We start from the raw sequence: 285,035 nt of genomic DNA on the forward strand, positions 1-285,035 counted from the left end.
CACCACGGCTGTCCCCACAGCTGTCCCCACAGCCACCATGGCTGTCCCCAGAGCCACCACGGCTGTCCCCACAACCACCAAGCCACCACAGCTTTCCCCACAGCCACCACGATTGTCCCCACAGCCACCACGGCTGTCCCCACAGCTGTTCCCACAGCCACCAAGCCACCACAGATTTCCCCACAGCCACCACGGCTGTCCCCACAGCTGTTCCCACAGCCACCAAGCCACCACAGATTTCCCCACAGCCACCATGGCTGTCCCCAGAGCCACCACGGCTGTCCCCACAGCCACCAAGCCACCACGGCTTTCCCCACAGCCACCATGGCTGTCCCCAGAGCCACCATGGCTGTGCCCACAGCCACCAAACCCCCACGGCTGTCCCCACCCCACAGCCACCACAGCTGTCCCGAGAGCCACCACGGCTGTTCCGACAACCACCAAGCCACCACAGCTTTCCCCACAGCCACCACGGTTGTCCCCACAACCACCACAGCTGTCCCCACGGCTGTTCCCACAGCCACCAAGCCACCACAGATTTCCCCACAGCCACCATGGCTGTCCCCACAGCTGTCCCCACAGCCACCATGGCTGTCCCCAGAGCCACCACGGCTGTCCCCACAGCCACCAAGCCACCACGGCTTTCCCCACAGCCACCATGGCTGTCCCCAGAGCCACCATGGCTGTCCCCACAGCCACCACAGCTGTCCCGAGAGCCACCACGGCTGTTCCGACAACCACCAAGCCACCACAGCTTTCCCCACAGCCACCACGGTTGTCCCCACAGCCACCACGGCTGTCCCCACGGCTGTTCCCACAGCCACCATGGCTGTCCCCAGAGCCACCACGGCTGTCCCCACAGCCACCAAACCACCACAGCTTTCCCCACAGCCACCATGGCTGTCCCCACAGCCACCACGGCTGTCCCCACAGCCACCAAACCACCACGGCTGTCCCCACAGCCACTGCGTGGGCGTTAACAAGTGTTAATAAAAGCAAGGCCACCATGCGTGACCCATTCAAAGGGCTTTTTATTAGGCAATCATATATTTTCATTAGTTATGGTGATGAAGCACTTGGGTTTTATGGGGTGTTTTAGTGTTTCATTTCACTGTGTTTCCTGATTCCCCCCGCTAACATTTCAGGGTGACATGGACCATTTTCCCCCCTTGCTGAAACAGAGCCTTTTCGGCAATAGGATGGCCATAAACGGAGGTAGCTCACATCTGCTGGCGGAGGGAAGCAGCCCATTAAAGCCTGGGAATTCAATTCCAAAACCTGTTCATAATTAATATACCTTATAATGCACAAAAAACCACCCAAATGTTACTACAAGATAATTGTTTAAGTGATGTAGGGATGAGTTAAACGCCTTGCTGGGCATTTAACATCCTGCTGCACGGCTGGTTTGCACCAGCCCTGCTGCCATCGCCCAAAAAAGCAAACTACCCATAATTTCTGAGCCCAGATCTTGGCAGATGCAGACTGATGGGTTTAATCGCCCCCCCCCAGAGCTGAAAATATTTATACTATTGCTGATTTACACCAGCTGCAAGCTTAATCCTCTCTGTGTAGACCTCAACAGCTATGCATAGACATCTCCCTGCAGGTCATGGTTTGCTAATACAGACCTAGGTTACCAGCCCCTCTTCCAGATCTGAAATCAAATTATTTCTCTGGCTTTGAGCTGCTGGAAGAAAAGTAGAAGAAGAAGAAGAAGAAGAAGAAAAAAAAAAAAAAAAAAAAAAAGCAGAAAATCTCGCAAGCAGCCAAACTGAGGAAAAATTGCAAGCTCTCGAAGAGTGACAGTTTGCAGAGCGTTGCCAAGCTTAATCGTCACCATTAAGCAATTATTGCACATGAAAACAGAAAGTGTCGGCAAACTCAGCCTGCTCTTGAATGAAATGGGAAAGGGTTAGACAGCATTAGATACTTGCTTCTTTCTAGCTGAGGGATCAAACTACGTTCCCATCATAAAAGGCTTCCAGGCTCATAAATAATAAAGTGACTGACAACTGCAGCATTAACTCCACCTCAGGTTTCCACACCAGGCTCCCCAGCCCTTCCCACCCCCTTATTCCCCCACCCCATCCGTGACTCTGAATTTATTAAGGGATTTATTAATTCACCCCCATGCCCGGCTGGAGAAAGGGACCCTGGACCCCACTGCACCCCCCAGCACGGTGCTGCCATCCACATTCCTCCCGGGCTGGGGGAATGAAGGGAGAACGCTCTGTCAATTATGAGTAAATAGATTTGACTCAGTCCAGAGTCTTTTTAGGGTATTTTTTTCTTTCCCTTTCCTTTCATGGTAAATTTTCGGTAACAAGGCAGCCAATAGTGATGGAGCACGGGGATTGAAAATGGTTTCAAAGGAGCCTTATCATGCTGGGGACATATGCACATTGAGCCTTAGAGATAGGATGAGTGTAGGGCCCTTCTGCGGGAGGCAGACAAATATATACAGTTTTTATTTGCTTTTTCCTTTGGGTTGCATTTTCTTTTTCTATTTTTTTTTTGGGGTGGGGGGGGTGGGGGGGGTGGGATGCCTGTCCAACCTGTCAGCGGTACTGATTTGGGCTTAGTGACTGCAGGAATTCAATACATCTTTTATTTAAAGGGCCAATGTCACTGTAAAAATATACCAGTAACATGTAGTGTGTTTTTTAAAGATAAAACTAAAAGTCCTCCCCTACATTTCTCAAAATATTAGAAAAATTGAAAAAAGGGGGGGTGGGGGGGTGGTAGTGTTTTTAATACTCAGCTTTTTTTTTGTGGTTGTGTGTGCTTTGTGCACAGCAGTGTCACAGGTCTTTGGTTGAAGGCGGTAGATACCCAGGTAGATGGACAGATGGATGGATAGATGGATGGATAGATGGATGGACAGATGGATGGATAGATGGATGGATAGATGGATGGACAGACGGATGGATAGACGGATGGACGGATGGATGGATAGATGGATGGACAGATGGGTGGGTAGATGGATGGACGGATGGATAGATGGATGGACAGATGGATGGATAGATGGATGGATAGATGGATGGACAGACGGATGGATAGACGGATGGACAGACGGATGGATAGATGGATGGATAGATGGATGGATAGATGGATGGATAGATGGATGGACAGACAGATGGATAGACGGATGGACAGACGGATGGACAGATGGATGGATAGATGGATGGATAGATGGATGGATAGATGGATGGATAGATGCCATCTCAGTTCACGGGGAAGTGGGTAAAAAGGAGATAAGATACTAGTCCTGACTTTCTGTTCCGAGGATCTCAACTCATTTAAATCCCTGTGCTGAAAGATTTGCAGACAGGAGGCCACTAAGCCTGGGCACTTGCCAGGGGGATGATGGCCGGGAGGAGACCCACGCCGCCAGGCTCTCTTCAGCCGAAGTGGGGTCTGTCATTATTACACCCATCATGCAATAAATGTACCAACCCCCTAAATCTAGCAGTCATGATAAGCACAAAGTGCTGCCTAATTACGCTGACAGCGCCGCCACACTCGGCCAAAGCCGATTTTCTCTAACAAAATGAGAACCGCATTACACCGGCGGCGCTCGGGAAGTACAAGGGATTTAACACCCTGTTAAACACGCAGAGGGGAGGGAACGGCGGGTGCTGTCGGGGCGCAGGGTGCCATCAGGGTGCCATGCTCCCCTCCCCTCTGCTCCCACAACCTCCTTCCAGCCCCTTTGCATTATGCAGCATCCTCCACACACCGCAGCACCCAGAGCTGGAGATCCACAGGCTGAAGAGGAGCAGGAGGTTCCTAAGGAGAATTTAAGGAGGAAAGGCCAGGAAGAAGGATGGATAAAGCCCTTGCAGCAGTAGGGATGCCCATGAGGTGTTTTCCATTAAGATTTAAATATGGTTTCCCCCTTAGAGGAATGATCCCCAGCAAAGATGACATGATGGAGGAGGCTTGGGGAGAGGGTGAGCTGGCCTGACCCGGGCTGTCTCCAAAATCCACTGTCTTATCCTGGCAGAAATGTGTGTGCAGGTTTTTTGTTCAGGTTTTGGAGGTTTGCTATTTGTTTTGGAGATCTTGCTTTCTCTTTTCATTTAGCTTGGCAGAATTTCAATACTTCTGCCTTTCACCTCAATAAAAACAGCATGTCAGGCAGCAGGATTTTATGATGGAATGACCTTTTCCACATGCAGAAAACCCATACCTTTTCTTGCATTTGTAGGGAGAGAGTAAAGCTGCTTTTGATGAAAAACAAAGCCTCAAACTCCATGGGTGATATCACCATGAACCAGAAAATTAGAATAGTGGTATTTTTAAAAAAAACCTGTGCAGAACGACATCAGGATAAAACTTTCATTAATGCTGAGCTATTTGCATGTATATGATGGGGCATAAGAAATTACCGTTACCAACAGACGAGCCCCTGTGCCCCTGGGATGCTCACACCCATCCCAGGACCATGTTGGGTCAATGTTTGGGGCATTTCAGACTTCTGCATCCTGAGCAACGTATGTGCCTGAATCCAGGAGAATGTAACATTGCTGTTTGCTGCCTTTGTCCTTTCCCATCTTCAAGTCTCCACGGGGAGAGCCTGGAGATAAATAATGTCTACAGAAACCCCTTGAAAGCCATGGAAGCGCATCGTGTCCTCATGCCGCAGTCCCGTTCATTAGCACATTGTTGACGTTCATTAATCGAGTGTAAAACTGTAATTAAAAATAATCTCCTTTTCTTGAAGCAGAGGCAGAAGAGAAAAAAGAGGATGCCAAATAAGAGGAAATAAAACTAATGCATGAATGTGCTAATTGCAGCTGTGGGAACATGACGGCAAAACAATTTGCTGTTTTGTTTTCTTTCTGCGGGGATGAGCGCGAGGGGTCTGGCAGAGCCAGAGCAGGAGAGGCTGCGGAAGAGCTGCCTGAGCCCAGCCGTGGGGAGAAGGCTGCAAACACCTTGCCAGTGGGTGCATCCCAAAGGGAATCCTTCTTCCCCCCAAAAAAAATCATGGGCTGGGCTGATCCCCGCTTGTTCAGGAGCGGTGCAGAAGCGAGGTTGCGGTTTATGTTGGCTGATTTATCTCCTTCGGTGAAGATTTCATTTCAAGTTGGAGGATGTTCAAAGTAAAGCCAGCCCTGTTACAGACTTAATTGGACCATATTTCAATCCCAGTTCATCTATTCAGCGTGGATGCCTTATCCTAGGTCCATAAAGTTTTATTAAGTTATATATCAAGGAATATACATATAGGGTAGAGAGGTACAGTCCTGCTTACGTCTTCTTTGAAATGAGGAAGGTTGTCATCGCCTGTGTGTCTGTCTCTGCTCATAGCCAGGTGTCTGCTACCCTGGTCTGGGCACTCGGAACCTTCCCTCCTGCAAAGCCCCCCAGCAGAGCCCGGTGGGCATGGCCACCCCATGGAGCCCCACCTCACTGGGAACGTGATTTGGAAAAATAGGAGAACACCGTGGTCGGAAAGGCGGCGTCCATCAGCAGCACGTGGACGTCTCACCAGCTCATGTAGGTGCTGCAGCCCCGGGGTTGCTTGGACAGGGGTTGGAGGTAATTCAGTATTTTGGGGAGTCTGAGACTGGAGGAGGAGAGGGGTGTCTTGGGGTGATGCTGTCCTGCACACTGGTACATCAGGCAAGCCCTGTCGGGACCAAGCCATGGGAACCAGGGGAACAGCAGGGACAGCCTTTCCCAGCACCTCCTGCCCTCCCCACGCTTGCTCCGTCTCTCTTGGCTTTAGCTGCTTTCCCGTCCTGCCTCTCCTTTTTGTTAACTGACGTTATTTTGCAAAGACAAGTAATTACTAGCGTGTTATCCACACTCAGCCGCGTGTCCTAACAGCGCCTGCTGATGTACAGTAGCAGGCAGCTTGATAATGGGACATATTTAAGCTGATTGCCACTAGAGATAAATGATTTCTCTGAATGGATGCACTTTTGTTAAACTTCTGAAGGCAAAAGGAAAAGTTACCTTTTTTTTTTTTTTTTAAGAAAAAAAGAAACCCACAACACCCTTTGAAAAGGATGCGCCTCCCCCAAGATTCTCATTTCAGATTAGGGTATCAGGTGTACGGCAAGAGATCTCCGATTCCCTGGCTGTCAGGGCTGCTGTTTGATATTCAAACCTGTCATTTGATCGTTCCTGAATAGCTGCCTTGGTGTCCTTGAGGATAGCTCTATTAAATGCCAAATCTATTCCCTCTCCCTCTGTATCCGTGATGAGACAGAATAACTCTCACTCAGGAGAGCCGGGTGTATTAACACGACTCAATTGTGTCTTTTTTAAGCGTGTTGGGGAGAGAGTGGGTGGAGAGGGAAGGGGACAGGGAGGGGAGGAGAGAGGCTGGGGGGATAAAACCTACTTGAGCTGAAGTGGCTGGTTGTGCTGCAAGGCAGACCGGAGAGAAAATTGGCCTGAAGATCAGAAGGTGACAATATCTTTGTTAAAAAAAAAGAAGAAAGGAACGGAACGCTTCATGCAAGGAATTAAAAGGCAATGCTCTTTGGGTTCAAAAACTCATCGAGAGTCACGGGGTTGCGTGCAGTTGGCATCCGGAGTGGCTGAGGAGTTGGAAAACACAGAATGCTCGGAGAAGCCTACGCAGAAAGCAATGGCTGAGCCTGTGCCGGGGTTTAGCTGACCGATTCCGGGAGGGAACAGAAGGCAGAAGGCTTCTCTGCAAACCCGTGGCAGCCTGCTTGTGGCCGCCTGCTCCCCGCAAGGCGATCCCTCGCCAGCGAACCAGCCGCCTGGTAACCTTGGGTTGTTGTCATCGCAGCCGCTGTGGAGAGATCTTTCCACACATTAATGGCACTTGATTTAACGACATGTTCACGTTAGATCTCAGTGTTGATTGCTGAAGTCACTTCAAGTTAATTACAGAGTTAATTACCAGCTAATAACTTTGTTGCTAATAGCCGTAACGGATTTTTGGCAAGAGTTGTCAGAAGGGGCTGATTGGAAGGTCTCTTGGGTAGGATCCTCGTTACAGAAATGGATATACTGAAGGCAAATGATTCCAATCTTTTTTTCTTTGATGAACAGTAAATTATTCTAATATTCTTCACTATTGTATTCGCTTATTATCTGTGGGTAATTAGAAGTGAAGAGCTGCAAAGCTGCTTCGGTTGCAGATAGGAGACCATAGCAATTGTGCTGTCTTGATTTTTGATGCTAATAGATTGTTTTTTCACTCCTCATCTTTGCTTTCCTTCCCCAAGACATGCAGCATCCCCAGCGCTGGCCCTGCGCTAACCAACCCACCTGTACACGTGCCATCCCAAGGCCCCCGCATCCCAGTTTTGGAGATTCCCAGGCCAGGACTTGTGCAAGCCACTCTTGTGAAGGATCTCAGCCGATCCCTCTGGCTCTTACAGTGACATCTCAGGGGTGACCCTGCCAGCTGGGACACGATGCTGTCCTTTGGCCATGGCAGTGAGGGACGTTGCTGTCCCTGCCTCCCAGCGAGCAGCAACCACCGTAACTCCTCGAGCATCCTCGCTCGCCCATCACATCCCGGCTCTTCGGAAGGCAAGCTGGGCTAACTGGTTAAGAGCTGTGCCTGCGCGCTGAGCAGCCAAGGACCCCACTTGATCTGGATGGAAATTAGCAGCGGTGGAAGCTGGGAGAAGGAAGCCTTGGAGATCAGCGGAGATCATCAGAAAACAAATGAACAGAACAGCATGTTGGCTCTCCGCAAGGCACAACCCCCAGCATCAAAGGCGCAAGCAGGGCTGGGTGACGAATTCTAATGCAGGGGCGATCGGGGGCATGTGTCCCATCAGCTGCAGCCTGAGCAGGGACAAAGCAGCCGCCGCAGCAGAGCCGTGCCGATTTGGAGCCCTGCAGAGCCCTTTGGCTTGCTCGGCCCCCCCTCAGCAACACGCGGGAGGTTTGCAAATGCCCTGCGAATCGCTGCGGCTGGCAGCACAAAGGGCTTTCGCATCCTCGCAGCTCCCAGGCCAGAACACAAACATGCTGGAAACATCGAAGCAAAAGCTTTATCACCTCCAAACAGCAGATTGATGGGAGGTTCCCAGGGACTGAAGGCAGGCTCCTGCCTTGCAGCCGGCAGCATTTTCTAGCTAACACCCCTCCTGCTGAGCACAAGATAAAGCCAGCAGCCGCTCCTCGGGCTGGGGATGAGGGCAGAGACGCTCCGTGAGAAAACATGGCATGAGTTCAGCAACGCTACATCCGTCGCATAAGCGTCTCAGAAAAACTGGTGCTGCAGCTAAATCACTCTTGCAGCCTTACACTGTCTTGGGTTTGTTTCCTGCTTCTGCTGTGAGCTGCCCGTGAGATGCAGGTTAATGTGCTGCAACACTCCCTGCCCTCGACTCCTGCCTGGAGGTACCATCATCTTCCTCACCTGTTTGCAGCTCAGACCTGGGTCCCTCATCCTTCTGCCTCCCGCTGTGCTACCAGTCCTTGGACCACCGTACCTCCAAGGCAGCCCCTGGCTCTCTTCCCGTATGTACCTCTGCTGTGTGAGGCCCCTGTGCCCTCCTACCACAGAAATATTCTGCAACAAGCATCACTGATGGACCAGAGCTCCCTGCTAAGGATATATGGCTCCTGGCATGGCAGAGGACCGACCCCACCGGAGGTCACGGGTAGCAGGATTGTAACCAACCACATCACCTCTCCCTACTGCATCATATCTGCTCTCACGCCACAGGATCAACCCAGCCCATCAGCTACAGGTTTTACAGCTGAGCTTTACAAGGGCACAAGGACAACGAGCCAGGGCTGGGAAGCACTGCCAGCACAAAGGTGACCGTGGGGTCCCTGTCCAGCGACTGCTCTCAGTAACCCTGTTGCATTCAGCAGAGCAGGGTTGTACCACGCAGCCAGGCTCCTTGTGTGCACCAAGAAGGGGGTCAGGAATTGAGTTTGCTCTGCAGCCAGCGCCCTGCAGTCCCTCCATGCTCACTGCTGAGCCATGGCAGAGCAGGGCAGAGCTCTCCTGGCATGGTTCCTCACCTTGGGAAAGCTGCTCCAAACCCCTCCTTATCAATGAGATGCAGACGCCAGTGTCTTGGGGGAAGACCAGGGATCTGAAGGTGGCAGAGGAAAAATACTCAATCTTTGCATCACTGGATGTGATGCATCCACACACATTGGAGTGACAGGGTGTGATGGTAGGATTTGGTTTCCTTTCCCCAAGCACGATATAGGACTGAGACATCGGTCTGGAAGCTGATTTCACGGAGAAGGCAGCCAAGCCCGAGCAGTAACTCACTGCCAGGACCACTGCAGCTGCTTTGGAAAGGCATGTCCCTGCCTGGCTTGGGAATACCGGCTGGGATGGGGGCAAAAGCCATCCCAGGTGCGGGAGTTTTCTCTCACCCTCAGCCTGGCAGCTCAGACCCTCTGCAGCCCACGGCGGCTGATCTGTACATGCCTTTAGGAGCCGTGGCTTTTAACATCCCCTTTCACCAGAACTCACCCAATACTTATTTGCCTGCGCTAAAGTACAAGCACCGCTTCACCGATTCCTTTGAACCCTTTTAATTCATCAAAGGAGCTGACAAGCCCAGGAGGGAGCCTTTCTGTGCCTGATTGGTCCGGTTTGCTGGGCTGCAGGAGAGGGATCCTGCCAGGAGGCAAGTAAACCCCTGCCAGAAACAAAAGCAAGGGATGGGAATTCATAACTGAGTTACCGGGATGAGGTGCAAGCTTCAAAACATTCAAGCAAATGTTTGCATAAGGAGGCCCAGTCGTTGGGTCCTTGCTGAGACCTCGCTCCCACCCCTTCTGATGCTGTACTGGTCCCTCTGGAGGGCTCTGCCTGCTCCCACCCAGCCCTGCAGCACAGCCTGCCAACGGGGCTGTTGTGACCCGCTCCTTCAGCATCGTCACCCCATCAGTTGCTCGGCAGGGTCCTCAAACATGGGGACCCCAAAACAGGAGCATGCAAAGCACTGAGCATCTACCTGCCCCACCAGCCGCTGGGTAGATGACTGCTTCCATGCGACGGAGCATCCTGCTTCTTATTTACCCTCAACCTCAAGCTTGTTCATGCTGGGCTTTGATTTATCCAGATCCCGATCTGAACAGAATAGATAACACAAAGTGCTGCATCAGCCCCTGACCCCAGCCACATGAGTAATTCCGCGGGTTGCTGTTATCTGAATGTATAGTAAAATAATGATCTGTAAATCAATAAACTCCTTACTATTATACACCACGAACATAATACGAATTCATTACAATTTGTAAATGCCATGTAGAGAATGCTAATCCAGAATCTGTCCCAGGTTGTTGCAAGTATTCAGCTCCCACCACGCACTCAAAATATTGAGCTTTCCTGGAAATCAGGCGCAGTGGCAGGTCCTGACACCTGAAAATGCTTCCTTTCAGGCTGCTGCAGTATTTTAGCTCAACTCGCTGAATAGATGCAGCTGTAATCACCCTGCAGTGAATGATGCTTAAAATTGCAGTTCCCAGAATGCAGAGAGGAAAGTGGAGCTGGTAGCAGGTGACACTGTTTGAATGTCATTTAAAGTTCACTTTCATTATTTTAATTGTCACTGTAAAAATCTCCCCATTCAGGCCTGATTATGCTTTAAGAGAAATCAGAACTTAAATCCCAATCAATCAGACCTGGAAGTGTTGTTTCTCTGCCATAGTGATGTCTGAGCTGTGATTAAGCCGCTGCATTAGCAAGCCCTGAAAAGCCACCAGGAGATTTAGGACCGTGCAGGATTAGTGCTGAGTAACGTACGTGGCCAAAGGCATCACCCTCAGGTCAGCTTTGCCCTGGAGTTGCTTTGTGGCAAGCCTGGGCGATGGGCTGTGGAGGCTGGGGACCGCAGCAGGGGGTCCTTTCCCTGCCGCTTTCTCTGTTTTTCTCCTCCCCACGTGGAAAAGGTGCAGGATGGAGCATCTCAGGGGCATGTGGGAAGTCAACGGGCAGTTATCCGCACGAGTGTGCACCGGGGGCTCGGGCATCCCACCGCGCACGGGCAGGGCTGAGCTGTCCCCCGGGGTTTGGCAAAGGGGTTTATTCATCACGCTCCCAGGCACAGCAGCATCCCAGGCCTTTAATGCAAATAATTAAGAGGGGGAAAAAAAACCCCAACAACTCCAATGCTTCATAAGCTGCCTGAAAAGTGTAACCTTCTTCCAGACAAACCAATTTGCGAAAAGATAGAGCCAGTGGGATCAGGCAGTAACTTAATAAGCATCTCTGAAAAAAACAATGCATTTAAGAACATCAGAGGTTTTTTTCTAATGGAGAAACATCAACTCTGTGGGGAAATAAATGTAATAAACTAAGTCCAATCTCCACAAACATTTGTTTTCTTATCTCTATAAAATCAATATACATGTTGCAATTATGTCCTCCGATGAATCCCCCCAACTTTTGATTCTCTTTCAAGGCTTCCTGCTCAATTGAAGTTCATTACATCTCCCTTTCTTCATCTAGATAAATTTGGATTTTTTTGCATTTCCAAGCCCAAGTCATTTTTTTTTCTTGAAAGGTTTCATTTCTCTTTTCTGAGGGAGAAGAGTGCTTCCCTCAGCTCTAATCTAATCAAATTAAATGTAATTTAATTGCTGTGCAAGCTTATATTTGTTAGGAATAGCAGCAACAAATAAATCAGAATAAAATCAAGGTAAATGCTGTCTGTCATGTGTCTTCCTTGCTTTTTAGCTAAAATAACCCGGTGGGTTTCAGCAGGATGGCCAAGCTTGACTCTGGTCTACTATAACCAGGGCTGTTTCTTCTCGACCGAAGCCCTCATGATTCCAGAGCCGGCTGGACCAGACCCGGTGGGTGAGAGCATCCCAAAGCCTCCACAGGCAGGAGCAGGGCAGAGGACCGGACCCACAGCTGCCCACTGCTGCATCCCGATGCTCTCAACACCGTGGGTGATCAGGTATGAAAAGAGGGGGGTGAAGACATCACTCGTTATTTACAAACCAGTCTTCCAAATCCTTAATCCTTCACCAGAAATGGAGAGAAATGAGGAGCTACATTTATTCTGTTTCCCCACATTGGGCCATTTTGCCCACCTGCCCCTCATGGCTGGGAGTTACCCATGGAGAGAACAACGGCCCCATCCACTGTTCACACAGTACATAAATAAATTTGGGTAATTATCACCCAGGGGTATCCAATTATTTATTTTTCTTCAGTTTTTAATGAAGAAAAAATGTTATGTCTTCATTCGAATGTCAGAGAAACAGAAAATGTCTTGCCAGCCTATTTGAAAAAGCTGCTTCTGAGATACACTCAGCCATGGCCAGCTCCACTACCAAACCCGGTGGGCTGCAGCAGGGGGCTAAGTATCTCTGAAAGCTTCTAAACACAAAAAAAAAAAAAAAAAAAGTTGGCATAAAGTTTCCCTCTTAGGTGGAAAGCAACTGCCTAAAGCGTGGCGGACTGATGCCTTGCAAACACCTATCTGCTGTGCCTTGATCTGTACCGCGGAGCTCCTTCTTGTACTGCTCCCATCACTAACGAGGCGGTGACAACCCCTTAAATACTAATCATCTAGAGCAAATATTTTGCTTCCATTTCCAAATGACCCGAGTTTCCTCGAAGGAGGCTCCAGAGGAGGTCACGGCGTGAAATTGTAATTATGCACACAGCTCTCAGGAGTTGGGCTCCTTCTTCTGCTCCTTGCTATGCAATAAATTACCCGTATGCTCTCCTTCCCTGCAATGATGACCTCCGGTTTGCCAGTCTGCATGCAGGCAATGCTGCAGGATGGATTAGATCCGTCAAGGGAGCAAAAGCATAAGGAGCAAAGAGACGTGGCGTGCGTCGAGGAGACAAGAAACTCCTCTGAAATGCGGTGGAGGCGTAAATACTCTCTGGGGTGCTTGCCGTGGGCTGGGCACAGAGAATTTTGCCTCTTAAGCTGAAGATTTTTACACCTTGCCTGTGTTCAGGTTTTTTCTCTTTTATGTTTTCTCCTTTTTTTTTTTTTTTTTTTTTCAGGTTAAGACTCTCCAGTGCTCATTTTACCCAGAGAACATCTCCGAAATGCTGCTCTTCAAACCTGCTTACAAGAGCGCAGCCGAGAAGGTGCCTCTGCAGCACTGTGCGAGAGCACGGGCTAAGCAGGGCGCTGGCAGGGATTTGGGATGCTCGCAGGATGCTCAGGAGCTTGAGAAGATCCCAACACACCTCCTGGATATGGTTTTGATCCTCGATTAGAGGCGTCAGGCAGGGTTGCTGGGGGATGGCTTAGGAGCAGGACAGAGTATTTATCGTTGGGGTAATAGAAGCGGAGTTGTGGGGGGTGCTGGCATGATGGTGGGATTTGCCTTGTTTCCTCCCTGGCAATCAGAGGAGGAGGGTGGCTGGTTCCTTCTGTGGCAAAAAATTTGCTGAAGCCACCTTTGTGGGGCTGCATAAACCCACAGCCTCCCCCAGCACAGCGGCGTGGGGCTTTGCTGACTGCTGTGTTCAGGGGAAGGGGGGGGGGTAGGGCAGGCAAGACAAATTGCATTAAAATTAACACATAGCAGCCTGCCGGGCATGTGGACAGCAATGATTATCTTATTTAACGGGAGCCCCCTCCAGCACAGGGAAGCCAATGTGCCGTACAGCCAACTAATGGCTCATTCGTAGGATTCAGTTGGTTCAGAGAGTTCATAATGTCCCTGTGTCATGGCAGCTTAGTTTAAGAATATGGATCTTCTACTTAAGGAGACACAGCCATACATCAAAGTGTTTAACAGCCTTAGGTCAGCATCCTTCTGTTTGGGTAGGTCTGGGAAGGGAGCCAAAGGAAACCACTCCTTTCATTACAGGACTTCTTGGAGAAGTGTTTAGGAAACCATTCAAATAACGCGTGAGAGCAGGCGTTTGGCTGGGGACAGCACGTTCCTCACCTGCGGAGTGTCATGCAGGGAGGAGGAGATGGAAACGGAAAGGTTTGGAGCTCTGGGCTTTTTCTATCACAACCTCAAGACCCTCAAGGTCCAGCGTTGACATCCAGCGGCTGAGCAGCGATGCTCGACGCTGATGGAGGTAGACAGGGCGGCTGGGAAGGCACAAAGCAGCAGTAAAGCCAGGCAGCTCAGCAGGGAAGGGCAAGGCAGCGAGGGTCTGGGGGGAGCTGGCAGGGAAAGCAAAAGGGCACCAGGCTGAACCTGGAGCTCCAGCAGCGCTCCGAGGGTCGGTCCCTGCACGAGAGTGCCCAGGCTGTCACCTGGTTTTTCAAAGATTTCTCTCCACCAGATTCCACACACACACAGAGCTACTTCTTGAATGGGAAATTACTGTTTCTATTACAATTCTGCACACTGAAGAAAAAAAAAAAAAAAAAAAAAAAAAAAAGAACTAAAATACAGAACTATCCCAAGATACTTTGTTTTCAGCAGCTGGCAAAACCTACCCTTTATCTGATATGTAGGGAACTGCCTCCTGCGCACTCAGCTGAGCATCTCATCAGGTGTCTCTGAACTACACCCTGACCCAACCCAGCTACAGGCAAAGTGCGGCGGTGCTCCCGGTCCCCGGCGGTCGCACACGACTGGCACAGCTCAGTGCAATAGTGACGGGTTTCCCTGCTAAGAGCAGCGCAGGCTCTCACTACCGTGCCCCGCTTCTGCACAGCCGGAGGCCAAACCAGACAGAAGACAAAGTCCAGAGAGGTTTTTCCCAAATGACAGGAAAGAAGAAAAAAGAAAAAAAAAGAACAATTCTAAAAACCAGAAAATGTTTCATACTTGTATTGTGGGTTTTATGAGTCTCGCTCTTGCCATCTCCTCCAGGGATTGCTGTATTTTTTCCTGTAATTAGCAGCAAACTGTGATCGCCTTGCTTTAACAAGCCAAGCGTCTCCTTTGGATGCCCACATGGGCTTTTCCCCCCGTCTTTTCTTCATATGTTATTTCTCACCAAATAATTAAATCAGAACCAGCAGCCGGCAAAAGTCTTTGAAGGACCAAATCCTCACTGGGGCAGAAAGCAGCAGTTCGGGGCAAATGCTCGCCCAGGGCGGGGAGCACCTGAGCTCTCCCCGGTTTGGAAATGGCAATTAGCTCCAACAAGCAGAAGCTGCTTTAGCCATGTACAGCGCCGCACAGAGTTACTTTTTCCATTTACCAGCCAGTTTTTACTGCTCCGTTATTGCAAGCGATTGCAATTAAATTTAAATAACCAGCAGCAGGAAAAATCGTGAGCTTTTTCTCCTCCTTAGAGGAGCAAAACACCTCGCCCTGGTGCCATGGTGTCCCTTTGCTTGGGGACCAAGCTTGGGGACACCAAGGCTGAAGGAGACCCTGGGGAGCCCAGCTCTCCCTTCCAGCCCTGCCCTGGTTTTATCCTGCACCGCGCGCCCCTCCACCCCGCCTTGCAGCGCAATGGTGGCTGCAATGGAGAAATGCAACCTTAAATGGAGAGTCCGTGAATAAAACATGAAGCAGAAAGTAAATCCTTTCTGGCACCTGGTTACTCCTCTTCCGAGTGCAATATGCGAGGCTGCTAATTGCTTGATTTACTGTAGCAGTCACTCTGCCAACAGCAATAAATAATGTTAATTAATATAAGGTAACCCACTGACAGAGAGGATGGTAATTACCAGGAAACCAGAGAGATGGGCCTTTTGTGGGACTGTTAGAAGAGAGAAGAGCACAATTTCCTCTCCTCTATTTGGTTATCTATCATCCTTTATTTGTTTGCCTTGAGCACTATGTGGAAAGATCTTGGGTCCAATTTCTGTTTGTTTTCTTCTTCTTTTTTTTTTTTTTCCCTTCCCCAAGGATACTGTACGCTAATCAGAGAAGAGTTTCTTTGATTATACGCACACAGAAATGATGGGTTTTCTCCTGAGCATGCGCAGTGAAGAAAAACCAATGCCAAATGTTGAAGACAAACATCCCGGTGTGCCAAAACCCCCCCGATGCAAACAGGGAACTGCTATTGACTGCAGTATTGCAGCATCCCCCCCTTCCCCTAAGGGGCTGCGCGTGCTGAACATCGCCATCCAGCAGATTTCAGCATTTCCTTAAATACTTTTGCTGAACATGGGACTAAGGACATTTAGGCTGATCTCTGGCTGGGGCTGCCTGCCTTGGAAAGATGCAGAAAGAAACACCTGAACTGTGCTACCACACAGCAGGGAGAAAACATATCGATCTGTTGTAAAAAGCCAGCAGCCTCTCTGCCCTGAGCAGCTTTATTCCATGTCTGGTCCCCTTCTCACTCTGGCCAAGACATAAATCATTGCAAAATCTGTCCATCAGGTTAAAACCAAGCAAGTGCAAGGAAACAAGATAAAACAAGCGAGACATCCCTAAGTGCGGGGAAACAAGATAAAACAAGCGAGACATCCTTAAGCCAAGCTCAGCCCGGAGTTCCCAGCAGAAATCCCAGTAGCTCTGGGGAAGATGCTTTGAAGGAGTTTAATTATTAAAGATAAAGAGGCAGCCTCAGGGGGTCTGGTGGAGAAAAGGCTCCCCAGGGTGGGAAAGGGATGCCTCTGGACCGGACGCGGGAGTCACCCACCTCTCCTAACACCCCAATAACTCCGTCAGGGAGAGATTACCTGGCCCGGCGGCCACTTGATGCAGATAAATTGCTCTGGTGAGTGGCACTGACAGCTCCTGACACCCTCGCTCCTGGGCCCTGTTGAAGAGACACCTAATAATTTCAGCTACTGCGCGGCGGGAATATTCAGCAGCAAAGGAAGGGATTTGGGATGTGCAGTGGCCAGCCCAAAGGACTGGGCATCCCGGGGGATCCGCACGTAAGCCACAAGCTTACGGAGCAGCGAGGTACTGGATGGAGTTGGCTGTTTTCCCTACCCTGGTTTCCAGTCCGAAGAAAAGTTGCCATGAAAATGTCCCAGGTGGGATGAAGTTATGAGTCCTCCACACAACATGCAAGTCCAGGAAACTTGTTTGGAGGATTTTTCCCATTGGACTTTTCTGAGAAAGGGAGTTTAACGCTTGGCTCCTGGAAGAGAGGAGATCATCTTTAAATATTTTAAAGAATATGAAGGAGTTGGGATTGCTGGCTTCAAAATGCACTGTTGGGAGGGGGGCTGTCTTAAGCCCCCTACTCCGATGGAGAAACACTATTATAACCTCTGCTCACCAAAGGAGTTAACAAATCTCAGGTGGTACAATGATAAAAGCACAGGGCATTTGTTTGCCTGGCCTAATTGCCTAGTTAAGAGACAAAATTCACCTTTCCCTCTAAACCTAGAAATATTATCTTACAAACGGTGGGTCTTCCCTGAGGCTGGTCCAAACCTTGCGTGGCTCCACAAGCACGGGAGGTGGGAAGGCTCCCTGTGTTTTGCTGGAGCTGGATTTGGCCCTGGAGTTACGCCGATTTGCCCAGTCAAACGCTCTGACCTGGATGCTTTCACAGCAGATTTTTCACAGCAAGTTTTAAAAGCATCTCCCCTGGGGAAGGGCTTCCTGCACATTTCTCCTGCAGCCTCCCATCATCTTGGAAATATGTTTCAACATATGTCATCATGACTCCACAAAAGCCATTTGGAATAATTTGTGTGCTATATAAAGGCACAATATTTGTTAGCAAGATGGAAATTTCTCCCTGGACTATGGGGAAGGGAGAGGTGGACTGTGATCCTTCAACGTTATATTGCAAATAGCTCACCCCCGTGCCCGCGGCTGGCTGCAGCGCATGCATTAACCCCCTTTGCTGCTGTAACTATTTTAGTTAGTAACTGATTGATTCTGCCAAATCATTCCCAGCTTTCCCAGCCCGCTCCTTCTTTGAATGTTGCATGTCAGGAGGTTTTGGGTTTGGATGCTTTGGTGGTGAGCACACACGAGTGTGCGAGTGCCTGTTTCTAGCCCTAACTGAGAAGGAGAAGCAGAAGCCGATGCTTTATTTTTGTTTGCTTTCTTCTGTGTAGAGAAGCACTCAGCGCAAGCGGCCTTGGGCAGCAAGACATTGCTAAAACTGGACCCTGGAAAGCTGGATTTTAATCCCAGCCTTGCTACGGAGTTGCATGCCACTTGCCTTTCCCACTGCCGCTGCTCATCCCACCTCTTCCCTTCAGTGTATCACCAGCGCATTAAGAAAGCAAGTGTCTTTTGCAGAGTGTTTGCATGTAGCTTCACACAATGACACGGTTGATATAAGACCGATATTAAATCTACCCAAAACCCTACTTATGTGTCATCACCGAACTAGGAGCTCATTTAAAACTCCCAAGGCTTTGGGGAGAAATTTCAGCTCCTTTAAGTGGTAAGAGCTCATCAGAGGCATCGACTTTTCTAATGCAGAAAGCTCCATTGCCAGTGTTTTCTCCTCTCTGTTCATTAATAACAGACAAAGATTTGTTTCTTCATTCCTGAGCCGCTTCCCTGATCCCTCACACAAGGCGAGACGGGCGCTGCAAAGGCGTGCATGCCGTTATTATCCTACATTTATCTCTCTCGAACCGTCTTTGTAACTCCCTGTCGTTCAGCATTGAGTCCTCTGGCACCTGGCTGCTGTTCTGCCTCCTATTTATGGCTCGGCTGTCACCGCTCGCTGCCACGTGCTCCTGCCAGTGACAGTACAGCGGGGTCTGACACCCAGGGCCAGAAATTCCACGTCTCCTCGCTTTTTCCTTCCCTTTCCTACATGAAACTGGGAAGGACAATGAGCTGCAGCACCTGACGTTGAAAGAGGTCTGATTGAACTCCAGCAGAATTGTGGTGGATTTCACAGATTTTTCGTTCCTAAGGCCAGAAGGTGCTATTTCCCACACCTAATCTGACATCGTGCCTAACGAGGGCCATAAAGCCTCACCCAGCAATTCCCACCCCAAGTACCACTGCCCATGGATGGGGTTAGGCTGTGTTTTTTTTAAAAAACAGGAGTCTGACCTTTGGTGATGAATCCCCATGATTGATTACCAGGCCATATAAAAGTGTGGATTTGATTTCAACTACAGCTTGGTTGACCTGACCTTCCAAGATGCCAAGACTGGACACTGCTCCTTTTGCTAGGCTTTAAAACCCACCATAGCTGATCCATGTGCACTGAACGCAGACCCTCACCTACTAGGCACCTCCGTGGGTTTTTCCTCCCAGCATTACGCTGAGCTTTCCCCCACTCCTGTTAATATAAAGACGCAATTTAATTTTGCAAGACTCTCGAAGCATTAGGTTTGGGCTTGCTAGCTGCAGCCAGAAGTGCAAACCCGCCCAGCCAGAGCCAAGGAGCCTCAAAGAGAGTCGCTAAGAGTGGTTGGAACAACTGATTTCAGGGGGATTAAAATTCAGTATAGTCTGGAGCTGCAGAGCATCCTTGTCAGGGCTGTGTAAGGCTGGAGCGAAGATGATTGTTGCATTGGAAAATCCAATGTCTTGCTTGTTAATGACAGAACTTCCATCAATCACAGCCTCGGGATACTGGCTTTATAGCTGCACAATATGCAGGCTCCCCGTCTGAAGGCTGTCACCATTTCTCATCCGTGTACATGACTCGTTATTCAGGGATTCAAAGCACTTCTCCCAAAGGAGAAGGAACTGTTTTGGGGATTAGGAGCAAAACTGGTGTAAACAGATGGTCGGACTCACATTCCCAGCCTGTATAGTGGTGTGATCAGCAAGAGAAGAATTAGTTCTTCTCAGAGGATGCCAGATTCTGCCTGGGGCTGAGCAGGGAAGGAAGATGGGACTCAGCGCCTTTTCCTGCAGCTCCCACCCCTGGGAAGGTCTGGGAAGAAAAAAGATCCTGCTGCATTTGAAGAGGCCAGACTCACTGGAGAACTCACCTTCAATTTGCTGGCAGGATTAGGTTGCCTTCAGATCGGAGAGGAGATCGCATGGTTTTCATGTAAATGCTCTTTAATGGATGTTTAGTACAAAGCTGACAGCGATATGACAGATAGGATCCTCACGGGGGCTTTTTGCAATCACACTATTAGTTTACTCCTTTAGATGACAGAGATCTTGATCTTTCAGTCTTTCAAGTGTGGTGTATTTTGGGTTTGGCGGGTGTGTGTTGTTTTTTTTTTTTGTTGTTGGTTTTTTTTTTTTCTAAGCAGCAGTGTCCTTGACAAATACACCAAAAATGCCACAGAGCCAGGAAGAAAAGACTAGTCTGCGAGGAAAAAAAAAAAGAAAGAAAAAACCCAGCCAAGCTCCCACCACTGTGGCAGAGCAGCAGAACCCCAGCCGGCGCAGAGAAACGAAGGGGAAGGAGATTTCAGCAGCAGCTCGGTGGGAGGCAGAGGGGGTTTCGCACCCCTTTGCCCTTCCTGGGAAGGCGTGAGAGCTCTGCAGAGATGTTGCGTCTCCGTACAGCCAGGCTGCACCTCCGTGGGTGGGCACGAGGCGATGGGGGGGCTGAAAGGGGCAAGCAAAAAAGCGTGTCCCCTGAGCTGGGGGGCAGAAACCCAAATCCCTGCTCAGCGTAAGCACTGGGCACCTGCTGAGCTCTTGGCACGGCACGCCGTAGCCATCCAAGCATCGCCACCCTAAGCTGGGCACCAAGGGACCCAGCACAGCTTTTCCTTGCCTGCACCAGGGCGTTTATGGTCCTTTCATACATCCTCCTCGCGAGGTACGAGCAGGTCCCACAGGCTCCAAGAGCTTTGCCTTCGTTTTTCAGGCTGGGAAGAGACGTCCAGGTGGAAGGGTTGGCTAAATTGAAATCCAGGGACAAAAGTCCTCCAGTTTCCTCCGTTATTGTTTGCATTAAATATTTCATTAATGCAGTTATCACGTGTCACCAAAGCAGAGTGGATTGTTAAAAAAAAAAAAAAAAGACATCACACGATATTGCTCCCCAGGTCTTCCGAACGCATCAGCTGCAAGAATTACAATTTCTTACTGAATCCTGAAGGGAAATAAGAGGAGTTTGGGGAAAGAAGAAGGGGGAGGAAGAAGAAAGCCTCACCCAAACAGAAATTAATGAATTAAATACAATCAAAACCAGCCACCTAAGAGGCCAGCTGCAATCAAGGAGAACAGATGTAGATGTATAAAACTACTGATGTTAGCTAATGGGAAGGAGAGAAGGATCTCTCCATCATTTATATTTTCTAACATGCTGAGACTTAGGACAAGCTATTAAGGAGCTGACATTTGAAAGTGTATTTAAGCCCTGCTTAGATTAAAGCTTTTTATTTCTTCTAATTCTCATCTCCTCCCTACCACATTCTCTAACATTTGCCCCCTCTTTAGTGGATTTATTTCTGTAGAGTTATTCAATATCTCCATCCACATCTGTACATCTCCCCTTTTTTCTCTTCTTCTATTTACCGTGAAGCTAATGGCGAATAAATTAAGAAGAAAATGAACATATTCCTTCTATAAATAATTGATGGACATCTCAGCTATGTACGGATCCCACACAGGTTCCTGTGCATGTGGGCACGAAATGCACAGAGCCTGGGGAACAAGAAGAAAGGAGATTTGCGCTCCTCATCACAAAACCTCGGTGCTGGTGGGAGGAGAAAGGAGAATATTCCTGCCTGCCTTATTCGAGCACCAAAATTCAGGTATTATTGCCTTGGCATTGACATAGCCAAGATCCCAGCGTTGTCCCCAGCCCCTGCTCGTGCCACTGTGCCCTGCTGGGTACAGCCCAGGCACGGCCACATTTCAGCAGAACAGCTGAGGATAATTAAACTTTGCAGTTAAGAGATAACATGAGAGATGTGGGTTTTCCTCTGAGCTTTTCACATCACAGCTGGAGGCATAAGATAAGGTGGAAATTGGCCTATTTTACAGCCAAAAGTAGCTTTGCTGCGAGAACACAAGGAAATTTAAGATATTTTTTGTCCCTTCTTTGAAATAAAAATATGACAGTTTGCATTGCGACACCCCCACACCAAAAATCTCAGGGATGCAGCATCTTCTGAGACCAACAGGATGTTTTTTCCTGGTAGAAATGAAAATAAAAAGCCTGGAGGTGATCCCGTAACCTTTTCCAAGGATGTTGTCCTCAGATGCCGATGGCCAGTGTGGCTAACACCATTGCTCCCCCCAGCTGGACCAGCATCTCCTGAGCTGATGCGACAGCGCAGGGAGCCGTGGGCGGCCAGGGGAGGCCAGTTGCCAGGGATTAGCGTTCAATGCCACATCTGCTGGCATCCGAGCCGTGCCTGGGTGGAAAAGCACCTCACCGGGCGTCTGATACTCGGCAGAAGATGTGACACCGGGCTGTCCCCCTGCCCTCCCCGGCACCCTGCCAAGCCGCTGCAGCGTTTCAAGACCGCTTTCTGACACACTTGTACTGCAAACTACCAACTTTCCAGGGGAGGGATTTGCCAGCTCTGATTCATGAGCTCACCTGCACGGCCAGGGCTGAGGGCAGGTGATGGGAGAAATGCCGGTGGTGGGATGCTGCTGGGGTGCGGGGCTTGGGCGTGCAAATGAAGCAGCTGAGCATTCATGCAGACCACAAGAGCATCCAAGAGGAGGAAAAACCAGCATTAAGCATCAGGCACTTTGAAACAGTGGAAACCCTGCTAGTTTGTTACTAACCAAAGGCCTAATTAATTGCAGTTCCATATGCACATACGTACATATATGTATATATAGACACACACATACGTATTCTCCTCTTACAGACGCACACTTGCAGTGCCTTCCCTGGAGACCCCAATTAAGGAAGGCCTCAGCTCCATCTCCCAACACTGAATTTCTCAGGCAGATGTTGCAATGAGGTGGGGGAGAAGAAAAAAAAAAAATCCTTTTCACATTCAGATGGGCTGCGCACTCGGGCACCGGTTCCCCCAAGTGCCAGAACCTTCTCCGAGGCAGACTGCTCCTCACTCCAAATGGCAGCCAGGCCTGGATTGCTATTTACTTGGAAAGATGCTTTCACGAGAGAGGAAAAAAAAGTCAAACGACCTCAATCCAGGATATTGCTTCCTTCCTCCTGACATTTATGAACTATGTATTTCACATCTCTGGTGCCGTGTTCCATAAAATAACATCTGTCATAGCCGGCAGCCCTTGGAAAGTGCTCTCGCTGGGGTTTACTTTGCAGATTTAGTGCGTGCAAAAGGGGGATCGGCGGAGGATGCTGGGGGGAGGAGAGGGCAAAAGGAGGGGGAGAGAGCTGGCACCTCCCCGCAGAGCCCTGCCGGCAAGCTCCTGGATGGAGCTGCCCTGTCTTCCCCCAAAATCTCATCCACCCCCAGCTCCCGTGGGTCTGCGGGTGGGCAAAGGGCGCTCAGGGCACAGGCTGCAGAGCTGCTGCTGTCCCAGCCCCGAGCCTCGCTCTCTGCCACCACTCGTCCCGATGCAGAAAGGGAAGGGAATAAAGTGCAAATCTCCCCGCAGCGCTGTCTTTTCGATTTCTTCTCCTCCTCACCCCATTGCATTTTTCTTTCCTTACTCATTCCTGCACTTTTTTTCCAACTTTCTCCCCATTTCACCCTGTTCTCCTGTTTTTCCCTGGCATCTCGTTCCCCTGCTCCCAGCTCCGGAGCAGTCTCTTGACACCTCGAGTCACCATGACAACCTCCTCCACGATGATGACAACACGGATAGCAAAATTTCTCTGCCACTGGAGGCTCTTGTTCTCCTCTGGCATAAATTTCCTTGTTCCTTCACCCAGGGAAGGTCTCAAAGAAGCTCAGAGGTTTATTCACAGAGAAAAAAACACAAAATATTCCAGGGTTGAAACCACGATGGGGCACACAGGAAAAAATGGGGACCGCTCTGGTTTCCAAACAGCAATAAATTCAGTCTGCAACGTAAGTTGGTCCATCCCCAGTTCCTCCAACAACCTTCCACATGCTTGCCCATCCCCCCACCCTCACCAAGGGGGTGCTGCTTCAGGTACATCTTTCCCATCACAGTATCTTCCCCTTCTTCTCACCCCATCGTCCCAGCTTTGGAATATCTCACCATCATGTATGGGTCCTAGCCCCTCACGAAATGGGGTTTGCTGCAGCAGAGTATCTGGGCATCCGTACCTTTTCCAAGCAACTGGATAATTTACACCCAAAAAAAAAAAAACAACCCCAAAAAAAACAAAGTGAGAGAGGGAGCAGCCTCCACCTGCAGACAGACACCACACAGACGTGCAAGGACACCATCAGTGGGGAAGAACAACATCAGTTCTGCCCCAAATTTGCATTCATTAGGAAGGAAAATGTAACTCTTCTTCCAGTGAACACCCAACTTCATCCTCCTGACGGGCAGCTGCTCCGAGGCTCCCGTGCTCAGGGAGGCAGCAGGATGGAGATGCAAACTTTTAAGGCGAACACAAGAGACCTTTTAGCTACATGAAAGTTCCTGCAGGCTTTAAGAAACATATGTCACTGGAGCCAAGTGCACTAATAACCAAGGGACCAACAAAACCAGGAAAGCTGAAAGCTCCCCGTTGACTCCTTCGGAGACAGCATGAGCAGCTGAGTTACTGGTTGGAAACGTGCAACAGCTCAGGATGCGAGGGAGAGCCAGGGAACAGCGGAATATCTGCACAGCCTGAATGTCTAGAGCTTAATTACAGCAGAAATGAGGAAGGGAGGGTGACACCCCTCTTTCAAAGCAAAAACAGCAGGAGGACTGACTGAGTGCTTTTAGCTGCCCAGCTCCTGGGGGCTCGGGGGAGGCTGAAATTCAAGCGAGATCTGTGCTTTCAGCTGAATTTCGTTTGGATCCTCACCACTTAAAAACCAAAGTCCAGCTTCCAAACGTCAGATTTCAAAGACAAATGGGCCTGGGCTTCAGATCTGGGAACAGATTTGCATTTCAAGCCTGTCCAGGGTTTGAAATTTGGAGGTTTTTTGGACCTGAGTTTTGGACCTGTGCTGCGCTCTATTTGAAAGCCACCACCTCCATCAGTTTTTACATTAAATTATCGTAACAGGCTGAGGCAAGTTGCTGTAACGTGTGTCAGGATGAGGGGGACGAGTGAGGAAAACCAAGTACTTTGTGATAAATACAGACAGATGGCACAAGGTATGGATGTGCCAATGCACCGGGCATAGATTTCATTAATTCTGCAAGTGAGGGCACCGGTCTCTTGCATTCTCTCTCGTTTTCCGTGGCTGGCCTCTTCATCCACCTACTGACTGGCATTCCTGGTTTTCAGATGCTGCCCCTGCTTCCCCCACGGAAGGGCCATTGCAGAGGTGCCTGCACACCCGTGCACGAACCGAGGGTACTGACTGCACATTTACAAATCAGGTTGTTTTGTTGCAGACCCCCCCAATAAAAGCTTTAAAAAAAAAAAAAGAAAGAAAGAAAGAAAACAGAAGGAGAAATAGCGGAGGGAATGGATCTGTCTCCATGGAAGAATGAACGGGCAACTCTGCTTTCCATGCTGGAGCTTTTTTGGTGACACTAGAGATGGAACCATCCTGAGAGGTACACGGGGCATCTATCTCAGACTGTCCTGCCAAGGTCAAGAGCTGTGAAGATGAAAAAATGCCTCGTCCTTCTGGCTGTGTCTGCAGCAGATGGAGGGGCTAAGGGGGGAGAGCAGCGGGGTTCAGCTCCCGGTGCATCCCAATGCCATGTGCCTTCCCAGGCATCGCACTAGAGCAGAACACTTCATCTTGCCTCGGCTGTAAAACTGGGGACGGGATTTCCTTTGAGGCTTAATTAATGGATGTTTGCAAAGTGCTCAGAAATCCTAAGGGGAAGGGAGGCCGTGTTATCATGGCAAGGAATCTTTTTCTGAGTTTTATTCGCATTAGCTGCTGCTCGTGTTAAATTCATACAGCGCTTTGTAGGCAACTAAAGCACTTTCTCTGCTGTACATCATTCACCGCTGCTCTCCTTCGCAGCCCAAATCAAGTTGCTGAAAGGCTGCTGATGTCTCAAAAAAGAAAAAAAAAAAAAGCCCTGAACCCTTGAAAGAAGCATTCTGTGCCAAGATAATTCTGCTTATATAACACATTATCTCTCTTTCTTTTCTCCTGGATTTTATTACTAAGAGATATTTGCATGAAAACAGGATCTTTGTTGCTTAGGAAATTCATCTGCTACCACTCATGTCCCCATTCTGCTGCGGTCGAGTGACAGCTATTGTGCTCTGCTCTCAGCCCCAGCTATTTATACACTCCCCGGCAGAGCACGCTGGCCCGTGTGCATCCGCCTCCTCGGGAAAAAATACCCCTAGTTTTAAAGGGGAAACCCAAATTCAATACAAGCTGCTTCTCAGTCTTCCTTCGACGAAGCCTTTGCAAGAAGGGAGCAAACAACGGCTTTGGCTTTGCCTCCATCTAAGAGCTCAATAAACAATTTTGGCACAGAGGTGGGGTTGGGTTTTTTTGGGGGGAAAGGAGGCATTTTGGCAGAGTGAATAAGCAGGTTGGAGGTGTGCAAGAGGGCTTGGGGAGAGGAGGATTGTGTTTGCATCCCACCACACCAGGCACTGCTCCATCCCCAACACGCCACAGGTTTTCCAGGGGTTCAGGCCAAAAGGTAAAGCTGGAAATGTTGATGGAGCAGGAGAGGGGGGGCATCGAGTCGCCTGAAAGCTGGGGAAACACTTTGTGGTGGAGGAATTAGCTCAGCTTGCCTAGCTTAAGCCAAAGAGGAATGAGGTGACTCGATTAGAGCATGTAAGACCTTTCCAAGGGAAAAAAAAATATTCAGGGTGCTAAAGGGCTTTTTAATCTAGCGGAGAAAGGCATGGCAAGAACAAATAGCTAAAGCTAAACATTCAAATAGGAAATAAAGCACCCATTTTTTAAAGCGATGGAGATTAAACATTGGAACAAACTACGATGAATGCACCCAGACCAGAGGCCAGCCGGAGAGATGCTTTCACCAGACCCAGCTTGCAGGGCACCGGGGGTGTGACACAGGGGCTGGGATGCTCAGGAGACCACCAAGGACCTAAGGATGCTTTTGAGCATCTAAGATTTTTCTCTTCAAAGTGGGATTTTTTCCTGCAAGAAACGCCCAAGTTTGCTTTAACATGAAAATATAGGGAGGCGGGGAACACAGAAAACTTTCAAATGTAACAATTTGAAAATGTTTTGAGCCTAAAAAGCTAATGCAAATGTTTTCATGGGTTATAAAGTCCTGATTTCTCACTCTTCAGTCCCTTACACTGGCTGGGCTTCCCGGCCAAGCAGACCGTACCAGAGCTATTGATTCCAAATAAGAGGAAAACCAAGGAAATCGGTTACATGGCGCGCGGGGCAAGCGAGCCCAGCTGGGGCAGAGCCGCGGTGGGAGCACGACGCACGGGTGAGAGCAGGGATGCTGAAAATCAGAGGGAAACCATCCCAGCCCCACCGGCGCTTTGCACCTCGCCTGCTGCCTGCCTACAGATGTATAAATCATACAGGTCAGGTAGAAGGGATCCTTCCAGCTCGACTCATTTCGGCAGAGATAAAAGAGCGCTGCAAACCCAGGGACATCAGTCACGCCACCTTTGATTAAAAATTTATCAGCATGAGAGCTCCCCTCTGTCTTCCCCGGGCTCCCGCGTCCGAAGATGCTCCCACCCTCCCATGCCAGGCGGCTGCTCCCAGCCCTGCCCCTGAGGTTCCTCACCTGGGTTTATTTTGCAGGGGTTGAAGGAGTATTTTTAATTCTTGCTGATTTGATCAGGGCCTTCTTCTCACCGGCTTGGCAAGAAGAGGAAGCCTCATTAAGAAAACTAATTTTGGTCTGCACTGGTATCAAGTCAAAGGGGTCAGTGAGTCAGGGCTTACCCATTCACATCCCACCTCAGCTATTCTACAGACGTAAAAAGAAAGTAATTAGTTTCTTTAATGGATCAGACCTACACAAAAAACAGTGGGAGGGGAGGAGGCCATGTACAGATCAGCAGGTTTGGGAACTTTAATTGCTTTTTATTCATTTAAGCTTTGAGGACATGATGACATGCTCTGTTATAATACCACAGCCCTGATCGGCTGAAGGCTGTTCCTGGCTTACCAAAATACTAAATTAACGTGACAAAGGTTATTTATTTCTTCAGTTCTTGTTTGCAAAGCTGAGGACCCCATCCCTCTGATGAAGAAGGTGCAGGTCCCGAGCCCATCAGCTGAGGAAGGCAGAGGGGTCCACTGTGGAGGTCCCCGGGGACCCAGCAGAGCCCCTGCCACAGAGTCCCCCTCTGCAATGCCCTCACAAATCTGTCCTCTGCCAGCAGCCCCTGGGCTTTCCCTGGCAGCTGCCGGGAGCTGGTGAGGCAGAAGAAGGAGCCAGCGAGGCAGAGGAAGGAGCCGACGAGGCAGAGGAAGGACCAAAGGACTGGTGCCCCTGCCATCCGCATCTCCCAGCTGCTCTTTCTTCCCTAAGTGCCTCTGGGCTATTTTATTTTATTTTTTTTAAAGCCCAATCATCTCTACTGGGAAAAAGCTTCCTTTCAATTCTCCTCTTGTTAGCTGCTCCTTAATGTTTCATATTCCTGCCCGGGATCCAGGGCTTAGCGTTGCTTCTGAAAAGCTGCTCTTGCTACCCTCCCACAGACCCCGGGATCAGGAGAGAAGCATCATTAGAGTAAACCTGGGATAAAAATACCGAAATATGATATCTGTGGGAGATATTTTTTAGCTTTTCCTGCTTAGGAAGCCCTTGAAAAGTCAGGCCTTGCAGAAATCATCAGAACTCCTCTCCTGCTCTCACCTCCCCGTACCACAGGGAGTGGTTTCGGGATCAGGGTTGGGGATGCTCATGGGGTCAGATGGGTCCTGGCTGCATCCACGACACAGAAACAAGCCCAGCCCTGAGCAGTGAGAAGTGCAGGGCAAGGAGGAGGCCCTAAGAGAAGGATCAGCCTCCTCCCTCGCCCCCCCCCCCTCCCTCAAAACCAATGAATTTGGTCTTAAAGACTTGTTATAACAATTATAAACTGTGATTTGCATTTTCCATTTTCTTTTCATCCCGGTTTAGGAGATGCAGGTCATATTTCTAGCTTTTAATGGGAATCACAAGGGCTGGAAAGTTACTGTTATTTTTTGTGTTAATTATTATTATCATTTAATGAAAGCTGAGATTCTCACAGAACCATTGAATCATTTAGGTCAGAAAAGACCTTTAAAGAGCATCAAGTCCAGACGTTCACCCAGTACTGCCGAGCCCACCACTAAGCCACGTCCCTAAGCACCATATCTACACATTTTTTGAACACTTCCAAGGAGCAGGGCTTTATAGAAAACACTGGAGAGGCTGAGACGGCAGAGAACACACCAGTGGGCACACATGCGCAGAATCCCATCGTGCCTGGTACCCACCTGCCAGCCCTCTGCCCCAGCAGCCCAGACCCGAGCCCCACGGAAAGGTGGTGCACAGCACTCCGTGCCTCCCTCCGGCGCTCACGTCCATCTTCTTTATGCCTTTTGGGATGTTACACTAATTGTGATGGATGCTCTCTTTGTGCTTACACAGGGAGGGAGATGATGAAGCCTTAATGTAAGGTAATATGTCTATTAAAGATTTAAAATAACCCGTGCTGCTGGTGATTTCTCACTTTAATGGCAGCTCAGCTTATCGTTAGTGAGGCAGCGAGGGGAGCAGCAGGGACGAGGGTGGGATGGAGAGGGATAAAGGCTCATGGCACTCGGCCCATCAATAGAAACATGCCTGTATTTGCAGTGAGCCCTCGGGACTTTCCTTTTTTATAGATGCTCACCTTAAACTTAAGGCTCTCTCGTCCTTACCCAAGCCCTGCACGCTGCCTCAGCTTACCCTGCTGCAAAACAAGGCCAGCGCTCCCTCCCTTCACAAAATTATTTCTGCTCCCTGTAGGTGCCATGCTGCAGAAAAGCTAATTACAGCTAATTTTCCAGCACGGGGGCTGGGAACAGCTCCAGCTCAAGCACCCATCACGTGTGACACGGCGGGGCCGGAGCACAGGTTGTGTCTGTGTCAGGGGCAGAGAGAAAATTATTCTCTTTGCAGCAGATAAATCCAGAAAATATTAAAGGGAGATATGCATGAATGCATAACATATTTATACTGTCACTTCTCCAGCTGTGGCTGTGCTCCTTTAATGTATATTGGAAAGTTTACTCCAAAATGATCCAGTTTAAAGACTTTTATTTAGGAACTAAAAAGAAGAGTTAAAATGTCGCTATTTCTCCCTTTTCTTCCAAAAGCTTTTATGACAATGCTTTGGATTAGTAAAAAAAAAAAAAAGAAAAATCCCTCCAGGCTTCTAATTGTGCAAGTAAATCTCATAGAAACATATGACATTTCTAAATGCTATTAAATTTAAAAGCTAATATTACAGCTGGCAGACACGACAATTTATACAGTAGTTGGGGAGCACTGAGCTGTCCCTTTGCGTTGCTGTGGCCAAAACCCACAGATCCCTCCACCGCAGGATTTTACCTTTAACAGAAGAGGCAGTTAGGGTTGCGCCGGGTATGGGATGTCCACCCCCAGCATCCTCACTCCGTGCCCCTTTCTGCTTGCTTGGAGGGTGTTTTTCATTCTTTTTTGGACCAGCTGAGCCCTGGGAACCCCCAGCCCACCGTCCCAGCACGGCATTTACAAGTTGAGCTCTGTACAAAGAGCTCCAATCCCCTAGAACAGGACTCTGCCAGGCACTAATTCCTCTGCCCACCATGCCAACCCGACGCAGATCCGCTCCCTCGATGGCACGGAGCAGAAAGGCTGCATGACTGCAGCATCACGCGAGGGGCTGAGAAGTAAAATACTTATTTTCAAGTGTGGGTTTTTTTTTTTGCCTGGGAACATGCCAGCACTTGGCTCTGCAGGAGCCACATAGCCCCTGCCCCGGGCAGGGCAGCTACACATCAGCACTCACACACACGACACAATATATAAGTATTTATCAGGCCCTTGCACAAGCTCAGCAGCCCTTGCTCCTGCTCCAAAATCCCCACCAACATGCTCAGCTGTGCAGCCAGGCTTTTCTTTCCAGACTTTACTTTGAGATCCACGGAACGGCATGCATAAGCTGCAGCACAGCGGGAGGACAGGGGTGGGCTGCATCTGAGCATCCCTTTCCCTGCAGCGGGCATCTCCCTCTCCCTCCTATCCCAGCTGTCAGGTGCACAGAAGTAGCTGCAAAAATCACTTTCTCCAGGGTCTGGAGCCTCTTTTAATTGCAAGCAAGTGGCTGCAAGTGGCCATCGTGGGCCATGCAAGGCTGGCTGCTGTTTGCCCCCTCTGCTACAGCTGTCGAAAGAGGCTGGAAATGAGTGTTACTGGAGACTGTGGGTTGGGAATCCATCTACCTCCTCTCACACCGGCTCTCAGGCGTTATGAATCTGCACTAAATTAGCGCCTGTGATGTTCATCCACTCGTCTCCTTTCAAGCCAGAAGGGAACATCAGCACCCAAGGGCTGACCTCCTCCAGATCACAGAGCCTTCAATCTCATCTGCTGCCCCAGAATTGAACTTAATAGGGTGCGTTTGGCAAAACTGACCTTTCTGGAGAGCTTGATGTGAAGAAACACTCCTGTTTGCCAGGGGGGTTGAACCAATTCGTCACCCTCCCTGCAATAAACACCTCAAATGGACCTAACTTCTCATGTGAATGTGGCAGGCTGTGTCTTCCAGCCATTGCTGCTAAAAGCTTTATATCTCGTTGCCAGCACCCTTTGTCAAGCAACCTCCGGGTCTTAACACCTCCGTCAGGGAAAGGGAGAAGGAGAGGCAAGCTCCCAACACCCAGAGCCGTCTGCAGGCACCCTATGAGGTCAGCAGGGACCCGGCTGGGTGGGAGAGCATCCTTATCATGAACACAACATGCTTCCCATCGCCTTGCCTTGAGCAAGATAGAAAAAGTCAAGCAATTTCATTGAGTGAGCTTTTCTTTTACTAACAACTCCCCCCTCCAAAAAAACAGCAAAACCAAGAGGCATCCACAGATGCATCCAAACACATAAAATGAGTGCAGCCACAGAAAAAGAGAAAAATTGAAAACAAGTTAAAAGGTAAAACCACAGCACTTTTCCTTCTCTTTGGCACTTCCCCGTAGAGCAATGTGGGGTGGGAAAGGGAAACGGGGGTGCAATCGCACAGGGGGAGGAAAGGATCGGTGTTAAGGCAGGGAGAGGGGAGTCTGACAGGGGAGGGGGATTCTCAGGGCAATGCTGCCCCAGCTCTTTGCTGGCACAAAGGAGGTTGCTGGGCCAAACTGGGTGGAGGCACCCTGTTCTACATTGGCTGAGACACCCCCACGCAGAGCACGAGCTCTTGATGCTGTGTTGGATTTCAAGCGCAACTTCATTGCAACCAACAAGAAGCTACGGGCAGCCCCAGGTTTTACTGCTGAGCCTTTTTCACATCCCACCTGCAACTGTTCCCCGTGGGACGCGAGTGGGGGGCACACGGACATACACTGAACACACACCCAAGAGCACACAGAGGCCCCGGTGTTGCTGAACCCGCCACCACAGTGGCCAGGGTCCCAGCAGGTGAGGGGTGGGTGGCAGAGCAGCCATCGCCCGCCCCGCTCTCCCCTAAGGATGACACACGCAGACCTTGTTTCTACGCACTTTCCTCAAATAAACTTTTTATTTCCTATGCAAACATAATAAAGACGACATAATGACTTCCTAGAACATTCACATTTTAATAAAAATTATAGAGGGGAAGAGATATGATGTGGCACCTGAAATTGAAACCCAGCTATTTCTTCCATCTTTATCATCCAAAAAAATGTAATATTTTGACATTTAGAGAGAGCTGCAGCATTGTGATTTTTTAAAATGTATTTTATCTTTCCCTGTATGATATTAGGCAAGCTCTTCTCCATTTTCTAATTTCATTAACTGGCACCGAGAATAAACCCCTTTATTTCCCCCTGAATCCACCCACTCAACTTTTTTTTTCCATTCTACAGAGATCTACATGTAAGACGTTTTTCAAGCATGATTGCTCAAAGAAAAATTACAGGGGAGACAAGTGCCTGACGGAGCCACAGGGGATGAGAGGCATCCTGCACGCATGGGGCGAGGGACAGGGGCGGCTGGGTCTCACGGGTGGTCTTTCACCTTCCCAAGGTAGTAAGGAAAAAATAATAATAATAAAAAAATATCTATCTTCTTATAAGAAAACAATTCCAAGTGGGAAAGGTGTGGATGGAAGGGAAAACCATGCAACTCCACTGTGGGAACTGATGGGCCAGGGAGGGCAAAGCAGGATGAGGGTGGGGGACCAGGGGAAGGGGAGAAGCAGGTCCCCCCGACGATGGGCACAGAGAATCCTGCCCTCCCTCTGCTGCTCCTGGCAGCCCGCCCAGGAAATCTCTTTTGAAGACCCTGATGTTTAAGCAGCTCTTTGATATCGTCTGAGGTCTGAGAGATCTTTGTCTCCTCTTGCTTGTTTGTGTTTAAGGGAAAAGTTGCAGTTCTTGGAGATGACAGGTTTTATTTCTAAACTTAGAAATATCGGGGATGTCAAGGCTGCTTTTCCTGCAGGAGCCCTTGGACGGCTCAGACGTATGGATCGCTGCCTTGAACTTTAATTAGGGGGAAAGAGCTGAAGCTTTCACAGATGCACTTTCATCCAGGGGATCTTCAACTCTGGAGCTGAATGGGTGCTAATAAAAACAAGTGTAAAACAAACCCCATTGTCGGTGCTCACGGTTCCCAATGCAATTCATCTGTGTGATCCTTTCAGAAGAGCCATCCCTGCAGGGCTCGCAGCATCCCCTCCCCATATCATCCAAACCTGCTGGGAGGGTCTTTGTTTTTACATAAAATAATTCTTTTCACGTGTTTTACAACAGAAATGTAAAAAAGAGATGTTCGCTGGTACCCAAAGGCATAGCAGAAATACCTGTGCTGGCTCTGACCAGGGAGGATTTGCTGACTGAGGGGGGCCAAGGGGAATTATCCGGGATGTTTAATGCTTCACATCACACGCTAGCACAGGGGCTGTGCTGTCCTGTGATGTCCCAGGCAGGTTACATCCCTGCGGTGTCTCCGACATGCCGAAGCTGAGCTTGAGCTCAGGATGCAAAACTGCCTGAATTGAGGAATCAAAGCTCCTAAGGGATGGGGGCCACATCCAGATTACACTTTCCAGGGGCAGGGACCCAGCAATGTCCATCAGGACACTCCAGTGTCCCCAGAGCACTCCACAGACACATTTACTGAAAAAAGGGACAGCCGCCGAAAATCCACGTGCAGCTCCTCTGCTTTGGGGCTACTCAGCACTGGGAACTGGGGACCGCAGGCAGGAGTGAAAGGTATTTGCAACCAAAGGCAGAAGTAGGCAGAGCTGAGCAGAGAAAACCCACTCCAAGTCCCTGGATCTGCATTATACCCACTATGTTCACAGCTCTGCAGCCAAAAAAAGACATCAGGGAATTAGAAAGACGAGTGATCTTGGAGGAGGAACAAGAATGATTAATGCTGTAGAAGGACAGGGGTATGATATGGTGAAGTAATAAAAGAAATACAGATGAAATAAAATCCTCCCTTGAAGTCTCATCCATCCAGATCTAAAAAGGTGGAACCTTGCCACCTAAATCAGGGTTTCCTTGGCCAAAAAAGCAGATAGATAAATAGACAGATAAGGTTCCTGCTCTGTCTCCCTCCCTTTGCTCCTTTCCCTAGGTCCCACAGAGGCTGGTCACTGCAGAGTTAGGGATGTGTGCCAGCTCCACAGCTGTTCCCTGTGATCCATCACCCCAAGAGCAGCACTAAATAACAGGCGCGGGGCCACGAGAGGCAGAATTTCTGCAGATCGGCGGCCGGAGGCATCACACCTAAAGGCTGGTGGAGCTGAGCTCCTCCTGCAGTCCTCCCCCTCATGAACCCCATGCTTTGGCTCACAGGCTGAGGACCAGGATAAGGGGAGAAATCCGAGGGGCAGATCTGTGGGGCAGCTTCGTGCTGTGCTGTGCATGAGGAGCCCTGGCAGGCTGGGGAAAGAACAGATCTCCATTCTAGAGGAAATACTGGTATTTCATGTTTTTCTCTGGCTCCACATTGAACCAAGGGAGAGCAGTGATATTTTCCAGAAAATGGGTGCTCTGCAAGCTGGGATGATGGAAAACCAAAGTGGCTGTTCCCTGGGAAATGCTGGTGTTTATACTCCCATCCCCATTCACAACAAAATCAGATTTTCCAAGGCAGCGGTAGTAACCCCACTCTGCTGCTGGGCTGTTTTCAGAAAGAGGAAAATATTTAATATATATATAAAAAATATGAACAGTCAATCCATTATCAAGCCTGTATTTCTCCAGCAGACAGAAGTTGAAAGAGAATGAATTGTCACAATAAAGTTGAAGCAAGCTTTGAGCCTTTGAATCTTGCTGGCTGGGATGGATTGCCTCTTGTCTTGGATGTGGGCTGGGAAACCAGCTCCTCCACCTCTGAAGGAGGACAGCAGCCAGATTTACACATTAGATACCCCAGGATGGCCCTCGGGAGCATGAGATGAGCAGGATTGTTGGTGCTTGGAGCCAGGGGGATGAGCTTTCCCCCCATGGCAAGGGGTAAAGTAATGCACAAGTGTGGGCTGCAGCAGCACCTGGGATCCCCATCGATCGATCGCTCTGCCTTCCGATGCTACACATGGCCACACCGGCATGCAGGTTAAAATCAATAAGACAAGCCTCTTCTATTAAAGCAAACATAAAAACCTACATTTCTGAGGTGGGAGGGGGAGTTTCTATGGCCAGGGAAAGCAGGGGAAAAACAGCGTGGTAGCACAGAGCTGCGCTGCACGCGTGCCTGCTCGGAGGCTCTGGCTGCGCATCCCAAGCCCACAGCGCTGCAGCACAGGGCTAAACCTCGCCGGCAAAGTTCCCCTTTGGGAATCCGAATTCACCACCACTTTGGGCCACAGCTCACCCATGCCGTTTCACCAGAAGGCTCCGCAGTGCCACTGACCCATTCCAGATTTTAACCTGTGTTTTCAGCACCGACGAGCTGGCAGAGCATGTGCCTTGGCTGCTGCGGGAAAGGGATTGGTATCTGAAGGCCAGGACATGCCACTGTGGTCATCAGCTTGCATCTGCACAAGCTGCTGGTGCAGATAAGAGTGGCGACTTTTGCAGCCAGTCATCTCCTGCCGCAGTGTTACCAGCCACAGCATCCCCCTCCCCATGCCTCAGGTTCCCCAGGGACCCATGTTTTGCATCCACTCACACAAATCTTGGACTAGCGGGGGGGGGTTTTTGCCACTTGACTCCTGGCAACAAACCTATTTTCCCCAATTTGCAAAGCCAAGATGGGCCTTGTGGGCTACACCCTCCTGGAGGGGAGCACGGGTGGGCAGGGATCAGGGCCAGGCTGTCCCTGTGAGCTGTCTGTTAACGTCGGTGATTGGGTGATTTATTGCCACTATTTGTGTGGCCACGGAAGACAAATGGAGTTCATAAAGCCACCCGTCCTTGCCAGAGACATGTATTATAAAGCTGGTGCAATTCTTTCCCTTCCATCCCTGCCCTGGATTCAGCTTGGGCTAAAGAAAAGGCCCGGGACGGGTGGAGCATCTCACCCCAAACCTTCTCCCGGCCCGTCGCAGCTCTTTCAGCATGGGCATCCCACAGGAGATGGACACCAGGCACAGGGAGCACCCAGAGATGCAGCCCTGACACGCACAAAACCTTGGAGCAAAGGCAGAGAAGTGCATTACCCTCTTTCACTTGTTCTCGGGGAGTTTTTCTGGCTTCTTGAGGCTTTGACTAAAATTTTGGGGAGGCAGGGGGAAGTCTGACAGCAACTCAGCATCCCTCTACCTGGGCTGGACCCACCTGGGGCATCTGAGGCCATTGAGGCAGCTTTCCTGGGATGGAGATCCAACAAAAGCAGCCACATACCTCACAATAGGCTCTGATAGGAATCTTAATAATTTTATTTCTGCTAATCCTCACAGATTAGTAAATAAAGCTTCATCCTATTTGGAGATATTTCACTACCTAGGGGTTTCTAATAAGCTGATAGAAAGAAAGAGCCAAAGTAGCTCGACTACCCGGCTTCTGAACAGCAGCATCAGGTGGTGTGTCTAATAAGCCCTTCCTGGTCCAAAGAGAGCCTCTGATCAATCCATAGCAGGCAATTCCCTGGGTTACTTTCCATTTACCTCTTCGATAATCCCCTCCAGCAGTTAATCAGTGCTTTGCATTCAAAGTCACTTAAGTTCCATTGGATTTTCCTAATGTTGTTGGCATGTTAATATTTAATAGCCCTTGCACTGCATCTTCTTGAAGCCAACGGACCCGGGATTTTGCTCAACAAGAGTTTTTGTTTCAGAGCAAAGCTCACAAGTCCCCAGGGCTACATTCTGGGGAAAATGGGACTAGGGACCCAGCCGGCATCCAAGCACTCATGGCGCCCAGGCGTTCCCTCTGCTCCAAACAGACACCGGAGCATTCCCCAAACGCGGAGCAGCAGCACAGCAGTTCAACCCCAGCACCTCCATCTTCCCCTCCAGCAGGGTACAGTGAAAGAGTTGGAGAAAAGCAAGAACCTGGTGGATTTCGGGGTATGTCCTGATCCCCACCTTGCAGCATCGTCGGTGCCTTTCCCCCTGCCCGGTGTCCCCAGCCCTTTCCAGCCAAGGCCAGGCCCCCAGAAAGGGGAAAGACATTTATGGCAGGCAATCCATTACCCAGCTGTAACAATGACTCTTATTAAATATGAATCGTGAGATAATGAACATTTTAATTTTATGTATCGCCCTCTTTCTCTTTCTCCCCCCCCCTCCCCCCCCACTCCTTTTTAAATAAATATTTAAGCATCTTTCAAACGGTGTTAGAAGTGCGGAGACGAGCAGGTTGATTTAATCTCCCGTTCCCCGCTCTCTGCCAAGCAGGAAATCTCTCATCTGCCTCCTTCACAAATCTTTGCCAAGGGAAGGAGGGAGGATTAGAGCATTTGAGGAGCCCGTCCATCGCTCCCCCTCTTTCGCATATTCCTTCTTTCGCATATTCCTTCGGAAGTCCTTCAAGGAATGATATGAAGATGTGATTCATGGGTTTTAATCACTCTTCCCCCCTTTCTGCTAGTCTGATTAACTCTTTGGGACCTGGACTCAACAGAGATGCCTTCAATCCCCTTTTCCGACAGATTTCCCCGGGGATGAGAGCACTAGCCAGTTCCTCCCGCAGAGGCGAAATCCCCTTGGTCTCTCCCACAGCTTGGCTTTGCCTGGGCCCATTAAACCCTGAATTGGCTCGGAGCCCCTGAGAACATGAAGAAATTAAATGTCTTTACAACAGTCCCATTGCAAAGCCCTGGGGCTCCCAGCTCAGCGCCGCACCGTTGCCAAACCACAACGAGCTCCCTGGACCCAGGCAGGTCCCACGTCTGCGAGGGAATGGATCGATAGCGAGATGGCAGATGCTTGGTCTGGCTCCTGGGGCACATGGTGGTTTGACATCCCCTCCCCCCCCCCCCGCCCCCAGCACCCTTCCGCAGCGGAGCTGAAGGGGCAGCATGGTGGGTGCTGGTGGAAGGATGGAGCCTGCCCTGGAAAAGGGCCCCAGCTAAGGCTGTCTGCAGGATGGCCCTGGAAGGGAGCAAAGCTCAGTGCTCAGCATCACACCTGGAGAGATCAGTGTGTGCACCAAAGGAGAATTATTTATGTTTAATCATTGTGTGTGTGTGTGTGTAAATATATACATACAAAAAATCAAGAGTAATAGTAAGCTCCTTGTGGAAAAAAAAACCAAAAACCAACAATGCCTGGAGATCTGTACAGAATAAACAGCACCAGAAAATCTAAATAATAACCATGCAACCTGAAAAGAACTGCTGGAAAGCCCTAAATTACCAAAGCCCTTAAGCCTTTGAGTGGCCAGCTAGAGCCAACTGGACGCCTCATCTGCTGAAAGCTCTTCTTTAGTGTCAGCCCACTGCCAACCCAGGATGAAAGCAGCACACCTAAGGACGCAAATGCAATCTTCCACATGATTTCCTTGGCGTCAGAAAACCTTCCAGGGAATTGATACCCAATTTCCCTCCAATTCAGCAAAAAAAAACCCCTTTCGGTTTTCTAGTTTTACACTTTGTGCTCAAAACCTTTGGCGAAGCCAGAAGAAAGGTCAGCAGACGGGGAGAGGTTGGACACAAAGCGTTCTGGTTTGCTTTATAGCTTCCCGCAGCCCCCCAAAATGCAAATGCTTACAGTGCTGACCTGCCCGGCTCTGCCCGTGACTGGAGGTATCGCAGCCGCTCGAGCCTGGCTGCAGTAATTGATCCCATAAAGCATCCGCTGCAGCACTCGCACTAATATATTGTTCTTCTGCTGCCCTCCCAGCTCACGCTGGTTCTCAAATGGAGAATGGACATCATTTCCCCAACAGAAAGCTCCACACATGAACGTTTCTCTGCAGGGCACAGCGGAGATATATTGAAATCAGGTTTGGGGAGGGCAAAAAAAGCACCGAGAAGCGCGGTGGCTGCATGGGGCAGCACGGTTCCACACAGCAATGCGAGCAGGGAGTGAGACCTGCCCTCAGCAGGGCTCCTAGTTTGGGGTTCGGTTCCCTCTTTGGCGGGGCAAAGGGAAAAAGAAGGAATATCTTTATTTTTGCTGTGCTTGAGGGTAAGGCAACTTCACCCACGCTCAGTCCCTTACTGAGATCCCACAAGCCGGCATCCACCCCCCGAGCCTCCGCGGCTGCCCGCATGCGCAGAAGGGACAGCCATCGCGGAGAAAAGCCTTTTATTTTGCAACTAGTTTGAGTTAATAGCACAGAAATGATGAGTTTTCCTGGCTCAAGCCTGCAAGCTGCAGCAACCTGATTGCATTCAGTTGTGTGTCCATATCTTTACATCATTTTGGTTTCTTCTCTTATTTAAGAAAAATATTATTATGTCTAATATAAGTTATTTCTGCCTTTCAGTTTATGCTGATGAGTTCCCATTCAGTTCCTGTGGGTGCTTTTACCAAAATGAAAATTACAATATCAAAATAAAAATCAGCTAATGTCGTAGAATAAATGGCCCAGAGAACATCAAAGAAAACGTACCAAGAGTGAATAATAAACCATCATAATTCCTCAAATTCTATCTGTCCATCCATCTAACTATCTGTTAGACAGGAGGAATCTCAATTAGCTGTTAAAAGGCTATTTATGATTATTTTACGGGCATTGCAGTGCTCTTTCTGTTCCCAAAAGCTCTCATGACACCTCTCCAACCCAAGGATGGGGAAGCAAACCCAGCAGATTAAAAGATTTCCCAAGAAATGAGCCATATGCCTGCTGCTGCCAGCCCTCAGCCCCCCCATGCCCCCCGGGAGGGACCTGGCTCATTCCCACCAGCATCATTCCCATGCATCAACTGGACAGAGTAGAAGGAAGCTCCCAAGTGACCCATTAACTCCAGTGGATGTAATTACCCTCTGAACAAGCAAACGGACTGACCTCCCTGCCCGAGCTCTCAATGTTCAGAGCAATCGACAACCCCAATTAGCTGTAATTAAGAAGGATTGTAATGAATCCACTACATGCATTTTTACATGCACCTATTAAAAACCCAAATTTTTTATTTATGGTCCCTACGTACACGTTTGTGTGCACAAGGAAGGAACACAAAAGGAAAAGGCTTCTTTTTGTCATTATTTGTGTCAAGGCTTTACATCAGGGTTTTCTGTCTGCAGCTGATTATAGACGTCGAATTGAATTCTAACTGGAGACAGAAAGAGAAATTAAGCAAAAAAAAAAAAAAAAAAAAATAAAATTGCAGAGACTGTAATCCCCACTGAACAGCCTCACTGGGATCGCTGCGTAATGAATCCGGCTTGTGCTGCCATTACTTGCCTTTTGTTTACCTAACAGTCTGACAATGCATATTTATGCAAATTGGAGCCCAGCTTCTTTTTTGCTGTTCATTAATTAGCATCTCATTCCGGACGTGTATACAGGGCTTGGAGAATTTGTCTAATTTGATCAGCAGTTTGACTCCTCTCTCCCCTACCTTCCTTCCCCCTTTCTTGGGTCTTTAACAAGGTTTTTGGATTGAATGTCACCTGCCTCGTGCAACATGGACCTTGTGGGGCTCTGGTGCTTGAAAGGAGGGAAAGAGGGATGCTGAGAGGGGGAGAAGGAAAAGTGAGTTTTTCCCTGATTTTCCCTTCCATTTCCTTACTGCAGTGATGCTGTTGGTGAGCTCTCCCCAGAAAGCCTGGCAGAGCAGGGCTAGAGCTGCTTTTGGTGAATGAAGGGTTTTGCAGCCCAGAAAATGAAGCACGAGGGTGGGGATGGTCCCATCCTGGTGCCGGTGTGGTGCCGGTGTGGTGCCAGTTGAGCTGACATACCCCGTGGTAGCAGGGCTGGGATCCAGGCATGGGATACCTCTCCGGGCAAAGGCTGTGAGAGAGGGACAGGGACCTGGGATCCCTCTCCTAATGAGGATTTTTCCTGCTGTGACAGCGGGGAGGCGAATAAAACTTTACAGGATGGGCAGAAACGTCGATCTGCTCCAAGGGCTTTACAGATCAATAGACGCTGCTGGGAGCAGGTGTGTTGTGCCAGCACCTCTGCGGTGCTGCGCCCACAAAGAGGGAGCGATCAGCCCAGGGTAACACCAAGCCCTTATCCATAAGGAGCCATCCCATCGCTCGCACGGGGCTGCAAGGGCAGGGGGGGGAAAAATAAAGCAGGACTTTCCTGCTCACCCTGAGATGCACCAGGACGGAAATAATTCCAGCTAACAGGCAAGTTTATGGGGCAAATGTCTGGAGGAGAAGTGTAAACTACCAGTGAGCAAACGCATAAGCCACCTCACTGATGGTATGTTTCCAAAAAAGATGCTTCTTAAATGCCTCATCAACACCAAGTGACAACTGCCTTGGGGCACAGCCACGTCCTGAAGCAGAGGTGAGCTTTAGCTGGGAGCCTGGCAGAGCAGAGGCAGCTCCACCTTGTCGCATTTCTCCTCTCCCAGTGCTTTTATCTGTCCTCTGCTTCCCTCAAGGGCAATTTCTTTTGCTCGATTTACACATTTGTTTACAAATACATAATGACCGGGAGGGGGGCCACCCACCACCCGCAGAACAACAGCGCCTATTTCTAACCGCTGGCCTCTTCCAGTGTTTCCTCTGCAATTTCTGCACACACACAGCCACGCAAAATGGGCCTAAACACTGCAATTTTCCAACCATTTTCATCCAAATTGTCAGCAATTTCCCAATGGCCCCGGCACCAAATTGCAAGTGAATGCTCGGTAATACTGTGCGGCTGCACAGGCATCCGTGGGCAGGGGAGGGAGGGGGAGGCGAGCGGGATGTGATGGTGGCAGCTGGACACAAACCCTTCAGAAATGGGCTGGTAAGTTATTACCGGCCACAGCTCGGGCGTCAAGTCCTCAGGGTGTAAAGATGAGCACGTTTTTGTGATGCATTTCAGATACGACACCATAAATCTTCCTGGATGGCTGGGAAAGGGTTGGTTGGGGTTGTTTTTTTTTCATGATATTCATGGCTCCGGGATGCCAAAACAGAAATGGATCCCAATATAAATGGGGGCAATCGCTTGGCCCCTGCTATAACAGCGAGGTTGCTTTAGTACAGGTCACTTAAAAACCAATTCTGCCGCAGCAGGGGAGGCTCTGCCCCAGGCTGGGCACCTCTGGGGAGCCCTGCGGCACCCAGAAAAGGTGGATCGAGGGGTGCCTGTTGCAGACCTACAACAACAGTGCTCGATTCCACCAGTTCCAGGAGATGGCTTCTCTGAGTGCCGATAGGTGTGATCCTGCAGGAAAACACGGGCATTTGGGAAGGAGAGGGGAGGCATTCCTGAAGCACTATCATCTCCCCATGGCACGGGTGGTTGCCTTTAAGGATCTGCAATGTTCTGCTCCACACCAGTTTGGAGGTGCAACTCATGGACCACACACCAGACTGTGCCACCATCCCCGTGCTGCTATTGCCCCATCATTTCTCTGCCTTGATACTGCACTGGGAAGCCAGGATCCAGTTTTCCCAGCTCCCCAGGTTTTATCCTTGAACACTGTCAGTCCCTGTCCTTCTCCCATTGCATCTCCCTGCTTCTTCTCACATGTATTTTATATTCCCTGCAACGCCCAGCGAGATAAGCCTGTTAGATATTTATATGTTTATCACAGATAGCCTTGGTTTCAGAAACTAACCACGCTGCAGTCGGAAAGAACGTATTAATAATTATATAGCACAACGTGATAATTACTTCCAAAGCAGTCTGAAGAAAGTCTTTTGTCTCTCCTTTTCTGATTAGACAGTTATTTCACTGGTGACTGGGAAAGTCAACAAGTGTCAAGTATGGTGGTTAATTCCTGAGACGATAGTATTTATTAAAATTGCTAATGAATCTAATAATTAAACACATAAATATAAGTTACCTCAGGTATTAAATCTAATTATTGGGCTGGCAAAAATCAATTTTTGTGCATATGCATAATAATGCATGGGCAAAGTTAATTAGAAATGTCCAGATCAATATTTGAATAATTCTTTACTAGCGGAATCCCTGTCTGAAGAGCGGGTCTAGACGCTGTGAATAAGTTATATTTCAGAAATGAATGCCTTCTCCTAATGGAGTTTATCCTAGTAAATTAATAATACTCCAGTAAATCTGCAAAATAAATGACAAACCTGTTTGCCTGAACATTGCCCTCAGGGAAATCATTAATATCCTTTGTCAGCAACCTCCGAGGTCAGAGCCGAAGCTCTGCGCCAGCTCTCAAGCTCTCAAGCAGCCTCACTCCGGGGAGGCACGAGGGAGAGAGCAGGGATGGAACACGCACAGCTCTGACCCTCGCTCCCCGCTCTCCCACACGGCGGGGGGCTCTCGGGCAGCATTCCAGCTGAATCCCACCTTTCCCACGAGCCTGAGCCCCCACCAGCATTGCTCCAGCCCCCCGCGGTCCTGCAGCCTGGGCAAAGCTCGTCCCCACCTGTGGCAAAATCCACCAGCGGTGTTGCCCCACTTGTCTTGGAAATACGACCCACGAGCTGTGCTGGTGTAAATCCGTGAAGGGGTGCTGATTGATGCTATCCCAGGCGCCAGCCCAAACAGCAGCATTAAAATCAGCAGCACTGGCTCTCACGGAGCAATCCCAGCCCAAGAAGAAAACCTCAGCTATTTTTTAAAGATAGCTCCTGCGCTTTGCAAAGAGCAGGAAGGATCCAGAGCCTCGTCCCCCCCATGCTCGGGGGGTGGCAGGGCTGGGGGGACCTGGCAGGGCTGGGGGGATTTTATCACCCGCCCTGACAGAACCGCAGCACCCATCCATGCATCCCCTCCACGGGCTCCTCTTGCCAGCACAAAGGCAGTTAAAGAGGAGAAAGGAAAGAGAAAAAAGAGCAAAAATGTTTTGTTTCACCTGGAGACGATGCTGCACAGCTTGTTTTAACACAGTGCTAACAGGAGCCTCCACCTCTTCCCTCGCCATCACCCTGGCATGCTCTCCCTTTGATTATTCATCTCGGCTGAAGGGAGATAAAACAGATGTAATATGGCGCAGAACTCCAACACACATCTTAAATCATCTTGTCTTGACATGGCTCCTTGGCACGCGCACGAGCGATGCTCATCGAGAACCTGGCTGAACTGTTTCGGTGCACATGAGTGATTTGATTGCTGGGTTTCTCCAGTGTGCTTCTGGCACGGGCAGAGACGATGAAGGGAATGTTATTCAGTCACGGGTGAAATCATTATGGGTAAATCTCTGCTCTGAATTACACCGGGGTAAATCCATTGAAGGGTAACTCAATTGAGATCAATGGCCCAAATTTTTGCTTTCCTTTACTCCAAAGAAAGGACCATGTAATATTTTTGAAGTCACAAGTAATACTCCTGATTTTCACAGCTGTGAAAGGCAAGTCTGATCCACCCCGTTTCCAATCTTTTGTATGATGTATTTTGCAAAAGCAGTAGTTCATAAAGATTATTTTGCATGAAACCATCTTTTGCCATCTCCCCTAGCCGCAGTGTTTAAACCACTCCATAGCCCAACTTTGTAACCCTGGATCTCTTAAGTAAGCAAAAGGAAAACCGCTAAGCACATTCTGTTGAGGGATCACACAAACCCCGACTGCAACACGAGCATCCCTGACCAAAACGGCCAGCCGCAATGGCCAAGGGGATCACAGGGGGCCTGCGCCCCCCTCACGAGGACCTTCTGCCTTATAACCTTGGTGGAAAGAGCAGTGGGAGGACTGTCAAAGGAAAAGAACACCTCTGCCTTCCCCAAGAGGCAGCCACCCAGAGCATTGCTTTCATAGCTGTGCAAAAAATCAGTGCCTCGGACTCCCATGCCACAGCAATATCGCATGGATGGCTGAGGCAGGCAAAGGCACAGAGGGAAAACAGAAGCAACAAAGAAGTGAGATGCCAGAAGCCCTGGAGCTGTGGTCTGTTGGGTCCCAAGGAAAAGCACAAAGTGACGGGTCCGGCTGGCTCCTGGGGACCGCTCTGCCCTGGCTTCACCAAGGCACGAGAGCAGGTTGGAGCCAGGGCTGGCTGCAGGCAGCATCACCACAGCTTATGGTTCATCTCCTGCCTACACTTCTCCCTTTAATTGATACTTGTTGGCTACTTCACAGCACTTGAAGCCTGGCGGTGCTCATTAAGAGAGGAAGGAAGGTGGAGCTGAGATGCTGCTAGCTGTATAAAGCCTGTGGAGAAGGATCATGGCTCCCTGGAGCCCTCCTGGACCACTACATGGAGAGATCTGTTTGGAGCACGAACCGTCCCCTGAGCAAAGCCACCAGAACACGGGTATAATCCAGGAGCACTTTCCCTGAAGTGGTTTTTATGTACTAATCAAAGGCGGAGGCACAGATGCTATGGCTCTGTGTAATTACAGACACAGGTAATTCAGGAGAAAATTGGAAACCCAAAGGATATTCCTGTTGTCAAGTGGGCATCAGGAAACGGGAGCCTCTGCGTAGTAGCAGTTCTTGGAAAGGGCTTTGGTGTGAGCTGCCAGGAAGATGGGCAAGTCTAGTCCTGAATCAGAAGCTCAATTGCTCATTTTGATGATGGTTGATTTATAAATGATTTCTTAAGGCAAAATCACTGCTTCACAGACATGTCAGGCATGTTGGAGGCATGATGACCAATGTGTGTGCCACGGAGCTAGGAGGACAGAAATTGTTATGCCTCCGTCTACAGTAGCAAAGGAAAAAATAAAAAAGCCCTGGAGACAGTAAAACAGCGGTTTATTGAGCTGTTGGATTCTCTGGCAATTAAGTCTCCATTTATTAAAACATCTATTTGTCATTTATATACCCTCCATGTGCTATTGATAAATCTGTTCTTAATAAAGTGCAACTAGGTCTTAGCAGAGTTGTACCACGGTGCAGAGGATCCAGAGCACATCGCTGTCAGCGAACTGCTCAGGTCTTACAGATCTTTTCCATCTCTTTGTACAACAGTTTCCCTGTCTCTATTTGTTTCTGTCTCTCTTTCACTCCCCTGGGATAACACCATCTTTCAATCTACTCTGACACATTCGTTTCCTGAGGGCAATTTAAACTGAGAATGATTCCCTGATTGCTCACTTTTCCTCCTCCTCTCTTATTCTGCAGGGGTTTTTTTGAAGGATCATAAAATAACATGTTTAGAAATAATTGCATGATAGGGATGTTTTCTTGCCATGTGAGCATTGCTCATTTCCTCTCCAGACAGTATATTCTCAGCACATTTTCAGGGAAGGTTTCCCCCGATGGCAATAGCAGGCTGGGCAGGACTTTGGCATGCAGTGGCTGATGAGAGCTGGGTTGGGCCATCGAGGAGCAATGCAGTTACCGCTCCATACCCAAAGGAAAGGTCCCACAGCCCAGCCAGGGCAGGGGTAGAGATTCGGGATCAGATCTGAGCCGGTGTCAGGCTCCAAGCATCCTAAACCCGAGCGATTTCCCGGTGGGAGCTGGAGCAGGCAGCTCTGCCCCGCTGGGTACCAGCCCAGATGCTGTCTGGGGGGAGGGGGGGGGGGGGGGGGGGGGGGGCAGACCCAACACTCCCAAATTAAACGGGATTTCTGGAGGTGATGGAGCTTCCAGCCTCTCCCAGGCTGGCGGACCCTGCTCACTTCACCACATCAATCCTACTCAAGAGCTCAAGAGTGTTTCTATTTAGTTATAAGTTATATATATTAGATTATATGTTGCAAGTGCAAATAAATTCCACGTATTACCCAAAAGCCATTTGATTTAGTCCTCAATAACGAGCAGGTGTACTTTAAAGCAGTGTGTACTGTGAGAAACAAGAATTATGAACAGGTCCGTGGGTTTCCCTGTTTCCCTTTTATTTTTTTTAACCTTTTACAGGCCACCCAGACACTATCAGCTCCTAATAAATATCCCCCCTGACGCAGCCATCATCTAATTCATTATGGCATCCACAGCTCACAAATTATGTGGATAAGGTTCACGTAAGTATGAAGATATTTATGGCAGGCCATGCAGTTTCTTAGGAAAATATTGATTTGTTAACAACTGAATGACTGTACAGCTATTAAATCAGGCCGGTCTATCGTACACCCTGGCGTTAACAAAAGAATGGGTTTATTTTTTACATTTCCGTATCTATTTTATTTGTTAACTGCAGAGGAGCGAGTGGAAGAGCACATCCATGAAGAAGTGTTCTGCTGCTCCTGGAGTTTTATCAGCAAAGCCTGAGCCTGGACCTCTCTGTTGCTCCAACAGCCATACAGGGACTGATTATTTTTGTTCCTTTAATCTGCCGTAGATCAGGAATAGTGTCCCCGGTCGGGACAGGAACGGTGGCACCGGGAAAGGTGGAGGCAGAGTCACACAGTCTCGGTCATTAGAGCATCTCTGATTCACACGGTAGCAGGGCTGATCCCTTCCCTCCCCTTGCTGCAGCCCACACGCAATAACCTTGCGGACGGCAACGTCATTATCCTGGATTTATGCAGCTATAACAGAGAGAAGGATCTGTCCCACTTGGGATCTTTTTCAGAATGGGCAGAGAAAAGGGATCATAGCACCGTCTCAGGACTTTTGAACTGCTAAAATAGGGTTTGCAGTTCATTATCCTGGCGCTAAGGCCTCGGCTACAAGTGCAGGCAGCCATGTTGGAGGGTGTTGGAGCTTTTCTTTCAAAGAAATACAACTTTCTTCTTGTATAGATTGCTTGCTTTTCATTTTATATCCTTTCCCTTTGCCTGAAATGAGAAAAATGAGTCCCCACCACAGGCTCTAAACTTTATATTCCCTCGCTATCTTCTCCCTTATCTAACGCCAAGCCAGCCAGCAGAGGTGAGAGCACGCCAGGTAGCACCGCAGATTATGCCATAAAATCTGGAGATAAGGGCAGGGACCAGCCAGGGGGGATGGGGAGGTACCTGCTTCCCTCCCCTTCAAAGCGAGACTTTCAATCAAACCCTTAGGGCTGTGAATTTCTTTCCTTAAAATTTGATAACAAGGACCATGTTTTCCTTTAGAGATTGGGCTGTAATAACACTGGCGGGATGAGGGGTGGGGGGAAGCTTAGCCAAGGGTTTGGGAAGAGTCACAGCATCATGATTGATCCTGGTCCGCAGGACTGCTTTACATGACTCTATTTCTTGGCTGGCCAGGATAATCCAGCCAAAAGATCATGTCTCCAGCAGACGTCACAGTCTGCTTATTGATCTCTATCTGTTGTTGCTCTCAAATATAATTGCTTGCCTTGATTACGGCTTTTCGTGCCTAAGCGTGCCAGGAGAGGAAGGCAATCAGCACGCAAAGCATCCCTCCGCGGCCATGGGCCCTAATGCCATCAGGTGCTGCGCTCCCTTGGGAGATGGTTTTGCATTGCAGGGTTTGGGGCTGGGAGCAGGAAGGAAAGTCCTCAGCCGGAGGACAGCAGAAGGACGCGGAGTGGGATTAGCTCAGCCCTGGTATTTACCTCTCAGTACTCCGTATTAGAGATAACAGCTGATGCCTGATGTGCTAAACACAGGCCTGATTCTGCAAGTCCTTTTTCACCCAGGTAATCCTTACTCCATAGGTTGCTACTTGCAGAGACGTCGTGGGAACCCTGGGCACAGAAGGGGCAAGAGGAATCATTCCTCCTGTGGGCAGCAACTGCTGCAGCATCGCCAGGCTCACAGGATGCTGGTGCTGTATAAATCCGGAGGACACAGGCGCTCCTTGCTCACTTGCTGGATGTGGGACGTTGGACTGCGTGGATTTACAGGGATTGGTTTAGGATAAAGCTTCTCACGCCTGTCTGCTGGTGGGCTCACCCCCGCGGGTACCTGCACGAGGCTCCATGCCCGAACCAGAGCCAGCTCTGCCGCAGCTCGAGGTGCCCTGGCAGCACACCCACAGCCTCACTGACTTTGTGCTGGTCAAGCTAATTAAAATCCTTCCTCTCAGCACAGATGCTACATAAGAAATGTCAAAGGCAGCAGACCTAGTCCCTAAGAAAGGAAGAAAGCAATTAAACGGGGAAAGAAGTCAGGCTAAATAGAATCATACAATGTCTCAGGTTGGAAGGGACCCAATCCTTCGAGTCCAACTCCCTGCTCCTCACAGGACTGCCTGAAAACAAATCATATGACTAAGAGCATCATCCAGGCAGACCTTGAACTCTTGACAGGCTTAGTGCCACGGCCACTTCCTAGCAACAAGATGCTGGATTTGAACCACACAGGAGATTTTCAATGGCACTGAAATCCAGAGCCAACAGCAGGTGACACAGGGAGGGGGAGGCTAGAGAAGGAACAGCCAAAGGCATGAAAACAATTAGTGGCCAACATGCCTGGGAGGGGAAAAATTGGTTTATCTACTGGTCTGCCAGAGAAGAAAGGGAGCAGATGACAAAAGATTTCCAATGAGGAGAGAAAAAATACTGAGGCTTCTTGGTTGGAAGAAGAGAGGCGGGTGAGGGGGGTGGCGATGCACCGAGCGAGGGGGACATGGACTGGGTGCTTGTGCTTCTGCCTGCCGGCTCACGTAGCAGGGATGCTGGCGGCATGCTGTGCTACTGAGGCAGCAAGCGTGCAGCTCTTGGAAGGGCAGGGGGGAAAGGAGTAGGAAAAAAATCTGCACAGCCCCCTGCTTGTCCCTGACACCCAAGGCTGTCGTCTTCCACGTGGGAAGCTCACTGCCGGAGGGAAGTGTGGGAGAGCGGAGTTCACAAAGGAATAGGTGTACATGTGTATGTGCATACACACGCATGATCTCACTGTTGCGTTTGAAAAAATATATGTTTCCTTTATTCTCGCAGACACTTTGATATATAAAGCAACTCATTACATCAGCTGGAGAAGCAGCTATCCCCAGGCGAACGGCTCCATCCCTGTCCTCGGGGTTCCTTCATGCCTTCCCCGACCTGGCCCTCCCGTGCAGGGTGCTGGGCCCTGCCAGGGCAGGACATGAGCCCAGGGCAGCAGCCAGGGAGCAAAGACCCAGGCACATTCCTGAAAGCTGCTCCTGGCTGCACCAGAGCCGCCGCACAGTTTCGCATTGCCATCTAGCGGGGTCCCTGCCAGCCTTCTCCATCCCTGCGGGTTGCATCGCTTATGATTATTTACAGCAACGCCTCAGAAATCCTATGCATCGCCTTGAACCCACCCTCTGCACTGTTTATATCACATCCCTACAGCCTGTCACATCCCTACAGCCTGTCACATCCCTACAGCCTGAGAAAGGAGGGGGCTGCTGGAGTAGGGATGGATCCAGCAACGCCTGCACTACGTCTCCTCTCTGGCAGTGCAGCCCCCGGGAAACATCCCTCGTCACAGCCGTAAAAGTTGGAGCCCTGAGTTGGAAGCAATCTCTCAGATGGATTTTGTTCTCTCCATCCTGACAGTCTTCACAAATTGTTTTCTAGACAAGCATCTCCCTGCCCCAACTCCTTTCAATTAAATTGAGATGGCAAAGGTTAAGCTTTGCCCACGGCTGGGGATCTGCACAGTTTAGCTGCGCACCCCCACCACCACCACCCCCCCAGCCGGGAGAGCAGACAGACACCTTCGATTTGCATGAAAAATGCCAGCACTGAGCTAAACTCCAGGCATGAGACACAAACTTCCTTCCCCAGGGCACCGAGGGCTGATCTCAAAGGGTGCCCTCTGTCCGCAAGCAGCTCGCACTTGGATGACAAAGCCCTTACACACAAGGGCCAGATCCTGTTACAGACGAGGAGCTGAGGTTCCGAGCAAGGGGAGCGACTTGTCCAAGGCTACAAGAGAAAAAGCCATACCTTGCAACCCCAGTGCCCTGGCACAAAACTGCTCACACCTACCAAACACCCAGAGCAGATGTTCCAGCGCATCCAAGCATCACCGTGGGATGCAGGGCTGGGACGCTGCCTTCTTACATCCCAGGTCTGAGTGGGAAACTATTCTTGCCCCCTACTCGTAATTCCCCACAGATAAAAAGCATTGCCTCACAGAGCTGGGAAAAGCCAAGCACAGCCTGGATAGGCACCGGGCACCCAAGGAAACTGCTTGGGATGGGCAAGAAATATCTCGGCAAACAGCAAGCTCAGGACGGAAGGCAGGGCACGGCGCAGGAGAGCTCTCCGACTGCCATCCACCGCTCTCAAAATGATTCATCCCCCTCCCTGCTTATACCAGGAAGACCCACTTAACATTTTCTTCTAGCCATGGAGATATTTGAAAAGTTTTATTGGAAGTAGGAGAGGCGCAGGTTGCCTTTGCCCAGCACTCGGTGCCCCACACCCCTGGGGCTGGACAGAGTAGCAAAGTGCCTGGTTCAGCTCAGGGAGGGCAGAGCTGAGGTTCTGGGGTAGCAGACCCCCCTGAACCACGTTTGGGTCAGGGCAAGGGGTGGCAAATCCCTGCTCCAGAACAGCTTTGCCAGAGCCAGACCTGATGCAGCTGTAATACACTGCAATGTCAGCAGCATTCAGAATTGAAGTCTTCCAAACGTGCACTTAATTTGAAATTAATGGGATGATTTTTCCCCCCCTGCGTTAATTGAAAGGAAAAAAAAAATGATTATTAAACACAGATTCTCTGAGCTTTGACAACTAGGTAGTAAATATCCATCCAGCACATGGCTGCTAATTCCCAATAAATATGTTTCTTTCAATAACCAGCTGGTTTTAATTTAACAAACAAATAGCTGTCTGGTAAAATCTGAATTAATTGACTGTTTGGAGACCTTAATGGAAAATAGCAGTTGTGTCTTCTCAGCCCCCACCCCTGGCCTGTGCAACCTCCCCACCCCTGTGCAGCGGGAACGTGGAGCTGGGTGCTGGTAGGGAAAAGCCAAACGGCGTGGGTGCCCCCGAGCGCACCCCTCGCAGCCACACGTGTGCCATGACCCCCGCCCGGCTGGGAGCAATGGGCCGCTTCTTGGGTGCTCCCAAAACCCCAGTCACTCCCACGGGGTCACCTCTTGCCCTCATTTCTGGCTGCTCATGCATCAGGCCATCATACTAATAAGTTAATATTTAATTGCACAGCACCCTCCCTGCTTGGGATGCCATGCAACAGCGTTAATTAGGAGTAAAAAAGCAAGCTAGACACAAGTTACTTCCCAATTTTGACTTTTCTAGGAGCAGCTTGTGCTGGGTTTGGCTGTCTCTGGTAGCAAGGAGCAAGTCAAAGCAGCAGCATCTCCTGGGAGGGGAAAGCAGGGCTGGGCACAGCGGTGACAGCTGTGTGACACATCGCTGCTGCAAGGTCTGAGCCAAGGAGGGGACCAGGAAACGTCCCCGCTGCTGCACCTGCCCAGCACCACTGCCCCTCCAGCCCACCCGCAGGACAGCAACCACCACGAAGCCTTTTTCCTTTGCCAAGCTGCCCAGAGGGATGTGCTCAGAGGAATACAGCCTGGGGGAGCGGACGAGGTGGGGGGGAAGAGAAATTCAAGCAGCCTGTTGCAGGAGACAGCAGGATCTGCCGCTGCCCTGCTGCCATCCTGCTCCCAGCCCTGGGAGATTTACTTCCAGCCTTAAGAAAAGCAGCAATAAAGTGGCCCCATCAATTGAGGGCTCTTTAGCGAATGGAGGGAAAGTGGCCCAAATTACCCCCGCGGGAAGCCCGGCACTCCAGTCTCCATCCACGGCGCAATCACGCTGTCACCGAATCAAGACCTTCGTTTCCTATTAACGACCCCACCGCCTGCAGCGGGCACTGCCGGCTGGCACGCCATGCCTCTGGCTTATCGTTTTGAATTTGAGTCATTACAAAAAATTACGGTGCTTAGTGCTTTTCACGGCATCCATCGACGCCTGTTGTCACTCAGGCGCCTCCCTGTAGGGTTCATATTTTGGGGGGGGGAAAAAAAAAAAAAAAGAAAAGAAAAAAAAGATGAATGGTACAAAATATAGAAATACAGACAGCCTGGCAGGCTCAGAGCCTGCTGTGCAGCACCTGTCCCAGCCTGGGGATGCTCTGCAGACCTGCCTGCAGGTGACACCTCTAAAACTTCAGCAAGTGACAGCTCTGGCTGCAACGCCAGCATCCAGCAAACCTCCTTTGTCCCTGAGCACTGGGAGAACCAGCGGCACAGCCAGGGTGATTTACTCCTGCTCCTTCGGTCAAGGATTTCTAAGCACTCTCCAAGTAATTCTTCAACTTGCCCAGAGTTTTTCCAATATGTTTTTCTGACACAGCCAGAACAACAGTTATATCAAGCCCCTATAATGCACTTTTCACGCTCCCTGTGCACCAGATCCCTGGAGACGCAGCTGGAAGCCCAAGGCCCCACCACATCAGAAGCTCTCACAGTGTTTTACGGGGGACAGGGGGGGCAAAAAAAATAATCAGCATTTCCATCAGCAATAAACAACCTGATCCTGAAGTTCAAGCCTAGAGCTGCCATGTGATGCCCTATGGATCGGGCAGTGCCACCAGCAGAAGCAGCATGAAGCATGTTCAGCCTCAGGAGATATTTGCACCCCATTTTACACGTGGGAATGGAGAGGGGAAGCTCATGGAGCTGCAGCTACCAACTGAAGGGGACAGCAGTAGTTCTTGATAACCCTTTAGCTGACAATTTGGCTTCCTCTCTGGAGCTGAATGAGTGGTGAAAGGGAGGGAGGAATGGGGAGTCAGCGGCTGAGCGTGGCCATCGCCTCCCAGCCTCTCCTCCCTGCTCCAGCGCAGTGCAGGATCAGAGGATTAAATGAGCACATAAAAGACCTTGCCAGACACCATGCAAAACTGTTTAATCAGAAAATTGCCTCTTGACCAGTGCAAGACTTTCCAGCTGCCATGGAGATCCCTGTCTTTGTGAAAGGGTTGCAGCAGGGCAGAGTTAAATATCTCTTTATTAAATCTGAGTGTCAGGGATACAGTGCCAGCCTGTTTGCTTATTGCAGAGAACAAGCTGTGACCCTGAAAGGTCCAGAAGCTGTGACACAGAGCTGAGAATGAATTGCGGAGACTTCAAAGAGGAGCGATGATGAGCTGTAAGGTCAGCCTGCCTCCCCCACCGCCTCCTCCCCAAGGCTGCCGGCCGCTTTCGGCACTTTCTGCCTGTGCCCTGAACCCCCACGGGTGCAAATGGGAAGGGTCAGAGCCAGGCAACATCCTCGGGGCTGAGGTACCCAAACAGCATCAGTCAGCTGCAGAGTCACCAGGGCTGCTGCCTCCTCCCCAGCCCAACGGGGAGGGGGGCTGTAGTCCCCATTTGGAAAAAAAAGGAGGGGGAGAAGTCCTGTAACAGCTTTGCTTTAAGATTCTTAAAAAAAAAAAAAAAAAAAAAAAAAAAAAGATAAAAAAAAGATTGATGCTGATGTCTCAGGGAAAAAGAAATACCATTTCCTTTCCATTTTCTAGGGATGAACTGATTACATCTGATGATGTACACAAACACCAGCCAACATATACCTCTCCCCAGGTATGTACAGACACACGCTCGGCTGCTGGAAGTGCTCCCAGTTGACAGATTGGGCTGTTTGGCCACAATAATTCCTGTATCCGCAGCATAGCAAATTTTGAAAACCTGATATCTGGGAGAGGACCCCAGACTTTAATTATATTTTATTTCACAGCTGCAGTCAATTCCTGCTACAGCTTAATAAACAGGTTGCATGATATGTGAACGTATTTTGTTCATTTTCCTTGGGAAAATTGAGTTTTTACTACCATTTTGGCAGAAATGCTTATCGTAACAATTACAACAAATTGGTGAGAAATTGAAAACATCTGCAGCAAAAAAAAAAAAAACCAAACCCAACTTTGGGACAGAAGGTTGTCAAGTCGGTCTTGGCAAGTCCAAAATGTGTGCTTCAGCAGAGGTAGATGCCCTGGCTGTTTTTTTTCTCCCCACACCAAACATTGGGAAAAGATTGTTCAGAACTGGATCATTTGAGGTAAGCATGTACAAATCAGAGCTTTTGTTTCCATTTCAGTGTATTGACAGTCATGAAACCTGGCAATTATTTAGAACAGGAAGGGGGGGGTGGGAAAAACCCTAAAGGGGTGAAGATGCATCTGTATAAAAAAACCACAACACTGGACTGAGACAAAAATGTGAATTTAATTCCTACCTATTAGACTTTAGACAGTGCCTTTCGGGGAAAAAAAAAAAGAAAAATCAAATACACTCCGAGATAGGCGCTGACTTATCTTTCTGTAAAAGAGTTGAGTTCTTTTTCTTGCCTGGAAGACTTAGGGCACCTTGCATGTGCACACCACACATAAGCACCACGAGGCCTTCTTGGGAATTAGCTGAAACTTTATTATAACAAAAGAAATAAAAATAATTGCTTGGCCCCTCTTGAAACCCTCACCAGGCTCAATAGTTATATAAATTGTATTTCCACCAGTTTTTCATCAGAACCCTGATATTAAAAAAATCCACTCAATTCTGCATCAATACACTAAATACTATTTTTTTTCCAAAAAGAAAAAAAAAAGCTATTTCAATACATTGCTCACAGTATAAGGGATTTTCCGTAACTCTTGTTTCACCACCTGCTGAGCCTTGGCACTGCCCGTGTTTACAAGAGCTGGGGGAAGGTCCCATTGGCACCACTTTGGGGTGACAGGCACGTCTGGGCTCCCCCCAGCATCCCACATCCCTGGCCAAGCCCCAGGGAGCTGCTCCCCTCTGCCAGCTGTTGTACAACTCGTTAATGGATCCTTATTTCAATGAATTCCCAGTGAATGGAATTCAAACAAACTTCAGCGGCGAATGCTCAGAGTGATCAAAACAAATCAGCCAAGACATGAAAGAAGAAAGGTTGAAGCAGCAGTGTTGTGGTACAGGCATGATTTTAATACTTTTATTCTTCTTCTTTTTTTTTTTTTTTTCCCCTTCCTCTCCGTCATTTATTGTGAGATGATTAAGTTCAGTCAGAAGTAACATTGTGATTTTGATGGCTAAGAGATCTGAGGTGTTCAGCTGTCAGGAGATGCTCTGCATTTAGCATCTGTAATAACTCACAGGCACTGTGACAGGAAGCTGCTTCATACACACCAGCCCTCAAAAAAAAAAAAAAAAAACACCAAATGCTCGTCAAACAAGAAAGAGATGACGTCTGCCAGCATCGAAACCAGGAAGCCTGGTGGGTAAATGCAGAAGACTAAAGGTGAACCTTACCCAGAGCAAAGATACACAGGGAGAAGTTGAAACGTGAATTTGCATCTGTTTAAATGATACCGTGACACCAGGATTTCCTGGGGAAAGAGGCAGAAACCAAGAAAATCAAAGATGAGATGCTGACTCAGAGCTTCAGCAGGAGCATTAAGCAACAGCCAAAGCCCCCAGTGCTGCTGGTACAGCCCCCAGATGGAGGGTCCCTGTCCAGCTGGGCTCCCTGCACTGGTCCAACTGTCCAACTGGTCCATCCGCTGCCGTGCAAGACAACCAGAGAACTTGCAGCCCTTAGCATGGGAGATCGTCCACCCACAGTCACAGGAGACGCAATTCCAAGTTTTCGCAGTTTGTGTGTGACCAAAATATTCCGTGTGACTAGCAGGCAGTAACATCGCCAACAAGGAGGGCTGGGAGCAGGCTCCACGGAGCAGCAATTGCCTCCAGATTGACAGATGTTGGAGTGCCAGGTAAGGAACTGACCTTTTTGGATATGAATTTAATGCTGAAAAAAGTCCAGATAGTTCATATAAATTTTTTTCTGGCAGTCAAACCTTTCGGCAGCAGTTTCAATCCCAGGAAGAGTCTTAACACATTTCTACCAAGAAAAAAAAAAATCCATTACCACCACTGCTGCTTTATTTATTTCCTTGAACAAACTAAGATACACCCACGGAAGCACTTCACACAGGGAGCTCTGCTGGGATAGAAAAGCAGCTCAAAATAACAAAGAAATCACACCCCTCGCCAGCACAAACATCCCCACGTAGGTTTTAAGCACAACCCACGCGTGATGCTCAAATCCTCCCTTCCCTCCCCACAATTCGGAGGCCCAAAGGACCTCTCGGCGATGGCGCGTAGCAGCTGCTGGAGTGAGTTTTATGGACCCATCCACTTCAGATGCAATCCTCTTTATTGCCAAATTGGTCCTGGGCGCTGCGATGAAAGCGCTGTTTGGTCACTTAATGGTGCAGGCGTCGAATGAGCCCTTGCCATCGGCTGCGTGGCCAAGAGGACAACTGACACGGTGCCTCTCACACCTGTAAATTAGCATAATTGACCATGGCCTTCATTGTGCCACTGTGAAAATGAAAGTTTATTAATGCGGCAGTAAAAAGAAAAGGGGAGGGAGAAAATAAAAGAGAGGAAAATGAAGGGACTTTTAGCAGAGGATGGCTTAGTGCTTTCGGGGGAGACTGGTACCTCGGTGCGCTGCTCCAGTAGGCACTGGGCTAATTGCACGGCGGTAGGGAGGGAGTGATGGATGGAGGCAGTTACAGGCACCATGACAGCAATAAAGAAGATGATACATGCCAATGCTCAGAGAGCTCCACCTGCACATCTTGTTCCAGACATGGGAGACGGGGAAAGCGCCGTGGGAAAGTCCCCACGTCACAGCAGCACACGTCACCCCACGGGCTTCGCTCTGCTCTGGGCGGCGGCGTAGGAAATACGTCCCTAAAGGCCTTAACTTTTCCCAATTAAAACCACAGGATGATATGAGTCTGCCGTGAGGCATCAGCATCTCAGCAGAGTCAAATTTGGGCAAGCAGCTGCTTGGGTTATTTAAGAAATTGTCACCGCTGAGCTCATCCCGGAGGAGATGCTGGAACCCATGGGGGGATGGGGGATGCTCGGGGCAGGCCAGTGAGGCAGGTTTTGCTGGGGGTTGTCCCCAGGTTTGGGACAAGGGCACTGGCAAAGCTTGGCCAGGGCGCGGGGGTTGCAGACACAGGCATTGGCGGAGAAACGTTGCTCAGCACCTTTCTTTAGGTATGAATTTGCTGATCCTGCCCCTTTGCCTAAGCTCCCTCCTCTCCAAGTTGTGCAATATTCTCCGTCTCTGACCAGCACTAAGGATAAAACAAGCTGAATGTCAAACTAGCCCAGACAAAAAAAAAATAATAATAAACATTAATAACACTTTGCAGCTTCACTTCCTTGGCACTGGTTCATTGGTGGCTTTTGAAGAAGGCTCAGTCATTTCATCTCACCATCCAATCTGGCACTAAAAATAAACTTCTATTTTCCTACAGGTTCTCAGGTACAAAGCAGCAAGAGTGCTTTGTAATTTATTTGAAAGAAAGGAGTTAGTTTCTTTTTAATCCCCTAAACAGCATTTTTCCCTTCTGTAATGTGCCAAATCTCTGGGATTTTTTTTTTTTTTTTTTTAATTTTAGAAAAGAAATTAATGCACAGAACAAAACACTGCCACAGAACAAAGCTGAGAGGTTTTGTTTGTCCCCAGCAAAGGGACTGAGATGACAGACAGACAGCCTTCCACTGCAGGTACAGCCCAGATTTGTGCTGCTTTGTCTTTTGTCTTTGATGCCTCAAATTAAAATGTGGTGGAAGATGGTAATTAAAAAAAAAAAAAAACCCTGAGAACCACTTGGCTTTTTGCATTCATCCCATACCTCAGCCATCATGCCTCAAGGTTTAACCCTTCGAAGGCTATCTCCCCAGCAATAGGTGTTGCCTGCAAATACTCGTAACTCAAGGGGAACACACCCTACGTGTCCCTGCAGGGAAATAAAGTTGTGCTTGAGCTGGGGACCGGAGGAAAAAGGGATCCTGCCCTGCAGGGAAGCCCAGACCCTTGCAAATTCACGTCAAGAGGAGGCTGGGGCAGAAGACTGAAGATCAGGTGTTTTCCTCCCCATCCCCAACCCGTGCACCCCCCAGCCTTCATGCCCTGCAACTTCTGGCTTCCTAAAATCATTCTGATTCTCATTTTTCACCCAGGGTATAAACACAGCCCTTTTCTTCGCCAGGGAACATGCCTCATGCACAGAGTCAGGCGGGCTGAGGATTCTTCTGGCTCTATTTCTGGCTCTGCAAATGATTCAGAGTGACCTCGAGGAGAGTCCTTCCCCCCAGTATGAGTCAAGTCCTGTACACGCTCACAAGTGCATCTGCCATCATCCTGAGTGCACTTATCCTGTGCCTGCGCTGGTGTAAATGTGAAGAGAGCTTGGTTCTCCTCTCCAATGCTACCCCCGCCCCCCACTATAAAATGTGACTCATACTGGCAGTTCTCCCGGTGGAAGGTTGTAAGGCTAAATTAATGTGTGCAGAGCACTTTGAGATGCAGAAAATTGTTTTATGAATGCAGAGTATTAATAATATTAGTGTAGTTACCATAGAAGAGGAAGGTGATTTAGTGCTATTTGTGTCTGAGAATTGCCATGCACAAAAATCACAGAATGGGTGAGGTTGGAGAAGACCTTTAAGATCATTGAGTCCAACCATTAACCCAGCCCTGCCAACCCACCAGCAGCCCCTGGCTCTGGGTGCCACATCTACACGCCTTTTAAACACCCCCAGGGCGGGCAGCGTTACCGTAAGGAAGAGGGGGAAAACCCAGTATCCAAGATTGATTTCTAGCAAAAGGTGGTGAGGTTTCCTCACACACCACCCACCCCGTGTCCCCCCTGCGTACACCAGAGCGGTGCCAGACACCCCATTAGAGACCAAAGCCCCACTGGGCCAAGTGCTGCCCAGGCACTTCCCAGGGAGAAGCTGCTGCCAAGAGCTGATAAAAGGCAGCTGCAGCGGAAGAGCAAGGAGATTGTACCATGTTCCAGCAGCACCCTGCTCTCCAGCTCATCCCCGAGACCACTGAGCTGAGATAAACACAGGCATGACCGCTGCCAGCCCCAAGCATCGCCTCTGCTCCTGATCCCCGTCCTTCACATCTCCTAGGGGTTTCAGAAACCGTCTAGTAAATAGGTAGGGATACAGAGCACCACTTGTTTTAGTCAATCCCCAGCAAGAATTTCACCAAGAAATGAAAACACGCAGAGACTGTGGGTCTGATCGGTACCCGCACCCCATGGATGCCCAGCATGGCTGCAGGATGAGTCGGGGCAGGGGATGCGGGGCTGGTTACAGCTCCTTGCAGGGAAAGGGCACCAGCAAGGAGCCCCAACAGCACAGTTCTCATTAAAGTGCCTCCAGCTTGCGGGAACAGCTACTAAAGGTTAATCCTAAAATGAAAATCAACCCATGTTGCAAAAATGGGAAACAGCTTTCTGACCGCAAAAGCCTTAGCAGCTTGCTGAAAGTTGGAACAAACCACCGAGATGAATCAGCTGGGGCAGTTTGCCCATCAATAACCGATAGCAAAAGAAAACCCAGCCACAAGATCTGTCTCCTGTTAGCCAGATGCTTCAGCCCGTGGCCTGGGGACGGTACAGCAGCGAGAGGAAATGAGAGCACAAATCATATCACAGGGGAGCAGAGAGCCATTATTTATCAAAGCAGAGTGAACAAATACATTTGCATCCATTAATAGCTCCATGATCAATTACTGATAAGAACAAACTGCTCCATCCTTCTTGATCACTGAAAGCTCAGTGCTAATTTGGTCTATGGCATATTTCAGCTAATGAAGCCAACCAAATATGAATCAATCCACCCAGGGAAATAATAATGCCTAAACTTACAGTGGAAAAGAAACAAGTCTTTTCTTCTCAATACTCTAAATTGATCATCTGTCAGATTCAAGGAGGTGTGCTGGAGTTAAGGGGATATGGCAACATCTCCTGATACCTAATGGTAGCAAAGAAACAGTCTCTTTCTTAATTATCTCCCATGGGAAGACAGAAGAAAACAGTGCTGTAGTAAACACTTAAAAACTACACACATTAATTTATGCTGGCGGCTGCCTTTGTATTTTGGAACAAGTTGGACTGTTGGTTTTTTTTTTTCTAATTGCTTGATGAAATGTCCCATCAATCCTGTCAACACAAATAATGCCGCTAAATAATGGATGCCCACATGCCACCCGAATGGCAGGGCTGCTAATTAGAGCCAGCAAACAGATGCAAAGGTGCAGGGGCAGAGCGGTGGGCAAGAGGTGACCTCTCCTCCCCCCGCTCCCAGCTCCCCACACCAGAAAAAGACACGGGCTGGTGTGAAACCGCGGCTGGTGCCAAACCGTGCCTGTCACCGGCAGTGTCTGGTGCCGATCAAGCACTTGGCAGCACTTCTTCCAGATCCTCCCCAGCTTCCCCACGGACCCGGTTTTAGACTGATGATGGGACTGGATGTTCTGCCAGCAAGACAGACATCGGCACACTGCTCTCCCATCCCCTCCCCAGCTCGGCGGGGACCCAAGGCGTGGGACACCCAGAAGACCTGTCCCCAGCTGCAATTAGCCATGTCACAGCTTGCAGCTCATCTCCGTGCAGTGGAAACTGGCCCATCCCAGCCACAAACTTCACTGCCCAGCAAGGATCATGACCACTAATAAAAGGGGGGTGAAAAAAAGGATGTAAAAAGAAGTAGAATATCTTAATAAAAGCCAGTGAAGTTTCTGGGTATGTTTTGGTTCTGTGCTGCTTTTGAGCACCTCCGACTGAAAGAGATAATTCATTAACTTGCTGTCTGTAAGGTTGGATTATTCCTTATTATTTTGGCTGCATTGCTGCAACTAATTTTTGGCAGCGAGAACATACAGGTTTTAATGCTTTTTGAAAAAGGTAGACCAAAGCATTCTACTTGGAAGCAGCGTCAGTAATTGATTTTTCATTATTAGGGAGATAATTTGCTTAAATGCAATAGCAGACCCTCACTGAATAGAGGGCCAGCTAATTCCAGCCTCGGATTAGTGCAGCCTGGTAAGATTAGCCTGGGCTCAGGGAGGTCTTGGTCCATGGATACGCTCAGGCCAACAAGGACTGCACGCTGGAGAAAGGTGTGAGCCTCGGACCAAAGAGGGTGTTGTGTAATAAATGCTGGTATGAAACGCTGTCTTAAATAAACCCAGATGCCAGCAGGGCCGGTTCATCACCTCCTCCCTCTTCACCCCCTGGGTCACTGCTGAAAAGCATCTTCCTTGCAATGGAGCATCCGCGTTGTTTCAGGGCACTTGTTCCAACACACTAAATCCCAAAGGAGAGCAACCCAAATCCGCCACATTTTGCACAGTTTTGCTTGACTTGGCTTGTGCAGGCTCAGGCTGCACACAGGATGGGGCAGGTGGTGGGAGCCCGTATCCACGCGCTCAGAAGGGCAGCGCTCGGCCATCGATGCCCTCCTTTATCACAGCCATCCAACCGCAGCCATGCTGAGGGCCCCAGCTCCATCTGAGGTGAACTTTCATCTGTCAGCCTCTTCCAAAAACCCGCTGGAGCCGACAAGACAAACGCTGAATGCAGAAAGGGCTGCACCAGGCGCTGGGAGAAGGCAGCCGGCGCTCGGGGTGGCCGGCAGCAAGCAGCGCTCATTAGAAATAGCCACAGCATCCGCACTCCTTACCTGTGCATCATGCTGTCACCTGGAGAGGAGCCCACGGACTCGCACGTGCACGTAACAAAGATGTTGTTTAGCAGCTTGTCAGCAGCTGTAAATTGGCTGAGAAGTGGAGCCGTTTGCATTCTCCATGGGGCTTGAACTGAGAATTAAACAGTGGCAGCAACTGCTGCTGCTGCCTGATGGAGCAAATCAATTCTCTCCCTCCCTCCTTTTCCTCAGCACCTCCCCAGCTCGGATTCATCGCAGCATTGGCCATGTAGGGCAACATTAGCCAGACAGGCCTCCGGGGCCAGCAGGAAAAGGCAGCGAGAGATCAGGGCGATTAACCTGAAAGGCCCCTGGAGAACCGAGAAAGAAGGAGATTGGGGGAAAACTCAGGATCTGAGCCCTCCATCTGTCCGCATGCTGCTTTAATTGATCTGGGAGTCAATCAAACCAGCAGCAGCTTTTACTCAGCTAATCTGAACTCTGTGCAAGGCAAGCAAATAGAGGGCGAAAGGGCAGAACGGGATCCTCCAGCATCTCTGCCTGTTGCAGATGAAAGTTCAGCCACGGGTAATACCAGCCAGCAGCAAGGGAAGGCAGGGCAGGGCAGCAAGGCACCCCCCGCCCACCCCCAGCTGACCGTGCGGTATGCTGAGACCAGGTTTATAACGATGGAGAAATTCAGACACCTCTGCACCTGATCTGATGAGGAGCATCAAACTACACAGCCAGCAGCCAGCGCTACCACACAGTGATTAAACACCTTCCGAAGCAACCCAGCCTGTCTGGAGCTGCTGCCCCTGGGATGGGGGGACAGACTTGCTGGGCTGTGGGTTTTAGCCATCTCCTGACAGCCTCTGTTGCAGCCATACCCCTTCACCCTCCCTCCAGCCAGCTCTGACAGCCAGTTCCTGGGCCAAAAAGTAATTAGAAAGAATGGCTTGTAAAGGTGGGCCATCAATAACCCACCTTGAAACGGCGACGCGTGGGAACCAGACAGTCCATCACAAGGCAGTGACGGATCGCCTGGCCAGCGGACCACAGAGAGAGGAGTCCTCCAGCACATTAATCATCCCCAATCCCAGGATAACCCTGGAGACCTTGCCAAACATTAGCAACACTTGCCTTCATCCCTGCTGCTTGCTTCTTCTCTTCCCCTTGCTTTTTTTTTTCCTCATCCTTAATTTCCACTTTCCTTGCCTCCTCCACCTAGCAGCCCCCGCCAGGTCTCCCCAGCCCCTTTGGTGAGCCGCAGTAATAGATCCAGGCGGGAAGAGCCGGGGGTGCTGCCCACAGCCCTGCTATTTCCACATTACTCAGGTGCCCCGGTGCTCACTCACCCTGGCAGTAGCTCAGCACATTATCCAGAGTGATAAACATCACACGCATCCTCACCCCAACGGCACCATGCTCTGCCGCCCTCCCACCTTCCCCCGGCCCACACATGCCCCTGTCCCTGCAAACACAGCAGCACCCACCCACGCTTTCATCACAGGGGTAGCTGCCTGCCCATACCCCTTCGCCTGGGGATGCTGCCCCTCCCCAGTGCCCCCAGTCTCACCGGGTATAGAAGCATAATTAGTTCAGTGAGGTTGCCTCTTGCACAGCCTCATCTGTTTTGCATGGGCAAGGGAAAAGGAGGGAAGTAGTAAACATCATCTTTATTTTAGAAGGAAGAACAACATTAAAAGCTTCTGCACTGCCCTTTCCAAAGCCCTCTGGCTTTCTGATTTCTCTTCAGAAGACAATTCTGTTATTGCAACCAGCTCCGGGGAGCTGTTTTGTTCTTGTGAGTGGTGCACATACAGAGAAATTACGCTTCTCCTGAAGAGCTCTTACATGCATAGAGATGCTCTGTCAATGCCCAGCCTGGATGATTAACACCAGGCTTTGGCTCTCCCATTCAGTCAGAGATGGTCTGCAGAGGCGTCTGCTTTCCCCCTGCTTCAGGGAACAGAGAGCGCGAGACTGAGATGCTTCCCCTCTCGCTTTCTTCTCTGTACAGAAGGTCAGCTCCAGCCCTGCCAAAACTGTGCAAAGCTGCCAGGAGACTGCTGAACCCAGCTGCTGACAGGAGATGGGTTTGAAGAACGAGGCTGCGTCCATCATAAAAGAAACTGTTTTGCCACCTTGCTCTCTTACAGGGCACAGATGAAAATCCAGCTGGATAATGACCTGCCAATAATGTTTCCCAATTTCAGGGTCTTTCAATGCATCCCCAGGCACCAGCTGGAGTCAGAAAGGGGAAAAAGCTTCAAAATATCCTTGTCTACAAGTAGCATTTGTGCCTGCGCATCTCTGGATCTGAGGGGATGCTTCTAGGGACAGGAACAGATGTTCAGGCAGAGAGCAGCTGTCTGCACATGTACCTCTGCCCAGATGTTTGCCAGTCCCCTCTGGCAAAGGGCCAGCCCAAAACCGGGATGCAGCAGATTCCCCGTCCCAGCAGGGAATCTCCTTACTCAGCCTCAAGTCTGGGAACCTCTAATCAGGGAGGACCTTTATAATTACTGTGGGTTATTACAAGATGAGTGTTCTGTAAAAAAAGTTAATGGGCACAGCTGTACCCCATGTGCGTAACCACCAGTCCTGTAACCAGAGCAGTACTCAGAGCTTCCAGCCTCATGGGGAAATACCAGGTTTAGAGCTTGAGCTGGGGCTCATTCCTTCCTGAAGGAAACACGTGCCTCACTGAAAATGAACATCGTCAGCAGCAGCAGGTACCAGCCCATATTCTGCACTGTGATTCCTATCAGCTTTTAGCTTATCCCTCAGGCTTACCACCTACCCTCCACGTGTGCCTCATCATCATCATCAGAGATGGAGTCCACAAACCCTGCCACACGGCCCTGCCTTTGCTTTTCAGTGGCTTTTGGGTGGGTGCATCAGCACTGAGAAGGTTTTTGAGGAGGCTGCAGGGATGGGATGGGGCAAGTACCAGGTGATGGCTTAGGCCCTGGTATAAGCCCTGAGACTTTGGAATAGTTTGGAGCAATGTTCCCTGTCTCGGCTGGTGGATGCTCTCCTCCTGCCAATGCCAATGGGCACTGGGAACATCTTATTTCACCGTTACCAGCTGACAAAGATTAGACAGTATTTAGAGGGGATAACTTGGCAGAGCAAGGCTTTGAAGCCCGGATTAGTACCAGTGGGTTATCTCCCCGCAGTTCTTAGGGCTGGGATGAGAGAAACAATTAGATCATTAGCGATCCTCTCTAATTGTGCCATGATGAAAGGAGTAATCAATGCCTGATGCCTCCTCTGTGCCAGCCGCAGGGGACAGGCTGCTCTCCGCTCAGATCTTTGCCTCCCTGGAGCACAGACCAGCTTTGTTGTGTTTACCCCACAGCAGCGACCCTGCTATCAGATTCCAGCACGCAGAGGCACAGGCTGGTCCTATTCCTCTCCCAGTTTCCTCCGGCCTAGAAGAGGTAAAGCAGCTCTTCAGCTCCATCCCAGGAGGAAATTCCAAGGCAAAGAATTTGTGGAAGGAACTGTTTCTTTTGTTGTTGTTACAACATTTGGTAGCAATCTTCTCTCTCTCTCAGGTGCTCCAGAGATTGATTTTGCATCATCTGTCTCTCACTCAGGTTTCTAGTCTGATAATATCACAGCACAGACTACAGAAAGGTTACAGCAGCACCAGCGCGTGCTTGATAGGAAACACCATTAGGGAGCGGGATATGTGACAGCTGCTGCCTACAGCTGCTGCCAGCCACCGAGAGCATCTCCAAAAGCAAAGCCTCAGCAAGATAAAAGTTATAACAAGACTTCGAGCAATACAGGATTTGCACGTGACTCTCACTTAAACGGGTGTTTGGCTGAACGGCAGAGCTGGTGCTGCCCGTCTGTGCCGCACCTGCAGGGATGGGCACAGGCTGGAAACGCAGCCGAGTGCCTCAAGCAGACACCCAGCTCCTCTGGCTCTTTGCTTTCCTCCCTGATGTGGGGCTGAAGGAGCAGAATCGCAAGAGTCTAAGCAAAGTCAGGCTTGTTGGGCAGCCTAAGACAACATCTAAATGAAGATGTGTGTAAAAACCTGCTGTTACTTCAGCTCGGCTCTCAGGACTGCCCGGGTGATGCTCCTCAGTGAGCAGTGGTACCTGGCCCCGGCTTTCCGCAAAAATATCCCCCAAAGAAATCACGGAGACATCCAAACCACACAGCCACCCCCTATCCACAAACTCGCACTCCGAGTACATCTTAAATCCAAGCTGAGATTCCCTGGGCAAACACAAGCCTAGTGTGTAAAGCCCTGCCAAATCCCACTATCCTCGAGCAGGGCGCTCCTGGATTGTGGGAAAGACGGGAGGCAGAGTCCTAAAGTCTGGCTGGAGAAGGGATTTACACCGCTTAAGCACATCCTAGTCCAGGCAGCTCCGAGTGAGTTGGCAGGTTTCCACCTCGGCAGCTTCAAGCGCATTTTCCAGGGAGCCAGCCCTCATCCTCTGCGTGACTGACTCCTGCCATCTAGTGCTGCTCGCCGGCCCGGGCTCCCCCGGAACCCCGGCCCCCCAGCACAGGGCCAGGGCAAAGGCCAAGTGTGAAAACTCCCCAGGGACCCGGGGAAATGGCTCTTTCCAACAGGTCATGACACAGGCCAGGGCTTTGGGGCAAAGCATCTAAGCAGAGCCTGAAGGGGGTCAGCCGGGAGAGCAGAGGTCGGAGGAAGAGGGGCTTGGCGATGCTGTAAGGCAGGATGGAGAACAAGGGCTCTTCTCTGGTGGCTGCTCCTTGGTGCCCGGCACAGCTCGAAGGCAGAAGCTGCACCGCCTACAGAACCAGCCTGGCTGACCTCCCGGCCAGCTTGTTTGATGCCTGCAGAACCAGCCCGTCTGACCTCCTGGCCAGCGTGCTTGATGCAGGGGCTGCACACGTGCCGAGGAAAGCCAGGCACCAGCAGCCCCAGGAACGAGGAGCCCTTACACGTGCTGGGGCTGCAGGGGTTGCACATGAGTGGGAAAAGCTCCCTGGCTGCTCTGTGCTGCCCAGCACCGCTGCTTTGTGCCCTCGCAAGCTCACACTGGCACGGCTCTGGTGTTGCAGGCAGGGTCTCGCACGTGCTGTGGGCAGGAGCAGCCACAGCCCTGGTCCAGCTCATGGCTTTGAGCCATGCGGCTCTGCTCCCCTCTCCCCACTCACCCCAAACCCATGCACAACCCGGCAAATCCATCATTCAGCTGCAAATGCATCACCTGGACTGAAAGGTCTGTACTGGGAAGCCACAGTTGCAGGGCTGGGATCTCACCACCTGCACCCCACTAGCTCTGATGCTGCCAGCCCTCAGGGCTGCTCACCTCCACCCCAGCATCACCCACCCCCACCCCCCGCCCAGCACCCTGGCAGAGCCTTTCTCCAAGCACTTTCACTATGATAAGTGGAACTATTAGGCAAATTTGTTATTGACTGTTTCATTTTAGACTATTTTTTTGTACTTTCATGGAAACATGACTAATAAAAATGCACTTTATCTTTCTGGATTTATGGGTTCGTAAAGCTGCTTTTATGTACCTCGGGGAATCAGGTGATTAGAGCTGTATTAAACATCTCTAGTGAAAATGCCACTCAGGTGAAAAGGGGGAGGGAAAGGGGGGAAATTTCAAGGGCAAGGAACGAGCAGAAGCAAACTTGGCAAAAAAATATGGTTTTAATATATTATCTAAAGAATAAAAACCTCATAAAAAGTTATTGCCAGGCAGGTGGAATTCATAATACCACTGCTTGTGAATTCTGCCTGGGAACTTCCTCCGTAGATGAGAGTCATTAAGTAAAAGCGAAATACTGATGCACAGCCTACCTGGATGGGGAGCAAAGGAAGCAAAAGGCGGGAGGAACCTGTCATTAACACGAATCACCCCTCCCCCCCCACAAAGAAACTATTGTATATTAAAAGCAGGAGATGTTTCCTGTCATGGCTGGAAGTATTTCCCATGCAGCAGGAGGGCACTTTGGGGATGCAGGATGCTGGGGCTGGAAGAAGGACAGTGGAAACAGAGAGGAGGGATGACTTTGTACAGCGACGACAAACGGCTTCAGGTATCGCTCAGTATTACCCATCCTTACGGTTTATTTGAAGTCTGCATGCAGTCTTATCTCTGAAGTCTTGTCTTGCACCTGAGATAATTTTTCTGTCGGAAATTATCATCTCATTTCAAATGCTTAAGTCTTTTGGCCAAAAAGTCAAAATGAGACAAAACCTTTGGGGAAGTTAATTTTGTAACAAAGTCATCTTTTCATTAAGCAATCACTTCTACTGGAAAGTCATCAATACAGTTACCTGCACAAAGCCTTTGATTTCAGCCAAACTACTTTACCAGCCCCGGTTAAAGCATTGCCAGCCCTGTCACTGCAGCTGGTGATCTAATCAACAGTCCAGAGGAGTTAGTCGGGATTTAGGGCGATATGAGAGCAGAATCCACAGCGCTCACTACACAGTGTGTAACCACCAGAGCTAAGCTATTAAGTTCTACTTTTCAATAAGTTCCAGCAAAAGGAGTAAATTAGTAATTTTTTCCATCAACTTATTCAGGGCTGGAAACTGATATATCTCTGGTGACCCAGACCTGCTCTCCCATGCGAGTTGTCCCCCCCCTTGGACTGTGGTCACCCCCACAACAAAGATTAGCCCCTGCATTTTGATGCTGTATTTTCTCTTCCCTTCCCTTTGGCAAAGAGCCTTTGGAGAAGTTTGCCCACAATAAACACTTGATTTACAAATGCCCCGCTTGAGACAGCTGAAGAGAGGGGTATATATCCCTGTAATTAATCCTCCGAGGGCACTAATGGCATAGACAGCGCTGCTGGCGTAAGTCAGTTGCTACTAAACAGCTTGTGTTATCTAAGGAACAAACATGTTTCACACCCAATAAACGTCCCTGGTGATGAGTGCTGCTACACAGACTGTAAATCTGCCCCTGCCTCCCCCTCCTCACACGTGGGCAGGCACATGGGGGAGCTTCCCAGCACAGCCCTCCTTCCCACAGCCTCCTTTTTAACCAGACTGGGCATTTTCCTTCAGTTCTCCATCGGGGTGGAGGGGTGGGGGGGTTCATTTTGCTGAAGCTGCTTAGGACAGGCTGCACCTCCACAGGTCAGTCTCAGTTGCAAGCTGCTTGTCCCGAGCACACCGATACACCGAATTGTGCATGAAGTCACCGCTCCACTGCCAGCGCAGATGTCCCCAGTGGCTGAAACAGTTTGGTTGTGTACAGCAACATTTTTTCCCACAAAATTCATACCTAGCAAGAAAAAAGCACTGGTTTATTTAAGCATCCCTGGCTTCAGACTCCCTGAGGCTGCAGACGCCTCTACTTTGGTGCCGGGATATTTTCCCAACCAGCCAGTACATCAGCAGTGATTGCAGCGAGCTCCAGCCCAGGTTTCTCAGATGCTGCCCTCCTTTAAACGTCTGCAGGCACAGCTGGGTGCTTGCAGGGATTTCCAGCAGAGTCGAGCTAAGGCTCAGCAGGCCCTTTACAAACCTCAGACGAATGCCTGCCTTTGGCTTCACCCGAGAAGCATCTCCCCCTGACTACAAAAGCTGCCCGTGAGCCACAGGACCGGGCAGCATCACCCTGCCGAGCGCTGTGATCTCCCTGGGAGCCTGCAGAAAACCTCCTCCTCCTGTCTCTTTCTGAGGCAGATCAAAAACAAAAGACCGTATTATACTTAAAACCCATGATATAATAATAACAAGCTCTGTGATGATGAAAAGAGAAAACAGTAATATGAAATACCAGGTGAAAAACACCCTGTCTTAGCTCGGTTTATATTACTTATGTTTATGACAGCACTATCATACCAGCCACAATAAGATGAACGATAGGATGGATCGGTAAATATTATCTTCCTCCTGCAGAAAGAGAGAGCGCCAGTCCCAGAGGTGTTTAAGCGGTTTGCCAAGCCCCAAAAGTGACAAAATCTAATACAGGCTTTGCAAGGAAGATGTTCCCAGAGCCCACCCCAGCACACATGGGTACAGCTCTGTGGTTTAGAGCGTAAGAAATATGGGCTCAAGCGGTGGGTTGCAACAGCCATTTACATTGCTGCTGTCAAGTATTGTTATTATTATGTATTTTTTTTCATTCATCTGCCTCCTAACTGCAAAGTCCTCATCTGGCTCACCCATAAGATCCAGATGGTGCAATACAAGGAGTCTTCCCCCGTTGCTTCCAGGAGGGGCCAGCTGTCTAAATACCTTTATCAAAGCTGATCCTAAGGTCTGTAGGTCAGAAATTGTGTCTTCTTGCATTACATACAGTCCTGCCCCACTGAATTATTGCAAAGGCAAATCCAAGTACCAAGCACCACCCGAGCTCCGAGATGGATCCCACCTCCCCCTGATGCGGGGAAGAGCTGAGCACGTTTTGGCAGCGCAGGGAGGGGAATGGCTGTGGCAGCTGCACTGGAGCTACTGTATTTAATTGAGAGAGTTTGTCAGCTGCTGGAAACAAGGATCTCCTTTAATGACACTGTGTTTTACACCAAGAGCCCAACTCTGGTAGGACAGTTATACACACATGTACACAAAATAGGGGACTAAAAATCCCTAGAGGATCAATTTTCGTGTTTCAGGCCAGAAAAAAACATCTGGGATGGTTTCACATGCTGGTGGAAGAAGCAAATATCAAATAGGGGAACGTGCAGGTGATTTCCACCAGCTATAGGCAATCAGCCATGCTGCCACGCAAACAATTGTGCTCAACTTCCAAAAACAGTTTTCTTCAGTCTCATTTTCTTTCCACAATTACCTTTCTAACAATCAGGCACTTGCAAACAATCATCCAGAGGACTCAGGGAAGAGTTATACTAAATGCAGGATTGTAATAAAAAAAATTTCTTGTTAAAATATTACACTACCTTTCAGATATGTACAATACCACTGAGAAAATTTTGAATTCAGCAACACACACATTCCAGGATTATAGAAAAATCAAATTTTGCTCTCCAGATTACCAGGGTATCACCAGACAGGAGCCCTTAGTGTGTCTGTAATATTTTATAGCCCAATTACCTCAGTAATACCTTTTCTCTGGACACACACATTTAACGGTTTCAGAAGCATTAAAAATTATACAGTTACAATTACATTAGGTAAAGACACAATTCTGCTTAAGGATTTTGGCAGTGACGTGTTTAAGTACAACTCAAACTCGGGCGGAATTCCTCTGCATTGCCAGGTAGGAGGCTTTTGCTGATGGTTACTGTAAGTAACACCGAACCCATCTGAAACAGCAGGCTGAGTCCCTCACTGTTGTGAAATAGGCTTCAGTTCCTCCCCATCCATCCCCCTCCGCTTCGGTAGGAGGGCTTGGCTCACACCTGAGCCTTGGACATGAAGCTCCACGGAGCTAGAGCCTCCTCGGCTCCAGGTTTCCCCGACCACCTCTTTTTGGAGATGCTTTTTCTGCCGTCTTCCCTTTTTATTTTCTCCTTCCCAGAGCAGGCCAGTGAAGGCTTCCACTATTGACTTTTAATCATGGGTCTTGAAAGCTTTATGTGAGTGTCAAACCTCTGTCGGTGCTAATAAAACCACGGAGCTGGAAATATTTGCCGCTGGGAGGGTGGCTGCAGAGAGGAGGGGGAGGGAGGGAGAGCTGGGGAGACTCAAAGGACAACACCGAAGGGAGGATAAAGGCAACGGGAACTTTGGGAGCTGGTTTTTTTTGTAGCTGGCAGGGAGCTCGCCTGCAGTTTTCAGGAGAGACAGGAGGACTTCTGCCTCTGGGAGCTCCCTCTGTCAACTCCACAGGCAGCACTGGAGGCTCTGCTGGGCCCCCCTGGATTGAAGGTGCTGCTGTTACCTCCTGGAGGTGCTTGAACAGCCCCGTTTAGAAACAGTCTCCCCCAACATCACATAACTCCCCCCTTCCCCTGCTTCAGAGGAGAGAGGGAGAGGGCAGGTTGCAGATTTTCACCAAACCTGGATGCTTTCCCCTTTTCAGAGGACAGCTGCCCACTGCCTACTGGAGCCCACTTTTTCCTGCAGAAGCTGCTCTGCCTGGTTTCAGCCACCCGTCCCGACCCCTGCCAGGCACAGGCACGCTTCCTTCCACGCTTTTGGAGAAGACAAGGCTCAACCCTCCACAGCAGCCTTCACCCTGAGATTTCAGCATCTTTAACAAGCACAAGGCGATGGCCACCACTGATGCCAGGGACTGCAAACCCAAAACGTCCCCCAGTCACCGAGCAGAGCCCCTCCTGGCATGGCTGTAGCACCGGCACCCACGTGCAGCCCCAGCAGAACCCCCAGAGCTCCATCACCCTGTGCCTCTTCAGCTAAGCACTCGCCTGAATGTTGATGGGGATTGGAAGGGAAAGGGGCAGGAGCACCTGGGCTGCAACGTTTAGATATTAATATGAAAAACGTCTTACTGATAACTTTTTCTCATTATTTCCGTGTTATTATAATTTCATGCAAACTTCTTTCCAACACTGCTCCTGACTGCCGCTACACTTGTTCCGAGCTGGATCTGCCCCCCAGCAATGCTAATAATGGCTTCCGGATCATTTTTATTCATTTTGTGTTTCACTCACAGCACTTCATGTGACTTATGTATCCCCCAAAGCTCATATTTCTATTTGAATTGCAGGGCAAGTTGTGGGTTTTAACATTCTGACTGCACACACATTCTCCTCTCCCTCAAAATGAAAGATCATTTGAACTTTGAATTGCATTAGCATGACATTTTTCTACTAAATTACCCTGGCTGCACTCAGTCTGAAAAGAAACAAACCCCTTTTAACTTTGCGTAGGTTATGCAGATGTCTAAACACCAGAGGCAACACACAGTGGGGAGAGGTCAGCAGCACTGCTTGGCATCCTCACCCCGCGGGAGGCAAAGTCCATCTGTGAGTCCTCCAGATCAGAGCCAGGATCTACCTGATCCCTTTCCAGGACAGACTTGGAGCACCGAGGTCTGAACATCAGTCACCGACTCATCAGCAGCCAGCGCTGCTGGCTCCGTGCAGCTGGGGCAGCTTCATGTCTGCATGTGCCAGGGCAACACACCAGTGTCTGTGGACCACCCACCCCTGCCCTTGCACACCCACTCTGCCCGCTGCGGGGTGACCAACATGTCACCAGGTACTGTTCGCCTTCCAATTCCCGATTTTCGTGGCAGCAGTAAGCACCACCGATGTTTTGAGACTTGGTTTTCAATGCCCACCCCATGGGCTGCCTCTTTTTGGTGGTAAAAAATGTCCCTGCTCCCTGCTTCGGGAGGCTTTCGTGTTGCAGGGTGCCTGATCCTGCTCAGTTCCAAAGTTTGGGGTTTTTTTGGTTTTGTTGTTTGATTTTTTTATTATTTTTTTAAGACAACCACATGGTATCAACAGGTAGGCTTGGAGAAACATTTCAACTGCCTGTGCCCCCGCAGCTTCCCCCTCAACCCCCAGCCTGGTTTCTCCCCCCATTCACCCAACCTCATCAGTGGTTCGAGCCAAGTGACTCACGCACTTGACCACCAGATTTTAAATTACAAAACACTTTTCCACGCCCAGACTGGCTCCTCTCTGGATGAATCTCCTAGCTCTGTAGACCTCTGCCTCTCACATTTACAGGCAATGCATTTCCATCTGAAGAGGAATTTAAAAACTATTAGTCAGGGAACGCAGCAGATAGTAACTATAGCAATGCATCAATCACAGCATGGTAATTACACACCACCGGCTTGCCTGTAAAAGCTGGTCTACCTGGCAGAAAATGGCAGTAATCAGCCTATTGGCAGCAGACAATACAGCATCATTTGTAATTCTTATGGCTGCATGTTCTTCGTTTCACAGGGGCTGGATGCTAATCAATGAGTTGCCATGGTTACCCGACATCCCTGACCATCAATACATAATGAGATGCAAGGAAATTAGAGGGGTTTTTAGTCACTGCTCCTAGGGAGGAGCTGGGGGACCTGGCTGGCTTTAAGCTCCCCTCCACACTGCGCCCACAGGTGGGAAGCTCTGAACTTGGGCAGATGGTTTGAACCTGCTTTTGGCTTCTCCTCCACCACCAAAGTAACACAGCTGAAAAAAAAACCCAACTTTCTGCTCCGAGCACCACAGTCACCTCCCAGCCAGGGACACTGCAGAGGTTCCCTAGCAGAGGGCAACAGTGGCAGAGCAACAGTGCATCTCCCCAGAAAGACGAGGGGCATCTCCTGACGGGGAGAAAGGTACAGGCTTCAGCCCATGGGCAAACAGTGCTGACACGGCAAACAAAGATTGAGGCTGGGAAAGGGAGGAACAGGCAGGCAGACGGCATTGCCAAGTTCACACAAGGAACCTGCAGCGGAGCACAGCACAGGCTGTCCGGTGAAACAGGCAGAGGCTGCCCATGGTCACTGCCAGCCCGCAGGCTCCACCGAGGTCAGAAAGCAAAACCTGCCCCAGCATCAGAGATGTTTCATTCCCATCAAGCTTGTCTTCCCAGAAATAGCCAGGGTTTTTTGTTAATAACCTAATTACTTTAATATGCATCAGTATTAAAGAGAAGAAAATGACATTTGATGTTTGCAAAATTTAAGTCTAGTTATGAATCAATTTCCTAGATTGTTCTCATTAAAATAATTAAATTACCTGTTGTGTGCTGGAATCTCTTGGGAAACCATGAACATTTTTCCTCTCTTTGGGGGTTTCGGGGAGTCACCACTCTGCAGACCCAGCACACGAGATGTGCCAAGGGTGCTGCTGGTCTCCCAGTGGTGGGGCAAAGGGGTCCAGGGCTTCACAACAAGCACCAGGGAGTGACCTGCTCTGGTGCAGCATCTCGGTCTTTTTTAATTGAAAGGCCATCTAAGCTTTTTCAAGAAAGCCTCTCAGCAGCAGCTAGCCTTTTCTAAGAACCATCTAAGGATTATCGTCTGCAGCATCGCCTTTGTGTTTCATTTATAACCACATAAAAGGTAGGCTGAACCTTGAACGCTCATTCTGTTTGTCTCCGTACCCTCTTTGCTTGAATGCACAGGCATATCCACAACGATTTAAAAGATAAACATCCACAGGGATTTTACAGACCAACCACACCAGGTTTCATGGATGAAATGAGATGGAACAGGACAGAGAAGGCACTGAGCAGCCTGACCACCGATTACAGGATGACGCAGGTTTTAGGACCAGAACTGGGAGAGTGTGAAGATTAATGTCCAGAGCAGATTGCAGGAGTAAAGAGATTAAGTATTTTTAATTACACTCTGATTTTAGGATTGATGCTCCCCCTTTCTGTGCCGTCACTTCTCAGCTAACATGGAGGACAAGATCCAAGGAGCTGCTCGCCACCAATGGGCAGGAGAAAACCAGACAGCAAAGCCCAGCACAGGGTGTTGCTGCTTTGTAATCATCCCATCCAAACTACTCACATGCAAAATGCATGAGCTCCATCTATTAGCGGTTGGTTCTCAGGTGGCTCTCAGCAGGCCCCTTGGCATGCAACAAGGTTTGTTGATGTGAAACAACACACACTGTAAACACATTTTAGTATGCAGGAGGAGTAGGACCAAAAGGGCTGAAGAACGAGGCTAGGACAGAAGGAGAGGCTGGCCAGGCCTCCCCTCACAGCCCGGCCAGCAGATGCTCAACAGCTCATCTCTGCCTTTCCAGGTATCTGCTCCCCCCTTGAGCTCGAGCGGCTGTGGACACCAACCCCCCCTTCCCCCGGGCTGAAGCAGAACTGCTCTTCCCTTCCCTGCAGCAGGGCATTCCCGGGGGGAGCACAAGTCCCAGATCCTCAAAACCCTACAAAAACTGAACAAAACAGAAGGGCGCAGGTGGCACAGTCATACAGGGTCTCAGCACCTCCTGTTTACCCACCACACAGCCCATTCCCATGTTCTTCGCACAGGACCACTTTTCCCCTATTCCCCAGGGCTGGCAGTGCTTTCCCCTTCGGCTCTCCCAGCACCCATCCCCAGGGTGACCCCCGCTCATTCGGAAAGCACCCGATTGCTCACACATCTGGAAGGGAAACAACTTCTTCCTTGCTGTTCTGGTCTTGTTTTATTGTTATTTTGAGAGAAGTGGAAAGAAAAAAAAAAAGGGGGGGGGGGGGGGGGGGGGGCGGAGAGCTGGCATTAGGGACATTGCAAACAGCACCAGCAGCCTCTGGTGGGCACGGCAAGTCCTACAGCTGCGAGCACCCAAACCGCGCACCCTGGACTGCGGGCACCCGTGCAAGTTGCCTCCTTGCTCGCTCAAACAGGGAAACACTTTGGGTAAGGAAATGCAGCACCGTCAAGCCCTCAGCTCTCCCTCCTTCAAGGTATAACAGCCCACCAACACGCGTAGGCGGCGGTGGGATGCTAGCAGCCCCCGCTCACCTCTGGGGTCCTGCCTGGATAAACCCTTTAAGGCCAAGCTCAGCACCTGACTGCACTCTGCTCGGTGCACAGACCTGATGGAATCAGCCAGGAATCGCATGCAAAAGCCATTGCACTAGAAGGGCTTCTCCTGACAAAATTAACTTGTGACTAAGTGATTAAATCAGCTTTCTCTACCTATGGCACTGTCTAGGCTGAGCCCCGACTCCAAGTCACACTCTGCACAGATAAGCCAGACCTTATCTCGCAGCAATCCTGTTTTCTCCTCCAGCGTCTCCCACTCAGACATGCCACAGCCACGATTGTATCTCACAGCACACAACAAGGACCTCTCAGACCAGGTGCCACGTTGGAAACATCCAGCCTCTGCTCCCACACAGAAGGTGCCGGGAAGGAATTCTGCTGCTGGCTCTCACCTTCCCTTCGTAGCCAAGGAAACTGCTCCAGGCTCACCTGGGATTTACTTTAAACTGTCCTTAACCTGCCTCCGCTTAACACACACAGTATAGATATAGGAGTCAGCCCACAAGTACGTTAAGGACTAAGTAAAAAAGAAAGGGGAAAACATTTTGCCCAGGACCATCCAAACCTAAGAACTGTGCCAAAGCCAGCAGCAGAATCCTCTTGGCTCACAGCAAGCACGAAGTTGTGAAATCCCACTCCCTCTCCAGCAAAAAACTGTCTGCCCCCCAACCCCCGCAACCCCATCTTTTCAGCTTCCTAACACAGCTTTTTAAGTAAGGTGGACCCTCCCGAGAGAATAGAAACCTTTACCATGGAGCCAGCAATAATTGAAGTTTTTATGGAAAGGAGGTGATGGGACACCCATCCCAAAGCCACTCTCCTGGCACATGCTGCAGAGTGGGCTGCAGCCAGCACAGCATCAGGCCCCATCGTGATCCCCCATCAGCCTCTTCTCACACAAGGTACCAGCCGTTTGGTGGGTTCTAGCAAAAAATCTCAGATCTGTGTCCGTCCGTCCGTCGTCCCCCCCCCCCCCCCCAGGGTCTCCCCTCCAGTAACCAGCTGGCTGCAGAGCTGTACAGAGCAAGCAAACAGGGCACACCACCCTTCTTGCTCCAGAAGCATCACAGCCCCTCATACTCCTCAGAAAAAAAAAAAACGGTCCCCCCAAGCAGGAAAAACAGCAGACCTTTTTTCTCAAGGGCATTTTTCCAATTGCCATATCTCCCCCTCCTCCAAAAGGTGGAGGATACCAGGCTACAGGCCAGATTGCAAACCAGGTTGTTCCACATCCCCCTTCCCCTCGCTCTGGAGAACAGCCAGCAAAAGGGGTTGTATCTCTCTTTCTGCTGTATTTTTCCCTCTGGGCTGTTAATTCCTAACCAGAGAACAACACCCACATGCTAGGGTGGCTCTGTGCCTGGGAACCACTCTGTCCCACCACAAGGAACAACAACAAAGCACACGGTCCTGCCCACCAGTGTTTTAACCCAGCTGGGTAACCACCAGAGCAGCAGCACGGACGGCCCGGGCACACGCACACCAACCTCTGCTGCAGCTCCTCGGCCTCTTGCTTTTCCACCTGCAGCCAAATCCTCTGTGCTCCCCAGGAACCTTTTTATGGGCTTCATCCCACCCACTTGCACCACCTGCTGCCCAGGTGCCAGGAACTCTGTAATTGCCCTCTGCTTCCGATTAACCTTTTTGGTTCTGCATGGGATGCCCTCATGGCACGTGGGCATCCCCCATCTCCCAAAAAGCAGCTTTTACACACCCGAGCCTCCTGCCCTTGCTTGAGAGATCCATTGCTGCTGTGCCTGCTGGAAAAAAAAAAAAAAAAAAAAAAAAAGCAGCATATTCTTACAGGATCTTGGGCCTGGCAAGTGGTGTCTGAGCACGGTTAGGTTGGACAGATGTGCAAATCCAGGAGGTGCGTGTCGGGACTGAGCTGAGCAGGAGCCTGCAGAGCTGCTAACGGGGTGCCCCGTGCTCTGCAGCAGAGGCAGCTCTGCTGGCTGCCAGAGTGAAGATGGGGAAAGTGGCAAGTGTCCTGCCCTCCCCAACCAGGCTTGGCTTAAATCAAATTGAAACTGGTTTAAACTACTCTAGAGAAAAAGCAGAGAAGAATAGGTGCTTCGGGTTTTGCTCTGATTTAGTGAAACCGGTTTATATCTGTGTTTATGCAGACCTCGGTTCAATAAATCCCTGGATTGCTGCTTTCATTTACTGTTTGCATTTAAAAGTGATTTAAGTTGATTTAGGGGATTTGAACTTGCAACAGTGTAGCCAAATCGGTATTGCACACCAAGGCAAAATAAATAAACAACTCGTGGAGTCTTGCTCTTAGACCCCACTGAAACTGATCCCATGTGCACCGACTCCTGCTCCTCCCCAAAGGGAACACGGGAGGCTGTCCCACCGAGCTGCACTGCATCCCCCAAAGTGTCCCCGTGGGCCCCTTTAACCCAGTTTAAACATCCTGTATTTGAGTTGGGATAAAACCTCATGATGAAAGCTCTCCTTTCAGCCCAGCAGTGGCTGTTTTCTGTCTAGTTGCAGCGGATACACGGTAAATATTTCACCCTGAATGGAGAGCTGGGGTTAAGCGATGCCCAAATAGTGTTGTGAGCTCCCCAGCAGCCTCGGGACCAGCGAGGGCACAAGGTCGAGCAGTGGGTGCAGGCAAGGGTAAACACCGGGGGCTTTCTGGCATGCACCAAATGAACAGATGACCAGTTCCCCTGCAACAGTGGCTGCTGTTGCCTCATCTCTGCTCAGGTCTGAGGACTCCTGAACCCTGACCATGCTGGAGCCGAGACAAGGGCTGAGTCATGATTTAAAAAAAAAACAACAAACACTTCCTTAAAAATACTTCCTGGCATCTTTTCATGGCCTCCTGCCCTGCACAAACACCGTGATTCCCTCCAGCGTGCGGCAAAATAATCCCACATCCTCCAATCCTGACCCAAAACTCAGCCTGAGCCACACTGCAGCATCATTTCTGGGAAGGGTCCCCGCGGCAGCCATGTGCAGCACAGCTTCTCTCCCCAGTGGTAGTGCAGCTCCCACATCCCAGCCCAGCTGTGTCCTCACAGAGCAGACCCCCCCCCCAGGCTGCCGGATCCCCCAGTTCTCCTCATCCTCCCACCGAGGGACCGACATCTCCGCAGGGGACCGGTCCACCGAGCCCCGACTGGCCTCTCCCGCTGCTCTAATTGCGTATCTGTGAGGTGGAAAGCTGCTGTAACCACAGCCCTGGCACACTATAAAAGCACATAAAGAAACGTATGCGATCATTATGCAAAGGACTTGCTCCTTTACGGGGTTTGGATTACAGTCTATAATATACAAAGCTAAACTGCGAAGCACATTTGGTTTTTACGGGCACCATAAACACAAGCGGCAGCGCTCCTGGGGAAGAGCAGCCGGGCCAGGCGGCAGCGCGAGGGGCATCGTTTTCCCGTTGGGATGCGGAGCAAACAACACCAGGTGAACCCAAAAATGGGGATGTTGCCCAAGACCCTTTGCCTCTGCTGTTGCAGACCTCACGCCGCAGTGTGGGGTGAAGGGGGCCCCGGGCAGCAGCACCCCCTTCCTGCAAGCCAGCTCAGCCCCAATCCCCAGGGGACAGTGAGAGCAGCATCCCCCACTGCAGTCCCATGCGCAGAGCAAAGAGCAGGAGGAGAAGAGGAGATGTTTCCCTGTCTGTTTTGGTGGGGGGATACTCCCCGATACGTGGTTCACAGGCGCCCAGGAGGCTGGGGAACCCCTGAGCTACAGAGGAGGGTGATGGTGGTGTCAGCCCAGCCCTCACGCTCATCGGCTTGGCTGCAAATATAATCTTTTATTGTGGTAATTACCAATGCTTCCACCCTCGTGAAAATCAAATTAGTCTGTGCAGAGATAAGGCCAAGGCCCAGCCTCACACCAGGGGGGAGGAAGAGTATGGTGGGGAAAGAGCCATAGGGCAGCTTTTTATCACAGGGATGCAGAGGAGAAAGGGATGGGAAATACAAGGAGACCAGTTGGGAATTAAGGTGATTTTTTGTAGCAGAGCAGGGCATTGCTGGTCAGGAAAATGGAGAGGACCGGACCAGTGGAAGGTCATAATCAGTTTTTTCCTTGCCTTTGCTCAAGCTCAAACTCAAACACCCATTTTCTGCAAGAAAAATGCCATCACCACCAGCCCAGTCTGAACTTCAGGCTGCATTTCTCCTTCCCTGAGCCAGGGCACAGCTGGGGTCCAGGATGCAGACCAGGGTGGGTTTGGGGTCCAGGACACAGGCTGGGGCTGCATTGGCAGAGTAGGGAAAAGCTTCTGTCAGCATCCTGCTTCTTTCTAGCATTTCTAAGCCACAAAACCACCTAGCTCTTCGTTGCCTGACCTGGCACACAGTCACCCCCCGGAGCTCCCCGTGCTGGCCCAGCCAGCCCCCACCTCGCATCAGTTGCGGAGCTCTGCACACCTCCAGAATTGGCTGCACTTCAGGCCTGGAAGGATTTCATAAATATTTAAGCAAAATGCTTTCAGCATGATATGTGCACTGTGTGCGCTACTTACACCGAGCACCGAAACTGAAATACATAGAGATAATCGCGTGGGTACCGCATCCACAGATGCCCTCTGCAGCCGGTCTGGCCCCGGCTGGGTTAATGATGGCTGCTTTGTCCTGGCCCCCGATGGGGAATTTTTAATTTAAACAGCCCCTTGGAAAAGCAGGCACATATGCCTGCTCATGGAGAAATCAGCTGGCTACTGACATGAGCTGCTCAATGATTCCCCGTGGGAGACTCATCTCCAGCGAAAGGGATTTGAAAACACAACACGAGTGTTTCACATGCGGCTGCTCGACAGCTCCGACCCCGCCACCGGCTGCTCCTTCCCTCCTCCTCCCCGATGTGCTCCCCTCGCACAGCTGAGGACCAGGCTGTCTCAGCCACCCCCCTCCCCGCACAGCAGGATCCCAAGCATCTGAAGGGAGAGGAGAAGCATCAGTCCCCGCTGTCCCAGCGCCAAGCGCAGCCCGTGCGATGCCATCACCCATGGGTGCAGGTCCCCGCAGTGGTACCGCGTGCTCCCTGGCTCCGGTGGTCCCGGGAGCAGCCCCTCACACTGTCCCTTTGCTCCCCTCTCCTGGGAAGTCCCGGATGAGGCCAGGCTTTGCCCTGACCACCTCCACCTTCAGGGACATGCAGCAAGGGACCCCAGCCCTCGGTGGCTGCATGGGATCCAGCTTCCTTCAAAGCCCCCAGCACGGCGGCTTTTCCCGACAGCTCTGACAACAGAAGCATCTTGGCCTGATCAGAGGGAAACTTTACTCTGGAAGGGAGTGGAAGAGCCCCAGAAGCTTTGCTCTGAAGGGTGATGTAACCACATTTCCCTCTTCAAAGATCCAGGATGAATTATTTAGACCTGTAGAGGAGCAGCTCTGCTGAATTATTTAGGAGGATTTGGATTTGTACGCCAATGAAGCAGAAGCAAACTGAGCTGAGCTGCACATTGAATAGTCCCAAGAGAAAGCCAGGACCTTTTTCCTCCTCTTTTTCCCCTGGTAAGTGCCAGAAAAGCAGCTTGTACAATATTCAGGGTGAGTCCTAGGAGCCAGGCAGGCAGAGTCAGACAAACTGCTTTTTCCAGCAGAATATTTTTGCTGCCCAACTGGTTACTGGCGTGTGGAGGGCTGGGAGATAAGCATTGCATAACCCAGTGAGTAATGCTGAGGAGGAGGAGGGGAGGAGCAGGAGGAAAAGGCTGCAAGAGGGAAAACCTCTGCTCCTCTCTGCCCAGTGGGAAACCCTGCCTGAGCTCCGGGGTCGGGATGGCTCAGGGGTTTGGGATATTTCAGTTTTGCAGCTGATTTCTGTTTGTGACCCCACATGTAACTAATGCCTGGCTCCAGCTCCTGCCTGTGGCTTGGGATCACCCGCTCGCTCTCTCCACCTTCACCCACTGAGATACCATCCATCAGCTCCTTCCGCAAATCATAAGCAGGGTTTGGAGTGCATGATGCTCTAAAAGATAATATATCTGAGGGTCTGTGTACATTTGCCTTTTGTTTCGAATGCCCTGAGGAGCCAAATTTTCTAGCTTCTCTTTCTGGCCCTGAGGACTAGAAACTGTTTACTATCAGAGCTCACATAATGAAATGACACCAGAATGATGCTTTAGAAGAATTCCTGGTTGCATGAGATCTGGACTGGATGAGCAGGACTTTGTGGTGTGACCAGGATGTCCAGCTACAGATACCCAGATTAGCATCGCAGATCAATACCCAGAACCAGGCAGCACCTTATCGCTGTTTTGCAACTCCAGCAGGCAGAGGAAGCTGCTTTGTTTAACTGCGAAAGCAAACTTTGCTCTGAGGCTCGAGGGACGTAGTCTGGGCTTGTCTCTGGTTTAGCATCAAGCAGAGGAAGAGGCTGAAGAGCTACCAAGGAGCTGAGATATGCTCTTACCGTTAATTTTGATGGGAAAGAAGCAGATGAATCCCAGAAGTGGAAGAGGAAATTTCAGTCTGCCTTTATAAGCTTGGATGTGATATGCTTTTCTCATGACCTTTTGGGGTTTTTTTTTGCCGCTGCACTGGCTGGGATTGGAAGCAGCACTGCTGGCTGCATGTCAGGGCTCCAGGAAAGGAGCTGAGAGCAAAGTCCGGTCTAAGTAGACTTGAACTCTCCTAGTAGAAGTCTGCTGCTAGGCTGGGAAAGCCATGTGGAGTTTGCTTTTCATTACAGCTTTGACTGGTTTTATTTTACCTAAAATTACAGAGTGCGAGGACACAGCACAGAGGAGAGCTGACAAGTCTTGCGTCCGTGCCACGTCGCTTAGCTCGGTCCTCAGACCCCATCAGGAAGGGTACGGTGGGAGGGAATGAGCCTGATGGATCCTCCCCTCAACCAAAACAAGGAATATCCCCAGCCCTGGCTGGAAATCGCTTTGTGCAGCACAATGAGGACAATATCACGGGCACGTCAGGGATATCAGCTGGTGGCTTGGCCACAGCCGGGCTGAGCTGATTAAAATGCATCGCCCCCCGCACACAGCCTTGCCAAGCTTGCAGCAAAGCCCGCATGAGACATAAGTAGCCACCACCAGCACCAGCCGAGATCCTCCTTGGCCGCATGCATAAGCTCCGATCTCACTCCCTTGCAGCTCGCTGCAGCAGGATTTACCCGCTGGCAGGACGGCTGAGCCGGCGCCTTTTCTTTTCTGCACGGCAGCCCGTGTGAGCACGCACATGTCCCTGCAGCCTCACCACAATTATGGCATGCAGGCTCACAGGCTAATTGTCATTTGTCATCCAGCTGCCCAACTGAAGTGATCAAACGCCGAACACTCAGTCTTCTCTGCTGCATTTCATCTCCAAATCCCTGGGCAGGGCCAAGCACAGCACCTCCCCGCAGCGGAGCGTGTGTGCGTCCAGGGCGCGCGAGCTGCTGCGGGGATGCATTTGCACATCACAATTTGCCGAGGAGCTGGTTTTTGAGTGGGGTGAGGACTGATGCTCCCAAGGGCTCAGCATGCCCAAGGTCGTCCCCCAGCCCTGAAGCCCTGAGTGCCCGCTGTCACCTATAGAAAGGCCTGGGCTTTGGGCAACCCCCCAGCAGCACACTCACACACAAGCTGAACCACTGCCGGCTTTACCCGCTGCTGTTTTCTCCCCGGCCGTGTGGTTTTGGGAAGCAGAGCAGGGCACGTGCAGGCACATCACCTCTTCCCCCTGCATCAGGGTGGCCATGACGTGATGGGGATGCCCCTTCCCCACACCGCCAGCTCTTCCTGGCTTGGCTCTATGTCCAGTGCTTGTATTGCTATTTAAAATTCATGTGCAAAAATAAAGGCACTATTTATTATCCTGGCATCCTCATCCTGTTCCTCCAGGTACCATCTGAGCCCTCCAACCCTCTGGAGCATTTTGAGGGTTCATTTCCCTTTCCCAGGCTTGCCTCACTCTTCCAATATTGCTTCATAGCTCTGTAGGGGAAAAAGTCATTAAACACACCTACTTCTTTCTTTTATCACTGATCTTATTATCTTGTAATTCCCTTGCAGAGCAGTAAATTAGTATGAACTAAGTTATATCCAATTTCAATGGATTTGTAAATAATCTGTTCATAAAAAAATAAAAGAGGGAAAAATCCTGTCTTTGTCATTTCTGCTTATCCTTTATCCTAAAATATAAGGGAGAAGGGACTCTTACTCAATCTATCCATGCAAATCCACTTAGGGTTCTATCCAGGATGACTACACTAAGTGATTAAGAAAGACGAGTATCAAGTGGAAGGGATCAGCAACTGACTCATTCAGTGACTACCTGCGCCGGTCCTGGCACTGCCAGCAGCAGCCGGAGGTGCCGGACTCGAGTGAGGCGGGTGAGCGTTTCATCCACTCTCTGCCCAAATTTCCCCCAAGGAAACAAGTCGCTGGTATTTCATCACCTGTTTGCATTGCGGGTGCAAAAATGGGATTGGTTTAGATATTTTTTTTTCCCCTGGATTTTGTTGGAGGGATCGATCATCTCTCCATTAATGAAGGCAGGAGACGGGGGCATGTTTGCAGGGAGGTCATTCACCACGGCTCAGCTCCCCGCATCGGGGAAATCCAAGCCCCCCGAGCACCCCATGGGCAGGCAGGGGCTGGGTGGTCACCCCCCGCCTCACCCATGGCTCACACCTCCGTGAGGACCCTGTGCTGTTACTCTCTGGGGCTCCCTTGCCCTGGGGAAGCTTCCAGGTGACTCGGGGAGGTGAGGCAACACCACGTAGTCAGACTCGTTTGCGGGGGCGAGGACACGGCAGACAGGGCGAGTGCTGACATGAACGGGATGGATGAGCCGGGGAGGACGAGTTTCAGCCCAGGAGGAGCCGCCCCAGCACCCGGCCAAGGGGGCAGCAAGAGGGGCTTGGGGACCCCACAGCCAGGCAGGGACAGCCAAGGGACACAGCAGGGCTGTGGCCCCCCCTGCCACCCTGTCCCCCCACGATGGTTGAACTCCTGAGCTCCTGGCTGCAAAATCTGCCTGAGTCAGGATGATTCCTGAAAAGCTGCAGATACAACCGCTGGCCCATCTGGTACAAATAACTTCTTGGCTTTGCTGCCTTGTTTTGTTATGACTTACTATAGAAACACGAAGCTCCGCTCGACTGAAAATGAATCACGATTTTTTTTTTCGTGCCTTTCTCCCTTGAGTGAAATCCTGCTAAACCATTCCTCTGTGCTCACGTGAATACATTTTCCTTTTCTCCTTCTTCCCCTTCTTCTCCTTCTTCTCCTTCTTCCTCTCTTCAATTTTTAGGTCCTAAAATAGCAAATTCCAGCTGACTGCTTTCAAGGCAACAAGGCACCCACAGGATTGTGGGAGCGTTGCTCAAATCAGCAGAGAAACGAACTAAGCTGCCAGGAAACAATATTAAAAAAAGCAGGGGGGTGGATCTCGTCTGCCAAGCGCCAGCTCCATAAATCAAAGCCCTGTGGTTTGTGCAGAGCTAAAACCTTGCTTCTCCCGTGCTCCACCCTGGCGTAACTATTTTCGCTCGATGTCAAATGCCCCGATAGTGGGAGCAGAGGGCTGGGGTTCGGATGCACGCCGGTGAAAGGCAGGGCAGCAGCAGCACCCTCACTGCTCCGGTTCATGGGGCGCCAGCCCGGCTCCCGCAGTGGCAGCAAAGCAAACCCCGGCACCGAGCCCCAGCCGCTGTGCTCCGATTGTGCCAAGGGCTGGCAACCACGGCGTGACCATCCATGGGACACAAGCCCAATCCCAGCTGGTGGGTGCACCGACCAGTTTGAGACTGATTTAGGACCTACGGTCCTCTCACTCCTGGGGGTCCTGCTGGGCCCACCTGCCTCTCCCTGTGCTGCTGCTGGGGCTCTGTGCATGTGCACAGGGATGTGCACATTAATGCTGTACCCACGGTGGTTTCCTATGCTGGCTTTGGGAAAGGAATGGCCGTGGGTCTCCCACCAGCCAGACACATGCTGTGATGTGCCAGCTCACGCTGGGGCTCCGTCTCCCCTGACCCCACTCCATCTCAGCACTGAGAGGGGCAGGAGCTGACACGGGGCTCGGGGGAGCCACCGGCTGCTCCCCGGCATGGTACAGGTGTGTGCCGGAGTGGGGGGAGCCTCCATCGCTGCATACCTGACTGGGATGCAGCCACGCGGCACCGTTCGCACGGGGCAAGTCCAGATGTGCTGCCAGCTACCCAGCGAATTCCTGAGCGCTGCGTCAGCTGTCGATGGCAAACAGGCCTGCTCAGCACACACAGGCAGGAAACCTGCCTCTGTGTAGGAAGAGATTAACGACTAGGTGAGGAAGAAGGAGGCAAACAGACTTCCCCAGGGGCAGACATACAGGGAGGGAAGGGATGTGGGAACATAACTGCACCTCCAACCCAGCTCCAGCCTGCCGGGGAACAGCGGGATGCACTGAACGCTGCTCGAGAGTCACAGGGCGTGTGGGTACCTACAGAGCTTCCTCCTGATATTGGGAAAAAGTCACATCTACACAAGCAGGATGGCCCCTACCTGTGGGCAAGTAGAGCCTGCTTGGGCTACAGAAACCGGTACCAGGGCCTCAGCCTGTATTGCTTCAGGAAGGTGATTTAGCAGAGATGCTCAGGGTTTTTTCCCTTACAGCATCCCTCCCCACTGCTCAGCACTAAAGGCAAGGCCAGGAGTGGTCAAGAGGCTGGTCCACCCCTTGTCCACACCTTGGCACAGCAATTCCCAGCCTCACAGGTGGTCCTCAGCCCGCGCTGACATCAGCCTGCTGCTTTTGGGATGGTTTTGGTACCTGAAGGTAGGGCTGCACACCGGGCAAACTCCTGCCAGGCTTGACAGCGCTGGAGCCAGGGCAGGAGCAGCACCCTGCAGCTCAGCTGCCCCTTGCCTGCCTTTATCTGCCTCCCTGCCCATAAAGGCATGCTGACAGGCACTGGCAGCGGAGCAGCCAAGGGGGTGGCTTGTTTATGGAGCCAAAGCTACTTCGCTGAGCATCAGCCTGACACTCCTCTGCCGACAGCCGGCAGTGCAGCTGGCTCTGCGCCCGCTGGAGCAGGTCCCGTGCCTCAGTTTCCCCGTCTGCACCTGGGACGGCTCTGGCTGCGGCCCCAGCCGTACGGTCCCCCGTGGTCAGAGGCCTTGGGGAACATGTCCCTGTTTGTGCCGTGAGGACTAGTTGTGGCATGAGCCAGACACACCCCGGCCCAGCCCGCTGCTCGGCCCGGACGGACGGGGGATATTGGAGACTCTGCTTCACGTCCCTGCTCCAAATCAAGCAAAACAGGAACTTCAGCCCAGAGCTTTCCCGGCCGGGCGAGCTCCCCCGCCGCTGGCTGCTTTCCCCGGGCTCTCAGCTCCCTTCCCGAAGAGTTTTCCAAGGTACCAGGCTTTATCCCAGCGCCGGGCAGGACGGGAGGCACGGCTGGTCCAAGCCCAGCCGCCTTCCCCGCAGCACCGCGGAGCATCCCCCGCGCCCCCCCGCTCCCCACCGCAGGGGCTGCGCGGCGGGGGGTGCGGGGGGGCCGGGACACCCGGGGGGCCGGGACACAAAGGCCGGGGGCTGCGCCGGGGCGGGCCGATGCGCGGGGTCCAGGCTCCTCCTCCGCCGCCGCGCCGGGGATGCTGCTGCCGGGCGGGCACCGGGAGCCCCGCGGAGCGCCGCGCCGCCGTGCAGAGGAGGCAGCGGCCGCCCGAGGTGGGCTGGGGACAGGGGGAGGGCGGGGGGGGGGACACGCGGGGGAGGGCTGCAGCCCACCGGGGTGCCGCTGCCCCCGAGCTGCGTGCAGGGTGATGCGGGGGGGGGGGGGGGGGGGGGGGGGGTCGCGAGGGGGGGTGGGGGTGAGCTGAGCAGCGCGGCCGGGGGTCCCCCCCCTGGCGCGGGGGGGGGCTGCGAGCGCAGCGCATGGCTTGGGGGCTGCTCAGCGCAGCGCCGAGCCCCGTGCCACGGGGGGGCACAAAGGGCCGAAGCCGTAGCCCGGGAGCGCGGCTCTAACCGGGGGCATCCCCGGCCGCACACCCCCGGCCGGGCTCCGCTCCGTCTTTTCACTTCCCCCCGAAGTCTGGAAAACTTCTTTTCAAGCAACAAGAAAATTCTGCGTGTTCAGCACCTTGGTTCAGGCTGCTTCTGGTTACGCAGCCCCCAAACTCTCCGGGAAGAGAAAGAAAGGAGCAGGCAGATGCCTTTGGTCTGTTGTCAGCAGCATCCTGGGCAAACAGGGGCTGCCAGCCCGCCGCAGAAATTATTTGCGGGTCGTGCCCGTGTGCGTGCGGTAGGATGGGCAGCAAGCGGGTGGGCAGCGTGGGTGGAAGAGGTGGAAGAGCATTAGCAAGCGTGAAGGCTCTGTTTTGCGTGGGCATCGAGCACCTCTGTCTTCAAATACTAATTGTAGCAGGATGCGGGTATCGTTGCGTGCGAGCGTGCCGGCTGTCGCGATCGCTGGAAGTGTCGGAGCCTTTCCTTGGGTGTGCAGCTGCACGGCCAGGCAGGGCTGTCGATGCTGTGCTCGGTGCGTGTGCAGGCTGCAGGCTTTGTGCCTATTTTTGCACCCAGGTAAATGCGTGGGCAGGAGGTCACTGCTCACCGGAGGATGCGCAGCTCTCGGGGGTGTCCGCCCAGGTCCTGGAAAGCCAGGGATTAACCTCTGCCTTTAAAAGCAGCGCTGGAGGGTTGCCGTGGCAGGAGCCAGCTCCGGGCTGTCACTTCTCACCCCGCTGATGCTCTGCATTCGGTGCCAGGTGGGCACAGCCCAGCAGCTGCCGGCTCCGGTGGGGAACACGGCGGAGCTGAGTCCCAGGTGCGGTGCACGGCTGGGGGTTGTGCCTTGCCCTCACCGAAGGGGCTGGACGCCTGCCTGCGCTCCGCAGAGCTTTTCCTCACCGTTCAGGAGTAGCTGCCCGCAGGTGCAGGTTCCCAGCGGTGTGGCAGGAAGGACCCCCACACAGATGTTGGCCCAGGATCGTGGGGGAGCCCTGACAGCTCACATTCAGACCCACCCCCACCCCTGATTATTCCCCCACACAGCTGTGCCCACATCTCTCGATCCCACTGCAGCGGCGGTACCACTGCATCCCTGCTATGAACCCCTCTCTCCCCGGGGAGTTTGCATTTGGTTTCCTGCTGTCCCCTTCTCTAACGCCCCCTCAGCACCCTCATCAGCCCCTCCCGGCAGGGCCAAGCCCTGAGCACCTCCTCAGCCACTGCTGCCCCAGCAGAGCAGTGCTGAGGGGGTCTCTCTCCCTCTCCTGTGTTCACAAGTGAGCTGAGGCCTGGGATCTCCTTACATATGTGACTCGCATGCTCACGAGGGACCAGCACCTGGCCCATTTTTCCAAGCAGGCTTGCGTTTCCACAGTAGTTACCATGGCTGTCCAGATTCCTCCCGACAAGAGCTTGCTTTCCTCACTGAAGGCTGCAGCAAGTGGAATACGAGCAGGAAAAAAGTCCTCATGAGTCTTCGCTATCTGTCCTCCTGATAGCATTGCTCCAGACGCTGATTAACCTCCCTTTGAAATCATTGCCAGGACAGAGCCTGCCGGGCTGCTCCTCACCTGGCCCCAGCCTCCCACGCCAGCCTGCAGTCACGGCCGTGCACCGTCACACTCTGTCTCCCCGACCCCTCCGTGTCACACCACGCTAACCTGCCCAGCTCTCACCTATGCCTGCAGCCAGGCTTTTGGGAGGGTCTACAGAGCCCTCCTTTAGCCATTCTGTGGCATTACCCCTGCAATTAATCACCAGGGCCATTAATCAGTGGGACAAAGAATTGGAAGTGCAAAATCATCAGTGCAATCAGCAGTGGGGGCAATTAATGGCAGCTGCAAAAGCGCACTCAGGAACACAATCCCACGCTACGGGGGATGCTTTCAGCTCCCTGCCAGGCCTCCAGCTGCTCAAGGGGCTGCTGGCAGCTCCCTCGGCCTCGGAGCCCCCAGCTGTGCCGGTGCCCGTCCTGCTCCCCGGGTGACCCCCTCCTCTTGGCACCGCAGGCTGCGAAATTGGTCTTGAGCCGTTCCTTTCCACCCACCCCTTAGTCACTCTTCCCTGGCAGGCAGCATTGCGGAGCGGTGGGAGGCGAATGAATGTGAAACTCAGGCAGGAAAATGAAAATTCAAGAAAAGCCAGCTCCCCTGAGAGCGAGCCACCGAAGCAGGTATAGGGATTTCCAGGGCAGGCTTCCCGTGCCGAGGGGATGTGGGGCAGACCCTTACCCCTGGCCGGGGCAGGGGGGCTGTGGCACTGGAGAGGGGGGGAAGCCCAGCACTTGCAGATGCTCCACTGCAGAGTGGGGCCAGGCAGAGGCAGGGATGTTGTCCCAGCGAGCTGCTGCTGCTCTCCCATCGCGTGCCTCCTGCAGCCCTGGCTCTGATGATATCCTTAGCCTTAAATCACCATTTCCCCCCTCTTTGAAAGCCTCTATTTTGCTGCGGGCAGGTGCAGTCATGCTCAGCACGCACTCAGGTGAGGCATCTGCGGCACGCAGAGAGGTGGGCAGCCACAGAGCAGCCGCTCTCGGTGCAGCAGGGAGCAAAACCCAGTTGAGGGCTGGATCACCTATCTGCTGTCCTTGAGACCATTCAAAAACCCGCTCCCATCTCTGACAGCGAGAGCTCAGCTCCAGGCTGGCTCCCCGGGACACTCAGTCACCCACAGACATCCCGGCAGAGCTTGGAGCCTGTGGTGCAAGGTGCTGCGTGGACAGGTGTGAAAAAATAGTATCATTGCAGCCATCACAGGGAAGTGATGCTGTAACTGCTCCTCAAAGCAGCACAGACTGGCAGAGACAGGACCGTAAAGGAACACACAGGCTGCCCATGCCCCGCACCCTGACACATGGGACCTTAATCCTCCAGCATTCAGAAAAAGCTTAGCACTGATTGGAAACTTGGAGGCTTTTTTCCCTCCCCCCCATAGTCCCCCATACCACTGACTTGCACGTGTGTTAATAATTCTTTCTTTTGGGAGGTCTTAAAAATCTCCCCCTGCCTAGTTCATTTGATGTTGTGTGTTTAATGGCTGCCCTTGGGTTTGCTGTCATGTTTTTTTCCAGGAGACCTGTAGGCAGAAAGCTGCACGGAAAGCTCCTCTCTGGGAAGGGGCAGGATGCAGAGAGCAGGGACTGAGCACCCAGGTCGGGGCGAGCAGCACGAAGGCATGCGGCCGGGAGTGGGCAGGACCTAAGTGGACTGTTGCCATTAAGGATTAGTTAAAAATAGCAGGGAATGTACAAAGATTTGGCACGTGGGTCACAAAGTCTTTCCTACACAAATTGTTTGCTACTATTGGGGTTTTGTGCTTGCTCGTTGAATTAAGTAAAGCCCCCTGCCTTGAGCAGGAAGGCGCGACAATTTGTTCCTGGGAAGCCCTGGGTGTGTGCGTACTTGGCCCTTACCTGGTTCTGGAGAGCAAAATCTGGGGGAAGGGGGGCACAAGCAGTACTGGGATTACTCCAGAGCTGCAGGAGCAAATGTCATCCCTGCCTTGCTTTGCAACTGCATCCTCTCAACAGCAGCGTTCCTGCTCAGACCTTCCTCTTCCTCACACGCAGAAGTTTTCCTTCTGAGCTAAAAGATATCCATTTATCTCCTTAGCAGCATAAGGCCTCTGTGACCGCCAGTGCTTTCCAGCAGAGGGTAGCAATGCATGTGCATGTTCTTAAAATAAGAGGATTTTGAATGATTTGTTAAGGAGCCTCATCTCCTGAGCCTCTGACTTCCAGAGAACAGAGGGTCTCTCCCCCACGGGGCAGTGCTCAGGTCCGAGAGCCAGAAAGGCTGAAGCTGGGCGCTTGCCTCGCTCTTGCTGGAAAAGAAAAAGCCTCCGAAAAGTCCATCTTGACTCGCTGTCACACAACGACACGGAGCCATTTGCCATCAGTGGTATTTTCCCCGAGGAGTTTATCCAGGTTTCCTCAATGCAGAAGGGATAAATTTGGCTACTTGCCATATTGCCTAAGCAAAGACAGCTATGTCAGAGGTTCTAACTCAGAATGCAAGCTGGAAGGAACATTCAGATATTTAATTGCCTTTTAGCAAGACATCAGCCAGAACTGTCTCAACAGACATGCTCCTCTGAAAGGCAAGTGCCTGTGTTTATTTTTTTGAAACAATGAAATGACATCTCTGTAAGCCAGTTATGGATGATCTCCTTTAAAGGTTAATTGAATATTCCTTGCAACTTTGATGTACATTTCTCTTTTGAAAGAATTGCTCTATTTGGCAGCCAGGCATTAAAGGGGTGGTTTTCACAACGAGCCAAGTTTAAAAAAAAAGAGAAGAAAAAAAAAAAAAAAAAGAGGAGGAGGAACATAGGAAGTGAAAAGTGAATTTGCCTTTTCTTTTTTTTCTGTGGCTGCTGCCTTGAAGCCTGGTAGAGCAGAGCAGGATCAGGGACATGTAACACTCTGGAAAGCCAGAGAGGGAGTTGAAGGATGAGAAGACAGCGGCAGCACAGCAGATGCTTTTCGCAGCAAGGACTGCAACAGGCATTCTATCAACATGCAGAAGTTGCCTTTTCTCAGCTCCCACTTGGCTGAGCATCACGCAGCACACAGAAATACCCAGCATTTAGACAAACCACCACACAACTGGTATCACAAACAAGGAAGGACAGCATAAAAATAATGCGCAGCTTAGTTTTGGAGCTCAGGTGTTGTGAAGTCAAGCACAGACTTGACATGGAGAAGTTTAATTTGCTGGAAGATCTTTAGGTCCTACCTCAGAGAAACGCTTCCTCTGATGCTCACAGCCTTACTGCTAAGGGCAGAGACTGAGGCATTTCAGCTGCTGCCAGGGACAGTTATTTCTCCTCCTGCTTCTCAGGAAGCTTCCATCAGAGCTTCCCACTGCAGCAGGCAGTTTCCAGCCTGACCATAACGGTATGTCCCAGGAGAAGCAGCCCTGGCTCAGCTTTGGCTGCTCATGCCCTTGGCTACCTGGCCACCACCAGTGGGAAAAGAGCAAGGGAGAGCAAGCAGAGGGCCCCCACACCCTGATGGCACTCATGTTGCACATGAGCCCAACGAGGCTGAGAGAGAAGCAGCACAGATTTGCTTTATGATCCCCAGATATAGCAAGGGGGTGTCAAAAAGCAGGAGGAGGAGGTGAAGGACCAGAGAGGAAACCCAGCTGGGCCTCCTAAGCACTTACACGGCAGCCATGGTCAGCAGGAGCACAGGAGACAATGCTGGCTATGCTCCTGGCTGCTTTTCAACCACCTGGGAGAGGCGAGGAGACAATAAAAGGCAGGAGGACTGCAGACAGAGCCCTGTCTCCATGGCAGCCTGCAGCTCCACTTCTAAATTTTCCCTGTATGCGAAGAAGATGCTTTTCCCCTGTATATTCTTGGGGGGATTTTGCAGCAGAACAAGCCTTAGTCCAGGTATTTCCTGGTGATTGGTGAGGGATTGGCATGTTGAAGGAGCCCTTGGTACTACCATCCTGTCAGACCTTGGGGGAAATGGGCTCACTGTCTCTCATTACTCTCTAATCCATAATTAGGGGAACAGAGGAAGACACGTGCAAGGCCTGTGGAAGCGGAAAGCTGGGAGGAAAAGTATTTAGGGCTCATCTCAAGTTACATGAAGTTCTTGCTATTTTTAGCTGGACAGGCAAACACTTTCCATCAATTAGACCCCAGAGAAAGCGCGTGGGAGACGTGTAGGACACCAAACCTCACCGGTCAGGCTGCTGACAGGGGCTATGGCAGTTAGCACCAGGCACAGACCTCACCGAGTCGGTGCTGCGCAGGCAGGAGTTAAAGGACAGCATCTCTGCAACTTCCTAACCACGCTTGGAGGCACCTCCAAGGTGCACGGGGACCCTGAGCTGCCTAGCACAAGCCGGTCCCTTGCAAGCAGCTTTTTTGGGTGCCCCCCCCCAAGCTCACACCCTGGCAGATTGTGTTTTACAGGGTCGGAAATAGATGCGTGAGAAGGGGCCTCGCGGATCCCAAGTGAAAGCCATGCTCAGCTGTCACCCACCCCAGCACCAGCTGCCAGCTCCAGACGGTTCCCAAAATAACTAACCCACGGTGGGGATGCGAGGGCCCCTTCACCCTCCTCCCAGGGACAGAGCAGTTCTGCACCTGCCAGCCTCGTGGGGACGGGCCACCGTGCATGGTACCTGCTGCAAGGTCCTCCCTGGGAACAGGAGCCCCTCTCCCCAGCAGCAGCCCCCAGCTGCACAGACCCCTCCCCGAGGTCTGTCCCGTTTACAGAGGGGTCCCGTGAGCAGCCGGTGGGGACTGGGTGGGTGCTGGTGGCCTGGGTACCGTGGCACGGCAGGGTCTCGGCGCTGAGCCGGCTGTTTCCCGCAGAGCCATGGTGCCTGTTGCAGCAGGGATGTGAATTTGCCAGTCTGGAGGTCGCAGTTCCTGGTGCTGGCATCACCACTCCGGTGTGCCCGCCGCAGTCCCGGCCAGCCTGCAAACCTGTGAAAGACAAAAGCAAAGACCCGAGCATTTCTGAGTTTCCAATTAGCAGGGCTTTAATTGCAGTATTAGTTGCTCGTTAGTGGGAAACAGCCAGATGCTGTGTGGAATTAAGTAAGCTGAAAAGATCTTTCTCTCCACCCCAAGAATATTTAGCTATGTCTCATACGAGCGTTTCCTTCGTACCGGGAGCATGACTGATGTGACTTGTGTGGGTGCTGTGCCCACTGCTGAATCACCGATGAGCTCCGAAATCCGTACGGCGCGAGACCGCTGGCGGGAGTGGGGATGAGCTGTGAGGGGGGCTGGGGGTTTCGGGAGGGCACAGGTGGGCTTTCTTCACATGTGGGTGAGTGAAGGTTGGAAGCTGGAGGGTCCTGGAGTTGCATTTAACCTAAAACAGAGTGAGAAAGCGTTTGGGCTCTGGTCTGGGTGGGGCTGGGGGTCCCGTCACGGGTAGGATGAGGGTTACTTGCAGAAAGGTGGGGTATCAGAGGCACGAAGAAGAGCCACAGACCAAGCCCAGGGCGTAATAAGATGGAGGATCAGGCTGCCAGAGCAGTGCCGGGATATTCCCACAATGCCCTGCTGTTGCTGTGCGTGCATCCAGCAAGGGTAGGGCATCATGAGAGACCAGATTCTCTTGGGACAGCCCCTCCCCAGGTCAGACAGGGCACAGGGACAGTAGGAGGGGGGCCAGGACTGTCTCAAGCCCAGCTCCTGGTAACGCTTTTCAGATTTCCTTGCGTATGAAGCTATTTAGTAAAAACTGCAGCTGTGCGGGGGAGAACCGGAGCGTTTCAACACCAGGAATCTCGTCACCCTGCGCACAGAAACGCAGGCTGGCTCTGCAAACAGCCCAGGACGGCATGAGCGATGCTCGTGGGCTGCCCAGGGAGCATCACCTCCCCGGCACAGCCTTCTTATAATGACACCATCCCATCGCCGGCCAGGCTGGCAGGTGGGAGCAGGTTAGGTAGGTGATGTTTTGTCCCCCATCACTGCATCATTCGGTGACCTCCTGAGCCCCAGCCCAGCCCCCTCCCGACAGGTCACTTTGCTCAGCTCCTGAATTCCCTGTGGGCTGTTACTTCCCCCACGCTGCCAGGGCAAACACCAGCTTTTCCTGGGAATAAAGGGCTGCTGGCTAACGCGAAGATAAACAAGGTTTGGCTCACTTCTAAGTCCCTCTCAGGCCAGGGAGACAGGGAGAATAATATATCACTTTTTCTAGCCCACATATTTGCTGGTGCTATTAGTTTGTGCACAAGCTAACTGTCCAGTAAGCATTTGCTGGAGAGAAAGCACGAGACTGTGCAGAAACGCAGACGTTGAAAGTCATGGGACTTTGCTGACTTATACCAATTTTCTGTGGGTTGAGCAATCGTCCCCAGGCAGGGACAGAAGCCTCTCCCTGCTCAGCCAGGGCTCCCACACAGGGGAACAGTGCCGTCTCCCCACGGAGGGACCAGACAGTATGGAAGTAGGCACAGCACAGCAGGTGTCGAGCTGGTATCCTCTAAAGCATGTTCTGCCAATATGATTCATTGTTAATTTGAGAAATTCCTCTTATTCTAGTGCTGGCTTTCCCAAACATAACTCAAGCCACTTGCCTCAATGCTGCCTGCATCATCACATGGATGATTTTGCCCTGGTCTCCCATTAAAGCCACTTGTTGACTCACCCCCGGTCAGGATTGGTGCCTTAATTGCTTGATGGATGGAAGAGAGGTTTACACAGCTCCTTCAAGCTCTTTCCAAAGCTGACGCTGAATTCAGCTTTGATTTCTGGCTTTTCCAGCAGGGCTGGCAGGAGAAAGGGTGGCATAAGTGACCTTGACCTGTGCTGCCCTCCCGCAGGAGCCGGGTGCAGAGTGCTCGGCACTGCCCATGGGCTTCGAAACAAATGCAGATTGCCTTTTGTGGCTTTTCCCCCCCGTTGAGCAACTGCACCTTCACCACCAGGGCCTGCAGCAGGATCACTGGTCGCAACGTAAGAGCCCAGCTGCCAGGGGACACTGGCAGAGAGACGGCACCAGTCTACTACTGCTGTGCTGGCACGAAGCCCACCCAGCTCCCTGCCAAAGCCACCGCCGGCTCCTCTAACAAGCACCAGCCAGTGGGTGTGAATTCTCTTAGTGTTCATTGAAATAACATTAAGTGTGATGGACTCCTGGGCTATTAGAGTGGATGTAACATGTAATTGAGGCTGGTTATTCTTCATCTGGAGTGTCCCCCTTCACTAATGGCAAATCAGGGCAGAACACATGGTGCGCGCTTTGTGAGTCCCGGACTCAATTCACTCCCTGCCTCCGATCAAAATGATCCCAATGAATGTCAATGAATGAGCGGGGGACAATGAATTAGAGTGAATGAAAGCCTTGTAATGGGGCCCTTCGCCGGCACCGAGCCACAATTGAACACCACAAGGATGGCGTCTGCCTGGGCGGTGTTTGAATTCATCCCCATTAGCGCGATTAGGGTGAAGATTACAGGGTGGGGGCAAGGTCGGCTCCACCGATGGGGCTCTCCAAGCCCTATTGCTGCCATTTCTTTGGAGACCAAAATGAGCAGGTTGTGGAGAGCCTGGCTCCAGCTGGGCACGGGGAGAGGGGGCTGAGCTGGGAAGCCTGAGCAGGGACAGGCAGATGCTCGCGCAGCCCCACGCGGGTCCATCTCATCAGCCTGGGCTTCCTCGGTGTTCAGGGTCCTGAAGCCAGAACCTGGTTGTGGTTGCAGATCCCAAATCCAGCTCAATGAGATCGCTGTGTTCCAAGTTTTGGATTAAGCCGTTCTCTTCATTAAAACTTAAGTCCCTGTAGCACATGCATGGCTTTTTACCATGGAAATGCCCACATTTTTCCCCTGGGGGCCACATTCCGGGTGTCTCAAAGACCCAAATCACTGAGTAAAAGAGGGGCACATCAGCTGGCATCGATCGAGGGAAAGTGGAAGGAGGCTGCTCCTGGATCCAGGCTCTTGGCAGCTGCTGCTGCTTCTGTATTATCTGTGCATCTCCCAACAAACACCCAAATGTGTGGGTGCATCTGCACAGAAATGATGAATAATAATCCAAGAGGGAAAAAAGAGTAGGCGAGAGAGTGCAGGGGAGAAGAAAGCTTTCACATTCCGAGGGGAGAGGAACAGGATCAGCAGGGAGGGAATAGCACTGCGAAGCCTGGAAGGAAACGAAGGCTCTTACGAAGGTGACCTGTCTGAGGAAGGCAGAGAGAAAGCTACTGCCTGTGAAAACTCTGCAGGGGAGAGGAAAAGGCTTCAAAGAAACTGCTGTAAGGAGATAAGATTAAATTCCTGCAGACCATTCAGAAAGGAGGCGATGGGGAGAGTCCTTCTCCCATGTGCGGCTGCGGGGTAGGCACGACTGCAGTGAATGCGAGATGCCATTCATTTTTTTCCCCTCTATTTCTGCAAAAATAGGAGTGGGTGCATCTGCGCACTCAGCCCCTGATCCTGGGGGTTTAGACCACGCTCTCCGGGTGTTTACTGGGTGTCTGTCCCACAGGTGCCCACCGCCAGACCCCCGCACCTCCTGGCTCACCACTCCGCCTCAGCGGGTTTTGTTGGCAGCCCTGTGAAGGGTCGTGGAGCCCAGGCACTGCCCCTGGGCACAGCATCACCCCGGGGGTCCCACCAACACAAGCCTCGTGCTGTCGCCCCGGCCCCCTCCCCACCACGGCGCCGACAAAAGAGCTTTGAAGGGCTCATTTGCTGGAGGCAGCAGAGCGAGAGGGAAAGGCTTGTGTCTTTTCTGGCTTTCTGTCCTCGTTAATTGGTGAGTGACAGGGCAAACCACGTTCCAAAGTAATCACATTTAGCACGAGAGCCAGGCGAGGCCAGGAGCTGAGCGGGTGGGGGGCTGCAGGGTTTGGCTTCAGGGGCAGAGCTGGGCTGGTAGGTGGCATCTGACAGGTGGCATCTGGTAGGATGGGCATCCGGCAGGTGGCATCTGGTAGGGTGGCATCACCATCGCGCGCTGGCAGCCACACACGGACCCACAGCAGACAGCGTGCACCCCACAGGCACGCACAGGTCCGGCCCCAATACACCTTCATGCCCCTGCAGGCTGCCCCACTGCAGCATGAGCTCCCCACTCGTGCCTACAGCCAGGGTGCCACGCACCCCCGCTCACCCAGGCATGCCCCCCACTGCCAACAGCCGCCCCCCGCAGCCCTACAGGCTGGGGCATCCACCGTTGCTGGGGCATTTTCAGACCCAGCACCCTCACGTTTGTTTTTTTTTTCTTCCCAACCCCCTTTTACACTTTGCAATATGCCTAACCTAACTGAATTGTGGCCGTTGCCAAGCATGCAAACCCCCTTAAAATATACATATATACATGCGTCTAAATATATACGCATGTACATAGTGACTAGTTTTTGTTTGGCTCAGCAAACTGATCTGGCTCCCTGTAATCACACGGTCACTAGATTTGATGCAGGGAAAGATGCATGTGCCACAGAGGCTGAACAAGGGAGGGGGACAAGTCTGGTCCCCCCTTTTGGAGGTGCTGGGGCAGAAGCCTGCGCCCTCCGCTCGCCCGGTGTGCTCCCAGCTGTGCTGTCTCCAGAGCCTTTCTCTTTCTGCTCACATCGTGCGTGAATGCCAACTCCTCCACGGCTTTCAAAGTGTTCACTTCTAAATGGAAAGAGGGAAGAAGAAGAAAAAGACGTGCCCAGCCCTCTCAGGCATGTGTAGGAGGGCTGGGATTGATTGAAACACCTCCTGCCAAGAGGCTGGAAAGTCCCAGGTCTCCCTCCCCACGTTTCTCTTGTCTTCTGCAGGCACCCAAAAAACTAAGGGCGCATCTATCCAAGAGGATGGGTGATCTGGCCACAGGGACAGTGAGCCTAGCATCCCTGGAGCACCAGCAACATGACCCTGCAACACTCTGTGCTTTAAGGAATCAAACATCCCTGACACCTCTGCCATAGGTGTTTACACATATATATATATATGTTTACATATAGCGGCTGCTTCCCCCTTCCCGCGCGCTCGCACACATCGAGCGCTGTCTCTGGGATGCTGTCGCGATAGCTGGCAGCTGTGACACTGCCTTTCCTCCTCTGCAGGCACAGACACACAAGCGTGGTGTCAGGGACTCGCAGGCAGAGCAGCCTCCTGTGCCAGTTATCCCGTTCCCTGCAGCGACGCGTCCCCCTCCATGCACATTATGCCTCTTACCCTATAAAAATGAATGAAGCCAAAGCCATCGATCGCTTTTAGCATATCAGCATCCAGGCAGCAGTTCAGATCTTGGTTCTTACTTACTTCTCTTAATCTCCTAAAAATGGATTTAGGGATTAAAGCGGATATTCTGTCTTTCTGGGACTTTTCTCTGACACTTAATCAATCTGGGTCCTCAGGGCGCAGAGAAAAAGAAAACAAATAAAGCTGAGGGATGAGCACAGGTTTGTGTTACCCTGTTCAGGATGCAGAGGAGCCTGCACCGGACCAGGCGTGAGGCAGAACGTCACGAAGAATGGGAAAAACATAGGAGCAACTCTCTGGACTTTGAGGATGAGGCAGCGAGGATGCCCTGGCACGCCATGCCTGCACCCCCTCCACCCCCTGACCCTCTCCTGCTGCCAGGGGGCATTTTACCCCCCAGGATGTCTGCTCAGGCGGTGGAAGACTGGCATGGGGCACCAGTGGAGAAGACCCACTGGAGAGCGGGCGCGTTGGGCTGTTCTGCATGCAGCGGAGAGCAGAAACGCTTCTTCTTTCATCACCCTGTGCAAACAGGATTTAGCTCATTTTGATTACACACTAACTTGTGCCTACGAGCAGCTCTTCCCTCTTCTCCCCGCCTCACCCTTTAATGATCTAGATGGAAGATGCATCTCCATTATAGCCCTGGCACTGGGAGCCAAGCATCGCAAAGGCCACCAGGAGCTGGGATTTTATTTTACATTTTTCCCCCATAGCAAAGTGAATTAATGCAGAGCCCTGCATACCTCTGAACCGTAATCACAATACTTTGCACACACATAATGCCTCTCGTCTTCTTAAGTGCTGCACAGACATTAAGCATAATTAAGCCTCACAGCATCCCTTTTCAGGTAGGTTAAGAGGAGCACAGAAAATTGTCGAGAAATCAGGGAGCGACAGGCTGATGCAGAAAAGGTTGTGACTGCAGCTCACAGAGTCGAACGCAGCTGTCAGGAGATGGGACCCATCCAGCATGGAATAAGCAGGAGGCACAGGTGCTTGTTGAAATCAGTGCCTGTTAGGCACCTAAAAATCACTACAAATGTCTTTTCCTCCTCTCTTTATTTTTAAAGACTCCTGTGTCTCCTAACCCTCCTGGCCTCATCCGGCTGCACCATACCCAGCAGCTCCCCACGAGTCCCCGGGTGCAGGGTGGGATGCACCCAGCCAGCTGGGAACTGTGCCACGGAGGGTGCCAGCCAGCCTGGAGGATGCAAGCAGTTCGTGGGAGGCTCCTGGAGCCATCCCCAGGCACAGGGGAAAGCCCTGCTCTTCCCCATCTTCCTCATCTGCTGCCCTCCTTCACTCTGGGCTTCTGCGGAGGGATGAGGAAGAGCAGCCCTGGGCTGGCCGCAGGGTACCAGCCCCAGCGAGCATCCCTCTCCCTTTGCACACCCGAGGAACGACCAGCTCGCCTGCACACACTCCCCCAGCCCAACACACAGGGGGAAACACGCACACTGAGGCACGCACGTGCCCTTTGCACAAAGCCTTTCACATGCCGATAACAGCTTGTACCCAAACATGCGTGCAAGGCGTGCATTTACCCACTCACACCATCAGAAACCGCCCCGCTCCTGCCGATGCCCAGGCTATGGGCGCAGCATCGCGCCCGCCTCCCAAACCACTTTTCCTCACCCTGCTCTCTTTGCCTCCCCCAGGCTCGCAGCTCCCAGGCGCAGCAAGGTCTTTGCTATGATTGCAGCAGCAGCCGTCTCTACCTGCTGCCCGGACCCCTCGGCACACGGCTCGGCTGGGCTCCGCTCACCCCGCTGCATGCCCCCAGCCCGGGAGCAGCATGGGCAGCGTCAGTAGCCTCATCTCTGGCCACAGCTTCCACAGCAAGCACTGCCAAGCCTCCCAGTACAAGCTCCGCAAGTCATCCCACCTGAAAAAGCTCAACAGGTACTCAGACGGGCTGCTCCGCTTTGGCTTCTCCCAGGACTCCAGCCACAAGTCCAGCTCCAAAAGCAGCAAGAATGAGGACTTCTTTTACATCAAGGTCAGCCAGAAATCTCACGGCTCCCACCGAGCAGACTATACCGCGCTTGCCAGCGGGGAGCTGGGCAGCCAAGCTGGGACGAGCAGCATGGACTTCGGGACGCCCACGCCGCAGAAACTGATGCCATTTCCTAGCCAGCTGGAGGTGGTTAGTAGGGGAGGCGGTGGCCCCAGAAGCGTGGGGGGGTCCCACTGGACAGCATCTGCCCTCAAAGTGGGTGCAGGTCCCACCGTGGGGTTGTCCTCGTGTAAGAGAAGGCTCAGAGAGCATAGTTTGCGCCAAGGAGGTGGGAGGAGAGGGGCAGGAGGGAGGTGCTGGGGGCACTCTGCCACCCTCTGCTTTTGGGAATTTGGATCAGCAATACGCTCTGGGTCCTCTCATTCCCAAACATGCTGTTAGCCTCCCACCAGAGGCAGTTTTAGCCATCAGCACCCTCCCGAGCTTTTGGCCCTTGATGGAGACCCGAGCCATTCCCACCGTGGGGGTCTTGTCCTTGGGGGAAGAAGGGATGGGGGAGAACAGACGACGCGGGGTCGGTCTGTGCTGACAGGCTCTCTCTTCTCCCCAGGGTGCGGAGAAGCCAGCTGCACGACCCACCGCCTTCAAGCCAGTGCTGCCCCGCTCCGGCGCCATCCTCCACTCCTCCCCTGAGAATGGGGGACACCTCTCCCAGCAGCTGCACGCCCCGGACAAAGCCAAGGAGCAGGAGCTGAAGCCGGTGCTGTGCTCGGGGGGGCTGTCCGACTCCGGCAGGAACTCCATGTCCAGCCTCCCCACCCACAGCACCAGCAGCAGCTACCAGCTCGACCCCCTCGTCACACCCATGGGACCCATCAGCCGCTTCGGGGGCTCAGCCCACAACATCTTGCAGTGTGCCATCATCCAGGATAGCAACATGATGAGCCTCAAGGCCATGTCCTTCTCCGATGGGGGCAACAAGATCCTCAACCCTGGCAAAGCCCCCCACCACCATGCCGCCGAGAAGACCACTTGCATCCGTTCGCCCATCTCCACGGATGAGTCCACCATCCAGGAGCTGGAGCAGAAGCTGCTAGAGAGGGAGGGAGAGTTGCAGGAGCTTCAGTCAAGCTTTGAGGAGAAAGAAGTCAGCTCCTGCCAGGCATACGAAGAGAAGCAGCGGCGCTGCAAGGAAGAGCTCGAGGGTCTCAAGCAGAAATGCAACAGCAAGCTCAAGCAAACCTCGCAGAAAACCCAGCGGACGCAGCAGGTCCTTCACCTCCAGGTGTTTCAGCTGCAGCAGGAGAAGCAGCAGCTCCGGGAGGAGCTGGAGAACCTCATGAAGGAGCAAAACCTTCTGGAGACCAAGCTGAGGTCCTACGAGAAAGAGAAGACCAGCTTCGCCCCAGCGCTGGAGGAGACCCAGTGGGAGGTAAGTGGCACGGGAGCACCGAGCAGCATCTCGGGCTGCCAATGCCAAAAGCAAAGAATGTGGGTGGAAGGCGATGGCTCCAGCACCAGCAATAAGCCACACAGCTCTGCTCCACTTCTGTGCCCTCATCCAGCAGCACTACGGAGGGGCTGAGCAGAGCAGGTGGTGCACACGCTAAGCCCAGGCTTAGGAGATAGATATTAAAGCCAAGGAGAGCCCTAGTCTGTCACGTGGAGGCTCTGTAAGTTATAATTGACTCACTGCCCCTCTTAACCCCTCAGCACTTCACATCATATAAGGAAACAACTACTGCATAAAAAAAAAAAACCCAGTCATTAAAATAACTTTGCGTTTCCAACCTCCAGCAGAGGGTTTTTCAGACTGCCTGCCCCAAAGGAGCAGTAAAGCCGCCTTCCTGCGAGTAAATAGGAACTGCTTGGACTTGCCATGGCCATTTATTAGAGAGCAGTAAAACCTTCCACTCTCTGCTTAGGCTTAATTTTCCCACTGATTGGGTAGCGCTGAACAAAGGCTGTTAAACTGCTGAAAATTCAGACCCGCCGGAATAAAACCCACCGATACGGCTCGGCTGCACGCAGGGAGAAGCGTAGCTACTGCCCAGCAAGCCTGGAGGAGCGCGGCGCTCAGCTTCGCTCCCTGGCACGCGAGGATTGCTCATATCGCGTCCGGTGTCTCTGGTTTATTTGCGCTCGCCAGCCGCCCTGCCAGGCTCTCCGCAAGCCCCACCGGCCTTGCGGCCGCAGGGTCCCCCCGGGTGCAGCTGGATGCCGAGCCCCCAGCAGCTGTACCAGCCACGCTCCAGGCTCCAGCGGGATGCTCCACTGGGATTTACATGCAATTTTGTGGGGTGCAGTTGGGTGTCTGCTTGCAAAACAAGTTCAGCAAGTTTAACTGACCGCGTGAGCCATCAGCGGTGGTTTCGGCAAACATGTTGGACGGGGTATTGAGACTTGAGCACTTCCTTGACACCCCATTTCCACACCTCCGCTGAGGGTGTCAGCTCCTTAAATCCTCACAGCTGGTCACCAGCAGCCCTCCGTGCCAGCCAGGGTGTTGATGCATGGAGGGCGTGAGGTCCCCTCCAGCCCCCTGGAGGGCCCAGGCACGGCTCTCCGTGCTGGGCATCTCCCCGGGTGGGATTTTGTGGCTGGGGTCTCCACATGCTGAACCCCAGCTGAGCCCAGCGTGGCTTGCATGGGGTACTGTGGGTGCTGCCCATCTCCAAGGTACAGCCCTAACTGGGGTGCTGCATCCCTCCCCACAGGTGTGCCAGAAGTCAGGGGAGATCTCCCTCCTGAAGCAGCAGCTGAAGGAGTCCCAGACAGAGCTCAACACCAAGACCACTGAGATCCTCAGCCTGAAGGCTCAGCTGAAGGAGGTGAGGGTGAAGATGGAAGGGCTGGAGATGAAGACCCAGGACCTGGAGGGCTCCCTGCGCACCAAAGCCATGGAGCTGGAGGTGTGTGAGAATGAGCTCCAGCGCAAGAAGAACGAGTCCGAGCTGCTGAGGGAGAAGGTGAATCTGCTAGAGCAGGAGATCGTGGACCTGCGGACAGAGCTCGCCATCCTCAAGGAGCAGCTGAGCGAAGCCCGGGAGGTGGCCAGGCCCTGCGCTGTGGTGGACGATGCTCAAGCCCTGCAGGGAGAGGTGGAGAGGCTGAGGGCAGAGCTGAAGGCTGAGCGGGACAACAATGAGCAGATGACCTCCGGCTTCCAGCACGAGCGGCAGACATGGAAGGAGGAGAAGGAGAAGGTGATTCACTACCAGAAGCAGCTGCAGCAGAGCTACCTGCACATGTACAAGAGGAACCAGAATCTGGAGAAGATGCTCCAGCAGCTCGCTGCAGGGGAAGATGGCAAGGAGCCCATCGAGCTGGACATACCCGGTGCCGATGTCCCCTACGAGGACATCATCGCCACTGAGATCTGAGCCAGGTCTGCCTAATCCTCCTTGCAGCTTAGGGGTGGCAGTCTCTCCCAGGTAGAAGCGCTGCCCTGCAGCTTGCCCCACGCCTTGTACAGTTCAGATGAGCCATGTATTTATTAGCGGAGCTGGTGGCCTGGCCAGCTCGCCAGCCCTTCTCCCCTCCCTGCATCGCACCGCGGCGGTGCCCTCCGCCACCTGTCGTGTTACAGAGGTGAACAAGCAACTAGTGCCAATGGTGACGTGCCAGCAGTTCCCCCTCGCCCCCCTTCTGCCCCCTTGTAGGACTGAGAAGCCAGCGACGGGGGTGGTCAGGGAACAGGACTTCAGCAAATAATCTCCCGTCGGGTAACAAGATGATGCAAAACTCCCAGGGGATGCTCTGCTCCACGCTCGGGGGGGGGGGGGGGGGGTCCCATGACAGCACAGCTCTGGGGAGAGGGACGCCACAGCCCTTCCCACCTTCTTTGAGAGGAATCAGCCTTGGCACGTTTCCAGCCGGTCCCTTCCCACAGGCTGGAGGAAGCGCCGCTGCTCTCACACCTCCTGAACCTTCCTCCGGTCAGTGCCAAACCCCGGGTGCCACAGGACCGAGGAGCTGCCGCCAGCGCAGGCTGCACATCCACTTCTCCCGTCCCTCGGCTGCTGCAGTGCCTCAGGAAGGACCCTACCCACACACACACGCACCCTCCACCTTGTTACAGCCAACACCCCCACCAAAATCACCTTTCACTGACGGGCACAGCGCACCCAGCACCCATCCCGTCCCTTGGCCATGGCCGCGCCTGCACATCCCTCCTCCCTGGACCTGCACAGCCACAGCAAACCCAGCATTCCCACTCTGATGGACCAGGACCCAGTGTCCCTTTCCTCCAGCTGCCAGATGGGCAACTGGATTTAAAAAGGAACAGAAATTCCCAAGCCACAGTCTGACCCAAGGAATCAGGGGGTGGAACTCGGTTGTGTTTGCCCCATGACCCCGTGTGCTCTCACTTGCTCGCTGTGACCATCCCTCCTGGGAACCCCGGCTGCCTTATCTCCACTTGTGCCCTTACACCCACGGGATCCCATCAACAGGAGCTGGTTAAAAAAACGCAATCAGCCAACCACTTCCATTTTGTTTTCTACTCCAGCTCTTAAAATTTTCTCCTGCCACCAGCAAGCAGATAGCCAGGCTCCACTGCGCATCGCCAGCAGTGACTCTCCTGTCCTGCCACAGCTCAGCATGGCCAAGAGGGAGTCAGCCAGCATCCAGCTTGCCAGGGTGGAGGTCTCCAGCCGGGACTACTTTGTGCTAGTGCAATGGTATTTTTACTGCAATACGTTTGTTTACCCACTAGCGAGGTGGGCACCAGCCCAGGAGGCTCCATCCCAGGGCTGCGGGCGGGGGGTCTTGCACAATCCCATACCGCAAATTTGGCCAAGGGCTCAAAGCTGTGCGCAAGCAGCAAAATTCAGCATCCCTCACCCTGCTCCAGCCAGCCTGTAAGGGCGACTCACAGAAACCAGTCTGTGCCTTCCGCACCTGCCCCCGAGCACCCCCCAGGGCACCCCGGCCCGTCCTGGCACACGCACACAGCACCAGCCGATCCATAGCCATGGTCTGCTGGAAAAAAGCCAGCCTCGAATCCCGGTTCCAGCCCCGCGGCTGTGGGTCGGGGCCACGCTGGGTCAGCCAGCCTTTGCCCAGACGTGCTGAAGGATGCTTTGGAGAGCTGAAAGATGAGGGATGAAGGACGGCACCCAGCTCCGCTCTGGCTCGTGGGGCCGGACGGGATTTTCTGCATCATCCAAGCCATAGCCCTGCACCAAGGGCTCTGCAGCCCTTCCGTGTCCCGCATCGGAGCCAGAGCGCAGTGACCAGGAGCTTTCCAGTGCCAAACACAGGGGTGCCGAGGAGTGCCGAGCTCTCCCGGCTGCCCCATCCCGCAGCCCCTGTCCCAGCAATGCCCAGCCTTGTTCCCGCTCCCGCTGGCCTCGGTGGCCCCGTCCCAGGTCCCCGTTGCCCCAGCCGCGTGTCCTCGCCAGCCAGCGCTGTATGATGTGATTGCCCGGAGGCATCGATGTGCTGCCTTTGCACAACGCTGTGTGTGACCGTCCGCATCGCAGGTGTGTCGCTGCCGGTGTGAGCCACGGCCGCCCTGCCCGCTCTGCGGCTGGCCGGCCTCAGCCTGTACATATAATTATTTTTCTGCAGGTTTTTTTGGATGTTATTTCTGGTGACTGATGTAAACTACTGGTAATTTTATGGTTTTATTTATAAATAAATTTTTTAAAACTTATTTAGTCTCTCCGAGTGCCTGGCTTGGCAGCGTTTGGAGGGTTTTCACCACCAGCCAGCAGCAATGCAGGATGGTACTTTGCCGTGCCCCTCTCCGGGGCACATCACACACACCCCCCTCAAGCCACAAATCATTTATCACAACACTCCAAGGTCCCCTTTGGGGACATCCTTCCACCTGGCCCTGTTTGTTTCCAGCCCCGCGAGCGCTTTGCCGCATGGGTGAGCGGCGTTATCTCCGCCGTGCAGCTGGGATAACCCATGCATGGAAAAGCAGCAACTTGCCTCCGGCGAACACAGGGATATCGGAGAAGAGGAGATAATCCGCCTGGCCCAGCTCCCAGCTCACACCCCACAGCCTTCGCCCTCCTGCTCTGAAGGTGAAACTGATTTTCATCCAGACCCCGCGCAGCCCAAAGCCCCCAGCCCCACCGGCCCCACCGGCGTGGGCTGGTCCATCTCCCAAGGGGAGCCAGAGAACACAGCTCCAGAGGGAGAGATACAGCACAAATGCCTTGATGAAACCAAGGACATGTTTTGACTATTGAAGCTGTTTTCCTCCAAATCAGCTCAGAGCCGATTTGCCTTGCACGGATCTGGTGGTTTCACAGGTCTAAACAGCACAGGGGGAGGCTGGGGAGACAGAAAATAGGGGGAAGCACTCAAATTGTAGAAAACACTGCCATTTGTCCTGACTCCTCTGGCTGCTTCCAGGGGACACTCACCCCTCCAGAGCAAGGTGGGGACCCTGAGCCACTCATGAGCTGCTCCGTGCCCCCCAAAAGGGCACCTGGCCCCAGCACCCAGCTCCCACTGACGCTTTCCAGGGAAACCTTGGCTTCGCTCATGCTGCCTGAGGCATGAGGGAAGTTTATTTTTAGAGCCTTTGAAAACTGCTGAGGAGGAAGGAGATAGAAAACCACGTGCGAGGGCTCTCTCTCTCTCTCTCCTGAGCAGCACCTTCTGTTACACATCACCTCCGACCATCGCCTGCCCTGGCTGCTGGGTGCTGCCGGCTTGGCCGAGCCCTTCCCAGGCTTGTCCATGTATCTGGGCCAAGAGAGCAGCAAGGAGAGACCCCTGAGCTATCCCACATTACCCCAGCAGATATCCCTGTCCCACAAAGGTTGCAACCAAATTGCAAATGCTGCAGTGCAGCAGAGCAGAGATTTACCGGGGCTGAACAGCAGCAGGAGTCAGGGCAGGTCCAGGAGCAAGCGCAGCATCCCCAAGGGCACATATGCCATAAGAAGAGCTTCTTGGCAATACACAGCACACTGGGAAGCCAAATCCCCAGACCTGGGGACCCTGGGCTGCTTCTTCCATTAAACCAGGTGAGGGTCCCACCCCTTCTCCACCAAAACCCTAATGAAGCTACTGATGAGAAAAAGCTGTGTCTTTCCCACAGGGAGGGCTCAGAGCATCCTCTGCCTCAGGCAGCAGCAGAAATCAGGATGGTGGGCACTGCCTGGCCCTCGTAGGGCTGATGCACGGACAGAAGCATGGCTCCCTTGCTCACAAGGAAAGCTGAGCAGCAGAGGACAGCCCGATCCCTGCTGCAACCCCACTGCTTCACGCCCCCAAGAGCAGGCACATTCGGGAAGGAGCAGAAAGCCCTGATAATATTGGGGCAAAGCCGTTCCCTCTGATGCCCAGTGCTTGCCCTGTGGAGGTTAAACATGAATGGGATGGCATCGGTGCGTGCCAGGGCTCCCGAGCTGAGGAAGCGTCAGAGCACGAGGGGCACGGTTAGCTCAGGTGTTGGGGGCAAAAGGGGAGACACAGCACCCGCTCGTGCATCTCCCCCACAGTCACTGGGGTTCCCCCTTCGCCTATGCTCTGGGTAGCTCTGCTCCAGCTGCCCGAGCACCAACCGTCCTCAAACAGAAGGAGTTTGAATCAGTTGCTGAACTAATCAGCGGATGCAAATAAGCTTAAAGACAGAGAAAAGCTGATTTGCATCTTCTTTTAACACCCTGGTGCCACTGCACCAGTTTCTGGCTATGGGGGGCAAAGTCAGACCTAAAATCTCAGCAGAGACAAGACCAGGGCTGCCTTTGAAAGAGCAATTAAATCGAGCCACCTCATGCTCACAGGGTGATAGAGGGTCGGAGGCAAAGCTGCTTTTGATGTGCAAATAACCTGCAGCGGCTCTCCCCACCAGCCTGCTCCCCTGCCTTACATCTGCCAGTCCCAACCGAAAACCCAAGGGGCAGGGTGGGGGAAACGTGTCCAATGTTTGCTCTCCTCCCCTCCTAAATGAGCCGACAGCTGGCGTGTGCTTCTCCGAGGGACCCGACTGGCTGACATCAGTTGGCAAAGGGGGATAAGACCCCCAGGCAGTCCTCATTAGTCATTACAAAAAAAAAAAAAAAAAAAAAAAAAAAAAAAAGAAGAAAAAAGAAAAAACAGCGTGTAAATGCGCTAAGGCAGCAGCTGGGAGATCAGCACGTCCCATTTAGCATGGTACCTGCTGTCTCTACGCCGTGAAATATTGGGCTGTTTGTCTAACACCCAGCCAAGCGCCGTGTTCGGAGCTGCTGGCTCCTGGCCGGGCAGGGACACAGAGCCCAGGGAGGGCTCACGGCACAGCCCGGCCCGACGCCACGCAGAGGGGCACCCCTTCCTGCTGGCCACGGGTGCCCATCGCCTTCCCACCGCTCTTCCCGGCAAAGGGCTACGTTCCCAGCTCAGTGCTGGAATAGCTGTGCTGCAAGCCCCAGCCTGCTCCTGAGGCCTCCGGCTGATGGGAACTAACGCTGTTTGTGTCATTCCTCTCCTGCAGAGCCCTGCGCCAGCTCGGGCTGTTGGCTCCCTGTCTGTAGCACAGGGTCTGCTGTAACCCAGGGACCTGCCTGCGGGCAGTGGGGTGGCGATGCTCTGCCTGGGGTGGCACATGCGTTTCCTCCAGCAGCCAGGAGGAACACAGAGGTTTCTGCCCCGCTTCGAGCCTCGGGAGCCGGAGGAGCTCAGGCTCAGGCATGCCGGCGGGAGCCACTGTGAGCGAGGAGCAGCGTGGCACGGGCAGCGCAGCCGCTGCAGCCCAGCCGCTCCCGTGCACAAGTCCAGGGAGCAGAGGGGACAGGTCAGAGCTGGATGTTGGCACCAAATCTCTGCCGGACATACGTGCCTCATTAAACCGGCGGTCCTAGGGGTTTAAACAGCAAGCAAGCCTGAATTAAGTCCCCTAGATAAAAGCTGAAGAGCCTCAGCAGGCTGGTTTTGTGCCCACAAGCACGACCTCCTCCCCTGACCTTACAAAGCCAAGTGAACCAGAGCCAGCCCTACCCCTGGTCTCCGCGAGCGCCGCTAAAAAGCTCAGCGCACTTGCAATCCATGACATCCAAGCAAGCTAAGAAGCGTCTGTGCATGGGCCGCTGCTTCCAGCAGGTCTGATCATTTCTGAAGCAGTTCTTGCACTTCTGTCTAAATATTGAATTGGAAAAAAAATAAATAAATGTTATTTCCAGGTGATACAGGATTTGAAATGGCCCTGTCCTTCTGGAAGCAACACGCCTGACTGGGGAACTGACAAGCAGCAGCTTGCTCCATCCCTTCGCTCGCCCCTGGCCGGGCGCGCAGTGCCGCTGCGTGGCTGCTGCGCTCCATCCAGCACCGTGCTCGCTGCAGCCCGGCTGGCCTCACGCAGCGCAGGCAGAGCACGCAGCCCCCACGTGCTGCAGACAACAGCTATTTTATCCCCGGCACAAAGCCACCCTCGCTATTTATATTCATCCCAAACCTTTGCCTGGCCCAGATGAGCCAGACTATCATTGATGGATTGCCGGTGCGTGGGAGCTGCTCACCAGCCTGCATCGAGCCACGGAATCAATCTCATTCTTTTCCCTTTGCTCCCATCAGCTGCAAATTAGTAGAGCTTAATTTCCATGAATATTCTTCTAATTGCAGAATTCCTTTCGCTTTGCTCTGTAACACATGCACGCTTCAGGAGCCATGTTATCCATATGCAGACATCGCAGGTATCTGGTGGCAGGCAGCTGCCTCGCTCGCTCGCAGCGCTCACACACCCTCAGGAATGCTTGTTCAACCTTTGTCCCCAAAACCTGTCACCTGCTGAAGGATTTCAGGAATTCACTGGACTCTGGAACTTCTCCTCTTACTCATGTTTTCAAAACCTGCATTACTGAGTGCTGACAGCTGCCATCTGCTCACGGAGTTATTCCCCTGCCCTAAGCACAGGCCCCCCCTCAGGATAAAAGGACTGTAACTGAGGGGGTAAAAAAGGTAGAAAAAAAAATCAAAAGCACCTGTCCCAACTTTTTTCAAGCCATCAGACATGTTTTTGGCATACTAGATCCTCCTTCCTCTTCCTCCACCACACAAAGTGAACAGCTTTTCAAGCTCTGTGGGACAATCATAGCTATTATTAATACTGAGGATATGGGATTTGTAACTTAAGTGTCTCTCCTGGTGAGAAACATACTGCAGGAACCGGCTTGGACATTTAAATGAGTTTCTTAAAAAAATGAGCTAATGTCTTTACTACCTCAAGGACTTGTACTGCTGTACAAGAAACAGCTTGAATTATAGCATAGTACAACCTTTAATAGGAGAAGACCTGAGACAGCCTCAGGCTTTTATCGGTCAAACAAACTGTTCACAGGGAGGGTGTCGGTGCAGCTCAGCACATGAGGGCAGAACTCTTCAAAGATGAACCACAACATCAGCAGAAAGGTGCTTTCCTCCCTCATTAACTGACTGGTTTCACTGTGCACGCTGTTCAGCAGAGGGAGGTGCGTTTGGTTCACTGCTGCTCTCTGCAGTACCTCCGGAAGAACCCTGGCTCTCCCCGTTTCACACCACTGCCTCTCACACACCCCCCAGCCATGCTGCACCCCCAAAGCCAGGCAGCCTCTAACAGCTAATTCATGGAGAGGGACAGACATCAGGAATTCAGGCAGAGTCATGCCCCAGGCTGACTAAACCCACCGAGGCCCCCCTCACCCTTTTAGTAGTACTGTTCACACAGAAAATTTAAACCTATCAGATGCCTAAGCTCATTTTCAGAAAGCCTTTTAAGGTTTCCTAGCCTCCTCCAGTGCAAACTACCCCCAACATTCCTGCAAAGCCTTTGCCCGTGACTGCACCACCCACCCACTCCTCCAGTGAGTGCAAAACGTCTAGTCTTGAAGCTAAAGGCCAAATCCTGATCATCAGAATCAGCCAGCTCTAGTGATAATAAGGTGGGGGTGGCTCAAGTGGAACCTTGCTGCACACAGAAATGTAAGTGAAGTGTTTTCAGCACATTATGAAGTAGTTTCATTCAGGTAAAGGACCCCCAGTGGCTCAAGGACATCCTAGCCACTGCTGGAAAACCTAAAGTTGTTTTCACGCACAGAATCACAAAAGCTTCCATTTTGTTCAACACTTTCCATATTTATTTAGATATTCTTTACATTAAGGTATTCTCATGCCAACACTTCCGACCTCCCATCCCTACCTCAAGAAAAATAGACTTGACATAGCTTTAGGGTGGAATGCACTGGAATGAAGTTGCTATTGCATCCAAGTTACAGAGAACACTCAACAAACTATAGAGAGAACTGCACTAGGAGACGCCAGGGAAAGCTGGAATTAGAATCTATCATTCACGTCATGTTAGCACCTTCCTAGACAAGCGCTGAAGGTGTCCAGAGAGGTGCAACATGCTTTGGTTAGCTAGACCAGAGCTCAGAGTACATTAAGCCTGGAAAAAAGCAAGAAAGCCTGCCAGCACTGGGCTTGGAGCTTCATCTATCTGTGCCTAGAGTGCAAGCCACAACAGTTTCAAACATGACTCAGGACCCAATGCCACCTAGAGCATGCTTTGGAACAGAATTCAAAATATCCATTCACACATTAAGTTGCTTTCTCCAATTGCAATATTTAAAAGCTTCCACCAGCACAACTGTGTCAGGTATAAAAGGTTGATTTGGGGGGTTTTGTTTTGTGGTTTTTTTTTGTTTTTTTTTTTCATCTCAATCTCCTTCAGTAGCAGCACAAAGCCTTGAACTACCTATAGTTTTGCCCACTGGGAACCTACTAATCTCAGAATGCTTTAGCTATTGTTTTGTCTCTCTGCCATTTCCAGAATTCAAAGGGGAAAAAAATCAGAAAAAGGTAATTAGGAAGCTTATTCAGCAAACTTCAATTTAAAACCTCTGCATTAGCAACTAAGCCTTATCATACTACCTTCAGGTAGCAACGCTCTGGCCTGCAGCCTCCAGAGAGACCCTTTGCTAGCAGAGAGCACTAATAGGCATGCTAGGTGCTTTTCACTTCATGCATACCTTTAACAATCTTAAGCCACAGTTAAAAACCAGTGACTTGCATTTTTCAGAGTGGTACGTTGTCATATGCCACACTTTCCACATATTAGCCTGGTCTTCAGGCACAACAGCAGGACAGCAGAGTGCCATCTGTTCCGCCAGCAGTGCGGCAACTGCGTACAACCAGATCAAGCAGATGCTTTGGACAAAGTCAGTCACATTTGCTCTTTGATGTTTTCTAACCCACGTGCTCCTGGCTTGAAAGTAAAGATTTGCAATTTCTGGTAAGCCTCAGACATTCTCTTGAAATGTCTACCATAGGTCCAGTTCAAAGAAAAAAAAAACCACCAAGAATAAGCTTTGTGATAGCTATTGCACATTTATAAGAGCTGGCCTAAACATTTCCCTGAAAATCCAGGCTTTGGAAGAAGGGATATTTTACACTGCTACCAGTTTTTACATTGGAACACTGGCACAAGTGTCACCTATTCTTGGTCTTAATTATAAGGGCGACAAGTAAACACCAACACATGAAAAAAAGAAAACAAACAGCATTTCACAGAGCAAGGAGTTAGAGATGAAGCTGTGGCTAGTGTTTTGCAGTCGAATCTCGAGGATAGAACTCAGCCAGTGTTGTCTGAGGAATTCTCTTCAGCATCTCCTTGGGGAAGATTCGCAAAAGCTGCCAGCCAATGTCCAAGGTCTCATAAACAGTACGATTTTCATAAGGACCTGCAGAAAGCAACCACAAACTGAGTGCCTCATCACTAGATGGATCTGAGAACAAAACCTTCTAGGTGTTAATGCGCACCGCGATGCTCCTGAAACACCTACCCTGAGCAATGAAGTTCTTCTCAAACTTCTGCAGAAACTCCAGATAAAGAAGATCATCTGAGGTAAGAGCTTCCTCACCAACTACAGCCTTCATAGCCTGTACGTCCTTTCCGATAGCATAGCAGGCATACTAGAAGGGATAGGAACAACAGTGCTTTCACCCTGATCATCCAAGTAACGATTTCTGCTCAAACTCAAGCAAAGGGTCTCACAAAACACTCAGTCAATGCTTTAAAGCAGCTTCAGGGAGTGTTCTGGATTGCAACTGTCTGGCATGCCCTTTACAGGCCCTTTAACAAAAGGTGTATTTGAAATACGCCTCTGCTTCTTGGAAGAGGTTTTTACATACCAGCTGGTTGGACACATCTGCATGATCCTTCCTGGTCATACCCTCCCCAATCGCTGACTTCATCAGTCGAGACAAGGAGGGCAAGACATTAATAGGCGGGTAAACCTGAAGGGAAGACATCCAAGAATTTCAGCATTAATACTTAAAAGTAGTACAGAGTAATTTTAAATGTTCTAACCAGTGCAGTACACACCTGTCTGTTATGCAGCTGCCTATCCACATAGATTTGTCCCTCAGTGATGTATCCAGTCAAGTCAGGGATAGGATGAGTAATGTCTGTGGGGAGAAGGGGGGAAATGGTTTGACAGTTCTCAGACCTTTTATATCCAACCTAGCACTGACAGAGCAGCTTTTTGACTCCTGAAGTAATATGCCATCAGTTAGTAACCCCCATATGTCACCAAGCACACTTATGCAAGGATTACAGCTGTAAGCACTCCTGACAGAGGGCCAGAGAGGAGTGCAGCAGTCTGAAACGGGCAAAGCATTTCTATTAGCAATACAGAGAAGGCAGCTAAGAACTGCAATATTCAAATGGAAACCTAAAAGCCACAGGACATCCTATCTTGCTGTGTCCAAAATAAAGCAGGTTGCTCCAAAGGAGTCCTTTGAAGGGCTCTTTATCAAAAACACTTGAAAATAACTCACCATCATTGGGCATGGTAAGAATAGGAATCTGAGTAATGGAACCATTTCTGCCTTCCACACGCCCAGCGCGCTCATATATAGTAGCCAAGTCAGTGTACATGTAACCTGGGAAACCACGACGGCCAGGCACTTCCTCTCTAGCTGCTGAAACCTGAGGCAATCCAGAAAAACATTTCCAACAAGTCAGATCACTCGTACAGACCTGCTGTCTCCCCTAATTAAGCTACACTAGCAACTTAACAATACCTCTTCCTGTGGGCAATACCAAAAATAAAAAACCCCTGCTAAGAGAAGCATGTCACCGTAACACGTGGGACAAGACAACAAGGCAAATCCCAAACTATAATACCCAACTGCTGAATGCCACCAGGGAAGTCAGTCTATCACAGAAGCAATAGCTGTTCAACTGCTGGACATAGTCCTAGACAATCAAACAACAACTAAAAGCCTCGCTGGCTATTTAAGACCAGTGTAACAAATACTAATCGTAACAGCTTGAGCAGAAGTTCACATTCTCACTTTATACTACAAACTCTCTGCCAACACCCAGGGTGAGAGTTAATAAATGCATACCTCTCGCAGAGCTTCAGCATAGGAGCTCATATCAGTCAGAATGACCAACACATGCTTCTCACACTGATATGCCAAGAACTCTGCTGTTGTTAGAGCCAGACGAGGTGTGATAATACGTTCAATGCTGAAATAGAACAGTATGGCACTATTTATGACAAGTGCTTTAAGGCTGCAAGGTAACAGTTTAAGTTACAGACACTTCAAAACCCTCTGAAAATCTGCTACATGCACCAAGTGGAGTACCAGCATTTCATATCCAACTCTGCTGCAATATGCTGGCGTAGGTAACATCTGGCAGGACACCACTAAGGCTTCATCTTCCAATTTACTCGTTCTTCTCAGCTTTTCCCAACCAACATGGTGTAACTACTTACGTTGGATCATTGGCCAGGTTCAGGAACAGACACACATTATCCATGGACCCGTTTTCCTCAAAGTCCGATTTGAAGAACCGAGCAGTTTCCATGTTCACCTAAGTCACAATATTAAGGCATCAGTTCCAGACCAGGTTTCAGAACACTACATTTTGCATCATATTAAGGTCTAAACATCTCAATAATAACCCAAAAGCAAAGGTTGCCTTATCATGCAGACTCCCCTACATTCCCAACAGAATGAGTTACTTCTAAAAAATTAACTTAAATCTCCAGCCTAGAATTCAAGATACTCTATCCTGATCAGACACACTTTGTCACAATACTTCTGGCCATTTGGCATTTTCAGCTATTCAGCCAAGAATTTAGCACTGTTTAGTTACATATTTAAGACAGAATACTACAACTACTCTCAGCATAGTCTTTATTTATTACTCAAGCACCCATTTTCCTTCAATGATATTGACTTACACCCATAGCAGCAAACACAATGGCAAAGTTTTCTTCACTGTAGTCCATCACATCTTTGGATTTCTTCACCAAGCCAGCTTGGCGACATATCTGAGCTGCAATCTAAAGAGAAAAAAATGGAAAATACAGTCTATCTGTGTACTTGATGCTATTATACAGACCAGAACTTAACTTTGTTTACTTTTTAACCCCAGTGAAACACAAGCCACTAACAGTGTAGAGAGTAGCCTTGAGTACTCACCTCATTATGGGGTAAGCCAGCAGCTGAGAATATGGGGATTTTCTGCCCCCTGGCAATACTGTTCATGCCATCTATAGCAGAAATGCCGGTCTGAATCATTTCTTCTGGATAGATACGACACTGGGGATTGATTGGCTGACCTGTTGTATTTTTTTTTTTTTAAGAGAACACATTATTCCATGTACATGTTTGAAGCTTGATCAAACCACCAGTGACTCTGAGCACTGACCTAGGGCTCATGTCAAAAAGCACAAACCCCACCGTTAGCCCTACAAATCTTTAGATGTGCCTGGTGAAGCCTGGGCCTTTTGCAGAACCCAGGACTCTGGCATTCTGTAGTCACATAAGTGGTAAGAATGCTTTCCAGAAAAGCCTGCCAGGTTATTAGCTTTTTATCTTTGGAGGCTGTATGATTAAGATAGTCTACAAACACTTCAAAGAACAGCTTCCAAGCATTACAGAAAACAGTTATTTTCTGCTACCCATCTTCCTGCACCTGTGTAAATCTGAGTTTGATGCCACACACATACTTAAAAAGAAGATTAAATGCCCCCCAACAGCTAGATCCTATGTTCAAAACCAGATCTATGGTAACATTCAGAAACCAGAAACACCAGATTTGCTTAACTTCATACCAGAACTGGATTAAGAACATACCCATTATGTCAAGGAAGTCTTCAGCTAAAACAATGGGGCCTCTGTCTATAGGTTTTCCTGATCCATTAAATACTCTGCCTACAAGAAACAGCAATAAAATCAAAGTGTAGATTACTGTGAAAATAAGTTTGCATGTGGTAAGTCTGTTCATTCTTCAAAGCAATATGCAAGGACTTACCAAGCATATCCTCAGACACAGGGGTTCGAAGAATATCCCCGGTAAACTCACAAGATGTTTTCTTAGCATCAATACCTGAAGTTCCTTCAAATACCTGTAAATATAGCAGAAGGAAAAAAACCACCACAAGACAGGAAAAAGGAATAGGTATTGTGCTTTACAAAAAAACATACTAGAATGCTGCTTCACAGCTTGAGAACTTGATCAGCCAAAGGGCAGAAAAGCAAGGCAGTTCTCTGCAAGCAAAGGATTTCAAGAGCAGCTTGCTAGTACAAAACAGCACATAACAACCTACTTTAAATTCATGAAGTGTATCAGCAGCAACCAACAAACCCAGTGCCATTCCTTTGATCTCAAGCATTTCCCTTTGCCAACAGGGTAAAGTTCTTCAGATAAGAATGAATATTAGCAAGAAACAGCTGCTTAGAAGAAATACCTGCATCCACATAGCATAGAAGGTGATCTTTAATCTGATACTAAACAATTACAGAAAGATTCCTTTAATCCAGAAGCAAAGAAATCAATGGGGGGGATGCAAATAAAATGTGTCACTGTATTCCAGTTTTCAATCTTCTAAAATTATTCATGCCACTTGCACCTGGAATAAGTAGGTGATTTTTTTTAATTTACAGTACCAGAAGAACGTATCGCAAGATGGATTTGACACGGCTCAGACACATGCTGGCCAATAAAAATATTTTTCTGTTGCACTAAAGAGACACTCCTGTCCCTAGTCATACCTGAACCACAGCTTTGGAGCCACTAACTTCCAGAACCTGCCCGCTTCTTCTTGTGCCATCGGGAAGAGTCAAGTGGACAATCTCTGCATACCTAGGAAACTGCGGATGACCAAGAAAGATCATGGAAAGTATTAAAATCCAGATCAGTCACGAAACAAATTCACTGTTTCAAGCAAGCTTGAGCTTAGCAACTACTCAATTATTTTTAAGAATAATTTTATCACCAAAAAAACTCATTCCAAAGTAATTAAAATTTATCAGAATAAAGCCATTTTTACAGGGGCCATACAGCGTTTGCTCAGTGTTGCAGGCGGTGGACAGACCTGGCAGAAGCCATTCTAATAATAATAATTATTATTATTCTAATTCTAATAATCTAATTCTAATAGCCCTAGTAGTCCTGAAATACTAACGGAAATCCCTGATGCAGCATCAGTCCCCTGCCTTCAACAGCAGTTTACCAGTAATTTGAGAACAAGCCAGAACTGTTTACAGTTTACTTTCACAAAGCACTTATGCTCTGGTAACAAAAAGGTCAACAACAAAGCCAATTGGTATGTTTCCACATTCATGTTTAGAAAACATTCTGGGGATTTTGGTAAAACTGAAACACTGTTTCCATTCTTCCTCCCAACAGTTTCAACAACTCTCCCTTTCTTCCAGGACCTGGACAACTCTTCTTGGCTTTACAGGAACTTGCATATTCTCATTTATCTCAAGTCAGAAACATATCTTGCATAATGTTTCTGCATAATGCATAAAGAACCCAACATAGCAGTCTGGATTTAACTTGTCACAGCCTTTCATGTAAACCCTCCCTCAAAAAGCTGTATTCATTAAGAATCTGAATCTTTACCTTAACTTGATCCAAGATAACCAGGGGGCCGTTCACACCTGATACCGTTTTATAAGCTGAAAGAAAGCAAGCCACAAGTCAGGTGCTTCCTCAGAACATCAGGAACATCCTACATAAAGTTTTCAAAGTTTCATTCCTATCACCAGCCTCAGGTTTGCAGATTTTGGACCCAGCTCTGCATGGCTTCGATGTTTATCCCAAACTCTACAGGAAGGGTTAGGTAAAAATTCCACTACCAGCAATTTTTGCTGCTACTTGCAAAGCACCCGAGGTAGCATCAAGATATGATACTGCCATTTTCTTGTCTGTCACAAAAATTCACTTTAAGTCTACATCCAGGGACAAGTTGATCACCACCAGAAACACCAATACGATGTAGAGTTGACATTTTAAGCGAAGAAAATTACAGTTGCAGGGATAACATCTGTAGTTTGTGATAAAGAAAGTGCCACTGAAATTTATGTCTAACAAATTGGTAAGGAGACCTTAATATCAATACTCAGCTCCCAGGTTTTTTTCTTTTTAACCACAGAAGCATCCTGCTCCATGACACTGAAACAGCCCGTGTGAATGAAAGCCTGTACTTAGCAAAGCAAGCAGGTCTTGCACTCAGAAGCTGATCAGCAGAGGTTCTACAGTGAGCTGTGTCTTTCGACACACTAAGAGACAACCTTTTATAACACCATTCCTGTCTTCTGAGAAAAAGTCAATGCACTACACCGTAAAAGGTTGAATTCCACCTTAGCCAAACTGCTCCTACTCTCGGGTTATCCCGGTTTAACTTAAGGATCAACACCTGATAGAAGGCCACAGCTAGCCAGCTCATCAGAACACTCATGTCTTAAACATCAGCAGCTCAAGTATTAGCATTACATACAACTGTCTGAGGTACTGCGCGCCCAGAATTCAGCCCTCGGCTGGCAATCCAATGGAAAAGCTGTGAAAAATTTGGTAAACAGTCCTCCTGCATTCCTCTGAGGACACACCAGTATCCCAGCTAGAGCCCAGCATCACTTGATCCACAGATAAAAGTCAAATTGAGTTAAAGCTTTATCAGGGTCACACGGAGCCGTGACCAAGTGAGTGACTGTTAGTCACTTATTCCCAGGAAGGAAAAACGAGCAAGTGGAGCCATTTGTGGAACAAGAGACACACCAGCACCTCTTCTTGGTCACACTGCAAGGCAGAGGAAACGGGCACTCGTGGTACTAGGACAGATCACAAATTCCACCAGCACCAGGCCACGGGGAATCACCTGGCTTAGCCACTTCAGACTGCCCAGCTCTGGCACACTTACGTGTTGTTTAGACTGTCACCAACACAGTATTTACACTTAAATGGTTTGAACTGTTGCAATGTAATCTCTTAATCGGCAATAACCAAAACTGCATTAGATAAGGTTTGAGGGTCACTGGGTGTATAAAGCAGTCTAAGGCCAGAACACTTATTTCTCCTATTTGACAGTTGTACTCTTGTCAAAATCCTGCAAAACCCCCTGAGACAGGACACATGTCCCTGAACTAGTCTTCACGAAAAGCACAAGCTGGCCTGCTCCTTTCACCTCAGCCAGGAGAATTACATGGACCTCACACTACAAAAAGGCTTTGCTTGGACTGCAAGAGTTTGCAGCCCACTGTCCGCAAGAAATGGAAAACATTATCTTGCACGTTCCATCTCATGACTGTCTCATGAGCACTTCTTCCTCAATCCATGGGAAACGGCTTATGCCAGCTTGCCTCTGCCACAAGAAAACGCTTCCTTGACATCGTCCAGCACCATTTCCCCTTGAAAGCAGCTCACCAGCCCAGAACTCGTGTCCCCATTAAGATCAACCACCAGTTCAATGACAAATCAGAAACAACCGGAACGTTTTCCGTACCCAGCTTGCAAGTGGTGGCAGTTTGGGGAAAAAACAAAACTGACATGGAAAGATGCGAGCGGAGCAGGAAGGCACCTTGGCTCCACGCTGGGCTGGAGCCTCCGCTCCACTCTGGGGCGGGAGGCTTGGGGGGCTGGGGCTGTGATGATGGATGCGGCCCACAAGCCAGGCAGCCCCAAAGAAGCCCCTGCCCCCCCCCCCCCTCACCCCATGGGTACGCACACAGGTACAGCCACCTGTGTAATTACTGCCTACACCAAAAAAAAGGCCAGACCCCCCACCAAACAACGCTGCCCCCCCGCCACAGCGCGGTCAGGGAGTGTGCCGAGGCTCCTGCATTTCCCCTTTTTCAGCAGACGGCCCAGCCTCGCTGTAAGGGAACAGAACCTGCCCCCCCCCCCCCCCGCAGCCCACAGGCGCCCACAGAGCCGTCGTGCCCCGGGGTGCAGCCCCTGCCGCGCCGCCCCCCGCCCGGGCCAGGCCCCACCGCCCCAGCCAGGCCCCACGGCCCCCCGCCCCCCATCAAACCCAGGGCCAGGCCCCACGGCCCCCCGCCAAACCTAGGGCCAGGGCCCACTGCCAGGCCCCACGGCCCCCCGCCCCCCGTCAAGCCCAGGGCCAGGCCCCCCGCCCCCCGCCAGGCTCACGGCCAGGCCCAGGCCCAGGCCCCACTGCCAGGCCCACCGCCCCCCGCCAGGCCCACCGCCCCCCGCCAGGCCCACCGCCCCCCGCCAGGCCCACCGCCCCCCGCCAGGCCCACGGCCAGGCCCCACCGCCCACGGCCAGGCCCCACCGCCCACGGCCAGGCCCCACCGCCCACGGCCAGGCCCCACCGCCCACGGCCAGGCCCAGGCCCCCCGCACTCACTGAGGCGCGGCTGGGAGAGGTAGTCGCGGGTGAGGGCCGCCACCTGCTCCCGCGGCCCGCCGGGCCCGGCGCCGTTCACCAGCCCGCGCACCGCCCGCACCGCCGCCATCTTCCCCAACACTCGCCCCGCCCCGCCCCGCCGCGCACGCGCAGATATAGCGGCGCCGCGCGCGCCCCGCCCGCGGGGAGCGGGGAGCTGGCCCTGGTGCTGGGGGGCGGGGGCGGGGAGGGGGAGAGGGAACGAGAGAAAAAGAGAAAACGGAAAAAGAGGAAAAAGAGGAAAAGAGAAAGGGAAAAGGAAAAGGAGAAAAAGAAAAAGAGAAAAAAGAAAAAGATAATTGGAAAGCAAAAGCAAAAGGGAAAGGGAAAGCAAAAGGGAAAAGGAAACAGGGAAAAGAGAAAGAAGAAAGAGAAAAAGAAAAAGAGAAAAAAGAAGAAGATAATTGGAAAGCAAAAGCAAAAGGGAAAAGGAAACAGGGCAAAGAGAAAGAAAAAAGAGAAAAAGAAAAAGAGAAAAAAGAAAAAGATAATTGGAAAGCAAAAGCAAAAGGGAAAGGGAAAGCAAAAGGAAAAGGGAACAGGGAAAAGTCAAGAGAAAAAGAGAAAAAAAATAAAAAAAGAAAGGAGAAAGAGAAAAAGAGAATTGGAAAGCAAAAGCAAAAGGAAAAAAGGGAAAGGGGAAAAGGAAAAGGAAAAAAGGAAAAGGGAATGGGAAAGGGAGAAGGAAAGAGAACAGGGAAAAGGCAAGAGAAAAAGAGAGAAAGAAAAAGAGAATTAGAAAGCAAAAGGGAAAGGGAAAGCAAAAGAGAAAACGAAAAAGAAAAGGAAAAAAGGAAAAGGGAATGGGAATGGCAAAAGGAAAAAGAATTAAAAAGGGAAGATAAAAAGAAAAGAGAAAAAGGACAAGGAAGAAAAAGGGAAAAGAAAGAAAGAGAAAAAAGAAAGAAGGTAGGAAAGAAGGAAAGAGAGAAAGAAAGACAAGGAAGCCAGCTGGCAGGAGGGGTGAGCGGCTGGGAAGACACGGGACGGAGCAATGCTGCCTTCAGAGAGCCACCAGGTGCTGGCCGCTTTTTTTAATTAAAAAAGATAGCAGGTTGTTTGTAAACACCTTTTTCCAGGAAACCATTAGTCTGTCAGCCTTCTGTTTCCTCACGGGCTGTGCATCTCTTCATACAGGGTAAATTTTAATAGTTGCTGCTTGTTCTCCTCCCCACCTAGCAGTGAGAGAGAACTGTTTGATGTTACAAACCAATATTATACCGCCTTCTCCATTACAACTGGAAATACCTTGGGGGAACACGTTGTCAATGAGATACCGGCAATGCCGTGCTTGTTTGTAGAGCAACAAGGTACCAAGGACTGGATGAGCCCGTTGGAAAAAAAAACCTCAAACAATTGCCCAGGAGGAGGGACAGCAAGTGGCCCATAGCGGAGGGGCAGCCCCCGCTGCCAGGGGTGCTCCACCGCACCTTGGGGTGCCAGCAGCACCCAGACCTCGCTGTTCCAGCCTGCTGCCGGCTGAAGCCCCCGGCACCGCGGTCAGCAGGCAGAGCCGGTGTGAGGTCCACTAGCAGTGATTTTTCAGACCCACATCCTACTCCGGGCCCCGAGACAGCCCATAAATTCTTTTATACTTTTTATTACATAGGAAACATTCACCATATTTTACTACCCCAGTCTGGCCAGGAAGAAAATTGTAGTCATATTTTTTTCCCCTGGTAGGGTTATTGAAAGAAAAATTCATGGCAAACATTTATAATGGTTAAAAAAAAACACGTCTCCAAGAGAACTGCCTGGAAAAATCCGACGGACGCATGGAAATGCCTCCAGAGCACATCTGAGTAAGCTTCCCATCATCTCTGCAAAACAAGTGACATGACACCGCAATCCCCTGCAGCAGCTTAGGGCTGCCAAACAACATGTGTCCTGACCTCGGGGCCTGCAAAAAAAAAAAAAAAAAAAAAAAAAAAAAAAGATAACAATAACAACAATAACTGTCTCCGCGTGCCCCTCCTCACCGAAAGAAGCTGAATCATTTTCTATCCAGAGCCCACGAACAGCTGAGCACTTCTGAGCTCCCTCAGTAGATGGTGGTGCTGCACTGCTCATCCTGTCTGCTTTGCAGCTATTCAGAAAGTCATTTCCAGGCCTAGACATTGCATTCTCAGCTCGTGAAATATATTTAAAGGCTTCAACTTCTGCCCTAACGCACACCCAGGGAATTCCTCGGGAGGATGTACTCATCTCACGTTACTGGCAATAGTTTTCGGCCATGCAGAAGCCAGATAAATGGCCTCAGTGGCAGATCTACATGCCAGCAGAGAAAAGGTGAATATGTTTAGGATGCATTTTCTTTCTCCGCAGTAAATCTCTGTATCCTGAATGTACGATGGTATCAGTTTTGGTTTTTAAAAGAAATCACAGAGCCAAGTGTCAAAACTTTAAGAAAACAGGAATGACGGAAGAAAAGAGATCACACTGTAAATGGCACGCCATTGCCATTCATGCATGCATTGCTCACCCATGCATGGCTATGATTTCCCATCCAGCTTTACTTAGGAGAAACCGGCCTTGTTAAGCCAAGAAATATCTCCTTGAGACAAAGCAGACAGCATAACGGTGTAGGGAAAGGCTGTGGACAGGCACCCCATCACCAGCATCCTTCTGTGGGAAGGAGGCAAAGGCAGAACTCAGCTGTGGAGGGACCACAACCTGTTGATACCCAGGGGAGAGGTGAGATTCCCTCACACCTCTCAGAAATCAGAGGTCAGATCAGTGCATTCTGGCCTTAAAAGTATTTACATCCACTATGAACGCTTATCGTCACACATAGTTTTGGAAATCCTGAAAAGCTGATCTACGTTGCGCACTAGGCAAAGGCAGCTTCTCAGCATCCTATGGACCAGCCCACAGCATGAGACGCAGTGACCTAAGTATTTCTCTTTTCCTTTTGAGGAAGATCTCTCTTTCAGTTTATTTGCCCTGTAATGCTAAAAATATTCAGCACATCAAGGAAAAACCTGCCTGGGAAGGGATGCTTTGGAGGCAGCTCCTTGTATGACATCCCACAGGTGAAGCAGCAACTCTGGTACTGCCTGCTGCGGGACTGTTGGATGTGCAGCTCCTTTCCCTCCCTTTGCAGGCTGCAAAGCGATGCAGGTGTCCCTGCAAAGCCTCCACACAGACCCTTTAGCAAACCCCCCAGCTGCTGCCTTTTCGGCTGTGTATCCTGCAGGAGCCTCTCCCACCCACCCAGCAAGCCCTTCCCCACTTGCTGGCTGATGCCCGGTGCACACGGCAGCAGTGACACTCACGCACCCAGCCCATGGACCCGCACCCACTGCCAACATTCACGGGCTTGACCCATTAAACACACACGTACGGCCTGTGGTGATGTGCAAACACGTGCAGAGGGAGCAGGGAAGAGCAACTCGTGTGATATCCCTCTTTCATCAAATTGTGCTCCCTGAGTTCTGCAGTTAGCCAAAAATCCCTGGTGTGCTGCGGGTCTCGATGGTGAGATTTGCCTGGTTTTACTCCAGGATGTGTAACACGGAGCCGCGGTTGCAACAAGAGCAGCCATACAAAGGACAAGCAGCACTGGGCAGCAAGAGAACGGCCATCAGTCACTGGAGATCAGCCCAAGACCTAGACTATTTACAAATGCATTTCTCAGGGGCATTTAACGATGCCAGCCTTGGCCCCCAGTGATTAATCCGTTCTCCGCCCCCCACAACCCCCACAGAAGGGAGGGCTGTGCAGTCCCTGGGCAGTGTGTTCGGTGTGCTCAGATCCAGGCAAGAGTTAAGGTGACTCTTAAGAGACAGATAAGCATTGATGAAAGCCTGGAAAGCGGGTGCCTCTGCTGCAGATAAACACTCCTGCCTCTCTCCTCCCAGTCCCCCTCAGCCCACCCCACCGTCCTGCTCTGACGCAGAAGGAGCTGCAGGGCTGAATGAAACTTGTTTGAGGTTCCAATTAAATCTCCATGGAAGAGGGACACTCATATCCTCTTCTGATAAAAGGTAATCATAAATCCTCCGGGAGCAGCAGCTGCACACCACACTACCTCCTGCAGCAGCAGCCGGCTCCTCGCACCAAAATGGGCTCCAGGGTAAGAGTTTGGTTTCCTCTGCTCCACACAACAGGTTTGCTTTGAGAAGGGGACAGGGTTTGTGGCTTGAGACGTGAGGGCTACATTAGTCTACATGTCTTTATTGTCTATGCTTCCTTACCCTTTCTCTCTCTCTCTTGTACTTTTTATATATATATATATCTTCTCTCGCATTAATTCTATTATTTGGTATTTACTAGCACTTGGAGGTACAGTGAGAAACCATCCCTGCTTCCCAACTTAGTGACCTGTGTGGCACTCATATTTGATGATAGAGGGTTTGAAGCATTTGGGGTTTTTTAATTAAAAATTGATAAATATCATTGCCTGGGATTTCAGGAAACCACAAGATTATTGGGAAGGGTGACCGTTTGGACTCAGCTCCATTCATTTTGCCACTTAGACTCTGAAGTGCCTAAGAGCTTGTAAGAACGTAATTAGCTAATTGTTTGGTTGGTTTAGTGCAAATTTCTGATTGATATTTTCAGTGTGACCAAGCAAGCAATCTTCTCTCAGCTCCTCTGAAGCCCTGATCTTACATGACGCATGTTAGGCTTTTAAGTCCTGATTCTTGCCATGACATTTCAATTAGGTCAAATGAAAAGACATGCATGGTAAATGAATTTCCTTTGAGACTGAATTTAATCTCCAAAGAACAAACACGGAATAAAAGATGTAGAGATTACCATAGATAAGCTACCGGCTTGATCCGTGCTTTCAGTCTTCAGAAGAAGACTTAAACGATGCCTTGAAGCAGGTACAAGATGTCTCAGGAGAGTGGAAACGGGTTAGAGCATACTTCATCTGCAACTTTAAATGCAAGCTCAATAAAACCACGGTCTTTGATAGCAAAGATGGTGGTCCCAGCTCCTGGGGAACAGCACCCAGGTCTTGGAGGACACAGGCGCCAAGTGACCTCAAGATTTGTGTTCTCAAGGGAGAAGCCATGAGCTGCGGGAGGTTGTAACCCAGAACCTTTTCTTTAAAGGTGACAGGAGACCATCAGCCCTGAGGACCAGGAGCCAGCAGGACCCAGGCTGAGCTCCAGGCTCCCAGCCATGCCCCCGGCTGCCGAACGTGTGCCCTGGCGCTGGCTGGCAGCGGGCAGGGTGTCGCGGAGGCTGGTGCTGGTGGTGGTGTTTGTCGCGCTGCTGCTGGACAACATGCTGCTGACAGTCGTGGGTATGGCGGGGGGCTCTTGCTGTGCTTTGGGTGCCACCTCGGTGTGTTGGCTCCTCGGTCGCTCTCCAGTCAGTGCCGGCAGGGAAAGCTGTGGGGAGGGCTGGGTGCTGGGAGCTTCCAGGACACCGACACCTGGCCAGCACCACTCAGTTCAGCTGTGTGCTGAGCCAGAAAATGGAGTAAAATCACTAATTAATCCCTTCCCTGTTGGTTTTTTTTTTTTCCCAGTACCGATTGTCCCCACCTTCCTTTATACAACAGAATATGAAGGCACCAACAGCTCTGTCGACTCAGCCCAGACTGAGCCGGCTCCTCCAGCCTCAAAGGCTTCTCTCTTCTCCTCCATGTTCTATTTTGACAACACCACGGTGACTGTCTCGGGCTCCACCAGCGCCGTGGAGCTGGTGAATGGGACAGAGAGCAGCCGCCCGCCACAGCCCCCCACCAGCAGCCCACCGCTGCCGAGCAGCTGCCTGGAAGGCGAGGAGTTCCTCGCCAAGGAAAATGTCCGTGTGGGGCTGCTGTTTGCCTCCAAGGCTCTCGTACAGCTGGTGGTCAACCCATCCGTGGGCCTTCTGACCAACAGGTAGGTCAGAGACCTGGGTTCATGCCGGGATGGAGCCCTGCGGGGACAGGCAGCTCCTGCCTGCAAAGGCGATTGCCATCAGCTGAGCAGCAAAGGGCTGGGCTGCATGTGCGACCACTGCAACCACGGAGTGACAGGAACCGGGGGGAGAACAGCAAGCGGGAGAATATATGCATCAAAATCAGCATAAATCTTACCTTTTCTAAAAGCTTACAAATGGCTTGCGTGTTCATATTACAACATAAGCTTCACTAATGCTCTCCACAGGTGCAGACATGCTATTTAACACCAATAACCACCAAACAAATGAAGACTCCCACCTCACTGCGGATATAATGTTGTTTTCAGATTTTCTGCCCCAGAGTTTTTCTTTGCCTTTGTCTCTAGCAGACCCGTGTGAGCTGTGCTGGGCTCATCTCCGCGTGGTCTGGGTGGGCAGATGAGTTGGTAAAACAGAGCCATGTCCCTGGGTGGGCTTTACAGTGTTATCTGGGGGCACTTAGACACTGGATGCTTCCTTGGGCGCATCCACACGTTCAGGAGATGCTTACCAGCCCCACAGAGGCGTGTGTGTTAAGACTGGGCAGCAAGACCAGATCTCAAGCTGAAATGAAGAACCCTCCCTGAGATGGTGCCTCTTTGTTCCCTTTCCAGGATAGGATACCACATCCCCATGTTCATTGGATTCATCATCATGTTCCTTTCCACAGTCAGTGAGTATTTCCCTTCCATCTGCCCTTCATGCACAGTGTCACAGGAGAAAATCCTTTGGTCTGTGCCTGCACTGCTGTCCCCATGCAGGAGAAAGGAGTGAGAGCAGAGCAACCGGTCTCAGAAAGTGGTGACAAGAAAGTACGAGTGGCCCTCTGCCCCTCCAGCACCCAAACTGGTGCAAGCTGAGGCTGCTCTAACCCTCTGCAGGGTTTTAACGCTCGGTCCATGGTTCTGCCTGATGCTGTCTCTCCCCTTCCTCCACAGTGTTTGCTTTCTCGGGCACCTACACCTTGTTGTTCATCGCCCGAGCCCTCCAAGGCGTTGGATCATCGTTCTCATCAGTTGCAGGTAAGTGTTTTCACTACACCTCAGTCCCTGCGTTAGCTCCCCTTCTCCGGGTTCAATTACTGTCTCAGGAATGATGAGCAGCACAGACACACCAAGGGCCTTCCTCGGCTTCAAAGTCCTCCTCGCCATGCCTGCTGGGCTGGCACAGACAGCGCACCCACACAGCCCAGCGGCAAGCAGATAAATCCTCCCAAAAGCCCAGGCTGCTTTCAGAGAGGGCCACCACCACCATGGTACCAGCCAGCCTCATGTGGCTTCTCCTTTCTCTCTGCTCCCAGGCTTGGGCATGCTGGCCAGCGTGTACACAGATGACTCCGAGAGGGGCAACGCAATGGGGATCGCTCTTGGAGGCTTGGCCTTGGGTGTGCTGAGTAAGGAAACCTTCCTCCCAACGGAGTTTACAGCAACAGCATCTCCAGAGCTTGGCTGGCCACCACCTATGGCTTCCACCTGCCGGGCTGCACCCCTTCCCCGGCAGCACCCCATGGCACGGCCACCTGTCCTCCTCCCTCCTTCTGCTCACCCTCCGCAGCCACTGCCCACGGGACCCGACACCTTCCCACCACCTCCACCAAACACCCGCCGGGGGATTCAGAGGAAACCCCGCCGGCAGGAGCCGAGCGCTGCTGCCCGGGCACTGGGGACGGTGGCACTGCTGCTGTGTGACGCAGCCCTTCCCTTGCAGTCGGGGCCCCTTTTGGGAGCGTGATGTACGAATTCGTGGGGAAAGCATCTCCCTTCCTGGTCCTGGCATTCCTCGCCCTCTTGGATGGAGGTGAGAAGCTAAACGGTTTAATCATACAAAAAAAAAAAAAAAAAGCAAAACAACCCCCCCAAAAAAAAACCCAAACCCACAACAAAAAAACATGGAAAAAGATATAAACGTGGACATTTCGGGGAGAATCGCGCAGGGCTTGTGTGAGGGAAGAAGCACATTAATACAACATGGGTGATATGATCAGCACCGGTTATTCTGTTATTGCTAAATCATATGTTTTCTACCACCAGACGACTGGCATAGCAATAGAGTAAGAATTAGTCCCTCATTACTTAATAAACCCCCTGATTGCTTTAATGGCTTGAATAGCACATTCAGTAAAGCTCTTTGAACTGCGAATTCTTTGTGAAAGGCACACTTGTCTGCAGCCTCTTCACCAGCCATGAAGGAATTAGGCTTTGCCAGCATAAATGGTGATCCTTGTTCTTTCTCTGATCGCTGCATTACAGATGCAGGCCACGAGAGCCTTCAGAGCGTAACCGCAAAGTTATAGACAGCAGAAACGTGCATTTTTAGTGGGAAGTATTAAGCTAATTAAATTATAGTCACAGTTGCCATCTTTGCCTAGTTGTAATGCAAGATATCTTTAATGAAGCGTGTAAGAGCTTTTGGAAAATGAAACGCAGGTCCCATCCATATGAAACTTTCTTTTTTAATCCTGTTCTTTTCCAGATCTAATTTCTGTCATGCTTTAGCTGTGGCTCCCCAGCAGGCAGCTGGCAGCCTGACGGAGAGCACTTGCACATTTGACTGCTTCGTGGCTTGACAAAACAATTCTAACGCAGCTCACTCCAGGGAGTTTGGCTGCTCCCTCTCACAGGAGGGAGCCCCCTCTGCCCCTGCCCGCTTGAACGATGTCCCCAGACAGTTTCTGCTTGCCCGGGGGTTCTGCTGATGAAAGGGGTCAGGCTGAAGGAAAAGCCAGAGGGAAATGCAGATCGAAGTGATGCTGTTGCCAGGAGGAAGCTAATGTCAGGTTTTTCTTCCCAGCTTTGCAGCTCTGCATACTGCAGCCCTCCAAGGTCTCCCCCGAGGTGAGTACAGATGCCTGCGCGCACATGAGCCGGCGCCAGGCAGCGTGAATGAAGCAGGCAGGTGTTCCCCGAGGAGGAGGGCTGTGCAGGCACCCAGCCCAGGATGGGTGCGAAGGCACCCGTGGCTCTCAGCCACATAAACCCCCTTTGCCATCCCGCAGAGCACCAAAGGCACGCCAGTGTTCACCCTGCTGCGAGACCCCTACATCCTGGTGGCTGCAGGTAAGGGCGGACGTCAGCACGCACCGTGCTCCTCTTTGTGCAAACTGTGTCTTCTGATTGAAGAGATTCACTCATGCCTGCTTGAAACTGCAGCAAAAGGTGGCTAAACCAGAGCATTTCTCCCCTCTCTCCCTGTCAGGTGCCCTCTGCTTCTCCAACATGGGGGTGGCCATGCTGGAGCCCACCTTGCCCATCTGGATGATGCAAACCATGTGCTCCCCGAAATGGCAGCTAGGTAGGTGGTGTGCTTTGCAGCCTCTACTCCCAAACAGCTGCTTGACACAGTTTAGCTAGAACCGGTCCTGCTTCGGCCCTGCAAGGTGGATTGAATAATCTCTTAGATCATTCTAGAAAAGAAGAAAACATATGCCCTCACCCGCACAGAGCAAGTGATCCCAGGCTGCGTGTTGCTCCAATTTCAGCTGGAAATGTCCTTAGTGGTAGCTATACAATGTGCTTTTCTCTATTACTGAAAAAATTGTATAGAATCAGGCTCCCCACAAGAGCAGTAACAGTGGAAGAAAGGCTGTTTCGTGCACAGGAAGCCTGTCGAATCCCGTCTTCTGCAGGGCAGATAATGGTATCGTGCTGGGCTGAAATCGTGGCAGCCAGATGGGTTTTGCAGAGGCAGCTCTGAGTAAAACAAGGCCATTTACAGAGTCCCAGGCAGGACAGGATGATACGTGCTAATTACCAGCTGCCTAGAAAATGTGATGTGGAGATAACATTGTCTGTGTTTGCTACAAAAATAAAAACGAATCGTTATAAACCCCAACTGGCTGTGGAATGACCCGAGGGGTGCCCCAGGCTACACTCAGATCCCAAATTGAATTGCAGCCCAGGAGCACGAGGGCTGAGAGCTCCTAATCGAGTTATCCTCTGGTCAGGCAGGAGCATCTATCCCGATAAGAGCCTACGATGCTTCTCAGGAGCAAGCGATTGAGCAAGGATGGACAAGGGTAAAGCAGCATCCCAAGGATTCTGGCAGTGAGGAGAAGGGACAGCATAGCTGCCTGGCAACCACAAACGTCACAGGCTGAGAAAAGCTCTCCGGGCTGTCCCCATCACCACTGAACTCAAGGGGAAGCTTTGAGGTGACTTAGCAGTACCCAGAGGTCAGCAGATATCAAAGAAAATCCCAAATATACACTAGGTTTTCAGGTACCTGAGATTTGAGAGTGATTTGGATTTAGACACAGTCCAACCACAAGCCACCTGTCTCACAAGCCGTTATGAACGTAAGGGGCTTCTTTATTTGTATGCTTCAGTTAGCCCACTGAAAAAAAAAAAAAACAACAAAAAAACGTGGACTACATCTGCAGGATTAACCATGTTCTGTAGTTGTTAGTGAGAGGAAAGAAAATTAACCATAGGCGTGTTTCAATAAGGAAGTTGTCTTATTGAAACGGAGCTGATCAGTTTTATTTATAGTCAGTGGGTGAGCATATTAAAAATAAACAACTGGTAAATCAACAAGCAGTGCAAATATTTAATTTTGTCTACATAATGACCCCCACGGCCTTTGACTTAAACAGTTATTTTACCCCTCTTTATTTAGTAAATGAAAAGCAGAAGGCAAGGGTAGAAAGGTGGAAGAGGAAGAAACTATGACGGGAAAGAAGGACGAGCTCATTGAAGTGGGGACAAAAATGTTCTGCATTTAGCTTCTGTCACACAGATCTTGTGGGTGAATCACTGCACCACTGTGTGTCTCCCTGCATCAAAAGCAAACATTTTCCACGCTTCCCTCTGTTTTCACAGAGGGACCCCTGCCCCCCCCCCCCCCCTACAGGGCACGGAGCAGCGGGGCAGCCAGCGCAGCTGTGACATGGAGCAATGGGAGTGGGGGACACAGAGAAACAACCAGTGCACAGCTGGGCACCCACAGAGTGGGTGCGGGACGTTACCTTGTCTTGCCTGGCTCGTGATATTCTCCAAACGAGAGAGGCAGTTAGTGAACATTTTTGCAAATCCCCTATATTTGCTCAGGGATTACACAATTTTTTTTTTATTATTATTTTTTTTATTCTTTCTCTCCCCTTCTCTCTCAGGGATGGCATTTCTCCCTGCCAGCATATCCTACCTCATCGGCACCAACCTGTTTGGGATTCTGGCTAACAAAATGGGCCGGTAAGTGGAATATAAGAGATTTCAGTGCAACCCAGCCCAGTCCTGTGCTTTCAGCATGAATGACACTCGTGGTGTTGTGCACACTGAGGACATCTGCCCTCTCCTAACTGCGGCCTTGTTGCAGGTGGTTGTGCTCCCTGATTGGCATGGCTGTGGTGGGGATTAGTCTCCTTTGTGTAAGTAGCGCAAGACAATTCTGAGACCTTTCTGTAGAAGAATCAGCAGGGGCAGTGGGCGACAGTACGGCGATGGGGTTACGTGCCTGGCAGACAGCAGATGACAGACAGTTCAGTGGTTGCATGCGCGTTTCAGATTCACAGCTATATTACACCTTCACACCTCATCCAGCTCTTCTGGCCTCACTCACATATCTTCTCTCTCTCCTCTCAAAGGTACCTCTGGCCAAAAATATTTATGGGCTGATTGGCCCAAACGGTGGGCTTGGCTTTGCCATAGGTAAGCTGTTGGTGGTCAGGGTCTGCAGCACAGCTCAAACGCAGGTCTCGCCACCGCCCTCAGACAAGGCAAGGACTGATCGGGTCCTTCTTGCTCTTGGCAGGAATGGTGGACTCCTCAATGATGCCCATCATGGGTTACCTTGTGGATCTTCGCCACACCTCCGTCTACGGCAATGTCTATGCCATAGCTGATGTCGCCTTCTGCATGGGCTTTGCGATTGGTATGGAGGAACTCATGGGATGATGTACTCAGTGTGTATCTCCATAAGTTTATCACTCCCTTTCTTCCACCCAGTGTCCACTGCAAGCAACTGGCAGGGAGTCTGCAACCCAGTCACCGTAGATTCACAGACCCCCTCCAAACTGGAAAGGCACCTTTTGTTCTCTCTTATCTTAGCCTTCTTTAACTTTTAAATTTGCAGGTCCATCCACGGGCGGTGCAATTGTACGAGCTATTGGGTTTCCCTGGCTGATGGTCATCATTGGAGTTATCAATATCACTTACGCTCCTCTCTGTTGGTACCTGCGCAACCCTCCCGCTAAAGAGGAGAAGATTGTGAGTTTAAGTAGTCTTTATTCCCTTAAAGTATAGGGGATTGATAATCCAGAGATTTTGGGGGAGATAATAAACTTGCCAGGGTTTGTGCCTTCCCTTTTGGGCTCTACTCTGCCCTCAGAAAAGGGCCGAAAAACTCAAGACAATAAAACCAGAAACATTTAGAGCTACGATCCTCCCCTTAACTCACAGCTTGTATTCCCTGGGTGAAAGTTCTTGGCTACCTTGTCTTTCTCTGAAGTGATAATACTCCCGATAACTGTTCAAATTAATCACCGTTTTTACTAAAGCATGACTTCTTCTCTCCTTTACCCAGGCAATCCTAAGCCAGGAATGCCCCATGCAAACCAAAAGCTACACCACTCAGAAAACCCTGCGCGACTTCCCTCTCACAGATGACAGCGATGTGGAGGCAGAAAATGCGGAATAGCAAGTACAAGGATGCACACCCTGTTTTGAAGCTACTATTATATTTACAGAACGTGGATGTATTAGCACCCAAGAATAACAAAGCCTCCCCCAAGACTTGCGGACACAGGATGGACACAGGCTGTCTCGTTGACCTGTTCCCTCGGCCATGCAATCCACAGCAGGGAGCAGAGAGCCAGGATCTGGAGGTTCTATCCATTAGTTAAGCCACTCGTTTGCTGTGTGACTTCTAGGCAAGTTACCCAAACTCACCACATCTCACCTGTAAAAATAAGTTACAAAGATGAGGAGAATCGTACCAGCCTGTCCCACAGACCAGTATCATCCCAGGCACAGCCTACCCATGCAGTAAGGGATAATATCAACATCTCTCCCACATGAGTCCAGTGGCATTTGTTAATAACTTTAAAGCACTTAATGTTCTTGGAAAAAAAAAAACACTGGAAAAAAAGCCGAAAATTAAATCAATGCTATCAGCTTTGGGAGATTTCTTTCTCCAGAATTCTACTAGAATTGCCAGCATAAAACCTTTCTGTAACAACAAAGCACTATCCATCTGTGTCACTGCCAGTCCGTCAATAAAGATGTCACTGTGCTGCTAATGTGTTCCACGCTCTGCTGAAGACAGTTAAAAAAAATTGTTTATTGCCATCTCAGTATAGTTTTATGTGTTGCGCTGTTTATGTGCTACTTATAGCTGCCTGTGTGTCCTTACCAACAGCTATTAAATCCATTTATTTGAAGAACTCTAAGAAATTCAGGTAGAAATAAGGCTGAAAGCAGCTTCAGACTCTTAAACATAGACTCAGACAACAAAGCTAGTTAGATCGCCTGTGATTACAAGTGAGTAATACAGCATTTTTTAAAATCCCTGCCTCTCAGCTGAGATGAGGTAACGGCCTGTATTTGTGATCCTAACCCATCACAATGAGAAGTACAATAGATTTAATCGCCCCTTTGCAATTTCCCAGCCACAAGTTTAGAAAGAGAGCAGCTGCACTGTTAACAATAATTATTGAGCATAATGGTCTGTAAAGTTACAATTAAGTAAGAGAGAGTGAAGTAATAGAGGTACCAAATTCATTTTATAAGTATCAGAGAAATTCCCGTGATCTCATTTTTTCCAGTGAAACCTCAAACTTACAGCTTCTCTGGTTCCACTGTTGGCAGTTTATATAAAACTCATTTCTGTCTTGAATGAGCAGTTGTATAATGCACAGCCATTTCACTTGCCAGAAAGAACAGATGAATCACTGCTCAGGAGCCTGAGCGGCACAATGCAGATGCACTTGCCAGCAGGGAAACAGGAGGATAATAACAATTCATCAAGATTTGGTACCTTATGACTCATTATCAAAGGTCATAAATGGCTATTGTCAGGCAATCCCACATCCACAGCGGGCCCATTGCCTCTTGCTTTGCACATAGAAGATGAAATTATATTTCTTAGGCTGACTGGAAATGACTAACGCTAAGCTTGCTCTCAAAAAAACGGTTATTTTTATCTTCCACCTGTTCCCCTGCTTTGCCAAGAATAAAAGGAAAAACATGTTTGCTTTCTGTGACGGAAAGCAAAAAAGTACGCCGTTCCATTTGGGGTTCTATCGACACCTCCACAGCGCACCTCCCAGTTAAATATTTAATCCTGTCTGATCTCTGTGTGTTGCTCTGGAAACTCGCTCCCTCTGATTCTGCCAGGTGGGCTCCCCGCCAGCCAGCCCCCCCCCAGCCAGCCAGACCCCCCCAGTCCGCCCCCCCCCCCCCAAGCCCCCCCAGCCCCGCTGCAACAGGCCACCCTCCTGCCTCCGGCCTTGGCAGCTCTGGCTTTTTAATTCATCAATTTAGCGCGGTGCCACGGGCATTGGAGTTTCTCTGTTCTGAGTCATTAGGTCGTAATCCCTGCATCAAACCACCTCTTTTTTTTACTCGCCCTGCTGAAAAAAGAAAAAGCATTGAATTCTCAAGGCGTTAGTAGTGATATGCACAGGCCTTGCTGGCTCTGCGGCGGGGGGACACCAGTCAGGGGGGCTGTAGCTGTGAAGTTTTGCCCCCTCGGGCCCAGGTCGCCGATAAACGTTTCCCTCACGGCTCTGCAGCGAGAAACGGCAGCGCGGGGCGCTGGCAGACCCCCCGTCGCAAGGCGACCGCCATCTCTGCCGGGAGCGGGGAGGAGGAACGACAGGGCAGGCGGGCCTGAGGCCGGGCCCCCCCCGCCCCCTCAAGCACGACAGGCCCCGACCAGGCCCCGGAGGGGGGAGGGGGCTTCCTGCTGACAACGCGCTGCACAGGGCCCGTCCCGCGGCTGCGCATCCCCTCGGGCTCCGGCGCCACCGGCGCCCCCGTCCCGCCCCCCGCCGCGGACGGCGCTGCGGCCCAGCCCGGAAACCGCCGCGGCGTCGCCATGACAGCGTGGCCCCGCCCTTCCCCGCCGCTCTCGCGAGAGCTGGCGGAGCCCCGCTCTTCCGGCCCGGCGGCAGCACCATGCACTCAGACGACGTGAGTCCGCCGGTTCACCCGTTCCCGCCGCCCCGCAGCCAATCAGCGCCCGCCTCATCGCACCCACCACGTGGCCGGGGGTCCCAGCCCCGGCTGGGGGGGGGTCGGGGGTCCCGGGCCGGGTGGCGCGGGTCAGAGTGTCCCATTCCCGGGCCGCGGCTGGAATGAGGGGTCGGAGCGTCCCGTCCCCGCGCCGGGGTTGGAGGGGGTCGGGGGTCCCGGGCCGCGGCTGGAAGGGGGGGGTGTGTCGGGGTGTCCCGTCCCCGCGCCGGGGTTGGAGGGGAGGTGGTCGGGTGTCTCAGGCTGGGGTTACAGGGGGATTGCGGGTCCTATCCCTGGGCTGGGGGGGTCGGGGTATCCTGTTCCCGGGCCGGGAGTAGGAGGGAGTCGGTGTCCCATCCCCAGGCCGCTGTCGGGGGTCCCGTCCCCGGGCCAGGGGGCTGCGACCAGCATCGTGGCAGCAGCAGCTGTGCTGTCCCTGTGCCTCTGCCCGGGCTGCAGGGAGGGGGCAGCAGTCTTTGTGGGGTCGTGTGTCAACCCCCATGCCCCCCCCCCCCCGTTAAATCCTCCCCGGGGGTGCACAGGGTGCTGGGTGAGGGGTGGCAGCGTGTGTCACCCGCTGTTTGTCCTCGCAGGTTGTCTGGGACACGCTGGGGAACAGGCAGTTCTGCTCCTACAAGATAACGTGAGTTTTTGAGGGGATAGAGTCGTGCTCCCCCAGCTGGGGGGTGTGTGTGTGTGTGTGTCAGCAGGGACAAAGCTGGGTGTCCCTGGGGCCTCAGTGTGTTCCCCTCATCCCTGTGCTGCCACCACCACCACCAGAGGATGGGGTGGGTGGCTGCAAGGAGCAGGGCATGCAGTGGGGTGCTCCCGCCCATCCCCTTCCACCTCACCTCTCTCCTTTCCAGGACAAAGACCCAGAACTTTTGCCGCAATGAGTACAACCTGACCGGCCTGTGCAACCGTTCCTCCTGCCCACTGGCGAACAGCCAGTATGCCACCATCAGGGAGGAGAAAGGTGGGGGTCCAGCAGCAGCAATGAACAACCCCTTGGGTGGGGAGGGGGTAAATACCGCCTGCCAGAGAGCACTCCAGCTCCAAGCACTCTCCTGCTGTCAGCGACATGCTCAGTCTCTCTCCTGGGATCACGTTTTGCTTTTCTCCAGGTCGCTGTTACCTGTACATGAAGACGATAGAGCGGGCAGCTTTTCCTCGTCGACTCTGGGAGCGGGTGAGTTAATGAGGGCAGGTTCCTGGCCCAGTGCAGCAGAGAGCATTGAGCGATGGGACTCCTCCCAAGAGCAGATACATCCCTGCTTTGTTGCTGCTCTGTAGCTCAACCTTTTCCCTTTCCGCCACCCCAGGTCCTGCTAAGCAAGAACTATGAGAAAGCACTGGAAGAGATAGACGAGAACCTCATCTACTGGCCCCGCTTCATCCGACACAAATGCAAGCAGCGATTTACTAAGATCACGCAGTACCTCATCCGCATCCGGAAGCTGACGCTCAAGCGACAGTGAGTGACACTAAGAGCAGCCACAGTTTGGCTTATTGAGCCGCTGCCACCGGCCCTGTGCAGAGCGTTAGCGCATTTAGCTGTTTTCCTGAGGTTCTGGCAGGCTTGTAAATGAACCTGGCTTAAGAGGGATTTAACTGCAGTCTAGTCCCAAGTATATAAAAAGCACGTAAACTAGTTGTAGCCACAGTTCTAATGATATAACTGCTGGTTGTTGCCCTGAACGAGCATTTGCTCATCAGCTACACAAGAGGCTGACGGAGTTGCTAACTAGCGCTTGTTGTTCCCTGCAGGAGGAAACTTGTTCCTTTACGCAGAAAGATTGAAAGGCGAGAGAAGAGAAGAGAGGTAATGCTGCTCTTTCATGTGATCTCCTGTCTATCGCTTCTGTTCCACTTGTCTTTCAAACAACTGATACAGCTCCTCTTTGCTCCATCAGGAGAAAGCCCTGATTGCTGCTCAGCTGGATAACGCCATTGAGAAGGAACTACTGGAAAGACTGAAACAGGATACCGTAAGGATCACTGCCTTCCAAGCACAGCAGTAAAACTGCTCCTGCTGCCCTCTGTCCTGGTTCTCCAGGGAGGGATGGAGCCTTGGTATGAAAGAGAAGCACCAGCCACATAGGAGGGGTAGGGGATGACTGCCCCTCCCTGCTTCTTGGGTGAATTTATAACGGGCTGGAGGACTTGTTTCCCCACAACGCAGAACCCCTTGTTTTCTGTACGGGTTGCATACTTCAGAATTAGGGAAGGTGCTGAACCCCAGGTTTACGCTAGTTTGAAACTGCCTCTGTGCAAGCCACAGGCTTCAGGCGACCCTACTGCCAACGGCTGCCCTCCTCCTGTGATTTACAGAAAATCCACATTTTCCTTTTCAGTATGGAGACATTTACAACTTCCCCATTCACGCCTTTGACAAAGCTCTACAACAGCAAGATGCAGAAAGCGAGAGCGAGTCCGATGCAGAGAAGGAAGAAGATGATGACGAGGTAATGCTTTCAGCCACAGCACCACAGTTCATCCTTCCCTGACCTGGGGCAGCACCTCTGATTCACCTACAGGCTGGGCACTGTAGCGTGAATGGCAGGGTGGGAAGAGACTAGGAGAGGTGAACTCTGAAAAAGCATGTGTGTGCAAGCGGTGGCCTTGATTGCTCTGCTGTTGCAAGTCACGACACTGCATTGTGCTCACTGTGCACGTACTAGCTTTTGACTATTTCTTGCAGGACATGGATAAAAGAGAGTTTGTGGAAGCAGATGACAGTGACCTCAGTGACTTTGAGGTAGGTGAAGCACCAGATATAAACTGTTAGGCTGTTTGAAAGTGACCTCCAGCCTCTCGCTGTCTCTGGTGATGGGCTAAGAGCCAGCAAAATCAGATTTGTGGTACACACTGATACAGTCAGACTGCACTGTATCCACTACGGCCCAGCTCCTCTGACTAGACAACTGGGAGCCAGGAATTATAACCTGGAATCTGATATATGAGGTAATTTTGCAGAAAGAGGTTTAGTTACACACCATGCTTTGACATCACTCCTTTCTCCCTCAGGACATGGATAAGTTGGATACAAGTAGTGAAGAGGAGCAGGAAGTAGAGAAGAAAGCCTCTCACTCCAAATCTAAAGGGAAAACCCCCCTGAAAGGACCAGCCAGAAGAAAACGTCCCTATATTGAAATAGAATACGAAGAAGAAACAGAGCCAGCCACTAAAACAAAAGCAGCCTGACTCCTTCCTGAACCCACATTTTGTACTGAATGACAGGATTCCAGATCTGCCATGAGAACTCCTTCCAGCTTTTGCCACTCTGTGCAGGACCCTCAATATATTACTCCTTTTTTCATAGTCTAGACTCATAATTTTCTTTAAGAGAAGGGTTTCTGTCCCTATCCCAGGGAACTACAGCAGGTTTGTACAACTCCTGCACGAAGTGCAGTTTTAAGCAAGAAGACTCCCCACCTTTTCTACAGCCACCCAAGGCTCAGCTTGGGCCGTGCTCCGGGAAGGAACCTGGTCTGCAGGGTGCTGCTGCTTTGTTCTGAAGCTGGAGAAGCCCACATGCAGCTAGGCAAGCACACAGGTGTATCTTGTTTGGGGGAGGTACAGGGCTAACAGGAGTGGGATGAGAAAGACAGTAACTAAATAAATAAAAATAATTTACTGTACAAAAAGCAGGCTGTGCATTGATCAGCCACGCCTCATGTGTTCTCTTGCACTTTTCTGATGTATTCCCGTACGCGGTTCTCCTCACAGCTGCTGTAGACACCTGCCAGCAGAACCTGAAACAAGAAAAGCATCAGTTTCCAGTACCTTGGCACGCTCAGGTTTATGGTGTTATCAACCCTCCCCCAGCTATCTGTTCAAAGAGAATTACACAAAGCATACATAGACGGCTGTCGACGCATCAAGAGCTAACGTTGAGGTGGGTGGGAACTGATGCTTTGAAAATACCGTTGGATTGAGGAAACAAGTGGGCTCTTGCATGCACCATTCTGCTCCTTTAAGGGGGAAAGGGTCAGAGATGAAGCAGTGCTGGGTCCCTGGCTCACCTTCACTTGCCCTTCAGAGCAGCGATCCAGCAGGATGAGGCATTCAGTGGCCCCTTGGAGCAAGGCAGCCTTTACTGGCTCTGGTGTTGAACTCTGGTCAGTGTGTACGTCCCAGATCATCTTCAGCAGGGCTTTGAGGAGCACAGGCAGTCTGCACGGCATTCTGCAAAGGGAAGCAGCAGCTGCACCTTACTGTAAGTCCTTTTCACAAGCCACTGGAAAGCACAGCCTTGCTTAGCAGTTCCCAGACACTTCAGGCAGGAGCTGCTAGTTGCTGTTTACATGTGGAGCAGGGTTGTAGCCAGCCTAAGATGAGTAACTGCTTCAGCGCTGGGGCTGAAGAAGCTGCCTCATTCAGCACACCCACCAGAGGGAAGACACAGGCCCTGAAGGCAGGGGGAACCCTGGGGTGGTGTATTGGGGCTGCCTGTCTTCGGGCAGCCTAATTCACAGCACTCTGAGCCACCAGGCAGAGAGCACAGATGTAGTTTTTAGCCAAGCTGATGCTTCTAGAACAGGCAGAAATCATCTCAAAATGAGGCCCCAGCTTATTTTTTGGGCCAGTTTTTTTAGCCAGGCAGTAATGCCAGCAATTCCTCCCTGTGACAGATTCTTCCTTAATATATTGGGGCCTTTTCCTCAAGCAACAGCGACATTGGCTCTGAAAGAGCGGTAGCATTCAGGATATGCGTTCTCCAGTGGCTTTCACCCCCAGACAGGTACCTGGGCCAAGCGTGCTCTATGGTGCACTGCAGTGTCTCCAATATTCCCAGTCGGGCTTCTTCCTCAGGGCCATCACAGACTTCCAGATACCCCAAGATAACTCGCTCCAGCCTCTTCAGGTGCCGTGCTATCAGGATGCCAAGTCTGCCAACACAAAGAAACACACACTGAAAAGGGAGATACCTACCAAGGCCAGAGCAAGTCCCTGTAGGTCTGCGGTTACCACTCTCACCTCCGCACAAAGGCAGGCAGGGCCCTGGCATACACCCGCCGCAGCGCAAGGCGATGCTCTGCCTCCATGTGGGTCAGAACCAGCTGCAGCACCTCATCGTAGAGCGCGGTCGGTCTGGCCTGCTTCTGCTGCCGCTGGGCTCTCTCCAGGATTGGCAGCAAATCCAGCAGGCACAGCAGTACTGCCTGGTTCAGTGAGAGACAGTACATCTGGACAATCCTGCATATGTTCTCTACAAAACACCAGTAACTTCCAGACCCACTGACCACCCACAGCTGCTGCAGTTCACCCGACAGACCCGACTATTTCTACTACCTGTTACTGGCCCTCTTCAGCAAGGCTGCCACTTGGGAGGGGACAGGAGGCAAGAGGTTTGCCCTCTACTTGGGTATTTTCCTGAAATCCACTGAGTTACTTTGTCTCTTGGCCACAGGCATCGGTTCCTAACAGCCTGACTGGACTGCCTGTCAGGAAACAGGTTCTGCCTCCCAATGCCTTAAGCTGGTTATCCCTCACAGGGCTGATACACAATACACAAGGCAGATTCAAACAAATTTCTACTGTCCTACCTGGATGAGAGGGGCCTCTCGTGAGTAGAGGTGGTTGTAAAGGGCATGGTACACAACCTGAGCCCTGTTGAACTGGCACAGATCGGCACCTGGCTGCAACAACACAGAACAGAACATCAGTTCTGCGCATCACATTCAGCACCTGCTTAACCTAATAAAAGAGAAGGGCCTTCACAAACCCTCACACATACTGCACCTCAGGAGCACTGCTTACAAGCAAGTGGGAGCAGGTACATACTGTAATAACTGCAAGTTAAACCCTGCCATGCGCAGGAGCAGCCACTTTCTTCCACCTCCTCAGCTGCTGTTTTGCAGTTCCATTGGCATTACTTTTAATACCCTGCCCTGAAAACTGGCCATCAGGCCAATATGTGAATCAGCTGAGTTAACAAATTGTTTTGCCACCTTTTGGCTGTGTTAACAGATGTAAGAATTACCCATACTTAAACAGACAGGGACAGTATGGGGGATGGAGTGGAATTGCTAGGTAAACAGCAGAACCAGGAAAAGAAGTCAGGAACCTTAACAGGTGTCCAGCACCTAGAAAGGGATCTAATTTCTCAAATCCTTACCACGTTAAGAATGATATGATGCAGGCAGCGCACACCAAGGATTTTATTCTCCTCCCGATAGTCGTCTGAGATGAGCAGTGACGGTGGGAGGACACACTCCAGGTAACGGCTAAGCCAGGGCCGGGTGACATGAGGCAATGTCCAGGAGAACACAAACTTTGTGGCAGGGTTACACTTCCAAGTGTCTCTGGAAATACAAACAAACTCGGTGAACACTAGAACTAACAAATGCTCATTTCCTAAGCATTTGTGCCTCTCAGCTGACAGTAAGAGCTGACCAATTCTGCCCCCAAACACCTTCCACTAGTGGGTATTTGTGAAGCTCTTGGGCATGACAAGACACTCGATGATAAATATGGGGCAAAGTTCAAGAGTTTCGCAAAAGCTTCCAGTATTTCCTACACAGAGACCAGCCAAACACATCACTGCCCTCCTCTTTCTACTTACTTGGTCAACTCCTGTTTCAGGAGCCCCATCACTGCTGCAAATCTTCCTTCCTCATCTTCATTCTTTCCCCGAAGGAATTCTGCCACCGACTCGCAGCCTGTGGCTTGAACCAGCAACACCAGCAGCTTCTGTGCTGCTGACCGAGACCTCACATTTGTCCAGGGCCTCTCCACGACATGTGTTGCAGCAAAGATGTAGATGGGTCCCACTACACGGCGTAGGATTGGGCCCACCGTGGGGACACCCAGAGCCTCCTGGGTCTTGGCAGCTTCCAGCTTCACAAGGAGGTGTACAAACACTGCGCCCACGTCTGCCGCTCTCTCAGCCGCAGCTGTGTACGCGCTGTCCTTACTGGGGAGATCTGCAGCCTCTTGCTCCTGCTTTGGGGGTGCTGCGTAGCCACTGAGCGCAGCCACCAGCTCGCCCAGCGTGGCAGGGCTCACACCTGCCAGCAGCCACTGGCAGTCGGCAGCCTCGACAAGCGCCCCCAGGTCTCTGACCACGCTGGCCCTGTGGGCCCCGCCGGGCCCCTCGGAGCAGAGCAGCCCGATCTGGAGCAGGACCTGCTCGGCCGGCGGGACAGCGGGGGGCGGCTGCGCCCCATCCCGCGGCCCCTCCAGCCTCAGGGCTCGCAGCAAGCCGCTGAGCTCCATAGCCCGACCCACCCCAAAGCACCTTCTCCCTCGCTTTTAAAGCCCCTTTAAACACACTCCCCCGTACGGCCGGTGGGCAGCAGCGCTCTGCGGGGAGAGAAACCCCCAGCACGGCACCAGGCCCGTCCGAGCACAGAGCTACTGCCTTCCCCAACAGGCGCCGCAAACTGCGGCAGTCCGGTCGCAAAATCCCATCCTTGCCGTAAAGGTGGTGGCTGGGGGGCGTGACAATATATGAATACATTAGCATGAATAATGAGGTCCCGAAGTGCGGGGAAGCGCGGCTATGCGGCCCCAGAAGGGCAGTAAAGGGACCGTAAGCGCGAGAACGATTGGGGCAGAGGGGCGCGCAGCCGCAGGCGCGGGGCCATCGGGCGGGGGTCCCTCACCCTGGGCTGAGGGGCAGTGGCGCGGCAGTGGGGTCAGGCCCGAGGAGGGCTTTCGCTCGATCCTTCCGGTTCATAGCGAATGATGAATGGGAGTGGCACGCGGCTGCGTGACGTGTGCGCCCTGCGTTACGACGTGGCACAGTCCCTTCTGAGCGCCGGTGGGGTCCGGGGGGGGGGCGCTGGCAGCGGGCTGTGACCGCCCGGGTAGACCTGGCATCGCGGGGGGGGGCGGGGCAGCGGGCCGCCGGCTCCGAGGCGCTTCGGGTACTTTCGGTCGCGGCGGGTTCTTTTTCAGGGCGGTTTGGCGCCAATTCGGTAACGCGCCTTCCCGCACCAGCGGCCATTTTGGGGCTGTTTCAGGCCTGTGCGCTACTTTCCCTGGGCTGCTGCGGGGCTTCTTTTGGGGCTATTTAACACCTTTTCCGCTATCTCTGTGCTCGCCGGGCCCGTTTTGGGGCTCTTACACTTTTCCAGTAATTCCCAGGCTGCAGTGGGGCCCATTTCGGCGCTATTTCACACCTTATTGTTAATACCCCGGCCCATTTCACAGCTTTTTCATAAATCCCCACAGCGTTTGTTCCTTGGAGTGCAGTAAGGCCTATTTTGGGGCTATTTCAGGCCTTTTTGGTAGTGCTCCCCAAGGTGTCTGTCCCCCCAGGGTGCAGTGGGGCCCATTATGGGTCTATTTGGGGTCTTTTTGGTAACTCCCTGGGGTGCAGCAGGGCCTGTTTTGGGGCTATTTCAGGCCTTTTTGGTAACTCCCCAGACTGTGGAGGGGGGGCCTGGCCGCCCCCAGCTCCCTGCGCCGCAGTGGCTCCTTTCCGCAGCCCCGCAAGTGCACACGCCTTAGACCAGCTGAGAAACGATCCATTTATTCACCATTTTACACAAAACTACATCCCACCGCCGTGGTGCGGGGAGCCAAGAGTCCAGAAGGGACCAGGTACAAAAACACCCCCTGGAGCAGCAGGGGAATGGGAGTGGGGGGCAGCCCCCCAACAGCCCACCCAGGGGGTCATGGCTCCACATGGAGCACAACTGTGGTGACATATAAAAACCAAACACCCTCCCTCCCCACCCCTGCCCCTGCAAAAAAACCCCAACAACAAAGCAATGACCTGCAAGTTAAAAATCCCAACTTGGAAATCCCAAATCCTTCGGGATGACCTGTGGGACCCCTGGGATGCGCAGGGCTGGGCAATGCCACGCGTGGGAGCCATGGTCCCGCAGAATTTGGCCAGCAAGGAGCGGGGCTGCTCACACCAGCTCGTCCAGGAGGGTGCCGATGCCAGCGCGGGGCTGTGCCGGACCCGCCATGGGCTTGTTGCACATGGGGCAAACACAGCGCACCTCCAGCCACTTGACCAGGCACCTGCAGGGCAGAAACATGGGAGGATGCAAACCCCCACCCGAAATCTCCCCTCCCGGCACCCCTCCACTGGCTGCCGCGGCCGTACTTACTTTCTGTGGAAGGCGTGCTGGCACGGCAGCACCCCCAGCTCCTCCTTCACCTTAAAATCTTCCAGGCAGACGGCGCAGGTCTGCTGTAGGAGGCAAGAGGGAGGGTGAAAGGGGGGTGCGAACACATGGGACCCAGCCTGATGCCCACGCGTGGCACTGCTCCCGCTAGAAATGCTGTGGCTGGGGAAATCCCGCTGCTGTGGTGCCTCTTCCCAGGTATTTCCAGCCGGGAGTTGAGTCTGGTTCCCAAACCGCCCCCAGGGAGGGGGTTTCCCTCCCAATTCCCAGCCCAGCACTGTTGCTCCCCAGCTGTGTAGTGCCAGCACATCCCCATCCCAGCCTTGCTCTGCTTGTGAGCTGCCTTCAGCCCCATGCAGCAGAGGGGACATGCCCCAGAGCATCATCCTCATTAGCTCCAATTCCATCCCAACCCAGACGCGGTACTGCTCACCCCATGCACGTTCAGCCTCCGGGCATCACCTTTCAAAACCACCTGAAGGAGAAAAGGAGGCAGAGGATTTAAAACCGGGAGGAATTTTTGCCTGAAGCCCCACAGGAGCTGAACCGAGCCGGGCAGCTCGAGCCCAGGCGCAGCGTGTCCCATCACACCGCTTTTGAATGCACCCAGCTGGGATGAGCAGCATCGGTCTCCGCGGCATCCCCACCTGCCTGCACCCACGTCCTGCTTGGCCCTGAATCACCGCGGGTATGTGCAGAAAATAACTTTACCTCCTTGTACCCAAACCGCTCGCTCTGAGCCTGGTGCCGCAGTTTGCTGGAGAGGGGGAGAAAAAGGCACTATCAGTTTTACAGCATCCTCAAGGGTCATGTCTGAACAGCACTGCCAAAAATATCAGGTGGCACTTGGAATGATGGCAACAAACGCACCTTCCCAAGTGGGATTTGGGGGTAAGCAGAGCAGCTGCTGCAGGAGCAGCATGGCCACGAGCAGGACCAGCCTGAGGCCATGCCCTGGGCAAAGCTGCTCCCGCAGCCTTGGGCGTCCTGTGCTGCCCCCAGCACCAGCAGGAATCGGCAGCAGGGAGCAATAAGGGCCGGCAGCCAGCATGCCCGATTGTTTGCCTTAGGAAGTCATTTGCGGTGCAGGAAACGATGTATTTCCAGCGCTTGCCCGCCGGCAGCTCCCAGCCCTGCTGTGACCTTGGCTGGGGCGAGGGCGCTGGGGAAAACCGTCTGGCAGAGAAACCCAGCAAGACCCAAGGACAAGGGGACGCTTGTAGCAGAGCTTCTCCTCCAGCTGAGGCACAGAGACCGGCTTCCACAGTCCCAAAAATCACTGAGAGATGCACAGGACATTGCTGGAGCCAGGACATCCCGCAGGGAAGGACTGAGCCACCCTGGGCCCTGCAGAAACACCAGCTGCTGCCTCGGCTTTGGATTTAAAAATAGCCCTCCCTGAACAGGGACTGTAATGTAAAGACACATCCTCTCCCATGCAGCACCACTCCTTCCCTGCCCGACACAATGCATCCCTCTGCGTGGTCCCCTGAAAAACAAGAGCCCCTTCCTGCATTTCCTGCCCTGCTGTGGCCGCAGGGGACTGCGGGGACCACGACTGCGCCTGGCCCGAGCACGGCGGGTGGCCGGCCCCGCTCCTCAGGGCAGATCCTTACAGCGAGTGGCTCCCATCTTACGGGACAAAAGAACAGGGTGCTGGGAAGGGCTGGGGATGCCCAGGGGACACCGACCCACCACCACAGCCCCCCAGCTCACCTGATGAAGTAGCAGCAGAAGATGAGACTGAGCACGAAGACAAAGATGCCGGTGCCAAAAATGACCATGTAGATGTTCAGTGGCAGGTCCTGGAACGTGATGGGAGGCATCGCGCAGGGTTTACTGGTGTAAATCAGCCCCAGACTGCAGGAGCACCCTTTGGGGGGAAGAGAAAAGTCAGCGTTTAGGATGGAAAAGGGGAAAAAGAGGTGAAGCAGATGTGCTGTGCGAGCAGAAAGAGCTGGGCTGACTCTGTCCCCTCCGGAGTCTGCAGAGCGGGCAGAAACCAATGCCAAGACATCGTCTCGTGGCCTGTGAGTTGGAGATCTCCCCAGGAAGAGCAGCAGCCCCTTAGAGCCACTCAGTGCGGCACAGACAGCAGACATCACTGCATTTTTACAGTCACGAACCCTTCTCCAGCAGCACAAACGTACCCCAGGCAGAATGCAGGCATCTGGGAGAAAAGAAGGCCCCATGCTTTCATCTCCAGAGAACTACATGGAGGCTGGAAGGGGATTTAGGGAAGGACAGAGCAAAAAAAGATCTTGAAAAACAAGAACAGTTGGCATCTGTCATTGCTTTGTGGGAGCCAGAAAGAGCAAGTGGCTGGTTCATCCTCGGTGCTCTGAGAACTGCCGGGGCCCTGCAGCCTGGTGCCAGGAGCACATTCAGCACCACACTGACTGAAACCCCTTTCTGAATAAAACCACGGGCGCCAGCACACACCAGCCACGCGGCGCTGCCTGGGCCACTCGCTGTGAGTCTGGCACCACAGGGGAAACGCAGAGGAGGATGTCACGCAGAGCCGGTGACAGCGTGGCCACCCCAGAATGGTCCCCGTCTGAGTAAGGGGGAAAGCATGGGAATACCAGACCCACTGACACTGCCTCTGCTGGGAGCTGATGCAAAGTCAGGCTCCAGCACTAAATAAGCACCACTTTTTATGTCTCAAAATCATGCTGACCCCCCAAGAGCCAGAGCTTTGATTTCTCATCAGATCTCACTCAGACAGGACTTTAAAGGAGAGCAACCTCCAAGCCCCATCTGTGCTCCACGGAGCATCTCCCCCCACCCCTTCCGCTCAGCACCCCCTGTTCCCACGCTGCGCAATCTCATCAAAAAGCTCCTACAGAAACACTTCTGGGTTTAATTAGAGCCCACTAAAATCCTCTGCCTGTTTCTCATGAGAGGATGAAATTTGCTCTCCACCACAGAGACCAGAGACAGGAAGAGAGCAGGCTGCAGAAACCTCAGCACAAGCAGCGAGAACCCAGGTTCGGTCTGTCTGGATTCCTCCCTGCTGCGACGGGCAGAGACGGCACCAGCACGGGCTCCGTTACAGCTGCTGGAGAGGCCTGGGACAGCTGGGCAGCAAGGGGAGCCCAGGCAGGGTGGGCAGGCAGCGCTCCTGGGGTGACATCCTGCCCTGGGACGCTCAATTCCCGACTATCCACTGCTTTGCGGTGCGCTTTGAATGTATGTGCCACATTGATGCAATGGCCAAAGCCACCGTGGCCAGAGAAGCACTCGGGTTGCTGCTGGTAGCTGGAGCAGGCACTAGGCGAGAGTCTGGACCACGGGAAACGGGATTTTCCTGCTACAGAGGGCTGAGACACTTGCTGATCTTTGCCTCATGTAATCACCGGAGACAATTCATCAGTCACCTCATCTACGGAGCAAGAAAGGGAGGATTTCTTTGTCCTCCTCTCCCAGCCTTCTGCTTTTGAGACCACCAGGTGCAGGAAAAGACAATAGGAAAGGTTTGGGTTTTTTTTTTTCCATTTCCCTGCTGGAAATGATTGAGAAATGCTCCAAAGAAAATCCACCAACAAGTATATTGGCTCTGAAAAAACCCACCAAGCAACTAAATGATGTAATGCTGGGGTACAGGGTGGTGGGACACAGGCTGCAGAGCAGCTGTTGATGGGACGGACGAAGCCTCATTCAATCCTGGCCAAACAACACGCGGCGAGTTGTGGTAACAATAACGGGTCACAAGAGAAACAATAACGCTGCCTACGTGTATTTCAAACTGAGAGCTATTCCAAGAATCTGCTGAAAAGCACCAGCCGTTCCCCTCTGTGCCACCAGAGCTGTGGTGACAGAAACAGCCCAAACCTGAGCTACAGACCCATGAGAGGTGAGGGGAGAGGGGCCCGAAGGGCTGCTGCCCCCCACAGCGAGCATTTGCTCTGTGTATCCTGCAGCTCATTGCCAGCCAGCCTGGGATGACGTGGACCACCCCTGACAAGATGGAAAAGCCCTTGTCTGAGGGTAGCAGGAGGAGAACCAGCTCTGCAGAGAGCAGGGAAATGCTGGGATGTGCATCCCAGAGGTTTTCCAGGAGATGGGCTGGGAAGGAGAGCCCCAAGGGAGACAAACCCTGCCAATCCCATGTTAACCTCCCCACAAATCCTTCTGCGCTCATCTTAAGGGGCTCAAAACCCAGCGTACGAACTCCTGAACATCACACCCAGACATCACTCCTCTGCGTGGAGTTGTCCCTACAGTCCCCAGGCTCTGCCCAGCTGCACCCCATCCCATGGGGCAGAAATCATATTCCCTGACCCCGTAAGGTGCTTACTGAGCACTGCTCCATGTTAGACACCCCAATTCCCCACAGGTGGCAACACCTGAGTGTAAAAGCCACATGGGTGTGGAGAGACAGGCAATCAAACCAGCAGCAGGGAAAAAACAGGTGGAAGAAGAGATGCTGTAACTTGCAGCCCTGTACCAGACGAAGCAGAGAGGAGCCAGTCTATGTCCCTGCCAGCCACAACACAGCTGGCAAGGCTAATTTTAGACTCACCAGCTTAGCAAGGGTCATTCCTGTCAAACAGGCTTTCAAGAATTCATGAGCTCCAGGCTGCGGTGCCGAAAAGTGAGCGTGGCTCCGGGGAAGCGCCCTTTGCTGGCCAGGGAGCAGCCATCGGCTCAGCTGAGATAAGAAGGTCCTGCCAGGGCAAGCCCTCGAGCTGTGGGTCTCAGCCAGGCAGTGCAGCTCCTGAGCCCAGCCTCCCCAAAAAGCAAGGTCCTCCCCACCCCAGCCAGCCCCTTCCCCTCCCGCTCCTCCCCACCAGCGCTCATCAACATGGTGGGTGCATTGGCTGAGCGATGGTTTTGATTAGCGCAACCCCCTTCGCTCGACAAAGGCATTCATATTTTTAGTTCAAGGGAAATGGATCAAATCTGGTTTTAACCAACATGAAATGAAGATCTGATGGGCACCAAACCCAAACCAAAATAACCCATTTCCCAGCTTAAATCTACCAGTTTTGTACCCGAAACCGGAATCGCTGAAGGCAGTGTGCTGCAACAGTTATTTAGTTGAAAAACGAGAAAAGAGGGATCACTAGAGAGCTGTGAAAGTGCCCACAGACCACGCTGCCTTTCTGGACTCTCACTACAAGAAAGATGCTCGGAAAGGGGGTTCATTTTGCCAGCAAAGCGTTCTTCATGCGGACTGTGAAACCTCCCCTTTGTAAGCAGAAGCGGCAAAGACGCAGTTTGACCTGTTGACGCTGTGGGTTGCAGCTCCTCCTCCTCCTCCCCGCACGCACAGCTCGCTGGCAGATCTAAGCGCTGAGCTGGCCTCAGTGCCCCTGCTGCAAGCTGCGGGGAGGCTGTGCAGCGCCTCCAGTTGCGGTGGCTAACGGGGTGACCCCAGTCCTGCTCCCCCCACGCCAAACCCCGCAACACGACTTCAACCGTCACAACCCCGCTAACAACCGGCTGACACCTCTGTGAGCGCAGCCCCTCGTGCTCCAGCGATGCCGCGTGGTCTGCCCCTCCGGACACAACAGTTTGCAGTATTTTGCAGTATTTCAAGTCAGGACAGACACAAGTTTCAGCCCGCACTGCGCAGGCACAGGATTTTTGCTGAACAGAGCTTCTCCCTCACCCCAATTCTTGTTCAATAAAACAAATGGAAAACTCAGCAGGTCATTAAATAAAACCATTCTTTCTACTCCCACACAAAAGCTGTGGGCTTTGCATCAGAAAATTGAATGCAGCTTCCATATAATTTTTGCTGTGATGCTGGACTAGGCTTCCTGCAACAGCTGCCCCAAAGCCAAGCAGCTCTCTGTGGGGGCTCCCTGGCTCCCCCCAGTTACCTGGCTCGTGCCCCGTGGCTGCAGAATCCCCCGAGCCACAGCGCAGCAACAGGAGGAAAAACCGTGATGCAGAAGAGGAGCCGAAACGCCAAGGCAACACAGTATACACCGTCTACTGAGATATTCTGAATACACCTACTTCGGTTGAAAATGTGATTTCTTTACTGGGTCTCAGACTTACTTACATCGGCGGCCTCAGTCCTGCACAGGTCCTTAGCGGCGCACAGACAGGCAATTTTGCTGGACTCTGCTGATTTAAATATTTGTGAGCTTGGGGCTTAAAGCCAAAAAGTACAAGTCAGATGCCCACGGCTGGTCTCCCAAACCCACGCCTCGGCCTTGGAACAAGGGTGGGCTCTGTTCTCCGTGTTTCCCAAAGCCCGTGCCTTGGGAAGCTGGCGAGCGCTGCGGCTGCTCAGAGCCTCTACAAGCCAAGTCCCTCTTATTTAGGATGTTTCTTCAGCACAGCCAAGTTTGCATTTTCTGCTGCGGAGCTTTTCCTTGCACCCCGTTTAATGGAAACCCATACCCTCACCACATGGCCAGGGCTAACCGCCTGCGGGACCGGCAGCTCCTTATCCCCCAAGCTGCACAAGAGCACACAAGGTATGTGTTACAGCGGAGGAAGCCACTGGTTGCATTATATTTAGCTTCAAAGGCTGTAACCCTTTCATAAATTAAAATAACCCAGCCTTTGTTGCTCAGGCAGGGCTTTGATGGTGGAATTCCCAGCGCAGCTTCTCAACTACTTAGCCATAAAAATAAACCACTTCTCATTTAAACCAAAACCCCCTCAACATGTGCAAACTCAGTTCCACGTTCCTGAGAGTTTCCTAAAGCGAACACGAGAGTGAGGAGCCAGGGCCTTGTCTGGGGTCCTTAAAAATAAGTTTATTCCACTTCTGCGGACACATGAAAGAGGGTTGGGGGGTTTGGGGGTTTTGTTTTTCATTGCAATCAGCAGCCGACGCGAGAGCATGGCAAAGCCATTCGGCCCTTGGCTTTATTGCTGGGCACTGAGCAGGGCTGTCTGCTCTGGAAGCAGAAGCGCTTCCCCGGCTCAGCCCCGCGCCGGCAGCCCCCGGGTGGGGGCCAGGGGCCGGGGACCCCGACGCGCCCCGCACCGCTGGGAGCGGGGACCGGGGTGGGGCGAGCAGGGACCACCCGGGAGGCGAGACCCCCCCCGAGCCGCACGGGGCGGCGGGAGCGCCCGCTCCCCCCGCCCCACGGCCCCGCAGCGCCCCCCGCCCCGGGCAGGAGGGAGGGGAGCGGTATCCCCCCATCGCCCCCCCAGCCCCCCCGCAGCCCCCGGCCGCCCCCGCCCGCGCTCACCGTTGCACCACTGGAAGGGGGGCATCCGGGAGCCGCTCCGCGGGGCCGGGCCGGCTCCGCCGTGCAGGGCGCGGGGCCATGGCCGGGAGCGGGGCTGGGCCGGGCTGGGCTGGGCCGGGCGGCAGGGAGCGGCCCTGCCCGCAAACCCCGCCCCGGCCCCCCCGCAGCCGCCCCCGGGGCCGCCCCCGCGGCGGCCGCAGCGCCCGGCACCTCGGGCCGGCCCGGGAGGGGGGGGGGCATGTCCCGGCGGGGAGGGTCGCACACTGGAGGTTTAGAGGCGACAGAAGAAATTCTGTGCGCGGCGGGCGGCGGGACACAGGCGCAGGTTGCCCGTGGGGGTGGTCGATGCCCCATCCCTGGAAACGTTCCAGGTCAGGTTGGATGGGGCTCTGACAACCTGATGGAGTCCAAGATGTCCCAGCTCGCTTCTGGGGGTTGGACCAGACGGCCTCTAAATGAGGTCCCTGCCAACCCAAACTGTTCTATCATTCCACCCAGCTTCCAACCCTGCACATTTTCGTAATCCTCGGTCCTGCCGCCCGCACCCCCAGGGGTGCGTGCACCCACGAGGCACCCTCCTGCCACGCGTGTGCCTGTGAAACACACGCAGGCAATGGGCCGTGCTCCAGCACAGCCCCATGGCCCGGCAGAACCGCTCTGCCCTGGCCCAGGTTTGGATGACGGGCTGCACGGGCCGCCTGGCGGGAGCCCAGCCCGTCCCTGTGGACGCACCAGCCATCTGGGGGAGCCTCCCAGGAGTCACCGAGCCGCCTTGCGCAGGGATGGTCTGGGACACGGTCACCATCTCCACCCAAGCTGTGGACCCTGCAGGTGACCAGTGACCACGAGGGCAGCGTGGTGCTGCAAAATGGCTCCCAGTGCCCCCGCATGCCCCATGTCAGGGATGACAGCATCGTGGGCTCCACATGTCCTCCTCCAGCAACAGCTCCAAGGATTGGGCAGGTTTCTGCTGCCAGTGGCTGGGGCTGTGCTGCCAGCCCTCCTGCAACCAGGGAACGTTCCCACACCATGCTTTGATCTCCCAACACACGTGCCTGACCACTGCAGGCACACAGTGAGGTGCGGCACACCGCTGGCTCCATCAGTGATTTTGCTCACTGGATTAGTTTGCTGATCCTCCAAACACAATCCCCCCCGCGTGCTCAGAGCCTCCCTGATCCCAGCTTTGTCAAGCAACAGCCACGCTCTGCATTCAGGGGCCGACTGGCAGCAGGCTGCAGAAAGGGAGCTGCGCAGCAGCAAAGAGCACAAAGCAGAATTGCAAAATCCGACAGGAGGCATTTCACACCCCCCAGGCCCTTGTCAAGCTGCAATCCTCACCACCAAACCTTCTGGCACATCCGACAGTGCCGGCAGCACCCAGCGTCGCTGCAGAGCACGACCAGCCCCTGTGCATTGCCCAACACCAGTTCCTCCTTGCCTTGGTGTCTGCAGCCCTTGCTCGGCGTAACCTTTGCCCCGCTGCCGTCCGTCAATCTGTTCTGTCTGCCATCCCTTTCTGGGATGATGCTGTGCCCTCAGCACCCCCGTGGCACCTCAGGGGCCTGTAAGACAGAGACCCCAGCCCAGGAGCTGGGCAACACACACAGTGCACAGCTGCTGCAAATGAGTTTGCTGTCCCTATCGCACCTGAGCTACAGGCAGCCGTTCCGCAGAGCAGGATGGCGCGGGCCACCAGGCAGCAGTGACGGGGTGCTCCAGCACGGGCCTTGGCGCGCCCCAAGCCCAGCAGCTCACCCTGCACGGCCATCGGGCCCCTCTCACGACGTGTTTACGAGATCTCGGCACAACATACAGCTGCAGCCGAGCGCTGCTTCACGTGCTCTCAGGAAGCGGAGGAAGAATGGGGCTATAATAAGAGCAGGCAGACAATGAGCGCTGGCAGCGTGCAGAGGCGGTGCAGCACCCGCGGGGCCACCCAGCACCCATGTGGCTGGTGCCACCATGGACAATGGCTCCTGGCCCCGGCCACCCTCCTGGGGCTCGGCTCGCCCATCCCCTCTGCAAGCCGCAGGGGTGCTTCTCGCAGCGGACAGCCGGCCCTCCGGCACGCCTGGGTGGCTAGCTAGCTTGGTGCCTGCTTGCCTTTGGGAGACCGACATCGCCACCTTGTGATGGATGGCAACCCTGGTGACCACCAGCCCAGCCCTGCTTTTCACCGGGAGCCCCCCTTTCTGTCCCCAGTGCTGGAAAAGAAACGCAGCAGGGAGGTCCAGCACAGGCACTGGCCACCAGTGGGGTCTGACAGATCCAACTCCTGGGCTGAGAGACTGGGAGGGCTCAGGTCCATCTCAGCCCGGGGCACCCGGGGTGACGCTCTCCCACCGCCTCTGGAGACAGATCCCAGCCCGAACACGTAAAGGCTGTCCCAAAGCACACATGGAGCAGCCAGGCTTTTTCCTTAGCGCTGTCTTTATTCGTACAGGTTAACACTAGGCATGGAGGACACCCAAACACTACGACAAAAGGCCTGTTTGCCCGAGCTCGCACACCAGACCGATTTCACATGGCTACACAGACCAAAAATGAATGGGAAACAAGACAAGGGACACGCAGAGCTTCAGTCTCCTGGGAAGGTGGGACAGGACTGGCTAGGCAAATGCATCCACCACGTGGGAGAATGAAGCCTTGAAGGCTTCCCGGAGCCAACAGGGGTAGAGTAACCTGTAACATGGGGCTGAGTCCCTCCGCAGGCATCTCGGAGCGAGTAGAGGCTAGGAAGGAGGCTATACGTTAGGCCCACCTAGGTGGCCAGACTGCAGGTTGAGGGCCTATGCTTTACCACTAGGAATAGCTCGCATGTCTGGGAACCCCCTTAGCTGAGGGGGAGGCCCAGGGGCTAGCTGCGTGTGACCCATTAGCTGCCAAGCGTCTGCGCCGGGAGGAAAGCCCTCTCTCTGCCACTCAGCGGGCATCAGGGTCAAGTGAGCACCGCACACACAATGCTCCCACCACACAGCTCCTCTTGTCCTCCTTCACGCGCTCCTCTTCAGCCTCAGGGCATTGTCCAGGGCGACCAGCTGGCGCAAGAAACCCCGGTTGGGGATGATACCGCGGTGGTCCTTGACGGTCTTTATGGCTTCTACAAGGGGCATGTGGTGGCGGATCATGAGGTAGGCGAGGACCAAGGTGGCCGACCTGCTCACCCCGACAGCACAGTGCACAAGGATCCTTCCTGGGGGTGAAACACAGGGGCTGTGTCACAGCAGACCAAATATCCCAACAGAAGTACGGAGCGAGGACCCAGCGATTCGCCATGGTGCATCCTGGAGCCCATGGTGGCTCAGCCGCGCAGCCTCCGGGCTCAGGTGCAGGGCCTCTGTTACAGCAGGGCTGCGATGCACTGAGGTCCCCCTCCTGGCAAAGGGTTCCAGTGTATCGTGATCTCCCAAACCAGACCAAACAGGACCAGCACTGGGGGGGCAGTGCTCTCACCTAGCCTGCTCCCTCTTTGGAGACACCATGCCAGGCTAGAAATACTTCTGTTTTCTAGGATGCTTAGCAACAGGATGCCAGTCCAGCTTCCCATCTCCCCGAGGCAGTTTCTTCCCATCCCAGCTCCCCACTTCTCTCCCAGAAATCTTTACCACCAACCTTCGTTCAGCGCTTGGTGGATGAAGTCAGCTGCAGGATAAAAGTAGGGGCTCATGTCGAAGGAAGGCGAGTCATGGGCCTCGATGCCCAGGTAGCGGATGCCCGTGCCCTCATAGTACTCGGCACCCCCCCTCCACTTGCTGTGCGAAGCGTTGAGGATGTGGGTGATGCGCAGGTGAGCCAGCTCGCGCCGGTTGGCTGCTATATCTCTGCAGAGAATAAGAAACAGTGCGGAGGTGCACAAGTTTAGTTAAAGTTTCCAAGGACAGTGTAAGGGATGGAGGATAAGAACAGAGACAAACAGTTACATTTGAGAAAGCTGGGTGCAAAGGAAGAATGCCAGACTGGTAATATTCCTGAACTTTAAGTCAATCTCACAGTCCCTGACTCCACGGGCACTCCACCTCCGCCTGCCGCACCACAGCAATGCTCTGAACGCTCTGCACCGCCGTGCTTATGTCCTTCCTCCTCCTTCGTATCACAACCACCATGTCCTCCTCTCCCCCACATTTCCCAGCCTCTCCCTCCCACATTTCCCCATTTCACAAAAATACCCCTGAACCCCCCAGTTCCTGCCCCCTTCCAATACATACTGATCGCCCAGGTAGAGTCCCGGCCAGACCTCATCAGCATGATTACAGGCTGTCTTTCCCGTGTACAGCAACCTTTCAAGCTCAAAGACGCTGAGGATGGGGTGGTTGTTGCGCTCTTCCCGTGAGCCGCGGCTTGGTGACCTGGTGCCATTCCTGGAGAACCTGGACAGGAAAGCCATTGGGGCTGCCGAGACCCACAAGGCATACCTGTGGGTTCGTGAAGGCCGGAGAGTGGCCTGGAGGTCACTTCTGCTGCTGCTGCCACCCACGGTCCTGTCATGGAAGCAGTGGAGATGCCATTAGAAGAACTGGGGACCTCTCACTCCACCCCTTTTGCAGAAATACTGGCCCGAAGCAGCCAGTTCTCACCTTCCAGGTGAGAGGGCTGTGTCAAGTCAGCTACCCAGTGGTTCCCAGTGTGAGACAGAGCATCACCTGCACTCCCTTCCAAGAAGCAATACCGCTGGGGAGAAGTTGATGATGCCAGGGCTGGAGAGGGAAGCCAGAAAGGCAGCCAGATTGCTGACTCTCCACAGACAGAGGTTTTGCTCCAGCCCCATGACTTTGGGTCGAGGCCACATTGGCAGGAGATGTTCTACACAGGACCACCTTCCTTCCGAGCTGGCTCTGGGGCTTTGCCTGCCAGCGGGACAATGCCAGCTCGAGAACTGATGCTGCCAACCTGCGATCAGAAGCAATGAAAGGCGGCCAGGTCTGGGCAAGCCACCAGGACTGGGGAGGAAAAGCCCCCAAACAGGTGGAGGATTCCATATGGCACCGCACAGAGTCTGGCCAGGACCCAGACTCCTATGGACCAGGCACAAAAACTTGCAGGGAGAGAGAGGCAGGATTAACCCCTCCAAATACAGCAGTCCTGCTGCTGCGTTTGAACATTCGGGACCGGTTTGGGGTGGGAAGAGTTAATTTCAGGGGATGAGAAAGCTCATTTTACTGAGCAGATCCTCTAGGACATATCTCTGCTCTCAAACCTTTATATCATGCCGATACTTGTCACACATCTGCAAGAAACCTCCCTGGACAGCCTTACCCACGTGGAGCAGTCAGCAGTCCCCGCAGCCAGATGTTCAGCACAGCTGCTTTTTTTTGCTTGTTTGCTGCTGCCCCAGTGACAGACCGGCACCCCCACCATGAGAACAGGATTCTTTTTCCCACCATCACTGCCGCTGCCCTGAGCTGTGCTGGAAGGTGTGCGGAGAGCATCCCACCACAGCCCGCCCGCAGCAGCTCAGCGCTGGCCGCTTGTCTCTGGGGCCCGGGGGAGGAAACGCAGCGACCTCGGGCTGGCCAGGCTGGGTCAGAGCCCGCCTGTCTGCCTTGACATCTTGCCTAAGGTGCCGGCCAGCGGCCAACGGTGCAGAAGCAAGAAGCTTCCAGCCATTTCTTGGCAATGGGCAGAGGAGGAAAACATTGCAAGGGCATGGGGGAGCTCAGCAGGAGCCCAGAGAGACTCACGGATGTCTCCATCCCCGCTCTGTGTTCCAGGGTGGCAGTTCAGACCCTGCCTGGTGTCCTGGGGCACTGCACAGGACAGGTCATCCCTGCTCGCGCTGCTCACCCCTGGCACCCAGCACCCCACGCTCCCCCAGCACGGGGTACGGGCCCGCTCTCGCCCTGACATACCTCCCCTGCCCCGATGAATTTTGGACTCCGTCACACTGGGAATCCAGACTTGGCAGACCCCACCTGGGAAAGGCACTCGGCATGGCCATGTGCCGGGGCCCTTAAACCTTGTGTGACCTTGGCTGCAGCACAGCCACATGCCACCAGCCCCGGGCAGCGTTAAGAAACAAACACCAGAAGGGTCTGAAAAAAGCAACTGAATCATCAGTATAAGGCTGTAACTAGCCAAATAGCAGACCCTCTTATTGCTACAGCTGGCTGGGAAAATCACAATCCACACCTATCCTGGGATGTAGCTCCAGAAACCTCAGGCCCAAAGCTGGCTTCCAGCATCCCACCCCCAACACACCACCAGGCCAGCACCCCCGAAGTGCTTCAGGGGAAGAGAAACTGCCCCACATCCAAGAGCTCAGAATAGACCCCGAAGCACTCCTGGCACACAAAACCCTCACAGGCATTGGCTGTGCCCCCCCCTTTTGGAAGCCAAGCCCCAAGGCTTGTACCCCGCTTGCCCAAGCACGCTCATGGCTGCCTCTGGAGCCCCTCTGCCAGTTGTGCCATGCTCGGAGGGAGGGGAGAAACAGCCGGAGCCTGCCTGGGTGCACAGAGCAGGCTCTGAAGAGGCATCGCTGAACGAGCGCGGGCTGCTCAGCCCTGCACACTCTGCAGAGACAGACAGACAGACACACAGGAGGAAGGAGACGCCCACCCCGTTACTCTACCTTTGTAAGGGCTGTGATTTCTCGGCTCAAAGCGAGTGTTGTAGTCAGATCCAGTCGGCCATGTCTTCCTGCTGCTGCCGCCGCTGCTGTAGAAAGGCTGATGTATGAACATCTATTTTAAGCCATGACATGTCCAGAGGCAGGTTTGTTTATATCATGCTGTGCATGGATGGATAAAGGAGGAATGAGGGAGACAGGCACAAATGCAGAGATCACATGCAAGCATGCACAGCCGTACACATAAGTGCCCATTACTACGCAGATAAAAACAACAGCAACAATAACATATCAAAATTCTCCTGCCAGCTTTTCTCTCACTCCTCCTCCAGAACACCAAATGCCACAGGCGTGCAGAGAAGGAGAGAAGAAAATGCTGATAAAGTGCTGCTGATGACATGATTACCCATATCATAAATCTGTAACCGTCTCCAGGGGATGCTTCTTCATAATTTTTTTACAGTTGACCTTGTCCTCCCCCCTTGCTAGGGTCCCTTTGGCAGAGCCAGGGCTTGGTGACATTTTCTTCATTTGCTAAGAAAATAAGCCAGGGGGGAGGACGTATGTAGTGAGATGATAAACTACTTACAAATTTATGTCAAAGTCAGGGAATACTTTTTTCTGGGGGTGAAAAAAGAAAAATAAAAGAGGAAACTCAAAGACTGAAGCTTTTTGTTTTGACATTTTCTAAATGATAGCCTTCATTTCAGAAGTGCTGCAATATTTCAGTTAAACATTTTCCAGGAAGAATATTCTCCTTTTCCCTTTGAAGTGCTGGCTTTCAATTTAAAAGTTCGACTCAAACCAGAAAGTAGGAGTGTGGTTGGAAAAACAACCTGAGGAAGAGTTGAAACTTGCTGTTCCAGGCCAAACGACACATCCTAAGATTTACGGTGCTCCCTCCCCCACTCCTGTTTGATTAAACCCCAGGAATATTTCCCGTTTTGTTTTCAGCTGAACTTGTCTTTATCCCAGGATACAATCTCAGAAGCTTCAGGGATAAATTCAGCATCACCAGACACCCATCCTGTCCCACCTACACTTGAGTATGTGCATGCAGTGAGGCTTAGCTGGGCTTTTTCAGCATCCATCACAGACAGCAAGGTCCCAGGAGTGCAGCCTCCAAGCAGAACGCGCCTTTCAGTACACACCGGGCCTGGGTTTCCCCCCATCGTGTATAACTAAGCGATAGGGTTGTCTGGGGCTGTACTGGAGGCTAACAGCGTAGGTGGCTTCAAAAAGACTTTGGACACACCTGGATTTCAGATTTTTCAGCCTTACCCCATGAAGTTCTGGATACAGCTTCAGCCTTGGGTGTTGATAAAGCCCCAGAATCTGGAAGATACGCTCAGGAAGGTATTTGGGATATAGCCAGCTCTTAACTGCTTTCCCCAGGCAGTAACTGCTGGCCGCTGTAGGAGCTGGGTATCCGGGACGATGGACTTTTTGTGTTCCAGTTCCTTTGCACCTGCAGAAATATTCAGCTGGTGCTAAGCCCCAGGAGAGACCCCCATGCAAGACCCAGAGTTCTCAGAGCTGCAGATCCAGGGGTCCCCATAAGCCCTCCTGCCAGCTACACTCACCTGATCCTCACGAAACAGAGTCTCCAGCTCCATCCATCCCAAACGCTCCTTAGCAAGCAGCTCTGCTGGGCAAACACCCCCAGGCTGCCTGCACCCAGGGCTGCCTGGCTCCATGTCCACCAGCCACGCTGGGACAGCAGGTGTGACACGTCAGGTAGCTACACTGCCACCAGTTGCAGGCAGAGAGGCAGAGCTACTAGGTACAGCCCGGCAGGGTGGCCAGGAGCAGCGTCCACCTCTCCTGGATGGCCTCCAAAGGCTCCTGCCCCCAGGGAATGCTGCGTCTGCTCGGGGCAGCAGGCAGCAAGGGGAAGTGGTTTCTGTGCAACACATGAGAAGCAGCACCCAGGAACCTGATTTATCCCCTTCCTTCATGGTCCGCATCAGTTCCTCCATGCCCAGACGGCCAGGGGCACAGAGGTGACAGTGAGGGACAGACCCCAGGAGGTTCTGGGTGCAGGCTGGCTTTGCTGTCCTCACTGCGCTAGCGGTACTTCACTGCTGTGTCATGCTGCCAGCCTGGGAAGAGCCTGTCCTGTGCCCTGAATAAGGGGGTTGATTCCACTTACCTGCAGAAAGGTTGAGCTCTTCACTTTTGCCCAGCAGCGCTCCTCCAGGAAAGCAGGGGTTGAAGTGACCTAAAAGGAAATTTGCATTTTCACAGCTCTACGAGACACCTTTAATGTGCACAAGCAGAAGCCATGTCCCTCCCTGCACCAAGGAATCGCATTCCCAGTAGTCTGTAAAATGTGCTTCTAAACAGAAATGCCTACAACCCCCATCACAAAAGGTTAAATCTGAATTTGAAAAAACGACATGAAATAAAATTAGGTGGATAAATGTTTTGGCAGAGCGCTGCCTGCAGGGAACTTACTGGTCATTTAAACAGAGGATTAGTAGTTGTTATGTTTTTATTCCAATAATAATACTGGAATTGCTTTGTAAAGCAGCCAGAAGTCCCCAACAAAGCCAGCGACTGCTTCTTAGATAATGAAATCTCAGATGCCTTGAAATGCCTGGGCAGCTGCATCAAGGGAAAGTGTCAGCAATCTATCTTTTTATAAGGGAAGTTTCTTAGACACAAACCAGACCTCTTTGCCTCACCTCCTCTCCTTGTTTTCCATAAACGTCAGGGCTGTAGCAGAGACCGAGTTGCTCCTTGCTCCCCGGCAGGATTTATCAGCTCAGTACATTGTTTCTGAAGCTCCTGTCCTTGAAGACAAGAGGCCACTCAGAGCACTGGAAGTGGTCTGCAGGCTCAGCATGGGCACAAACACCGTGCAGGCTTTGTTGTGACTTTCACATATATCTTGCTCAGTTTCCCCACCTCCTTCTAATCACCCCCAGGTCAGAGCCCCGTCTCTCACCTGTTTTGCCCTGGAAAAACCCTGAGAAGCAAAAACCGCTCTGAGAATTAATCACCAAGGCACAAGGAGAGAATTTAAAAGACAAACCCCCAAACTCTCCCTCCTGACAGCGATTCTCTCAAAAGCTGTTCCCTCTGGGAAGCATCCAGCTGCAGGACAGGACACAAAGGCGTCCTGCAACCTCACTTCCCTGCAAGCTTTATCGCTCCATGATGCTCACTAGCTGAGAAGGATCATCTGGTCCTTGGCAGATAAAGATGGTGCGGGAGCACGGCTGCGGAGACACAGAGAGATGGGGTCTGGCTTCCCGCAGGCACGGGCACCACTGCAGAGTCCCTGTAGGGCTGGGTGGTTTAAGGACAGCACTGGCAGAGATTTCCTGTATCCCCTGACTGGCACACTTGTCTGCTGGGGGGGGGGGGGGGGGGGGGCTGCTGTTACCACAGGGGTGGGATGCTGGCAGCTATGATATCCCTACATCCCAGCTATTGTCAAAAACTGCTGTGCACAGCAGGCCCGCAGCAGTGAGGGTAGAGCAGCTGTTTTCAGCTCAATTAGAGCCAAAATCGGCTCCCAGCAGAACAAGCGGGGCACCCGCTGCTCCCAGCTCTCCCCCCTCCTCCAAGGTTGAGCTTGGAGCAGGGGGGAATCAGGGTTGGGGTCTGCAAAACCCACAAGTGAGCTACTATAAAGGGCTGCTTGGAAAAGTTCACAGATCCAACCACTGGAGGCTGCTCTGGTTATACATAAATCACCACCATGCGCATCGTCAGACACGGAAAACCCAACACGGGGAAGTAAAGGGCAGGGGTTAGAGAGTTTCAGAGCTGCTATTTCCTGGCTTTATACTCCCCATGCATGCAAATTCACCACGGTCTTCACAGCTCTGTTTTAAATATCAGAGATCGATAACTCCACGCACTAAATGCTGCATGTCCAAAAGCCACCTGGAAGGCACAGGAGCCAGACTTTATTATACTCAGCCATAAGCAGAAAGAATGTACGTACTTCATCCGACGTGTTATTTGATGGACCCACTGCAAAGGAGGGTGGCAGGCGGAGGGAGTGCAGAGGGCACAGACAGCTGCAGCGTTACAAGGTAGAATTAAGCCTACTGTAAGTTAACAGGGTGAGAAGGTGGTGTTGTTGAGAAGGGTAGTGCAGGACGGCAGAGCAGCATTACAGCCACGTAGTTAAGAGGGTTGGAACAAATGGGGTTTGCTTGGCACTGAAACGGTCCAGGAGGGATTGGGCGCTCGGCTGAGGGGGCAATAACTACCAGCCGTGGGAGATAAATCCACCACCCACACCGTGGCACAGGCTTTTCTCTGACTGCACCATGAAGGAGGCATTGTAGAGGCGGGGTCCACTGGAGGCTGCCTTGGAAAATATCACCGAAAATTTATCTGAAAAGGCTAAGGTCATGTGGCCAGTCAGTCCAGGGTAGGATCAATTCTCTATCAAAGTAATGAAGTAATAAAGAGTAATCTTCACTCTCTACTTGCCTACGTTTAGGTCAGGGATAAAGATTTCTTTTGGGGCTCCTTACATACTGTAGCAGTCTGGAAAGAAATTGCAAAGCTCAAGGTGACCACCCTGCTGGGGGCTCTCCCCACACCCAGCCCACCCTCCCCAGCCTATTCACTCTCAGCACCTCTGTGACAGAACTTGTGCGCTGTTGAATCATTTCCCAGCCCCCAAATAAATATCTGCTTCCCTGTAAGAAATGTGATCGAAGGTAATAAACCCTTGGAAGAGAGGATGTGCAAGTAACACAAACCCTCTGTGCCCATTCTAGTAGCGTCAGCCAGAAAGCTAAAGCCTCGTCACTTGGCTGTATTGATTCGGTGCTGGAGGGGGCCACTTGAGTTCTGGCAATGCTGAGATATTTTCCATTAAAAGAAAGAAAAAGGAAAAAAGAGGAGGAGGAAATAACAGGCACCAGACTCATTGTCCGACAGCTGTAAAACCTGCAGAGCCTCAATTTGCGAGGAAGCAGCCCTTGTCCAGAGGGAGAAAGACAGCTGCTTGTTTTGTTGCAAACTTGCAGTGTTTATGATTACTTAGCGGGGAGACTCTGAATTGCTCGTGGACGCATTTTGCCTGTCATCCACTGTCTTGTTAATGTCAGAAGCAGCCTGGGATAGATTTGAGTTGGTACAGCACAAGAAGGAAGAAAAAAAAAATCAAAGAAAAAAAAAACAGCTGAAAAACAGTAAGTTGCTGGCAAAATACGCTGTGAAATCCTAATGCTTTCTGTTTAACTGTTCACTTCAGCTTGTCACATCTTGTTAGCAGAGCAGGCTGGGGCACAGTCCAAGCCTTCTTGAAGCTGGTGGGAGTTTTGCTGTTGACCTGATACTCATTGTGTTTCAACGCTCGGAAAGACGTCAAATGGAAGAGAACTACCCGCATCCCCCCAGAAAGGAGCACAGCCGAGACATTCACGATCCCCATTAGCAAGGAGTCTGAGCTACACTTTTTGAAGGCTAAGATGAAAGGTCATATCTGTCTTGCATAGCAAAGCGATCTTCAAAATAGAGCCAATCAACGCTAGAAACCAGTACCTCAAAGGCAGAGGGTTGGGAGCACGGCACATGTCTGTCTGGACGGCTCAGTGACACGCCAACGTATCTGCACAGTGCAGCTCAAATCCATGTGTGCAAAGCTGCACGCTCCCAGCGCGGAGCGCTGATCAGTCTGCATGACACCTCTGACTCTAGAAGCTCAAGTTTTGCTCTTGCAAATCCAAAATCCTTAGGGAAATCTGCTTGGGAGAAAAAAGGAATTATATTTACGTCAGGGTGGAAATTGGGGCCAAGTCCCTAGGAAATTCACACTGACTTCATTCAGGGAGGCTGGGACTTGTCTGTGATTATGTCTCTTCTTGAGTGTTCTTGGACCAAGAGCTAGTCATTATGAACGTGGACACGCAGCAGCACTGTCTTTTTCAGGCCTGTGGCTGCTGTTAACACAAGGCATTTCTATTCACTGTGTCTGTGGTACTAAGAACGCAGCAGCCCGGCTACAATTTCTGAAGCAGCAAGAACAGCTTAGGAGCTCAAATATAAAGTCAGTGAGAGTTGGGCACCTAATTCCTTTCAATCTTCTTTCTAATTCCTAGCCTTAGGGCTTTGAGGAAGTGGTTGGTTTGATTTGATGAAGAAAAAAGCTGCTCCATTAGCAGGTCTGATGTTTGAGAGGTTTCTTTCAGCCTGTGATGAATCCCAGCACCCTCCATCAGGCCACACTTGCTGCTAGATCCTATTTTCCCTTCAGTGACATTATGTCTTAAACAGGCTTTCACTGTAATAACATTTGCAGTAATGAAATCACCCGGCTGTATGGTCTTCTTTTAACAGCAAAAATATCTGAGTTGGCTACAAAGGGAGATTTAAATGTCACACAGAATGTGCTGTATGTGTCCATCAGAAGATAAGGTTTCTCTTTGTTGATGAACGGAGACGCAATGGTGACTGCTGGGTGTGCGGAGCACAAAGGCTCACCGAGGCTCCTTGAATAGGGAATGAGAAGGCTCAGCGGGTGGGGGAGCGGGGAATGGGGTAAGGGAAACACGGCCAATGCAGAAAGCTTTTAAAATCCTATACTGGCTATAGGGCTTCCAAAGATGTAACAATGGCAAGGCACTAAATTTGCAAGTGAAATGAATCAAAATCAGCTCCTCTCTTTCCTTCTGAGTTCAGGGCTTGCTCTCGAACAGCAGCTGGCTGGACGGGATTGGGAAGTGAGGAAGGGAAGGATCGCTAAACTGGGAAAGAACAATCCCAGCAATGACGCTCTAGAAAGCTTGTAGAGGCCTCGGCAAGCCAACAGTTGAGGGACGCAAACTCCAATACCCAAGGATCCAGGAGAGTGGCACGGCTCCACTCACACTCAGCCCCTCCAGCACTCCCTAGCCCCGATGGCCAGCTGCCCTCCACGCAGTGGCAAGGAGATGTGCCTCTAGTGCCCACTTCAAACAAAGCCGCCCGGATCTCCAGCAGGACACCTTAACCACCCTCCTGCCTTGGCTGTATGAGAACGATGCAGCTACAACCTTTGCGTTGCTTATGCAAGTTAACAAGCAGGACACCCCTGAAGTCCGTGTCTCAGCACCAGCGTGAAACCAGCCCAAATGAGACCAGAATCCACATGTGAACTTCATATCTGCATAGGATATTCAGCTCGTTATGAAATGAAAAATGTCAGCAGGGGGGAAAAATTGCACTGGGTCAACCCAGAATGAACAATTTAAGTTAACTAACTGCAACAAAATGTTTTGCCATTTCTAACTAGTTCATTTTCTTAGGACAAATGCAGGCACGTTGGCTCTCCCCAGTAGACAGAAATTCTGATTTTCATTGCAGGCAGTCAGGTTTATGTGGGTCTGATTTGCTGCAGCTGATTAGACCCCAAACTGATACTTCAAATTAGATTGTCAGGAATAGCCCTCCTTTTGAAAATTTGGCTGCTTGATTTCATAGTATGGGAGTTTGTTCTTGCTTATCCCCAGGAAAGCTCTCACTTGATTGATTGATTTATTCCAATAAAAAGCTAAAAATTCCCAGTTCCATCAAAGCCAGTTGTAAAACTCTCAACATCTTAAAGACAGGATTTTACCAGCACACTTAGCTGTGCCTCAGGGTTATTGGTTTTTTTCTTTCTCTTTTTTTTTTTTTTTTATTATTATTATTATTTTGAGAAACAGCTCTGTCAACAACTTGAAGGGTTACATTAGAAACCATTGCATTTCGCTGCTGGCTCTTAATGGTAACATGACTTGTACCTCCAGCTTGGCTTTCCATCTGCTGCTAGCAGAGACAGTAATGTTACAGTCAACATGGAAAGTACTCATGTTCCAAGGAGAGGATAGTAATAATGTAAGAAGGAAAACATATTAGAGCTGATGATTTAGCCTCAGAAAGGGCAGATCCTATCGTCTGGTATGCCCTATAGCACGGCTATGAAAAGAATAACCTTTCCTCTGCAGGAATGTTTGGTGCAATGGGAAGAGGGACCAATTTTCCACCTCTCTTTTTTGCACGAATGATAATTTTAGCAAAAGAAGTAAAGGTCATGAAGGACAAAAGATTGGGAGGTGGTAAAAAACAAACCTTCTCCTTCCTCCCCAAAGACCTGACAGTCTGAGCTGTTTTGCCTAATAGAAACAGGCAGCAAAGAACATTTTGGCTTTAATAATTCTGATTATTCCACAGTATTGTGAAATAAATTAGAAATCCAAATGAAATCAGTGTCCCATGGCACTAGGAAATGTACAGTCACAGAATGCAGGTATCTAAATCTATCCTGAGTTCTGTCTTGCATAGACAAGACAGAAAATAATAGAAAATATGCTTAGAAACAGGAGAGAAAATTAAAGCATACACTTCTGCACAGTGACTGCTGCAAAGTCATGCAGGGAGCTGAAGCAAAACCAGCCCTGAACCTGAGCCTCCTGCACACCTCCAACGCCACAGCTTTCCTCTTTCTAACTCTTCTGTAACTGATGAGCATGTTTCCCTGTTCCCCCTCTGCCCTTCTCCTGAGGGATATGCAGCTGTGATGACTTGACTCGGAAGCTACGGCAGCTCTCAGTCACTCGGGAACGGAGGGCCTTCGGAGCTGGGAAATGCCAAGGGATCGGACACTTAACAGGCTGTGAAATCCATGAAGATTTGATGCGGCCCCAGGGGCGTCGGTGGGGCTTCCATAGAGACGCCGCCCCATGGGAGAGATCTGACTGTAAGCAGGAAAGAAACTTGCTTTTATTTACAGTAAGGGAGCAGAAAATCCCCAGCCCTCACCATAAGGGCCAGCGTTAACCCTGAGCACAGCATTCGAAGATCCAGAGGTCGGTAACAGTTGTTCACGAAGCCGGTGAGCAGGAAGACCATTCATACAGCCACATAAGAGAACAAGGACCAAAAATAGACCTTCTCATAGAGGCAGCTATTTATCAGTATCCTCATCCATCACGCTGAAGGATGAAAGGCCAAATAAATGACCCTGCTACTGGCCGCTATTATTCCAGCGCTACACAGAGGAAGGCACTTGGCTGAGCCTGGGGGGCCAGAGCCTGCCTTGCAGAAAGCACTTGGACTAACAGGCAATGACAGCAGGTAAACAAGTGTGTCCAGGTGAGGCCGTCCTGGAGAGGGGAGTCTCTGCTGTGCAGTGGCTCTTGGCTGGCTTATGCTGCCCAGAGGTAGCAGGTGGAATGAAGCTCTTCCTCCAACTCCACAACTTGTTTCTCAGCCACAACAGTGCTGACCTGGTCTCAGTGGGCTGTTATCTCCCCACACAGACCTGGGAGAGCCGGTGCTCGAGCAAAAGCCGTTCCTCCCTCTTCTCAGCGCCATAGCAAATGCAGAATTAGTGGCATCTGTTTGACCACGGTCATCCCTGTTCTGCCAAGGGGTACGTTTTCCACCGTCCAGCCCTCCTTTCAGAGCCAGTCCTGGAGCTATAGCAGAAATCCAAAGAGCGGCCATCAGTGCAGGACCTACCTTTATCTTCTGCATGCACCTGGCAGGCATTCATGGAAATATTCTCACAGCTGAGGTTGACAGCGCTTTAGCAAGGGAGGATGAGCCACCTGCAGCCGGTGTTCAAATGAATGCCCATGGGAGAGAAGCGTAACAGCAAGTGCTGCCATACCCATCATTAAAATGCAGAAAGTGAGACACAGAGACACTAAAGGAAAAACCCACAAAGATCTTTTGCAAGGTCCTAAGTCTTACCAGGTGACTCACAAAGGGAAACTATCTCACTCTTGAGTCACTGCCTGAAGGACCCCATCCCTGTTAATTGCCTTTCCTGCATATGCACAAATAGCGGTGTTGATTGCACTCTGTTAGATGGCCCCTGTGCGCTTTGGGCAGTACCAGCCAAGCATTGCAAAGTCCATCTATCTTCACGTTTCTTGCTTTCACTGATTTACAATGTCACATGGAAGCTTGAGGCAGAGCAGGAAATTAAAGCAGATTTCCCAGTGTGATCCCTTTCTCCGAATCCCTCCTCACCTCGCCTCACCAGTGGGCTTACACAAACTCACTGGGGCAAATCTCGGCCGGTGTGGCACTGCATGGCTGAAGGAGAACCGGAGCAGTATCAAAAGGCTGGGCTGTATTTGTATGACAACCAGCTCTGGTATTTGCAGGATCACATCCCCGAGCTATGCGATACACATGCACGGGGGCAGACAGTGCCTGCTTCAAAGAATTTGCACATAAGTAGCCAAAGGAGAATAGAAAGGAAACATGTCTGTTTTACAGGTAGAGAGCTGAGGCAGGAAGAGATTAGCCGACTTGCACCATTTGTGTAAGAAAATTGACTCAATTCAGGAAAAAAAGTAAGCTCTCCTAAGCCAAAGCCCTTACCTACCATGACATCCTTGTCAGTCACCCGGACACCTGACTGCAAGCACCTGCTGTGGCAGCACAGGCCAGCGTGCCAGTGGCATCCTCTTCTCTAACACAGGGTTTAAGAGCTGCAGCTCAGCATCATGCAGTCCCTTTTTTGGCTTTACTGCCATCATATGCTGACAGATACTTTACGAGCCTGGGGACCCAACTCCTTCTGTTCACTTCAAAATCACTTTGTTGAGCAAACAGAGGCAAGGGGTGAGCAGAGCTGGTGCGTCTCCCAGGCAAGGCTGGGTTCTTTTGGGTTGAATCTTTTGTTCTTTTCCCTCACTGCTTCTGCTGGCTTTGGCGATCTTTCTTCATGTGTTTCCCAAAAGTGACAAGAGCAATTTATTATGTGCGCACAAGGCCTTGGGAATCTCCTGGAGACATATCATTCCTGCTATTATCCTCCTCACATGAGGAGCCGTTGTTCTTGTCAAGCTTGCTTGCTTCCTCCCTTGCAAAGAGAAGAAAGGATGCTGGGGATTTTTCATTAATCATTTTTACGCCAAGAGCTGCAGCTCCCGTCTGCATTCTGATCACTTCTGATCTCTGCCACCATTTTTCATGGTAGCACTTATAAGGATTGTTTTATGCTGCTGGTTCGAGGTGCGTTAATGACCAACCATTCAGTGTCCAGAGCAAAGCCTTAAATTTAATGTACACTCCAGTGGGGAAAATCTATTACCGCTATACATCTTCTTTCTTGCTGTTCTTCTTCAAGGAAGGTGCCAGTTGCAAAGTGGGGGCAGGGGGTGAGGGGGAAAGGCTGGCAGGAGGAGTTTGGTTTATAGTGAAAAGGAGGGAGAAGCAAGCAGAGGTTTCTGCGCTTGAGCTAGGGCTTGGAGCTGTCACGATTGAAAACTGGAAGAGCCAGTCAAGGCATGGCCAAGTGGGAAGGGACAATATTGCCAAAACGTAATGATTCCAGCTGATGAGAGCTCAGTGTGTCCTAATTTCTGGTCCATGAGGTTTACCTCATGCTGCTTCTGACGGTGCGCCAGGGTCTCTGAGGCTGATCCCTGACAGACTGCTCTTCTTTTCTGTGTGCCTGGGGACAGCACCAAGCGCAGAGCGCTTCCTTCACGCTCACGGCCTCTCCACACGATCTCCCAGGACAACAAAGCCAGTCTGCAAGGTTACACAAGGCTGAGGCTGAATTAGCTTTGTCCTGCTCAGGCTTTGATTTCTTCACCTCCCTGGACAGTCCCAGTTTCTAAAAACTGCATTTATGAGTCCAATAGGTGATTATTAATAATGAAAAAAATGCCTACTTCTGTCACCTGAGCTCCAAGTCCTTTAGAAAGGCAGCAGGACCAAGCAGCGTTCTCCCATTTCCTCTCCAGAGAACGGTGAAAATGTGCTGTATCTAAAAATAACACTAAAACTGGACCTTGAATACGTCCCTTCCTTTTGCTGTGTCTCTGGACTCTTCCCAGCTACTGTCTATCTTGTGTGCTAATTTTGTGCTGGCTCTCTCTGCAGCAGAACGTCAGAGCCTGATCCTGGCATCTGGGATCAATGCCCCTTCCTTAATGTGCACACACTGGCGCCTCTGTCCATGCAGAATTAATCTCAAATGTAATCTTGTCTTTTTACACGAGCGCCGGGAACCGGCTCCTACTCTGTGTGTATGTGATTGAATACACACTGCATTGTAATTCAGACCCTTTGACGTCTCATTTTAATACAAAAAGTGTAAAACATAGGAGCAAGACATTGGAAAAGACTTTCTGGACCATGAAGTTCAGCTCTTTGAGATACAATCTCATTCATACCCTACCAAATTTTCTCTCAAAACTGTCAGACTTCCTCTCCCACTGCCCTTAGTCCAGGATCAGTCCTTCCAATGTGTAGGAGTCTCTCTAATTTCCATTGTAAGTTTACCCACAGTGAAGTTGCTCTTATACTAACAGTGTCCTCTAGCTTAAATAGCAACTTCCATGCTAACATTAACAACAATAACAGTTAATTACGAGCCTAGAGGGGCTGTTGCTGGGACCAAAAATAACCCTGGTAAGCTCAATGTATTCAAGCTGCAGGACAGTAATAAATAACATCTCAGGTTTATCAGGAATAAAATGGCTTGTCCCAGTCAGAGAGTCCAGGAGGGAGCAGAGATGCTGCAATGAGCGGAAAGCGGCGAGGCAAGCTCCTAGGGCACTGCTCAATGCGGGTGCAGTTGGACAAAGAAAAATGCAAGGAGGAAAGGAAAGAAACCTCATTCCCCTGTGTGGAGCAATTTACAGACAGCTGCTCGGTCCCCTGGGACCAGGCAGAAAAGGGGGAGAAATACGTTCTCGCTGCCTTTCAGCCTGGACCTACCTCAAACTCGTTAATGTCAATAGGAGGGAAATTGAACTGAGCTTTGTTGTAACCCTAATGAATCCTTTGCCGGTTACAGTAAATTTATTCTTTTGATTTCCCTTTCTCCCCCCATCTTGTTTCATGTGGGCTTTTTTTTTTCTCCCCCTTTTATTTAATGTTCCTTTTCTGGCAGCTTCTTCTTTTTATTTCTCTCCAATTTAAAACACAGTTAAAAAGCTGTGGTTGATTCCAATTAAATACCCCCTTTGGGATTACTAAAACACACACACTCACACACACACAAAGACCCCCTCTTTGATTGTTTCCACAGCAACGTATTTAAATATCTCATTCACAGTGTCCAAGTGAAGAGCTGAAGGATTTGGAGAAGCTCTTTTTCTGCTCGCTCACCTCCCTCCTCCCCCAAATTACTCATGCTATAGTTGTAACTGGTGTGATACACATATTGCGCTTGCCAAGCTTTGGCTAGAATGCAGAATATATCTGAAATATGTCTACATACTCCTGGAATTCCAGAGGAGGAGGAGAATTAAGCCAATAATGTATGTCTTACAATAATACAGAGCTATTGTAATTACCTAGGAATGGTGGGAATGATAGGAAATTATCATGTCAGCAACAAGACAGGCCAAATTCTGCCATTCACTAAACAGCATATCTATAAAGTCGCTCTGCTGGGAATCGTAGGGCTGTGTTTGCAAGGAGGTGGTTAAGAAAGAAGTGGAAAGGGGCTGAGCTCACGCGGTGCAGTTAACAAGAAATAATGGCAAACTATAGGTGAAAAAACTAATCTTTTGAGATCTGTCTTTCCCCATCGCAGATGCAGGACTCAGTTTCCCACTTACTCTTGCACCGCAACGGATGTGTGTATCTGAGCTTTCTGTGGGGTTAGTTCTGAGGCGTTCTGGTGGGCTCGGCAGCTTCCCTACTGAAAATAAAGTCTCATCTTGGCAAGACGTAGTCAAGATGACTTTCTGAAAGGTGGGGTAAGGAACACAGCCTGTCTCTTCCTTTGTCGGTGCTTCCCTTGTGTGTGCCAGATTCCCACTAAACCCAGTGAGAATCTAATGGAGACAACTGGGCCTTCAAACATAGATTTCAGGAGATAAAGGGAGTTTCCCTCTCCTTTTCAGCAGAAAGGTCTTAAAGTTGAATGCAGAACCACACTGAGAATAGTACCCGGTCACGAGGAAGGCTCAGTCTGTGAAATTCGTGTGCTAAGCTCTCCAGCACAGTCTCAGCAGTCGCTGGAAGAGCTGATTCAGAAATGTCCAGAAGTTCACTCTTTCTCTGCCCACAAAGTTCTTACAGAACACAAAACTACAGTGACTTTTCCGCTTGAAATCTTTCAAGTGTCTTGTCACATATTTCTGCAGGAAGCGCTTGCATTTTCCTTTCCGCTGTTGGCTCAGCAATCTGCTGTGTGTGCACGCAGCTTGTTCTGTCCTCCTGCAGTGCAAATATCCCAGGGGCTGCAGCTGGTACACAGGGCTAAGCTGGGATCTCGGGGTTCGTTCCCCACGAAGAAGTTCACCTGTGAGTGGTCTCTGTCAGCTTCTTTGGCAAGGCCTTGGAGAGGCTGGACAGACTGCAGCTGGTGTGGTTTTAGCTGTTCACAGCTCTCAGCTTCTTCAGGATGGGAAGGAAAGCTCAGACCTCTCTGTGGCTGTGAGCCGCTCCCGAGGTGGCTGCAGTCATGTGTGAGTTTGTGTAGTGGCATGCCACTGTGTGTAGTAGCGTGTGTCTGTGTTACTACACGTATCTGGTGGCACTTACGTATATGGAGGGTGATGGGGGCACATCTGCTCCAGCTCCAGCTCTGCTAGGTGAAGACAGAGGTAACACCATATCTTACAGGCAGCCAAGCGTGTTCACAGAGTTGCACATCACAGATCCAGCCACGTGTGTAGTGCTGGATCTGCAGTTTGCCTATGGACCTGCACATGAGCAATCTATAAACCCACTTTAAACACAGATGCAAGCAGGGTGGGAGGAGACGGCAGCACCTGCTGTGCCCTTGACATTTCCTCCTTCCTTCTCTGCTGAAGAAGCTGATTCCAGTGTGAACTGGTTGCTTTGCGGCTGTTAAATATTAGTTCTGCTTTAACAAAGGTGGTATTTTATCATTAAGTGTTCTGTCTCCAAGGAGGAAAAAAGCCCAAAACCAAAAGTGCATGAGTCAAATCATCATTGCAGTAATGAGTGGCGAACTCCTACAAGGCACTCATTTCACCTGCTGTTCTTTTCCCTTTCTGTTGCTTTGTGTTCACTCACTTCCTCGCTGCAAGAAACACGACTTCTGGCTGAGCTTTCCACACCCACACAATTGGCCAAATTTAAGGTATGAACATTTACAATGCAGACAGGCAGGTTTATGTGTGGCCAGCACGATTCCTGCTTGCTTTTGAGCGTTTCACATAGAAGATGCGGCTTCTGTCTTGTCTGTCGTTTATGAACTGTTTTTCTTTAGGAAACAAACAGCAGATGTAAACGTGTCATTTTCTTTTCAGAGGAAAAATATCTGACCCCTTTGGGTTTGGTCATGCAGACTGGCATTCTTTGCAGCTCTCCAGGCCTGTTTCCTAATCTGTGAGGTTACAAAACAGCGTGGGCTCTGGGGCTGTCTCCAAAGAGCAGGGAAGGGAATAATGAATTTAGCGGATGTGTGATCTACTTGTTAAAAGAGCTCGGTATCCAACACGAGCTCTTGAGTGACCTGGTCTCATACTTCTGTTCCTTAATGGAAGCAAACCAGCTCTGGAGCTCTCTCCTTTCGGGGCTCCTTCTTAATGCCACTGAAGACAATGCATCAGAGCCCAGGACTCCTTTTAGCCACTGCTGATTTAACGCAGAGTCCATCTGCAGTTTCCATTTCCCCTTGTTCTTCTTGTCCTGGAAGCTTTGAGGCAGGAACAACTTTCAAACAGATCTGGAAAGATTCCTTAGAGATGAGGGCTCTGCAAACCTCCTGATAAATTTCTGCGTGTGTGTGCGTAAAGTAACATTGTCTGGTTTTGCTATTTTATTGTGGGTCTCAGCTCTGATTTTTTCTTACAGTTTTAGCAGTTGAATCATGGCAAGAACATCACAATTTCCATTTTTCTTAAAAAAGGAGACAGAGAATGACAAAAGCTTGAAAACGTGAAGCAAGAGCAACTTGCAGAATCAGAAATTAGAAGATGAAGCTGCCACGTATTATAGCATCGTTAAACTTGTAACTTTTTAAAAAGAGATCAAAATATTTCTGGAAGACACTCATAATTTCTCAATGCTTGGTAGAGACCACAGAGACTTGTGAAATAGTTCACATTTGTAAATATTTTATTCCTATGACTAAAACCCATGTGATTCAAGCACACATTGCTCCATGTTCTAGTACAAGGACTGAATAATAAATTACCATGTTGGAAACTACCTCACCAGAAAACAGAACAAAACAACTTCACTGTGCATTATCTGACTATGAGAAGTGAGATGCTGGTAGGAGAGAGAAGGAAGACTCCTGTTCATTGTAGATCTACTCAGGGAACTCTGCAAAGACAAACATTTCATGCAACTTCCCCTTTCACCTGTTTTATTCCATTGCTGGGCTGTCATTTCAGCAACGTCTTTAACAAACAAAAACCCTCTGTGAAGTCAATAGTAATTACAGGAATTTACCACAATTGCCAATCAAGGTGTGTTGGTAAGACTCATCTTTCTTGTTTAAATTAGCTTTCACTGCACATAGACCACAAGTTGTCTGTAGGAAATAAATCCCAGGGAAATTACAGCTTTCATGGTGTTACATGACCTCAACAGCCACCTTGCAGCTTAATTCCTCTCCTTAGATACTTGGGTGGCCTATTACAGCTGTTTTCTGGAGTAGAAGAGGACAATAGCCCTCAACACAAAGCCTGAAATAATTCTCTCTGTTTCTGAATGCAGTGAGGATATCAAACAAAATGCAGGCTCGCCTTGGCCAGTTTTGTAAACGAATGTGAGAACAGAAAGCCCTGGCCATGTTTACACCTTGGTCTGGTTTGCTGCTCCAAACCACGCTGGCACGAATTCTGCTTTTGGCTGTGCTGATACAGCGACTTTTTAAAATGGAGACAAAACTGACACACCCTACAGGCAAAATTCAAGTGTGCACACAGACGCAAATGCTTCCTCCTAGACAATTAATGCACAGAGATTTTTACTCTCTGCTGATAATGGTGCCATGAGGAAGGTCCTTAGCTGATAGATATCAGCTGGAGATCTGACTCTGTAGGAGAGAAGGTGAGCAATTCAAACCAATAAAGGGTTGATGATTTCATTCTGCTGATAAAAGTCTATATTCCTGTCGCGTCCAGAGTTATTCTGCCAAGCACATATTCCTATTCCTAGGTTTTAGCCAAGTACATATGTCAGGAACTATATGAACCACAGACTGATACACTTGAGAAATTAAATTAGATCGTAAAACTGCCCAGGGATTGCTGACTCCTTCCCTTGACCTAGCTGTGCATTTGGAAACAATTTATTGCTCAAGTTTTACATCTGAACATGCCCCTTTGTTTGAAGAAGAGCCCTGGCTCGTGCAGACGTGCCATGAGACTGGGACCACCTGTAGGGTAACATTAGAGAAACCAACAGGGCCACATCAAACCGTTCTCTGATTCTGTCTTACATTTCCATCTTAGATGAGTATCTGTTGCAATCAGCAGGAATCCTTCCGCTGACTTCACTGGCTTTCAGTAAGATCTGTTGTTTTTAAAGGATTTTCAGCATCTAACTGCCGTTGATTTCAATGCACCTAAATTAATTTTACAATTCTAGGCTTCAGTGATTTTTACATTGGCATAGCCTGTTAACTTGCAGTAGGGCTATTCCTGTTACACATTGCTGCGGGTAAGCTAAGGAGAGTCGGTACAGCTCCCCTGTAAGGCCTTGCTCAGCTCTGGGACAGCTTATCCTGCAATCTAACACACCCAGCGGGGGTGATCCCATCATCCCAGCACAGCTCCTTCTCCACCTCGTCCTGTTTTCCTGCTGCTGCCTCCAGCACTGCTCCTGCACCATACTCCTGCTCCCATGTTTACTGATTGGCTCTTGTCTGATTCCGACACCTATTCTGAAAAAGGAGTGATTAATTAATAGGGCTCATCATTTTACAGGAGCTACATAAGCAAACACCTTTCCCCGCATCTCTGAATTTTCAGAGTGCCGTTCATCCTTCCAAGGTACCCAAGTGACAGCTGCTTAAAAATCATACAGATGCCTGGCAGCTCAAACAGGAGACTGCACTGTGTCGACTAGTGCGTTAACAGAAGTAAATGCACTTAACAATTTACCTTTCCCTGGCACAATATGGAGCCTGTCATTTGTCGGGAAGTGGTGGAGCTGTGAACACACTGGGGTGTTATGAAAAAAATAACTTGGGCTCCAGCCCTCCTGACAGGAGTTGCTCAAGGGAAAAGCAAAAGAAAAAAGGGAAAGCAGCTGATATTTAATGGCTTAAGGATCAGGGAAGACACTGGGTGAAAAATAAAATGGAGTTTATGGAATAATTGCTTCTATGCACGCTTGTCTGTTCCAGAGGATGAGCCACATCAGCTCTCATAAACTGTCACAACTGATGGAGTGATTTAAAATTGCAGTGGAGCAGTACAAAAGGAATTTAAAGAGCTGTGAATAATTACTGTTGTGGGTGGCTGCGGGCTGTGCAGGCAGTGACTTGCAGATGAGACAAGCTCTGCACTGCTGCTAGCACTGTAGCTACCAGCAAGGTCTCCTATTCCCCCATCTGGAAGGACGACTGCAGACAGTGACAGTCCTTAAAAAAATCTTAACAGGGACTGCATGCAGCATGCACAGACATAATGTTCCTTTTATTTACTCCCCTCAAACTGGGAGTCACTCCACCAAGCCAGTGCATTTGTGCTTGTGTACAAATCTGGCATCAATTTTGCAGAGATGTGGTGATGTTACGGGTAAAAATGAGGTGTTGGAGGTCTTTGTCTGGATCCTGGCCCTACACCCAAGACGCTAAATGCGGCACTGAGAGGTGAACCACCAACTATGATGGCCAAGTTCAAGACAGCAGTGAGGCATGCGCATCACATACTATTTAGGGGTGTAATATCAAGTAGGTAGTAACGTTGTCTCCTAGAGGTGATTTATGCAAGAATTGCAACTACTTCCCTCCACTAACTGTAGGGGCAGTTCCATTAGCGGTCTCTGTCTCAAACCTGTGTATAATCTGGGTGCAGTCCCAGGCACAAACACAGGCTGGGCAGAGAATGCACTGACAGCAGCCCTGAGGAGGACTTGGGGGCTCTGGCTGATGAGAAGCCCACCATGATCCAGCAATGTGCACTTGCAGCCCAGAAAGCCAATTGTATCCTGGGCTGAATCAAAAGAAGCGCGGCCAGCAGTTGAGGGAGGGGATTCTCCCCCTCTGCTCTGGTGAGACCCCACCTGCAGTTCTGTGTTCAGCTCTGGGCCCCCCACATAAGGAGGACATGGACCTGTTGGAGCAAGTCCAGAGGAGGGCCGTGAAGACGATCGGAGGGCTGGAGCACCTCTGCTATGAGGACAGGCTGCAAGAGCTGGGGTTGTTCAGCCTGGAGGAGGCTCTGGGGAGACCTTAGACCAGCCTCCCAGTACCTACAGGGGCCTACAAAAAGGTGGAAAGGGAATTTTACAAGGGCATGTAGTGCTAGAACAAGGGGTAATGGCTTTAAACTGAAAGAGGTAGATTTAGATTAGATATAACGAAGAAATTCTTCACTATGAGAGTGGTAAGGCACTGGCACAGGCTGCCCGGAGCAACTGTGGGTGCCCCATCCCTGGCAGTGCCCAGGGCTCAGTTGGACGGGGCTGGGGGCACCCTGGGCTGGTGGGAGGGGTCCCTGCCAGTGGCAGTGGGGTTAGAACTAGATGATGTTTAAGGTCCCTTCCAACCCAACCCATTCTATGATTAAATCCTGGTACGCCTTGAAGCCTTGATAAGATACTGGAATTCTGCACAGCTCCATTCAATTCTATTCTGATGCTTATGGACAGTCACCAATGTCTTGCCCTGTTACCAAGGTGTCAAACCCGGATCGCTCTCCAGAACCAACCTCCTATGCAATCCTGTTTGTCCCTTCAGCTTTTAAGCCCCCAAGCTCATACCTCACACATTTTCCACAGTATGAGGCCTCATACTGAGGTCTTGTTCTCAGCTGGGGTCTGTAAACACAGTCATACTATAAATACTACCACAATCCTGACAGTTTCTTCAAAGCCATATAAGTACAGAGCATCCACAGGTCAGGAGCACAAAATTATGAGCTCTGTTGGGTGATTTCTCTCGCAGTTAATGAGGTATAAAGCAAACAAGTACTTTAAAAGGGGTCTGATAGTTAAAGGAGCTTCACAGCAGCAAACATCTGGAGGAACACTGTGCCCTTTGATTATCTGCAATGTTTCCTTGAGCTCACTTTGGTCCATAAACCAAGCCCTCAAGCCACACTTCCTCCCAAAGTCTGCACTCCCTGCCTGCGACCTGTAACCTGGTATCTCCTCCTAATTAAAGTCAGCAGACCTGTAATGTCCACTTTGTAAACAATTTCCAGTTCAGCGGTGTGGAGGTGGGGGTGGACACCTAGTATATCACTGGAGACAAAGAGGACTCCGTGTTTCAAAGTGGGGAGGGGAGTATCCAAAGGATGTGAAATTAAAAAGCCAGAACAGAAGAGGCTATCATTTAAATTCACTGGTTTCAATTTTGCGAGGTGCTTCTTAGCTGCTGCTAAATATGCTGAGAGGGGCTGAGAGATAAATGGGTCAAGCTTAGCCTCTGTCAGCACTCTTGCATCTCTAAATCTCCAGGATCCTTCCATTGCTGTGATTGTTTACTGGGTTCCCAGACTTAGGGAGGCATTTCCTGCATAAAAAATAGTACCTCCCTGCTTCCTCCAGACAGTCTCTTTCTTTGGTCAGCAGCCACTGAGGAAGAAACTTTTCCGTGCAGACAGATTACATTTCCTCACCCTAAAATATCTACAAATTAATAGAAAGAGGGAGGCTAGGAAGAGGATGCTTTATGGAGGCTGCCGGGCACAGCATGGGCTGATCCTCTCCAGCCCTCAGCCCGCACCGAGGAAGGGCACTGCAGAGCAGAGGCGCAGTGACAGAATTGGTCTCGTCTTCAGCAGCTGCAAGCCCTGGTCCACGCCCAGCACCCACACAGCCGAGCAGGCACCGGGCGCTGCGGCAGCCCAAGGGTGTTTAGGCAGCAGGCAGGCAGGCAGGCAGGCAGGCAGGCAGCTCTGCGGTGAAACATTCGAGTGGTCTTGGCACTTGGCAAAGCCATGAGGTGAGGAGGAGAGACCACTGCACTCACTTCAGCTCTAGAAATTCTGCCCCCAGGCCAAGGCTGAGGCACAGGAGCCATTGCCCTCTGTCAGACGGCTCCAGGGCCGCGAGCGGGACCTGCCTGCATGCAGCTGCCACGTTTGTGCCTACGGTCTGGGCGCTGGGTTATTAGAGTTACTTTGAAAAAGTCATCAGCTGCCTACTGCTAATCGGAGAGTATGAGAAGTTAGTGGTTACGCATCACTGCCTGCTGTCTCTCCAAAGATTGTTGATTACTCTGATATGACACGTAGTGGCTGTGGCCGTGCCGGTGCCATGACAAACCCGACACCCTCACAGCTCTGTCAGGAGCGGGAGGCACTGCTGCTATTTGGTCCAAAAAGCCCTTTGCTTGCTTCTGAGAAAAAACACAAAACCACAGCAGAAGAAACATTGGTGTCATTGTAATATAAAGCAGTCAGGGCTCTGTCCAACCCGTCATAAACGTTGGTAGAAGTGCAGTGGCTGTGAAAAATAGAGATGGTGAAGACTGCTGGGGTAGGGAGAAACCTTGAAGTTGCAGGAGAAAAAAACAGCACGAGATTTAAGGCTGTAGGACCATAGCGATCAGTGTCCCCTGCAGCCAGTGCTGGATGTTAGGATCTACCCCTCACTGCGTACCCCAGACTCTCAGATCGGGGCAATGCAGGGAAAGCTTAACCCTTGTATTTTTAAGTTAGTACAGGGATAAAATAGCAGACTGAAGCACACACTCCTTTTAACTACTGCTGTTTTCCAAATGCGATTCCTCCATCTTTCAAGTACTAAAAAGGTCTCCAGGTCTAGAAGAGCTCAAATAAAAGTTGTTCTACTCCCCCAAGCATCTGCTTCATGTCCTGGCTTTCTCGGCTTGCTTTAAATGACTATCTCCCGCACTTTGTTAATTATGTGATTACAGCATCCATTGACAATGAGAAAATTAAAACTCCATGCTGCCTTTCAGACAACACTTTATTACTCTGCAAAAGAGGCTGAATGCAATTTAGCAAAGCGCTGTGCTGAACAACCGGAATTGTTCTCTTCCACAGGCTTCCTCCTCCACTCCCACTGTTTCCCCAGAGACCACAGTGTTTGCAGAGGCTTAATAAAGCAGGAAAGAGAGCAGGTGTGAAAGGAAACATCAATTACCATTAGCCCTGACAATCCTGGACGATCCCACCCATGGAGAAGGAGCAATGGCAGTCAATTCTGTCTTTCTTTCTATGCAGATAATTAAGTGCTTTGCTTTGCATGTAAAGGCAAAGCTGGTTAGGACTTTGGGATAGAGGGAAGGCAGGGATTACTGTTAGCAATATCTGTGCTACAGTTGTGACTGTAGGCCTGGACTGAGTTCAGACTTCCAGAAACAATCCCCCTCTTGAAGATTTTGCAACCTAAACACATCGGAGCACTAACAGTTCTGTCCATACAACTCTCATTGCAGATGAATTACTGGTCAGATACTCACAGGTGGCAAAGGAGCAGGCCTTCTACAACATGGAATGCTAAAACCTTTGGAGGAGTTGAACATCCAAACAGATTGTGATTATGGACCAGGTTCTCGCAACTCCAGGATCCCCTACAATCGGCGGGCGGGGCAGAAGTGGCACTGGGTTCTCTGGTGATCTGGCCACAGTGCTGAGTGGTTTTCAAAGTCTGGTCCAGAAGGAGTTGCCCAAAGCCTCACTGGCAGTCTTCAATACCATTTCCTCATTATCATCCTCTTCCCCTGACTCGGACATTTGCTTGCAGGAAATTTCACAGGTCCTCCAATAGCTAATGGGAGGTATTTATTTCCATTCCTTTGGTGCTTCAGTTTTAAGTATAGCAATAATTCAATGTACCTCATTTTGGGGGAAATGAAAGATTATCCTTATTTTCAGCTCATTTTTTTGTGCTTTATTTCTCTCTCTCCCTTTTTTATTGAACTCTGAACATTAATAATCAGCCCTCATTAATTCAGTTAATTCTTCAAATCCTCATATTCTTCATGCCCAGCACTATAAAGCCAAAGAGGAGACTAATGAAAGCTGAAGAGATGGTTAGAGTTATTAAAAATCAATTTTTTTTATTTGGTAACCTTGGGGGTGTTAATATTCTCATCTCACATCTTCACAGTGTCATTCCTCCCAGAGGAATTCAAAGCTTTGTGGATTTGCCAGATGCAGGAGGGCCTCTTCCGAGTTTCTGGGAACCCTTTAGTTTTAAGGTGTTCTGGTCACATGTAAGTCATAATGTTACAGGACCTTCTCAGGGGGCTGCTGACCTCTCTGGAGCACGGGAAGGGGAAGAAGAGCTTTGCAGTCCAGAAGACTGTTATGCATTGCTATCCGTCCTCCCTACAGGTGCTTTCACTGTGGTCAGCACAGGGGGTGGTCAGGAGGAGACTGCTGTGTGGGAGGGAACCCACCTCCCCCAGTCCTGGCAGGCAGGAGGGCTGCAATTAGCACATTGGCTCTGGCACGGGCAGAGGAGCAGCCTGGGTTCCTGCCTTTCATTTGAGGAGATTAGCGATAATGGAAAATGCAGAACATTAAACAGTGGAGTGATTACATTGCGGAGGAGGACTGGCAGAGAGATTCGTACCAATGAAGGGGTGTGAAAAGGGGTCACAAAGCTGAGTTTACTTCAAGCTTAAAAAGTGAGAGAGAGATGTTTTTCAGGTTTTGCAACAATTCATTCCCGTCTTGGGTTTGATCTGACTTCACTCCCTCGGTGTGCCTTTCCTTTTGGCAGCATTTTTAATTCATGAATACATTTGCACGCCCTTTGGTCACCTGTCCTAATGACTTATCCTTCCTATTTCCTTTACTTGGGTAAGTCCAAGTGCCTCCTGCCAGATCCTGCACACTAAACCACAGTCCTAAGCATGAGAAAGGGGAGGAAAACCAGCAAAGAGCAGCGACTCCCAGTTCCCTTTGTAGGTAGGGCACAACAGGGGAGAGGACAGAGCTGGCTTAAGAGCAAGGGAGGAAAAAGGGATCTGAAAAGCTGGCCATGAACACCAGATCTCCAGCTGGTGATCTGTATGGGGTCTGCAGAGGTACACTGTCTGCATGATCTCATACTTGCTATTATCATCTTGTCTGAGACAAGGCACCATGGCAACCAACACATTTTCATTCCCTCGTCTTTACGATGATGTTCCTTTAGTTCCCGAGTCCCTTCTCTGCTGAATGGGTGACAATCCCTTTACCAAATGTCGAGAAACATCCTTTTGCCAGCACTTTCCTTCCCCTAACACACACCTGAGAACAGACTTGGAAAAACGCCCTCTTGGGGGGAGTGATCCATCAGCTTTCAGTCCCACTTCTATGGGATAAAAGACTGTGGGTATGGGATGGCCATGACATTCAGCTCTGTTCCTTCCAGTGCATCTTTGGTGCCTCCCATGTGAGATTTCACCTACCGAGTGACTCTCGAGAGGGTTTCTATTGTGTATGCTGGCCAGGTTCCTGTGGGATTCACTTTTAAATCTCCTTTTCAAACAGATAATTAAAACATAATAGTGTTTACATTACAGATGGAGCTGAGAGAAAAATAATAATAGCAATAATAATCATAAGAAACACTACTTTGCTACTCAGGGGAGTTCGTCAAACGACTCTTGGAGAGGCTTGGCACACTTTAATGAGTTTAAAGAAGAGGATTTACACTAAGTAAACTTACTCAATTGTTCACACGCGACTGGTGAGGTGAAGGAAGCATTCAGAAACATGCAACTGAAGCAGCTAGCACTGGCTCTGCAGGAGGACAAAATAAAAAAAAAAAAAAGGAAAGGGTATTAAAATCTCATAACTTTTATGGTAGTGGATATGTAGAATGGAATTGCACTGCAGAGTCCAGAAGCTATTCTAAATTAATGGCTTGGCTTTTCCAGTCCATTCAAACAAGCTCATTTCATGCAAGATAAATTACAGGACCCTGCCACCCTCACTCCCTGAAGAGAGCTTTCTATAATTCACGATGTGTGTGTAAGGGAATGGACGGTTGGGTTTTCTGACAGATATCCTGTGGCACAATGACCTGCTCTGGAGGCTGTAATATTTGATTCACCCAACACCAGTTAGAACAAGAAGTAGCCTGTCTAAGCAAAAAAGAGGGAAAGGACCAAAACCAAGCTCCCAGTACAGCCAGCTAAAACAACCCCATGAAAAGTAAAAAAGACTTGCTGTATAAATATCTTCTAAAAATTGCATGGCTGCCTCAAGCCTGATTTTGTGGGACAAAACAAGAAGCTTCATTTGGTAGTAGCATCTAGTAGAGGAGAGGTGGCTTGAGGACTGGCCTGATCTTAATTCCACTGCAGAAGAAATAAAAGACAGCCCTAACCTAACAGAGATGAGAAATCCAGTAGCTGTAATGCTGAGATTCCTTTTCTCCCCTTTTCTAGTGGCATTAAAATTGGCTCAATCAACCTAAGCAGCCCATTATTAGAGCTATGAGCTTGACTCCCTGCTTTTCTTTCTTTGGAAAGGCTTGAGAGGTAATAGCAAATATCCAGTGGACTTTGCTTCAAAGCACACTCCTGTTCCCCTTCTGCCAACACCATCTCTGTCACTCCTGTGCTATGTTTTTGTCACCCATTTGAGCCACTTAATTACATTCTCTTTTCTTTTGGAAACAGCTGACATGTAATTATTTTCATGATTAACACTCTTGTGCAGCTAATTGTAATTATACCTTATAATCACAGTTGTGATCGTCAATTACTCATCTTTGCCTCATTTGAATGTTTTTCTTTATCTGAGTTTCTGGAAGTTGTCTTGACTGAAAACACATACACAACAAACTAGCCCAACTTCCCAAACTTCTCTGTTTTTCTCCAGAGGGATTAATTTGAGGCCACAATAATGAATAAAGGCCAGATCGTTGGCTGGTGTAAATCAATGCAGCTTCACTTGTGTCAACACAGCAATGATGATTTATAGCACTTGAGATGTCAGATATTTTACTAAGAAAATGGTGTCATCTAAGAAAATGTATCTGCCTTAGAACCACTCTATGATATAGTTTCCATGTATTGAGCAATGCATATTTTTTCTTTTTATACCTCTATCCTCTTATATATTTTGGAGAACCAAGAAAAATCAAACCATCCTGTATACTCGCTATGTTGTATATTATGCAGCATTTTGAAAGGCTTTTCATTCTACACCTTGAAAATACACAGGGGACTGATTCTCCTTTTGCTCATGTCAATTTTTATGTGGCGTAGCTGTCAATCTGAATTGAGCAGCTCCTGGTTTACACCCTAGTGTGTGCAAACTGCGTCAGACATCGGATGAATATACAGTTTTACAGGGAGGATACTAGAATAAATTCTAATCTAAGCCACATACAGGAAGCTCAGTAGTCCAAGCTACATACTTACGACTTAGAGAACAATATGATTTTCATCTCAAAAACTGGTCAGTGTTTTGCTAGGCTTGCCTCTAAACAATGGTGACAGGTGGCAATAGATTTATTAATTGTAGTGGGTGCCCAGGAGCTTAGATTCAGGACTTAATGGACCTGAACTATGCTGGGTGATGTGGAAATACAAAATGTGAAAGCCTGATGGAAAATTGTCAGTGCAGTTTCCTTGCTCCATCCTTCTCTGCCCTCTTTGGGCAAGTGCTTTAATTCTGTGCACTGGGCTGCAGGCTGGGCCTTCCCAGCCAGAGCATGTGGTGCTTTGAAAATCATTCCCCATTCCCAAAGAACTGGATGAATGAATAAAGAGGTGAACTCCCAACCTGGAGATTACTGCTGCATTAATAAAGCAACTGTGAACGAATTGCCTCAGCTGCCTGAGCCAACTAGGATTATTAAACCAGGTCCCTGATTTAATTAGAGTGCTTAAAACTCATGCTAAAAACAAAAATGCAGCTCTCAGCTAGAACACAAGCTTTGTGCGTGAAGGGTCGCTGCAAAGGTCAACTCTTCCCACAGTATATTCATGATTATTGAATCAAATGCTACGGTGGAACTGGAGGGCTCCACTGAGAGGGGGCAGGGAGGGAGAGCTGTTGTCCCTGCGCTACAGCTCTGAGCACTGCCTGAGGCCAGCAGACAATACAGATTATTTCTGCCTGCCCAGCAATTTGCATGAAATGGCCTGAAAGAACAGAGTCTACATTGGATTAAAACAAAATGCACATGCACCAGAACTGCCAGCCCTGTTACAAGGCAAACAGGGTGATCCAGGACAGAACGGCATGACTTAAATCTTCCCCGAGCCCAGAGAGCCTCCCTGCAAGGTGGCCTGGGATGCACTGACAGGGTGACATGTTAGCAAAATTACTGAGCTGTGCTTCCTTGCATCAGCAGAAGTTTGTGACACCCTGAACTGGCAATATAGTTTCCCACCAGTGCCAATTCAATTAGATGCCCCCTGCCTGACAAGCAGAAAATGGACCTAAAGTAATGCCTTGTAACTGACTAAGCATTACACACTATTTATTCTTTAACTCTTAGTCTGGATTTGAACTGTGACTACAGGAAAAAGCCACCACTGCCCATGACTGTAGCTGTGAGCTGATAGGAAGCTTCTTTCCTTTTGAAGAAAATCAATTTTCAGACTTCAAAGGCTCCATACCTCAACTGCTTTTTCCTGGCCCAAGACTCTGCTGCATGGTTTTCCACAACTGACTAAAACTATCAGCATGACTGGCAGTTACTACAGCTTCTGAAAACTGCCATAAATTATACTTCTGCCTTTTCTGCCAGCCTAGCCAGCATTGGTACCCCAGCTGCATCCTCCGTAACATACCAGGTCTGAGATCAAAGCACAAACTCCCTTTAAAAATGGCAAGCACTGGAAAAAGTAAAGGCAAATTAAGCTTCACAAACAAAAAGTTAAATGATTCTGTTGTTATCTGAGTAGTTCCCAAATGTACCCATCAAAGTTTGGAGAATTATTTTAATTGATAGCTACAGATTAACAATAAGATAAATAGAGAGATTAGAAAACACCCGTTACACTCAGCTGAGGCTGTAGGAAATCTTCAAGTCTCAGCTAATTGTTCCATTTTGCAGTTTTAATTAAGTGCAGCCTCCTGAACTGAACTATTCCAGATAGCGCCTGAGCCTGTGCATACCAGCTCACCCAGAGTTTCCCGGGTATACTTTTAACTCCTCGGAACCAGCTTCTGACCTTAAGGACCGAGTTGGACAGTAATTACGCTGGGTGAGATGCATCGTTATGCAGAGAACTAGCATGCAAATGATGGATTTAAAGGAGTATCTACAGGGTCAGCTACAGGCAGGTGTGAGCCAGCTCCAGTCCAAACGAGGTGGACCAGTTTTAGAGTGATGCTGAGCCCAGCGTAATATTCCCAGCCTCTCAGAAGAGTTTACTAGCCCGGTGCTGGCACTGCACCAGTACCTCTGTACGGCTTCCACTTGAGGCCTGGCTCACATCCAGCTGGCCCCGAGTGTGGGCAAAGCACGCTTACAGCTGTAGGCATAACCTGACAGCTCTGCACCGTGCAGAGACGTGGTGTTGTTTTCCCACACAGGTTTAGTTTTCACCAGTTGAACACTTCACCTGTGCTGGCAGCGCTCTAAAAACAGGTATCACCCCCCAAGGAGCCAGGTATCACCAGGCTCCTAATTTCAGGAGTTTGATGCTATCCCACACAGAGAAGGAAAGTTAATTTAAAGGAGGCTGATGACAGCACAGCCTGGGTGGGCTCACGCAGCCCTGCACAGTGATGTGACATGTCCTGTTACTGGTCTCATGAGTAACAAAGTCCTGCTTTGTCAGGCTCCAACCGGAGTGACTGGGGCTGGACTGGGACACTATTGCATCCCGGGACTGGAGGTTTTCCAGGCTGCACCTTGTCGGAGCAGGGAGGCTGCCCTGGGCGGCCTCACCTCTGCCCTCTGCGATCCCAGCGCTGTCTTTGACAGCTGCATTGCCGTAACCACCTCTGCAGCACAGCAAGCTCATTTCACAAACTGACTCTAATAACTACACACAAAATGGCCTGTTCATCGAGGCCAAGGGTTCCATTTACTCCTGAAACGTTACTTGGAAGAGGAAACAGTACATTTAATTAAGCATCTTGTTATGCTAGGCACGAAGGATTAAGCAGCATGGCAATTTCAGGAGACTTGGCACCATGGTGCCAAGAACAGTACTGGTGGCTGCCTGAGTTTGATGGGATTCTGGCTCCCTGGAAAGGAGGTGTTTGCAGTTTACTGCAAGGCGTTTCCTCTGGTCTCTCTAATACTGCTTGGTCTTGGGATTTATGAGAATCTTCCCAGATTACTACTGACTTCATATATGACACCCTTAAAATATGCAGTCATGCCCCTCCGTGTGTCCCCACTTCCATCTGTAAAATGAAGAAAATTGTAAATGCTTTGAGTTCTAGGAATAAAACACCCTCTTCGCTTTCTACCCTTTCAGCCACTGAAGCCGAGAATATAAAGTACAGCTCTTCTGCTGGTTACAATGTGGGAATACACAACTGTAAATACTTCTGATACACAGTGCTGTGAGAGGAAAATCAGGCCCAATTCATGCTAATGCAGGACCCACTGAAATTCACAGGCTGGATTAGGTCACCATCTGGACTATGGCTCTGTCAGTCTCAAACTGCCTTCAACACTGAATGTTTTAAAGAGAAGACACAGCCCAGTGAGTATATATGCTACGATACAATTGTCTTATCATCTCTGCACTCAGGGGTGCCTGCACAGAAGTTCTCATTCACACAGGGATAATTATTAAACTGATATGGTCGGCTCCTCCTCACTCCAAGCTGCTTCTGCTCCTAAGCTAGGTCTGGCTCTGAATTGCTCACGAGAGGAATTTGTCTTGCAACTATGAGTCTATGGAGACGTGCTTTGAACCCAGACATTTTAGAGAGCAAGGTGATGGAAATATCCCCCTATATAGCAGTATTTCCTTATATCCATTCAACTTCTAAGGTTGATGGTCAGGCAGAGGACATCGCTGCAGTTAAGAAAGAATGAAATACAAGAACTTCACAAGAAAAGCTCTAGGGAACAAGGGGGAGCCAGGAAGGAGGGTTGAGATATATAGTTATAGCTGACATAATGAAGAGAGAAATGCAGCTTGGAGCTGACAGGGAGGGAACAAATAGGAAGAGCTCCCATAACAGAAAAGAACTGCAGATTTGGTTATTGCAGTCCTATTTGCCCATTTACTACCACAGAAGGTACAAACCTCTGCCTTTCACTGTAAATGAAGACGGACATGGATGTGTGCTGGCAGGCAGTCTCACACAGAGGGCATTCCTGCACACTAATGTACTCCAAGGAGCCCTGAGCTTGCACTTAATCGGAGGAAAATACACCATTCACACATCCTGTTGTTGCTCCAGGTCACCCTGACAAAGCCAGCAGCTGGTGCTCTGGGACTGGGTTGATGGTATATTATACCTGCCACTCTTTATTTGTTAGGGCAGCAAGAGTTTTGCATTAACACGGTAACTCACGACGCTGTATTTAGGAGACAACAGAGGAGATGCGCTGTGTGGTTGTAATGCATCTTTTAGCATGCATTAAGGGGATTCATCTTATCATCACTGTTCAGTAAAGTTTTTAACCATGCCCTTAACTTTATACAGCAAATAAAACCAGAGCAATCAACAGGAGTCCTTTGTGTATATATTCACATGGTCACAGATCTTTTTTATGGAACATCATTTAAAGCACTGTTATACCAATAAAAATACCTAAAAAACTACCTAGAGACCAACCAACAACGCATTTGCATTTCCTACCTGTCTGTGTTACTGATTGAGACATTTTGCACAGCCTGTACCTTAGGTGTGTGGGTGAAGAACAGCACGGGTAGGATCATGTGTACGGAGTATGTGCATCCTGAGAACTGACGTTCATGTTCCTGCACATGTTCTCTTCAGGCTCCCTCTGCACCAGTGATGCTTCTTTGATCACACTAAAATCAGAAGCATCTTCCAAAAATTCAGGTTGTATTAAGAGTCTTATCCTTAATCCCTCAACTTGAGTGTATTGATAAGAAAATACCAATTAAGTTTCATATTCCCATGCTGGACCTGTAGTCAGAGACTAAGGAGATTATGTGATCATTCTAATTTCACACCCAGGAATGTTAAATAGTTATAACTTTATCTCATTCAAACAGCAATGGCCTGTGAGCTCCAGGGTCCTTTTGGCCTATTTGTTGCTACCACTTGCAGATGTCCCCTGACCTTCAATCGAAACAACCTGGGTGGCCTCTCTGTACCTTCAAAAGAAGGATTTCTGCAAGAGAAACAGTGGTAGCATGCATTAGCAGTCTGACTATACCAGTATCAAAGTGCTTCAACCCGAGTCCTCAAGACAGACCCAAGCATGGATGACAATGTTAATGAACAGCTGCCAGCACCAGAAACTACAGCTCTGCCGCCTAATTGCATGAGACAAGAATATAAGTGGATGCTTGCTAAGGTAGCAGGAGACAAAGAAGAGTTTTCATACACCTGAGTCTACCAGGCACACCTAAGATCAGGCAGGAACAATAGGACATATTTGCAAGAGAGACCTCCAAACCATGTGAAAGGGCTTGCAGCTGTAGGATTTTCTCTAGTTTGCTACTGATTTATGTAAAGTGAAATGACAAACATGGTTTAGGGGAAGTTTTATTACCAGCCATCCTTAAAAGCCTGGGAAAACAAGGATTGAACTAGGAAATCCTGCAAAGACTGATCATTTTCCCTTCTAAAATCAAGGTAAATCTGGTGGGGATTTGGAAATACAAACAGACTAGCTCAGAAACTCACAATCCTGCTCACACTGGCCAGGCAGAGGATGAGGTGAGCCTTAAAACTGTTGATTGGTTTAGTGCATCTCTATTAGGCACCTAAAAGCTGGATGTAAAGGTAAGCAATACAACAACACTACCTTCTTCCTGTTGCTCTGCCATCTTCCATCCCTCTTCATTTTTTCATATACCCGTTAGCCTCCGGGCCTGCATAAGATCTGAAGAGACACCTTTCCTCAGTATGGCGCTCCCACTGAAGCCATTAAGCCTCTGCACGAATGCCCAGAACTGCTGCAGAGAGCTCGTTTCTGGCCGGAGGCCTCGGGCTGCAAGCTGCTCGGGCTGCAGCTGCCTCCCTGCTGCCTCTGTGTGCAGCACCCAGTAGAATGAGGCTCCCAGGCTCACTTGGCGCTAATGTAATATGAAAAGCAGTCATAAAAAATCACAGCTCCAGGCTCTACAGATGTGGGAAAACTGACTCCAGCTTTAGTTATTGCAAGGCATTATTTTTACAGGAACAAAAAAGCAGAGGGTGTTTTGTGAACAAGCAAGCAGACACATTCACTGGCGGCAGAACCTTGCAGCTTGGATAGTTTAAGCCCAAGCTTTCACTTGGCATTAGAAGGGAATGAACTAACCTTTTCCATTTCATTTCTGAAAACTCCGAACTAATTATCTTTTCGTTCTTCTTCCATCCTTTTGCTGCCAAGGGGAAGAAATCAGGACAGGACTTCTGGGTTTTCTAGATCTTGCAATATTTATCACCTGAAGCCTTGCTCCCAACAGGAACACTCGGCACTGAATCTTCTGTGCTTAGATGTAACCAGCCAGGGAGACTGGGATGGGCACTGGGAGCAACATTCTGCAGACAGCCCTGAAGGGAACAAGACCGTTCCGTTCATGCGGAGCTGAATCACTTACTGAATGTCAGATATTTTTTTTTTTCGGCTGGGCTTCTTTTGAGTAAGGACCCAGAAGAGGGAGAGAGCAGCAGGAGAAAGATGGAAGAAAAGAAGAAGAAACAGGAAAAAGCGTAAAAAAAAAAAAAAAAAAAAAAAGAATAAAGGAAAGATTAAAAAAAGGGTGGGGGGTGGGGGTGGGGGCAGTACAGGGGGATTATGATTCAGGCCAGCATTGCCTGTTGTTTGCAGCCTTCCAAACCATATGATATATCTAAGGAAAAGGCAGACAGCACATCTGAACAAAAATTACAGGTGGCTGAATTAATTAGCTCCAAATCCCAGCACCCCCAAACATCAGGCGCTGGGATTAAGGACTCAAAGCTAGTTTGCTGCTGAATCCCAAACCTCAGATATTATTTGGATTCAAATTGGAAGTGTTGCAGATGGGTTTGTTTAGGGAAGGAGAGAGAGCTGTCTTTTCCCATTCTGCCTCCAGCTGAAGCAGAAAGGCACCTTTCTCTTTCCTTCATAACATGATATTAAAATCACTGCAGCCTTCCCTATCCCTGTCTGTGCTTGGTTTTCATTGATCTTAACAAGCTTTCAGTTCTCTTCAAATATTCTGGTGCTGCAAGATGGGTAGGCTAGAGATTCACTTCAAGGCAATAGCAGATTTGCCTCTTTCTATCCTCTGTGCTTGTGGGACACAATGTGAAAGGAATTTACTGTCCTTAAATGCTGAAAAAGTCCTATTGTGTGATTAAACAAAGGGACCCAATGACAAATGGCATCTGATTTTACCCTGAAACACTGAAAAATTGCCAGCTTCTCTTGATTTTGAGGCAAAGCCCCTAAAAGCTCACCAATAACCACGTGTAGAGCCAGATTCAGAGAGATTAATCAAAATAGTTGATAGGCATCTGAATGACATTCATTTCCTGGTGCTACCATCTACTCCCTGTGATCAGTCATTTGATCCATCTGTGATTCAGTTCTTCCTACAAAATGGGAATAATTCTTGTTTAGCTGGTGGCAGCATCAGTAGCATAAAGCATTCATGCTGGTGAGATGTTCAGACATTATCCTCATGTAAGTGGAGGGAGAATCTGTGTGGGTTGAAAAGTTCACAAATCTTGCAAAGAACATAACTCGTATCTCCTGCTAAATCAGGTGAGTATCACATTGTTTGCCAGGACCACCTTGGTCTAATTATCTGCTGGCAAAGGAGGTACAGAGGCATAACTGGCGCTACACTGGCTTCATCTGGATGGTGCCAAACAAGCTGGTAAGTTCATCGCTGCCTGTGTACAGCATCCAGAAGTAGTACACAGGGACACAATTAGTGTTCATGTGGCTTTTGTACTGGATGTGCTCAGAGGCCTGGAAGATATTTGTGTTTATTACAGCATTGGTACCCAGTCAGGACTGAAAACAGTCATGGCCATGATGCTCACTCCAAAAAGGATTTGGTGGACAGAAAGCTTGAAAAAGCTTGAACAAGAAGAGAAAAAGAAAAGGCAGTTTTAGGACAGTGTAATCATGTCTCAGTAAAACACTGAGTATGGCAATTAATTATTGATCATGCATCCCTCTGTCTTTCTTTTGTTTCCCAGGGCTCTGCAAATATGCCAAACACCGTGCCAGAGGTAATCGGGTGTTTGCTTCTACCGGGGGAGTCAGCTACCTGTCTGTAATAGACCCAGTACAACTTGGATGCAGTAGCTTCTCATCGGGTCTGGGTTTTTATGTAAGCAGGCACGCTTTGCAATCCGCAGGTGGCTCAGCAGGTTGCAACAAATTTTTACTGCTTTTAGGTTATGCCTTGACCACACATCCATGCCACAGAGCAAACTGCCAGTGGCAATGGGCTGTTTGCTGGGAAGCAGCGCACTGGTATTCTGCAGCTGAGTTGTATGTGCACCACAGTAAGGCCGTCTGCCTTCTTACCAGGTCATTCTCTAAAATCCCTGAGCATCCATGCTAGTTACTATATCCTTTTGGTACTAACCTCAGGAAGATAAACACAAGGTAGTCCTGCATGCAGCTGGCACAATATCTCCTCAGGTTATGTGGAGGGACATGAAAACTCCCGGTGAGGTTGCAACAAAGGTTTTTAAATCCAAGGTATTTCCAAGAAATGGGTATACACCAAAAAGCTATGCACCTGTGGATAACTGGCTAGCTGAAAAAGGTCTCATAGACATAGTCCAGCTGGCTGGACAAAAATGCACATCGCTCTCAGCTTATCTGAAGTAAAGCAAAATACACTGTCTTTGGCTGTTCTTGTTACACAGTAACAGGAAGATTTCGGTGGGAAAAGAATGTTGCAGGTGGGAACAGATAACTACAGAAGAGAAACTAGGGGCGGGCTTGGTATTTAGGCAACTAACCAATAATGAGCTTAACTTTTGTAATATGAATGAGGTAATTATAAGAAGGCATAAAAGGTGACTGTAAGAGACAATAAACGAAGTCTGCTGATCACTCATATTGAGTGACTGTGTCTTCCCTCCGTCGCAACATGCACTTATTGTTTCCTGTAACCAAAACACTTGCTTAAAAAGGGGGAGGGGAACGAACAATTTTCTTCTGCCTTGTTCAAAAACTCATTGAACAAAGAAACTTCAGAGACTGCAGCTCCATCCTTTCTCACCCCTCGAAAGGTGACATGTGGGCTTAGAGACATAACTTATGGCATCAACAGTACTTACAACAGTACTATTTTCTGACAAGTTAAACGAGGGTGGAGAGTCTCTAGGATGTCAATATGCATTACCAATGGTGAGGGCAGCAGTAGTTTTTAGCAGGGAACTCTGAGCATGAGCTTAGGAGAAGAGAAAGCCAGTCACTACAGGATGGAGACAAACCAGGCAACTTTCTGGATCCGTGTAAATGTTTGGGAACTTCTACTCCCAGCTTGTGTCACTGCTTGCTGAAACTGGCATCTGGGGCAAGAATATGCTTGTATCCCCTCACCCTCCTGCAGGATAATGAATTTCCATTTTCCCTCCTTAAAACAAATGGCACTTCCATTACAATTCATTTCAGTTGGATGTCTTTGCTAATGCCACTGTAGCAGGGGGCTCCAGATGGTGCCCTTACACATCCTCTTATATGTTCTCTTGGCATAGGAGCAAATCTTCTCTGGGTTTAGGAGAAACTCTGTAGTGGTTTCTCTGGGAGAGAGGCGGCTGTCAGGAAACCAGTACTCTGTCACTGTTTCTCTGACAACAGTCAAATATAAGGGTAGAGTTCCTCCTTGTAGGCAGTGCTAATCTAAGATCATAAATGAGAAAGTTGCCAGAGATAAATTTTTTATTATCTCCATTGCATGACTGGCAGGCACAGGGTGACATACCAACGCAGCACAAGGGATAGCATACTAGAGAGTGCCTGCTTTTGCAAACCGCTGTAAGTTCTACTTGCCATAAAAGTCCCAAGTACAATTAATGCTGTAGATATCTTAGTCTGTGAATATAAGCCTCGTCCAAAGGCCACTGCAGTCTTGCCCAGATATCAATCACCTTTGTGTTGGGCTCCTCATAAAACATTAGTGTGGCAGGAAGCCAAAGGGTTCTCCTACTTGTGCAGAGACATCACCTTTTCCCTCTGTGTGCGCCATGTTGTAGCAGGTTATATCACAAAAGTACGGTAGTGTTCTATGGAAGCAGTTGTTCCCACCAATATTCTCTTAGTTAATGATTTCTGCTTTACCTACAGCTGTGTCTGTCTGCACAGATGCTGTTCCCAACTTAACTGTGTTATCTGCAAATCCCCAAGAGAATAAAATACAGAAAAAATCCAATTGGAACAGTTTCCATCAAGGGGAAGTAGTTCAATTAGCTCCATGTATCCCTTATTCACATGGTGCTGAGAGCGGTGAAACCCAGGAGCACATCCCTTTGTCAGTCTTCGTCCATTTGTCTGTCTAGCTCTCATCTGTCTCTGTTCCCTTCATTAAGGGGATAGCAGGTGGCAGGGCGGATGATGGATGGGCAGAGGACAAACTAGAATAGGGTCTACTCATCATCCATTCGTGCACCAGAGCAAGATAAATGGTCATGAAGAGCTTTCAATTTATCCAAAGGCTGAGCCAGAAAGCCATACTACATGCCCTGCAAGGCTCTGTCTTAGGCATTGAGGGACACTACCACCAGTGGGCAAAGTACTGGAGCGGGCAGGAGCACACAGAACTGGTTCAAAGGTAGGATCACATGAACTACATCCCAGGCTTGGACACCTTGGATGTACAAATAAGTTATAGGCTGGATCCTTAGATTTGAGTTTCTCATGGATAGCCATGGCCTCCCTTAGGGGAAAAATCCTCTATGGCTTTTTCTGTGGCATGGATGCATGGTCAAGGCATAACCTACATAAAGGGAAAAGAAGCCCTGCAAAAGGGAATCCTCATGGTAGAATATTTTCTGGCAGTAAGAGCCAGATATTTCTGTTATTTACAGCTGCAGCTATAGACTCTGGACCTAACCCTTGTACTAGGGTATCACGCAGGTGTATATTAAAAAGCGAACAGACCTGAGGTACAGCCAGGTTAACAGAAGGCTATGCAGGCAGAAAATGTGTGTGTCAAGAAAGTGGGTGAATGTAAACCTTTGCCTTCAGCAGCTGAAGTCTTATAAAAATAAGTTATGAAATTACAAAAATTACAAAATTACAAAAAGTCTTACAAAATAACGCAGCCCAAATAATGCACCTTTGTCACTGAAGAAGCAAGAAAAGGATCCTGGGTTCCTTCCACAAAACTTTGCTGACAGCAGCAGCAAAGTGAATAGTCAGAGATAGTGATTAGAAAGGAATAAAATCAGCAATGAGTATGCACCAGAAAAAAATTTTAGTTATTCAAAAATTGCCCCTACCTCTGCAGCTTCCTCCACTTTTTCATGTGATCAAAGACCTCATTCCATACCAACATGGTCCTATTCTTTCTCTCCAGTATACAGGGGAGCAAATTCAATCTGTGAAGCTTTTGTCATTCTCTCTCTCTCCCCCTCTGACTTCCACTCTCTTTTCTTTGTAATGGTTTGCAGTGTACCTACCACAATGATAAAATGCATCCTGTTTACAGAGAAAGAAAAGTCTACCTCAGCATTTTTTCCATGGGAGGAAAATGGGGAGGGTGGGGGAAGTACATTTTAAAGCTTTTTAGCTTGTGACTTCTGCAAATTAGAAAACGTACACATCTTCCCCAGATGGAATATAGGCAATTACACTGTGAAAGCAAGTGCTATTTCTGTCCCTTTCGCCTCGCAGTCTTACTAATACTTTTAAGGTAAAGATACACTTGTTTGTGGTGAGGAAGATGGCCACCTTCAGCAGTTTGTGTCTAGTCTGAAATCAGGGAATGAGCTTTGCTTCGTATTAGTTTTCACAGTAGTTAAAATTCTTTGAAAGCCTTGGAAACTGAATTTCTTTTTATCCATAAAAGCCTGCAAGCTTTCCTCCATAGTGTTTTTCAGGCCCCAAACTGCCATGGGTTTCCACGTTCGGTTACTCATAGCATATGGGTGCTTGGGACAGTGCAGCGCCTCAGATGGGTGCGTTGCTCCCGTACCAGTGCCCACGCAGGTACTCCTAAGGGGAAAAATATCATAGCATCAGGGCCCCTTGGTGCCAACACCAACTGCTCTCAACCCTAAGCCACCTATCGGTTAAGGTGGTATTTTTATATACATATATCTCCACACACCTAGACCTTGTTTAATTGATTTCAGTGTGCAGGAAAACACACCATGAAATAATTGTTAATAATATTGCCTCTCTGATTCCATTTGTTCTATTAAGATTGAGAGAAGACATATGTAAAAGAAAAGCAAATAATTATAGGAATAAATACATGGCTAGGCATATGGATACATAGACAAATATAGACAGATGGACAGATCAGATCTATCTGGCATACGCCTATGTATGCCACCTCTCTGCATTTGCACTTCACTCAAAACTAAGCATGAGCACCTCACACAAACTGAAGACAAGCAAAGTAATTGCACAAATACCTGGTGAGAGCAGAGTATTAGGGTTGTCTCCTGGCTGAACGATCAGTTTTGGCGGTGCAGAGATTTGACCTGTGCCAGGTAAAGAGGTAAGAAATGCTCTCCCAGCTCTCTCAAAACTTCTATAGCTTGTTCTCCCTACTGCCCTAGCCCTACCTTATGCAAAGAGGTCTTTTTGTTCAAGGCAGGCTTTCCCACTGTTACAGACTCTGCTTTTTTCGGTTGCCCTTTCTTTTGCATTAGCAGAGTATTGCATTATATTTTGCCCTCCCTTACCTAACCCTTTATCACTCCATATGTGATTGGAGGAGCTATCTACCAGCAGCATATGTGTTTAATCAACTTTAATACTTCCACAGACTATGAGTAAGAGAAATGTTCTGGACAGGGAATAATTATCATTTTAATTACATTAGAGAAGATAGTTAGACTGCCAGAGGGTAAAAGATCTGTGGCTTAGTGCACTACTAGGCTGGGTAGTAGCAGCCGGGAGGTGGACCTGCTTTGGCTGTAAGGCAGCAGAAATATGAACGAAGGGAGCACATATCTGAAAAAGCTTCTGCACACACACGCAGTTCTGGCTCTGGCAGGAGAGGAAATGGCTGAAATGGCATTGCTGCATCCCTGTCCCATCACAGCTCAGAGGTAAACAGCAAGTCCTGGAGATTCGGAATCATATTCCCCCAGTACAGATTTTAAAACATACATAAAGCACTAGGAATTTGGAATTTACATCTGAGTGACTTTTAATAACAAACAGAAAACTTTTCCGCTGCAGTGGTCACAGTACTATCAAGACAGCAATCTGCCTCAGGCAGGATCAAGACAGGGAAACTGAGATACAGAGGCAGCATACAGCTCATCTAAGGCTATTGTGTGTCAAAGGCAGAGTTCAAAATACAGTAAGTCTGATTAAATTTATGGAATATCTTTAAAGTTTCAGCTTAGATTTCTTTCTATTTGCCCCAGGGTATAGGCAAAGCACATCTCCCATTTTTCCTTTAAATCTACAAAAGTTAGAAACATTACTTTTCATAAAGAAACAAGCCTATAATGCTGAGATTCACATGTAATCACATCTCTGCAACAAATGCAGCCTTAAGAACAAACAGTAAATATTGAGAGACTTGTACTGATAGAATCACGAAAACTAGCAACATTATAAATCCCTTCGGAGACTTTGAGTATCTGCTGCCTATCCTTAAAAGCTTGCAATCCAAGAAGTATTCGCTCAGTAAATTTTACATAGCTATCTGCTCTTGGTGGTGGGAGATTGGTTGCTGTAAGTCTTATAGGCCTGTTTCCTAACTAGAAGCCTAAAATGATTTAAACAAAGAATGAAAAGGAAATGGTATGTGGCACTCCCACAGAAGCAGACTACCTCAGGTTTCTGTGAAAGCACCGATTTGCAACAGCAGCATAACAAAGGAAGCTTGGATTCTGCAACAGGGTTGCAGGACATCTGCCAGCTCCAGGTTTCTCCTGCAGCAGGGCCCCTTGCCACATCACAAACTGCAGCATGAACTGTCTGGCCCAGGAATTCTTCCTGCTGAAAAACTGATGCGAGTTATCTGAGTTTCCATGATCAGCTGATGGCCACAAAATCTTTCGTACATATCACAGCCCCATCTGGTAAAGCAGCCAGATCGGTCCTTGACCTCTTGATTGGACTGTATAATTACCATACTTAACTGGCTCTGTTACTGGAGTGCCAAGGGATCAGCCAAGTCACGGACTGCATTGTATAAACTCATATGTAAACAATGTAGTCCCTTTTTGGGGCCCTTCTCATTTGTTTGCATTTACACCGCCACAGAGAAACTGCTACATTAAGGAAAGGAAAAAGGATGCAAGAACTAAAAAAAGAAACATTTTGATTTGTTTCTGGTTTGCTTTGGGATTGTTCATTGTATTTAATGCCTGGGTTTCTGCTTTGCAGCCCAAAATTATGAAAGAGATTAAAAGAAACTTTCTTTTTAAAGATCACTTGTAGGATTACCTCAGCCATCTCCTCCTCATCTTCTTTGGATTAGTATAATCATGAAAGCAAGGAGGCTAACGAGTACTGAATTATGCTCCTGGGGCCAACTTCATTAGTCATGTCTTTTGACACGTGTAGACAACACCTTAGATTTTCAGTATGAGATTGTTTTGCATTTAGCATCAGCTTGAAATATATTTGTTTTGGCCCAATAGTACAAATATTTCACATACTGATTCTCTGCAGAGCTAAGTAACAAATACGCACCAGTTCTTCTCCTTCCTAGCTCTTCTGTTGCACCTCAGTGCTGACCCTAGGCAGCCCCTGTACTCCAGCTCTGCATGTACTTACGCCATCGCATTTATTATGGCAGTGCCTACAGGTCTAATGAGAAAACTATCCTATGAAGACAAAGGAAAATGACAGACCTTGCCCCCAGATGCTTATATGAACTGAATCCGCTTTTGTAAATGTTATTTCTAAGCATGTGTTTGGAACCACCCAGGTTATAAGATTTAAGTTTAAACTCTCCCTGGTACATGTAATTTTGACTTAGAATTGATTGGAACCCACATTACCCAGAAGATGGTCTCAATCACACTCTTATTAATTTCCCGAGGTAGGTATGTCTATGCCACTGAGGCATTGGTTAATGAATGCTAGACCGCAACAATACCAGTAACAGAAATGTAATATGCCTCATTTTAGCCTGTTCCACACACTCCTTTTGACTGGCACACACTGTAATAACTCAGAATGAACTGACTCCTACATATTTCTGCAAAAGAGACAAGGAATTACTCTTCTGGTTTTCAATTTCTTTTCTTCAAAAATTACCAGACTGATTGCGCTGTAAATTTCCATTCCAAGTAACGCCTCTTACTGGCTCAGCCTGAGCACTGCAGTGCAGGCTGCTGCCCCGAGTTAAAGCAAGGCTCTTTCTTACCCTACTAAAGGATGGGAATCCACACGCCATCCCATCTTGATTTAGTCAGCAAGCAGCAGCTAAACTCCTTTAGAGACTGTTTGCATGCTTGTTTCTCTACGAGTGTTACCAAAGCTAATTTACTGTAACTAATGTGGTCCTGTCAGTTGTTGTAATTTTCTATTGAGGTAAAACCACCAGCTCCGAGCAGACGGTGTTCTAGCTGGGAAAGATTAGCTCCTGTTAGAGAGGGGCAGCTCTGAGATTACTCCCTGGATTGTCATAGTAGTGGATCACACGTTGCCTAAATTACCATTACTGAGAGAGCTCCACACGCACCAGGCATAATGGGACTGGCAGCATCCCAGTGCCAAATAGCTTGGGGCTGAGAGGCAGTGCTCTGCAGAGGTGACAGCTCTGGGAAAGTCATAAATACAGCTGTGCTCAATGATACAGCCTAGACAGCAAGCATCAGAATCCAGAGGTGGACCATAGATACCAGGCTAAAATAAGAACAAGCTATTGTGTCTATACGAGGCTCAGACCAGACCTTGAACCACATCTTTGTGTGGAAGGGGAAGGGCCCAAGTACTCTATGGGTTTTTTTCTCTTTATTTCCTAATTTCATATTCTGTTCCTATCAGCAGGCTCAGAGAAGGACCAACAGCAAAATACTAAAATATACTGTGGAAAAACATCTAGTTGCAATGACAGAGAAGACAGTCTTGGCTAATAAATGAGCTGGTTAATGTGTCCCCTTGTTCTGTCCTACTTTTCCTTTACAATACTGAGATACTGAGGGAAGTTGATCCTAATTAACTACTGATGTGAATTTAGAATGATTTAGTTAAAACACATTTGGCCTCATGGGGACACACACATTCATAACTGAAGCAACTTTAATTCCATCTAGAGAGAATGGGTATTGTCAAAAGCAATCAAGTTACCATGACTTAATAACTTACTTCATATCAGACAGGAACTGCCTGTGTGCGCTCTTAGCCCATCCTGGCAGCAGAGTAAAACACCAGCTTCCCTGGGATTTTGCTTTACAATCGGGCCAGGGTAAGAGTTTGTGCACAGTCAGTTACTGCAATGCAGCTGACAGGTGGTAGCTCGGAAAGCTGTGAAGCTCAGCCTTTCCCAGTCCTACATCCTCACTACCTGAACTACATTTCCTTTTGTTTTGACTGAGGTTGCCTACACCACAATTTAAGGTCATGCAATTAATTATTCTGAAAACTAGTTTGCATTAGTTTTTCTATGTCTACCTGTACAAACAAGCTCCTAAAGTCTTTGTTGCTTCAGCAGTAGCACAGAAATCCCTATGAATGCATACTGTGTGCACGCTGTTGAGTTTGCAAGCCCTGGCTATGTTAAGCACAAGTATGAAAAATGCCTGCCATTAATTTCAGTAGACAACTACAGGTGCTTCCTTAATACAAATAATAATCAATAGGAGTCATGTAGATAGGCTGTTAGAAAGGCTGTGCTCTTGTTATGTTTTCATATTAATTTTACATTCCAAAATTGATTCAGATAATCATCTGAGATTTTATGTGCTTATCTGAACATTCAAGCCTCTGATACTGAGGTAACATTGTTAAAGGTATTTAGCACACACGCACAGAAACGCGGCAGTAAAATTCATGGAAGCTTTGTACTCAAATACCAGTGTATCCTGAGTGAGATTTACCTCACAGGGGGAACAAATTCAAGGTCAATGTCTCACTTAGCTCCAAAGCTGCAGTTATTAAATTCTTAACAGGACTTTTCAAAATCTGACTGTTTCATTCCAGGATCTTAGGAATGAAATAATAAAAAACCAAGCTTGACTTTACATTTCTGCTTTCCAGTTTGCTGTTTCCTTGGTGAAGTAAATGGAATTATATAGAGATACACCAGCTGGGTATCTAACTCTCAAGCATCAAAAATCATTGCTTCTTTTAAAAAGAACAATGGATATACTGGAGCACTAAAAAGTCTTTTCTATACAGTTATGATTTACTTAGCTCATCACAAACGTGCTGCAGATAAATACTTAATTTCCATCATTATAGATATCAGAAGGTGTACTGCTGTCTCTGGTCAGAGATTGAATTTATCATTACCAGTCAAAAGCACCCTACAGTTTCAGCAGAGGGCAGAGATCAGTTGTTTCATCCAAATGAAACATCTTTCTCCTTAATGGCCTTTGAGTTTGCCCCATCCTTCCTACTTCGTCCCTCGGCTACAAGATGATCACAAATGCTTCTGGACTAGACCTTCAGATTTGCTTTGGGATGCACATGAAATAATCATTCCTGAAAACAATTTCCCCATGATTAAAGATCCGCTGCTGCTAAAAATATTTAAAGCAGGCATCATCCCGAATAATAGACTTGGCAACATGCACCAGAAATGACAGAAATTGCTGGCACTGTGCAGAAAACAAACATCAAAAGACAGAATAGCATCAGACAGTGTGAAGCACTGGATTATTTTTTTTTTCTTTTTCCTCATGCCATTTTGCCAAGGTTGTTTGTGCATCTTTGTGTAATTCCAGTTAATCACACAAATTCTTCAATTCAAGATATTCTTTGAAATCTCCCTGGGATGGCACTACTCTTGTGTACCCCTCACTCTCCTCCTGTTATGAACCACCCTCTTGGTTCTAAATGAAAAACTACATTCAGTAGCAAACCGTCAGGGGTGTTCTATTTTGCAGCTTTTATTCCACTTCATTTGCTTTCTTTTCTCCCCTAAGGAAATGTTGTGGAAGCAGCAACATTGCTTGCTCCTTCCTCCTTCCTCTTCCTATGAGGGAACTCTCAAGATACGCCTGCTTGTAAGTTCATGTGGTCACCCATTGCTGTCACCAAGCTGCCCTTTATTGATAATTCAGCCAATAATTGGTTCTAATGGATACGATCTGAAAGTACTGCTAATGAAGGGCCTGCTCACCTGAATGGCTCCCCAAGGGCACAACACTACCTCAAGCACCAAGGTCAGAGAAAGTTGGCAGCATCGCATTCCCCAGGGAAGCCATGGCACCTGACAGGATCAGGTTGTGTGTCAATGCTGCTATCAATTATTTTTCACAGGGACTTAAAAACATCTGTGCAGTGCTATAAATCTGCATGGTGCTTTGCGCTCATCTGTAAAAACACATCGCTTACCCCAACCCCTAAGAGCCTGTGGCCCCAGAGACCTTCCTGAGGAGAACAAGATACACGCAGTGAGTGATTTCAGGGGGCTGATCTCAAACACTGCTCTGCATTTGCAGCTTGTTCCAAGAAGAGCTGCATGTGGTTAAAAGCACTCTGTAGGCCTCAGAAAGAGACTCAGAGGGGACTGACGACATGTGGATGAGACCACAGTGCAGATCAGACAAGTTCTTTTGGAATCAGCGCTGCGCTCAGTCGTCCAGTGTCAGAACCCGTGGGAAGCGAACGGAGCAGCAGTGGCACAAGATGAACCAATACAAATCTGAGGTTTATGCTTTCCACCCCTGGGAGCGGATCTTTTGTGGCTGTGGATGGGCAGATTCTCACTTTTCTTACCAGGGCTTCAGAGATGGGAGGGGGAATGAGAAGCAGGAGGTAGAACAGGCCAAATCCCATTTCACTAATTTCATTCCTTTGAACATTATATGCAAGTGAGCTATGAGGAAAAATACAGATACTTCAAATGACATGCATACAGCGCAACATCTTAGGAGCCTTTTCAATTAAGGGTTCTTAACAAGAGCCTAGCTAGAAATGGCTAAGAGGTGCATGACTGCAGCGTGTTTGGCAGGATCTGAGAAAAACCCTTTCGGGAGTTGAGAAACAGCAATGAAATCAATTGCATCAAAGAAAGTATAGGAAGAAGGAATGACAAAGGACATAAGAAAGCTGAGGAAATGACCTTGCTGAAAGCTAAGTAGACTGAAGGATAATAGTGCTGAAGGACTGCACTCCCAGGATTATCAAGCCTGACCGTAAAGGGACCAATTCATAGGACTGGATGTGAACATGAAATGCAAAGAGGTTTTTGTGGGTTTGCTAATCTCTGCAGGTCCTACGAACATTAAGTACAGAGGATCAAGGTTGGGGTCATATTTACACTCACACAAATACCTACACAAGCAGCGGATTTGGCCAGGTCTGGCAGAAAGCCTCCTGGAGCCCAGGGGAGCTTTTTGACTGGCATCCACAGTTTGGTGCGAGGCTGATGACCATCTCGGACAGACAGTGCAAGCTGTTCTCCTGCTCTGTAAAGGCACAAAGTAGAGACATGTGAAAACTATGCGGATAGTCCATCAAGCCATGTCAGATGCTCCTCAGCACACTTGTATGTCTAATTAGGAGTGAGAACTGTGCAGCCAGTGTGTGTGGATATCTGGTGGAGTTTTTTCCAGGGTCAGAGGATAAAAACCCCTAAAGTTTAAAGACCTTCAACACAACAGTACAGCAACCCTGCCAAATCCTGCTGTCAGTTTGAAGGCTTGTTAGCAACACTTCTCTGGTTTATCTCCTTGTGATTAGCAAGTTTCCAGTCTCTTAGACCATGTGAAAGAGCAAGGGCTAATAAGGTTTAGACTTCGCTTTCCACATATAAAAGTGACAGCATTTTTACTTCATTTACTTGGTTGTTTGAGGCTTTTTTTGTTTCTTAGCAGGGAAAAGTTTTTCTGGTCAGGAACCTCACTTTCTGAATGCACTGACAATAAAAAATGTATCCAATTACTTCTACTGGAATTTAACTTCACTGGTATTTGTTCAAACAATCCCACATGCACACAAACTCAAAAGTTAAGTAGGGATTAGATTCTTAAGTAAGCGCAATAACTCTGTGCACACACAGGCACCATCTATAGATATATTCATATAAACACAATAAGACATGTCTTATCAATGGGAACATACAAACACACATGACACCAGTATGAAAGCAACATGAATGTATGTTCATACAACCACTTGCTTACGCAGATATTTGACTGCCCATGGACACACAGGCATATACAGAAACTCAGTGCATGCGCTCAGCGGTGCTTATCAGCACAACCACCATGTAAGCATGCCTGCGCATTTGCACAGCCACGTGCACCCATCTGATGCAGTCTCAGGCAGATATTCACATTCTATAAGCAAGAGTGAAAGGTTCAAAACCTTCATTCCAGAGGAAAAAAATACCTGGCTTGCTATTCAGAGTTAAGCGTTCTAATTAAAACGTTTCTGGTCAAATGCATAATGTTAGCATGAATTATTGCCAGATGAAAAATAAGAACTAGAGTTGGGAAAATCCACTCTAGCTTGACTCTGGGTCCTAGTATTGCGTACAAAGTCTTGAGTTTGTCCCTGAATTCTGTTCTTACCATCTGACTATCAGCATCAAGACATCATGTATACGATAGCTAAGGACCTGCCATTGCTTCTACCCTGTGATAGGCTACTTCAGTACTGCAGCAGTCCCTCCCCCCCTCCCCAGTTTTACTATTCATATTAAATCTTCATCAATGCAGCAGATAAGTCAGCTACACAGAAAACGGGCAAAGTAGCTGCGGCTCTATGCGCGTTTTCTTCCAGGACCCAAAGGTGGTGCTGTTGCATTTACTGTTAAGGGCAATATACTTCGGCAAATAACACTTTTTTCATTAAAGAAAACGTTAAATCAAGCCGCCTGTAGATTAAAACTGTGTATTGTTTAACTTCACAAGCCATATTTAAGTCTGACACCTGCATGTATGACTTCGCCATTAACACGTCTGGTGCATCTGTATTCCTGCTGCTGCTGAGCTCGCTTTTAGCCAGAGGTATTGGTGTGTGGCGTCCCTGGTTCAGCAGTCTTGGGGATGTTTTAACAGAAATCATACTGGAAGGACAGGCCCTCCAGGCCCGCTCTCAGACCCCGAGTAGCCACCTGTCACAGAAGAACCTACAGCTGCATTTGTTCACAAAACCCCTTTTCCAGGCTCCTGCAGCAGCAGCTTTGTGCATTGGAGACTACGGCTTGAGATGGTCCCCAGTGGCTGAGAGCGCATCTTGGCACCATCCAAGCCTATGAAAAGAACAAAAATAGCACCGCACAGCCCAAAGAGGAGAAAAGTGGGTACAGTGAGAAGAGGCTGCAGTTAAAACGAAAGCATGTACTGCAAGAAGCAGGCAGACAGTTGGGCTGTGATGCCATAATCGCCAAATGCAGGAAACACAACCCAACCACCACCACAACTAAGCAAATTGCCCAATTTTCAAACTAGATGGTTACTTAATGCCTCTCTGACTTCTGCATCTCCTGAGCAGCCTAGGACTAAAGATCACTTCATATGCAGTGCGTCAGAGTGTTTTTCAGAGAACAGCACCCCAGAAAAATGGCCAGGCTTCAAATATCAACAGAGGTCAGGAATGTCAATATAATAATGCCAAGCAGTTTTAGGGAGTGCAGGTTTCATTCCGCTAATGTTAATAAATGATTCCTGTTCAGTATTTAAAGGAAGGTGCAAAGGTTAAGCTCCTTGCCATTGTACCCCACAGGGAAGATTGCTCTTGTTCCTAAACAGGATGAAAGGAGGAATCATCAGAAATTATAAGAGGTCAAAGCTATGAAGACTAGGCAAAAAAACTAAACAGAACCTGAGAAACATGACAAGTGAAAAAAAACATTCCAAACTATCTCCTCCAAAAGAAAATGCTATTATAATTTTTAGATCATCTACTTGTGCTTGACACCCACAAGACATTAGCTGACTAAGCTGTCTACTCATCTATTTCATGAATTTGTCTGATGAATGAATTGCTTGTCGTCATGAAGGAAGAAAACAAGGACAGTGGAAATGAAGTATGAAAATGCAAGAAGATAAAAAGGGACTATATAATGGAAAATGGAGAAGAATGAGGGCTTTTATGTATTCAGTGTATTAAAAGACTATAACAATGCAAAACTAACAAAGCAAACCTACACATGCAGGCTAGTAGCCTTGCTCTTGAAAGGAATCCAAATTTCAAATTGCCAAAGAAAATTCCAGGGCCTGCTTGTAGTTTGCTAACATTTTCCAATTGCAGACCTCGGGGTAACACCCTAAATTTTAGGGAAATACCTGCAACACAAAGGCTTTCCATGTAAAGGTATCTATCTAGTAAGAGCTGAAGTAGGGTTTAAGTTTTGTTTAATGAATTTTGTGGGTGTTTTTACTGAAATAGTCACAAATGACCACAATAGTAATTTGTCTTTAAACTTATGGCTAACAGACTCAAAGTATGGATGATAAAAGATGGAAACAGATAAATGACATTAAAGTTTGTGTTTGTTGTTTTTTTTTTAAATTGTAGATGCAGAAGGGAAATACAAAATGGCAGGTAAGTTCCTTTTGATCAGCAGAGAGGTTAACCTAATTATGTATGATTCCTGTATTATATTTTTCCACATTTATTGATAATCCTATGTAAACTGGTACCAAAATGGAAATGCAGAAAGCTCCAGCAGGAGAGCTATTCTCTTTTAGTATCCATAACACTGCCAATGTATGCATTTGAAGAGTGAAAATGGCATACCATTGTGTACTGGCCCCTTCTAATCTCTGCATATAAATATTTTATGATTCCTTTGGTTCCGTCTTTACCTTCTCATCTTTTGATTGAAGTAAAAGCTGATCATCAGTAAAACATCCCTTAACAGCTTCATAAGCCAAAAGCGCCTGGAAACACATCTCTAGTCTCAGCATCCTCTTTAATGAATGTGGAAAGCTCTCTTCAACGCTCTAAGTGTATGAAACTGATAAAGATTCTATTTACTTTTTTCCCCTTATAAGAACTTAATGAGACAAAATTGGTAGCTCGTAATCAGGCATTGGCCTTTTCATCTCTCCGGGTTTTATTTACAAAAGCTTATTAGAGCAAAGCACACTAAGTGATATGCAGCGATAACTAGAGTATTGCTTAACGATCCCTAGCAGGCAGCACAAAGCACAGAAAATTAAACAGAAAAGGTGATTAAAGAAATGTTACCTAATGTAAACAGAACCCTTCCCTCCACTGCCATCAGAGACCCCGATGCCGCACATGAATCTGCAGATGAACCCACTGGCTAGACTGCATCTTTCCAGTCTGTTACAATTGCTGCACTGAGTCAGGTCTCCTGGTACATAGCCCTTGACATCAAGGCTTGAACAGCTCTGGGCCCAACTGAGGCAGCTCCCTGCAAGCAAGGAGTCAGGCCACAGCAGAGCCAGCTTTGCTATCCACTATATCTGATTTTTCAGCTTCCACACATATTCCGTATTAAAAATAGTAGCTACCGATGTTCAGAGATAAAAGTTGCTCTGTGTCTTAGTTTTCCCCTCCGTAAAATGGGAATAATATCCAACTCTTTCAAACGTGGAAGAACTTGGGCAATCTTAAAATCGAATTAAGAACAGGAAATGCAAGGAAGGGCCAAAGCAGCTGGAATTCTGCAACGAAAAAATCCGTAATAGGCTTCCAACAGGAACTGATGCTTTTCACACACACTGCCAGTTTTGCTTACAAATAGAGCAATACAGTTGCTCCTTCTCCCTCTGTAATTTGCTGCTTCATTTTCATCCTGATAAATAGAAACACCACGCTTGCATAGGGAAAGAGAAGTTACTGTATCATAGGAAGCAATCACACCGTACACAAAACAAGTACTCTTGGTAATTAAACTACTTCCAGCCCCCTTTCTCTGTTCCTTTTCAGCATTGCGCTGACGGGCTGTTTATCTTTGGCACAGCAGAAGCAAAGGAAGCAGCAAAATGTTCTTGTAGCAATTCACTCACAGGAGGAGGGGGAGAGACAAAGGCTGAAGACAAACATATTCAGTCTTCAGTGCCAGCATTGTTCCTTGAAAATACTTGAACAAAGATCAGATCTCTAGGTAATTGTCCAGGCGACTTTTGATAGAGACTTGTCAACTTGCTTGTAATATTAAGTGCTTCGTGTTCTATCCAGATGTTTCTCTAGTACTATAGCTATGCTCCAGCTGTGCAGAAACTTGCATCTTGCTCTGCTGTTCTCATCTAAAAGGGGAGTGTCTGCATTAGAGGTGCAGACTCTTGTGGTGATTGACTAAAGAAAAGCAATCTATAAAAAGAGTAAACAGCTTTAATACAAAGAATAATAAAAAAAGAACAAACTAGCCAGCTCCTTCCTAGAGCAGATTAAAAAGTCTGTCTTGTAATTAATACACTGGCATAAGGACAGCACATCAGAAGGCTGTTCCAGCTCTACCATATACTCCATCTGGAATCCTGTGCGCGTCTGTCGAAGTTCAGTATCACCCCACCTGAGCGAAAGGGGTGCTAACTTTTGTCTGAACTGTCTATTTATATCAAATTCTTCCAGCTAGGGACTGCCTTTTATACATTTGGACAAGAGGACAACGACCTCAGATGGGGTCCCTAGCTGCTGCCCTAATGCAAACAAGCAGCCAGACAAGCCCAACATAGGCTGTCTGGATCAGAACTCTAAGCTTGTGAAGGTGGTATTTTGGCTTTGGCTTCAGTCCCACCTCTGCAAATAAATAACAGATTACAGTGAATCTGGATGCAAAATAGAAGGAAAGGTGCTAGCATACCTCCCTGGTGAGGTTAATCCACAGTCTAATAGACCCTGTATTGCAGCTTGGTTCCTCCCTGACCCTCCCTCAAAACGTGGTTGTTGAAAATGTGGGTCTTTGGCTCTATGCCCATTCCCCATCGACATACACACTGTTTGAGTGCTCTCAATTTGCATCTGTCATTATCTTCTGTGTGTGCGCCGAGGTTTAATGTGCAATAAATGTAAATGGGTGATGTATATTCTGCATTTTATTAGCTCTCATTTCTCCTTGGCATCATACACAGTTGTTATGCCTTACAAAAGCTGCTTTCTGGTCTACCAGAAAGCTCCCAAAATGGAGATCTGTTGCTATTGTTACTAGTATTTTCTTCTGCAAAATCAAGAGTAATAATTTCATTAATAATTACAAATTAAAAACCAAATTCACCCATTGTTTTTAGCTGGCTTTCAGTAGCTTTGACTTGAGACTTGCCCAACAGATCAAGAACTGAGCTGAAAAATTTAGGACCCCAGGCCTTCTCAATGTGTCCTGCTTTTGGCCTGAACCGGTCAGAACACACAAGTGAATTGTATTCTCAAGCATATCCCAGAAGCCATTAGAAATGAGTATTTCTATGTAGTTGTACTCATAGTTTCTACTGTAATTAAGATATATCCTCCGTCTATACAGTAACAAAATGTTCTGTTCCTGCTTAAGTTCCTCGCCAGTGCTTGAAATCATCCCTTTCATCTTCCAAATATAAAAGGATGAAGGGATATTATACAAAAACATAGCTTGCTTTGAAGCCATTCAGACTAAAGACCTATAATTCAGGTAATGGTGATGGCCACAGTCTAGCTCTTCAACAGATAATTTATGCCAGTCCCTGTAGGGAAGATTGCACATCCCCCTTCCTCTCCTGATACATTTTCCCGTACGCAAAAAACCTCCTGTGTTTATATCTACCCAGCTGGCATTCACAGCAGATTGAGGAGCCCCAATGCAAGGAACTGCTCTAAGGAGAGAAGTTGTAAGTTGATTTGCTCTGCAGCCTTCTGACCCTCAGTGAACACACACCCGCTAAGTGGCAGCCATGAGGGGTCTCAGGTTAAACATCAAATATATGCAAACACCATTTTGCTTGCCCCAGCTGCTGCAGTAGGAAAGAGATCTTTAAGTGTGCTGAAAGACTTGAGGCTCTCAACCACCATCCTTCCCTGGCCTGCAATTACATGGACATTTAACACATCATTCTGCTGACGCTCTCATCAGGTCACATTAGAACATTATAAGAATCTGGCAGTGAGGGGAAAATGGCATCTGCCTCTACACTGAAATGATGCGTCAGCATACAGGTCAGCCTAGAGATCAAGAGCAGCGGAGAAATGGATCACCTGGGACTGAGAAGGGGTCTCAGGATGCCATCAGTGCTAATAAAGCTCTGGACTGCATTCACTTCACAGAAGGGAAGCTGTAAGTATCTCCGGTTGGCAGACAGTAACTGTAGGGCTCACTGTAGAACAACTAATGCTCCACACAGGTGAAGTGGTCCTGCTGGAGAAGTCTGAGCTCTGCACACAGATGTTGGGGACCTTCCTAGGCTGAGACTTTGCAGAAGCTACACCATCTTGCAAAAACCTTGGAAGTGACAAGGCAGGTGGTGTGCTGTGATTGCTGCTTATCACACTAATCACAGCAGTTTCACTGACTCACTGCCCCCCACATCTGTGTCTGAATCCAGCTGCCACTCCTTGTGTTACACTTCAAACATTATCTCTGAGGAAGAACACAAGAGTCCAGAAACAGATTCAGTCACAGCCTGCCCCGATCAGTGTTGACCATAACAGACCAATGGTTTATAACTCCAGATAACAATTGAAGTATTTCATAGCTAGATTAGCAGTGCTGATAGCCGTATGGGTAGCTGTCATGAAAAACCTTAAATCTAAAATGACTAATTGCTATTCAGCTAATAGTAATCCAATACATTTTCAAATATTTGTTTTGGTATCAAACAGCCTGTCTGGATATTCCTGTACAATCATTTCCAGATTCCTGCTAGTCTATTCCTGGTAAAAAGTTGCCACTGACCTATTGCTATAAATTGTTGCAAATTGATTTTTGCTGATTATGTTTCAAACCCAAGACTATGGAGGAAATGAATTTGTAGAGAACATTTCCAGTCCTGTGTGCCAGTGAACCTGTGGCCAGGTTTGGAGCATCTCAAGCTGAGATCAGAGATGGAACCTCACTATGCAATAGAGAAATAGGTGTTAAGAGACCAGTGGAGAGAACGATCAGAGTCCGGAGAGATTTTAATTCAAAGACTGAAAAGATGACAGATAAAAATCTGACTCACCGATTAGTACTTTTGATATTGATTTAAATTAGGACCAAAATTTCAGCTTGGACTGGTTTGGCTCAGATGTTAAAGTATACATATATCTGTCTATTATGTGGATATATATAAAATCATATATAGGGCATTTAAACACTCTGATTTTGAATCAAACAAAACAATCTGATCTGAGCAGAATGATCTTCTGCAGGATAGTGATTGGCCGAACAGGCATTTTGTACCTATATTTCAGCAACCCCACCCGAAAAAGAAGGTGGCCTAGATGACATCCTCATGAAAAGATGTTAAGCGACACACACATTCCTCCTTACCTTGGAGTCTGTCCAACTAGAAACAGAGAATGGGCAAGTAGGAAAGGAAGAAGTGAGAGGGACACAGTATTACCTAGCTTTATAAACCTTTGCTCTTCTACTCTCTGCCCAATAGTGAAGCACAAACTATAATCCACCTTTTCATTTAGACTGGGCAATGCATGTGCATAAGGCATCCTTACTGTGTTCAACACCTAACCCATCCCTGTGGGGTGATTAGAATCTGGCTGCACAGATTTATTCACCGTGTTGGTGCCTTGCTCCCCAACTATATCATTGAAATATTCCTCTGTTCCTCTGCAGGGACACAGCAGAACTGATACCTTCCTCAGGTCCCCTGAGAGCAGACAGTCTGCTTGCAGTTACGATGTCAAGAAGCTGCATTTGTGTTCCTGTGCAGCAAAAAGATGTGGTGTACTGGTCATTCCTTGAGAGGGCAACAGACCGCTGGCTCCAATTCCTTTTAATGCTTTCTGGATCTCATTGAATGAAGCAGACTTACTCCAGATTTAGGAAGGTGTACGTGGGAGCAAAGCTAAGATAAATGACTACTATTAAAGCCTATTACCTCCTATCAGTCAGCTATATAATAAAGACATCTGGCAGTTTAATTTTCTTTTCACTAATTACTTAAATTTCTTATTCCATGTTTAGGACCTACATTTAAATGCAATGCTGGGAGGCAGGTAGAGTCTCTCCTTAGATTTCCAGTGAACTCTCAAGCACCTGTGAGCAGGATGCAGCAACAGTAAGCAGCTCTGCTGCTTCCACGGGTAGCATTGCCACATTCACTTCCTATCACCATGGATTCAACTGGCATTAATAAGCTCCTGTCTCCATAAAAAGGAGCTGCCAAACACATGACTTCTAGACATGTGCTTGGCTGCACCCCCATGTGAGTGTGATTCACTGCTCTGGAAAATGGTTGCAGGGCAGAAAGAAAAGGGCACTGGCTTCTATGCACTGCTAGCCAAACACACACACACGGAAGGAAATAAATATCAGCCTTGGCAAACCCATGGATAGCTCAGATCATCCTCATGTAATAATGGGACACTGATGGTCTCCAACTGCCAACATTTGCTTAGGGAGAAAGACTCACTGTGTATGGTATTCAGATTAATTTATCATTTATATCCTCAGGCCATGCCAGTGAAAGAAAACTACTGAGACAGTGTAAAAAACTGATGGAGAATCTTTCATCAGTGTCCTGCATCACGTAATCAGAAGGTACTGCCCAACCAGCGCCTGCTCCACTGCAGTGAGGGAACAGTCACAACCTTTGCTTCAAACTAAGCACTGGAACAGTTCCAGAGCCAGGTGTGCAGTGGGGCTGTGCCCCAAACCCACCCTGCAGCACAATGCATGACTTTACCACTGGTGTAAGAGTCATGCTCTGGAAAAAATACTCTTATAGATGTAGGAAGCTTAAGAAATCATTTTAATGTAAACAAAAATTAAAGCAACATTTCGTCCAGTGTTTTCCAATGCCTAGAGGAGACAATGCATGAGGCAAGAGACCACAGGATTTTTTCCATATGAAAACATGACTTGCTTAAGATACTTTATACTTAGACAGCAAAGTCACCAAAACACTGAAAAAAACCCTGACAAACCTACTAGGAGTACTTTTTCTGGGAAAACAAAGCATTTTTTAATAATATCCCCTCCCATTTTAACTTGTTGACACCTACTTTTTCCTCTACAGAAGAGTGTCTATAGAAAAAGAAAGCTTCATATTTTCCACTGAGTCAACTGTCCTTTCCCTTTTTTCATTTATAAAAATAAAAGATGAAAAACAAATGAAAGGTATAAAAGAGAAATAATATTTTTCTTCCAGAGCAAATTCCCATAGGAAAAATAGAAAACTAGTTATTCCCTTTAAGTTATTTCCCACATTACAACTATAATTCTTCTGACCTTCTCCAGTGCACAGTATTTGCTAGAACTTGGTGATTTCTCCCTGGGAACATATAGAAAAGCAACAGCAATATACTGAACTAAGGATGCCAGATCTCCAGACTTCGGCCTTAACACTAAATCACAGCTTTCTCTTTCCAGCATCAGCAAGTAGCTGTTGCAGCTTTAAGGCCACACAGAGCAATCATTTACCCATCAGTCTAGATGGTACCTCTTTTGTTGGCTTACGCACAGGCACCTTCCAACTTTTATTTCCTCCTGCAAACTTTTTGACATGTATTCTTCCCCTATGGCTGCACCAGGGACCTCCTGCTGTAATGAAAGTGACCCTTGGTGTCACAAGGGCAGGTGTGCACTGGCTACCAGCCCACTCCTAACAGCAGGAAGAAACTCCAGTGTTCAGCTCAGCAGTCTACCAGTTAGCTTTCATTAGAGACAAAACACCAGCTACCTTTGCTGTCTTTTCTTTTGATCAGTACAGCCCACTCTGCAGTTATCACCTGGTCCCTTCGGCAACCAAGTGAATCTCATGCCCAGTTACGGCTGGAAATTGGGAACACAACATCAGTTAAATCTGAGAGTGCAATACAGATAGGTGATCTTTTTCCTAGCACAGAAGACCTGTACAAAGCCTTACATGCTAGTTGAAATTTCATCCTTCTCTGTCTTGAGGACCTAGACAGTACTTAAGAGATATGTAAGCCTCTTTCTACTTTTGGCCCTAATTTAACAATATATATTAGCAGGTACTTGCCAGTAATTACAGATTCAAACTCTGGATGTATGTGGTCAACTAGAACACCAGCTTGGAGCTAAGCACTTGATTTTTGCCACACAAATGTCTAAGAAGGTGTTCATATCTTCCTTCACAGAAAAATAGAATGAGAGATCAGATCCGTGTAGCCAACTTGAAGAAATTATTTAACTATCAACATTTCAGCCATTGTCAATGTGCTCAGGTCATTCACTTAGCCATAGCAAAAATTGGCTCAAGTATCAAGGGTATTCTTGATACAGAGAGGTCAGTTTTCTCACTTGACTCACAATTATACCAGAACCATTACACTGGAAATAGTTATTATTGAAATAAAACTGATTTTAAGGTTCTTAGTAAATTACTTATTTTATGGATCTGGCAATAAAACTACCAAATAGTTTAATCATATACTAAAAAGACTAGAACAAGCTAATAAAAAAGAAGCATATTGTGAAGGAGGGGAAAAACAACACCAGCAATCTAGAGTTCAAAAGCTAGAGCAATAAAAAGTCTTGGGCATCACACTTATGGGGCAGGTTCACCATGGGTACAAATTACGTACTTCTGTTGAAGATCCTGGTGCTAAGCAGAGCTGAACCAGCTGAAAATTTACCCGCAGGGAGAATGTGCTGCTCCCTCAGACATAAGTGAACAAAGCACAATTTAATACAAGTGATTAAAAAAGACAGACTAACATTTCTCATATTTCTGCACAGATCAGAAGCTTAGGATGATGACAGAAACTATCTTGGGATACAGAGTCAATTGGCCTTGTCATCTTTAAGGTTATGTTTTTGTAGAAAAGCTTGTCCTGCATCATCTTTATGATTTTTTTGTTCAGCATATCAATCACTTCTCCCTCCTGTGATGCCTTATGGTATTGCTTGGTCCTGACACTGCTTTATTTGGTGTAATTGTGCATGCCAATGCAGAGGGCATGCAATCTTACCGCTGTGAGTTGTTCCAACTTCACTCTCTTTGCAGTGGTGTACGTAGTTCAGCTCCCCACACATTGAGGCATGATATTTCATCTCAAATTCCCCTCAGGGACACGTCTCTCCTCAGGACCTTAAAATAAATTAAAAAAAAATGTCATTTGTATATTCTTGCAAAGTTCAGGTCTGAAGTTAACATACAAACAGCTCATACATATAGGACCAAATAATTCATTTAGCACTTTATGCATTTCATTTTTGATCATGGCCTTTCTGCTATAAAGATATTCAAATTAAATCAAAGCAAAAGAGATAAAGTCAGCTGACCTTAGCTGATCCACTCATCCAGGGAAAAAGTACATATTGTATCATTCCATCTGGGTTACTGATTAAAGGAAACAGAACACTGAAAGTAGAATGCTCTACATGACTACATGGGTGCAATTGATCCCTGTGCAATAGTCCAGTGTAACATATCACTTTGCTCCCACTAAGACCTGTTCAGGTGATAAAGATAATACCTTAGGAAACTACTGACAGCACACAAAATTGTTGTCAAATGCAAACTACTGCCAAGTGTAAAATACTGAATCTTGTTTTTTCAGTTGAACATTTATTGCTTCTACCAGCCTGAAATGCAGAAGTGCATAGTCACACTATCACATCAGGCTGTCTGCAACCTCAAAAAATGGAGCTGAAATTACTAAAAGATGTTCCATAAACACTGTACACCTAAGGCCAATGATGAATTCATGTCTCAACTTTTCTTGCATGTGAAACTGCAATAGCAGACAGGCAGTTCCTTAAACACATGATAGAAGAGTTACAAAAAGCACAGGGTTTGGGATTCCAGTGTTCTCATCCTCTGTTGCAGAGATCTGTGGTACAGATTCAGAGCTTTAATACCTTTCTCTACTCTCACATCCTTTTATAAGTCAATTATCTATTTTATAAAGTACTTATGAAGATTAACCACCAAGTAGTGTGGGAACAGTACAAATAGAACAGAAACTATAAAACAACAATATAAAAGCTTTTTACAAACATTGTGAATAGTTGCACTGTAAACCTGTCTTTTAATGACTATCAGCACAAGGGAAGGTAAAATGAGGCTATATAATTGATATCCTATATCAAAACTAAAAACACAGAATGCACTTAAAATCAAATACAGCTCTCAATAAGCACCTTTCACAAAAAGGTTAGGTCAAAAATTAGATGCTGTCACTATACAGTCAATAGCTTAACCTGACAAATATTTCAGAAGAATCATACTCTATTCACCAAGAATTTGTGAATCAACATGAACTAGAAAAAAAGCTGATAGAACGAATGCCTTCTGGAAATCACTTGCTTGCCCATAAAGTCAAAATGTTAAACTTCCAATGCTACCAGAATTTCGAGCAGCTCAAATTAACTGTGATTGTTCTTATAGTTAATTAAGCAAATTGATACGAAAAATATCCAATATAGCACATTTCAATGACAAATTCTAAGTACTTTAATCATTGACTTTTCATTGACAAATTAAGCAAGTAGCTCTTCCCTGTAGCCTTACAACTGGTCAAGGAAAAGACCACACTTAACTGCTCTTCCTCTTCTAGTGGCCGTTAGAGAAGATGCCAGTACAAGGCCATTGCAGCTGCTATTAAAAGGACACAGAGGCAAGCAAAAAAACCTACATAGTCAGTCTTGCTAAATTAGTTTACCTAAAATTGTATGTGTGAGTGATTTTAATCAAAATCTAATTTCCCCTCTTTTTAGAGTAACTGAAATGAGATTTTTCTAATTTACTTTTCGCGGTTCAAGTTTCTCATAATTCTTCTATGGTAGTGACAGCACCGTGAAAAGCGTCTGCTGCTACAAAGCATTAAAAAAATTAGATTTTCAAATTGATGTGCTAAATTAAAAATGTTTAATGTTTCTCATCAAAGGCACAGGAGTATGCACAGGGCCTTTGGTACAGTTAGAGGCACAAGACTTTTTTTTCATCTGTTTCTTTAATTCACATCGCAAGGCAACTCTGCTGTGAAAATTAACAAGCTACAAGCAAAAAGTGTTGTAAAATAGTGTCTTCAGAGAAACTACCTTTTAATTTCTTCCCCTCCCCATTGCTGGTTTGACCTTAAGGATGTCATAATAAAAATAGATGCTATGTTCTGTTTTTTTCTAACTTTAGATGGAGTTTTACTGAATTCTTTCAGAGCATCTGAGCCTCTGGGCAATTTTAATTCTCTGTGCTTGGCTTGCCAGTTCCTATATTTTAGGAAATCACATTATTTCTGTAAATTGACAAAAATTATTATTACATTCAAATCTGGGCTTCTGACTTCGGCAGTTGCTTGTGAAGTAGCTCGAAGTTGGGATGGGACTACCTGAATAGCTGTGGATTTATGTATGTTTTAAAAGTTTCTGAAGAAAGGTTTGCATGCTACTAGACAGACCTGAGTAACTACAGATTGCTCGGCACGGCTGCTACCACTTCGCAATACAAGCAGCTCAGAAACACAGAGCAAGTTTGCTGTTGACTCTGGATTTATGCTTGGGACTCCTGCTGAGCACAGCCGATTGAAAGAGGAAATGGAGAAGCTCCTCAATGATATGACTTCACATATATGGCCATAACTTGACCACATTGCTTTAAAGCATGTTTTCCTTTCAAGAGGAGCAAATCAAATGCTGGCAATGCCTACTGGCCCTTTATTGAACCATGGCTTTTTTGCAAGCATAGCACTCAATGCAAATAACAAATGAAACACATTCTGTATATTTATGGTATATTTGCACTACTGCACTGTGAGGGTGGTCAAGCGCTGGCACAGGCTGCCCCATCCCTGGCAGTGCCCAGGGCCAGGAGCAACCTGGGCTGGTGGAAGGTGTCCCTGCCAGTGGCAGTGGGGCTGGAACTAGATGATGTTTAAGGTCCCTTCCAACCCAACCCATTCTATGACTGCTTTGATTTAAATGCATTTTTTCTGCCTAAGCCTGGCACGAACAAAGCCTTCTGGTGAGAGAAGAACCACCAAAGACAGTGCTATGTATTTCTCAAGCCCAAACTGGATAAGAATGAATAAAAGACTGTCCTGTTTCATGACAGTGACATGGTTTTGTCATGTCAAACATGACAACTAGCAACTTGGTAAGGAAATACACAGAAGAGGAATTGGATACTGTGTATGATAGATATAAGACCACTGAGCCATGGTCTGTCCCTCTAGACAGGGAGGCAGCTTCTTTACCACCTTTCCACTAACTGAGAAACATAACCTTAACAACTTTTTCCAATAAATTCAAAGATAATCTATTCTCAAGAGATGTTTGCAGAGTAGATGGCATACACCAAGTCCTGCCTGTCTCTAAACACACCTACTGCATAACATCAGACAGCATGACAACGTGCCAGGAAGGCTGCACTGGAGACAAGAAAGAGTAAGAAATCAAGCGCAGAAGCCCTTTGTCTCTGCAAGAGCAGGGAATTTCATCAGATGACAAAATAGGGATCATCCTAAGAAACAGCCTGTACTCTATGCTGGAGAACTACTGCCCCCTTCACCCCCCTGGATCTTACTTAGCAGAGGATTCATACCCGCTAGCAAGTGATCACTTAAACCCAGAGTACATCAGCAGTACTATACAAGCTTGGAATTTCCCTACTCCATTAAGATTCATCAGCTGCAACCAAAAATGCAGAGCCTGGATGCACAACACCTCTCCCCAGCTGGATCACCATTAAAACTCAGCCATTCTCCATCCCTCCCTTCTGCTGAATTACCAGGAATGCTGCATTTGCTTGGGGGAACACAGAGAAAGCTATGACTAGCATTTACCATCTATTACTAGCCACAGCTATGAATAAAATATTAGACTAGCAGGTCAATAGTTTATCCGAGTACGCAATTCCTATCTGAAAAGCAGCTTCTTAATTTGAGCTTTCTCTTTAAACTTTTGATTCCAAATTCTGTGCAAACCCAAGGCAGCTCCACACAGCTTATCTGATTCAGAGAGAGGGAAGGAAAGAAACACATGCATACACACACTCTTTATGCCATTCACAATCTGCATACTGCATATCCTCCTGCTGGTAATAATTCTAATCTACTCATGTAAAACCTCCTGAAATAGCGTTATCCTTCAGCAGGTTGAGATAAAATAAAACATGCCAGACACGTGCTTCGTAGAGCAGCAGAACAGATTCACACCCATTGATCTAGAAACCAAAAAGTTTTGATGACAAAAAGGTTGGATCCTATTATGGGCCAATACATCTTCTGCCACCTTCTTCTATCCCATGGATCACCAACATATTTTGTGGGTGGTTGGAGGAGGCTGTATGTGTGTGTGTGTGTGTGGCCACATTCAGGGCTAACAATATTAGAATATGCATCAATGATGACATTCAAAACAGCACCTGAAGATAATTTGAAAGGTGTAGTAGCAGAAAATTAAACCCTGTAAAATACTGTCTGGCAAATTAAAAAACATAATTGATTATATTAGCTCATTTTCAAATTTAAGTATTGCTAATTGCCAGAGATAGTATTTATTTGGCACAGCCACTGTATCTAACTAGCTAATCTAAGTTTAGATTATTGACAGGCAACTGAACCGAAGTTGCTAAATGTTTGTTCTTCCTTCCATTTTGCTCAGGATTTGTTTCCAGGATACACAGAACAGGCATCAGGCAGTCTCCAACCTTTCTACTGTCTAATTCCCATATGCAACAGAATTTATCTGGGTTCAGAGATGTCAAAAGCTTAGACACAACTTCTGCAAGATCACAAAAAGGGATTAATCCAGTACACAGGCCTGCACCCTGACATAGCCAAAGCCACACAAACATGTTCTTTGTGGTTCTGAACCTCTGCGTCTTTTTAAGCAGTTGGGGTTCAGTAACTGCTATGCAAAGCCATTATATAAATAAAGCAGGAGTCAGATCATTTCAGTCCTCCATTGTTTTCTATCATACATTAGGAAGAAACTAATCCAGTTCTGGCGGAAATCACTTTATATGATCCTGATGCTTTGGTCAGGTTTGCAACATCAAGACCAAAAATGTAAGACCAACAGAAATGTTTTGAGCTTTGCCTCGTGCAGGAGGTTTCACTCATGCCAAAGACATAAGGAATTTCTCCATCCACTGTGCATTTGTTCCAGCATAGATAATGTTTTTCAACTGCTGAATTCACTAATTAATAATATCTTGAATTACTCTCATTAAGTGTTCAGTGCAGATTAGGGTTCTGTGAAAGATTAAGAAAGAAAAGAGAATCCCTAGAGGACAACATACAGCCAGTGGGACATTATCTGCTCCTGTAGAGCATCTCCCTAGTGAACAAGTATCTGTTGCTTTCCATGTCCAAACCAGGAGCTTCCAAAACGAAAGAAATCAATTGTTGACATGCGAGAAGTAGTATGGATTAAGTATATAACTGTGTTTAGAACACCAGGGGATGAATTAGCCTAATTGGCGTATTAGTCTCAGTTACACAGAGTAATCACCACAGGCTGCCTCTGTTTTCATTAGAAATTTAATTAAGTTTATCAATGTTTGGCTTCTTTGGCCTTGTCTTCCACCATCTTTCCCAGGCTTTTCTTTGTTTAATCAGTATTTTTAGTGGAGTGAGAGGGGAAATTTTTTCCCCTGTATCCTGCTTGTCATTTTTTTCTCTTGACAAATCTGTTCTTCAGTATTTCAAAGCAGAGGAAATCAGGGATATACTTGCAGCCTCTGCTGCCTAAATGGTGCTCGTCCTCTCACCGTGAAGTGGCAAACAAGGTTTCAATTTCAAGCTTTTAATACTAAGGGCATACCTCCATTGAGCATAGCCGTTTCTTACAGCACAAAGGCAGCTAACATTAGTTTAGGCACAGTCCCAGGTACCTGACCAACCCAGAACATCAATACTGAGAAGTCCAAGCCTTTAATGAAGACAGGCGCTTTTGATGCTGGCCATATACATTAAGGCACCTTCATCCTTTCCACCTATCTTCTCAATTTAGAGCAGCAGGTCCTTTACATGCGCTATGTTTTCAGGCACAGACTTCTGGATTAAGTCAGGCAAGCTTAGGCAGTACAGACCTCAAGCCAATGTACCACTAGATTTAAACTGAGGGTAATGGAGCTACACTGATTTATAGAGCATGCAGAGATAAGGTTGTACACACTCCTGTTTAGAAAGTGACGCGTCTCCAGCCTTAGGGGAGTTGTTCCAACATAAGGAAACATCCACTCTGAGAACACTGGCTCTGAATTCTGTTCACAATGTTGCTTCTTGCACATTTCTTACCATAATGTACTGCCAGCCACAGCTCTCACCCTGCCCTCCCACCCTAAACCTAAACATTAAGGACTATGAACACATGACTAACGGGCTGAAGGCGCTGTTTTAATCTGCAGAGGCTGGTGGCTGAAAAAATACAGCCTACAGTCAATTCTTGTCAAATAGAATAAGCCGTGACATTCTCCTGTATAAAGTGACAGAGGCTCTGATGCATCTTCTCCCAACACAATCATCAGGGACACTGCCACTGGGGGACTTGTTAACTCATCACTTAGTGAACCTCTTCTCGCTATCGCCACAACTTAACACAGAAAACAAATACTCAACATTGCTTAATGTTTGTCATTAGTGCAAGAGGCTGCAACAGTGGCTGCATGCTTACTGCATTGTCTAAATTAATCCACTGAGGGATATTGAATCACTTCATCATGGTGGAAAGTTACTGCCTTGGAAAGGCACGCTTTCCCTTCATTAGATTTAATATATTTCTCATTATACAAATCTGCCAGTGCAACAATAAGTCTTGTTCATAAATCAGTTTGCCCTTTTGCTTTGCAGTCTTGGAGAACTTTCATCAAACAAGACATAAATGGGACCTGTAAGACAGGAGGTCAGAGCAGCCCTAACCAGTTATTAATATATATTCATTAAGCTTATTTTAATAGCACATTTTAATAGCTTCTGTAAAACAATTACAGGTCTTTCCTAACCCCCATCCCCCCCTTCATGTTGATATATTTATATCTCAAAAAGAAAAGGAAAGAAATTAATTAGATTACTGGTTTTTATTGTTTGTACTCTAGTAGAATCTACAAAGGCCAAAGAGGTTTTTTGCCTTCATGTGTTTGGTGCTGTACCTCAAAACTGATTGATTACTATTCTAAACTAATTTTTTAACATTTTGAAGGAAGTTCTCTAGGAGACCTTTCTAGAAAAAAATATTTAAAATTTGTATCTTAATGCAACCTTTTTTGGCAGTTTCCAATAGCACTTCAATTCATGCATACATAAAAAGATGACTACATTTGCTTATGGCTTGTTCAGTACGATACACATCTGCATATTTGTTTCATGACAGTCTATCAGTTATTCCACAACATCTGGGACCAAGAGATTATGAATCATAACACAACTGCACCCTGAAACATCATATTTGCTTATACAATAAGCACCTTAGAGTTAATTCTTCACTGGTAGTGCAATGACAGGCAAGTTCTTAACTAAAACAAAAAAATTTAAGGAGCTGAGAATTTAATTCTTCACAAACACTACTGCCACAATCCCAAGTGCTTTTCATTGTAAGATACTGTTTATACCCTATTCCCCACTGAGACCAATCCACCTTTATTTTCTTGTGTTTCATGAAGAACTAGTATCTCCCCAAGAAGTCAGACCCCATTGCTCTAGACGCTCTGTTGTAACGTGGTAAGGAACAGTCCCAATCTTGAAGGCATCGTGACAGACATACATGCAGCGTGACTGCTGAATTTTTGTTCTTTCAGGAAACCTGCCTAAGGACAGAAATCTGTTTGCAGGTAGGGAAACCAGGGATACAGTGCTTCGGTGTTTCTCCCCAGCTGACCCAGATCTGTGGGAAAACCAGGAACTACACCCAGTCCTCCTGAATATCAGCCCAAGATCCATTTCCACAAACTAAGTATTCCATGAATGTAAGCTTACCTCCAAACACAGACTCTTGTATCTCATTTAGCTGTCTATAGCTCAGCACACCAGCAAATGCCAGAGGTTTAATTTTTACTTCTAGTCATTGTTAATGCTTAGTTGCACTAACTACCCTTTTGTCACAGCCTGCTGAGATGCTATCCTACACCTCCACCTATTTCGCTCAGTTTCTACTTCTTTTCCTGGAAAAAATATCCCCTTATTTATCTCAACCTTTCTCCGTTATGCATGGACAAGTTATGGGCTGCTTCCATCTTCATGAGTCATTTATCTCTAGATTTACTGCCCAACTCCATCTATTTGCTCTCTCCCACACTCAATACAGAACATGTTTCCTCCCCAAAAGGACTACACACTAAACCTGCCCAGTGTTAGTAATAAGTCTGACAAATAGCTCTGTCCCTCTGACCTATTCTCTGTTGTTATATCCTAAGCCAATTAAGATGTAAGAGCTCACGAAACATCACTCTGGTACAGCTTGTGGGCAAATGTTCTCACACTCCAGTTCTTTGGAGGAGCCTTAGTGAAGCTGAATGCAAGCTCCTCTTATTCCTACCTCTTTCTTTAGAAAGGCAGTTAACATCCTCTCAGCACACAAGATGTCACAGCTACCGGGAGATGCTACATGGATTTTAATTTATATCATTTGGATTCATACTGCAACAAATCAGGAAGACCTTCTGGCTTCATAAGGATGTAAATAATATCTGTCTAAGCTGGAGGGAAAAAGACTTCCTTCAGGTACAGCAGCATTAGCTATTACTCATCCACACCCCCTCATCCCCCTTTTTCTTTTTTTATTTAGCTTCTCTTCATCACTTTTTAATGATGAGTACTCTAGTATTTTTGGAAGTATCTTACACATCCACATGCTTGAGATACCTAATGCATTTCAGTTGCTACCATTATACCATTTACATTTTACATATACTTTCAATTTTCCATTTTCTTTCTCCTGCCTCTGGTTCTTGGTTCTCCATTTGTGAGCATTTGCCTCAATTTTCCATATGTATTTGCTGAACAGCTGCAATTCCACTCTCATATACACTTTATATGAAGCTGGTCCTTACAGAAAGGAAAAAATACCTAGTGCATCATATTAACATGCCTCCCTGAGACTTCCAAGTTACCTTGTTACAGTTCAGAAGAAGAAAATATATGACAGCCTCCGCTTTCCATTTCTTCCCTTTACTTGCAAGGCTTTAACACTGAAAGCTTCATGTGCAAGACTGAAGATCTATTTAACCATTCTTAATGTCCCATTCTAAAGTCCTTTAAAAACAGTCTGGTTTTAAAGTGAGCATTTTAAAGCATCAAGATGCACCTTCTCACATTTTTAACTATTGAGAAGCTCTGCAGCCTTGCAGTATGTGTCACTGCTTCCTTTCTACACCAGTTATATTCCCATTGCTTCACATTTTGGTTTGCAGGTTACAGTTTTCCTATACATTTCAATCACTCTTCCCCCCAGGTTATTCCTGCAGTAATAAAGCATTAATTAAATGAAAGCATAAATAAGTAATTATGTGATAGCCAGTGTCTTCTAGTGGGAGCATTAGATTTGACTTTCACAGGGCCAGCATTGCACAAGAAAGGGGAAGGGCAAGACAAGGGGAGGAACTGGCTGAGTTCTCTGGCAGTTTTGATCACAAGTCAGAAAACATGATCAGCTGTCAAAGGTACTATTAGGGGAGTTATCACAAAAGAATAAAATGGTTGGAGTAGGAAAAAAGTCTCCTTTGCTCAGGAATGTTTGTACATTTTAAGTGACAGTTTGAAATGTCACAGAGAAAATGCTTGACCAAATCTTGCATTACCTTTTTACTTCAGTTCCAATAACAAGGCTGAGAAGGAGAATGCCCTGGCAATCCTACCATTACAGTTATTGGATCACAAATTTAAGGATTGTACTTCCACTTAAAAGCAATCAGACAGCGCATAGTAAATATGCAGTACACGAACACCCATGGTCTCTTCTAGGACTCCATTCAGCGCAATTTCACTCCAGGCAGAGAAAGCCTGTCTTACCTTTTACACCTCTCCCTTTGTAATGATAAAACAACTAGAACAATACTACTTTGCTCTCTGTTAGAGACTTCATATGCTCTACTTGCATTAAAAACAATGGGGAAAAAAATAAGTTTTCCAGGAACAGGAAAAAAATAGCTCAGCTTTTTAAAAGACAGCAAGAAAAACAGTACTGGCAAACAATCAAACAGTTTCAAATAAAAGAGATAACACTGTTGAGGTTTACATTTATGTCCATTGTAACACTTAAGGATCACAAACCTAATGAAGCATTGATGAGCTTGTGCTCTCAGTGCTGGAAATCTAAAGAGCATTTTAGTAACAGAGCAAGATGTGCATTAGGAGCCTGAGGTGCCCCACAGCACTCCATGGACCCACGTTTTCAAATTAGCCAACCCATTCTGAAAAACACCGTCTCCAGAGTACGCAATACAGGTAACAAGCTCACATCTACCTCCAAACACTGGTTACTTACACGACTTGATGCAAATGATCAAGTCTTTTTACTACAGTAACACCTCCAGAAGATATATCCTAAACCAACCACCACAAAAATTTATACATTTTTGAACATATTTCTCCAAAGCACTGGGCAACTTAAGGCCTTGGAGGTCCCAAATGAAACATTAAACACTCACAAAAGTCAGAAACTTACCTAGTTACCTTACATTTTTATCACTGGCAATGATGCCTGCGGTGTTCAAGAGCTAAACTGTTCCTCTTAAGAGTGCTGGACAACAGTGAATAATGCATGTTTGTGGTTCATTTTTGATGCCCTACTACCATGGTTATTTTTGTCCTTTACAAATGTGCTTGCAATTTAGCAATCTATTGACTTGACTTCATTTTTTTTTCATAAACATACTGCCTGCTGGATGCATAATTCAAATTCACATATAAACTGTGAGCTGTTTGCTTTAGCAACAGCTATAATTTAAGCATAACCTCAGCAGAAAGCCATTCTGTGCCATCTCCCTGTAAAGTGTAATTTAGTCTGGATATGCAATCTTCCTCTCTGCCATTCTAATAGAGGAGCTTGTTTGCTAAATAATCATCATAGAGTTTTGCTCAAAGCACCAGTTTTATGTAGAGTTGGGGTTTTTCCCCCCCCCTCCCTTCTTCTCCCTGCCAGACGTAAACGTTGCCAAGCTAAATGAACGCTCTTTGGAAAACTATTACTGCCATGTAGTTTTCATTTGAAAATGTCACAATAAAGCAATGTTCTTCGATGCTGAGAAGCATGCCAGGTTACAGCATGATAAAAACAGCAAATCAGATAAAATGATACATTACAAGGGCTCAAAGGGCAAGAAAACAACACTTTTCAAAGCCAGAGGGATTTCCCCCTCCCTTCTCTGTGGCCTCTCGGCACCTGAGGGAAGCCAGAGAGCACAGCCTGAAATGAGCCTAAACTGTCAAGTTTTGTTCCTCACCCAGATTCCTCCTGCTACATGGGAGCAGCTAGGGTCAGCTAAGGACTAAAAACCAGATCTAGACTATATATTGCCAGGCTTAAGTATGACAAAGGGCAAAAAATTCAGAGTCTCCTTCAAGCTCCTGTGCATTACCCCAGGGCCCAAGGTCTGTGCTTACCCCCCTCAGGGGAACCGGCCCAGGCATGTCCTCTGCCCACACAGCTTAACCAAACCCTCACGCAAAGCACGACCTAGCTACAGACCCCCAAGAAAAATAAACATTGCTTTAAGCCAAACACATCAGATAAGAAGGAAACAAAGGGGTGCAGTGAACCCACTGTTCAGGTGAGCAAGGCTACAGGTACCTATAGCTGAGGGGGAACAGCGAACACCTTGACAGTACTGTGGACAGCCAAGGTAAGAAGGAAACAGCAACCATTTTGAGGAGAAGGAAACAGCAGTTACCTCAAAAAGAAGCAAGGCCTTTCTGGGAGGGTTTTTGTAGCGGTGCTGCGTGGGCTCTGTTGGCCCAGGTGGGCTGTGTTGGGCTGCTGGTGCTTGGCTGAGGGCAGTGCCAGGAGGGGCTGCTCTCCCCAGCCCCATCTGTGGAGGAAGGCGGGTATTTGAGCAGGAAAGGACAAAAAAAACCCTAATAAAAAAATACTGTTTTGTGTGAGAGTAGCGGGGTATGGCATGCTGCTCTGGTGTTGGTTCTAGCTGCCTGAGGAGGTGCTGCCTCTCAGGTAAGTAACGGCATCGTGGGGGTGAGGGGAGCTGTGGCGGGCTGATTCTGTGAGGAGAGCTGGCTGCTGAGGGCAGCTTCTGTGAGGAGATTTGTGCCTGCCAAAGTGAGTTTATTTTTTTTAATTAGGTGATATATCTGGTACACGGTGCTACCATAGTGTTGGGACTGTGCAGGAACAGCTTTTGTCCAGTACAGAAATGGCATTTTGGTGAGCAACGAGCCTGGGGTCTGCTCTGGGCCTGCAGCCCCTGACAAATAACTCCATAGGTATCTCCAGTGCTGTTTCAGAGCTGCACCCTGAAAACGGGGGAGTAAATCAAGCGTTGGAAAGGAAGTGTTAAAGCAGAAAAGCTGCTACTTCTAGTGCAACTTAAAAGGTGCCAGTTGCTGGAGGTTTGCCTGGTCAATAGAGGGTCAAGAAGCAGCTTCTGGGTGGAGAAGGGCGTTGGTGTGGTTTGGAAACGCTTGGCTCTGTTCCTGCTCAAACTTCTGGATGGTTCTAGTAGTGACAAAAATAATGGCTTTGGGAACTGAGGGATCTCTGCTGGCTTAAAAATTGGTTCCTGCTTAAAAAATACAGCATCTAGATACTGTTAAAATAGAGATTATGAATGTTCTGTGTTATGGCTGAGGTACTGTGTAGTGTGGCTCCGGGGCATGTTTAATCCTGGTGTTCTCAGGGTACTAAATGAGGCCAAGGGGGCTCTGTTTGAGTGATGAGGCTTGTTCAAAATTCTTATTTTCTTCCTTCTGAGGAAAAGAATAATTCCTCCCTGCTCTTATTCTGAAAAAAAAGCAGTAGGCTTTGCTGTCTCAATTTCTAAAACTGAGTACTATTGGCAACCTTTTAGCAATAAAGCTATGCAGGAGGCTTGCGTGGAGGGGAGAGGGAATAAAACTCCTCAGAACAACCTTGAAAATCTACTGTCAATACAAAGGTTATGCAACTCAAAGGCTAGGCAACAGGGATTTAGAGTTACTCAAATGTCTAAGCTGACTATTGAAAAGCTTGTTGTGCCAAAGACTGCGGAAAGATGCTTACTTTTCCCTGTGTCCTGGGAATAGTAAAGATTGTAAGAGCTCATTTCTCTATCTGATATTTCCTGACCTTTGCAGCCTACTCTATATGAACAGGAAAGATCAAGCTAAAGATGTGGAAGAGTTCTCAGATGAGCAGGTTATTTAGTCGAAAAAGTATGTCACATCTGAGTTTTATCTTATGCTTTAATATAGGTCCAAGCTTGACTTTGTCACTTTGATTTTTACCCGTCTCTTTTGTTTTTCTAGTCCTAATTGACCCACTTTCTATAGCAGTTGTTGAAAGGAGAAAAGAAATGTTTGATTATTGCTGGGTTTTGCCATTTCAGCCTATGGAGAAGTGATTTCAAACAGCAAAATCTGCAGCAGAGTTGGCTGGGGAAAGACTTTTGTCGTTGTGGGAATCTGCTGGTTTAATGGGAGGGGAACTCTGAAGTGAGAACCCCAAAATACTTAAAGTGAAAGAAGACCTGAATGTAACTACTATTTATATGGTTTTCATCTGCAGTTTCCTTTATGCTGGTTATTAGTTCACTTGAAAGTGAAAGTTCACCTCAAAGTTCTTACGAGGAAAACCACTTAATGTGTTTTTTTTTCTGGTTAAATCACAATATTTTTATTTCAATAAGAGCACTTTGGATACAAGCTTGGCTTGAATGTCAATATCAGTGTAATGTTCCAAAACTGTTCACAGGATTTTCAGAACTTAGTATCAAACCGTAAATGTTTTAAGGCATGGTAACTCATTCCTTTAGCATTTAGTTCTGCCTGAGCAGGTGAAATGGTCTGATGTGAAACACTTTCACCTGTTTCCAGTCAACGCTCATATCACCACAGCACTGTCAGTGTAGAGGATGGAAAGAATAGAGCTGTGGCTCGAAGTAGCTCCTTAACTTGACATTAACGCAGAATATGTTTTTTTGTTTCTTCTTATTTGCACTGAATAGGTGCATGTCTTGTTCATGGCACATGGGTTTCCAATGAGCTAGCGGAAGCTTGGATGCAAGGGAGTATGGATTAGTTGCGAATGACTTGGGTGAAGACGGCAAGTAATTATCTTGTTTGAAGGGATGGACCTGCGACCAAAGCATAAAGCATGCGGTAGAGGGTATGGTGTCAGTAGAAACACATGCGGAGGGGAGGGGATGTGCTTGGCATACAGAAGCAAAGGGTCAGACTGTAGAGGCTTTCTTTGTGTCTAATTTATTAATTAAAAAACAAACAACCATAAACCATTGCTCAACTTTAGTGGTAATAATAGATTAAAGCTTATCTAATGCTGCTACCTTTACCATATACTTTCATCCAATCGTATGACTGCAGTTAGAAATACTTTCCTGTTGCAAGACAGGATGCAGATAACATACTTTTCGGTTGTCATAGGCCTCCCTGTTCTGTGCCTGCCAGCAATGGGTGCCTCACATTTGGACAGTTGTCTCCAATCTGTTGTGAACTTATGCTGCATCTCCCCTAATCTAAGGTTGTGACTGTCTGTCCAAGAGGAACAAAGCTGTTGCACAGAGGGTCTCCTGCAGGCTTGTAAATAGAAGCATTGTCTTCAATTTCTTTTGAGAAGCATGCTCTGTTAAGCTGAGATTTTCTTCTGTGTTTTCTCTTAGCCAATATATCACTTTCCTTCTTTCCGTCTGTGATCAGCTTTTGACTTGTCCTGGTATTGCAACTGGCTTGTTCCTTTCACTGTTGGCCAGGAAAGGGAGCGAGGAAGGCGGGGGCTCCAGCTGTGCAACTGAAGCTGTGTGAGGAATTTGTCATGGTTAGAGACAGTTTTATATTTCCTTAATGCAGTTAGCTGTTCAGATGCTGCTGGGGCCGTTTGTCTTATTTAGTAAGGTTTTAGTTCTGTACATGTAACATAGATTTACCTCTGGGATGACGCTTATGGGTGTTTCATGCTTTTCACCATAGGTTTCGTAGCTGACTAGTTAGGATTTAATGCTACCAATGTCAATAATCGTAAAACTAAGCTGGGTAACGATGCTGATAACTTTTGGCTCCTTCAAGCAGTATGATGGCTAGTAACTGTGTCTCCTATTCTTGTAGGTATTAGAATAATGACAGCACATGAATATTTTACTTCATTGTTATTAGTAGTGAAAAACAGTGAACAACAAAATATGTAATACTTGAGTCTATGGAAAGAGGAATATCTTGTCTGTCTTAGATGTTCTAGCTATCACAGAAAAAAGGATCTAATTTTGACTATTACAGTGCTGAAACTGCATTGGTATCTGAGATTTATACTGTTCAGATCTTCCTGACCTATCTAAATCAAACTGCTGTATATGAAACAGCCCATCAAGGTTTTACCGTGATGCGAGAGCAAAAAGAGCTGAAGAATTTTAGAATCTCATTTTTACGAGTCAGGTTTGCCACTTGAAGGAGTGTCTGTAATATTAAAATGTCTAACTTCTTCCAAGATGTTTGACTTTAACTAAAGCCAGTTTTATAACTACGTGTTAGTTCACACTTACACCTTAGAGGTAGAACCAGGGGATGTAAAAAGCAGTCTTTCTCAAAGCCCAATGTTAATTACAAATCCCTGAGGTTGCTAGGAAACCTTATCTTAAATGAGTATACAAGCAATCAGGCTAGGTGTTGATATTAGAGATGCTGAGGAGATTTTCTTTCTAATTCCTTCTCTCCTGGCAGTGATAGGAGATTGATTTATATGAAGCGATGTCAGTTTAGGGTTTGGGAAGCAATCACTCCTCTTCTGAAATGTACTAGAAACACAATCAGGGGTGGGGAGAATGCAGTCTTTTGTCACATCTAGTTTGTAAAAGAAGGGGTCATGCTGACAACTCCCCTACTAAAATGTAAACCTTATTTACTAATCCTGCCAACCTCTTTGACTGAAAGCTTTGGGGTTTTTAAAAGAACTTGTATCTCTAATGAAGAATAATAAAGGAAGTGTGACTTCTATTTTTTTCTTCCCCTTCCAGTGAAGTATGGCTTGCCTTGCTTGAAGTCAACAAGCTTTTATTACCCTGTCTTAAAAAAGCAGTCAGAGAATATGGATCTGTTTGCAGTGTTTATACCCAAAGTCAGGTTTTGCCTGTTGTCAAGTGCTTTAAAGATGCATGGTAAGGGACTATAAGGGGACCTTAGTCCTTGTAAGTGGAACAAAAGTCCTGTTCTAAAAAATAGGAGCCTAGAAAAGAAAGCAGCCTAACTATAGCTGCCACCCTGAAAAACTGGTGACTTAAATGTTGAAGAGGACAGAAAAGGACAATTGTTCCAACAGAATTTAGCACTCAAGACTCCCAGACTTAGAGGAACAAGTGGCTCTTCTGTACACTGGGAGAACTCAATGCACTTAATAGTGCTATCAGATATGTAGGTACCTGTATTGATAGGAGGGCCTCGTCCTTACTCCGAGATTTGGCAGAAGTTAAAGCTGAATTGTGGTTTAAGTAACTATATCCTGTTTATCTAGCCTGCATTTACTTCTGGGGTAGCCCTCAATACTAGAATATGTCTTGCAACTGGCATGCAAAGTTCCCAAGGCTTCTTGAGCTGTGAGCAGCTTTAAGAATGTTGGACACTGAAGGTGACAGCTACAGAAGGAGTTTGTGTTGAGTGGTAAAGATACCAAAGATAGTGCTCTTGGATGTGCCAGATCTTAGCTTTAAAGAGACTTCCTCCACCTCCTTTATATTTATCCAGTTCAGACGAGAGAGGATGGTCTAGCAGTTTAATTCCACTGACATTTTTTTGCTACAAGACAGAAATAATCATGAGGTTAAAGCAGCTTGGAAGTCTCAATGGTTTGGTATTGACTGGAAACTTCTTGGCAAAACAGGAACCAGCACATTGAAAAAATAAGCATACCTTGTGCAGCAAATAGTTTATTGATGATCTGCCCGCAATGAAGTCATGGAGGTGACCTTACTGCCCTGACTTACAGGATTTTTCTGACTGCAATGTTGAAAAGGCAGAAATAATACATTAATTTCATGTTGGAGCTGGGGGAATTACCTCTTTGGGTTTGTTTGTCATGTCAGCTTTGTTAATTACCCAGAGAGCTTTCTTGATAGTTATTATTACAGGCAATTTTATCCTTTCAAGCACTGGAGACCAAAGCCCTGTAAACAAAAATTTACGGGTTGGTTTCTACCGCTCTCTAACAATGTGTGTATGTGTCTGGGGAGTAAGTAGTCCTTATAGGGAGAAGGTAAGATTAAAAACATTCCCAGCAGGTGTCTAGAGTGAATACTTGATAAGAGGTGTTGGCTGAAAGCTTAATCTGAATTCTGCTGTTCCCTTTTCTGCATGGTAGACTCTTACTCTGAAATAACAGTACCTAGGGCTTTGGACAACTGCTCTCTATTTAAAAATAAATGGCTGGTTTAATCTTGTTTGCCTTATCCCTCTGAAAAATCATAGCTGTTGTTAGCATCGGTAATCACAGGAACTTCTTGTCCTGTGTCTGTTTTAGAGCATCACATAGGAGTCACGCAGAAAAGCTCACCTGTTAATACTGCGGATGTTTGCACTGCTGCCAAAAGAAAATACTGTTTAATATTTGCCAGAGAGATGCTTTTCCCCTGGGGACCCTGATGTTTCTGAAATGTATCTAGCTGTTCTGTTCCCAAAGGGAAATCCTGCAGAGTTGTGCAGCATCCAGAAATATTAGAAGTAGATACAGTATGTTTCTACTCAACACAAGCTTCAGAGAATCTACCACTAGCTCTGTACGATCCAGGAATGATACATACAGGATGTACAGAACAACACCACTGTAAACCTGTTGCTTCCTCTGTTAGGGAAAGAGCTGCAAGGGAGAAGAATCCCAAGGCCTATATTATAACTGTAGGTCTTCAGGGCAGGGCTGTGCCTGGTGTCTGGAAGCCATGTTCAGGATGTACATGCAACACTGAAAAGCTTAAGTGAACAAACGATCCTCCTATAAATACTTGTCAGAGATGCACAATTTTCTCACAATTCACATACCGAAGGTGTTTGAGCCACTTGGTACAGGAGCATTTTGCTACTATGGTAAAAGCATTTGCAAGGGCAGCTAGACCTACCTTAAGAGCCCAGTGCTGGAAATAATGTCAAGAGTCTGGGTTATTCGCAACCCAGTCTTATAATTAATAACACATTACACTTTTGTCATATGAAAATCTGTTATAAAATGTTCCACAGAAGACTTGTACTAATTGTTATATAGACTAGACTTGAGTCTGCCTGCAATCAGTTTGATATTGTTACCTATAAAGCTTGGCTCCAGCATAGCACTGAGCTTTATCAGGATGTGAAAAGCCCAAACTGAATTATAGATCCTGGTTCTCACTTTGATTAGTTACATTCACTATATTAGTCTGAGGAAAAAATGTCTTACAGTCAATTCAAGGCTCTTAATACATCTAGAGTGGTATAAAATAACTTTAGGCTAAATAGGAATAACTTCCTGTCTATCCAGAGATTAAAAATACACCTGTCCTTTATATGCCTGGCATAATTTTGTGTATATATAGTGTTTTGAAACATAATTAGGGGAAATTTAACAGACTTTTAAGTCAAATGCTGAGTTGGTAAGAAGTTAAATGGTGTCAGGCTAGACTTCTATCTATAGGAATCTACAACTGAGTGGGAAGTTAAGGTGTGTGGCTCTACTGAATACAGAGGACTTTTGTTGGGTGCAGTAGCCCTGAATGCTGTCAGGTAAGGGCCTCATCATAGGCATATCTGTGCACTCCAACTTGGACAGGTTATTTGGGGCTGTTCCCTGCTGCTTTGTGTGTGATGGCGTTGCTCAGACCTGCACAAAATAAGGTTTAAAGGAACATGCTTTGGACAGATGAAAGATCTGTGCACTGGACAGCAAACCCTCTTGAGAGTAGGGCTATGTTCTGTCCTAGCCTCCTGAAACTGTGATGACAATCTTGGTTTATTTTGCAAAACAGCTTTGGGGATGAAAAAGGCAAAACTGCACAGACCTAAAACTGCTTCAGATCTCAATCAGTCCTAAAATCTTAGGTGAATTTGAAATGCTTTGACTTCAATTCTGAAGTGAACTTTGTAATGGTAATTTCTTTTTTAAATAAAAGCTTTTTGTGTGTTAAAATGGAATAATAACACTTAAAGTTTTGCTTTCCTTTTTTCCCTAAAAAGACCTTTTTAAAACCATGTCAGTGAACCTTTCTAATAGAAGTAGCTACTGAAAAAGCCCAGTGTTTTGAACAGAGTATCCCAACAGGTCCATGTGGGAGATCAGACATTCAGCCCTTTGATACAGCTAGGAACCAATGAAGACCTCTTTATTCTGCCTCTAAACAGCTCCTAAAAGACAGTCTTTTAGAATGCCACCAAATTATTACCCTTCATTGTAGCCCTGATTTATTCCTAACTCGTGATCAGATCCAAATGAGAAAAAGGAAAACTTGCTTGAAGCTGTCCTAATTAACTGGACAGGCTAGGCCTGACTCCCATCCTCTTACATGTCTAATTTGCATTTTGAGTTGTTCTTGGAAATCAAGTGAGGAGTTCTCTCGCTTGCTGCTGATAGTCTTGGGTTCCTATCCAATCTCCTCTAATCACTAGTATTACAATGTAAGCCTTGAAATCACAACTTTATTTTTCTTAAATTGCCAATTACAATGCAGGATATGGCCTCTCCTATTTTTGTACTTCATAACATCAGTGAAAGATTGCTACAGCCACAGCTGACAAACAGAGGAACGGATTTTCATTTAGCAGGAAAAAAAAAATGAAATTTCACTAAGGTTTTTAGTTTTATATCTTTATGTTCAGACAACATAATGTATTGATTGCCAGCTGCTGGACTACTTGGTAATTGTGAACAACTTGCTCTAAGTTTTGGGAGTTCTGCACTTCAGCTTTGTGCCAAAGTGGTGTTTTGTTCTGGTTATGCTGTTGGTAAAAGGGAAGATAACTTGTGGAAAGCCATGTCTGATATGTTACTCATTGCAGCCTGCTTTTATGTTAAAGCAGGCTGAAACTTTAGATAGTCTAACCTCTTCCAGGGAGTTCCCTTTAAGTTCATTTAATGGCAATGAAAGAAAATTGACTGACAGTCTTGGGAGACAGAGGGTCTAATTTTGCTGCTGCTGCAATAAGTGCAACCCTAATATTTCTGAACTGGTCCTAAGCTTCTCTGGGGATACACCTATGGTATATATGTTCAAGCTCCCACCTGTCAGGTAACTGCCGGTGCTCTAAGCAGAAATGAATGATCCAGATAGGCTTGGATACAAAAGATCTGGTCCTCTGCAATCCCAGGTAACTGTGTGATGGAGGGTTAAAATGGAAGGATCTGTTTTTAACTTTGGCTGCCCAAAGACATGATGAACAAGCCCTAGAGATTTTTAAGACTCTCATCAATGTCTCTCCAATGGTAAATTCGTTTAAGCTCTGCAGAAATGCTTCATTGCTCTTCACTGCCACTAGCTGATTGAAATGAGGAAGGTCCTGGTTGGATGGACTGGTTTGATATTTAGGGTCTCAGGAGGTGATTTGTCTTGATTAAAATAAGCTTATAGTTGTGTCCATAGTTTTGTTTTAGCTACAGGAGAATATTGTTAATTTATATAGCTAGAAGCTTAACTGACATACTGACTTGTGCTTTCTGGTCTTGAAAAAGATTCTGTTGGAATCCAAGCGTACTAATGATTGACACTAATTGTTTTCAGTCATGTAGTGAATTTTATGTATAATGCTTATCTGAATAAATGGTAGGTGCAGATATTAAAGTGTAGTCATACAGCAGTCATATTGTGGTAGTGATGTCGTTTTCATAAAAGGTCAAAATAATTTGTGGTGACTTTTATTTTAAATGGTGTGTTTACCATTGATAAAACTGGCCCAAAAAGGATTTAATAAAGATGACTTAATCCTCTGGAGATTACTGAGGTGGAAGGATGCTTGTTTCTTGCATACTCTGCCAGACTGATTCCACTGGGGGTGATTTGGATTGATTTCTCCATATATTTTTTTAAAAATATGTACTGTGTTCCTCAGCTGGCTTCTGCTTGTGATTGGTAAGCTGCTTGGCTTTGCCAGCCATCAAGCCTGTTTCACTGAGTGTTGTCTTCTGTTTTTTGTGGAAGCATCTCCTTGCACCACTGAGGACATTGATTTGCTTAATTTCTAATGAAATCTAGATCCTTTTCACTACTTTTTATAGATCAAGGTCCATGTGAAGAAGGGCGGGGGGGCGGGGGAATCTCCCTTGACCATGTTAAGTCACAGGACTTTTCAGGTTTTGTTTCTTTTAATTACATAGGCTGTTTTTCACTCTGAAGTTAACAGGCTCATCACTACCTGAAACAGTATTTCAATGACTGATCAATAATTCTAGGGGCATCACTGTCCTCTTCTAACAGTATTGTGTGTGTGTGTTTGCAAGCATGTGAGGGCAAGAAGATGCGGGTAGAAAAAGGCTTGATCCCTTCCTTCTTATCGGTCTAATTATGGAAGTAAGTTAAGCTACTGTGATTTACCCAGCCTGTGTGTAGGCAGACAGATTTAGAGTCATATGAATGGAAGAAGAAAGACAGTTTGAACTAAGTGAGGTAAGGGAATACAGGTAAATTCAGTAGCAAGCTGACCAATAGCTTTATGCTGGTGTAGACTGTAAAAAACAAACCCAGCCATAATGAAAGCTGCCATTATAAATCTGCTTCTTATTGCTTACAGCTTCAGGCTGACTTAAAATCAACTTTTATTAGCTCCATATTAGGGGATTGTTTCCTCTGGATTTGATTACTAGGATGGATATATTTGAAATCTGCATTTCCATATAGATAGAACTGCTCTCTTATAACCCTCCTGCATTCCCGAGGAGGCAAAGGAGTTCACCAGGGCTGACTGTTTTTAAAGGACTAGCTGCAACACAGGCCAGGGTATCTAGAATGAGTCTACCAGATGTTGGTCTGTAATTGTACAGAGTTTTGTTTGTATTAGACTAATGACTGTAGTCGTCGTCTGAAATAAGACTACCATTTTACTAGGCCCTACCTTTTGATGAGTGAAGGGACAGGTGAAAGAAAGGATGCTGCTATCCTGTTTCAGAGGAGACTGAGGCAGAGCTGTAGTTTTTCAGCCTCATAAAGCCCTAAGAAGGTTCCATAATATGCTTTGAGCAAGCCAAGAATGTTTATCCTTGCATAACAGACAAGCAGGTGCTGCCAAGGGAGAGAAATCGATCTACCACCTTAAAAAAAAAAATATTAAAAAAAATGCTACCTTCCAAAACTGTTCAATACTATATAGTCTGAAAAAAATTGTGGGCTTTTCTAATGTGTGGTAGACAGTAATGCAAATACTGGGCCTGCTGTATGGCATATTAACATACAGAACTGTAATTTTGGAGCATGTTGACCCTTTTGTAACAGCTAGGGGACAGTGAGAGGCCTTGCTTTTTTTTCCTCTGCTTCTAGGCATGGGGTTTCGTTCATTCATTCTCTTTTGCTGAGGCTCAGGCAAAAGCCTATCTGTCTGCTTGTTCTTTTTTCTTCTCTGGGCTCAGTCTTCTGAGACCAGTGAAATTGACTTACAGAGAAGTCAGCTGAGTTTGGGGCTGGTGGGTGTAAGCAGCAAGAACAGAAGGGAGAGGAGTAGCACCTCTTTCTGGGAGTGAAAGTGAAAAACTTCTGGGTTAGCCCACCCTACCCAGTGGAGCTACTCCTCTCATCTCACTGAAAGTTGTGGTTTCCAGCTGGCATGATAACTGGGACTTTCCAAGTTCTGTTCCATCTCTTGCATAGTGGGAGACCTCTAAGTGAATTGCTTTACCACAGGGTCTTTTGTCTGTAAAACAAAGGTGAAAGCTCTTTTGTGACATTATAGCATATGGAGATAAATACTACTTCCGGCAGCCTGCACCAAATCCCATTTCCTCATATGTAACCCTTGCTACAAATACCTCCTACCTTGAGATTTTTAGTGGCAAGTGGAAAATTGTTTTATTAGCAGAACAAGGAGAAGCTAATCCCTTCCAGCACCAGTTTCTTTATGGCTGTGAAAACTTTGAATTGAATATGCAATAACAGGTAGAAAAATATTAAGTACAATCATGTAAAAGTAGAATTACTTCAAATTGATTTTTCTCCTTTCCTTCTTGTAGTAGTTTTGCACATATTTGATGTTGCTGGAATGAGCTGGCTTTGAATGGACGTTACTATTAGAGAGATACCCCTAGAGTCTAAGGGTGGATTCAGCTGAAATTTAAGGGTACGTATTGGTGAGTAGTGATGTTCCCATCTGTTACCCTGAGAAGCAAACCTTACCTTTTTGAATAAATAGATAAATAAATAATACCTTTGAAGTCCTATCTAAACCTTCAAAATGGCTTGAGGCAACTTTATTTTTTTGTGTAGGGGTTATTAACACAGTGGACTTACTGACTATATTCCCTTTCAATTCTGTATGTCTAAATCTATAGAAAAGCAAGAGTTATAGTCCCTAGGTTGCAACAGGGGCACAGTACAAGGCTCCCATGCTTGTATTTGATATTTTTGTTACCGGGTGTTATGTGTGAGCTTGTCCCTTTCTGGTAGGTAACTGTGCAGAGCAGTTGTGATTTGAGACTTAATGTTTCGGATAGGTCTCTGAATGTGTCAAATCCAGCAGGTGAATATGAAGACAGGTTTGCTGAAGATTTATTTCTGTTTCTTGCTGGTATATGCCAGGTCCTCAGATTTCTTTCCAATGTATTATTCTCATATGTTTAGTTCATTCCACTATTGCACTGGACTTCCAGACAGAAAGTTGAGAGAGAAACCCACAACAACACGGAGCAGGAGGAAAGGAGCTGTAGCTGAAACACACTTTGCACAAAGATGCTTTCTTTGAAACAAGGAGCTTTGTGGTGCTGATCCTTTGCTGCCTCATAGCATCAAATATTCATTCCATGTCTGCATGTTGATTGTGATAGTGTGATACAAGAAGACATGATGTTGCTTTAAGCCAGCAAAACCATAGAACTGTCAGGAAGGAGACCACAGCTACATGGAGCTTTCTCTTCAGAAGAAGCAGTTAGACAGGCATGTCTGGTGTAAAGAATGACAGTGCTGGAAAAATGGGGTGGCCCAAGAGGAGATGCAACATGTGGTATGTGGCCTGATGATGTAAAATCCCAGTCCTTTTGTACATAGAAAGAAAAAGCAATTTAATCTGTAGTACAACAGACTGCATAATAAACAGATACAGGTACATAACCTGTTAACTCTGAACTGTTGGCTGCTCAACAGACTGCATAATAAAAGGTCCTAGCTATATTACCTTGAATTATTGCTGGTATAACAGACTGCAGGTAATAAACAGGCATGGGTAATATTACATTAAACTCTTTTCTAGAAAGAGAAGGAAATACTATTTTTCCCTCCTGCTGTTCTTGGCTCATGCTGTGCTACTGCAAAATGGACTTCGTGCTGTTGTCAGTTTAGCCCAGGTCAGTAAAGACTAAGTGTGGTTTCCTTATGACAATTGTTTTCTGATTGATGTGAATAATTTTGGTAGTTATCAAGACCTTCTTTGATTTGAAGGTTGTCCACATCGTTAAAACCACCAGCATAGCAGAAATGTATCAGTATACCAAAAAGCCTGCTGCGTTATTTGTTTCCTTTCAGCTGTGGCTGGGACATGCAGGGTTGGATTGGGCTGGAGGGGTGTGTTTTCAGAAGGAGAGGTGGTAGGGGTAGAGGGATTCGTTGCCAGAGCTTGTGCTGTTGCAATTCTGAGAATAAACCAAGGCCATCTGTCTCTGGACTGGCATTCTGGTGCTTTCATGAGAGCTGTATTCAAAAGTTCCTATACTTTATTTTTCTAATGCTTCTTTTACTGGAGCCGCAGGTAGGCCTCAGCACATGTCTTGTGCTGAGCTGACCTCAGCTTGTGTATTTACCGCAGTCTCTGGAGTTAACCCTACCTTCACTTTCATTGGAGAAACCCTGAAAAGAACTGTTAAGCAGTGCTGTGGATAGAGAAAGGTTGGTCCAGTGATCAGGGTCATTATCAATAGTTATCCAAGCTAATTCCTCTGATAATTACTTGAATTTTTAGCTCAGCTTGAAGTATGAAAATGTAGAAGGGCATTTACCCTGACTTGTAAGGACATCCTGATCAGAATCATATATTTGGCCTTTATCACAAATAGTTACTCTGGAAAACAGAGGAATATTTATTAGGGCACGTTCAACTCGTGACTTAGTCAGAAAACAGCTATCTCCCACTGCCAGTGCCCTGGCAGAGAAGAATTGTCACTCCTGGCAGATGAAGGTCCAAACAGTAGCTCACATTGGTTCTGCCTAGGAAAGGAAGGGCAGGGAAGTGTTTTTGGTTTTGTTTTTGTTTTTTTTTTTAACCAAACTGCTGGCATCAAGCCAGCACAACAATCTTTCTGGGCAGTCTTCAAGAGATCGTGTACGCTGCGCACCTGTGTAAATAGAAGTTTCTTTCATTCAAGACACCGGACTAGGTATTAGGGTTTAATTCTGGAATTTGACATCTCCTTACCAATGCAAAAAGGCCAAGAACCTTAATCTGCCCATCCTGAAATCCTGCATATGCAAGATAGGTATAACTTCCTAAATCTGACTTCCGAGTTTATTTATTTTGTTAGACCATGGCTTTCATTCTGAACTCCATTGCTGCTACTGTTTTTGTACAGTGGCACAACAGGGCTCTTGGAAAAGGGTCTGGATCAGTCTTATGATATAATAACTTTATTGGGCAGTGCAAAGAAATCACAAGAGAAAATAAGAGATCTGCATTCTTTTAAAACATCAGAACAGAAGCGTTAGGGATAGTTCTGCTGAAACAGAATTGAATAACTCTGTTTCGGCTCACTGATCAATATGAAATCAACACAGGGATGAAAATGAACCAGTGGCACTTGATAGCAGTGGCCATCACCCATGCTGTTCTCATTCACAAGTGATAAAAGGAAAAGTGAACAGACAACAGATCAAACTGAGGAATGGGTATCTCCTGCTGGATATACCATTATCGTCTGACTTATTTCTCTGTCCCAAAAGAACTTGAAGGTGAGCCTTACTGGAAGGTATAATCATGTAGATCTACCACAAGGCTAGTCTTAGTGTTGAGAGGGTATAATCTGCTCCTCTGTAGGATTTAGTAAAGCTCATCTTTTATCTACATTATGTAAAACCTATTGTCAAAGGGTGTACTTGGAGTTTTCTGTCAATGGTCAGGAATCGCTGATTCTTAACTGAGATGCTGTAATTGACTGTATACTACTATACTGCAAGTAGGAAAGCAGGTCAGTGTCTGTTGCCAGCAGCACTCTGTTAGAGAGCATTAAACCTTCTCCAGTGTGTTTTGCAGTTCCTAGCTCAAAGCTTACTGAAATATGGAAAAAAGTTAATTTGATTTGAGGGAACTCTTGGCCAGGCTTACGTTTTCTACCAGTCTGACCTTTGAAAATAGACCTGAGTTAGTGCTGAGACAACAGCAAGGAGGCAAAAATGTTTGTTTCATTGGATGTATCTTGTTGAAGGTCCCCTGTGTTCAGCAGTTAATGGAGCTACTTCATCTGACAAATATTTTAAGCCAAACTTTCTCTGCTTGTCGCTCAGGAAGCTTGTCTGACTCCATCCATACTGTACTTGAAAAACTACTAGAGCAATGGGTCAATGGGTCTGTGTGGGTTTATTTTTCCTCTTTGCATCTCTTTCTGCTTGTAGACACAAAAGAAACGGGCATCTTCAGGAGCTTATCAGTGCTGCAGGAGTGTAGTCTCTTTTCTGGCTCTCCTCTGACAGAAGTGTCCTTTTCTGAATCTTTTTTCCTACAGCATGTGTTCTCTCAAACTGTTTTTCTCCTCACTTATTATAGGACCTTTCACCGGAGGATGGTCTAATAGTTAAGACCATAGTCTGGTATGGTGACAGGAAAATCTACAGTCAGGTCTTGCTTCTGTCAGTACCTATGAGCTGGTTCTCATTTAACTATGGACTTAAATGAAACTGCAACTCCCATGCTGCTTTGTCATTTGGAGCCAGATCTTCAGGAACATAACTGGAATATTTCCTCTCACACCTGTGGGGCTCTGGCAGCCAAAGCTGAGGGCTTATTTCTTTGTGCCTAGTAGAACAGCTTTAGTTCCACTGAGGGAGGGTTTCTTCCAGAAATTGGACAGGCATTTTAGAGAATGAAATAGATGTTGCTTATTTATTACAGCTACATCCCCAAAGGCCTTGACTTGGAGGCAAGCGAGACAGCACAAATAGGGTATATGGTGTTTAGCTGATGTCTCTGAGCACTTAACCCCTCCTCCTTTAACCTTCTCAAACTGTTTGATCTAGATGATAGATATTAAGCCCAAGAGAAAAGCCCACTGTGCACATCCATGTCCAGTAACTGGTGATGGCACATAAATTAATCAAGGAAAACACAAAATGAGGTGGTAATTAAAACTTTCTACTTTGTAATTGAATGGCAGCCTTTGAAATTGAAATTATTATCTCCTAGGGAGAGAAAACAGGGAGGGTTTGGTACAGACCAAGGCAATACTTGTGGGACTCAGACAGAAAACCTGCTTTTCCTAAGGACCTATTTTAGTTCTTCCCTTGCAACATCTCTATAACAGAAAAATCAAACTCCTATCTGTTCAGCTGCTCCCTTTTGCAATTTGTTTTCTTGAAGCAAAAGCAACTGAGACATTGAATTTCCAAACTATTACACATGACTTAATTTTAAATCAGGGTTTTTCACACTAAAAAACCCCAAACACTAGCTAAGCTTAAATTTTTTCTAACAACTTAAAACTCTTACAAAACTTTAGTTGTACTATCCTGGCTTGGTATAAAGCTGATTAAAATGATTGCAGCTAAGAATGAATGTAACATTTCAGTTAGAATCAGGAAGTTGTAAGGTTTCCATTTTACACTTCAGAATGAGGAATCTTTTGCATCAATAACCTGGCAATTAAAGGGAAAGCAAATGTTTAGGTTACAAACCTATGTAAACCCAGGCAGAGCGCTCTATTGTTGATAAAAGATTTTACTGCTGTTACAGCTGTTAGGATGTATGGAGAGTTACACTTTCTAGCCAAGGAGAACAAACTTGAACCTCCCATAGTTTAGTATTGAAGGAGAAAGACAGGATTGTGCGTCTATCTGTTTGCAATGCTGTTATCCAAAGAAGCGTTAAACAGAAACATATCAACTGCGCTTAGCCAGCTAGCTCAAACTTCAGGAGTTGCACAGCTCTTGTACTATCCCTCCCTTCCCTTTCCTATTATCTTAACTAACAGAGTGGTCAGCTTTGTCTTAACCCTCCATGTGAAGCTATGAATATTTGGTTAGCACTGGCTGAACATCTGGCTAATAAGAAAGGTGAAAACAGAAAGTAGCCTTTGGGGACTCCAACTTATTCTGTCTAAAAGTTTGCCTGGTAAACACATCCAAGTCAACCAAAACTTCAGTGGCAGCCTCCTGGCTGTGGTACTAGACTTTTAGCCTTTCGTTCAGCTCCCTGTTCTGAATTATACAAAACAAGGACATGATTTTTCTTTCTTTTCTCTTTTTTTTTTTTTTTTTTTTTTTTTTTCCCCAATTCAGAGACTGGCTGTTGTATATTTCCTAAAAGTTGTATATTTTACAGAGAGATAACTGGTTGGTTCCATTTTATTTCATGGAAGTAGAGGTAAACCGATGAACTATTATTGTGAAAGTTTATCTCTGGCACTACATTACGGCAATAATCTTCTAGTTCATGGTAGCCTTGGTCTCCATTGTCACATTGCCACCTTCACCCAAAAGAGGAGAGTGGTACCAAAATTTTAAGCTCAGACTGAGTGTTTTTAGAGAAATATAGTAGATATGAGGTACATATTTAACTTTGAGGATGCTAGTGTAACTTTTGAAGCAGAGAACAAAAAAACCTGTGCTGATGGTAAAAGGGTATAAAGAGAAGGTAAGATTAACTATTTTATGCAAGCACACTCTGAGCAGCCAGTGGTGGGGTAAGATAGGAGAGTACTCAGTGGAAAGAAGGGTATTTTTGAAGAAGCTGGGCTTCTCACTGTTCTCATAGCTGCATGATTATTGCTCTTAAGAGCTGGGGTTTTTTTGCCCTTAATGGAAAGGGCATGTTTCTAAAAAGCACCCTGAGGTAGTGTCAGTGCAAAGGCCATAGGAGCAAAGAGTCCGGCTACAGAGGTTAGGGTCCTGCTTAGATCATCTGGACTGCTTCCTTCAGAATTAAGCACGTAGTTACACTTATGCACTAAAACTCACTTAAAGTGAAGGTTGTTGTTCTGACAGATACAGAACTTTGGCTTTTAGTAAAGCCACTTGAGCAATAGGAGGTTGGACATGCTGAGTTGTGTTCTGGTATCGTACTAGTTTGACATCCACATATTCCAGCTGGTTCAGTAGAGTTGCTGCTGATTTACACCAGGGGTACTAAGGACAGTTTAGCTCACCCTTTCTACATTGCTCAGGAATGTTTTCCTTATCCCATTTTCTCTGTGAGAAACACTAATTGAAATTCATGCTCGTATGTCTTATGAACTATGAGTCAGAGGAATAAAAGCACTTAATCACTTAATGAAATTATTGCTTCTCCAAGCATGAAAAAAAGGTGGTGGTGGGGGGAGAAGCATAAATTTTATGGCAATCACTTCAAAAACAAGTCTCTTTTTACTTCTTTGTAGTATGTGTAACTTGGTACGTTCCTTTCTTGTGCACTGGTTCATAAAGGGAATGATTGCTAATGCTACTGCAGTAGCTGAGCTTTTCTGTAGCTGTATATACCATGTCAGGCTTACAAAATCAGCAGGCTTACTTTTGATTAGTAGTTGATGGTGAATACACTGTAAGGTGGCCTTATTTCAGAAGAGGGTCTTGCATTTCTGAACTAGAAGGATAGCTTAAGGACGACAACTAGTATTAAATTATGAATTGCCACAGTGGTGACTGTTGGTTCTAGCCTGTAGTTTAAGAGCAGCAACTGCTCAGCTCCTAGAGTTTGAGAATAGTATCTTTTTTCATTGCTTTGAATACCAGCAAGTGATGTTAGATTCACCCCGTTTGGCCTTCTGACTAACAGTTTAGAGATGCATCTCGATGTATCAGCCTACCTACATCAGGTGAGCAGTAAGACAAACCTGAGGGGTTTTAAACCACTCAGTGGTACCTTTTGCAAATGTGAAAAAGAGAAAACCAGAATTCTAGCCAAATTCCAGTTTGGCCAACAGTCTCCTGTGTGTTTGTCCCTGAAGCCTCCTCTGCTGTGAAACATTCTTTACGTACAGTCCAAGCTTTTTCTGCTGTGCTTAGCATGTTCTTTAGCAGGGTCTGTGTTCTGTTTAGATGGATAAGTGCGAACACTGAGTGAATTGATTCTTGTCAATTATAAAGACTGCAAGGAGTTTGGAGACTCCTTGAGATGAAAAGTACTGAAAAAATGCAAAACATTAATTATTTATCTCTTGGTGTCATTATTGTATAGGCTTTAAATTACTACTTCAAAATCATTTCTCATTACACTGTACTGTCATTCCTGCGGATACAAAGAACTTATATACAGCAGATATTAGAGAATGTAAGCCACTCCGGATTTATTAGGAAAGAGGCTCTTCTCCCCTCCCTTCTGTTCCTCCCACTAGCCAACTGGATTAGTTTGGACTATATTAAATAGGCTCAAAAAGCCAAAAGAAAGAAGCAAATCAATACAGAATAAGAAATTAAAAATCACTTCATTGAATTTATTTTAATCTGCAAAGTTGTAAAGTGCTTAAACTGCAGATCCCACACTCTGAAGAAATCCGAGGGGATTCTCAATATGAATTTCGAATGCAGCACTCAGGTTTGTGGTTCTAGTGCATACAAAATGAAGTTTCTTTTGTTCCCAGTGGTCAACTAACTAGATTTGTACCTGAGGGTGGGAATGAAGAGAGGGGATGTACATCATCTATTTTTGCACAGTGCCAAATGTTTTGATGACAAGGAAGTCCTTTAGGTTCTGTGAATATTTCACCCTAGAAATAAACAGCTTCCTCTTTTGCTGAACCTGTTTCCCCCTTTAGATGGTGCGTTCTTTTTTCCTGAGTAATACATCACTGAAGCAACTCATTCTGGTGATGAATTACTTGTACATGTTATCAGATGGGCCTGTTCTGATACTCCTGCATCATCCAGAGTATTACGCTAATATATCAACAGACTGAACTGTTGCTCCGATTATGTGCCTCAGTCTCATATATCACTGTGTGCTCATACATGCACACAGATCCTGATGGAACTGTGATGTGATGCCCATCAGTGAGGTTCTCTAGCAGGTGTCCAAAGCAGAATTTGGGGGCAGGCTCATAAATGAGACCGTCAACCAATAGCTCAAGTTTTTAAGGTTATGAAGTTCTTTAGTATTTAGGTCATATAATTTGGATGCCTTTCATGACCAATGTCTTTGGACTTTTGCCTCTTTATGACAGACTTCTGCAGTCTGCTCATACCTAGCAACCATTTTGGAAATCTGGAGAGTCTAGCCCTCCGTCTTTTTTTTTTTTTTTTTTTTTTTTTTTCTCCCCTCTTTTCTTTAAGTATCACAATGTTAAATCTTTAGTATCCCCCAAGTGCTAAGAGAGACAAGCCCATCTTAAGGGGGCAGATCAGATAGCATTTAGGAAAAGAGCATCAGGCACATATTTTTCAATATGAACATTCAGAGACAGTTGGGAGTGGGGTGGTGGGAAGGGCTATTTTGTTTCACTTGGTATAATGTGAAGTCTGTATAGGTACCGGGCTTCCCTGCAGCTGTTTCCGGATATAGACTTCTGCCTCAGGCCAATCTGTATTTGGATGGTTTGCACTTGTCTTTAAACTGTTGCAATTCCTAAGGCCCATGCTTTGCTTCTAATCCTGCTTAACGCTTTTGTTATCTCGGGTTTAGTTCAGATAATGTTCAATTCCTCTTCCAAAGCCAATCTAAAATAGCCACACCTCCTGAGCTTGCAAAATCAGCCTTCAAATTTGCAAGAATGGAGTTTATTCTCTTTAGGTTCCTGGCACTGGTGCTCCTGGGACCCAAGCCAGAACCTGCTGAAGTCAGCAAAGGTGGTTCTAGAGGACTCTGGGTCAAGTGTCTGGTACAGAATGAAAAATGTGCAAAGTCTGCATGGTAAATACTGCCCTACAGCTGGACTTTGTCCCATGTAGTCTTTCCCCTGCCCTGGCACACACAAATACACACTTTTTGTTGCTGGAGGAAAAATGGCTGCGACCTCAACCTGACATTTCTCTCTAAACAAGATGCAGCTAGGAAGCCTAGTTATTTGCATCCTAGCTAAGATGTTTATGGATTTGTGGATAATTTTAGAGTCAGTTACTTTATATTCAGGGCAATCTTTTGCAGCTGTTGAGAATGAATTGCAAAATTAAAAAAAAAGCCAGTAACTTGTAAGAGGAAAATAAGTCTGGATCTGAGAAGGAAATCAGAAAGTAAATAACAAGGATTATGCCACAGAGCCTCAGGATAGCAACTTAATATAATGCTGAACTGAGATACAAACAATCTGGAGACATGAGCTTGATTGGAGCTTGGGTTTGGCCACTTAATATTGATGTGAGAACATTCAGATTAAAGCAGAAAAGATGGATTGTGTAGATGTTGCATCCTTTCAGTGTCTGGAAGGACAGATATTAGAAAACTGTCTGTCCTTATCAGATGACCCAAGCAGAAAAGGAATTACAAAGGTCTATAGACAAAAAAAACATTCTTGCAAAATAATTTGGCATGTAGTCATGCTGTAATTTTGCAGAGATTTCTTTCAGTATAGGGAGACATATGATGAGGAGCTACAGGAATGGTAGAATCAAAGCAAATAACCTGGTTAAATTTAAGTTCTCAGTTCAGATACATTTCAGGTCTTCCGTGGTCTAAGGGACAGCTTAAGGAAATGCTGTATGATATGTTTTTACATATATTTAATTGCTAGTTTGGTAAAACTCACCTGGAACTGAGGACGTGCCCTTTTCCTGTCAGAATTAGTTATGCCTGTGCAGTTCATCTTTCACCTGTCAGGTTAAATGATCCCAAACTGATGTTTGAGCTAATAAGTTGGACTGTGTGGCAGACATGGTACATGTCACACATGATGTCTTTGTGGTTTAAAAATAGCATGCCTGCTCCAAAGCGTTAACCAGATGAACAGGAGCATCTGACATATATGCAAGTTATTTAAGTCCTGCATTCAGTCTGTCTGGATTCAGCTGGCATGACAATTTGCTTTGTACCTCATATTGAATGCTCTTTCTCCTCCCACAATTTCTGCCATCTGAAAGAGGACCGACATGTATCAGTTACACTCATTAGCTTTGCAAAATGTGACTGTGATTCATAATCATCTGCTGCTTTGAGACAAACAAAAAGCAAAAACGTGTTTCTTCGTCTTTACTGGCAGTAGTTGTCTGAGGACTCAGGCTGGAGCCTGAAAAATAAAAACCTTGTGGAGAGTTTGTAAGGCTGAAGAAATTAAATCCTTTTTTTTCTAGCTTATATGGGCCCCATTAAAGTATCAAACTATGCTAGAACCACGCCAAGTTATTTAGCCTCAGTAGAAGTTCCCTACATACTAGATGTTTAGATAAACATCTAGATTAAAATTTGGACACTGGAAAACTTGCTCTTCTATTGCACAGCATTTGCACTGGTGTCATCTTTGGTGTTCTGGTTCTGTTCTTTTGTCCTTCACAAGGTTTATTCCCCATGATGGAGAGTGGTAGATGGGGAAGATGTTCTTATTTCCTCACAAAGCTGGGAGACAAAAATGTTACAGTATGGTTGACACCAACGTATAACCAAAATGTTGCTAAACTGGTTGATACGAAGGATGAGAAACAGTTTAGCCTGTCCCCTCTGGATGCACTTGTCCATGTAGCAGGATTTGCTACAGCAGCGTATCAGGCAGAAAGGTGAGCATTTTACCATCATGGTATCAAACTGCATTCTTCTTATCAAGCCTCACAGGAGAATTTAATAAAAATAGTTGCTGTTTCTTCTGTTAATCTGCAATGACCTTCAGGGAGGGTTTGAGTACTAAATTAACTTTATTGTTCCTGGAAACCACCAACAAAGAGGAGACTAGAAGCTGTGTCGTCAAGCCCAGTCTTTACTTGCTGAGTCTTGGACGCGAACTCCAAAGTGCAGAAACAAAAATGTTCCTTCTAAGTTTTGCCATTCATCCTTCCATTTTTCTTGGGCATTAGAAATTAAGATTTCTTATTTAGGCACTTCATGGAAACTTCAGCTGAACCAACTCTTTTAGTTTTGCTGCAAGCTGTGTAACTGTGGCCTTTATGGTTTGTCTTTGACTTCACATATTATTTGCTTATATAAGTTGTTTGGGGAAGGGTCGGTCTCTCACAAGTACTCTGGTTGCTGATGCATTAGTGTTGACATGCTACGAGTAGATGTCAATGCATTTTCAAATAAGGATGATGATAACATAGTGATTTCTAAAGGGAATTACCAGGTGAGCTGTGCTTACTACATTCAACCTCACTGAAGAGTTTAAGCAGTCAGGTAAGAAATATACCTGGTGTTTGCTGGTTAAGTACTGCAAGTCAGCCAGCTGAGGGAGTGCAGAACTGCTTTTGCAGGATTTTCAGGCTACCTTGAGTTTATCCTTTGATTTTTCTCCGGCAGTATATTCCTACATTATTTTTCAAAAGCTGGAGAGTTTTTTGTTTGGTTTTTTTTTTTCCCTTTACTATTATATAAAAAAGTAAATTAGGACATGTTTTGGGGGCTTCAAAGCCTTGTTGGTGCTTTTTCCAATAACATATAATTTGACACATACAGCAAATAGCTGCTCCAAGATATTTTTGCTTGCTAGCTACAGCACCCAATAGCTAAACTTCCCTCATTAACAATTAATGACACTTAGGCTTCATGCTCCTAATAATGTCATTATTGATTACACTTAAATGGCAAGACCCAGTTGTCAGGGGTAGCATCCTCAGTCTACACCAAGCAAATAGATCAGCACTGCAGGGGTATCATTGTGCGAAATACTAGTTATGCAATATCTTGACACGGGATCTTCATGATCTCTCTTTGAGAAGTACATGATTCATTGTGAGTTGTGAAAAATTGCAAATGGCATTTTCAGTGTAGCTTAAAAAGAACAGGGGATTGCAAAAGGCATGCTACTGGTGAATTTTGCCATCCTTAGTACTATATTGTGCAGAATGGCCCCCAGAAAGAGTTGGGAAAACTATCACCAGTGTCTGCATTGTAGATTGTCACACCCTTTAGAAAGCCCACCTATGTATGGAAGTGCAGATTTACCCTCTGTAGGGCAGGCGGTAAGGGTGAGCAGGATGCAGACAAGAAAAACCTACACAGGGTTGTGCAGACAATTGCAACAGTTGTTTGAAAACTTGTCTGGGCTTTTTGTTTGCAGATTAGTAATGCTGACCTTTGGATTGGTACCTCTGCATGTCTGCCTTAATCTTCTCTTTCTGAAGTGGTCGGGAGAAGTGACTAGCGTAGGCGTGTGTTTGCTCACATTCCCAAACACTCCTTTCTCCTCTGCAACTCCAATGTTTTTGTAGGCTCCAGCCTTGGAGGCTACAGTGTTTGGTACAGTAGAAACAGCCTTAGGCCAGCACCTGTCCTTTTGAGGAACTGCATTGCTCAGATCTCTGCAGCATCCTTTCATGCTTTGAAAGCGTCAGCTAAGGGAAGGAGGGTGATACTTCTGATAGAAAATAAGAAAATCTCATTAGGTTCATTGTATAAGGGCCCCAAAGCTTTATTAGGATATGCCACTGAACTTACAAGTTACTGCCTTCCCATTTAGGTTGACTTCTTTGGTGTTGTGGCCATTTATTTTTAAATAAAATGCTCTCAGTGCCATCTGAAACATGACAAACAGTAAGAGAAGTAATTAGCCCTGTCAAAGGTAGCAGGTCTGGGAAAACTGTATTTAAAGCCATGTTAGTCGCACTGAAGACAAGTGAGGCAGTTTTCAGGCTAATAGATATGGTATAGCCAGTTAGAGAACTGAAAGCTCCCTTCCCTAGAAAGCAAAGCTCCTGGGAATGTCAGGTGCCTTGTAAGGTATGGAACAAAAAATATGAAGATACTGGATAGTGCAGTGCCAATGGACTGTACTCACAAGGCATACAGTAGGCAAAGCCCAATAAAATGTCTTGACACTTTTTTACTTTAAGAATTCAGCAAACACCACCAGAATATTCATCACTGAAATAAAAGAATAATGTCTGCTCTTGAACTTACTTAAATGTGTACTGATGTACTACACCCCACTGCTTTTATTTTGAGGGACTACACAGACCTCCCCCTGCTTCTCCGCACTGTCATACCATTACAATAGCACGTTGTCCTTTGATCAGCCTGTCTTCTAAAACGTCTGGTCCCCATAACAAACTTCTTAGCTCTATTTTCTTGTAGGACAATCATGTCGTAAACGTGAGGGGTTTGGCTTCCAAATATAAGTTTTTCCAGGCAAGAAGTGCAAGTAATTAAACTCCTAGCCTAGTTGTTTTTCCAAAAGAACTTGACATGTGTTCCTTAACAATAGGCTTTGAGCCATAAGTAGAATAAATGTTAAGCTAATCCCAATTAATGTGTGCAAACAAAGTCTTAAAACACCATGTCTCTACTTAAAATGCCCCTCTCTCCCTCCCTCTCTGCTGTACTAAAACACAGCCAGAATACTCAGATCAGCATGCTATTACCGCTATCTCAGTGTTTAACAGACTAAAAGCAGCAAAAGCGAGAGTGGTCAGGCACGTTTCTTCAGAAAAGAGAAGCAAGGCTGTCAAATTAACAGCAGTGGTACAGAAAACATCTTGCCTGGCCAAAGACATTTAAAATCAGTCGTCTCAAAACAGTCATGGTACTGCAGGAAGAAATGCAGATTTTTGTAAATAAATTTTGAGGGGGTAGAAAAATTGTTGTTTCTTTCATGTAGTTGTCTACTGGCAAGCTGTTCTCCATTATTAGGAAACCTTGATTTTTGTTTTAGCTGTCTTTTAACTGAAACACCCAGCTTTTGTGAACTTAGCCTTGTACAAAATTTTCTGTCACAAGCTGTGAGTTTGGACTATAAGTAGAACTTTAATTATCATAGATCCCACATAGCCAGTAGATTTGACAGTGCTATATTAGGAACCATTTTCCAGGGCAGTGCTGGCTATTGCCAGTTATTGGGTAAGTTGTCTGTCTCTCCAGCCTAGAATCTCATCTTTGGTTTAAAATACCTTGTTTATTTATCAAAGCTTTTTCCCTAAAATAGTACTGATTTTTCAGCTCTGCATCAGTTATGGAGCTGAAGCCTGTGCAGCGGGTAATGGGAATCCTTGAACTAGAGTTCAAAAAATGCCAAGATCTGGATTTCTGAATGTGTTATCTGGTAGATTAATAAATGTTAGAGGAAACGGCTTGTGAGTGAGTTTTCTGTGGTAGAGGTAAGTGAATACAGGTCCAGAAATGGGTCAACCTGAAACTTGAGAGGACAAAGACTGACTGAGAGGCTGCCAGGGAGCTGCATTTTTATGGAACTTAAACATTCTAACAGCTGGGTGATAAAAATGCCTGGGGACTATTTTCCACATTCTCACTGCATAGTCTGCTAAACGTAAGCTACCTAAATATCACTAGTTATTTCACTGAATTTATCCCTAGAGGGACTATAATGAGAGAGAATGGGGACTATATTTTGGAAGCAATTAGCCTTAAAAATCTATTCTTTCTTTTTTTTGAGCACAGTCTTCAGGGAGCTAAGTACAACGTTGTCTAATGGGCTGGGTGTCTTCTATTGCCTGTACTCCATCTTCAGGGATGGCAGCTAAACATGAATCCCTGGCATCTCAAATTAGATTTTAAAAGCCTGAGATTCAAGGACTAAGAAAGGGGAGAGAGGAAGGGGTTTTCTCAGCTTGTGGTTAAATGCAGTGCACTACTGCACAATGAGAATAAGAAAGTTTTCAAGGAAAAGGAGACACCCTGATAAAACAAGGAACTGATTATAATGCTGAAATTAATCTTTAAAAAATAACCATTACATGGTCTGGTCATTCTTTGTACCTAACCTCTTGCATACTTTTGCTGTCCTCAGTTCAGCACAGCAAGTACATATTTAATGACCAGGTCTTCTGAGAGGGATTTAGGTACTTCCTTAAATGCTTTTCTGAACTGGGATCCAGCATAGCTGCTAAAGTGCTGTGTTCCAGACTGGTCTTCAGCATCTAATAAATGTGTAAAGAACAAAAAGGACTTCTTTATGTTGATGGTGTCCTTGGAAAGCAGTTACTGAATTCTACCCTCAATGTCAACTCTGAGGGTCAGACACCTTAAGGGTTGTCACCAGAGAGACTGGGAAGGTTGTGAAGATAACAGAACACATTGTGCTGACTTCACTGGACACGTTGGTATCTCAAAACTTGTCACTTCTGTATTCAGTGTTAAAATAATGTACATTATAACTTAGACTAAGCTGCTTTTTCAAATGTTTTCCTTTCAACCTCCTGGTAGTACCTTCTCTACTGGAATAGTTCACTTAGAGACTTTCACCTAAGTTACTTTATGTACAAACTGTCTCTTTGCTTAAAGAAAACCTCTCCTTGAATGTTCTGTCGGGAAGAGATTTTTGTTTAGCAAGCTGGCACAAGTGCAATGCAAATAAGATATGCAGAAATACTCACAGCTGACTTTGGCTAAGTTTGTTTAATAGCTAGAGTACCTGTCTCTAAGTCAATTTAAAATAGGTCAGGGTAGAAAAATAGTATTTTCAACATGTGAGAAATCTTGATCTGTCAGAAATGCAATTTCTTGAAATAGAATACAAAATGGAATTTAAATTCTTTTGCCAGATTATAAGTTGATACAAAATGTGTTATGAGCCATCAAAGACTATTTTTTTACAGTTTTGAAACATCACAGAAGATATTTAATATAGTATATGTAAATATACATAATCTAATGTTAGTGAAATGAAACAAGGTATTTGAAATCACTCTTGACACTTTTCAATTTTTGATTTCTATGAAAGACTTAAATGTCAATCTGCATTATAATGAAAAAAGTGTAAAAATGTGACTTGTATCTGTCTTCAAATGAAATGGACAATGTATTTATCAAGGATGAAATGGTCTTTTTCAAGTTCCAGAAAGCTAGTCTCCTGCACACATATAGCTACTTAGAAATCCCCCAAATATGCTGCAGGATACAGAATATTGGTTTTCCATTGGCAGTGCAAAGGGTAAATGGACCAAACTTGGTGGACAAAGATGATTCCACATCTTGTCAGCTACTGCAATGTGCATGGGAGGAACTTACCTGCAAGACCAGAATGATCCCTCTTGTGTTCTCCTCTTCTGCTGCTTTTAGGAGCCCTGCCTACCTCTGCTCCCTGCCACTGCTTTTGTCAGCTGGAAGAGCTTAAAGACCAAATAGGTGGCTGGGACTGTTGCTATGGATTCGTGCAGTGCCTAGCAGCGCTTGTTATCTGCAGGACCAATTTAACTGCCATTCCTGTTTCCCTTCCAACCCACATTCTTCCTGTGGATTTCCCTGGTCTCGGCTGGGGTCATTAGTCATTTTCATAATGCAGTTACACAGCAGCCAGAACTGCTTTCTGTATTTCATGCACCCCTTCACAATATGCCTGCAAGAGGAGAGAGATACTATGCTCGCCTTACAAAAAGAAAATTGAGGCACACTAAGGTTTCATTCTAAAAACATCAACCACAGGGACAGGATGCTCTTGCTTTTAAGATGCAGCCTGGCTCAATGCTTGCAGCTGAAGGTTTGATCAAGGTTCTGGTTTGCATTTAGGGCACACTTCATACCATTCTGATAGCACAAAGTGACCATGTGATGCTTTTTCTTCTACATGTCTCATCAGTACAACTGTGCTTAAAAGCATGGTGGGGAGCAGCAGTAAAAGTTCTCCTGCTAGCTGGTGGATCTGCAATGCTGTTTGCTTCAGTCCCCTCACAGGAGCTGCCCTCCCGCAAACAGGTTTAGCAAAACTCAACTCTTGCCTTTTCAACCCCTCCATATTCTGCAGTGGAAGGGGGTGGGGGGCATTGCTTGGCCACGTTGTAAACTTGTCCCTTTGCTGCATCGTAAGGACAACTTGAACATCTAAATCCTGCTGCTGCCCTTGCGTGTTTCTGCCTCCCACACTGTGCACACCTGCTTATTTTGCTGCTGGATCCTCTCCCGTGCTCCCCCTCAAGGGTGTACTGCACTTGTCACAGGGGACACGGAGAGCTGACAAGCTGCAGGCAGCCAGGGACTAAGAGAAATTCCAGCCTCCCTTTGGATTTCAATAAATGCCTGAGATTTAGCTGATGTTTAGATGACATAAGTGTTTGTGTCAAAGGTTGAGGAGCAGAGAGCAAACCAAATCTAATCCTGAGCTGTGGCTGTTTGTTGGTTTGGTTTTTTCCCCCCAGCTTACCATGTCCTACTGCTGAAATCCAGTTTGACATCTTGGTGGTACAGTGTATATTTTCTGCCTTTTTAAAAACAGGAAGAGAAGTCACTTTCACTTGACAAAGTCAAGCTTGGGTTAGTCTAACAGTTAACTTCCTAATGAGGGGGATTTATTTGCTGCTGCTTTTCAGTATAGTCTGCCGTTCAGTAAGCTAAGTAGGGAAGCTAATAAATTAGGGAACAATAGGGAAAGGAGAAATTTTTAATTCTTTTTGCTGCTGAGCTGAGTAGTGATTCAGTAGTCTCATTCAATAACAATGGGAACTCTCATTATTATCATGAGCAAGTAAAGCCCAGGAAAGTAAACTGAGGTAAACACAAATCTGACTTGTTTCCTAAGCAGACTCAATGAACCCACTTCTTTTTTTTTTCCTTTTTCACCTCCCTCCCCCCCCCCCCCCCCCCCCCCAGGAGCTGATGTCACCCTATGGACCCACGCCCAGCCAGTGGGTTACTGTATTCCCTGGCACCACTGGCAGCACACGTGGGTTACAATACCTTTTTGCTCCTCAGGTTTCTTTTCTGGAGCCATATGGATATAAATAGATAAAGGAATGCTCATAGGCAACCTGCCTCCATCTATTTTTCCTCTTGTGTGTGTCTCACTTCCTAGACTCAGGAGGTGCCTTCCTCTGCTTTACACTTTTCCCTTCTCTTCATGCTGAGAATTAGGTACTTGGGAGAAATAACTACTGTTCGGGGTTTAAAAATAAATAAAAAAGCTTTTTGGTGACAATCAAGCCAAAACAAGCCTGTCTGTTTCCTAAGATGCATGTGGGTTTGTCTTCAGCATACTTAATCAAGAATGCCAAGCATTTGGTCAAATTTTCTCATCTTTCCCCTTAAAGTAACCTTCCAAATAACTCCAAAATACTGTTTCTGACCCGTTTCCCTTAAGTAACACAGAAAATCTGAGGATCTGATGGGGTCTTGTCTGTTTGTTACCTAGTTAGTTACTACTATGAAGCAGAAACAAAATCAGTATAAATGGACTGTTCTGTTTGGTTTTATATATGTTACTGATCTAAAGAATATTAGGACTCTGCCCCTTTCCTGGTGTAGAATAATTTGGCTTCTGACATCAGTAGCACTAGTGAACCTGATCATCAGGGAGCTGGATTTGTAGCGTGATTATCTCTAGCACTACAAGATAGTGTAAGCACCTCATAAACGGAATCCTCAAGCTGTGGCAGAAGGGGGAGATGGACTGACTCTGTCAATGTGCGTGGTTCATTCTGCTTAAAAACCGAGAGTGAGGTCTCTGGGGTGCTCATCCCAAAGTGGTTTTTAGCAAAAGAAGGCTTGAGGCCTATTCTCACAGACACGAGCAAAGTCCAGTTGCTGGAGACTTGTCTTTTGAGATCAGTCCTTCCAAATTAAAAACCAAAGCAGAATAGTGTTTGGGAATTTTCAGTCAACTCTTAAGATTCGTATAAAGACTTTTACAGAAAACAGCTTTGGAAAGTTTTTGGAAAGCAACTCGTTTTTCATTGTTAATATTTTTTAAGGTAATTGGTGGGTTTGTGTTTTTTTTCAGTCTGAAAACAGGCTGGTATCCAAGCCTTCTGGAACAATGTAGCATATCTGGGGGATTTGCTAAGGCAGCTGGGGTTCTCAGTATGAATATGAGATATTTTAGACTTCTATCACTTCCTATCTTTCCATTATTTTTAGCAGACTAAATTGTTTTTACTTGTAGGCAAAACTTTGAAAGCATGAATTGGTTGTGCTTTAAAGCTAAATGAGAAAGAAGACTGACAAGATACACTGATACAACTCTCCCCTGGTCTTTATAGAGCCCTGTTTTATACTTGCTGGTCTGTCATGGTCTCAGTTCTTCCATCTGTTAAATGGTGGCTATAATTAGCCTGTCTTTCACAACTTTTTGTATTTTGGCACTCTTGATACTTAACTTACTGTATTTTGAATCTGAGGGAATAAATGTGAGAACAAAACAAATTATACGCCACTGTAATTTGTTTATCTGTCTGTCTTCTGATCCCTTCTTTTCCTCTGGTTCTCCTGTATTTACCGTTGAACCTCACACGGCCGTAGCACCCACTGCTGTGAAGTTGCCATTAAATGACCTTGAATGGCAAATGAATAGTTAAGTTCAAAATCTCTTGCCTAAGACCTATTGTTTGCCATGGTTACCTCATGATCAGTTGCATATGCAAATAGTCTCTGTAAGTAACATTAGGGAGGGTGTATCATCTCAACTGTAAAGTCTCTATAGTATTTTTTTTTTTTTAGCACAGAAGCAAGTATGGAATGATGAACTATTTGGTTTTGCACTTTCAAGAACAAGTGGAGCCCAGCAGTGTGAGCCTAGCACACCAGTTAAGGGCAAAACCCAAGCTCTCAGTGGGACCTTGGTGTGCCATGCTTCACGTGGATCATCAACAGGAATGTAGCCTACAAAATAAAAAATAGCTCCTCTTCTGCTAGAAAACCTGAAATGAAGGGATAAGGAAGGGGAGGGAAGGCCTGCGTGTAAGTGAAGTTCTTATTTCCGTGATACCAGCCTAAGGCAACCAGCAGCTGTGTGCTGCATGGCCAAATGCAATAAACACTTTCTGGAGAGGTTACTTTATTGCAAGGTGCATAACAGTAAAGTAAATTATTTGAGTGTGCAGTAAGAGTATCATTTTCCCCTAGATGCTGTGACCATTATGTTTATTAAGTTCAATTTTTCTTGCAAGGAAAGGAACGTGACAAATAACTCTCTCTTGTTCATCTGCTGCTGAGAGGTCTTTTGACAGATAATTGGTGACTTACATTGACAAATCTACTTCTGAGTCCTTAGCAGTCAGTCTCTGATGACTTTGCCTGCCTCTGGTGGTTCTTACAACCATTGAAGACGATGTTTCTGAGAACGCAAGAGTGTGTATGAGGTAGATAAGAGAACTTCTGCTTGTACTGTCTGAACTCTGAGTTTCTACCTCACCTAAATGAGGGCATTAGATTCAAGACAATGGGAAAAGCTTTAAATTGAAGATCTAGGAGAAAGGCTGACCTGCAAGGGGAGAAGTGCTCAGCTTGGGAGGATAGAGTTGATTTCATGACATAGTTTGACAGATGACAATTTTTGTTCCTAACTTTAGAAATCAGTTGCTATGATTTTGCAGTTCCTTGTTTTGCAAAGGTTAATGGTGATCCACATATCGGAGCATGTCATGGTACTGGCCTTCAGCCATCTGGCAGTGCTTCCTTGTAAGGACAGTGGTAAGACATGCACTGTACCTGCTTATCTGCTTATTTCTGTAGTGCCTATGCAAGGAACCAATTATACTAATTACACATTTGTTATTTTGCTGGGGGAAATAACATTTGAAACAATTATGCTATGGTGAAATTTGTAAATGACAAGAAGCTCTGAACAAAAGGCAGAATCACCTTTACTCAACTGTAAACCAGGACTGCCTGCAGTCTTGCTAGAGCTTTATCCAAGGGAAAAGCAGTTTAAATGAAAGTCCCAGATTTTCCACTGTCTTAAGCAGTCTTATCCCTACCTGCGCAAATATAGTAAAAATAGACAGAAAATGTCTCAAGCCTGCCTATCTTGGGGTGTTTAAGGCCGGAAAGCTGGTCTCTGCCGGCCTCTGTATAGATGGGGTTGGGAGAAGGACTTTTGAGAGGGCAGGTCAGAACCCTTAGGACTTGGTGGCAAGCAAGAACCCAAAATATAATCCCACTGCAAATACCATTCCCTCTCCTTTTCTGTACTTGAGGCTGTAGTTCAAAATAACTGGAACGATTATACAGTGTGAAAGACAAGAGGGGCAGTACTTTTCTACTTTGATTAGACATGTAAAACTCAAATGTGAGGAAGCTGCAATGACACAAGAAGATGCATGTAGTATTAAAGCACACATCAGTTGGCCTGCAATAATAGTGTCCGCTTTTAGCCCGTGACAGATGTAAAATAACTGAACACACTGTCCTAGGGAATTAAGCTGCAACCCTTGTATGTGCTGTGGACCAGCAGTAACGAGAGGCTGTTGGAATAGCTCAGTTGGTGTGAAGTGTGCTGTGTAGTCAAAGCTAGGGGTGTTTTTATCATTGGTAAATCACTCTTATATTCTTGCAATATGGCAACTGCTTGCTCACGCTTCTAAGTTCCCTTTACTCTGCAAAATCCGTTTTAAAAACCACCTGCATTCATTTTTTGCCTTTGAGTAGTAGGAATAAACTGCTGCATTTTTTTTTTTGAAGCTACGTAGCATTCCATTCCTAGTGTGATATTGTATAATTCAGAGGTAAACGCTGTAACTTAGATCCGTGTACAATATAACCAGATACAAATCAATTTCTTTTTGCTGTTCCTTTGTTCAGAAGGGAATCTGTGGAGATACAGCAGTAATTCACCATATACAAACTACTATAAATAGAGCATTGTATTAGAAACATGAATTTAATTATCTAGCTCTCATCTGCAGGATGGAAGGGAGCACGTCCTCTTTTGGTTACTAGGACCACCCTGATTTGTAGGAAACTGTAAAGCATAAAACAAGCGTGGCAAGACTTACCTTTTGCGGCAGAATAAATGCTTTGAAAGAAGAGCTCTAGCAAATGTTGTTGCAGGAGTTTAAGTCATTTCCCCACCACATCCCTCTCCCCCCAGTTTTGGTAGTGGCAGAGTCTATAGCAGGGAACCTGTGCTTTTGCCTCAGCTGTTGTAGAGCGCTGTTACATAAACCACTAGTGAAGGAAAATCTAATCTTTATTTTTGTGGTTTACATTACAGAGTTCTTTCTGCTATCTCTTTTTTGGCTGGGTATTTCAGGAGGAGAAGGGCCACACCACAAAAAATTCTTACTAGATAACCTAACGTCCCATGACGCCTCTATCACTAACCCCACAAACCCCACAACCACTGATCTCTGAAGAGGAGGCAGCAGCGGCTTTCAGTATCTTGAAAACCTAGGCAAGATTATAGAAGAATCTCTTCCCGTTGCACCCGTGCCCTCCAGACCTCATTTTTCAGTTGCCCAGGAGGTTGTGAATGGTAAATCAGTGGCACAGACATCGTGCAGACTCCTTTCTACCTAGCCTGTACAAATGAGTTGAAGTGATTCATATCCTCAATGCTTTTATTCCTGGACCTTTATACAACTGTAATCCAGTGAAGTGTCAGGCTGGCTGGAGCCAGAGCCCTATAAAAGAACTGACCCTGTCGTCTGCATTGAAAATATATGACCGATTACAGAAAAGTATGGCTGCCTTGGAGGGCTGTAGCTGTAAAATACTGCCTAAGGGACTGAAAATGGAACAGAGATGATGAACGTGTAATTACAGAATTGAGATACTTTCCAGTCCCAAAGTACCATTTCACAGCTATTACTGCAAATGAGAATGAGCATTTACTTTACTATTCATGTTTCTATCCTTTAGAATGGTTTTTATTTATTTTTATTTTGAAATGAGATTGAATTCTTAGATCTAAAAATGAAACAACATATGGTTTCAGGGGTAATTGAGAGTAGGCCCCTATTCTTGCTTCACAGTGGGGATTAAAGGGTTCCTTAATCTAGTAAATAAAGGTATAGCAAGAATTAGTGGAATAAACTCAAGCAAGATAGATGCAAATCAGACGTAATGGTATGGTTGGTTGCCAGTGGAACACACTACCAAGGGGAAGTGATGTCTTCAAACTGATATAGGACTCCTTTTTGGAAGCATGGTTTAGTCAAAATTATGTTTGTTCCAAAAGCAGATGGATAAAATGTAACGGTCTGTGTTAAGTGCAAGAGATCAAACTAAATTAACTGCGTTTCTCCCTGGTAATATGATTTTTAAGGATGTCTGTCTTGTTTTTCTGATTATAAGTTGTCAGTCCTTAGCTGGATACGCTGGTATGCTAGATCTGAAATTTTCTTAACTAAGGAACTCCTTGTAGAAGGTGGTTTTTTTTTTTTTTTTTTTTGTTTGTTTAAACTGTCTTCTATTTTTATTGATATATAGCAAATACCCTAATAGCTTATACATTAACAAATGAAAATCTGAAGTAAACATTAAAAGGATCTGTGTTAAAACTTGGCCTTGTTAGTAACCAGGAGAAATGCTGGTTACACACGTTGCTTATTTTTTCACATGCATAGGAACAAGATTTTATTTATAAATAGGAATAATGCAGACAGGAGAAATTGTGTAACCTCTGTGTGATACTGAGAGCAAGCAGCGAGGAGATAGATGGCTACAGTTGTGAAGCATGTGAAATGTCAGTCAGTTGGTTTAAAAAGAGTAAAAGAGTCCTCAGAGAGACTCCTTTTATAACGAACTTATATGATCTGACAGTCACACACTCCAAAATTGAATTAATAAATCATTCACAGCTCTGGTTGGAATAGTTAATACGTGTTTTGTGCCCCAGCAGAGAGGAAAATGGCCTGCTTTCCTTGCTTTATGACATATTAGGCCTAAATAGAATTAATGATAAGGCTTTCTAACTTTATTTACTGTGGATAAGAGCTGTTTCTAAGGGAATGGTAAGGGAGGAGGGGAAGAATGAACTATGAATAGATTATTTCCCCAATATAGGATTTTAATAACACGCAGCTATTCTACTTACTGCCCTGTATACTATGGCAGTGGGATGCACAGGGAGCGGGAGATGACTTTGCATGTGGTGAGCAAGAACAAAATTCAGTTGCTGCAAGCGAGTTGTCACAAGTGTGACATTTGCGTGAATTCATGATGGGTGCACACCCATGTCTTTTATAAAAGCTAAATGGATAAAACTCTTCAGCTTGTTTACACAGAACATGGACTTTGGCTATAAAAAAATGGTATGAACTAGCTCTGATTCTGAAAATCATAAAATAAATGGCACCTCTAGAGAAATAAAAGATCAGGTTTCGATGATAGGAAGAGCTGTACAGTAATTCTAGATCATGTCAGTCAATGAACTAGATTTTTTTCAGAAGGAGCAGCTCAAATTTTTAGAACTCTGTTCAGGTCTTTCCTTGGGCGTGCACAGAAGGCCATGGTGTTTCCAGCGACTGGCCAGTATAGGATGGTTCTCTGGAAAACAGGTGAAACTGTACTATGGAAAATCACCTTGTCTCTGCCCTGGCAGCAGGCTTTTTCTCTCAGGCCTATGTGCTCTTCGAAGAACAGCATTTGTTCCTGTAATGGTCTCAATTTTTTTGTCCACACAAAGAGATTATGGAGCAGAGTATAATGTACGGCTAATTAAAGAGCTAAAGATGGCAGTAAACAGATAAATCAGATTTTTCCCCCTGTTGCTGTAGAAGTTAATTATTGAAATGTTAAGTGTATTAGATGCAATGAATAATTAAACCAAATTGTAAATTAAACATCCCTTTGACATAAAATGCTGGAAAAGTTAGTTACGTTATCTTCATGTCAGAGGAATGGAACTATGTCCTTTCCCTTTCCAACACGAGGCTTCAAATCTGGGAAAAAAGTTTGCCTTGCAACTAGAATATTGCCTCAGCACCCTGTCGGCTTTTTTACTACTTGATCTTGATAAACTTTTAGAAAAGGATCTTAGAAATTATTTAGTAGATGTTTACCAGAGTGAATGTGAAACATTCTTGCTGCCAGGAGCAGTAGGGTGAATTATGAGGTCTCGTGTGCTACACTTGTTATGGTTCTTGCATCCTTCCTAAGCATCTGTTAGTGGTTGCTGGTAGAGATACAGAGTTCGCTGGGCTGAGATGGTACAGTAGGAGTTTGTTCTGAGAGCACATCATCATCAGAAAAATCATGTAACCCTTCCTAGGCAGGATTTGTCCCTGGCTGAAGGGGTTTGTTATGCTTTCCTGATACACTCTGGCCAATAGCATAACATAAAACCCAAACCAAAGTAATTTTTATTAAGGTGCTACCTTGTGCCTCCCTCAGTCTTTTTCGGTTCTGTGTGGATTGTTGCAAGGAGATAAACACTCATACCACATTTTTTTCCTCTTTGATACCCTCGCAGATACAGTGCTTGGCACTTACTTGGCCACATGTTGAATGCTAGGGTTAACTCCAAGCAGGTACATAATCTGTTCAACCTCACAGCATGTTTCTTGGTGCTTTCCTTAAAAAAGGCTCAAAAGATCACCATTTTGTAGAACTTAATCCGTTTTGTGGACTGAACTGGTGTAGGTGTCTTAGACTGGTCCATTATGAATTTGGTCCCCAAATGTCATCTTTATCCAGCACGTATTTCATGGCATTACGTGGTTGAAGTACTGGTATGCTGCGTTAGGTGAAGAGGTGATGTACAGTTTATGTAGGACACAAGGCTTGGAGGGCTTCCTGAGGTACCTTCTCTTTCAGATGAGGTATTTCATAGCAGCATGATTCTTCTGCAGATCACAGCCTGGTGTAATGGTGTTAACTTCAGTCAGAGGTGTTTTGCATTTATACTCCGGGCTATAAACTGCAGTAGCAAAGGGAGAGGATGTATGTTCCTCGTAGCCTTTCCTGTTAGATTTCAGTAACCCGAAGCAGAGAGTGCAGATGGGCAAAAAGGAGCTGCAGTTGTGAGATGGTGACTCAGAGCCTTTTGACTAAACTGCTCTGTGTCAAGTTGGAAAAATAAGGTGACATAAGAGGGGGGAGCCTGCTGTCAGGTGTTAGTCATTGCTTTCTATAAACTTGTTTCAGAAAGCTCTAACCTTCTCCTAATTACGCAATTTAGTCTTTAGTGTCTTTATGAACATAGTGTGCGGTACAAATTGGAAGCAGACAGACTGATAAATTTGGACCTTTTGTGGTGTTTGGATTCATTAGTTTCTCTAATTACTGGAAATAGAGCAGTTTTCATATATTCAGGTTGCTACTCTGTTTAAACTGCTGTGAGGAAGGCCAGAGCAATTGAAGATAAGTTAGTGTATAAAGAGATCATGACTTCTTGTTAACCTTATTAACAAGGTTATTAATAATAATTCCTTATTTTAGTGAAAACAGTGACTTTTATTGACAAGGCTGGACTACACCTATGAGTTAAACCTGCCTTCCAAATGCTTAATTTTCATGTAAGTTTTTGCAGTGTGTGAAATTCACAATTTTAAATAGCATAAATCAGCACGGGAACACTGCCTCAACCTCACCCAGGATCTGGCCCCTTCCATTTAACAGCGCTGTGGGAGTCTGAAGTAGGTACATGTGTTAAGTGGTTTGGCAGCACAATGCTATTGAATGGACCCTGGTGTGTCAGCGAGCTGAAATGGCCTTAAAATGGTCACAATAATTCTCTCTGCAATTTTATTCTTAACATGTTAAAGCCACAAATGGGAAGAAAGGGCAGAAAGGCATTTTATGTAGATAAAAATAATTATTTTTGAAGCAAGCTGTCTTTTTCATTATGGTCTGTATTTATTCTAGGTAAGATTAATGAAATATTCAACGAATGCTACCCTCGACATGAATTCATCCTTCAGTAGTTCATCCAGCCTTTAATTAGACTTAAAAGAAAGTCATTGTCAAATTAATTCATCCCTTAATGTTATTTTGGATCAATATATATTCCCAAGAAGTCAAACCACTGAGAAACTAGAGTTCTTCAAGATTCATATCTTAACATTTGAGAGCAGTAGTGGAAGTTAGTTTATTTAGGCCAAAATATTTTGTTTAAAGAGTAGAGCCATCATGTACACAAATACATTCAAAGCAAAATTGGTTTAATTTTTTACTGTATCTGGATGGTATAATTGAGGTCTTTCTCTCCCTCCACAGACACAATAGTGGTGTACTTGATTAGACAACTCCTGTCAATCGCAACGTACAATCACAGAGGAGCTGAATTTGGAGGGGTCTCTGGAGACCATCGAATCTAACCCCATGCTCAAAGTAGGACCAGCTAGAGCAGCTTGTGCTCAGCTATGGCCAGTCAAGCCTTGAATATCTCCAACAAAGGAGACTCTGTAACCTCTCAGGGTAATCTTTCCAGTGCATGATCACCCTCACGTTTAAAAAAAATTATATTTTTTTTTCTTATGTTTAAGTGGAATTCCTTGTATTTCAGAATTTCAGGTTGTGCCAGCTGCCTCTTGCGCTGTCACTGTCCACTGCTGAGAAATCTGACTCAGTCATCTTTACTCTCTCCTATCAGAAAATTGTGCAACAAAATGAGAAACTGAACTGAAGGCTGGGGATGCAGAGACTAGGAAATGAGGCTTCTAATAGGGCCTGGCAGGCTGGTTAGAGAACTGGAAGTTTCACTGCATAAGGCAAGGTTATTTGAACAAGTGAGACTGCAGAAAGAGTCCCCCATCATGGACACCCTAGGCAATAAGGAGCTTGATCCAAAGTCCTTAGCTGGTAAACAGAATCCCATTCATCTTCAAGAATGAAGATTCCTAATCCCACTTACTGCCTGAATCAGAGATGCAATGTGTGAGTTCATTTCCTTCAAAGCGTCATGCACAGAGTGGAATTTAAAGTACAAATTTTGAATTTTCCTTCCAAGCAAGTGTCTTGCCAACTAATCAAAGCTGTTTCCTTGAAGCCACTCTCTATAAATAAGCCTTGAATAGCATATGACTTCTAATGCTAAATATGTTTAAAATAGAAGTTTGTAGTACAGCTGGAAAGGGTTTTCTTTTACAGCTATAGAAGGAGCCGTTTTCAGCAAGGTTATAGAATCTTTGGATTGTGTGTTAAATAAGCTTATCGGCATTGCAAGGAAAATATACAGAAACGTGCTGGTTTTTTCCATGGGTAATATATACAGAGCTTATTGGTGGCTGAGTGTAAGGAGGATGCTAGTGTATAAAAAGTGCAGTTGCAATTCAGGGTGTTTGATTGTTGTCAGTTTGTCTGGTGGAGGTTACCTAAGATGTACCAAAAAATATGTTCCTTTTTAGAATTGTTGCCCGTAGGGATGAAACCAGTAACTGCCCTTGGGTTTAAGGGCCCTTAAAAATTATCCCAAATTGGAATTATGTGAATTTATGGTAAAACCCCATTCCATGGGGGAAAACTGTTTTGGTCAAGTGTGTTAGCACTTGTGGAATGGGGACCAGGTCTAATGAGAGCGTAGTGTAGTTCTGGTCCAAATACAGCCTGATTGTACTAAGGCAGGACATCTGGGTTCTCTCCCTGCCTTAGGGCATGATGTGTACATGTATGAAAAAGTAATGATGCATCTTCCCTCCCCAAATTATACTGTGAAGGGAATATTCTCTCCTGTGAAATGCATATTACAGCACCCATCATTGGTTATGCTGTTGGCAGCAGCAACAGCCATAGTGAGGGTCAGGAAGGACCAAGCTCAGATATGAATAGCAAAGATGTATCAAACCCCTTTATCCTGTGTATTGGGATCATTCTGCCTCTTTCCAGCTATCCCTTGCACATGGAAGTGGTATGCTGTGAAAAAACCTCGTGGCATTTTCTTGATAGCTTTTCTTTTTACCCTTCACTTCCAGTGGCATAAGAGCTTATTAAAACTGTTTCAGTATATGATTCTTTGAGCTGAATGTGCTGTTGTTTAGCTCTGCTGTGAGCTATTAAAATATTAATTTACCCTAATTCTTTTGTCTAATCTCACGTTTATCATTCTCTCCCAAAATGAGGTGAAGAGTTAAGGTTTTAGATCAAAAGCCTTACGCACTGCAATCCTTTGCCAGGTGCTGGGATAGGCAATGCAGGTTTCCTTTTCTGTGCTGCTTAGATGTTCGATCTTGGTCTTTAGTAGTTTCTGGCTAGCTGAGCATCTGCTGTAGCCTTGAGGAGAGATCTTCCTTGGGTATGTTGTTGCAGGTATATGGTATTTTTGACCCTTCTGGGGTCAGCAAGCGGCTTCTGAAGGCCCAAGAAGTAATTTAATAAATGGCTTATGTCTGTGCATTTGGAGGCTACTTTGTTAATGACATACATCTGGATGTATTTCCAAGCATAAGTTGTTCTCACTTGTTGATAAAGAACAACTGTTCTGTAATCAGTACAAAGCTCTAGTTTTCACCTCTTGGTGTCTCACAGTGACAGCTTCCCAATGCTGTCCGGAGACAATACATACAAGGTGATAAATCTTGATGATATCTTAAGTCTGAATTATTAATCTGTTTTTCTTTGATGTTACATAATTGGTAATGATCATATTGATGTTCCTGAGGGGAATTGAGAGGCAAGGGATTTAGCCGAGGGGACGATTACAGCACAGACTGAACAACACAGAGCTGGCAAATCATAGTCCGGTGGTCAGTGACCTATCTGTGGTCTGAAATGTCACCCTGTCACTGTGTCGGTACGGCAGGGAAGGCTGCGGTTTCGAGGCAGCTATAGCCACTCCAAAGCTGAACAAAAATCCTGTTGCAGATGAGCTGTATTTTTGACAGGTAACAGATACTGGCAGCATTCTGTCTTCGGATGTAAAACACATCTTTATGCATAGACACAGTAGAACTTGTAGCCAAAGCACAGGCATCTTCCCCTGAACACTCACCATAGCTCAGGGTGGACTTTCACCTACTACTGGGATCTGTAAGTTGAAGCTCTCAATCTGACAAGTAGCCTTGGCTAAGAAAAGATTCCTTTTTATACATGTTTATCTTTCTCCTCCCCCATCTTTTTTGACATTTTGTTGCAAAACTTGGGTCAAGTGTATTTTTCTCTTCTTTCTCTAAAAATCCGTTTCCAAAAAAGCCCATCTGTCTCTGTCATGCTAGAAAAGAAATGCTGATGAAATGTCATGGAGCCAGATCTTGAGTTTGCTTATGTTGGGGTAAAACCATTAATTCCTGCTTTTTCTCTGAAACAAATGGTACCCCATAGTAATCTTTTCCTGTAGTTACAGCAATCATGCATGTTTGGTTTTAATAGATGGGGTCCTGTTTCACATAGAGGGGGCAGAGGGATTTTGGAGACCTTTTTTTGAGCATAAGAAAATTGATATGTGCAGTTCTATGAAGTCATCAGTTCCCCAGTGATTGTGCAGAGCTGCACTGTAAATCTTTTCAGACTACAATGAGGTCACTCTGAAATCAACTTCAATTGAATAATCAACTTTTAAATAACACTACTTCAAACTGGCGACTGTTTAAAAATAGAGAATGGTTTCTTCATGAACTCTAACTCTCAAGTTTCTAATAGAAAGGTAAAATGCTTGCTTTCATTAACTTACTGAACTGTGTGGTGGTTGTAATGACACCCTTAGATAACAGCAAAAAGATGTCTCTTTCCAGACATATTATTTCTTCTTGTGCACGTCGTTATTACTACTTACTGGTAACAGGGCCCACATTTTTGATGGGCGAATGTTGTCCCTGTCCTTTCAATTCTGAACAATCTGCTTTTGGAATGATTTCAGTCACTATTTAAACTTCCATTGATAAAAGCTTTGTTGTCATAGTGCCAGTTCCTTTCAACATTATTTCTATTAGCAAAAGGACCACCTATTTTTTAGGCATATGTGGCAGAGGGAAAAGGAATGTTATGAAGGGAGAGGTTTTATATAAATTTGATTTCCAGAAACTAATGATTGTGGCTTTGGTAAGGAGGGGGCTTAGTTGCGTGTATGCTGTATGTATTCATTATAAAACAGCACATTGTTTGGAAAAAATAACTGTTGATTAAATGGATATGGTTTAAATCATAGTGGCTGGATTAAATCAACAGTGCTTTAGATCCCCAGCTCCATTGCCCCGAGCGAGTAATAAAGGTCTGAGGAGGAATATGGCTGGCAAATAGAATTTGTTAATGCTGTTGATGCCATCACTAATGCAATGGTCCTTTGCAATGGTTTGTGGAACCTGAATGTGGTAATATCAAAATAACCTTGCTAAAGAGCAAAGCTTAACCTCACTTTCAAAGCACTTGGGGTCTTCTATTAATGCACTCTGATTCATCATTGCATTTGTCATATGGAACTCTGCAAATCAGTATAAATGACTTTCAGTCATGTATTTAATGTTGAGTAGAAATGCAAGGCCACATCAATTGATGCAAATAAAGCTTCACTGATTTCATGGAAGCCTGCAGATTTATAGTAGCTGAGGATACAGCCCTGTGGTCTAACTTTATTCAGCTGCAGGGAGTTGCTTAAAATTTCCATTCGATCTTAGTAGAATACTTAAATATATAAAAATAGACATCCATGTGGCTTTTACTTTCTGGATACAAAATTCCAAAGAAATATAGAAAAGATGTACATTCTTTGCACTTTCCAAACAGACTTTGCTTATCGTTGTGCATTTCACTGGCTACTCAAAAGCATTCAACTTAATGCCCGACATGAATATCCTTATGTGATTCTGGGAATTCAGAGCATCTCGCTTTATTCATTGCAGATCTGTACTGTCAGCAGCAGATTGGTTCAAAGAACTACAGGCAAAAGTAAATGGCTTTTGCTAAATAAACCTACAGATGGAAAGCAACTCGTGTACATTTATGGAAAGGACAGTGCTGGGACAGAAGACAGCGGAAGACAACTGGAAATGTAAGTTTACAAGTTCTTAGATACTGCATTTGACCCATCGAGAAGGAAACTGCTTAATCCTTGGAAGTTTTCAGTGTTAGTTTAAAAAGCTCTGTTTTATTTAGGGTATATTGATGTGTGGGTATCATGCCAAAACTTAATAAACAAACTGCACGCTTACTGAAACAGCCCATTTAGCATTATGATGCGAGATCTCGGTTGTTGTTTACATAGTCCATTTGCCTTGAAGTCAGTGTCTTCAGGGCATTCAGGCATCTAGATACTTTAACCCTGAAATACATAACACTAAGGAAGATGTAAGGTTCTTTTTTCGTAATAAATTGTTATTTTCTTCTAGCTGATTTTCTTTCTTATGCTACTTAGTGAAGACAATAGGGTCTGAATTAACATTTCTACCAATGGCTATTTTAAGCATTTTACTTTCTTGGGAAAAACAATCAGCTCGTTTGTCCAGTTTGGTGGAAGACTAATGAAAAGAGTAATCCATTTGGACAGAAACACTCTGGGACTGTATGGAATGCAAAACTGTTTTATGACATGCGGAAAAAATATTCTTGATTGATTTATTCAAGTCATATCAGCATTTCTGTGTAGAAAAGTATTACATCTCTTTAGAATGAAATCAATACCCAAGTTATACGAACTTTGGACTCCAAATAAATAAAGCACTTCTAAAAAGAGGCTTTTGGTTTAGAAGTAATAATGAAATAACCTTTGGTCATTTATTTTGAATTTGTCTTGGTTTATCAATAGCTTTAGTGATGCTAATAACAATGTAAGTGTTGAAATATTGGACCTACTTTCAAAAGCAAACAGTATTTATTCTAGTCTGTCATAGTCATGTGTCCTTTAAAGCGTGTCAAAGTTCTGTAGACTTCAAAAGGGTGCTACATAGCCATGTACCATTCCTAATCTTATCTGTTTGCTAGTAGATATTTTTTTGTAAAGAAACTTAGGCATCCTTTATCAGTGATCGCAGTGAGACAGGTTTCTATTCACTGCTGATGTTCTGACCCCCTGCAAAGGCTGAAACCAGAAATGATCTTGTTATGTGGGTAGATATTTTTGAAAAACTTGTTAAATGTTATGGGTTTATCTAACATATTGCAATCATTGCAGCAAGTTTTCACTGGCTGTGTGAACACAATCACCTTTACTTAGTGTCTGTATTTTAACACACTGTAGCTATGATTTCACATGCTAATTGCATTTCTTAATTTGCTTTTTAACATCCTCTGTTGTATTTTGTGGAAAGGTACCTAGAAGTGCACTATCTGGTTTCTTCCTGTGCTATTCACTCTTGTGTATGTTTTTATGTGCTTGTTGTTCATCTATTTAAAACAAACTGCCCCAGTGTGTGTGATCTTTCTAACATAAGCAGCTGTGGCTTAGTAACTCTACAGTCTTCTAATACTCTTGCAGCCAGGTGAATGTTATTATCTTTGTCAATTTGGTTGCATAATTAATAACCTTGTAGAGCAAATGCAGCATTCAGCAATGGAATCATCACTATGATTTTAATACAAATGACTTTGCTAGTAGGCAGCCAGTGTGCTTAATGAGCTTAAACAAAATAATAACAAATGACTCTTGCTTTGTACAGGCCAAAATGTCACTACCATCCTGAGATAGTGATGCTTGACCTACTTACGTCTTTATCTGCGATGTGCCATGTCCACGTCTCTTCCTGTACCACTTCATTTGTAGCCTTGCTTGCTCCATCAAGCCTCTAACATATGCTGTAGTCACTTGCTGTCAGAAGCATTCACCCTTTCTTCCATCACTGCTCAGGAAGCCCATATCAATAAGATACTGTTGTTACATAGCTGTCATTTCTGCCCTCCAACAAATCTTGTCGCTGCAGAGTGTCTGGAGGTTGCAGATGCCTAATAATGTTCATCCCTGCTCTGTCAATTGATTTCAAGGCTGCATACCCTTGTCAACTGAATGCACAGTGCAAGGTGCAGGGAGCCTGCCTGTGATAAGGTTTTGTAGAGGACCTGGCAGTTCCACATTACACTCATTTCCAAACCAGATGTTCATGGTCTTCCCCACGCCCCTGCCTAATACTAATTTTTTACAGCTCTGCTTCTAGGCAGGCTAAAAGACTATCAAAATCCTCTGTCCATTCTCCACTGAAACCTTACTATGTTTGGAGAGTATGTAAAGCTCTATCTGCCAAATACTGACCATGCAAATGTCTTTGTACATGGTGAGATTTCTGCTGTAGACCTATATATCAGGTCCAGCAGTCATTCGCCCTCAGCAAAACCAAGTTAATAGCCAGAAAAAGCTTTAGATAGAGATGTTAAACATCTCCAGATGTGGAGTGAGACCTCTGTAGGGTTCAAAATTTTTGTGGTGTTAGGAGGTTCCATTGTGATTATGTTACTCCAGATGTTTCACCTTAAAATGGAAAAATGTCTTGCAGATTATCCTATGAAAAGGAAAATGCCATCCTATCCTGGTTTAATAAAATTCTACTTCTGAACTGTAAATTTGCATTTAATCTGGGAAACAAAAACATCTATTTTGGTATAGGAGTCTCTTTGCTTGCTCTGGATTTAGAAGTTCTGATTTGTCTACGTGTCAGTGACCTGATGGAATTTTAACTTCTGTTTCCCACTGAAGAGTTAGTTATGCTAGTTCTTGGGTTGTATCATCTGCAATTTGATGTCAGACTACAGCTTAGTAATAGCAAAAAACCTCTTAAATTACACTATAGAATTAAATTACTCTACAGAAAATGTTGTTTAGACTTCAGATACCTGAAAAAGGTAAACTGCCAGTTTTTTTCAGTAAGAGCTCACAGGTTGCATTCTGTTTGGTAGTTCACTTTGGTGTGTTCTCAGAAAACATGGGATAGTGCAGATCATCTGCTAATCTCAACATCAGAAAATGATAAAATTGAAATATCTGATTAACTGCCCGTGGAAACCTGTACTGGGAGTGCATGATAACTTCTAGAAAAACCCAGCAAAGGGTTGGATACAGACAAAGGGCAACAACTTGGATTCTGATAACAGGTGCAACCTCTAAGGCTTAAAAGTAATTACTTTTCTACTAATGTCTTGTATCTACCTGGTATGCTATTCTGACTGGTTACTGGTTCCCTGAAGTGGCTTGGTTCTCTTAACTGTGAAGCTGGTATAAAATGACTCCAGTAAGGACAGCAGTAGTGGGCTGGGTGATGTGGAGCCTATAGGAAAGAAACAGAACCGGCCTCTGGCTCTGTAGGCTTGATACCGATAAGGGGAAGGCATGTTCTGTATTAATAATAGACTGCGTGCTGTGAGGGGCAGAAAAACTATAGGTAAATAATTAGTACTGTACTGACTACTTGTTTAGAGAAGGTTTTACTGTTTGCAAGACTGGTTAATATGTAATTTGAGTCCAATCCACTGCCTAGGATTTCATTCAGCTTTGCTGTGTATGTTCATATAGGTATGTATTGTACAAATGCACACATAATCTCTTTGATAGATTCTATTTGGGATAATTAATGTTGTCTTCTTTCACAGGCTTTTCTGAACTTGTCCAATATGTTCTGTCGCAAGGCATATTAATCTAGGGTATGGAAATGAGGGGAAGAGCTGATAAATCAAGATATGATAAGTGTAAATGCATTTCTAATGAGCACACATTGTGTAAAATAATGGCAGTATCACTAAGACTGGGAGATAATTTAATTAAAAAGACAAAAGGAAAAGAAAAAGGGAGGAAGATCTCTTTATTTAGTTGTTAATTATATGCAATGTCTTATTGAAAGCAATGCAACATTGCTCTCAGAAAGTGCAAGAATCGCCTTTCACGACACACCTACTTTGTCTTTTCTCAGTCTTTTTGTTTTTGCTCTTACAAAGTGGCAGTAGTTGAACATTTAAATGAATATCTAAAGCTTCTGGAAGCCATTTTCTGTTCTAAACTTGACCTGTTGTTCTACCTCCTTTTTGATACTTATTCACTAAAGTGCCTGAAGACCTAATTTGGAATATGCTTCATGTGGAATAAAAAAAAATAATAATTGTTTTGTTCCTACTCATAATGCAGGTATTCGTTCCTGAATTGAGTGGAAGGACAAGCACAGAAGCCTTAAAAGCTCTCTTTATTCATGACAGCAATTTGATGGAAACTGAGGCAAATTATTTTGGCAAATCTGAGACAGGAATATTAAGATTTGTGTATCAGACAGGGAAATAAAAGGGTTTGAAATCTTGATTAAGAAGTATTGAAGACAAAGCATCTGTATTTCCCAGGATTAAGGGAAACTTTGGGCAGGCCAACATGATTCCAAATTGAATTTATCATCTATGTCCTAATGGCATGAATATTCCAGCAACGATTTTAAGGTATTGGGCGACTCATTTGAGAGAATTTTCATTCATCATATTGACAGTGATGTTAATCAAATTGACTATCCTTAACAAAAAACCCTGCTTCATTTGAACTATATTGCTTTTCTGCCTGAGGGGAACATTTACGCAATTAACAAAACCAGATCAAATGCTAATAAAGAAAACAAATGAAGATTTATACATAATCTACAAAAGGACTGCAATAATTCAATTAAGAGTATATAGGAGTTTTTGGAAGAAAGCAAGTACTAGTGATAATAAATGAGAAGGCCGTTGTATTCAAATACCCAGTCAAGGAAGTGGATGGTTTCTTGCAGGGCTTCGCTTTAGTCCTGCCCAAACCACCATCACTAGTGAGGTTTTACCACTTCAGAGAAAGTTCAAATGTGACACTGCCGCTCAGATAGCATATGTTTAGGAACAGAGTTAATTTGTGCCATGATCTTCTGAGGAGGCAGGTGTATAAGCTGTTTATTTGAATAGGTGAACTGCATTGATTATTTTGCCATTATCACACTTTTGCCGCAATCCTCTCTTTAAGGAATGCTGAGGGAAGGAGGGTGCTGGGAGCCTGACCTCCAGTTGAATGTGACAGCCTGTGCACTCCCCATCATTTAGACAAAGGCTCAGAGCCCGTCAAGCTGCCTCAGACGTATGATATTGCCTGCTGCTAGGGACAGTGAGGAGTCTGGCTTTGTGGTTCAGCAAGGCGAGCCTTTTGCTGAGTCTATCACAGTAGTTTTCAATCCAGTCAGGTGTTAACAAAGTAGCTCCTGTGCAGGAAAATCACATCCCCTCTTCTGAGGAGTGGTGTCTGGAGACTGGCCACAGCCACTTGAGCAATTGTTACTTCCTGAGTGTCTATAGTATAGAGCTTCTACTACTAATCTTAGATAGCTCTCTCCTTTCTCCTCCCCACCCTGCTCTGACACTCTACTCATCTGAAGAGGGACAGATGGCTGCTGCCTCCAAGGTGATGGGCGAGACTGAGTCATACGCAGTGGAAAGCATCTATCTGATAGGAACGTGCCCACTTCAGAGGGAAATGGAGCCAGAAAACACAAAGTCTGTGTCAAGTTGATGGTCGCATGTGCCCAGTTGCAGGTGCAAATACACAGAGAAACTCTGAAATATTTTGTAGGAACAGAAATGGATAAACCAAAGCCATGTATCTCAAGTTTCTCAAATGCACAAGCTCTCTGTTTCATCTCTGTTTTTCTCTGAGGATAGAGGAAATATTACTGATCCATTTCCCATCTTTATTGGCATAGTATTTAGGGATTATATTCAGCATTCTGTTACTTTCCCTTTCATAATATTCATTGTGGTGGAGAGCTTATAGGTTTAAGTTGTGCATATGAAAATAAAGTGATACTGATTTAGATACAAACTGTTGTGCCACTGACAGAGCTTGAAGCTCATTCCTGTCAGGAGAGGCTGGGTGTAAGTCCCTGTTAGTGTTAGGGGTGTTTAGCCTGCTCTATAAATGCATCTGTATGGTGTACATTAATTGCAGTGCTAATGATTAATGCTTGTACAGATGGAGACATCGAAAAGTGATTAAAATAATAAAATGAAGTTCTGACAGGACAACCTGTTTGATCCCACTTTTCATCTTGTCCAGGGCATAAACCCCTTTATTTTAATTTCTGGCCAGAATAAACAAATGCAAGAATGATTTGGTGCCTGAAAAAGCATTTTTGTAGATGGTCGCACTAAAATTTTAATCAGTTAGGAAGTTTGTTTTAACTTAGCACAGCAGGCAGGTACACTACCTCTATGCAAGAAAGTGACAGATGAATATTAGCTGGCAGAGTAAGGGGAGTTTATTCTAACATGCCCTAGATGTATAATTTAGTTTGAGATGCCAGTCTTTAAATACCTTGTAGAATGGAATTGAACGGTCCAATAACAATAGTAGTAAAACTAAGAAATTTAAAATCTGTTTTACTGGGCTTTTATAATTAGTTTGGGATTATGTGGCTAGTAATAGGCAGAGCAGGTCAAATTCAACCCTGTTCTAAGCATGAGCAACTCCACTGAAGTAAATAATTAAGTTTTCACTTACAACCATTATTGAATTTGGCCTGGAATCTGAAAGGGAAAGAGAATGATGCAAATAGGATGGATTCAGTCAGAGCAGCAGCTGATAGGGAAGATAGTTGGCAAGTTGAAAAGCTGTAATGAGTTCAGCTGATCGGGCCTGATGCAAAGGCAATTGAAGTCAATAAAAATGAAACAGCTTTGATTCAGGGGCTGGGGGTTCTGTCATGCTTGATCTTGCTCACAGGTTTTGCTACTAATGTCAAATTTAGGAGCATGCAAATGTTGTGCGGACCTGGTTGTATATGCAGAGGCTTATGATTTTGTACAGTAATGAGATTTTCAAGGCAGCTCAGATCATGCTGCTGGCCAAACTTTGAAAAAACATTCCTAAGCTATTCTGCAAAAGTGCTCCCATACAGAGCAGAGCGATGTAGTTCTATGTGCAGAGTGTGGTGCTTTCAAAACTGGATGCCTATAGTTGCGGGGTTTCTGGGAGCTAAAATCTGAATCTGTTTTTGAGAAACATACGCCTTCAGCTTTTAGAGAAATTACACTACAATGAGAGATTCTTCAGTCATGCATGAGGATTATTAGGGAAAACTTTCAGCAGGACAACTTGCCTGAATCCTCTTACCAGGTTTGGTTGGCCTTGGCCTTTGGCTTCCTTGCAGTTGACTATCAGGCTAGACATGGTAAAAGGCAGTGGCTGACACTGTTCAAGATGTGTCTCTCTGGGTAGATGAAGATGCAAGAGATCTAGCAAGTAAAAACACTTTGAGAAGTGAGATTTCAAAAAAGCCTTGAATTAGATGACTGACAGTTGCTTTCATTGACTAGTGCTGAACCAACTTAAATTCTTCTTTCTCCTTATTCCCTTCCCCCAAGCACATAATTATGAAGCTATGTGTTTCACTAAATGATTTGTTGCACTGATGAGGACTGACATCCCAGTGTCCAACTTCTTGGAGCCCCTTCATGCCTAGGGTTACTGTGGCTTTCAAGATTCCTGAAAATTCATGCCAGTGAGTTCAGTGTCTTTGAAAATCCTCAGTATGTCAGGGTGAATTTCCTTCCAGTCTGTCTGCAATATTGCAGGGACCACCTTTAGGTGGTTGGAAAGAATTTTTTCCCTGTGGCTTTCTTTCTCTTCAGCCTTTTGTTAAACTGTTGGTGGCTAAAAACCAATAGAAGAATCTGAATTACTGTCTTCTAGGAACAAAGTCTATTGCCAGTTTGCTGGCCTATAGCTGCTATGTGACTATAGGAATCTGACTCAAAATTTATGTTCCATCTATACCAGTTGGACTGAGATTTCTTGAAGCATCACTAGCCAATTTCTCCCCTCACCTTCAGATGTCCATTTACTTTTTTTTTTTTTTTAAACTTCCTTACAGATCCTTTCTATGCACTTGGTGTTCCACATTCCCTTATGGAACACACATGTACTTTTGCCATTCCGTACGCCTTTAGTTAGCCAAGGCTGGGTTAAATCAGTGGAAGCTGAGAGAGAGGCAGATGCTGTTTATGGAGGGCGGAGGAAGTGTAAAACTGTGTTTTGCACACTGGTCCCATAGTGATAGTACATTATCTATTTATTGAGATACAGATATATTAAAAATTGGAAGGCGGTTTTGCAACCTTTAAATCCTATCATATCACTTTATGTTCCTGCTGTTGAGCTTTTCCTATGTTAATGTCATCCTGGGTTGGTAGTATTTACAGCACCTAAATCAATGTTGAGGACACACAGAATATTGAAGGATCAACACTACTTATTTCAAATGCACTTTAATATTTTGACTGCCTGACCAGAGTTCGGGAAATAGCTGTGGTAGAATGATAATGAGAAGTTTAACAGTTTTATGATGGTTGGAGCGAACTTTATGGAAGTTGATAAATTTCATCTTGTAGGTTTCAATTTCTCATTCCCTACAGAGGGATGGGGAGAATACATTGATACTGCATTTCAAATTGGCTAGATCAGAAGGAACAGCAGCTAAAATCCATTACAACCCAATTACATCCATCAGCTGAAGCTGTGTGCATTCATTCGTGAACATCAGCATTTAATCCATAAAGAGGAACTAATGAGAAATTTGAAAATGGAATCCATGCATCAGTAACTTTGGAGAGATTTTGCTGGGATTAATGAACTGCCAGAACATTGTCAACACAGTGAAAACCTATTCTCTCTAGGTTTGTTTACTGACCAATGAAAGATTTTTCCATTCTCCCTATTCTTCAGCTTGTTTTTGTCTTATGGGTTGTTGCTTTTTTTCTCACATTCTTGGTGCAGGAAGTGACATTTTATCCACTTGAAGGATCAAACACTTGTTTCTTTTTCATCTTTCTCTTATGGGTATCTGGCTGGCTGGTTGGTTAGCTTCTGAAGTCAGATACGCTGCAGATGAACATCCACAGCATCTCTGTACCTCTCTGCAAAAATCTCTTGCACAGAGCTCCAAAAGACAAGGGCATGTGGGCTGGACCATGCTTTGTAGTATAGAAGAAGAGTAGAGATATCAGCCATTACTTTTCAAATAGTACTATACTATAGGAAACTTGTTGAAAAATTGTCTAGTGTTCATTTGCAAGTTCACCTTTTAAGTTTCCTTTGTTAAATGCTGTACTACCTAATGGATTTTCTGATTCTCTGGAGCTACCAGTAGGTATTTGTCCAAAGAGTGTAGGTCAAATGAGCTCACAGGAAAGCTGATCTCTCTAATGGGAGTTAAAATGTATAGTAATTGCTGAGATCTGGCTAGGCTACTGTATATAAACAAGGCAGTAAACTGTCATTTGTCAAGACTGTACATTTAAATGATAGCAAGTGCAGATGACTTTTTTTTTTTTTTTTTTTTTTTAATTCTGGATGCTCCAGGGTGTAATGTTGTGATATCCATCTCTATCACTTAATGACCTAAAACTGTAATTATATTTCAGTTATAGTTAAAATGCATATTAATTTCTATATGCCTTTTACCTGGAGGTGCCTTAAGAACATGGTATTTCAAGACCAGTATGTGAAAATTTCTCTGAGCTTTTTGCACATAGATGCTCTCTGTTAAAAAATAAATCTCCTTTATATTCTGAGCCTTATTCTCTCTTGCTACCCAAGTGGTCTAGTAAGGTTTGATGGCTTAATATTTATTTCTTATTTATTTTGATAGATCTCTGTCATATTCACCAGCTGGATAAAGTTACTATGCTTAACAGCAATATAGCAGTATTTCCTCCCAGGAATCATTCCTTTCCACATTTAAGCAGCAGAGCTGATCTCCAAGTAGACATATCTGACAGGTAGCTCCTCTGAGATCTCCTTTCCAATTTCACTCCTGATGCAGACATGACAAGTTCAGGAAGAAGAGAAGGATGGTGTGGAAGGGGGCAGAAGAATGGAAAGCAGGAGAGGGAGACTGAGAAAGACTGTACAATGTGCATTATGTTTCAGCACTAAGTAATAAAGGATAGAGAGATGCAGGAAATGGAGAAGAGCAGAGAACTTGGGTCAGAACATCTGGGGCTAAAAGCTGGTGACTGCAGCTAGTGTATGAAGCAAAAATATGCAGGAGAATGGCATGAGGAAGGAAGCTTGAGTGATTCCTTGTGTTAACTGGGGGAAAATCACTGAAACGGGATGTGCTTTTGGTCTCTGTCAACAAAAGCAAAAATCTCTAGCAAACTGAGCCTCTTTCAAATGAGGCCAAAGTAACATCTATGCAGTTCAACCAAATGTACTGCAAAAGACCCCCACTCTCAGTGAGGGTGTTGTTCAGTCGTACCGCTAGGATGCTGTAAACAGGAAAAATTAGGTTAGGCACAGTGCTATGATGGCACTTCCAGAATGCTGCTTGTTGAATGCTGTTCTGTGTCCCTCTGCCTTGCTTCACCCCATGTAGATGCACCGAAGTTCTTTGGTGTTTGGTCTTTTTAACTTGTGGTCAGCATGCTAATGCTGAGGCAATCGGAATGGCAGTTGCTGTTCCCCCTTGAGCTCTTTGTGACCTGAGCAAGTTGCTTTGCACCCAGATCCAGTGACTTGCTATCTGTTGGTCTGAAATGAGAATATTTGCTTGCCAAATGTAACTGATTGCTTTTTCAGAATGAAGAGATGCTCGAATTGCTTAGAAATCTACTCACAAATGTTGCATTTAAGAGCAATTTAAGCTCAGTAAATTGGGCTTACTTCCTGGAACACAAATGTCTGCAAAAAACCTGTAAAATAATGCTTTGGGGTGGAAGCTACAAAGAGCAAGGAATAAGGGAATGTAAATGTGAATAAGGGTAAATGTTTTCACAGCTGTTTTAGACAATTGCATCAGACAATTTCCTTAACTCCCCTGGGGTTTTAAGCACAGAGGCTTCTTCCTTTCATTCATCCTTTTTTAATGTTTAACAAAACAAAAATCAGGAAAATCTCCCAAACAACTGTCGTCTGGTTCTGTTCAACATATGTGGCCCTTTGACTACCATGGGGTAGTTATGTCTCAGTTGGGGAACAGCATTTGCGAGCAACACAATCCTCTTTATTATTGCTTTCCTTTTTTTGTGCCTCACATTAGGGTGTAAATGACATCCTGGATATCCCAGTGATTTTGGCAAGTAGAAACAGTGGTGGAAGTGTATAATAAAGAAAATAATAGTTAAGAGTTAAAGCTAGATCCAGAAACATCTTGCAGTGCGTACTTGTTCAAGGGGATGTCTTCAGCCATTCTTTGGCAATCAATAGAAATTACACCTTAGAAAGGACTGAGGTAAGCGGCCTGTTTTGCTGGAGTCTCAAGGTGTTGCATGAAGGCAACAAAGCCACTGTGAATCAATTCTTGTGCAATGATGTTCCTTAAATTAAGGAGTTATGTCCAGGAAGGCTGTACACAGACATGTAAAAGTCTGTACAATGTAAACATTTTAACTTTAGCAATGAGTCAGAACTAACTTTTCTGCAGTCTCTCTGATATCACAAAACAGTTTGGTTTAAGAAAATTCCTGAATGAATGTGGAAGAAATAAAAAACTTAGTTTGGCTGTGACCTGATGTGACACTTCTAAAGAGGAAAAATGTGGTTTTGCTTGTACAGAAAGAGAAGTGTTGTTCATGGTTTAGATCAATAGAACAGATGTTAGGAGCTGATTCTGATCTCACTAACTACTTTTACACCTAAAGTAGCTTTTGTTGTGTGTTGTGTGGTTTTTGGTTTGGTTTTGTTGTTGTTTTTTGGTTTTTTTAAGAATCCACTTATTTGTATCTGGGCAATTAAGAAGGAAATTATTCCCA

At 47.5% G+C, this 285,035-nt stretch overlaps 7 protein-coding genes and 1 long non-coding RNA gene across 25 annotated transcripts; 3 read left to right on the forward strand and 5 right to left on the reverse strand.

Annotated features, from left to right (window-relative positions):
- Window positions 1–77,814: 77,814 nt before the first annotated feature.
- Window positions 77,815–108,060, forward strand: LZTS1 (leucine zipper tumor suppressor 1). Of its 3 annotated transcripts, none has more exons than XM_080370181.1 (4): window positions 77,815–88,165; window positions 102,103–102,590; window positions 103,012–103,833; window positions 105,119–108,060. In XM_080370181.1, exons 2-4 carry the CDS (start codon window positions 102,240–102,242, stop codon window positions 105,782–105,784), a joined length of 1,839 nt encoding a protein of 612 aa, XP_080226307.1. In that variant the 5' UTR covers window positions 77,815–88,165; window positions 102,103–102,239; the 3' UTR covers window positions 105,785–108,060. The 3 variants fall into 3 exon arrangements, with proteins under 3 accessions (XP_080226307.1, XP_080226308.1, XP_080226306.1); XM_080370182.1 differs by lacking the exon at window positions 77,815–88,165 and adding an exon at window positions 88,185–88,481 and having other exon boundaries at window positions 102,103–102,587; XM_080370180.1 differs by lacking the exon at window positions 77,815–88,165 and adding an exon at window positions 88,186–88,481.
- Window positions 108,061–113,996: 5,936 nt separating this feature from the next.
- ATP6V1B2 (ATPase H+ transporting V1 subunit B2) lies at window positions 113,997–123,145 on the reverse strand. Its single transcript, XM_080370179.1, has 14 exons — window positions 122,996–123,145; window positions 120,250–120,305; window positions 119,394–119,492; window positions 118,654–118,747; window positions 118,476–118,553; window positions 117,819–117,958; window positions 117,578–117,679; window positions 117,107–117,204; window positions 116,733–116,856; window positions 116,160–116,310; window positions 115,705–115,787; window positions 115,512–115,616; window positions 115,163–115,292; window positions 113,997–115,060 (listed from the first exon to the last, which is right to left on the reverse strand). The coding sequence occupies exons 1-14, from the start codon at window positions 123,102–123,104 to the stop codon at window positions 114,918–114,920; spliced, it is 1,512 nt and encodes a 503-aa protein (XP_080226305.1). The 5' UTR covers window positions 123,105–123,145; the 3' UTR covers window positions 113,997–114,917.
- A 112-nt stretch (window positions 123,146–123,257) lies between these two features.
- SLC18A1 (solute carrier family 18 member A1) lies at window positions 123,258–135,547 on the forward strand (the record flags this gene model as incomplete). Of its 2 annotated transcripts, XM_080370185.1 has the most annotated exons (15): window positions 123,258–128,291; window positions 128,520–128,877; window positions 129,532–129,590; window positions 129,856–129,939; window positions 130,218–130,310; window positions 130,625–130,714; window positions 131,708–131,751; window positions 131,913–131,973; window positions 132,113–132,208; window positions 134,025–134,103; window positions 134,228–134,279; window positions 134,496–134,559; window positions 134,663–134,782; window positions 134,984–135,117; window positions 135,434–135,547. In XM_080370185.1, the coding sequence occupies exons 1-15, from the start codon at window positions 128,168–128,170 to the stop codon at window positions 135,545–135,547; spliced, it is 1,572 nt and encodes a 523-aa protein (XP_080226311.1). In that variant the 5' UTR covers window positions 123,258–128,167. The 2 variants fall into 2 exon arrangements, with proteins under 2 accessions (XP_080226311.1, XP_080226310.1); XM_080370184.1 differs by lacking the exons at window positions 134,984–135,117; window positions 135,434–135,547 and having other exon boundaries at window positions 123,258–127,109; window positions 128,098–128,877; window positions 134,025–134,805.
- Window positions 135,548–135,570: 23 nt separating this feature from the next.
- LOC308055779 lies at window positions 135,571–137,622 on the reverse strand. The gene is made up of 2 exons (XR_013924607.1): window positions 137,477–137,622; window positions 135,571–135,808 (listed from the first exon to the last, which is right to left on the reverse strand). It is a non-coding gene; the product is annotated as an uncharacterized lncRNA (long non-coding RNA).
- A 356-nt stretch (window positions 137,623–137,978) lies between these two features.
- Window positions 137,979–141,731, forward strand: MAK16 (MAK16 homolog). The gene is made up of 10 exons (XM_080370186.1): window positions 137,979–138,042; window positions 138,678–138,727; window positions 138,951–139,060; window positions 139,209–139,273; window positions 139,407–139,558; window positions 139,852–139,906; window positions 139,998–140,072; window positions 140,439–140,549; window positions 140,786–140,842; window positions 141,112–141,731. The coding sequence occupies exons 1-10, from the start codon at window positions 138,028–138,030 to the stop codon at window positions 141,286–141,288; spliced, it is 867 nt and encodes a 288-aa protein (XP_080226312.1). The 5' UTR covers window positions 137,979–138,027; the 3' UTR covers window positions 141,289–141,731.
- TTI2 (TELO2 interacting protein 2) lies at window positions 141,700–145,916 on the reverse strand. The gene is made up of 7 exons (XM_080370183.1): window positions 144,653–145,916; window positions 144,206–144,392; window positions 143,634–143,726; window positions 143,065–143,249; window positions 142,833–142,976; window positions 142,110–142,272; window positions 141,700–141,839 (listed from the first exon to the last, which is right to left on the reverse strand). Exons 1-7 carry the CDS (start codon window positions 145,303–145,305, stop codon window positions 141,759–141,761), a joined length of 1,506 nt encoding a protein of 501 aa, XP_080226309.1. The 5' UTR covers window positions 145,306–145,916; the 3' UTR covers window positions 141,700–141,758.
- Window positions 145,917–146,550: 634 nt separating this feature from the next.
- Window positions 146,551–154,490, reverse strand: RNF122 (ring finger protein 122). Of its 5 annotated transcripts, none has more exons than XM_080370201.1 (6): window positions 154,337–154,490; window positions 148,890–149,046; window positions 147,885–147,930; window positions 147,607–147,648; window positions 147,156–147,235; window positions 146,551–147,066 (listed from the first exon to the last, which is right to left on the reverse strand). In XM_080370201.1, exons 1-6 carry the CDS (start codon window positions 154,359–154,361, stop codon window positions 146,952–146,954), a joined length of 465 nt encoding a protein of 154 aa, XP_080226327.1. In that variant the 5' UTR covers window positions 154,362–154,490; the 3' UTR covers window positions 146,551–146,951. The 5 variants fall into 5 exon arrangements, with proteins under 5 accessions (XP_080226327.1, XP_080226326.1, XP_080226330.1 ...); XM_080370200.1 differs by having other exon boundaries at window positions 147,156–147,238; window positions 154,337–154,489; XM_080370204.1 differs by lacking the exon at window positions 154,337–154,490 and adding an exon at window positions 153,190–154,257 and having other exon boundaries at window positions 147,156–147,238.
- A 1,853-nt stretch (window positions 154,491–156,343) lies between these two features.
- Window positions 156,344–221,136, reverse strand: DUSP26 (dual specificity phosphatase 26). Of its 11 annotated transcripts, none has more exons than XM_080370191.1 (9): window positions 198,452–221,136; window positions 193,314–193,549; window positions 185,604–185,677; window positions 163,592–166,621; window positions 163,057–163,125; window positions 160,908–162,372; window positions 158,545–158,817; window positions 157,952–158,160; window positions 156,344–157,532 (listed from the first exon to the last, which is right to left on the reverse strand). In XM_080370191.1, the coding sequence occupies exons 7-9, from the start codon at window positions 158,721–158,723 to the stop codon at window positions 157,333–157,335; spliced, it is 588 nt and encodes a 195-aa protein (XP_080226317.1). In that variant the 5' UTR covers window positions 158,724–158,817; window positions 160,908–162,372; window positions 163,057–163,125; window positions 163,592–166,621; window positions 185,604–185,677; window positions 193,314–193,549; window positions 198,452–221,136; the 3' UTR covers window positions 156,344–157,332. The 11 variants fall into 11 exon arrangements, with proteins under 11 accessions (XP_080226317.1, XP_080226318.1, XP_080226314.1 ...); XM_080370192.1 differs by having other exon boundaries at window positions 163,592–163,694; window positions 166,422–166,621; window positions 185,604–193,549; XM_080370188.1 differs by having other exon boundaries at window positions 160,908–161,004; window positions 162,186–162,372; window positions 185,604–193,549.
- Window positions 221,137–285,035: the final 63,899 nt, after the last annotated feature.

This window comes from Falco punctatus (assembly GCF_963210335.1).
Source record: "Falco punctatus genome assembly, chromosome: 20".
Classification (NCBI taxonomy): domain Eukaryota; kingdom Metazoa; phylum Chordata; class Aves; order Falconiformes; family Falconidae; genus Falco; species Falco punctatus.

What these genes read in the sequence shown, in the direction of transcription:
- LZTS1 (XM_080370181.1), top strand. Translation starts at nt 102,240, where the DNA reads ATGGGCAGCGTCAGTAGCCTCATCTCTGGCCACAGCTTCCACAGCAAG. An exon ending in TTCCTAGCCAGCTGGAGGTG is followed by an intron (nt 102,591 to 103,011) that starts GTTAGTAGGGGA and finishes TCTTCTCCCCAG; the next exon opens with GGTGCGGAGAAGCCAGCTGC. An exon ending in TGGAGGAGACCCAGTGGGAG is followed by an intron (nt 103,834 to 105,118) that starts GTAAGTGGCACG and finishes CCCTCCCCACAG; the next exon opens with GTGTGCCAGAAGTCAGGGGA.
- ATP6V1B2 (XM_080370179.1), bottom strand. Translation starts at nt 123,104, where the DNA reads ATGGCGGCGGTGCGGGCGGTGCGCGGGCTGGTGAACGGCGCCGGGCCC. An exon ending in TTATCTTGGATCAAGTTAAG is followed by an intron (nt 119,493 to 120,249) that starts GTAAAGATTCAG and finishes GGTCATCCGCAG; the next exon opens with TTTCCTAGGTATGCAGAGAT. An exon ending in GGCAGCTGCATAACAGACAG is followed by an intron (nt 115,617 to 115,704) that starts GTGTGTACTGCA and finishes TCTTCCCTTCAG; the next exon opens with GTTTACCCGCCTATTAATGT.
- MAK16 (XM_080370186.1), top strand. An exon ending in GGCGAGAGAAGAGAAGAGAG is followed by an intron (nt 139,907 to 139,997) that starts GTAATGCTGCTC and finishes TTGCTCCATCAG; the next exon opens with GAGAAAGCCCTGATTGCTGC. An exon ending in GTGACCTCAGTGACTTTGAG is followed by an intron (nt 140,843 to 141,111) that starts GTAGGTGAAGCA and finishes TTTCTCCCTCAG; the next exon opens with GACATGGATAAGTTGGATAC.
- TTI2 (XM_080370183.1), bottom strand. Translation starts at nt 145,305, where the DNA reads ATGGAGCTCAGCGGCTTGCTGCGAGCCCTGAGGCTGGAGGGGCCGCGG. An exon ending in GAGAGGCCCCTCTCATCCAG is followed by an intron (nt 143,250 to 143,633) that starts GTAGGACAGTAG and finishes TCACTGAACCAG; the next exon opens with GCAGTACTGCTGTGCCTGCT. An exon ending in ATAGAGCACGCTTGGCCCAG is followed by an intron (nt 142,273 to 142,832) that starts GTACCTGTCTGG and finishes TTCCCTTTGCAG; the next exon opens with AATGCCGTGCAGACTGCCTG.
- RNF122 (XM_080370200.1), bottom strand. Translation starts at nt 154,361, where the DNA reads ATGCCCCCCTTCCAGTGGTGCAACG. An exon ending in TTCTGCTGCTACTTCATCAG is followed by an intron (nt 147,931 to 148,889) that starts GTGAGCTGGGGG and finishes CCCCCTCTCCAG; the next exon opens with CAAACTGCGGCACCAGGCTC. An exon ending in CAGCACGCCTTCCACAGAAA is followed by an intron (nt 147,067 to 147,155) that starts GTAAGTACGGCC and finishes TCTGCCCTGCAG; the next exon opens with GTGCCTGGTCAAGTGGCTGG.
- DUSP26 (XM_080370193.1), bottom strand. Translation starts at nt 158,723, where the DNA reads ATGGCTTTCCTGTCCAGGTTCTCCAGGAATGGCACCAGGTCACCAAGC. An exon ending in GGACTCTACCTGGGCGATCA is followed by an intron (nt 158,161 to 158,544) that starts GTATGTATTGGA and finishes TATTCTCTGCAG; the next exon opens with AGATATAGCAGCCAACCGGC. An exon ending in CCACCAAGCGCTGAACGAAG is followed by an intron (nt 157,533 to 157,951) that starts GTTGGTGGTAAA and finishes TTTCACCCCCAG; the next exon opens with GAAGGATCCTTGTGCACTGT.